Source organism: Pipra filicauda, unplaced genomic scaffold, assembly GCF_003945595.2.
Source record: "Pipra filicauda isolate LSUMZ 115617 unplaced genomic scaffold, ASM394559v2 scaffold42_size3861933_pilon, whole genome shotgun sequence".
Classification (NCBI taxonomy): domain Eukaryota; kingdom Metazoa; phylum Chordata; class Aves; order Passeriformes; family Pipridae; genus Pipra; species Pipra filicauda.
Window position 1 is genome coordinate 3,337,218 of NW_024104565.1, and position 288,358 is coordinate 3,625,575.

The 288,358-nt window shown below is 38.8% G+C and overlaps 2 protein-coding genes and 1 non-coding gene across 12 annotated transcripts; 1 reads left to right on the forward strand and 2 right to left on the reverse strand.

Annotated features, from left to right (window-relative positions):
* Positions 1 to 18,116: 18,116 nt before the first annotated feature.
* Positions 18,117 to 202,943, reverse strand: GRM1 (glutamate metabotropic receptor 1). 6 transcript variants are annotated; one of them, XM_027739528.2, is made up of 11 exons: positions 202,607 to 202,943; positions 200,202 to 201,099; positions 167,582 to 167,831; positions 83,287 to 83,522; positions 62,259 to 62,505; positions 56,320 to 56,488; positions 54,325 to 54,451; positions 47,913 to 48,843; positions 31,609 to 31,647; positions 30,483 to 30,567; positions 20,155 to 20,242 (listed from the first exon to the last, which is right to left on the reverse strand). In XM_027739528.2, exons 2-10 carry the CDS (start codon positions 200,962 to 200,964, stop codon positions 30,507 to 30,509), a joined length of 2,823 nt encoding a protein of 940 aa, XP_027595329.1. In that variant the 5' UTR covers positions 200,965 to 201,099; positions 202,607 to 202,943; the 3' UTR covers positions 20,155 to 20,242; positions 30,483 to 30,506. The 6 variants fall into 6 exon arrangements, with proteins under 6 accessions (XP_027595325.1, XP_027595326.1, XP_027595327.1 ...); XM_027739527.2 differs by having other exon boundaries at positions 20,190 to 20,277; XM_027739529.2 differs by lacking the exon at positions 31,609 to 31,647 and having other exon boundaries at positions 20,190 to 20,277.
* Positions 202,944 to 222,322: 19,379 nt separating this feature from the next.
* SHPRH (SNF2 histone linker PHD RING helicase) lies at positions 222,323 to 277,705 on the forward strand. 5 transcript variants are annotated; one of them, XM_027739514.2, is made up of 30 exons: positions 222,324 to 222,554; positions 224,872 to 225,541; positions 225,912 to 226,041; positions 232,830 to 233,048; positions 233,365 to 233,443; positions 234,214 to 234,364; positions 236,145 to 236,250; positions 236,763 to 237,019; positions 238,375 to 239,070; positions 241,615 to 241,866; positions 242,671 to 242,749; positions 244,687 to 244,850; positions 244,941 to 245,197; positions 247,762 to 247,883; positions 250,355 to 250,443; positions 252,260 to 252,349; positions 254,578 to 254,685; positions 255,703 to 255,845; positions 258,696 to 258,869; positions 259,194 to 259,256; positions 261,508 to 261,733; positions 263,664 to 263,807; positions 264,991 to 265,092; positions 265,914 to 265,985; positions 267,736 to 267,924; positions 271,637 to 271,729; positions 272,279 to 272,365; positions 272,802 to 272,980; positions 275,057 to 275,137; positions 276,290 to 277,705. In XM_027739514.2, exons 2-30 carry the CDS (start codon positions 224,903 to 224,905, stop codon positions 276,384 to 276,386), a joined length of 5,088 nt encoding a protein of 1,695 aa, XP_027595315.1. In that variant the 5' UTR covers positions 222,324 to 222,554; positions 224,872 to 224,902; the 3' UTR covers positions 276,387 to 277,705. The 5 variants fall into 5 exon arrangements, with proteins under 5 accessions (XP_039241630.1, XP_027595315.1, XP_027595316.1 ...); XM_027739515.2 differs by lacking the exons at positions 222,324 to 222,554; positions 224,872 to 225,541 and adding exons at positions 231,408 to 231,446; positions 232,326 to 232,453 and having other exon boundaries at positions 225,953 to 226,041; XM_039385698.1 differs by lacking the exons at positions 222,324 to 222,554; positions 224,872 to 225,541 and adding exons at positions 231,408 to 231,446; positions 232,347 to 232,453 and having other exon boundaries at positions 225,953 to 226,041.
* Positions 269,586 to 269,657, reverse strand: TRNAD-GUC. The gene has a single exon. It is a non-coding gene; the product is annotated as a tRNA-Asp (tRNA).
* Positions 277,706 to 288,358: the final 10,653 nt, after the last annotated feature.

Sequence of the window (288,358 nt, forward strand, 5' to 3'; positions counted from 1 at the left end):
GCAGCTCACAGCACCCACTCAGTATTGGGCCCAGAAACCAACCCTGTCTGATTGAGAAAGTAATCTGGTTTGCTCTTGGCATCGTTTCAAAAGTGAAGTATATCCTGAAGGAATTACCTCATCTAAGAAGAGAAGAAAGTTTTAAACCAGAGAGGACTGGAAATCTCAGAGCTTGAGTAAGTATAATCTATAGCACTTCCAGCTGTCTGTCTGGTTTTGTCTCCGTATGTCTGCCACTATCTAGGTCATTCTGGCACCCCTGAGCTTGAAAATGTTGTGAAATTTAAAGACTATTGTTTTGAATTAAAATGATGCAAATGACATAGTGGCTGAAACTAGGGCCAGTGCCTGAAAAGAGCAGGCATTAAGCAAACTACAGTCTGCACAGCCTGAAGAATAATAACCCTGAAATAGTAATCTATGTATTGGTATTGCTATCTGCTGTGGTTTCCAGCAATCTTTCATTGAATTCTTCAGTGCAGCTGATACCTATTGTCATGTATCCTCTAAAAAAGTCCAAGACTCAAGACTGAGAAGAATTAAATTTTGTTTTTTGCATGGCACTAAAATACACAGCAAACTCAAGAGCATCATATTCTCACCACCACTCAAGTAGAGTCCTATGTTCCATCTAACATAGAAATTTATGCATTTCTTTAGTTTGTCAATCTCAAAACAACCAATTTCAAGGAATAAAGGAGTCCATGAGCTGATCTGTTAGGGTTTTTTTCTTATGAAAGAGAAATTGAGGAAGGTGCCAATCTTGTCTTCTGGTACATACCTGTGAGAAGTCTCCCAAGCAATTTCTGTGTGTTGGTCAAACGTCGGTATGGAACAGGAGCCATCCTGAAAGGCAATCCAAGTATGACTAGCCTGTGTTGGAGAGTAAGATGTTCAAGCTGTGCAGAACCAGTATGATTCAGGACCAGATATTGGACCTGACTTACTCTGTTTAGCATCCCTGTAGCCACTGGGGCTCCTGCATACAGGAACACATGTTGAGTTGGAGCTGCAGAAGCCTGGACCCCTTCCTGCTGGGCAGAAAACTCTTGCACACTGCCCGCTGCTGTTGGACATTTGGATCCAAAAACTGTCTTTGCCACATACGCTGCATTTTGCAGACAGCCTGACTGCAACCACTGTACTCTGAGCACTGCTGACCTGCTCCACATGATGGTTATGGTGAATATGAAATGAATTTAGAAATTCATACAGTACCGCATACCCTGAAAGCAAATTCCTTGATATTGGTAAACCTTGTGCACTTGGGAAGAAGCAAACTCTAACCCACAGCATCTTCTCAACCTCTCCAACAGAGAAGCTTGTCAATGAGGAGAGCTCTATAATGCTGAGATGCCCTCTCACCTGCAACTGGCTTTATCCATACCCAAATTTTGGTGTGAATCTGAAAAGTCAGATTCCAAACTCAAAAAAAATTGTCTTTTGGGGTAACATAGACGGAAGAAACATAATGAAGAACAATAGCATGGACAAACTTTTGTGGATTCCTCTAGTAGTCTTATGAAAGCAGATTGTGTGCAAAAGCTAATGGCCTTTTTTCTATTAAAAAAATCTTTTTTTTTTTTTATTTACCACCCTGTGCTCTTTAAATCACTTTTTAAATTATTTCTGTGTCTATATTTGGAATTATCTTTCAAAGAATACTGATACGATTAATAAAAATGGCTGTTGAAATGTCACTGTTAACTGTATATTTTGATCTGTGACATTTGCATATTAATATTGCAGTTCGTTGAACTGACATCAGGACAAAAGCTTTTGACAGCTGCTTTTGCTCAGTTTAGATTCAAATTATACTATGCTTTATTAACAATCCAGTGAGATCTGTGCCTTTTTCAATACTCCTGGGAAATATTGTCTTTTATCTAGCAGAAGCTTGTTTCTTACTTCTTGCTTTTTTTTTTTTTTTAATCTAAACACCAAAATAGTGGAGTGACTGAATTAAAAATTGACTGCTAGAATTGTGGTCCACATTACAGCATGTAATCAAAGCACACTCTCCTTTAGTGATTCCAGCCTTAAAACACAAAATGATGATAATTTTCTCTTTTACTGAATGAGTTTTTGAATGATTTAATCTAAATTACATCAGTATTTTGAAAGTTCACTCTTTAGACTAAAAAGGGAATATAAAATGTATTTCTCTCTACTCATTATGCAGTCTATAGACAGGTCATATGATATATGACTCAGTATCTCACCATCAGGATCATGTGGCAATTTGGAAATACAACCAACAGTAGCCGGGTGTTCCAGCAGTTCTAAGCTAATCTCCAAAAGCAATAATATCATCCTTCATTTTTGTAATAGCCTCATGTTCAGTCTAGACTGGTCATTTATCTTGTTCTCAACAGGACTTCTAGCTAATACCCTGTCAATACTGTAATTTTAAATCGCAATTTCTAAATGTTTACATGAAGTTCATAAACATCTTACAGTTTCTTATGTCTCATAGATTTTATCTGAATTTTACCTTCTACAAAATCCATACAGACTCTCTCATCACCAGCAGTGTAATCTTGTACATTACAACCCAGGCTGCTGTAAAATAGCATACTGCTGCTGCAGATGGTGAGAAAGATAAATCAGATGCTGCCTTTATTCTAACAGAAAATGTGGAGAAATAAACCATGGCATAGTGGGAAGATATAGGGCTCGGTATGAGGCTTTGCCTACAGAGCATAAAGTAAACTCAAAGCTTTCAAACTACAGATTTTATCAGGCAGAGAGAGATGCAGATTAGTAGCCAAACCATTCTAAAACAAAACTCTCCTACAGTTTCTCCATAGAAAGTGATTATAGTTCCTCAGGACAGAGGAATATCCCACGTGGACAATTTTAAATGTGCTGAAAATTTATTTTCCTCAAATTAAGCAAGATGCACGGTTCTGAGCAGCTTTACCCAGAGAAACTAGCCTATGCACATTCAAATTCTGGGTAAATGTATGAAATTTCTCAGTTAGACATTTTAATGTAGCAGCCAATGCTCTGCTTGGCCTAGAAGCATGGAGAATTCTTTTGCTTACTTATCCTTGCATTTAATTTTCTAGGGTATGATGTGTCCTATGATATGAAAAACTGGTAATATATCACTCTTTGCAAAGCTCTTAAATAGTTAATATGGACTTCCTCGCTGCCTCATCCTAATTTACAGGGAGCTGACGGGTGTGGAGCTTTTAATGAAATATTTATTTCAGAGGAAAAGATATTGATTTGTCAGTTCTAGGTCACACCTTCCTTCATTAAATCCCTCTTCTCTCTCCTAGGTTCACAGGACAGACATTTAATAAAAAATAAGGAGGTATTAAATTAATGGTCATGACCACCTGGCCACTTACCAAGCTTCTGGGCTAGTTGTGTGTTGCGGCCAAAGACTGGTTTTGATTAGTTACCACATTTAGTCACACTTATTCTTTAGTCTCTCGATTACCAAGAGAAGAATCATCTGTGCCTTTAAACAGTATCCCTTTGCCAGATATTTATGGTATTCATTCCCCTTTTGGGAAAATAGGATTTTTCAGAGGTGTCATAGTAAAACGGCACTAGAAACTGGGGATTGGTAAAAGCAATAGTTACCCTCAGAACAAGCTTAACAAATAAGTACTAATTACTAGATTAAACTCACAGCAACTTTCCAGAATTATTAAAAACTAATAGCTGAAAAATGGTTTACCTGTGTTTGCAGTTTCCCTATTAGTGTGGGAGATAATGTGTTACAGGGTTCATGGTGCCCTAAATCTGGAAAGACACTGTAAAGTCTTGCTGTAAGAGGTGCCTCCTGTGCTGTGGCAGTAAGGCAGGAGATGTCCTTGGAGCTTGGATTTTTATAGAATCTCATTCTGGCAAAGTTTCTGTGAGCCTCATGCCCAACATCAGCAATAGTTACTGAGGAATTGTCATCTTCTGTGCAGGCTTTATGCTTGTGCCAGTTTGAATCATTTAATATTATTTGAATAGGTCTTTAGACACATATTGAACATGTTTGTGTTCATGTGTGTGTGTGTGTGCGTCTATGCACAGATATTTTTATCTTACTGGAGACTTAATACTTTGGCAGTCAGCTCTCAAGTGCTTTGGAGGACAGCCAAGATAATAATTTATGCAATCTTTTTGAAGTTCTTTTTCAAACTGTGAAACTGCTTTATTTTTTTTCACCTCTGACTATTTTTTTTTAAGAGGATACTGCCGTCTTTGTCAGCCTTGCATTATGTATCACCAAGCATGCTTTGTGAATAACCCCGGATGAAAAGAGGTCTGGCATTTAACTGCATGTATACATTGGCATCCTATGGAGAGAATGTGCTCAAGGACTCCCTGTGGTTGACGGGGTCTCTGTGCATCTCTGCAGGATAATAAAGACTAGCTGCTTAGTGATGGTATGAAACCATAATGTCTGATCAATGACCTTTTATGAAGACTACTGAATATGAGTGATTTACCTCTATCTCCCACTGGATTCATACAAGAGACTCTATCTATTTTCCTATCCTCCAATAACAGAAGCCTTAGTTATTTGTGCAGGAATAATGAGCTCTGTATTAATGGAATCCAAGAAAGAGCCAGGTTCAGTATCTATAGGATAAAAATCGGCAATTTGGATAGAATCACAAAATAAGAGAAGATAAGAAAGGAAGGAGCATCTAAGCAAAAGATACGAGCACACTTACTGCTTCTTCCTGGTAACGCCCAGGACCACTTGCTGTGTTCTTGCAAATTACATAAAATGCCCATCTATCTATTTATTTATTTATTTCCTATTGGTTGATATATAATTTTTTTTTAAGTTTGCATGAGTGAAAGAGGGAATGTATGGAATATTTGTAAGCTGATGAAAACTTTAATTAAAATATTTAAAAATCCTGGCTTTTTGTTCCTTATTTCCAATACACTGCTAAAGCTATAAGGAAACTGCCTACGATAACCAGAGTTTACAGCATTTTCTCTTTTTTTCTCCATTTTTCTTCACTGAGAGGCTTGTCCGTCTTAACCAACACAGGATATCTTTTATCCCATTTTTGAACCATAGGATTATTTGATTTTACTTTCTTTTCAGATCATAGATGGGTTTTTCCTCTCCATGGAGAAGCTCACTGAATTTTATTTTGGATGTGAGAAAAGAAGAACTTGGCGATATCAATTATTTGTCATTTGTAAATGATTCATTAGGGACTATTATATCGTATTACATCTATCTACATCAGGTAAGTAGTGCCTAATGTGGGTTATGTGTTAAAATATTAGAATTTTTTGGTGTTCTCATAAACCTGTCTTTTATTTCATGAAACCAGAGACATCAGTGACCTGATGGCTCCCCTTTGACTCCTTACATGTGCCCCCAGCAGCTCATGCTCCCTTCCACAGGAAGTGTCTCATGAAACACCAGGGCCCCACTGCACATGCACATAGTTAGACCAAAAAGAAATGGACAGGCTGTCAGGTGGAACAGGGCTTGATGAGTGTGGCTGCCAGTGTCTGTACACGTAAGTGCCTATGGGAAAGGAGCGATCTCAGTCTTTGTTCCATATTTTACATCCTTTATTTTGTATCTCGCCCATTATCTCCGAGCACATGAAACTGTTAAAAGCCACTGCAGAATCCTTTTTGCTAAATTGATAAAAACTGGCCTTACAAAGGGACAGGATATCAAAATTAGCACTGCCTGGCAAAGTAGATGTCAGATTTCTTAGAGGCACTATAGCATTAGCAAAAAAAAAAAAAAAAACCAAACAAAAACGTGACTGCCTCTCACTTGATTAATTGTAGTGGCAACAAAAGCCCGAAATAACACCATTTATATTGTCAAGTGATTCCCAGATGAACAACTTTTCTTTCATCTAAATAGCACACAGTCACAATAAACATCAGAAGATAATGGATGTCTCTAGATTTTCAACCAGTCGGACCACTTGACAGTAGTTTGGGACTGCAAAAAATATATTACTGTACAGGAATTAGAGCAGCAAAAGTGCATTTCCATTACTTCTGAATTTGGCTGATAGTCTGCCTCAACATGTGTTGCTGAGGAATGCTGCCTCGGCATTGCCTAAAGTTTTATAGCATCTTCTGCTGTAAAATTTTGTTTGAAGCTGCTTGAAACACTGATAAATTATTTGGGCTGTGATTTTCCAAGGGTTCAACCAATCTCAAATTTTAAAAGGTAAAATAAAATATTTCACTTTATCAGTTAAAAACACATCTTCTTTAACAAGCTGAAATTCAATCTGAATTTACTATGGAGATTAGGCCTGTAATGTGTCTGCCAAGGGGGTATGAGGTACTGGGCGTGGAGACTGGGACCCTCTCCCTGGAGGAGGGAAGTTGTAGGAGATCAGTGAGGAAGCAGACACATCTGAAACGGAGATCACTTCTCCCAGAGTGAGTTAGAGGTCCCAACACATGCTGTAAACTCACTGGCAAAGCATCCCACCATCCTTTAATACTGGGCTATCTTGGGGGTGAGGACCCCTTATAGCCACTAGGGACTGTGCAATGGACTAACATAGCCCAAACCACAAGCAGCAGCCAACAGGCTGTTGCTGCTCTGCTGCTGAGTGCAAACCCAGGCTGTATTTCAGCTCGAAAAAGATGGTAAATTCTACCCATATGAACAGTATGAACACGCATTGGCTGCAAACTTAAACTCTCAAAAAGCATAAACTTGTTTTGTTACTTTTGTATAGGCAAGTGAAGACAGCTTTTAAAGATGAGAGCAAGCACCATTTTCCCATGGGCTATTTTTCTCTTCAGTAGCAGGATGGACTTGTTTTAGTAATGAATCGGGTTCATGTGGTAAATGAAAATCATGTGGTAAATGAAAATCAGGTAGTGAATGAAGAGGGGGATTGAAAGGCAGCAGATGACTGTCTTTGATCAACTTAAGACATTAAGCTTTATTTCCAGCTTTGGGCAGTCCTATGTGGTACCAAAGTAACAAAGCTGTAATCTCATGTATGACTTCTATATAATATGTTATGTAAATTGGTGTAGCTTGCCCAAAATAAGGTCCCACAGTTAATGGTGTGACCCTTCTCTCTCTGTTTTATATACAGCTTTATGGGACTAAGTTTCCTCATGTCTCACAGGGGAGTTAAAAAATTAATATGATTAATTTGAATGTAGCTTGGTAAAGAGACCTTTCCCACCTTCTCATCATGGAAGAACATCAAAATATTGAGAAGCTACTCACTATCTGAACACAGACCATCCCCCACACTGAAAGAGAGGGAGAGCTGTAAATGGCAGATGGTTATGTGGTAACATAATTGAAGACTTTGACCTAAGGAATGTCTAAAAAGAAATCCAAACTACAGATGAATAATCAGTCTTACTTTGGGCATTCCCTATTGGAGAATGCTAGATTTGGGGCTAAGGCATACCAAGTGAGACTAGAACAGGTTTTCACGTTCGAGATGAATATCAACAAGTAATCATAAGGTAGAAAGAGGAAAATCACTTCTTTTTGCTTAGTGCCACAGGTCCCCACTCATGCTACAGGATCCTTCCCTTGGAGGAATAGTTTGAAACAGTTTTTTCAAAAGGGCACCTAAATCCATTAGAAGTTAGATCAACAGCTCACATTTTATATATATATATGCTTATTATCTGTAGCTGTCATTAACTTCAGGAGAAGATGAGAACTGAAACAGGCTATTTTTTTTTCTTTAAATGTCAAAATAAGAATTTAGTGCTTAGTTTTAGGAAAATATTTGCAAATGTTGGTGTTAGTATACGATGTGTCAGCCTCCTCACCTGCCAAATGGGGAGGACAGTGCTACATCCCACACAAACATGCTTCATTACAGACAGACTGAATCCACAATTTTTATGCTCTGTAAAGTTCTAGGAGAGGCGTGCTCATAGCCTTCCAGAAGCCTTTGAAGAGCTGAAGTGTATTGTACCAGGATGAATAATGACATGAATCTCAGAAGAAGAAAGGACTTGGGGCTAAGCTGCTTAAGTGTAAACACGGTATTCTGTAAGATGCCATACCATCAGTTTAAAAAAATCTCAGAGATGCTTGATCTTCATGAGGCTTAAATCTGTCTTGACTATCTTCAGTGTTTCAGTAGGCATCAGAAGGTAAGCTTGTTTACTCCCTATTTTCCAATGAAAGTGCTGCTTACTGACAATTAAAAGGTAGAATCATTTCTCTTAGTTATTGGATTAAAACCAGTAACATCTTTTTCTTTGTGGCTTGACATGATTGTCAATGATGAAGACCGACTACAAAATCATTAATGACTGGTTATTGTGTTACAAATATCAGGCTTTCTGTCAGGCTTACTCTTTTCCCTCAAGGAATAAGCTTCACACTATTTCTTTCTGTAGGGCAAATGTATCTCGATCTTTTGTTGAACAACCCCTATTACATATTTCTAGGGAAAGATACGGTACGAAGTGTAACCTTTATGGGTACATGCAGGGCTTTCCTCTTAAAATAAAGAAAGCAAATCAAACCAAATTTTCTGTTAAGGACTCTTTGTCTGAACCTGGATAACTGCATATTAGCCACGCACAGCAAGTATGAGTTGTGCATAAGAGAGAGAGCTCTTGAAAAAGTTAGCAAAACTGGCTTGACTGGATGATTAGCATCAGCTTTTAGCTTACTATATCAGGTTTTCAGCTTTAGTCAGGCAACATGGAAAGCCTGCATCTCTAAATGTAGTTGCTGTAGTAGAGAACAAAACATGACTAAGTGCCTTGGGAGAAAAGATCATAATTGGAGACTTCTGTCCCTTTTCTTCTTTAGGTCAGGCAGTACATAACATGCCCCTCCAGCTGATGTGAAAGCTGTGATGCAATTTTTTACAATATTAAAATTAATATTCCACTGCTTGAGTGAACCTTTTCTAGTAGAGAGTGACAGAAATTTCCCTTGAATTATTCTACAGATGCAGTGATACTACATCAAATCTGGATTAAAAAAGAAAAATACTTTTTACCACTATATCCTCTAACTTTTATATTAGACACTGGATCCTGATTCCTCTGTCCTGGTCACTTGGCATTTATCATCCTCGTGAAAATTTTGTTGTTCGAACACCACTAAAAATTTTTCAAAAGGGTTCAGATTTTCTCAGAAAAGCAGAAGATGGAGAAATCCTTGTCATGGTGTTATTACAACAGAACTATAAGGCTTCTCATTTCTTGATACTCTCCTAAGCATTACTCTTAGTCTTTGGCTTTGACTAAAGCATTAGTAAAAGAATCTTGAAATAACTTGTAATGTCTCAGCTAACAACTTCGGTAGCTGATACATCCCTTTTAAGAATTAGCTCTTCTTGCTGAGTGATTCATTTGTTGCCTGATGGAGCTTCTCTTCTATATCTTGCTTCTGTTGTCTTTTCCAGTGTGATCTACTGTGACAGTGGGTGTAAACTCAGAGAGAATTCTCAGCTGACAGGGATGTCTGAGCTTGGCCCATCAGGAACAAGACATAAAGGTCTAATGGACAGAGCCCAGCCAGAATTCTGGATTTTCATGATTTAGCCAGGTGTAGTGGTTTGAACCTTGTTTTCCCCAGAGACTAAGAGAAGTGGTAGACCCCAAGGGGTGGAAACCCCTGGAAGTTTTGAAGTTCTGCCCAATGGGCGCTCCTGCAGAAATGTAAACATACCACAACCAGACCGGAAAAGAAGAGTTGTAGTTTAGGTTGTTGGAGGAGAGGTGGCCATGTTGTAGAGCCACGAGGTAGGGGCTCTGAGCCCCTTGGGCCCTCTGGCCCCCTCCCAGCCCCTGGCTGGGGGGCTGCAGGGACCTGGAACAGCATAAAGCTGGGCTAGGCGCCTGTAGTTATGCCGGGAGATGTTTTCTCCATGGGCACAGAGCAGCAGCCGACGCTGACCAGAGAAACAGTGGCAGAGAGCCAGAGATAAGAACCTGAACTGAAGAAGCAACAGAAGCAACATGCAGCACTGCAGAGGATACTCCTGGAAGGAGAGTCGAGGAAAGGAGAGCCAGCAGCTGAGAGCTACAGAGTTCTTGGGGGTAAGACTGATACCAGATCCCCAAAACTCCTTTGAGACCTCCTGGAAGGAGGAAGATGATAGACTCTTACTTGAAAGAGCCTTGAAGTGCGACATGCACTGTAGAAAGGAGCTAGAGCTCCGAGAGGAATGCAGGGGGAGTTGACCTTGGCTCTCCCCCCCCTCGCACTGCTGCCACGGTGGCAGCCTGAGAGACAGGGCACAGAGGCCCTGCAAGAGATACCAGACCGTCACGAAGACCCCCCTGTGTCTTCGTGATATGACGTGGTGAAATGACCTTGTCTGGGGTTACGAAGTCCATGGAAGACCCCTCGGTTGTGAGGCGATGGGGCCGGGGGAGCTTGAATACCTCCCTCGTGGATGCTGGCAGAAAGCCAGCTATCAGCTGCTGCATGCATGAGAAGAAGAAACCTGCTGCCTTAGAAGATGCTGCTGTTCAGAGACTGGATGGGATCTGTCCTTCTTTCCCTCCTAGACTTTTATTTGGAGGGGAGATCTGATCCATTGTAAATACATATGTCATGGTAGAGATAGTTTGTGATCATGTGTATAATGTGATATGGTATTTATTTGTACAGTCATTGTAATATATTCCCTTTCCCCCACTTTGAGTCTGGTGTGTTTTGTCTGGAAAAACCCATCTCACATTAGGTTGAGATGTGGGAGGGGGATGGAGCTAGGGAATTGGATGTTGGGGCTATCTCAAACCATGACACCAGGACTTAATAGACATCAGAGTGAAACAACTCACAGAGGCCATTCATGCAGCTTCTTTCCCTTTGTTTCTGTCACCACGTGCTGTGCGTGCAATATGCACACCGTTGGGTATTAGCACTGTTGCTCTCCCTTCCCACTCAGGACAGTGACAACAGACCACTCCCAGCTCCTGTGTCCTCAGGGACAAGCACTGGTTTGATTTCAGCTTGCATTTTTCTTAGGCACCAGATGAAAATGCATCAGCAGAGACCTCTGGAGCAAGCAAAAAAAAATAGACAGTGTCCTGCAACCCTCTGCAGGCATCTTCCCCTGTGGAAGGAGAGAAACCACTGGGAAGAGCCAGGGTTGGAGCTCAGGAGGATCTGGAGGCAAAGGGATGTTGAGGCTGGGAAGCTGTAGGCTGTCCCAGACATGGCAGCAAGTCCGATGCTCACATAGACACCATGACCTGAGTCTCTTGAAGGAGGATATCAAGGGGTCCTTGCCTGTCCTTGCTCTTTTCAAAGCTCTTTGTCCCAAACTGGTGCCACATACATCCTTGTTGCATTGGCGAACCAGTGAAGTTTCCTGTGGTCTCAAAGAGCCTGAGAGGGCTCTGTCTGCCCTGTCTGACATCCTCAGACAGTGTGACAGTGTGGGCACCTAGTCTACTGTGCACATGGGGGACCTCCTGTGGTTCGTGCCTGGTCTCTGTAAACCAGTGTTCCCAGGGCTACCTGCCTTTAGCACTGTGAAGTGTCTTTCTCCCCTTTCTCTTCATTCGGGCTTGCTCCCTTGTGTCACAGGTGACAAGTTGCTTGGGACAGGAAGATGGGGCATGTAGTTATTGGAAAGTCCTAGCAATTGAGCTGGGGAATTAAGGTCAAAAGGTAAATATTGCTTACTGTGGTGTTCTCTGCCAGCTCTGTGTTGTTCATGACACTATGAACAGAGGTGCTGAGGCTCCCAGCAGCCAGCAGAGCTCAGAGAGCTCTAAATTCAAAAGGAAAACATAAACAACACACATGTCCCAGAGCAGTGTAGTGTGTGAAGAAGCTTTTGCTGCCTGGGTCCTGATCCTGCTCCAGCACTGCCCCTGCCATGGACAGGGTGTGCCTTGCATTGAAGTTGCTGACATTTACCTTGAAAAACAGCATAAAGGAGAAAAAGACTTGGAATGTTTTGGAAGTGGTGGGGAAAGGTCTGTGCACAGCAGCCACTGAAGATGATGATATCTATCTTAAAAAAATAACCCAGTAATAAGAGAAAAGCTCAGAGTGTTTTGCAAATGGTGGTATTACAAGCACAGCACTATGTTGGAGCTGAGAGTCAAAGCCTGGATCTTATTGGGCAAATTAGTTCTCCTTAGAGCTGCTGGCATTTCTGTCCTCCTGGGAGTTAACTGTGCTGTGGATTGTGGCCTTATTTGATGATTTATATGGCTGCAGCACCTGAGCTAACCCCAGCTGATGTGGCTGTCGTGCCTTCTCATTGTGTGGTCTTTTTATTCCACAAGCTTTCACAGACATCCCAAATCTTTCTTTAACACTCATGATGAAGTAACTGGAAATAAGAAGGAAAATGAGGGATCCCAGCCAAAACTATTGAACTGGGTGGTGCCACTTCCACAGCTATGCAGTATGTGCTATAGAAAGGGGCTGGATAAAAATGAGCAAGAGTGAACTGGCATTGAGATGGAGGTGAGAATAAAAGGGCTATGGAAACCTTAATTTATTTATACACTCCTTTCTTGAGTCCTGACCTGAGCTGGAAGGAAAGACTGGCTGAGTTTTTACAGGTATCTAAAGGATTTCTATGCCCAGTTTTCACTTGTGTCCACTGTAAATTGGCACCCAGCCCCCTTACGCAGCTTTGAAATACCCCTGGGTAGATGAACATCCTGAAGTCACTAAATGAATCAAGAGCTGAACTGGGGACAGAGCTGAGGGCCAGGCTGCCATGCATTGAGTTCATCCCCAAAAGCGTGACTCATGCCAGACTTCCCTGTATGAGCACTGGATACACACATCTGTGTAAATCTTGATGTCAGGGACTACAGGAGAGCAAAACTTTCATATTCTATGTTTTTTTAAGTGAACAACCATATTGCCCAAGGGCAAACAGCAAGTTGGGGGCAGAGCATGCAGTATAACCACCTCTCAAAAAGGGAAGTAGAGATCAGAAGGAAAATTTCTTGACACTGCTGGGGAACTGCAGCCTGACAGGCACTTCCACCTGCAATTATGCCAAAGCTGGTGCAAAGGCACCACACCAAATGATAACAATAATGAGCAACAGCAGACTCAAACCAGAGAGAAGACAAGATCCTCACAACTGCAAAATAGAGCTTGGGGTGGGAAATGAATGTTCAGGAAACTCAAAAGTTAATAATGCAGGTACTCAGCCAGCTTTTCAAGGAAAATTACATAATTCAGAACTCAACACTGATTCATATACATTGAGGATCTCAGCACATAAAGGCTTCAGTTTCTAAATTAGCATCACATAGAAGCACATGAAAATCCTGGCACAGGTAATAATTTTTCCAGGTATTCCAAGCATTATTTTGAAGCAGAAAAGAAAAAAACCCCAACAAACCAAAACCAACTCCACTCCTCAAAAAAACCCAACAAAAAATCCAAAAATTACCAAGGTGCCTGCCAAATAAAAATGCAGTCTAATTGTTCTATGTAAGTATTCTAGCAAAATATGTATAACACATCCCAGGAAAACACCCTCATTCTTGCCTCCTTCCCCAAATAAAAAGATGTCCATTTGTCAGTGCATTTCTAAGTCCAAAAGGCACATTAAAAAAACTTCTATACTGTAAACTCCTATACTGAAAAGATTGCTCAGATTCAGCTTCCACAATAGCCATCACTCACAGTGGCGGTATTTAAGAATTTTGCTTTGATAATTTTGCAGTTTGTCTATTTTAGTGTTTCCTAACAAGACTAGCTAAAGAACGAAAGTGCCAACTCTTTGGGTCTGTTGAAATGTAAATCACAGGAGCTGTCAGGACTTCCTCAGAAGGGAGGCTCTAGGTGAAGCCTGTAGGGATACACTCCTGCCTCCACAGCTCAGCCTTGCCTGTCTCTCTTGCAAGAAAGATAAAGCAAAACCAAAAGATAACAACTTGCTTTTTTCTCTTTCCCTGTGTCAGTAGGGACAGTGAAGGATACAGTGCAGGCTCATGAGCCCTCAGTGCCACTCAGACCTCTGAGCACCAGCAGCTCAGGGTGGAACAGGTGTGTAGTTTCCACCAAGCACATGCTCAGGGGCCGTACACACACCACAGACATTTGGCAGCATGTGCTGCTGGACATTCCAGAAAGCAATGGCTCATCACCCCCTGGATTATGGCTGAATGATTGGCAGGTCTGTTTAGCTGTAGTGGGGGAGACCTTACCACAGGCTGTTGGAGGGGAGCTGGGGAATCATCCCTTGTTAAATTATTGACTTATTTCTAGGCACTCCACAGCACTGAAATCCCACACGTCTAGGTGATGCTTGCAAGGAAAATACACTCTTGGTGCATTGCAAAGACACCCTGTGTTAGGAAAACAGGGAGTCAGGGGGAGCCAACCAGAGACTTGCTTGCCCTGAGCCAGTCCTCCAGGCATACCACCTTTACAGCAAAGAGGTCTTGCAAATCTGTTCCTGGTTCAGACTCAGAGCAGCACAGGGAGGTAGGAGTCCCACACACCATACCGTGGAGTGGGTGGAGGAATGGATCTCATGCCACCTACATATTGCACAGTGTGAAATAAATAAAGTGGGTGGATTGAATGTCATAGATACATACCACTCCTTAACTCTTATCTGTCTGCACTGGTATCTGTGCCAGCTGCATCTCCACCTACCTAGAGGCCTTCTAGTTATGGAAACCCACAACTCACAATGATATTTTACTTCTGTAGAGGTGCATTTCTTACATCCACTTTTGAAACTGAGGAGACAACAAATGTTCTTGGTACAAAAGAGTGACCTCTTTCTCAGGTGGGGAGCAGTTCCCTTTTGTGTGATTTGCTGAGACCTGATAGTTGAATTAGCAAAGGCAAAGAACACCTTGCTCTTTTGGAGTTGGATACAATTTATCTGTAGCACTGGAAATGGCAACCAGTCACTCTTGCTCTCTTCTCCTATCTCTGTTTGGAAGCTTGTAGGTTTTGCCAAAATATGAGTCCAGGTTCATGGGGCTTGTGTTAGTACCACATACTTGGCTGCATGACATTCCTTATCTCCCTTTTTGCTAATATCTCTGTTGGGAATCTTGCACAGATAAAAATAGGCCTTGATATTCACTACAGCATCTGCTTCTCCTTCCCAGTGATTTGCAGACAGAGACTTGCCAAGTGTCTAGTGACTCATTTATTTGGGAAAAAAGCCACCACAACAATACAATCTGCAAACCCACAATTTTCCTACTCCCATGTAAGAAGCATTTTTAACAGCCACTCAAGACCTTGTGTAGAACATCTATTAGCAACATGCTTCTGTTTTTCCCCAAAGAGTGATGAATACAACTCCAGGGGCCCAATTTCTATTGCCTTTTTCTTTTGGTAGCCACTTACTCCGTGCAAAGTATATGTGACGCACCAACCTGGGTCCAGAGACCTGACTTATTCAGCAGAGCTTGAGGGGACAGGCATGGACTAGGCTGGTGGAGCTGCCAATACTCTGTCCTTGGCAGGAGGCTGGAGACTAATGGTCAAGTATGCTAATCTGCTTTGCTGCTCTGTGGTCCTGGCCCAGTCATCCATTTACCCAGGGCAAAGCTACTTTAGATGTGTTTTTTCAGTAGCTTGCATAACACTGCATTGGGTGCTCTGGAGGGGAGTAAGTGCTGTGTTGATCTGAGGATGTTTTTGTAATTGAATATACTTGGTCAGCAGAACCTTTACTAAAACATAGATAGAATAAATTTTGAAAGCAAAAAAAAAAAGGGAGGGGATAAGAAAAAGAACTTCTATGCCTCTATGAACAAAGACACCAAACTTCTGGCACTTACCTCTGAACGCAATGTGATTTTCTGTACTCTGGCAGTGCAGTAGTTGTAGGTGGACTGAACCCTCAGACGTGGGCTATTGCAAGGCCAGATCCAAACCAAGGAACCACTAGAAACAAGCCTATTCACAAGCATAAAGAGAAAAAGAGCTAGATTTTCCACGTTTGCTGCCACTCAAGTCTGAAGACATCAGCGGCACTCCAGAAAAAGCATCTTGTTGAGGCCCACAACAGTTGAGGGATCACCAAGAAGCCAAAGTGTTTGAGTTGCAGAGCAGGAGTCAAGAGTCCCAGTACTTTGCTCTATACAGAAACAGTAAAAGTAGGAGGTAAAAAATGCCTGGGATGGATCAATGCCTGTCACTTACAGCTGTCAAGAAAGCATATTTGAGTTTCCCTGATGGGAGAAGCAGACATCTCAAAGACTATCTCCAGAGAAGGGCTGGTGTTTCCCCACGTCCTTGGGAAGCAAAATTTCCCATCATTTCCCATTGAATCCTCTTCTACAACTTGTCAGCCTGAATGCATACCTAAAGTGCTTCTGGCTGTTATGAGGAAGCCAAAAATCTGGGCTTTGTTTTCTAAGCAAAAATCCTCCAATCCTCCACCATCTCACCTACATGTCACAATCTAATCCATACCTACCTCCGTTTGAGTATCTCGCCTTCTCTGATTCAGGATGCTGAAAAGCCCTGGAACAATTAAATACTATACATGACTATTTTTTACTCAGGAAACAAAAAATTAAAAATATTGGCATTCTATTTTTAAATAATAAATAGAAAATATTTATTTTACAGCATTTTCAAGATCATTTTGACAAAAAGGCATTTTCATCCAGCGTTTGACGGACCAAAAGAAAGAACTTTTACAGAAAGCTTCATAGCTCACACAACTGCATACACAAGGTGAGTTCTTGATCTTTAGATATATTTACGTATGTGTATGTTACCAGTTTTAACAATTACAAACTAAAAGTTAATATATTGAATTTCAAGAAAACTCTTACTTGTGATATAATTACATTGCAGTAATAAAATCAGTGCTTAATATGTTCAAAACAGATATGAAAACAATATTGTACTTTGCCCCCTTGCCATCTCCTCATCCATACAGATCTGTTATGTTTGTTTTTCTTATTTATCTCAGTTCTTCAAAGACTGGCTTCCTAGCATCAGCTCTGTGCTACTGACAGTGCATGTTTTTGGAAACAGCACAGCAGATCTTATACTATGATTATTAGAAGACAGAATCCATTGCCAAGAAAATACGACATTTTTTCCACTGTTTTAATAAGTAATCAGCATTTAAAAAAAAAAAAAAAAAAAGAAGCAACAATAAAATATCCCCCTAAAAACCCCAAGCAGAAAAAAAAATTCAACCAGCTAACCCTCAGGCATCCTCAGTTCATTACAGAGACATCAATATTCTGACAAAGACAGAACTGTGTCTTTGGGCAAAGTCATTTCATGCTTTCCACGTGAGGTCGACAATAGTAACTGGCCACTAGTCATATTGAAGGGAGCAAACACTGTGCAAAGAGGATAAGGAAAAAAGACTCTGGTTCTGAGCACCAGCCAAACCTTCCAATACCAATACTCCATAACTAAGGCAAAACTATGAGATTTGGATCTTCAGAGAAGAACTGATAACTAGCAGCAGGTCTTCTTAAAATTCAAGTGAAAAGCAAGAAAAAGAATAGAATTATGCTGAATTCAGAAAAAACTCTGATAAAGTATTCACATGTGGTTAAAGCATGGTTAAAATCAGGTTTTGCAACTATATTAATCTCAGGAAGAGATTCCTTTAAAATATTGTTGGAAATAAGTGTAGAACTGTGGTACAGATCCTCAGCTGAATTCAGCAGCACAAGCAAAGATCATAGCATCTAAAATCCTGACCTGTATATGTATAATAAGCACATTTATAAATAGGGTAATAATCATTATAATTAAGTTAAAGCCACAGCAATTAGACCTGGACTTTGACCATGCCTGTCATTAGGGAGCTTTGGATTAGGCCCATCTCTAGGAAACACATGAAAGATAGAGGAGGAGGAATAATAAATGACAGAACTACAACCACCTAGAAGTGATCTTTAAGATGCTGTATTGTATATTAAATACAAGAATTGAAATCATGTGGAAAGAACATGCAACTAAACATCATAGACTTTAAAAGAACTGTCTATAACAAAACCTGGGAGTTTATGCACACATTAAGCACTGATGAAATTTCCTGTCCTGATGTGATTTTATTTTAAATTATCTGAAGCAGTGAAATAGTTGAATTACTTTTCCTGTCTCACCTGGATTTCTAAACCAGACTTTTTTCTTTTTTCTTTTTATATTTTCTTCTTTTTTTTTTTTTTTTTTTTTTTTGTTAATCACACTTGCTGCAAACATGTAAAATAACAAGATCTCAATGCACTGGTTTATTAATACCATATGTCTACTTCATAAAATATCTGCAAAACAAAGCACCCTAGTGTAAGGGTAACAACTGTCTCAGCTTGTATATGAGAAAAAAGAATGTGTTAGCACAGCATACAAACCTTCAAATATCTATTGAATATTTGTAACAATGCAATATAAAAACATGATTGTAACATAAAAATATTCATAGTATATAAGACAATCTTCCAGTGGTAGTTATTGGACATTACTCTTCACACATACCATACACACGCATACAGATACACAAACATACGCTCACTCCAGTCTCTTGTCTGGGAGCTGGCTCCATAACCCCCAGTATGGAATTACCTTTCTTTCAGATTAACAGTTGCTCTAAGTATACAGCTATTTTGCAATGTACTTGATTCCAACGTAACACAGAGGAATGATGCAGTGACATGGCAAAATATGTTATTTTATGAAAAGATAGTCAATAAATATTGTTCTGCTACAGGAAACATTGTGTAACAGTTTAGCCACATGGTTTGCGATCTTATACAAAAGGGCAGTTTTTCTAAGTCCTTATCATATTACAAGTACTACAGTGAGGGCTTTCTTCAGAAACCTCTTGAGTCTCGATCATGTTTCTCAGTCAGTTCACAATCAATGTTAAAAAAGCCCAGATCCCCCAAAAAGCAGCCTAGTATGAAGAACAAATCGTTCAGACAAAAGTCAGTAAGAGCCATGCGCTTTCACATTATCTCAGCTCCTCTCCCCCAAACACATTCCGCAGTTATGCCACCTGTAGAAACCAGGAAAAAAATATTTTTGCATATATGTCTCATATACAAGTAGCTTCGTTCCCCCTCACCGCACTCCACCCTTCCAGCTCCTGGGTGTGTTGCTTCCGTAGCAGACAGACAGCAGTCATGAGGTGTGCTAATGACTTCTCCAGGTCACACTTCCAAGAGTCCTTTTTAAGCATTGCCAAGAGAGGGTTTGACTAAGTGTAATTATATTTTTTTCCTGTGTGTTTATTCTTTATTTTTTTGCTATAGAAGTTGTCTCTTGGGTTTGTGCTTTGTTATGGTTTCCTAATGTTTTTCCAAAGTACAATATTTTTATTTTTAACAGATAGAGAATCTTGAGCCCTCAGAATGGATTTTTATTTTCTTTTTGTTTCATTTTAGTTATTTAAGTGCAGGAAGAAATTTTTGCCTTGTCACTTGTGACGTCGTTCTTTGCTCTCTCTCCCCACAGCCCTGAGAGACTTGCCTCCTCAAATCCTCCCAACGGGCAGCTGCCAAAGTCCTTCCCATCTTGTCTCTTGCAGCATCTACAGGGTGGACGAGCTTTGTTTATAATCCCTCAGGATGACAGAGGCATAGGTCACATCTGGGGGTGTGCAGAGCACCGACTCCGAGACCGGAGAGCTGGGCACAGAGCTGCCCGAAACCACTGAATCCCGGAAAGGGGATGGGGGTGTCAGTGCCGGAGAGTCTTCCAGAGTCAGTTTGCTGGTCACCGGCTCCTCGTCCTCCTCCTCCTCTGTGTTTTTCTCATACACATATCCCTGAATGAGCTTTACCTTCTCACTCTCCACTTCATCAGCCGGGGGAGAGAGGGTCTCCTCGCTGAAGGCAGCCACCTGGAAAGGCTGCAGGGACGACTGCTGAGGTGGCGGAGGCTGGTACGGGGGCCGCACGCCGTTCCCTGAGCCGGGAGTGGGGATGGCAGCATTGAACTCTGGGATGCCGGGGGCGAACTTGTTGACCACTCCTTGCAGCTGGTCCATGAGGGACTGTGGCTGCAGGGGCAGGGTTTTGGGGGACTGCTCAGGCAAGAAGAGCTGGGTCTCCTCCGCTGTGGCCTGCAGAGGTGGGGTGGTTGCCACTCGTCTGTGCACCACCATGGAGGGGCTGCTGGCCTGGTTGAGGCGAACAGGCTCTCTATCTTCTTCCTCCACCACATTGTACAGAGTCTTACTGCTGATGTCGGTAAAAGTCAGGCTTTGGCCGTGGTAGTCTTTAGTGAGGGGTTTGATCACTGCTGTCTGATTGCACCCTGTCTCCTGGTTCTTCACATGCACTGAGAGTCTGTGCCATGTATGTTCCCCTTTGGGATCTTGTCTTCCACCTGGTTCAGACCATGACACAGACTTCCCATTAGAACTATGAATAAAATAAAGATGGGTTTATTTGCATTTACATTACACAAACACAGGCAGTATAACACACAAGCCTACACAAATACTGATTGCTTTTCCTTATTAGTAAGCCTCCCTCCTCCAGTTCTTTGTGTCCTCCCCAAAAAACTACAAAGGAAACAACAATGTTTTTTAACAACAGCAATTACTTTGATTTTCATCCAGAAGTGATTACTTCCTGATGGTTATCCATCTTACAGCCAGCCTGGAAAGGCTAGCCTGTGGGAAGGGCTCCAGGAGGGCCAGCTGTGATTTGTGGACTCGAGCTATATAATTTTGTATCTAGGTTTGCTCATCCCACCTTGTAGGGAGGGAAGGAAAAAAATGGGAAAAAAGTCACAGGAAGAGCTTTAATTAAGCCTGATTTACAACTTAAAGGAAATATTTTCAAGCTGTTGGAAGAAAAACAACACACAGTTATAGCCTTTGGTACCCTGTGTAGAGAGGTCCTTTTTATTCCCTCTCCCCCTTTTGCACTCAGGAACAGTTTAGCTATCAAAGAAATGAAGGACTTCTGGGGACTCCATCAGGTAGGAGGCAAATGCACTTCTTCCCAGGTGACTATTATTTACAATTCAGGATAAAGTGCTGGGACTGAAAACGGTTGATTTGTGTGGGTGGAGGAACAAGCAGCGACAAGACCAGCCTCATACAGGCTGGATCCCATCAAAGTGCTTAGCAGTTTAGCTGAGTGAGGATCTGAGGGTCATGTCTGCCCCTGAGGAGCTGTAGGGTTTTTTGCATTTCCCTGTGCCATTGAAGGGAGCAACACAAAAAGCAGAGTGGCAGCTTGTTAGCAGCTGGTGGGACAGGGAGCTGAGTGTCGCTTAAGAGGATCAAGCAACTGTTTCATTGCAGGTAAGGCAGTAGAGATCATTGACAAATTATAATATACATCACCTGTGTGAAAACCAGATACAGAAATTCTGAGATGATTTATTCAAAGCAGCCTTAACTCAGGGTTTCATTCCTCAGTGACCAGGAGCCCTGAGGATTAAATTTCGGACCCTGTGATTGCCCTGCAGGTGCATGGCAAACTAGATGGGAGCAGCCTTGTCTCCTGCTACTGCACACATGAGGGGAGATCGCTTCCCTTACTGTATTGCAGTATCATTCAAAGTATTTTGCTTTTCCTTGCTCAGACTCTTGCAGTTCTCTTTTTTCAGGGAGTAAATAATTGCCAGTTGAATTTTATTTAAAAAAAGTAGTGACTGACTTTGTCGCAGATAGTGTTGTAAATCTGTCAAAAAAAGAAAAGAAATGTACATGACAATGTGTCACTTTATTGCTGAGCCATAAATATTCCTGGAGAAAAAAGAAAAAAGCTTTTGAGATGGATCCAAGCTGGGAAGTTCATCTCCAGCTCCAGACTCTAAACACTGGACTCACCACCTCTGTGGGAACTGGAGCACGAGAAAGGGCCAATATAAAAAATTTGTAACTCTCCAAAGCATGTAGTGGGTAGGATCTAGAGCTGTTTGGATTTAGAGCTTTAGCATAGAAAGTAAAAAAACAAGTTCCCAGCTGAAGAATGAAAATTCTGTGTTATACTGATCAATGAAAAGATAAGAATGAAGATTTAGAAGAGTTCCTGTTTTGATCAAAACTAGCTGTGGTATGACTTTTTTTTTTTTAAGCGGTATACAGATAAGCAAATGAATGTAATTGTTGGGTGTGAAAGATTTTTAAAATAATATTTAACATGCCAAGATCTGCAAACTCCATGCAGAAACACATTTTGTCTGCTTTAACTTCAAAACAAGTCTTTTCTTGTAGAGAGGAAGTCAAGTGCTCTTATGTTGTATTTTGCTGATGCTGTAGCTTACAAATACTGCAAAGGGATTTTCTGAAAAAAATACAATGACTATCTGCCGCCTTTTATGCTAAGTCCACTTCTACATAATTTATTTCTTCATAGCTAGTTCTGGTGCATCATCTCACTTTTGAATCCCTCCTCACACCATCTGTTTAGTCTCTAACTCATTTTGTTCCCAAGATTTTGTATTTTACATCAAAGGCAAGCACTGCTATTTTAAGGAACTCACTACCTCTGTCTTCAGATCATGCTCCTATTTAGTTCATTTCCCTCTCCCTCACTCTCAAATTCTACTCTTCTGACTTCTTTCTTCTGTAGCACTCTCCGTAATGCACTTAATTGAGCTGAAATCAACAACCATGGTGCTGGGACTGCAATACCCAAACGTGAACAAACCATTTCATCAGGATTTGTCTGTTACCAACTTGCTCTGTGAGGAAAGCTGCTGCTACCGATGCACCTTGCCTCCACTTGCTAGACTTTAATGTTCGTGACTCGTGACAAAGAGCTTTAGAGCTGCAGTGGTTCTCTGTGGGATCCATTGGACAATATCCACTGGGAAATCTCTTTTCTGCTACTCTTCTCCTCAGACTCTTTTTCCAGCTCTTTCCCTCAACTTGCTCTCCTTGCTATGTCTGTTTACCATTAGCCTGTTAATGAGTCATTTGAGGTGGAGTCACAAGACTGTCATAGAAATACCTGGGCTCTGTCTTGCTGGATGACTGGTAGGGGGTCACACCAAGATTAGCACATTCAGGCAAAATTTATAATTAACATGCAAGAAAAACACTTTTTATGCTGGAACAAAGACCAGCCATCTTGAATGGCATTAATTGACCTTTAGACATAAACAAACATGGGTCTGCAAAAGCCCAGACCTGAACTGACTCTCAGCAAGACAAGGAATCGCCTCACTTGTGATGATGAGAATCCTGACTGCATGTGGGAGGTATGGTCACCAAGTTATTGTCATATTCTCTTTTGAAGGAATTATCCATGGAAAGGTGAAGATCAAAATAATTTGCCTGGCATAATGGAAGAAGGGATGGTTTTCCACACAAGGGCAAGAGAGGACACCAAGCTTACAGTTGGGGTGTTGAAAACCTGATGTTCAATTGCACAGCGACAAGGTGGGATTAACTGGTAGAGGTGGGATTAACTGGTGGTTTCTTGCTTTTATCAATAGGATGGTTACCCATTTCATTTCTTTCATGTATTTATTTGTCTTTCCTAGCTTTCTCTGTACTGTATACAATTTCCCATAGGATTTAGACTTCCCACTTACTGCCTAGATGTGAACCCCCTGGAGTCTCAAGGGATCTTTAGGTATGTACTTGCCTATACCCAGTGTAACACTCCAACTACTATTTCTTCAAATCCTCACATCTAACCTAAATGTTGAGACAGATTCATGGACATCCTATAAACACATAAGATGGGCTTGCTTTTGCTTTATTTGCAAGGACATACACTTAGATGCTTTTTCTCAATTTTCACAGCTTTTTTTGTGGGCTTTGGTTTTTGGAGGAAATAGAGGTAAGTATATTTCTTGTATGAATTTTTTTAGTTCTATGAGAAGATCTGTTGTTATTTTTGGTAATTCAAAGTGTTGTTTTTAATACATGCATTGATCTTTATAACATACTCTCTGCATGACTATGGGGCAGTCATTCTCTGATACTTTCAGACGATTATTAATTACTAAACAAGACGGAAAATAACTTCAGACCTTAATAGTTACTAGCTGAAGATTTTTAAAAGAGCTGGTGCATCCAAATCTGAGACTGTGGTTCAGAATAATCCTGCCCACCTGTAGGACATGCATACAGCTCGTTAGACATCTCACTGTTCATTGTTAAGTATCTCCAGATGCTCAAGATCTGGCTCTTCCTTGTGACAAGGAGTTCCCCAGACTTAAGTCCATTTTCAGGCCAAGACCAGAATCCTGCTCCTGCCAGTGCCTGGAGGATCTGACCCTGTTGGCTTCCTTGGAGCAACATCAAATCTGAGCACCCCAGAACAGGTGGTTTCTCTCCACACTGCAGGATCCTGAAGATGCCTTACTTTAGACTTTGAATAGCAAAGGTTTCTTTATATCTTAGAGGCTGAATGCTTCTGAGGTGAAAAATTATTGTCCCAGTGGTCTAAGGGAAGTTAGTTTGTGCAACTCTCTGATCCTTTCACCAGCAAAGTTACAGCCTGAGATCCAGAGCACAGAGAATGAAATCAATTTTGAGTTCTGTATGCCTGAAATGTTGTCTTTTTTTGTCTTGACCATTTTATGCATAACAATCCCTAACTGATACCACATGAAATGGTTTAACAGAGTGATATGTGCTATGATGAAGTTAGCTTCAGGAACCCACAAGCTGGGAAATGGCTTCGGATGCAGTTAGGTAAAGTGCTTGAGAAAGAGCCCTTCCAGTTAAAACAGCAAGGGACATTCCTTGATCTGTTAGAGTTCATCCCCTGTTTCATCCCTTTAGGATGCCAGAATGGTGGTCTGTTATCTTCTCCAAATGGTCATGAGCTGAGGGAGGATCTCAAGCTTGCTGAGATGAGGGATACAGTCATTTGGGCCAGGCCTGGTGGTGCTAGACAAGATTCAGAACACAGACTTATGATTTAAGGCTGTTTTTTAAAAAAGCAGCAATGGCAATTAACCAGAGGAAAAGGATATAGGAGAAATTATAAATATTACCTTTCTTTCTTTGTCAGACTGATGCTTTGTCCCAGCCTACCTCCTTGTAGTCACTATAGTAACTGAAATGCCACAGCTAGTAGGAAGCATTGAGATAACCTGGCAGTCTCTTCTGTGAAGACAAAATCTTAGTAATGAACATAAAATGCAAACCAAGAAGAGCCTATCAACTTTGGCAGCAAAAACTGAGCCCAAAAGAAACCCTAACTATCAGCAACCAGCCAAGGTCAGTGTCAGGTACTGTCCAGCCAAAAAATGCTCCCACCTTCACAGAGTGGGGCACAGTTACAGCCACCTGACAGCTGGTTCCAGAATGCAGAGTGCACAGGGCTTATTCTGAGCACTGACACAGAGATGGCCAGCCTTTGGAGGCAATGGGGATGCAGAGCAAAAGGAAATGCCCTGTTCAAAACTGTGCATTGGACAAAACCTTTCTCATCCCACATGGCAGTTGCTGATGGATGCCATCCTAGGGAAACCAGTGGAGGAATTTCTGCCCTGCCCACAGAAAGGCATTTAGCCAACTGCAAGCTTTCTGCAACCCAGCAGTCATGTAAAAAGTGGTAATGAGCCTGAGCAAAGCTTTGTCCCGCTGCTGCCTCACCATTCCCAGGACCCAAGCTAACAAGCTTAAAATTTAAGTCTAGTACCTGCACTGTAGCACACTGTAGGTGCTTAGCTTGTATCACCAAGGTCTCTTCTATTATTGTCTCTATTTCAGTAAGGCCCCTCGGGCATGAAATTTGATTAAAGGAGAGAGATGATTTTAATCCAGGGTGGTGAACAGACTGTACTGAACAGCCCCTCGTTTCAGAACTGCCACAGCCAGTCCTGCCACTCATTAGCAGAGCAAGCCACGCTGGTTAACGTGTTTCTGCAAGCCTAACTTCTGGAGCATTGCTTCTAGGGATTTATGTCTTACATCTGGGTTAGTAAAACTTCTCTGCACTCCCCCATGAGCGAGGGAGCCATCATTGACCACAGTCCCTATCTGATGTATGCTCAGGACTTTTGCCTGATATTAACACCCAAATAAAAAAAACAAGAATGACAAACCAAGTTCAGCCTTAGTCCTTTTACACTATAACCTCTATCTCGGCGATAAGAGGAACTTAGAACAGTTCTCACAGCAGGACTCCAATGCTTTCTCTGGTGCTGTATAATTAGAGCAAAGTTTAACATCCTACTTACATTTCTGGGAGTTTAAGTTACTGAACCAACTTTTCCTTGTTGCTCCACTCACTTTTTTTTTTTTTTGTTATGGACAAAATTGCCTTGGGCACGGGACAGGATATTCCGTGTAAATTACAGTGCTGCTTTAAATGTATGATGGAAACTGTTACACAAAACATAGGAAAACATAACACTGTCATGCTGTCTTGCTGGGGAAGAACCTGATGATACTTAGGGGTGTTGTGAGCAAGCACAAGCCCAGAGTTGCCTTTCCAACTCTCTGTCTTGCCACTGGCTTATGTCAAGTAAATCTAATGTATTAATTTCCTTCATTGGTTACTCCAATGCAAACATCAAATAGTATTTTATCTGAATTACATATAGGCTACCTAATATACATTGACCCTATTGGTAACTGGTTTTTTTTCTTTTTTAAATTGAAATGTTAATATTATACAGTCTGTAATGTGGATGCAGTAGCTATATATAGCACTTTTATACAACTGTGAATTCAGGGAGCTGGGGAATGGTAAGAGATGGTAGTGTAGTTGAAGTTCAAGGTCGTTGAATGCCTAAAACTTCAGCATGTATCACAGATCTTACTTACCCAGCTCAATAAAGGTGTGAGAATATTACACTGATAATGTGTATGAAGGTCTGGCTACTAATTATAATTACTACTATAAATTTTTAGTTTCATCTAAAATACAGAAGCTATGCCACATTTCAGTCATCTTTCTAATTACTGGTGAAAAAAAATTTGATTCCCATGTGTGTTCATTAGGTATTTTGAAAAAATTATCAAATAACTACTAATGTGTTGCTTTGAGAAAACAACTTAATCTAATAGATAATACAAAGTTCAGGATAATAAACAATTTGTCACGAACAGCAAGAAAATTCATCCTGTGTTCAGGAAATAAAGATGGGAAACCTGCAAATCAAAGTGAAATTGAAAAGTGCTCTTATTAGTGAATAGCTTTTGAATCTGTTTATTTTATTGTTTTTAATAAATAAACCTCACCAAATATTCAGAATTAATTCGTCCTACTGAAAAATTTTTTGTAATTTTTTTAAGGATAATAAAGTCAGTGCATGAAAAAAGAATGGTTTAAATCACTAGAGACTATCTGTTATTAATGGAGAAGCACATTTGTGTTATCTGAAGATGTCTCATGCTGCACATTCAGATAAATGTATACGACAGTGCAGCCAGTGATGATGCCTGAACTGAAGCTTTTATTCAGACAGGCTCAAAAAGGAGCACAATTAATAGAACCTGAAAACTGAAAAGTACAATGTTTTGTGCAGAGGGACCTGGAAAGCTTAGGAAAATGTGAAGAAAACGCAAGAATTAAATTCATTTAGAAAGAGTGTAGGTGGGTGCAAGGAAGGCAAAATAGTATGTAGGACTGGGAGGCTGTGAAGATCAAAAACCTTCAAAAAACATTACATCAAAAGAAATGCCATGGAGCAGCTGTTGAATTAGAAACACAAATTAATGAACTTGAAATATAATAAAACCACAAAAATTGCCCATGAATTCTGTGTTCCCCACTCAAAAGCACCACACTGTGGTACAGGAGGTCTTTCCTATGAATGCAGTTTAATAGTAATTAAGACAGTTGGAGGTTTTTCCTTGCTTTCTGTAATCCTCTGTGATTCTGATAGAAAATTATTTGGGGCACCATGTTTTTTACCAGAAAGATATTGACAAGCTGAAAGCTGTATACTGAACCGCAACAAAAAGCACTGGGGACAGAGAAAAGAGTGCATGAGATAAAACTAAAATAGCCAAATAGATTCAGGTTTTCTTCAAACATCTCATTAGCACTGAGGCTGGGAGGTACTTCATGTGGCATATAGGTGCACAACTGAGACCTCTAGATGAAGCTACAAAAGGGACACTTTATGCTGAACATCTAGAATGTTTTCAAGTCAATAGCTGTATCACAGCAGGAATAAATTCCTAATGAACAGACAAGCCAGTTGCCCTGGATATTTGCTGCCAAAGTGTGTGCAACCCTTGCAGAGGTAGCGGTCAATGAGGTCTTTCTTCCATTAGAACTTGTCAGATTCTCTGGTATACTTGAGAATAAAATAAACTCCCAATAGTTTGAACAGAGCTCAAAGACATCAGACTTGCCTTAACATGCCAGCAGTTTGAGTTCAAACTTAACCCTCTTGCCACAGGAAGCTTAGTCATGAGGCCCATGATTTGTAATGTACAGCTCTCCCGAATATTCTGCAGTAGATAGAGCAGATTGTGAAGCCTGTGGGTTTTTTGGGTGTATCTGAAAGTTTCCATGGTAACGAATGTGCAGCTTCAGAAGAATAGAGCCCTGAAACTCAGAGGTGATGTTTCTGGTGTTTTTAAGTATGATAATAAAATTTTATTATTCTGTATTTTCATGATTCTGCATTTCTAATCATCTCCAGAATTATACAGAGAATGGAGATTAACATTAGTGAAAAAACCCTGATGCTAAGTATTGTGTTCATCAAAACACAAGACAGTTTCAAGACTCTACATCTATTTGCTTGTAACTGGAAGGTGAGGGAAACCATAGCACCCATGGTGATTTCTAGCATGTTGTGGTAGTGAAGGAGGGCTTTCTCAGAAAAACCTGGACTTGCAAACTGCAGCAATTCTGGTGAATGAGACTGAGGCATGAGACCAGGCAGTGGCGTTGGGCAGCTGGTGATATGATGGACACACATCTACTGCTCAAACTGACATTCGTGGCCACAGGGATCTTGGGCAGTCAGTTGCAGACGGAGGACATGCCCTTTCCCAGGACACAGGGCAACACTGCCAGGCCTCTGAATGCATCAGCCCTGGTTGGAGGAAGAAGGAAGCCTGAGGGACAGGGATGGGCAGAGAAACCAAAATAGCTTCATGCTCAGCAGGTCTGAAAAGCTCCACTGCTTCTTAAAGCCTTTTTTATCTGGGCAGCTGCCACAGGCATTTGAAGTTCCATTGACTGGTTGGAGTCCCACCAGAGGTGTCTCTCAGGAGCTCATGTGGATGGGGATATTTTTTTCCAAACTGAAAAAAAATCCCAAGCGTTGTCATGCAAAAAGCAGGAGGTTCAGCCTTCCCTGTGCTCAGGAGTTTCACAGCTTGTGCCCATACTTTTTTGAATAGAATTTGTTGTTGCGTTCGCATTTGCCTCCTAATAGTATGTCTGTGTTGGACTCCCATTTGAGTTTCCAGACAGATAATTGATGATCTGTACCCTGGGAATCTGCAACACTTGTTCCAGTTCAGAACTGGAAGTTCTGACTAGAAGTTAGTATCAAAATGTTTGTACCGCTCCTTACACTGCCTGTGTACAATTTGCCTTTCAGGGTGCCAAATCTGGTTGCTACACAAGCCCTGTAAAAGCCATCACTACTGCTCGAAATATATGATGCATTCTATGGATTTCTTCTGATCTGCAAATCAGAGAGGTAGATTTGATTGAATTAACATCATTGCTACCTGTGCACAAATTGCATAAACTGCCTGAGACATACACAGAGCTAATGCTTTGCACTGATTAGAGCAGGGGAACAGCATCTCTCTAGCGAGACAGCACTGCTCAAAATGCTGTGTCAGTGGATCACAGGCAGCTTTCCAGCTAGTCACTGCACAACCTTCTACAGGGCAGGGAGCAGGACTGTTTTACATTTGCAGTTTAGCAGATGGAAATGAGCAAAGATCTGGAAGAAATGAGGCAAAGCCTTTCGGTTTCTGCAACAGCTAGCATGTTTTCTCCTCCTTGTTTGTGTTTGCTCAGAGAGGGCAGTAATTGCACTTTTTACTTCTGAAGACCTGAATTTTGCTATTGTTCTCTGCATGCAGTATATGCAGAATCTGAACAACTTTCAGAAATTATAAAGGAAAAAAATTCTCTGCTATTATTTTAAGATACTTTTTGTTCCTAGGCCAAATCCTGCTGGTTTTATTTACATGTGCCTGCTAATGTTTTACCTGTTCTAAGAATCCAACCAAACAAATGTTTTCTGTGTTCCCTCTGCTGGCTGTGCAGCCACAGTTCACTAACAAGCACAGTTAGCAAAAGTTGCGCACAGCAAAGGTGTCTCGCCATGACATAGCCACTAGATTGTTCTTTAAAGCACACAGGATAGTGTCATCTCTATGCAAAACTGTAAAAAAGAAAAAAAATATTGGCTAAATGGAAAAAGAAGATAAAATTAGTACAAAAAAGAGGACTTATTTGCAAAATTGTAGGCATTTAGAAATAAAATTGAAGGCTTGAGAGAAAAAAAAATAAAACCTGCAAAAAAAATATTCACTGTCCTCTTCATCACATCTGGTCAATCAGTTTAAGGCATTGTGTGAAACAAGGGGACATAAGCAAATTTCCCATCTTTAATGGCATGCACCACATTTGTCCCATCATTAGACATGATAAACCAATGAGAAAAAGAAAGTAAGGGGTAAAACCACTCTTTGTCATGCAGCTTCTCTTACACATTCACTGCAGTGTGGGATTTTTCAAAGCTGCACATGTGCCGACGGACACTGGCTGGTGGGCGAGAACTCTGGCTGCCTCTTCCTGAAGATTGAAAAGAAAAAGACACCCAGTGAGTGGTTATACACATGTGCACACATTGTGGCTATACCACTCAATAGGTGCCTGTCCCTGACCTACATCTGAGGGCTTTGCCATCTTTTCTCCTCTTATCACCTGAACTTCCACACAGATTTCTTCTTGACTCCAGCACAATATTGTTTAAAAAAGATTTTTATGGTGTTCATTCCTGCTTCCTCTGCTGATGCACTTTACATACCAGATGCTGTGCATCTAGCTGTCAGAGGGACTTCGCCCATGGTGTTCTTAAGATAGGACGAAATGGTGAAAAAGGAGCATCTGCCTTTCAAATCTTATTTAAAAAAGCACCACCAAAAGTTTTTGTTGGTGGAGTTTTTAATATATGCTCAGCTGCCACTTATTCCTTTGTCTCTTATTTCCCTAATCTGTTTTTCTAAATGTTTCCCTTCTTTTACTTTTGGAGCTCTAGTTGAATAGTCACTAGCTTTCATTATATGTGATTTCACTATTGTGCTTCCTTTTTTTTTCAGGGAAACATTTGCCTTATTGAGGTAGACACAAAATGAATAGTCTCCTAAGCACTCTATCTGCAATGGTAATTCAATACGGGATTGCAAATTGCAGTTTTGGCCATTAATATAAGACAATTTCCATTTCATTTTCTCCTCTTCCTTACCCTGTCAAGTGAATGCAAATTCTCATTTGTCTTTCCCAGTATAAATAAAAATAATACACGCACACACATGTGTGCTTTGACAAAAATCTCAGGTAAATTTGCACATGAAATGTATCAATGAATTTCTGCAAAAAAAATTGTCATTGTACTGCAAATAAAATGAAAATCAAAATTCAGCATTTCTTCCCATCAAACAATCATAGTGCATGCTTGCCAGACTACTGTTTGCCTCAAAACAACAGATTCATGGATGGTATGTGCATGTACTACATACTCAGTACAGCTGTTCATGAGCCAAACAAGCCATTCCTCTCACCACATACTAAAGCATGAGAGCACAGTGTGATGTACACAGAATACATGCATACCCATTTTGGAGCGGTAGATGCCTTGAGATGACTTCCAAACTATTATGAATAAAACACAAATAAGACATTCTGCTGAGCAGTTTTGCAAACCTAATCACTTTGAAGTCTATAGAATAAAATTCCTTATCAGGTGTAATGAGATCTCTGAGATTCGTAAATTTAAAAGTGATCACGATTAGAAACTTAGCTACCATGCTCTCTCCTACACCCAATAAATTTACAGGGATTGTTAAGCTTAACCAGAATATCCAACATTTCTACAGATTTCCAGTTTTCTTCATCAATTGAGAGAGTAAGAGCTTTCTAATTCCCGTGCTTTTAGTTCAGTCACATGAGCAAATTTTAGAAAACAAGTAGCAATATGTAGTTGATTAGCTGAGAGAAATGTATTTCAGTTCTAAATGTATTTCATACACACACACTGCTGTAAGCACAATACAGGGCACACAGCCACAGAGAGCCCTGCTCAGGGACCCTGCAAAAGATGGAAGACTTTTGTTTCGAAGCACTGCTTGGGACTTGGGTCTTTCTGAGTCAACAGGCCTTGCCAACCATCATCCCTCAGGGGCTGCAGTTGGCTGTCAGTTATTGTTTACTTAGTTGCACCTGCCTTGTATTTCTTTGCATTCATATGTACACCCAGAGTGAGTTCAGAGCATTTTGCTCTCCAAGCTTTGGGCATTTGTAGGTCTTGTTATGAAATCTTGCTAAATGAAAGGACAAAAGAAGTCTGCTTCCTCAAGCAGTTCAAAATGCTTCAAAACATGTTCAAAATACAACGAACTCTTCTCTTACTATGACTGCAGTTGCGCTCCTCAGCCAAAATCTAACATGTTATTACACTAATCATGTAATAGAGCATGCAAACCCAAAATTCCTGGCCAGGTTTGCATTCTGCAGGAGGTTGTTGTTGTCAAAATGTTGCCAAGCTCCATCAAAGCAATGGTCTGCCTTTTGGTCAAGGGCAATCTTCACATGGTGAAACACAGCATATACACTACAGAAATCAGCTCTAAATCTCAAGGCTCATGCTTCAGTAGAATTGGATTTGGATTTATAGTGAAATTTAGGTTTGTAATTATGGGAAATGTAGTGCATGAGTGGATTGTATTTCAGTGAATTATTTTCCACTTATCAAATCATTGTCAACTGCATAAATAATAATAAATACTTTTGAAACATTCAACTTTCAGGCTGGCTTTGTCTTACTAGCACTGTGTGATAATACTGCAGAGCCATGATTTAAAATTAGTGCCCAGAACTCTATACCTTTCTTTTTTTATTCTATTTTTAATTATGGCAATGTATTCCCTCTTCCTCCTCCCAGCCTTGCAGGTAGTAATGGTACTTCACATACATTTCTTTGGTTATCAAAAAATTAGGTAGCCTGCCTGTCTTTACAATATGAGGATTAATGAGTCATTTTGGGGGCAGTCTTCTCCAGGGTAATTCCTGCTGAGTGATTATTTGTATCTTGAGCCCAGAGGCATGATGGATCTTCTGTGCATTTGAACGAGAAGCTGGTATACCATCATGAAAGTGTCTGAATTGCTTTATAACAAACCCCTGGGTGCAGTAACAGGGAGTCTGGCAGAGGAAGCAGGGTGGCAGTGCAGGCAGTTCCTGAAAGAAGTGGATTAATTGCTTTACTTTATGTTCTTTGAAGCAGAAAAATGCTTCTACCTAGTCATTCAGAACAGGGTAGGTATTAGGACTGTTGAAATCTGCAGTGAGGAATATAAAGCATCTGAGGGAAGAGTCACTTTTGCCACTATTTTTTCTCTTAAGTGTAAATGAATCATCCCACGAGGCAAACATCTGTGTCAGAAAAGTGTAAATTGCTATCTGCAATGTTTTATATCTCAACAGCTGTGAAACTGGAAACATTCACCTTCTGCTCTGAAATTACTCTCTCTGCTCAATCAGACTACTCAAACATATACAAACTGAATGATTTTGTCTGGTGTCCAAGAAAACTGAAGTGCAGTACGATGTGTTACCTATTATTTGAAGCCATGGTCAGAGATCCTCCTCACTAGATGTCCAAGCTGTAAGAAAATCTTTCACATTTCCCCAGTCAAAGAAATACAGAATAGCACAGCCCCAGATTTTATATCATTCCGTATGAAACAACTGACCATCAATAACATTAGGAAGAAAATAAGGTGGGGAAGAAATCAAGAGAAGTGATGATGGCCTAATGCTGATGCTTAGAGTGACAACCCTGCATCAATTCCTCATTTTTAAGAACTTGTGTATAACCCCTAGCTTTAATACAGGAAAGGATAAGCCTTGTACCATGTGCCCTTGGCACACTGCCACACATTTAAGAGCAGTTCCTGCTCCAGCACTCAGGTTGATTGCCCTCCGCACTCCCAAGGGACAGCTCACCAACACCACAAACTTTCTGGTCTGCAAGGTAATTGGGGAGGTAAGAACACTTTATCTGTAGAACCAGATCAGTAAAATGTTCAACTCATCCCAAACCCTCTTGCCCCTCCAATTGGAGCATCTTCCTAGGCAGGAGCATGATTGTGTCTCTTCAGAGGTTTGTGTCTCTTCAGAGGTTTGTGTCCTTGAAAGGTAAAGTTTTATGTACAGTTGTCATGGCTGGATCAAAAGACACCTACATAAAAAGAAGCAAGGCCATGTCCTTTTTCTGTAGGATGAGGAGCTGAATTTTCAATAACTTTTGTATGAGCCAGGATCTGATAGGAGATTTCTAAGCCAATAGAAAAAGTTGGGAAGGTGGACAGGTTTTCAGTACAAATTCCAGTCTAAGTGATGGCTGGAAATAATTGTTCTGTGTTTTAAATTAATTACGCTAATCAGTGGCATAGTGGCAGGTTTTGGAGAGAAAGAAATCATTAAGAGCTGTGGAGCAAAGAGCAGTACAAGTAGGAGGGAGGTTATGGGGTCATTCATCCTTCCCCAGCAGAGTGAGGCATGTCAATAATTATCATCCATGGAAGACTGAGGAGCGGGAGGGATTTAACTGCACACGCTCTCTGTCAAGTTGTGAGCATCTGCCAAAGAGGACAGAAGGGCCAAGGTCACCAAGGCGACCACAGTCCCAGAAGGATGCCCGGAAAAATGTGGCACTGAGTTGCATGGTGAAGACAGAGCAAAGGCCTTGTGTGCTTCAGGTCACCCCAGGGCAGCAATAGCCAGCTGTGTGCCCGTGGGAGAGCTCCCTGGCTGCTCCCTTCTGCTGCTCCACCCTCCTCTGTGTGTGTCAGCACAACCCTGTCAGAGACTGAAATGTTTAATGATTTATGCATTCTAGGAGACTTTTGCAGGTTTTTGACTTGCATTATACCTCTGATGAGCAATCGGGCCCCTCCCTCCCTCCAGTGCTGAAGGTGTGAAGCCCTGAAAAGGCAAGAGCCGAGTTTGCAGGCTTTTGACTGTTGCATTGTACCTCTGATGGGCAATTGAAGGTGTCAAGCCCTGAAAAGGCAGGACCTCTGATAGCCCATAACAGCCCATCCCCCCCTCTGCCAATCTAAAAAAAAGGTGGGAACCAGGCCAGACACAGTAACTCTGTGCAGGGCCCAGGGAAGAGGCTGGAGGCTCGAGGCACGGCCCGTGGCACTAACCATGGATATAATAACTCATAACTTCCTGGAGTGTGGGGGCTTCCCTCCTTCACCCCCAGCAGATCAAAGCCACCACTTCAACTGACAGACATGGAAGCTGCAACTAGCAAGTTTCATCGCTGGACCCCTTGGGCGGTGACTATATACATCTGTCCACTCTCAGCTTTTCTTTCCCTTACTCTCCCTTAGCCTTATCCTGTCTTTCCTTTCTCTCCCTTAGCTTTATCCTGTCTTTCCTTTCTCTCCCTTATGCATTTTCCCCCCAGGGGTTATCACTATGATATATGATATATGATATATGATATAGATGACAACACCCAAAATGCTAACATATCTGTTAAAACAAAATTGTTAAAATAAACCCTACCTATATATGTTTTCAGACACCGATCATTCAGTGCCGTTTCACTCTAATCCACCCCAAGGGAATTATTGATAAGAACCTGGGTTACTCCTCTCCCCTTTTTTGGGGGCGGGTCATAACAAACCCTTGGAGCAATTGTTCAGTCAACTGGCAGAGAATGACAGGGACAACTACTCTGGGTCACAACTATGCCAGAAAAAGAAAGGGGAAAAAAACCCTATCAATTCCTAGTTGGAGTTCACAGCATGGCTGTCCAGATTCTTGTCCCTGGATAAGTGAAGTGATGGCATGGGATGAAGGATGACTTTGGGTGTCAGTTCTGTCTTAGGGCAGCTTAAAGCATTTGTGGATTTACAGGCTATGATAGCCCAAAGTAGCCGCAAGCAAATCTCTTGGCTGTCCGGGATGGTGGCAGGAGAGATTTTTCAGATAGTGTATATAACACAAAGGATTAAGACATGCACATAACTGTATGTTTCAGAGGATATGGGAAAATAAAGGAGGAAGAACTCACTGACTGGAGAGCACAGAGATGCCTGGGGCCATACTTTGTACTCCACAGGAGCCTGTACTGCCCAGACACACAAGCTGCCACTGCACACACCCACACAACCACCCACTGCACCCCATGAGCCCACATTGTGCATGCACGAACTCCCAAGGACCTTGTGGAGCTACTGGCTTGCACACATCATCATGGCTAGGCTTCGCGCACAAGTGCTCACAGAATTTAATCTGCCACGTGGGGCTCGAGAAACCACGGCTCAGCAGGGTTAACGCCACCCACATGCCGCATCTGCTCACTGGGCACTTTTTGCAGTTGTCTGTGCTGCTGTGGCTATGCTTTCAAGCATAGCTACTTGTCAATCTGCTCAAGGTAGATAATCTCTCTGTGAGGGTTTTACACAGACTGTGGGATTTGCTTTTTTTTGTTTGATTCTTTGTTTTTTGGTTCTGTTTCTGCTGGCTGTCTGGTTAGTTAGCTTGTTTGAGAGGCTTTGGAACATTAAAAATAAGTAATGTGGAGTAAGTCCCAATTTTCAGACAATCCTTTCTTTGGCAATGCAAAGCTAGCAAGCCAATCAGAACAGGCTAAACTGAACCATCTGAAGATTTAGCTTATGCCAGGAAAAGAAATGGACAAAAGACAACATAATAAAAAAAATTTCCATTGGAGTAGAGGGGAAAACTAACAAGAACTTTTGAGTAAGAAAGAGCAAACATTCCTGGCTTTAACACACTAAGGATGAGGAGGGATTAATAGTATTGGGTAAAGAGAAAGAGGATATAATAAATAGAAGGTGGCTTATAGATGGTCATTTAAATTGAACCTATGATTCTCTGGGGCTGATCAGACTGGAACTGCGAACACCAGCAAACCATCTACTAGTGAGGATTTGCTAGAATCAGATCAGGGGCTCTTGTTTTGCTAGAGTTTAAGATCAGATTTGACATCTTGGGCTGTGGTGCTGCAAAACAGCTGAGCTAATCTAATGATTTGCTGCTGAAATGGACAACTCTCACTCCTGTTCCCCAAGCCAGGGGGATCAGGGACACCTTCTATGGTGCTGACATTATTGTGTATCTGACCTTGAGATCTGGCTCAAGGAATCCAGCAGACAGTAATTAGTTTTCTTTTTTCCTCTCTGCAAGACTAATTTTACAGAGTGGAAGAAGGCCATGTCTTGCATACCTCAAAAGAACCACAGAGCAGAGAGGAGGAAACAGTTTAAGAAGAGATAAACCGAAGTGGTAAGCTATAAATGGTAAATTGTCTATAATGCAATAACAAAAAACCTGGAGCTTCTAGTTTTCAAGTGGGCTTTAAACTGACAACTTGTGTGATTACTTCAAGGCTTCACAATTGTTTGCTGTTTACAGTGATAATGCCTTTTAACCTATGCTTGTCAGGTGTGGGAGGCTGAATGCCAGAGCACATATATGCTCTGAAGAATTAGCTGACTTGTTATTTCAAAATTAAATAATCTTTAACAACTTTAATGTGGAGGCAGATGTTCTATTGATACCATATACTTTTCAACCCACACGTAAAGTGGTTTCTTAGAGTCCTTTGGCATAGCAGAGAACATAAACTTCTGATGCTGGCCATGTTTATTAGTGACTCTGTGACAGCGCATGTCTTCTGTGTGGAGTCTGTTCTGCAGATATCCACACCTTGATCTGGAAACCCTAAAAAAAGATCTAGCAGTGATGAATTTGCCCATTCAGAGTCCTTGGGACGCAGAGAATCGAGAGAACGGAGGTCAGTGTGATCAGATCTCTGTTCTTCATGTGAATGGTTCTCAGTGTGTTTGGGGCAGATGAAAAACAATCTCAGAAGATAGATGAGAAAAGCATCAAACCATAACTAACTAAAAAAAGAAAAATAAAGACTCAAAGTCAAGTAGAAACAAAGATGGAGATTTTGAAATTCCTTGCTCTTCCCTTTATAAACTCTTAAATCACCAAGGACAAAAATATAAGAAATCAAATTGATCCATTACACGCATCTATGGGACAGACATTTAGCAAAGACTACATCCAGATTTTGGGCTGAGTAGAACTTAGCCTCTGCTTTGCCATATCCATTATATCCATATACAGGTATTTGTAAATGAATGTGTCTGAATTTGCAGGTATTTTAAGAAAAATAAGCTTCTTCAGTTGCCTGGCTAGCGTGCTGTGTCCTGTCGGGGCTGCTGACTGTCAGTCACAAAGGTGTGCAGGTTGTAGTCTCACAAAGGCTAGTGCAGTCAGGCAGTGGTTCATGCTGTCGAGGCATATGCAAAGTGAAGCTATGTGACTTTTGTTTCCAAAGCTTAGTAAAATTCCCAATGTCAAAAATACTCCCAGCTCCGGGAGCAAATGGGAGGGTGGGGGGTAGGGGTGGGGATAGGGTGCTAACCTGAGCTATTAGGTAAGCTGGTGAGAAATTTTTCCAAATCCTTCCTTAGCATAGGGAAGAGGTGTGAGGAGCATTCCCAAATTACAGTGATGGTTTAAGTCAGGATGGTCAGGTCTTTGTGCCTTGGTGACAGCAGGCATCATCCTAACAAATTTGTTTCAAAACACATTACTGACCGACTGAGAGAGCAATGTGTGGGCCTCTTCCCACAGAAAATAAAACGTGTGTGCTGCTGTCATCCACCAAGAGCTTTGCAGATATTTTTCTAATGAAAGATAGAGTAATACAGGACTGAGTTTAACACTGTATAATCAGAATAAAACCCTGACTTAATTTCTAAGAGGGTGGAAAATCATACACGCCTGCATTCCCTTAACAGAGATGGACCATCTTCTCTCTCTGGGGGTATGTGAATCACTTATGAATTACAGAGTCTTGCTAAAAATCAGGTGCTCTGTCAGCATATGATCACAGCATCTGCGGTTTGTCTTGCAGTGTTTTGCTTTATGAAGCATCCCTGAGCAAAGGAGAGTGCTCATCACAAGCAGGGATAAGCTTGGTGGACAAGCCAGAATGCAAAATGTCTTTCACATCAGTGAAAGAGGAAACATCCAAGAGTGCTATCCTCTTTATGGGCTCTTGTGTGCCTCTTAGGTGTCCCTAGGCATAGAAAAGGATTAAATAAATCAGCAGCAGTTCTGCATTTCACATCTGTAATTTGCACTGAATTACTGGGATGAAACAAAAATATTTTTAGGACACCTTAATTTGAGGTAAATAACAAGTTCCAGTATTAACTTTATATGGATACTTGTGCTGTTTCATAGCCTTGTCCTTATAGGAAGGATATAAGAGATCCACATGATATCCTTCAGTACCCTAATTTTTGTTCACGTCTAAATTAGGTCAAAGATGTATGAAATCTCAAGGTGGCTCAGAGACCCTTGCAAAATAAACACTTGGTGAATATCCCTGAGTGTTTATTCTAGCAAGTATTTGTATGTGAATGATCATGTGATTGTGAAATGTTACAGCTCTGGGGAGGTGAACAAAAGAGGCACAGGCTAAATCATCACACCTTTGAGGATAGGAAGGAGTAGCCTCTAGGAGACTTAGACTTTAGCTCTTTATTTAATTTCCATTTTAAAAAGCTGATTTAAATAAATAAATGGCTGTTACACATTTTAAAATTATTTTTCAGAGCATCACCCCAAACATGATGGGGGGTTATTTTTTTTCCTAATTATGAGCTTATGAGAGTTGGAATCTGACTTTTATATGTAACACAGAGAAATATCCAGGAGTTTAGGTGCTTACCTGGATGCACCTATTTATTTATATGACACTCTTAAAAGGTGAAACTTTCTTCCTTATTTTTCTCACAGTGACAATTCTAACCAAAACAATGTGAGATTATGGTGCTAAGCAGATAGACAGCACTTGCTTATCCCAGACACAATTGTTTGTATCACTCACTATTGAGCTGGTGTACTTTTGTGGTATCCTGACTGGATATAAATAATGTATACAAATACCAAAATACAAGGAAGTGCCATAAGTGATCCAGTCGAGCAAGAAATTAAATTACAAGTGGTGTCCTTATTCCTGTGTTTTATGCCAAGAAAGATACTAGCTTTCCCCAGGATTCTGTAGTACTGCCTTTGCTTCCCCTCAGTCAGGAAGCAGAGATTATGGTACATAACTGTAAAGCTCCCCTCTGATGTGACTGTCTATGCTTCATTGTGCTTAAGTATTGAGATTCATTATACAAAGCTGCCTGGTGCTACAGCAGTGCCCCTAAGCAAAACAACATTTTGTGATTCAGCATCCTGACAGCAGCAGAACAAGAGCAGGAGTTGTAAAGTGAAGTTTTCCGGCAGTCCTTTCGTAAGAAGCAGACTGCGCTCAGAGACCATTCCTTGGATTTGTGTCCTGTCAAAATCCCCTCGGAGAACAAAGTTGAGAATATCCATGAAATGAAAGTGTCAAAATTGCCCTGGACTGAGAACTTTAAAGAAAGTGAGGAAATTGCAGAAAACTTATACAACAGGTCTCTCTCATTTAAAGGGACCATACAAATAAAATGTGGCTCCAACTGGTGAAAAAGAAGCGGAATTCTGGATGGGAGCCCAGAGTGAAGGCAATGTATCCTGTAAACTTATTCAGTATAACCTGGGTTTTATCTGAAGGCAGTTTATCCCCACTGCTTTTAATGCAGAATCTCATAGCTTTTTAAGTTATTTTTCTTAAATGTAGTCTCAGGCAGCCTCTGCTTGGTTATGGAAGAAACCCCAGACAACTAAGCCCAAACTGCCAGACCTCTTAGCTTTTACTTGATGACAAACATCTGAATCATATTGTACATCTGTCCCCTCTCCTTCTCCTCAGCTTGCCCTAGAAATGATATGTGATCAACTCAGTTATGCATGTGCTGGGACTCCCTTTAGCTGCTATAATTCGCAAGGAAAACTTACAGTGCTTTATGTAGCCGTGTCCCTTATTTCTCATTACAAGGATAAAAAAGCCTCTGTAACATCTAGGCTGGTTATTTTGTACATATATACACAGACAGATGATTTGGTGTATAATTTGGTATATACATATGCCTTGTTTTTAAATAAATATTAAATAAATATTAAATAAATATTAAATAAATATGATGTTTAGTAGTTATTTAGAAGAGAAAGAATGTAAGTGTGGAAGTGATAGCTCAGTCTTTCAACTATTCTGCTTTTTGGTGTATGGGCCAGAACTGTATTATATGTACATCACAATCAAATGAAAATTCAAGGCTATGGAGGATAATATTAGATATAATGACATAGGCCAAATTTAAGGGACAAAACTGCAGCAGGGCTAGAAGAGATTGCTATAGGATTGCTATTGTTATGTTTCAGACTCCCCTCTTATGTTGTGCTTCTTCCCCGTTCTTTAACATCAGTTCTAAGAGTCCCTTTGGAACCATGTAACTGTCTTCTGGGATTTTTAAATATTCACTTAAATCAATATACTGACAAGGACTGAACAGGTTGACTGAGTTTGTAGTATTATCTCATGTGAAATTCACATCACATACACAAGAGAACTGTCACATGTCACAGCACTATGTGTCTACAAAATCATTCATGGTTTAAGACCAGTAAACAGCCCAGTAAAGCCATCAAACATACCAACTACTGAGAGAGATATGTTTGACATTAACACCTTCAGCTATCTTTGTGAAAGCGGAAGATGCTTTCCCACAAATGCACTGTAACCTCAGAAAAGGGTGAAGGACTGCGCTGAATACTGAACCTGAGCAAATGCCAGGGAGGGCTGCAGTAGGGAGATGAATCAGGGGGAGGCCAGACCAGGGTGCCACCTGCCTTCCTGGTGACAGCTCCCTGTGTCACCAGGGAGCCATGTTAGAGATAAGACACCTGTATCCACAGCTGCAAAGGAAGCAGATTCCTCCACGATGTGCCCTGAGCGTGATGCAAGGGTAAACCAAATGCCCAGTGGTTTTGGAGCCCTGCGCCCCGGTGGGAAGCCAGGAGCCTTAAAGCCATGGACCAGCAAATCACTTTGTGCCCCATGGCGCCACTGGTCTACAGAGTCAGCCCCAAAAACAGAGCAGGGACATGAACATTTTATTGCTAGGCTAATGGAGAGGGCAGATATAAAACAACAGATTATTGAAATAAACAATCTCTCCTCTACAATTTTTCCCACTATTTTTCTTTTTCATTTTAATCTTTGTATTATTTCCCACTTGCAGGATTTTACATCTTGCCTGGTATTTCAAAACTCTCTTCCATAATGTGTCATTCCTCTCTGGGGTAAGCCTTAGGAGGATGGCTGTGGGGGTCCAGCAGGTTTAAGAGTCTTCTTGAAAGTACCTTGGAATGTGGTGTTTTCCAAGGTCTGTAATGGTAAAAATAAAGGGCTGTCTTATTGTGTATGCAATGCTACTGCAAGATGTGAGTTTACCCACCGCATCAATTTTCTAAATTGCAAAGCAAGTTAGTCTACTGTTTCCTGTTAGATTCAGCAACCGTGTCTATACTGGTTTGACAGTGCTGTAAGATGATGATACTACACTAAATGGTGATACTACGCTAAATGGTAGTTTAGTGCTGAACATTTACTCTCTGTTTCTGGAAGCTCCAGCTCTTGCCATACTGCACTGTGCATTTGCCTCCTCCCACTGGCATGAAAACCAGTGAAACAAAATGTACTGCCTTCTGGACATACTTATGCTAAGCTTCCCCTCACCCTGTTTCTGTGGGAGGCTTTGAAAATTAGGGAACTGAAGAGCCCAAAAGTCTTTGTTGACTGTGAGTCCATAGTTCACTGTGGACAAGTGAAATGAGTCCCGGAAAAACACGGCTTGTCAGCACAGCTAGCTCAAGATGAAATGGCAACTCACCAAGTCAGTTTAAATAGAAAGAGTAACTTAAGAATACCTAGAGATAATTTTATAACTGGCAAGATGAAAAAGCAGGTGGTTCCCCTAAGCCATGCTGAGGGAACAGACGTTACTAGAGGTTACTGAGAACCATGATTACCAGTTAAGAAACTGTATGTAAGGACCCAGCACAGAGAGAGAAAGGACAAAGGACAGGAATGGGCTCCTGTAAAGGAGGCAGGGAGAAGGTACTAGGGCATTTTGGTGTTTCTGGAACTTTTTGTTGGAATAAAATAAAGTCATTTTGAGAGATCCTTGGTCCAGATGACTGCCTGGGCAGTGCTGAGAATGGATGGCTGTGACAGCAGTCTAGAGGCACGGATTGCCAAAACATGTTAAAAAGATAAACCACATGTTTGGAAATATTTAAAATCAGCTATTCATTTTTGAGGGCAGACAGCTCTCTGGAGGAAAAATAATTGAATGCAAATACATTAAAATTATAAGGGAGAAGCAGGTGGCCTATGCATTAATGTGGAGTTCTGACCATTCAGTGAGTCTTACTAGTTGACCTTCCTATCAACTCAGATTTTGCTGCAGAACTTATATTGAGAATTAAATCCTTACCTACTCTGATTGAAAATGCATTAAAATGGTGTCCAGACCTGGGGTCTCAAACATAAATTTAAAATAATTTATATGTGACGACAGAGGCAACAGCTAATCATCAGTGCCAAACCTGGAGCTAATTACGCAAGGATACACAATGAACTTTTTCCCCTCCTGCAACACTGATCCTTCTCATGCTACTGAAGCCCGCAAGAAGCATGGGAGAAGAGGTGAGTCTTGTTGCAAGGCTCAAACTCTATTTGAATTGTGTGTGTACTACAGAAAAGCAACACAACAGACTTGAAGGCTGCAAGTCTGGCTTCAGTCTCCAGCACATTGAGTTGGGTCCATTTGAAGCAGTGACTGGGGAAGGTATTTCCTGAACCCTCATCAGAATTATCATCTTAGGTGTCACTGGATACTTTTCTTCTGTGTGTAGTACAGAAAGGAGCTTTGCTTCTTCAGGAAAGAGATCATACAGATACTGTACAGGAGTGCTCATTGACCCTTGTAGACCAAACATTTGTAGCCAAGAACAAGGCTAATCATCACAGCAAGATCCATCTCCAAAAGTTGCAATCTTACGGATAGAAAAAAAATTAGATTCAAAAGGCTCTCCTAACAAATGCTGCTAGGTCATCATCCTGTAACAGCCAGTATCTTGTAACACCATCAAGCAGCAAACTAACAATAAGCGTCCCCATAAAGCTTCAATAAAGGCAACAGATATCACTCTCTCATCATCTCTCCCAGTGGAGCTACTCTATTTTTTATATTTATTTAAATATTCATTTGGCAAGAGGGAAAGACTGACAGTTGCTTGGTACTGAAGACACTCACAAGGGATCTCTCAGACCCAGATTCAAGCACTCTCACAGAATAATACAAAGTATTTCTCTAGGGTTTGCATCAGGATGTTTTTCATCTGTTTCACAATACTGCTGGATGAGAACACAGAGAAAGGAGACTTACCCTGGGACACTACATAGTCTAGTTATAGAGCATTCACATGGGAAGTGAAGGAGATGCTCTTAACCTAATTGAGTGCTTTAACTGTTGGTGTGAAGTTCCCTCATGCTTTCCCAATGCCTTCATCTCTCCATGGGGAGAAAAAAAATTCCCCCTGGCCCTGGCAGAATCCCTACCATCAAAGCCTAATTCTACGAAACATTTTGAGGGGCCAGAATTTTCTGAGGGAAAACGTATTCCACTGGACAGTTCCCAACAAGCTCTATTGAAAAGAATGCTGACTGTAATTGCTTGCATTTTAATTCAATCAAAGTAAGAGAAAGTTCAAATCCTCGAAACTGCATGTAGCATCTTCAGAGTGTAACAGAGCAGTAAAGTCAGTGTGTATTGTTATTTAAGTGAAGACCAGTGTTACTGAGCAATTTATTTTCACTGAAACTCTGTTGGCAATGCTGGGACAGACATTTTTCAACAGGAGTTTTCTGACCTCTATATGAGCAACAGAGGTAGCTGAAGGTTTTGACTTGACTAATAGATCCTGTGTTGATAGACTTAACTTGGTTAATTCTTTTGCTCTACTTTAGGAAGGAGAAAGTAAGAGTGACTTGGCTTGCTCTGGTTCCCAAGTTATACTAGTTAAAATAGTAGCACAACATTACATGTGAGTGCTTTATCAAGGCCTATATAAGTTTGATTTGCCCTTGTAAATGTAAACTGGTTTCCATTTTTAAAGCTAATTCAATTTAACCCTATGCCTGCACACCAGTTTAATTTAGATGGATGCCACTTTTCCGTTCAGGAACTGGAATTCAGTGGGTTGAGCAGAGAAGAAGTTTGATACAGATAGGAAAAGAGATGAAAATTGGAAAGCAGAAAAAGAAAAACAAACTAGGAAGGGAGAGAAGGGATAACAAGTAAATAGATGAAAAGTTGTAAGACAGCTGAAACAGAAATCTTTTGAGTGCAGCACTGCTGGCCCGTTACAGACAGAAAAATGTGGCCATAGGTAGGGAAAACTGAAGAATCTAGAACAAGAGCAACATACATACATTCCGGAAAAACTGGCAAATAAATCCTAGACTTTGATAGGGAACCAAAAAAAAAACCAAAACAAAAAACAAACAAACAAACAAACAAAACTCCAAAACCATCATAGAAAATCAGTCTGGAGGCCATTCTTATAGGCATTAAGCATGTACCAGTAGTTTTAAGTCCTGTTTCAGGAAGGACCTTTCTACACGTTTGAGCTACCTAGGTGCTTCAAAGGCTGCAGCAAATTATACTTTTTCCTTCTTGGTTTCCTCAGTGACTCACACTTCTTTTTCTGTGTCAGTACAATGTCTCCATAAGCTTTGCAATGGACTCGGCTAGGAGTTAAAAAAAAAACCCAAAGCCCTGAAATTACTTTTTGTTTTGCCTTATGACTTTATTTCCAAAGCTGCATGTTTGTATAGTAAACTGCTTTCCATTCTTCATGTGGATGTATAGAGGGGTACTCTGTCCTTCTCCATCAGCAAGCCTAGCGTGCCTCTGCACCTGTGCTGGTTTAGGGGAAGGACATAACAGTAACTGCACAAGAGGTTTAGGTCAGAGGTTGGAATTTGGTTGTATAAAAGATATGGAGGCTTAACCTAAGACAAAGAGGCATATTAACTACGTATTGAGCTTTTAGTTTAGAAAAGCAACTTAAAACTCTGTAAAGCTTTATAACACTCACGTAGGCTCAACAGAGAGGTCAAAAATATTGTACTAAAATTATGTAATAAATTGCTAAAAAGCTCAGGTAAGCCCTGTTGTGTTTTAAAGGTGACAGTGTTGAGAGGGAAGCTCAGCTTTTGAAAAGGATGAAATATTTTCTCATATTAAGAACTGTATTCTAAGTATATTGCATTTGGACCTTTGAATTACTTTTTTTTTCTTTGTAAAAGTAGAAGAACAATAAGCACAACAGAGAATTAGCTACTAAGTTTCTCATGATCTAAATACTCAAAAGTCCTTTTTTTTTCTTGACAGACATCATCCAGCTGTTATCCAGCGATCAAACTATGTTATCCAAAGATGGCACTGCAGAGACAGTTTCTAGCAGACATCTGAGTCCCCATCCAACTACAGAGTGAGAGAAAGGTAGATCAGGCTCCGTCTCTCTATTTGCATGGAATTCAAACTCTTGAGCTACAAAGATTTTTGGCCATCTCCCTGCAGGGAGGGCTCCCAGGGCTGCTTGTCACTCCCTGGTCCCTCTGTCTAGCTCAGGAGCTGGCAGTCTTATTGTGGCCTCCGTGGCATACTGAGCTATATATTTGGGTCAGTTATGTATCCATTTCCTTCTCTGCATACCCCTTGTCTAGCAAAAAAATAAAATTGAAGTAGCATAAAGGCAAAATTGATCACGGCAGGGGTTTTCTAGAGTATTACCTTCATCACGAGGACAGATAAAAATGGTTCTTATGTAAACTGAATAAAAATCAATTCAAGTGACTCAGATAAACCAGCAGATCCCATAAAACTGGAAATTAACTGAATTTTAATTTCATTAGGAAGCTCAGGAGCATAGACTTCACTAGTGCTTTATTATTTTGATTTTTTTTTTTAATTGGGACAAAAAAATAATCTAAGCTCATGTCTGGCTCTATGGTCCTTCTTTAAAGATTAAAAAGCAATAAGATATAATAAAGAATACAAATTTTCAGACAGCTCCTCATAGGGACATGCTGTTTGAATTAACAGTTCTCTCTCCCCCTCTGCTGCATCTGGATTGCTTTTAATTATCAGCAAGGAAAATAACAGGTTCAGTAGATGTGGATGCAAGTTCATTTTCATCATCAGTTGACTTCTGCAACTTTCACACCAATGCTGGGTTTGAGAACATTGAGAAATTTACCGTAAGACTATAAGAGGTCACAATTCTGAATATTAAATAGAAAATAGAGATAGTATGGATGGTGCTTTTGAATCATGATCATGAGAACTGTCACAAAACACTACCTTAAAAACTAATGTTCAATCTCCAGCTTTCACACACACATTCCAGTGGCCTTAGACAAGTATGTGTGATTTACAACCACTCAAACATAGATTTCTTTTCCCTTTTTCCAAAAGGCTACAATAGAACCTCAGTTTGAAAATAACGCAGAGCAACTGCACAACAGGGAATAAAGTCTCTGTCACATGCACAGAGAGATGGGAGAAGCTGCAAATGGAGTTTGGTTACTCTGCCACTGCCTGACCTGCTCCAGTGGTAGAGGCTGTTGTGTACAGGGTTGCCTTTAGAGCAGGAGAGAAGATAATAAGCAACATGTCAATATCCATGTGAGGCTTAGACCTGAAGGGTTATTTCCACCTTTTCTGCTACATGTGAGATAAAAAAACTGTTACATACCTTACTATTCAGCAGGCTACAGTCAATCAAGAGAGAATGGCAAAGAGAGGGACATACACAGACAGATGTGTACCTGCAGTCAATCCACTTACTTTGGATTTCCAGCCCCTGGCTTCTTTCTCCGGAATATGTTGAGGAAAGTGTTGGACTTGCAAGGTGCCTTGCCATCCCCGACATGCATACGCACCACATCTGAGGTGGTGAAGGCACTGCGGACATTCCTCTCAGGCTTGGCTATAATGATGTACATCTTAGGAGTGAACATGCACCCCAGTGCCACTGTCACGCTCAGGCTCACTGCAAAACAGGTCGTGATGATCTTGTAGTTGCTCCCAAAATAGATAGGCACGAAGGCCAGCCAGATGATACAAGTGGTGTACATGGTGAATGCAATGTACTTGGCCTCATTGAAGTTGGCAGGCACATTGCGAGTCTTGAAGGCATAGTATGTGCAACTCATGATGAGGAGTCCGTTGTAGCCCACAGGAGCCACGACACCTAGGTTGCTGGTGTTGCAGATAAGGTAAACTTCCTTAATGCTGGGGTAGGAGAGGATGGGCATGGGGGGCTCCAGGATGATCAGCGTGATCACCAGTGTCAGCTGCACGCTGATCAAAATGGAGGCAATGACCACTTGGGCCCATGCACTCATGAAACGTGGCTTGCGGGTGCAGATCTTCTTTTTGCTGCCTGCCAGGATGCGTGCAATGCGGTTGGTTTTGGTCACAAGGGCAGAATAGCACATGGCAGAGGAGAGGCCCACTAAAAGGCGCTGGAGGTAGCAGGATGTTGTGGTGGGTTTGGCTATAAGGGTGAAAGGGCAGACGTAACCCAGAAAGATGCCAGCAAGGATAATATAGCAGAGCTCTCGGCTGGAGGACTTGACAACAGGGGTGTCTCTGTAGAGCACAAAGATAAGGGTGACAAACATGGTGACCAGGATCCCCAGGCAGGAAAAGACCACAGCCACAATAGACTCTATATTGCTCCACTGGAGGTACTTTACAGGGATGGGTTCACAGCCTGCAGTGTACAGAAGAGAAACAGAGTGTTAGAAAGGTAGCTGCTTGAAGAACTTTTTTTCCTGTATCCCAGTGTAATCCAAACATTAGCTTAAGCCCGTGTGCCATGGATTGCTAAAGCCATTTTACAAAGGAATAAACCGCAGCATGGAGAAGTTTGGATGAAATATATTCAAAAAACACACATCAGTTTTGGTTGTCCCAAAATTTACTCATGATGCTACAACTGGAAATGTGATTTAGAAATTTTTCATAATTTTTCTTGAGATACCTGCTTACAAGCCCAGCATATCTAAGGCAAATCTGGGAACAGAATTCAGACAAACTCAGCACCATCTTTTCATTTCAGCAGGGAAAGGATTGTTACAAATCAGAATGAGCAGCGTTTTGACCTCCTCAGGTTAACTTATTTTAATCCTAAACAAAATCATTATATTTTGACCCACTGCATTTTTGTGAAGGTGATTCTATACATAATATAAGTTAATTAGGGATCTATGGACAGAAAAATAAAAATAAATCCAAAATTGTAATGAAACTATACCATGGATGCTGTACCTTCTTAGTATATTTATACTTTTTTTCTCTTAACATTAACTTATTCTTATATTATCAAACCCTATACTCATTGTTTTTCCACTAAATAACGTAATTTAATTCTCTTGGAAAAATCAAACCCAAAGAATATGCATACCTTCAAAAAATAACTGGAAAAGCTCTCCTCTATGACTAGTAAAGGCGTGCAAATACAGGTATCTGTTAAGACGGTACTTAACTGCTCTCTCCCACACTCAAGTTAAAACAGTCTCTAGATACCTTCCTCGCTGTACTGAAGAAATAATTCCAGCAATAAACATTACAGAGAAAATAAAATCCCTTGTGTTAATAAGATGTTATGGTTTAGAAGATGTTACTGAAAACCTTCATTCTGGCATTTTCTAATCTCTTTAGCACTTTTTTTATCCAAAAAAGTATCCATGGCTTCTTCTACTTCTTGTTTCTTTCCTCCTACAGTTTCCCTTGGACCCAGCTCACCTTCTGTGCCTTCTCCTACCTCTCAAGTATCTTTCCCCCCAGTTCCTAGCCATCCCCATCTCAGTTCCTCTTCCAGTTAATTTTTTTCCTAACCTCCTCTCCACCCAAATGTCTCCATTACAAACATCTGGTCCACATCTGGTTCACAACCTGGACTGGCTGCTCGTCGATTCTGCCTGTCTGAGTTGTTGGACACAGCTGAGAAGAGCCGGAAAAAGGGGATGGTGTCAGCAAGCTTCTGAGAGATGCATTTTTTTCTCTCAGTTTTGTCACTAAACCTTAGCAAGGGCTCTGACATTGTGATGGGCAGAAGTTGTGCTCAGACCCTTCCTCCTCAGTATGGAGTGTATCTGCAGAAACCGTCTATGAACTAAAAACTTCTGAGATACACAGTTTTACTTAATTTGTGTGCATTTTCCACAGGGTGACAAAAAATTACCAAGTGATAACTCTACTGTAATGTAAACTTCTTTCCTTCCAAATAATAGAGAAGTAAGCAGAGATCTGGATTTTGGATCAGGGTGGAACAGTTTTACTGTAACCTAGTTTTGAGAAACAGATGGAGAAAAAATGTTTTTTTCTTGAAATCTAAAAAAAAAAAAAAATCAGCCCAAGGCAAAGTCCTGACATGGAAAATTTCTGCTTGAACTTTGAATGTCTGCCAATGTCATATGAACTGAAAAAGGTCCTATAATTCTGGACACTTTGTCATTAAGGACACCAGGCTGACTTCACTACGGCTATTGTTGTTACACATGCTTGTAACATCAAAACTAATAGAAATTAGAGCAGTTGCAACTGGAGGTCTTATTTTTTAAAGAAAGGAATTCTGTTTTGCTCAAGGTGGTCTGTTCAAGACTCAGATAGGTGAGGAAACAAGTACTTTCAGACAGTATTTTTATGGTGAGGTATGGAGGAAAAGCTCTTTATTAAAAGTGGAAATCTCTGGCCATTGGCCTCAGCTACCCTGAGGGGAAGCTAGCTCCTATAATTTAAAACAAGACTAAGGATCAGAAGCTCCCGTTCATTGATTAATATATGCAAAGCTCCTCTTAAACAAGAAGTTGGTCGGTGGTTGTTGGAAGGGTTAAGTTTCAATATGGGGTTTAAGCTTAGCAACATCAAGACATACATTATTCCATTTTAAACTATATTTTCAGAGCCTTAGCACAGATGCAACATGGTAGTTAAGCCTATCATTTCTTTAAGCTTATCCTGCATAACGTCTCAGAAATCTGTTTCATTAAATCAGTGTAATTCCTGTGCACCAGCAAGCCCAAGAACCACATGTTCTACAAACAATGCAGAAAGTTTCCAGCACTGCTTACTATTAGCTAACAGTTGTTAGTTGTCAACACCTGTGAAGGTCAGTCATTTCCCAGCTAGGAGGAGGTGGGCTCTGGAACCTTGTTGAGACTGGGGGAGGATATCCAGGAAATTGTGTACATATGACTTTAAAACACCAAACAAAACAAAAAAAACCAAACCCCATAACAACTAATCCAAACTTCAAAAAAACAGAGAATAAGTGGCAAAAGCTTCACAGTTAAAATTTTCTAGTAAAAAGCTGTCTGGTAGCTTTCATCTACTATTTTCCCTGCACTTTAACCGTGAATGATTTCCAAGATCAGAAGGATAATCGATTATTTTTTGTAATTATTATATTATTAGTGCAAGGCCAATAAAAGAATCTGTGATGTTGTCTGAGGTCATTAGCACATCGCAGGTAACTGATGGCCCTAAAACTTTATGATTAATTTCATAAATCTATAAAAGTTCCTGTCCTATCTTGATTTATTGCTTATTTAAGATTATTTATGTAAACTAGGTTTACTAGCTTGACATTCATCCTTCTTATGTTATATTCTGGTACCATAAAAGATATCTCTTCTCTTGGCACAAGGCCTAAGGTGCTGGCTTTACTGACTATTTGTCAGGTCAGGTTTTCATCATCTGCGGTGAGAAATCCCTTGCGCCTGCTGACTCCACTGAACTCATATTTAGGAGAAGCACTCTAAAAAAATTTGTTTACATTTAGAAATGAAATTAAAATATCAGGAAAGGATTGCTCAGCAACAGAGACTGATTTCAAATGGAGAGAATGAGCACCTTGAAAAGCATGTCATAGGAAATGGGTTGTATGTGCTTCACGTTTCTTAAAGGGATTAAGGATTTTAGAGCCTCCATCTGTGATGCAAAATGGGACTAAAACTGTGTACGTGTTTAGCATTTAAGATTTAAGGCAAAGAGAAAAATAATCTGAACTTTGAGATATTACCGTCTGTGTCTAGATGACTATCAGGGTATGAATACAACACATAAAATCAAGCTATAAAAAGACATTTGATTGGAGTCCTGGCAAGAAAAGAGAATTTCAAATTAAATTATACCAATGGTGACTCCCACAAAGTTCAAGAGCCAGAGTTTATCTATCTAAATCACCCTTTTCTAAGGATTAGGATGGCATCAGCTTCACAACTTTGTACTTCGTACTACAGTTCAAGTAAATGAATTTCAGGGGTTTAAAAGAAAGAAGGTTTTTTCCTCAATAAAACAGACCAAAGAAGCTGTGCGGGAGCAGACTGCCATTTCAATGTTCTCTAGGAAATCAGTCAATGGCTAAGCTGTCATTTGGCTGGCGTTTCTGTGATTTTATAACAGCATCAGTCCAGTCTCCTTGCTGAGAAGAAACACAAATCAGCAGGTCATCTACTGATTTCATTAAAAGTTAATAGATTGCAACATGCCCCTGAGATTTTTCCAGCACTGATGCTTTCTTCAACTCTTTTCAGCAGTGCCTGTCATTTTGACATGACCCCTTTTGAGCTACTTTGAACAGCTGGTAGCACTGAACCATGTTCTTTCAAGCGCACATTGATCTCTCACTAGGTTCTTGTTCTGCCTTATTGATTAAGAAGTCCCCATTTTCTTCCCTGAAGAGTAGATATAAACAATTCTGTGAACCTTCAAGACCAACAAAACCTGTTTGTCTATGGATATCTGCTTTAAAATTAATGGACACCGATGTCCTAGGAGGTGGGAATTAAATATGAGCTCTTCCAATGGTCAGGATATTTATGAAAGGTTCTGTGGATTTTCTGGTTTCTAGTAAAATAAGATTTTTTTCCCACAATTGAGACCCTTATGGAAGGTATTTTTCATGAACTCCTCTTCCTACAACCCACTTACATGAAACTTGAAGGAACTGAATGATCACTAAGATTTCTATATCCTGATAAATCTGTTTCTAGGTTCAGCTGCACACCAGAGCAGGGCTGAGGCAGGGGTGGGAGTGGGAAGGTGGGAGCGTTGGAGTGAGAGTAATAGGATATAGACAGTTATGCATGCATCTGGGACATGGCCATAGCTTATTTTCCATGGAAAACCAAGATAGAAAATGTGTCGGGTTTCCTAGTCTATTGTGATTAATAATATGTTTTTAGCTGGAGATGTGGCAAGCTTTCCCTCTCAAAAGACATCCTCTGAAAGCTCATTTGGCTTCAGTGGCTAGCTTAAAGTATCTCTTGGAACAATTTAATCAAAGTTTGAGGACTTCATCTATATGTTAAATGTTGCATCAGTACCTAGTTGCCAGCCAGACAAAGATGTGATAAGTTGCACATTTGTTCTTCAGCTAGGTGATCAGATTGTTCCTCTGACTAGGAATGATGCCCTGCTGAATAGTGGCATCCAAGATTTGCAGATGTGATATGGGACAGAGGTGCCAGTAGTCTTACAGTGAAACAAAGCAAAAGTTAAGGTCAGGGTGATGCTTCTCAATGTGTTATATTTATTTTCTTGGGGTAAGGGTTGCTGGCAAAGCCCAGAGCAGGTGTTTAGGTTGACCTTGATAGGTACAAAATAAACAGAAAGATGCCATAACATGCAATTCATCAAAAGCATATACACAAGGGAGACAAATTCAAGCTCTTTTCAGCCAGCTTTTCTCAGGATTTTGTTGAAATTCCTCTTGCTGGTGGGTACAGTGAGAATGATCTTTATATGAACAGTCCAGTAATCAGTTACTGAATGGCCTGAAATACTGCAAAAATTATTACTAATTGCATGGTAGAATGATCAGAAAGAGTATCAAGTCAATATGACAAGAGTGCACTGAACTCTTGTGATAGTCACTGCTAGATTGCAGCAAATGCTGCTGAGTTCATTAGCAGTCTTAGCAGCTTTATTATTGCTTTATCAGTGCTAGCTGAAGGTGAGGAACAGACTATGACGTTTCTTCTTGGTAGAAATTTTGCTGTCATTACTGTCACTGCTGTGCCACTAAGCCAAAAGACATAACACTTTTCACTCACTCTAAACTGCACTGGACTATGTGTCCAAGTATGTACTTTTAATATCTCTGCATGCTGCCACCTTACTGTCCACCACAGAGCATTCTCCTTGTGCTCTGTAGGAAGGGAATGTGTTTGGAGGGACACGTCCGTACCTGTCAGGTCAGTATTCGGCCACCAGCCAAGCTCACAGGCTTTACATGTGAATTCATCCTGAACAAATTCATTCTCCTTGCAAGCAGTACAAATCCAGCAGCAGCTCACTTCTCCTTTCCTGATCACCTGCAATGCAAAATACATCCTCAGTTATAATCCTCTATAAGACAACAAAGAAGCCCCCCCAGCAAACACATAACACATGTGCTGTTTAAAATATGACAGGATTCCTGTGTATGGCACATTTCAAACAGCTAGAAAACATGAATCATGATTTTGTATCTAACCCTGTATATTAAAATTTATGTTTAGGAGTTCAAGGATAATCTCTAGGGACAACTCTATTTTGTTTTGGTGAGAGCAGTTCTGAGTTAAAAATACGAAACAATTATCCCTTTGGTACACAGGCATGGTTAGTGTCGTATTTGCAATCAAATTTGAGGTTTAATCTGAGAGGGGGTTGAGGTCAGAACAAGTAGTTCAGCCCACACTTGATATCTATTGAGTGGTAAAAAACAGTAAACAAAGTCAAGGGTTAGAACAAAGAGAGATTCATGCATAATACATATGTATTTACATCTACACACAAGCACATTCACATACACATAAATTCCAGTTTACATGGAAGTCTCTTTGGGGCTCAATACACAAGTGTAAATAGAAATTTAAATAAGAGCAAATTAAAAAACATACTGCTAAAAGGATGTATTGGTTCCTAGCAGAAAAGAAAACCATTATGCAGTGACTGAGCAAACAGCTCTTTTAGAGACAAATGTCTCTGAAAGCTTTCTTTCTTCACTGCGAGTGCTGCTAACTGTAATGATCCAATGCTGAAAAGATGTTTTCCTTGTCTTGACTCCTAGTTTCATTACCCTGAGGCTGAAAGAAAGATTAAGGATATCTCCAGCTCATGGGGCTCTGACAAAGACTCTGGCCCCGTTTGTCAGGAAGGAGAAATCCAACCTTCTTTTCAGGATCTTCCTATCCAACTATATGCAAAGATAACTACAGTAGTGAAATGCAAAATGTTTGTTTATTGAATACTGTATTTGTGGGCTTTTTTAGTTAACATTTCCTCCTGTAGTCTATGGAGAGAGTCCAATAGACTTCAGAGAGATGAAGCTGGCATTTTGTATGCTTGGTGTTTACATATACACACATACACAAACTGCACAATCTCAAAAACAGGGAAAAGATGTTTTGGAGGGTAGTAAATACCAACAATGTTTCTTCTCCAAGATTGCTGGATTATGTCACTGTGTCTTTGCCAAATCATCAATCACTTATTGCTTAGAGTAGCAATATAGAAATAAAAAGCTGCAAATGTGCTTATTAAATGAATATAGAAAGGAAAGTCTGCTTTAAGGAGATTTTCCTGAATGGGCTTCTTGCCATTTTAAACTTACTACATCCATACCATTTTGATAGTGGTGGAACATGTCTTTATGTCATCCAGACATGACAGGTGGCAAATTATTTGTAGCCTGATGCGAGTGCTACTGTTTGGTAAACATAGAGTGATTTCATTTGTGTTTCCATACCTCCTGTTGTGAACATGAGATACAAATAGGCTTCGTTTTGGTTTTGTTTTTTTTTTTTTTGACTTTTCCTTGCAGGTGTTATTGCTGGAACAAAATAGTGGATTCCCATGGGTCACGATATTTTCAGGATCAGCCCCCAAGTGAATCACAGCCACTGAATGTTGTAGGCAATGACTAAGTGAAAATCATGTTCTTTCTCACATAAGGTGAAATTCAAATCCTGTCACACTAGAAGATTCTACATCCCTACAAAGGGTAATTTTAGAAAACACGGGCCTGTATATGGGATCATTAAAGAAAAATATTAATCTAGGAGTCTTTCTACAATTTTGGCTTTCCTTAAGAAAAGGAGGTCCTATCCCTTGGCTTAAAAAGAAGCTTGCTTGTGTTTAGGGAAAAATACAAACTGGATATTCACATTTCTACAGCAGAAAGTAAGTGTCTGAGGCACACCTTAATCTGGCCCTTCAAGCAAGGCTCGCTGCACACTGATCGGACCATTCCGCTCTTATTCATCTGAATCCTATAGTCGTCGATGTTGAGCACACCCTCATGCCAGGTCCCAATGAGGACGTAGTCATAGCGATTGGGCTCTATGTACTGCAAGTTCATGATGTCATACCTGCAATGGAAAAAAGAGAAAGTGAGTCACTGTCCTGCAAAAAAAGGACAAAAATTTACCTTCCCTTCTCCCTCTGCTTCTAAATATTCATGTTATCCCTTAACACCAGGGACTTGAGTTTCAAAGGAACACCAAATCCTGTAGAATTTGCAGCAGAATCATGGGAAATGGCAGCTCTGATTGCCACAAAATTGCTGATTGCCTGCCTTGCTTGCATGAAACTGTGAGTAAAAAGTTGTGGGTCCAGAAAGAACTGCACATCAAAGACAACAAACTTTGCTAAAAATGCACATGTAGACTATGTCTGGATGGTGTGTTTGCATACCATTTTTCAATATGTCTTTAACATTTACTTCATGTCTACATAGAGGTTGGTTGTAGTATAGCCCTTGCTGGAAGCTCGCAAGTAGAAGAGCTCTAACTGAACTGGTTTGCCATAAGTTAACTGCAAGCACTAGTTCAACTATTTATATTACCCAACCCAGTGATACTGTCAGGAAAAGTTAGCAGCTCAGTCAAAAAATTTACTTCCACACCCTAAGCAAGCAGGAGAGCACTTCCCCAGGCTAAGGTAAGGAAAGCATAAGAAACTGCTACAATAAACATCCAGCCTCCATCATTGTCTTCAATGTGTTGGACTTGATGTGTGCACATCCCATAACACTAATTATTCTATTCCTTCTTACACTCACAGAATGAGGCTTGTTTCTTAGTAGGAAATAACCGAGAAAGGAAGAATGAATATTAGAGTGTGCACAGAGAGGAAGAACCACAAAAGAGGCTGAACCTACAGCCTGGTCTCTTAAGATGAGAAGTGAGGGGGCTTTTTTTAAAAATGGACAAGAGAAAGGTGGCTGAGAACCAGAAATCAGCATTGGAGCTGAAAACAATGAAGCATCTTCCATCTTACAAGCCTGAGATCTATTGCCTTGTTTTTCTCTACTGAATTGTCTCAGTCTCTGGGGAAAAAAAATCCTTTGCTTATAACGAGTGTTGCTAACCTGTATGTGCTTAAGGAATGAAAGGTAAGGTAGGCAAAGTATGAGCAATAAATAAAACTGGGATGCTCACTTGTGAGTGAAGAGAGATCTCTGCTTCTTTCTTTTCGATTCTGAGGTTCAAACATGCAAAATTTCAACTCTCTCTGCACTTCACAGAGGAACAAAGTGCTAAATTACTCTCTGGATCTCTTTTTTTCTTAACTGAGTCTTTGGGATCTCTCTAGTTAAAGACTATCTAAAGAAATGCATATTCACAGCTGTAATCAGACCTCAGTCTTGTAAATATGCATGCTCAGATAATGCCAGTGCCACTGCAGAGCTCCACTGAATCACATCTGAAAAGGGATTCCTGCCACTGAGTTCAATGGAGCTCCAATCAGGAGGCAGCTCCATTGGTTGGCAATTGGCTACTAATAAAGGCAAATTATTACTTAGGAAAGGGGTAAATTTCAAACTCATTAGGGAACAATCACTTCTCATATTCCAGTTCTTGCAATGGAAGCACATAAAAAAAGGAATGCTGTTTCCAGTCTTGTGAAGAATCAGTATAGCATGAAGCAGTGAGAGTCAGGCACTTCATAACGGAGACTCAGCAAACAGGAGTAAAACTCAGCAGGAATGTACATGCCTCTTCCTAACAAGAAAAATCTACTTGGATTTTAGTGAGACCTTTTATTAGACTGATACAAAATTACTTACTCTGGGCTGGAAATGAATTCAAGAAAGGAAAGAAAAGATTAGTAAAATCTCACATTCCTGTAATGAAATTTTGTAATGTAATATATAAAAAATATACTACAAGGCACAGATTGGCATTAATGCAATATCAATTAAGAGTTTCTTATGTTTTCTTGCAATACTATTCCCTTTTCTGTAGGTTATCTGTCAAAGGATAAAGTATGCAGACTAAAAGCTCTGACACAGTCTTACATATGACAAGTTGTACAATGTTTATAGCTTTGATAAGCAGCTTGAATTTTAAGTGAAAAAAATGTGGTCTACCAAATATCTCAGTATATTGGGGTTTGCTTAAGTTCTTTATCCTTTCCTTCTTTTTCCTAATGAAAAATTTCTGCTTTGAGCAAGAACAAGTTCAGTGCTGGAACACCTCCCTCCATTCCCTTACTTTCATATGTACAACTTCAACAAATTTGGTCTGTGTCCATGCTAAGAATTATTACCCCACAAGAAATGGGTTTGACAAGAGTTGTGAAGCTCTAAGAGAGTGAGGACCATGCTGGCCACAGGCACAGGCACAGTCTTACTCTGGTTAATCTGAGATAGCTGAATTTACCTTTTTCTATAGCCATAATACTAGACTGGCAGTGATTTTTGCTATTCTGGAAGGCAGAATGGAAAACAGTAATGCCAAGCAATGCTGGGATGTAAATGGACAAAACAAACACCCATGAATCCAAACTCCAAAAAAGCAATGCATATTTGAAAAAAAAAAAATCCTTTACATACAGGTAAAGGAAGTCTTTGCCTTAAGCATTTGATAATTTACTCAAAGCATTGGAGTTGGCAGAGTTGTCATGACTGAAGCCAGAACAGCTATTGGAAATTTTGAACTAGATAAACCTACATGGTTCTAAGTCCAAGTCTAGTCAAGGTAAAATTTTAGTTAGGTGAAATGTTTCTGTTAGTTTGTGAAGCTCAGCATTTCCCCACACATCAGAGGTCCATTGTAGGGGAAATTTTCCTGCCCATTGTCGCAAAGCATTTTATGGTGAAAGGTTTGTGCAAATTGTTTTTCCTAGAGAGGTAAGGACAAAGTACCTGCCACAAAGTAAAAGGAGGCAATTACCCTAGAATAGACCGGAGATATAGAAATGTATCTGGCCGCTGCCCTTTGCATAGGACCAAAGAAGGATGTGGCGTTGACTACGGCATCCTTCACACCTTTTCCAACCATTTCTAGAAATTTGAGTGATAACATTACTACAGAGAAAGGAAATGGGAGCTACCCAATGGAAATAGAAAGTGCAGCAATTTTACCAGCATATTCTTAATGACAGTATAGCAAACACATACGGTTGAGTTTCCAGACTTACATCCATGTCATTTTTTCCCAGAGGCAGTGCAGTCAGCTAAATGACTGCATTTGTGTCCTTCTGATAAAAGTCTGCATTACATTTCTGCATAAAAGATCTTCAAAGAAAAGATTCTTCACAGAAGAAATGCACCTTTGAGAAAGTGCTTTGTGTTTTCTAATCTCATTTTGATAAAAGCTTGACACCATGAATTGAGCCTGAGATAGAAAAAGAGTTGTATCTAAACAAATGGTTAAGGTTTCATGAAGCTGGTAAGGGCATCAAAAGAAGAGATTATGTGAGTGCCAGACAAACATAACTACAGGCTTCTCTATCTGCTCTACCCATGATGATTCCAATTTTGTGGGAGTCAATTGCTCGAAGAATCTCACAGATTTTGAGAATAAATTATGATGAAGATTACTACCTTCTCAGAAGGAATATTAATTTATTTCTGCTTGTGAAGTTAATTTGTTCACATGATATGATGACAGGATACATGAAAACTTTTTACACGTTTGTGTGAAAAGCCAAAAAAACTAGAAAATTTCAGAGCAGACTGTCTTTGATATATTTAGGTGTTGTGTGCAGTGTTTATCTTTCCATTTTGCTGAGGTACAAAAGCTCTTTTGAGTATGGGTACAGTGCTATAGTCTGTTCACTGATCCACAAAGAGCCTTCCATGTGAAGCTGTGGAAACATTAAAGCCAATCTGAAGCTAATGCAATTCTGTTAAACTACTGCTGGGATACAAAGATCTGACAGACTGTAAAGATCACATTTCATATACATATAGCCATTCTCTGATATGATATTGCCCATGTCATAAATGCCACAGACTGATCCAAAGATTATAGAATGAATAACCAAAAGGTTAATTGAATTTTCTTTCCAAAACTTGCTAACTCCAGCTGTGAAAATATAAATGAGAAACAACAAAAAACCACCCTACCTAAAATAACCCATCAAATTCTAAATAGTCCAGAGAATCAAGAGAAATGAGCCTTGCTACAGATCAAAATCATGGATAGAATAAAGTCTATCATTCTAGTACACTCAGAGAAATATCCTGATATATCCCCTTTTATATTCTGAATTCAGAAACTGCTCAATCTAATTCTATGATTGGTACTGATGAGAGTTGTGGAAATGCTCTTGGGTGACAAAATACTAAATAAGAATTGGGCTAAAATTGGAAAATTACATCTACACATCAAACCAAATAACTAACAGACAGAAAATGAAGTATATGCAAAGCTGGAGTAATGTTTTTATGGACACAAATGATGTGTAAAAAGCCTAAAGCTACCCTAAGCAGCAATTCCTCTGTATTATCTAAATTATATGTGCAAAGACTTGATTTTTGTGTCAATAAGCATGTGCTTGAGTGTAAGGGAATTGCTTGCCGTTACTTTCAAAGTCTGACTTAGCTAATGTGTATATTTGACTAAAAAGAATCTGAAGTATACAACTCTGAACAAGAAGACCAAAACAACTAACTAGCTTTTTATTACTAATTAAATGTAACAAAGTGTTTAAATATATACACTGTTTAAATATAACAATAGAAATAAATATAACAATAGAAATAAATATAACCATAGAAATTAATATAGCAATATAGAAAATGGTAAAAAGTTGGCCAGTTTTCCCAATAAAGCTTAGTAATAGAGAAAAGAGTTGCTTTAAGACCACTGTGTCTTACAAATACTCTTTGAAGGCATGTGCCAGATTGAAAACTCTTGTTTGTTTCCTTTGTGCAGTGTTGGCACTCAGATGCATTAATGCAATAAGCCCAAAGATGGAGTGAGAGAGTCTTTTATAACACTTTAATAACTCAGTAGGAAAACTAACTTCAATAAAGCAGTCCCTGAGTAGGTTTCGGTTAATAATGAATTTTGTACTTCAGCAGCTGAATTAAATGTATTTATAAAAAACAAACAAATTGAAAAATCCATCTGTTAAAACAGTTTAACAGAATCTGCCAAACTAAATGAAAGGCAAAGATCTCTGTTAGTTCTCTCCCATAACAGAAACAAGGGTGACATCCAAGTCCACAAAGTTGCTGTGTTACCCACTGCTTGGGTACATACTGTGTTTGCTAGGGAGGGCTAGACAGTAGCAGCTACCAAAGCTGGGACCACACCTCAAATGAGTGAAACACATAAACTTCTGTCAAAAACCCCCCAGTTATTCATCCTGCTCTACTCAGACCTGTCTTTAAACTCTGGGACTGAGCTGGCCGTATTCAGAGCGAAACAAGTTAAGGAGACCATACTGGAGCTCACCAAGCACAGGTAAATAGTCTCTGGTGACGTTTTGGCAGAGATGTGGTTGGAAGGGGATGTACTCTACAGCCCTCCCTTCAAAACTGTGGCAAGCAAATGCTTCACTAAATTCCAGTCATTTGTATTAGGATTTGTACATACTAAAACCCTGGTTCTGAGCCCCAGTGGTACCTCACAGACCAAAAGTCTGTGAGATACAAGGTTGGTCATCTCCGAAACACTAGAACTGTAGTTTCTGTCCCAATATAAGATGTAGCTATCAATATGTCATGTGTTACCAGTATTATTCCTGGTTATTGGAAAGCCTGATCCAGATAGCTTCATTTATGCCTAACTTTATGTTAGCATGCTTTTTAGCAAAACAGTCAAAGAATTCTCTAGCACCAAACCCAGTAACATTTCCCCTTCCCAACCTCTGGTTTAATTAGTTGAGACAAAACCTCTTTACCTTCCAGGGGCATCTCCCTTTTCGTCAAACCAAACTTCTTCTCCAGAAACACCAATGAATGAGGATTTGAGGAGGAACTCCAAGAGCTTACTGCCATCAATTGGCTTCATAGCATCACAGAGTCCAACATGTCCAGGACAAAGGGAATGATGCATATTTTGTAGTCCATGAGCCATAGCGTATATAGCATTGATGACAAATCCCATTTTACTGTCCTGCACATAATTTTCTTCTAGGCTCTCATTGCCTACAATAATAAGAAAAAAGCGTTGGTATAAACAAAGATGAAATAACATGAATATATGAAAAAGCAATGATATGTAAAAAGAGAATTCCTTATTTCTCTTAAAAAGCTTTAGAAGCACAAGGAGCCAGCCAGTGATTTTAAATAAATAAATAAATAAATAAATAAATAAATAAATAATCAAACCATTTCTCATACCTCCATTCATTGGAAGTGAAATGCTTCATGAGAAAGTACCAGTTTAATCAAATTGTCATCTTTCATTTGTTATTTTTTGAATTTTCCCTTGTCATTCTGCAATGTTATTTATGCTAAGAAGGGTTAAACAGACCACTATGAGAATGATACATTCCAGCTGGAGTAATTTTTAAAAGCAGTTTCCTTGTAAATTTGACTTTTTGTCACATTTGAAGATTATTTTTTCTTAATCTCATGGTTTTGAGGGTCAAGATAGCAATGTGTCTTTCAGTGTTAATAAGTAAACACTGTAAATTAGAATCTCTTCTTGAGTTATCAGAAATAATAATTTTGGTTAAAAGTAGTAGTACATTTGCCAGCTTGAGATTGCTACAGAAAATCAAACAAAGTTTGATACACTAAAAGACTTTTTATGTAACTGCACCCTGAGCAGACATTGGAGCCTCTGTCTGCTGATCAGAAACAGTGTGGCAGTGAAGGTTTTCGCCACAGGTAGGTTTTGCCTCTGATCTGGTGATGGGCTGGCACTGTCAGGAGGCGCCGTTTGTGGCTGCACTTTGCATCAGACTCTAGTGGGTCCTGGGCTGTTCCCTGCTTCCCCTCACAAGCTGCTGAATACTGCCACTACCAACACCAAATCACTGCAGACCTCTGCTGCAGGGGTCCCAAGGCTGCTGGAAGTAAGAAACTTCCTTGTTTTGTTTCTTTTCCCTTAAGTCATTCAATAACATAGTGCTCCAAACTGCAAGATGCTTTTATGTGCAGGCCTCCCACGATGCTCAGTGTTTAACAGGCATTTGCAATCCAGTCTCTGTTACTTTGTCTAAGTAACACCTTGTCTACATTAGGGAAGTAGGACGTGTGAGAGACTAGGTGTTAACTGACACTTCTCAAATCCAGGTTGGAGAAGATATTTGTCCTTTTAATATGAAGAAAAGGGGTAAAAATCTACAAGTTCACTGAAAGTTTCAAGTTAAAAAAGTAGTTCCTTACCCCAATGTAGGTATGATATATCTTTCAAATGAAACCAAGAGGACTATCCTTACATTTATCCTTGGAAATGGCTCTGATTTGGTAGGCCTCAGCTTGCTTGCTCTACAACTCAGGAATGTCAACTTAGAATTCATTAGGACAGCAGAGATCCCAAATGCAGGGATATCTTACTTGCTTTCCCTGGGTCTCTTTGCAACTGGACAAGAAAATCTTGCTTCAGTAACTATTTTCCAGATAAGTTGAACATAGCATAGTTGTGATGGTGAATTAAAAAAGCCTTATGAAAATAGCATAATCTGACTGAATGAGTTCATGTGCTCCTCACTGCCATACATTCACTGCCAGCACCATCAAGGAAGTAGCAGCTGGAGAAATTCTTTCCAGAGGCAAAATACCTGCCACTTTCTCTGCAGGAGAAGGTTCATAGCTCCCATTCAAATCAGATGAAACCAACACCATTCAGATCCATGTTCAGAAACACAGAAAGAATAAAAGACCTTATATGCAAGGTGACAAAGTATTTACCCAGAGACGCAGAGAGTGTGCCAGTGTATATGTACCCTCGCTTATGTATGGCATAGCCTAGACATCTGTTGCACCTCTGTGTTAACATGCAGACTCAATATACTATCTCTAGGTGTGTTTTATCTGCTGATTAGTCCCACAGGATTAGCACACTGTGAATTTATCACTAATTCTGCTTTCTTGTAGATAGAAAACAAAAGTGTTCTCCTTTCCTAAGGGAATGAGAGGCAGAAAGCACCTGGGCTAAGTGCAGCAGTCCTCTCTTTCTAGTGAAGCTTCTAGGCAGTTGTGGAAGAGATCACAAAATGAGTGATAGTGCACTGCACTCACTATCTCCTGTTTTCCACATGGAAGTTTATCTTGGATACTTCCTTATTTTCTCAATTAGGTTAAAAAAAAAAGGAATGTGAGCATCACTAATGCTTGCAGGAGATAACGGGAGTATCCATATGCGTTTCCTGAGGCAAGCATTCATGTGGCTGCTGGAGGTAGAAAACTAAATGTAACAGAACCTGTCAATTTTTATAAAGAGGCCATTTCCCTCAAGTACATATTAACTCAGTAAAACATGCTTTGGTTTCTCATATTTCAATATAATATGCATACCTCCAAAGAGAATAAATATTTGATGGTGGAAATATTTGCTTTTGACTATTTAGGAGTGAACATCTAGCTTACAGTAAGGCTTCAAGCACATAGTCCCATACTGCAGAGGTGAATACCTTAATGTCACCTATAAAATAATTGTATTGTAGTAGAAAGCAGTATGTGAAGCATTTTACAGTAATGAATTGTCTCCAGCTCAGTAATATAAACATCCCTATGGTAAATAAGATATTTTCCAGCAAATTGAGCATGAGAAATCATACTTTACCTGAACTTAACTTCTTAGAGTCAAAATCCACTTTATTTTATTTTCATTATAAGTTATTGGCATACTCATGCATTTGAAGTTCTAAAAATTCACTTACGATGATCAGTAAGAAACATGTGGATTTTTAAAACTAATGAAATAATGTAATTATGTTCAGCCATAAATAAAAGAGAGGCCATCAATGTTCAATTAATTTTTCATAGGGCAGCTTTTTAATGAATGCAAGAACTTTACTGTATTTTTATGGGGCTTCTCTATAAAGGCGTATTTTTCTTCAGTGGGTCTTTGAAATGTAACAAAGGGCAAAGCAGAACTCTGAACTGTGAAACTTTTTTTTTCTTCCTCTCTCATCCTTTGGAAACAAATACCATTTATCTACAAAGATGAATTAGATCACTAAGGTTTATTAACATTAAAAACAAAAATGTATTTTGTTAGATTTCATCCTTTTTTTTTTTTTAAATTTTAGAGACCGTAGCTTTCACTAAGCAAAGAAAAATTGTGCATTGTGTGAGTACTGGATTAATTGAAGTCACTCGAATTAGGCCGTTACTTTTTTGCATGACCTTGAAGAATTCAGGTGTCCTAAATGTCATACTTACTTATTTTTGTATTGAGTGTAATGCAAATCTCCCTTTAATAACTTAATTTTAATACTTTTTCAATAGTCTGGGGTTTTTTTCTTATCATAGTTTTAATTTTAGTCTTTGTTTCTGTCAGTAAATCTTGAAGGAGGAGCGTATATACACACGTACACTACTAAATGAAAGAGAAAAAATAACACAAAACAAAACAAACAAACAAAAAAAACCCACCAACTAAAAAAAGCCCCAAACACTGCACTCTGGCTGCACACAACTGAAAAATGCTTCCAATACCACTAAAAGTGATATCTATGTACAAGGGGAAGGAAAGAAGGGAGGACAGCCCAAATTTTCATGAAATTCACTGTGAGTCTTTCACCATAAAGTGCCTCACAGCTAATTAATATTAGCTTCAGCTGAGTACTTAGAAGGACCTGAATGTGAAATAATCATGAATGTAGTCTAGTGCTTTTGCTGTGAAGTCAGTGTGAAGCAAACAATGCTCTTGAGAACAGAGAGAGTATTTTGCAAATCCCACTTGACAAACTGAAAAAAAGAAAAAACATGCTATCAGAATTATGGCAAGACATGAGTTAACTTTCATGTAAAAATAAAGACAGGAGAAGTTCAATATTCAATATGAAACTAAGCACAATGGATTATTCATTTGCAGTCCTCAGAAAAGCTAGGGCAGGAGAGAATTTGTAATGGAAAGAAATGTAGAAACATTTTGGTTGGGGAATATGATGAATACCTAGCCAGTTGGTAAATTTTGAACAAAAACATGTATTTGATAAAGAACACAGTCTGTTCATAGATGAGTCTTGATTAGATTAAAAAGCCAAAATCTGTTGAGTAAAATTGTTATAAATTATAATGTTTCATCTGGAATAGGCAGATAGTTTTATGGTTTGATACTGTCATCTGCTGAATATTTAAGATCACATAAAAAATCAATTTTGGTGCCTTAGTCTACTTAGTAAACCAAGTTACTAACTTGGTCTATCTGTTATGAGAATTATCTTCTTTTCTGGTGGTCCTGACAGAGGTATGAAGGTATTGAAAATTGTGTATACTGCTTTCTTTATTTGTAGTGGTTCTTCCCAGGATTGACATGCTTCATGGGTAGGCCATATGAAATTTTAGCTTCGTTCCAAGTTACAACATGACAATAGTTACATTCAATATGAGTGCTAATTTATACCAAAAAAAAAAATCTGTAAGGATAACCGGGGCTGAATTTCTGGGAAAATGAAATAAAAGAAATCTCTCATACTTTGGTTGCATACTTAGGTTGCATGTGTAACAACTTGGCACAAAGCTATGCCAAAGAGTAAAGAAGGCTCCCCCAAAAACTCCAGGTAACAGAGCAAATATGATCTGGTAGAGCAGTACCAAGGCTCATAGCAATTGTTCATATGCATTGGGCAAATTCTGGAGGCAGGTTTCTTATGCTATCCTTCAGTCTCAACATACACCTCCTTAACCACAGGATGGCCAAACACTGGAAAAGGTTTCCTAAAGAGGAGGTCACTGCCTCCAGCCTGTCAGCATTTGGAGCCATATGGACATTGTAGGGCCCTTCCAGCAGAACTGGATTTAAAAAACTCCAACAAAACAAAAGAACCCCCAATGGCTCTGAGAAAACATTTTATCTGGCTCCGTACAAGTTTATGTAGAGATGTATTAGTGTCATAGTGTATCCTTGGAAAACAATGGAAGTCAATATCTTACATTGTCCCATGCTAGAAAAGACCTGACAAACTTTGACCATAACAAATTTGTGCCATAGGACCTTGCAAGGAGCAGGGCAGAAGGTCAACACATTGAATTGACCAGTCCTTTTAAATCCAGGACTCGAAAAATAAGAACTAAAGACTATTCTGGAAACTAAAAGACACATGAAATGTGATGAGCAAACGTAGTTCACAGTGATTTTAGTAAAATTTTAGGATATTTGGCTGCTTAGAAAGATTAGAGAATATTTAGTTAGATGCTTAACTATTTAATCATGGTTTTATCTTTGGATACATAGGAGAGGAAATATAATCAGTTCTACATTTCTGTTTTGTCACCAATTTCTTGAATCATTTTTTTTTTCATTTTATTTAGAAACATAGAATCACTTAGGTTGGAAAAGAATTGCATCCAACCATTAACCTTACACTGCTAAGCCCACCACTAAGTCATGTCCCTAAGTGCCATATAGACACATCTTTTAAATACCTACAGTGGTGGTGACTCAACCACTTGCCTGGGCAGGCTGTTCCAATGCTTGATGACTCTTTCAATGAAGAAATTTTCCCTAATAGGAAAGGAACGTAGGGTGCATTTGATTGCCTCATGCAGAGCATTGATAAAGATGTTCAATAGCACTTAAGTCCTGGGCAACCCCACTGGTAACCAGCTGCCAGCTGGATTTAACTCCACCCACCATCGCCCTCTTGGCCTGGCCATGCAGTTAATTTTCTACTCAATAAGAACTACACCTGTCCAAGCTATGAGCAGCCAGTTTCTCCAGGAGAATTCTGTGGGAAACAGTGTCAAAGGCTTTACCAAAGTCCAGGTTGACAATGTCCACAGCCTTTCCTTCATCCACTAGGCTCATCACCTGGTCACAAAAGGAGATCGGGTTGGTCAAGCAGGACCTGCCTTTCACCAAGCCATGCTGGCTGGGCCTGATCCCTTGGTTGTCCTGAATGTGCCATGTGATGGCACTTGGGATGATCTATCGGTTCTATAACCTTTCCCAGCACCAAGGTCAGGCTGACAGGCATATAGTTCCCCAGATCCTCCTTCTGGCCCTTCTTGTGAGTAGGTTTCACTTTTACCAACCTCCCATTGATTGATACCACCCTCATTATACAGGACTGTTGATAAATGATGGAAAGTAGCTTGGCAAAAACATCTGCCAGCTCCCTCAATACTCTTGGGTGGATCCCATCCTGTCCCATAGATTTATGGGTGTCTAAGTGATGTAGCTGATCACTGACCATTTCCCCTCAGATTTTGAGGGCTTCATTCTGCTCCCTGTTCCTGTCTCCAGCTCAGGGGCTGGATGCCCCAAGAACAACTGGTCTTACTATTAAAGACTGAGGCAATGAACGCATCAAGTACCTCAGCCTTTTCCTCATCCTTTGTCACTATACTTCCTCCCACATCCAAAAAATGATGGAGATTCTCCTTAGGCCTACTTTTGTTACTGATGTATTTATAGAAACATACTTTACTGTCTTTTACAGCAGTAGCCAGATTGTGTTCTAATTGGGCTTTGGCCCTTCTAATTTTCTCCTTGCATAACCTCATGACATCCTTGTAGTCCTCCTGAGTTGCCTGCCCCTTTACCCAAAGTCCATAAAATCTCCTTTTTTTTCCTGAGTTCCAGCCAAAGATCTGTGTTCAGACAGGTTAACCTTCTTCCCTAATGGCTTATCTTTCAGTACATGGGAACATTTAATAATGGCTAATCCTCTGAACAATCATGCCAATCTAAGATTCTATGAAATAATTTTTGCAAAGGGCTTCATTTATTTTAACTCATTTGTCATTATTTGTTCAGATATTTTACAAATATTGCCAGTTTACTCCCTCTTATGACATCTTTTTATGATATCTTTTACATTATCTAACATCAAAGATAACAACAAAATTATTTAACAATGTCACTTTAAGGAACTGTAAAGTGAATGACGCAGATTATAATGCCTCTAGATGTGGTTAGTACAATGATGGAGCATTCAAAACCTGTGCACTAACTGGTTTTTCTCTTCATATCACCTTCTCAGTAACAAATGCATTCTGTTCAATAACATTATATGGTTGAATAAAATCCTCACATCATGATGGTATAAAGAGAACTTCTGTTCATGCTGCTGTGCTCATTATGTCCAAATATAAGTCACAGGAAACAAGTCAGTTATTCTATATGAAAACATCAAAAAACTCACCTCTTCCAGCCCACAATCAAATATACAGTAACAAGAATTTCTGAAGTTTTAGTTTTGTAAGTAACTGCCTGTTTTCCAGGCAGTTCAAGCTGATTGCCTATGAGGGAAAGGCTAGGAGATGTTATTTGGTGACCAGAACAAGCAACTGTGGATCAGTGCCACAGGTTCCACTTGTCATGGGTTGTCTCAATGCTGTCTATATGTGCAAGCCAATATGAGCACCAACAATGTGTTGAAAAATTGTTATTTGTGTGTGTGTCTGTGTTTTGCCAAGCCAAAAGATGGTCAGAAATAAAGAGGCTTTGTTTCAGTCTCAGTTAAAAAAACATTTGTAATTTTCATGAGAGAGAATTGATAGGCTGAAAAAATTGTCAGAGACCATAATAAATAAATTCAACTTACAACAACTGATCCCAAAACGGTAAATTGTTTCTTTTATGACTTCTGCTCCAAGGAAACCAGTTACTATGTGGTTTTCAAAAAAAAGAGGACCACATGTGTAATGGTTACCCCTACAATTCCTACTTTGATGTCTGTATCTTTGCAGCAGACTGGCAAATCTCAGAGACAGCTAAATACAGTGAAAGAGAGAAGAGAAAGGACATACAGGGAGGATAGAAGAGCTATCAAAAGGGCACAAGATGAAACAGGTAACTCAATTCCCATTCTATGTGAACCATTTGTTTGATTGGAGGGAGCTCCACTATTTGTCACGTAAGGATGAAGAAGGATGTATTATTTAAGAATGGAGGTCTTTCCTTAACTGCCTCCTGAGCATCATGTCACTACTATGTAGAAAACAATGCATGTCTCTATACAGAACTGTAAGTTGCTCCGCCCTTTGGCAAGAAGAGACGAAGCAGAGCTTTCACAGGGGCAGCTAAAAGGAAGAAATATCTTATGTGAGGGTTCTACATCTGAATTCAAAACATGCTGATAAACATTTGACATCTTACAGTACTCATGAAGCAAAAAATGGAGTTCATAGGGTTGCAGACTTTGTTTTCATGATGTCATTAAATCAGAAAGGGTTTGCTTCCATTCTTCAGATGGTTTTTATTTCCCCAAGCAACGAGATTCAATTTCTGCAATTACATTTGATGTATTTTTCCCTGAAAAGCTAGGATACTGTTACAGTTACCAGTTGAGATACCCTGCTATTTTCTTTCTGAGCATGGGGAAATCTATAAGACTCCAGATACTACTGCTTTGTTAAATCTAGTGAATGTTACTTTTTAATTAGGATTAGTGTACTTCTATTCTTGTATATAACTGGAGAGAAGAGAAAGCCATTCACAAGTTGGGCATTCAGCAAAAGCTTCTCAAAAATTTGCACTAGAATTCTCTAAGGCATTAACAGGATGGTGATTGCACCAATATTTGTAGGCAAGGGGTTATTAATTTTCACTAGCAATTGGTCAAATCACTGACGAACTTTATTCTTCTGGAATAAGGTTGATATTAAATTTTAAAGGGTTTGGTTGGTTTTTTGGGGTTTTTTACACATATTTTTACCAACGTATCTTTCGCAGATGTCAACTGGCTAAAGGAAATCAAAATGTGAATTCAGCAATCAAAGCACAGGTTTTCCCTCATTTCAGGTGTCTAAAACCTGAACCTTGGAAGATTAGTCCACTTTTTAGATATACACCACCAGTGTATTCAGTTTCCCTGTCTGTTTTTGTGAGGATGTCACATTATTCCTCAGTATTTGAAAGGAAATGTCTTTCTTTTGTCTCTCTCTGTGTGTCAGAAGCAGTGGGGAAAGATTAAAATTAAATTTATTTTCTTCGTTCTCTATATCATGTTATGTAAGCACATTAGGGCTTTAAGAGCTTAGTGTCAAAGACTCTGGAATGAGTCTGGCATACACAAATACAACAGTGCCACAGTGAAGCTGAAATATTATGAGGAAAAATGACTGTACAAGTCGCTGACTCACTCATTAACCAGATGCAGATGGAGTCTCAGTCTCTAGGCACAGGGCAAGAGAAAGGGGACTGAGCAGTGCTGCCAGCCTGAACTCATGGGTCCAGTCCATCCACCACACGACTTGGGAGCAAAACAAAAGGAAACCGATCTCTGCTCCTTCATTTCCCAGTCTGCAAACTCTGCTAAACAGACGTAAGAGTCTGAAGCTTGCTTTTCTCCCTGCCCTTTCTGCCTCTCCCCACAGACATTCAGACTCTCACACAATTATGGCTCCAGGAAAAGCACATTTAAGATGTAAACACCAAGTGACAATGCACATAATTCATGCTTACACTGTGGGAAATGATAAAGCTGTGTTCAAATATGTCTTTGTTCAAGCGAGTAGAGAAAGCTTTCTTCTTGTGTCTCCTTTCTAATGACCTGAAGAAGCTCAGCAGGTTATGACAAGACCGTCATTTTCCTAAAGCTGGCTGCAGCTTCAAGTGAATATGAAGATTGGGCGTGCCTGATGTATGGACATGACAGTTCAGGGGTGAGCAGACAGAGGATGTCTGGGTAAGATACTACATATTCATAAACACTCTCAGCTGATGTGCAATGCTGCAGCCCCTGTTTGCCTTCAGAAGAGGCTAGAGGGAGGATGGAGGCCTTTGCAGCAGCTGCCAGTGTGGCTTTGCCAGAATTGCATCACTGAAGTGGGAGGCAGGTAGGGGCAAAATAGGCCTATGATGGAGAAAAAGTTCCTTTTCCCCTTATCCATAAATTTGCGTTGCCTGCTCTGTCTCTTGTATTGGCTAGCAGCAGAAGAAAGGACTTCAAGGGAAATATAATGCACCACCTAAGGGCCATGCACAGCGGTCTGCATGCCAGCTACCCCGGAAGAGTGGTGTTTCACTTCACTAGGCTGACCCTGGCAAGGTGTAGCTCTGTACCATCACAGGTTTCCAACATATGCAGATTATTCCCATGCATTTATAACTCCAACACTCAGAACTGAAAGAAACTGATTACAGAGTTGAAAAGTTGTAAGAATACATGTCCACAACAGTATTTATAGCAGCAGGAAAAGGAGCAAGAAGCAAACAGAGAAATTCCACAACAGCTCAATGTAGAGGGGAAACTCTGTTAAATGAAGGTCTGCAGAGATCCACTTAGAGCAGATGGCTTGACAGAAGCTCATCAGCCTAATAAAGCTTCTGTAGGGGATAACAGTATGGCCCGAAGCCTCTGTGTTTCTTCCCACTGGCCTAGAATTCTTCATAAGAAATTTTATTTATGAAAAAAATCTAGGGTTTATGGCCCTATGAGAATGATATGATGAGATTCTTTCTCCTCTAAACAAGCCTGCAAGCTGGCATTTTAAACCTCTTCTGTACATATCCACTGCTATTAGCTGTTAAAGGCTTGGCAGGAAAATTTAGCATTGCTTCCCTTTGTTCCTAGCTTCTAGTGGAATATTCATGATGAAATAGCTCTGCAGTGAAGACTGGTTTTTAATGGAATAGAAATGGGAGGATCAACAAAGTATAGCTCAGTGCAAGGTGAGAAAAAACCCAGCCCACTTAAGAAAAAAAATCCATACTTGTGATATTTGCATGGGTACTTCAGTGAGACTACCTTGAGAAATACAATTCAGAGAATATTTAACAGTGAAGCAACATAACAAAAAACAGCCCAAAATTTCAAGTTTTAAGGGGTTTGATTACCTCATTTTGGCTATTATCTTGATTCCTATCCTTTGGAATTAATAGACTAGAAAACAACAGAAGAAAATAACTGTACTTATTTGAAATAAATAAGTTTCTGTATCTTGTATTCCCAGGCAAGTATCAGTACAAATGGTTTGAAAAGAAACATGACTTTGTATTTATGAGCCATCATTTTCATGGTTGTATTCATGTGCCAAACCTGAAGTGTACTTAAAACTGCCCTAATGCACATAAAATTATTGATGTTCATTATTATGCGCATTCTAATGCATATGTCTGGAATTAAGTCCATCATGAAGCAAGTAAGCTGCAAATATAATTCACCTACCTGATGATTAAAAAAATTATCAATATTTGCCCCTTCTAGCTTATGGAAGCACATACATGATCAAAATACTGCGATCACCTATTGGAAAACTCATGGAACTGATCAAAAATCACATGAAAATAACGGTGGCTTATTACGGTCAAATACCAAACATAATTCTCAAGGCATAAAACTATAAATCAATAAAACTCTGATTGTGATTCTGAACATGGTCAGAAGAAATTTAGGCTTTAAAAAAATCTACTTTCATTCAGAGAGTTAGGACATAACATTAAATGACATGTTCATTCCAAAAACAGACAATATAGAACATAATCTGAAGTGACTCTATAATATTTCTTAGAGACAGAGAGTAACTATTATGAGAGTTTGACAAATAATTATTATGACTAGTTTGGTTTTCTTAAATGGTAGACTGTGTACAATCTGCTGGCAAAAGGACCACATCATGTTCTATTACTTATTTGAAGCATTATTTACCTTCTGCAGCAATATATTATTTTGCAATTCCCATTTTACTTAGAAATTAATATTGCATCTTAAAAACAGGAAAAAATATGCCAGATGATTTTTTTTCTTTGATTGAATGGTTTGTATTAGTAATCAGCAGATGCTGATTTCAAATCCTAATATAATATTTGAAATCCATCTTATTATTTCATTAGCTGACTAAAATTTAATGCTGACAAAGGCATTTGAAAGGTCAAGCTCAGCCTTTGCATTTAAATGACATAGGCAACAACCCAATTACTTCAGTGGAAGATTCATAAACAGGCTGAATGGAATGGAGGGCTTTTGCCCTGTCTCATCCAGGTGAGAGGCCATACTCTGAGCAGGTATCGTGATCCCACACCCCCAATTTAGTCTTTGACTGGGATTCTTTATTTTGTTTTGGTTTTAACTATTTTCTCTTCTTTTCTTCTGTATCCTTTCCTGGGAACATGACAACAGGGAATTTAGTGTGTTATTCTTACTGTGTTTTTTCCGTCAGTCACAGTTCAACAACAAACTATCTCTGAGCCTCTCTCTCTCAGACTCTGCAGGGTCCCACAATTGCCCATGCTCTTAAAGCCTCAGGCACCATTTTAATGCGATTATTATTTAATGTGGTTGTTATCGCAGAGACCTTGGATGTGCCTGCTTCTCTTGGTTTCTTTACAGCCTTCCTCCAGTGCCATTCTGGATCCTGACCAAGTTTATGCAAGGACGAGATTCCACTGAGCCCATTTTCTACATGACCTGAACTCCTGTGGAAAAACAATTAAAAAGAAAGAAAACCCAAATTCATTCTTCTCCTATCCCTCCAGTAGCTATGTAACCTTGCAGCCTTATTTGCATACTTAATTAAAGACATATTTAGAACTACTATTCTTAACAGATCAGTTTTTTGGAACAAGTTTAGCAGATAATAAATTGCTGCTACTCTTACACGAGGCAGGAATGAACACAATTAATATCAAATTCATTTACAAATGTAAAGGAATATTTTTATGTTATTTGGCTACTTTAATCAAGTTTTTCACTCTTAATGAAAAGAAAAAGAAGTCAAATTAGATACCTTTACAGATATTACATTGTAACATACAATGGTAGAAAAATGGAAAACAGGGGACTGATTAAATTTCCAGTTCCATGCTTTTCATATGAAGCCTGAGACTATCTGAAAGAAAGAGACTGAACTCAGTAATTGTCCTGCAGCTTTCAGAACATTAACCACCTTACATACTTACATTAGCAACCTGAATACATATTCAGGCACCTAATTAATTGACTTGATTAATACCTGAACTTCTCTAGCTGGTGTTGATTTTCATGGGAATTAGGGGAGCACCCTTAAAAAGCAGGCCAATTTATCTAGGGCTCAGAGCACGCACTTGAGGAGCTAATTTTGAGCATCTTCATCAGAAAAGGCTGCTTCAGTGTTGAAAATAAGCAACCTTCATATTAACTATAGAATATATTCCCACCGAATGGGGCAAAGGAGTTAAAAAAAATCCATTCTCTGAATATGTTAAATATTTGGCACCAGCACAACATCCAAAACTAATAGGGTCTATAGATTAGAGTGGAAAAATATGATGGAAGTAATAAAATACACATATTCATCTGTGCTCCTATATGGGATGGAGATCAAAAATGGAACAAATCACAAGCTCTTTTCCATCCATTGATCTAGACCTGTAAACATCTAAATACTGGCATCATGGTTGTCTGTGTACGGGCATGAGATCCTGAGGACTTCAAAGGTATGAGATAATATTTCATGTTAACAGACCAAGCACTCTCCCCACTGTAGGTCACAGACTAGCTAGTCTGTTCCTATTTTAAATTCAAGAGGTTCTGTATGAGGACAAAGAACAGCCAGGAAAGATATCTAATATTAATTACTCTTTAAATTGTTTTTGATTTAAGATGGGCTTCAGAATTCTTGCATAACAGTGTACCACCCATCAGCCAGTACTACACGTTTCTCTTCCTTTTCATTATTTCTGGTTTTCTTATTATTCTAAAACAATAAACCATTTCTTCCTTGCTTCTCTTCTTAATGCTAAGGTCTTATTAAAAACACCACCATTAGCCGTCTGAATACAAATCAGTATGAACACCAATGTATCTTACTTCAGTGGAAATATAGCTTACTCCAAATTTCTCCTTTGCCAAGTTTGCTGATGGTTTTGCATTGTTGGGTTTTGGCTGTTTTGTTGTATTGGTTTGGTTGTGGGGGGTTTTGTTTTCTTTAAAAGTCCATACCCTCACATGAGAAAGCTTCTGTCTAATGGGCTAGCTTCCTGGAACCACGTGGCTGCGTGCTGATGGGACGGATATCACATGTGCAAGGCACAGGCTACACAGCAGTCCCTCAGCCATCTAGTTGCTTTCAGACAATCCCATGGCTTCCCAGGTCCTAATGCAGAGGCTGCAGCTGCGCTGGAGCTGAGGAGCAAAGTGGTTTCAGCCACCCTAACCAGCTGGGCCATGTCATAATTAAACAGTGTACACTCACAGCTTTTTGTGAAATTAAGCATAGTTTTCAAATGTTCGTTAGGAGGATCCAAATATTCCCTTTTAACCCTTGCAATATGCAACACATTAATCGCAAATACACAGATCACAGAAATCCACTTTATCTTCCCTTTAACTGGACATCTGCACATAGCTGTGTTCAACTACAATACCACAGAAAAGATCCATCTTAAAGCTAAACTAAGATTAGGAGTTTCTGAAAAATATCTGCATGAGGACAATGCCTCACTGATTAACAGCAAACTAGAGCTAAGCAAATCAGAAGATAAAATAAGTGGCCCTAATTTGTATTCACACATTAAATTCAACAGAAAAAGCAGAAGCAAGATTCTTTCAGATCTGAAAGAATTTTAAAAGCATTCATTTTGGCCTACCTCCCTTTTTGCTGGGTGTAGCAAAATGTGACAATGTAGAAAATACTGAAATACGCAAGATTTCACAAGAAAAATGTGCCCTTGTGATGGGAATTTTTATATGGAATAAACCTGAGAAAAGCAGCAAAGTGGCCTTTGCAGAAAGTAGACAGTGCACTGCATAGCATGATGTGTAGAGTGCTACTGCTTTGAACGGAATAGCCCTGCTTTTCCATTCCTGCAGAGCCGAGCCTGAATCTAGAGTTAAGTTAAAGGTTTGAACTTGCAGGTTCCTTCAAAGCTGCTTTCTACTGTATGAATCTCAAAAATATCAGCTGAAGGAAACCTTTGGAAATCTTTGTCTAGTACTTTGCTGTGCTACTGTAGCCCTCTGGCTCAGCCAGCAACCTAGCCTAGCTGTAGTAGCTGCTTTTATCATTTTTCCTAGCTCCCTCCACACCAGCAGACTTCTGCACTTCCCCAGACCTCTCAGTGTGAGTGGGAAAACAGACGTTTAATCTAGCAGCACTACTCTTCTGAGCACGAACTTTCCATCAGATTATTCTCCCTATGGATACCAATGCAGTTTATTCTGAGCAGGAAATTCTGTGGTTTGCATGGTTCAAGTTTTACCACTTGGGCTCACAATTAATTGTTCTTTACACCACTACTTGCCACAATCTATTAAAAGGAACCCGTTTGTTTTAAGAACTCTACTTGGCTATTTTTCAGATAATATCCTTGTGTACAGAGTATCTCTGGGTGGTAGCTAGATATGTGTGAGTGTGTGGGTCTGTGCCTACATGTGATAGCTTCTACATCTCCTTTCCACTTGTATTATGGGGTAATGCTGCCAGTAATGACAATCTGTAAAGCAGCAACAGGTGTTTAAAATTATCCACCTACAGGTAAATGAGGAAAGAGAAGGTATCATCTAATAAAAGACATTGGGGCCTGACAGAAGGCAGTTGGCCTTGTTTTCAGATCAGTTACTTGTGTTATTTCATCTGATTGACTTACTGGTTTGGTTAAACATTTATATCTCTGCTAATTGTTCTGATGCACAACCTGCACAAACAATCGATTTCTAGGAACAAGTCAATTAATTTTAATTGTGTGCTTTTGTCCTCACCACGCTCCTGATAAAAGTTTAAATCATCTATGGCAGTCCAAACAGCCAGGAGTGCCCATGTCTCCCTCTAGCCATAGGAAACAGGAGTCCCAAGGAGGCACAAGGGAGGATGACTCATATGTCCTGTTCCTTTGCAGCACCATCAGTTTGCCCATGTAGTGGAGAAGGCTGAATGTCACAAGCCTACATGAGGATCCTTTTAATCTGAGGAGTGCAAACTTTTACTGTTAGAACCCGCAATGGTAAATGTAGGTGTAAATATTAGATTCAGAAAACCTTTGTCATATCCTACTGTAGCGTGTATGTTTTCTGTAAACTGTCTTCTATGTTGTTTACAAAGGCACATGTATATTGGTTCTTTCCTTCATTTCGTGATGATCACATTTTTAATTGTTATGCACCCACCTGCAAGAACAGATTTCTTTACAAGTTTTATTGTTTTAATTGATTGACAGTTTGGTTTTAAAGACGCTGGTTTAAATCATCTATGGCAGATAAAACAGCTTCAGGAGTGCCCATGAAATGAAAAGCCATAGAAGAAACAGGAGTCCCAAACTAGAGGCTTCAAGGGAGGATGACTTATATGTAAGCACATTATTAACAATGTACTGAATGTCACAAGCCTACATGAGATCCTTTTAATCTGAGGAGTGCAAACTTTTACTGTTAGAACCCGCAATGGTAAATGTAGGTGTAAATATTAGATTCAGAAAACCTTTGTCATATCCTACTGTAGCGTGTATGTTTTCTGTAAACTGTCTTCTATGTTGTTTACAAAGGCACATGTATATTGGTTCTTTCCTTCATTTCGTGATGATCACATTTTTTGTTATGGCTCCCAAAAGAAGAAAGATATTTACTTTTATTGTATATTGATTGACAGTCTGGTTTTAAAGAATTTCTGGAAATATAAAATATTAGATAAATGTAGCAGCTTTCTTCCAAACATGGAAATGAAAAGCCAGAAGTAAATGAACAAAAAACTAGTCATAATGTCTTCTCCAAATAATTCATATTATTTATAAAACATAAGCCAAGATTGAAAAGCGAAGACAATCCTCTACCCCTGTCAACAGATATGTCCAGTTACAAAGGTAGTCTCAGTATGTAGCAAATGCCTGAATGCTTCCTCAGTTGCTATGCATACAGTGTAAGCAAATGTCTGGCCAAGCCTCTTAACTCCCAGCCTCAGTAAGATAAGTTGGAGATTCAGTTGAACGCTGCTAGCAGTGTGGTGTGTTAGCAAATTATGAGAGCTTCTATGGACAGAGTCAGATCCAAGAAAACTGAAGAATTCTCCTATATACAGGGAATCCCTTATGAGAGGCATAACATTAAACAAAAATAGTTCCTTTTACTTCCAAAGTGGGATGTAATTGAATTTTTGCAGAAAGTGATTCACTGAGATAGAATTTATGCTGAGTACATCTTATTCTTGAATAAAGTTCATAGAGCAGAATGCACGAGAATAGTGCTTAGACCTGCTGCCTCATTCAGAGCTCAGTTTTGAGAATTTCTCAACATGGACTGCCTGTCATCAGAGCTAGGCAACCCCCAGCTTGGTAACTACCATTATACTATGCTTCCCTAGATATCGCAAGAATTTTTGTCTTAGGCCTTCTTTTTCATTACACAGTTTCCTGAGATGTTAACTTTCTAGACACGGAAGATGAACTTGAGCAGTACTACCTTTAAATCAATCTCTTAATTCTGTAGGTATGCCATTAGTGGGAATAGATACCTTGTGATGCTGCTCTTTGCTGATTTGAGATATTTATGGACTTGTTAGCTCTGTGTGATAAGCCTGAGCATTATCAGTGGTACACTGTGAAATTTAAAAGCTGATTGCTTTTCAGCAAAGCCTAAGTATCACACATATTGAGATTTCACACAAAAAGGTAGGGGTTTTAGAGGAGGGAAAGATATCTGAATTCCCAAATTGACTCTATTAACTTTCAGAGTCTACCAATGTGGACAAATGATTTTGTGTTTCATCAGTACTATCAGAATGTAGTGGTTCATGTCTCTGATACCTGACACCTTGAGAAGCCCAGAATATGGAGCAGGCACAGAATGATATCTCTTCAAACCCTCTCCAATGTCCACCGGCTTCTGCCCTGGGTTATCCTGAGAAAGTTTGAGTTGGTTTTTTTTGTTTGTTTTTGGTTGGTTGGTTTTGGTTTGGTTTGGTGTCATGGTTTGAGATAGCCCCAACATCCAATTCCCTAGCTCCATCCCCCCTCCCACATCTCAACCTAATGTGAGATGGGTTTTTCCAGACAAAACACACACCAGACTCCAAAGTGGGGAAAAGGGAATATATTACAATGACTGTACAAATAAATATAACATCACATTATACACATGATCACAAACTATCTCTACCATGACATATAGTATTTACAATGGATCAGATCTCTTCTCCCCTCCAAATAAAAGTCCAGGAGGGAAAGAAGGACAGATCCCTTCCAGTCTCTGAACAGCAGCATCTTCTAAGGCAGCAGGTTTCTTCTTCTCATGCATGCAGCAGCTGATAGCTGGATTTCTGCCAGCATCCACGAGGGAGGTATTCAAGCTCCCCCGGCCCCATCGCCTCACAACCGAGGGGTCTTCCGTGGACTTCGTAACCCCAGACAAGGTCGTTTCACCACGTCATATCACGAAGACACAGGGGGGTCTTCGTGACGGTCTGGTATCTCTTGCAGGACCTCACCTCTGTGCCCTGTCTCTCAGGCTGCCACCGTGGCAGCAGTGCGAGGGGGGGAGCCAAGGTCAACTCCCCCCGCATTCCATCTGGCCGTCCCGGTCCAGCTCCGGGACGCTCTGAGCTTCTCAGCTCCTCTCTCTCCGGTGCTGCATATCCAAAACTGCTCTCCAAAATAGGAGTCCATGTCCCTCTTCTCCAAGAGGGGTCTCAAGGGAGTTTTGGGGGAGTGTGGTACAGTCTTACCCCCAAGAACTCTGTAGCTCTCAGCTGCTGGCTCTCCTTTCCTCGACTCTCCTTCCAGGAGTCTCCTCTGCAGTGCTGCATGTTGCTTCTGCTGCTTCTTCAGTTTAGGTTCTTATCTCTGGCTCTCTGCCACTGTTTCTCTGGTCAGCGTCGGCTGCTGCTCTGTGCCCATGGAGAAAAACATCTCCCGACATAACTACAGGCACCTAGCCCAGCTTTATGCTGTTCCAGGTCCCTGCAGCCCCCAGCCAGGGGCTGGGAGGGGGCCAGAGGCCCCAAGGGGCTCAGAGCCCCTTCCTCGTGGCTCTACAACATGGCCACCTCTCCTCCAACCAAACTACAACTCTTCTTTTCCGGTCTGGTTGTGATATGTTTACATTTCTGCAGGAGCGTCCATTGGGCAGAATTTCAAAACTTCCAGGGGTTTCCACCCCTTGGGGTCTACCACTTCTCTTAGTCTCTGGGGAAAACAAGGTTCAAACCACTACATTTGGGTTTTGTTGATTTTTTGTGTGTGTTTGTGTTTTTTTTTAATAAAACAACATTTACTGGTTTTCTCCCATGAATTTGTTTAATTGTTTTTTGCTTAAGTACAGTTTTGGACTGTATGGCAATCACTGTTTGAAAACTCACCTACACATTCTGTGCAGAAGTATCTCATCTTGGCCGTTTTGAACTCACCAGCTGGTACTTGCCTTTGATACAGCAGATGAAGGATAACTATGCTGGTTCAGACTCAATTTTTTAGTTTTGTAACCAAACAGAGGCTGGATAAAAAATTACCCATGTTTACAACAGCTGCTGAGATGCCTCAAAATTAGGCCTTTTTATAGAATATTAGCCTAAAATTTATTTGTGTAAATGGAATGAACAGAACAGTGTAATTTTAATCTTCTTTTCTTACAAAAGAGGGCTGTGCATTTACACTGCATCAATCACTCAACTCTCCTTAGCAATTTTTGCCCTTGTTGACCCATGTTTTAACTCCTTTGTCTGAGCTGAAGCAGTCTCAAAGCCAATTAAATGTATATACCATAAATCAACATTTTGTTAGAGTTTAAGTCGGTGACAGTATTTGGTGATGTGTCTCAGCTGTGAATAAGAGAACTTGGGAGAAACAAAAGATACTGTGGAAGCTCTTGTTAGAAAGTATTACTGATGGAGAAGGAAGAGCTGGAAACTATGAGAATGCATCTCAGGGAGCACATGAAAACCAACTGAGATTACTGCTAGGGGATAGAGGAGGTGGAGATGTAAAGAATAGGACAGAAATCCATGGGAAGTCAGGCTTCACTAGGTTTGTTTCTAATGAAGTAACTTCCTTACTACAAGTATACATTTTGACTAGAAAGGATGTATTTGCAAACTACAGAAAAAAATATTTACAAAAATTATTCAGCATGTATTTTACAGAAATGTAATCACCTCTCATTCAATCTACTAATAAACTTAACCTTACTGAAACATTTTGTTTTCTTTTCTCAGATTCTGAATGGAAGAGAAAACCTGTCTATACACAAGTACACTTCCCTTTCTATGAGGTAAGAGTTACCTTCATCTGTAGAAGAGTGTGTTTTTTTATATGAGTGCTAAATAGTGGAAACAAACTATAAATGTTTTAATGGGTAAGAAAAGAAAGGGTGAAGCAGATGACTGGCCAAATATAAGACTCATCAATTTTCCTTAAAATATTTTTTATGTTGTAATATTTTCTGTGAAATTCCTCATTATTAAGTTGATCAGAAAAGCTGAGTTTTAGGAAAAAAAGTATAAATTTCTTCTTATTTTTGTAAAATTTGTGATTACTTTTTTTTACAAGCCCTATTATAAACTTGGACAACCTTCTCAGACTTAGCATAGCCCTAAAGTATGAAAAGGGAACAAGTCACTCTATAATAGAGAAGAACTAAATTGAGTGGAGGCTGTACGACCAATACCAGACATACTTCGGGGAGTTGAGATTAATACCTGTACAATTTGAGATTACGCTTTTTACCATTTTTTATACCTTACGAAAACCAAAAACAACACACACACACACAAAAACCAAACCAAACCAAAACCAAAAACAAACAAAAAAACTACCCAAAAAACCAAACCAAATACCATAAAAATACAAAACAAAACAAGAACATGCACACACAAAATCCCACAGAACCCCCCAAAAAACCAAAACCATAGAAAATTTTTTGCCAGAGCACAGATTCAAAAACAGAAAAATAATTGACAGGTTACCAGTGCAGTTCTTCTGGAAGTTGGGATTCTCTAGTGGGTGCCCTGGGATACGGCATTGAAATCTGTGCTGCCAGAACTCAGGAAACCAAGGATTGCGGGTGTTGGTGTCCAGACGCAGCTTTAGATAGTAGTCATCAAATGCCAAGACCTCAGGAGACTGCAGTTTGATAGTAATGCCTCCATTTGCTTCGGGTTCATAACCTTCAATGACTTCATCTCTGTCTGCCCAACCGTCACTGCAAAGAGGCAGAAAACCATTATTACACAAAGACAGGAAGCTTGTTTTGAAAAAACAACCAGAAAACAGCAGGCCAGCACCCTTGGAAGCAAGTGATTAAGGGGGAATATAAAGGTGTAAAATTCAGGCAGAGAAAGCAGAGTAATAGAGGCTTGTAATGAGCAGTCTGACTGATTTCATGCAGAGTCCTCATTAACTCATCTGGAATAATGAGGATTTATCCTTGTCCCTCTGGAAAGGTTATTGGGCATAGCTTCTGCTGTTATGTCTGAAGAGATTCTGCCTTCTTTCCACTGTCTTGTAAGGGGTGGAAACTGAGAAAATTAATGTTGATGGAAAGCAAACTGAGCCAGGATCCGGTATGTTTTGCTGAATAGACCTCAGCATGCACAGATCATACAGCTAAAAGAGCGATTCAGATCAAATATAAAGTGAGAAATGCACTGTGCTGGAAGAGAATGAAATATAAATACTTGACCAAACTAAAAAGAAAACTACATGCTAATCTCATGCTCCACGGGGTTTGTGATAACATGTTTTCTTTTCCTCTTCTTCTGTTTTTTTTTCAATTAACAAACAATGGCTTTCTATTTTGCTTCTCTGTTCATATATGAGATACTTTTAAAAACCTGAAGATAAATCTGTTTCTTGATAACATTATTTCATGGAAAGTCTATTTTAACAGGTTTGAACGAAGTCCATTGGGCTTATCATCTGAGTTTTAGTTCAGTTCCTTTAATTCTTTTTCTTCTTCTTTAGAAGTCCATTGATTTAGTGTCATTCTCCACTTCTTATTACAGTCCCCTAAGAATAGTGCTATTACAGTCTAATTTAAGTGCAAATATAAGTCAGCCATTGCTTAATTTTAAAATGCTGTGTGTGTCACGAGAGAAATAGATTATTCTGGCACCTCAGTTCCAGTTCTATTCACTCAGAATCAAATCAGTGGCAGTGCTTGTGTGAAAAGTAGACAGATGAAGCACTTCCAGCAGCAAAGAGCTCAAGATGAAAAATGCAATTGACTGCTGAGAGAAGTCTCAGATTCACCCTGAAGAGGATTGCATCCTGAATTTCAGACAGACTGAAAGAAGGTCCTTGTTAGAAGCCTCTTACACACAGGCTTGAGATGGCAGACCATTGTGGTGCAGACCATTACCAGCTGAGGCCATTTATGAGACACTCAGCATAGATGTGCCTGGGACTCCACAGTGAAAAATAGACAAGATTTGAAGTAGCAAGCTCTGTCACAGTCCTAGACAAACAGGTATAAAGTGACTATGCATTGGGCATGTGTGAGTCTTTGCTCCCCAGCCACCAGACTAAACACCTGCATGGTTTAGCTGGCATTCACATTAACTGCTACGTCTATGCTCTAAACACCTGGAAAAAAAATGTCCAGTTCTCCATAAAAATACGGGAAAACCCACGTACTGAATGTTTTCCACGTGATCCAAACCTCTCTTATGGGAAGTTATTGAAGACATGGGACATCTGGCAATGCGCTGAGTGTTCAACAGATTCCTTTCAGCCTGGTCTCATGGACTTACAAAGCTGTACTTTAAGATGGCACTACATGGCACCTTTGAGACAGGATTTCTTGTTTCTCCATTTGACAAGGCCTTGCCCAAAATTTCTGACCTTGCAAATCAATGACTAGTATCTTCATATAGCGTGAGATATATTTGTATGCATGTTGCATTTCACACGTGGTGTGAGAGCGAAAAGCTGGGGGAGATGCAGAGTGTAGGTCACAGCAGGGAGACAGTGATGGCTGAAGAATGCCAGAGTATCCCAAAGTGACTCTCTCTGTCAAGCTGAACCTGGCAACATCTGCTGGTTGCTTCTTCCCACACCCAGAGGTGCAGGTTACCCAGCTTCTTGCACCAATATAGGCCAAATGCTAACCACCTGGCACAGACTGAACCTGACAGCTGCACTTGAATTGCCACAGGGGCAATTCAAAAATGACAATTTGTCTATCCCTGCTCCCTGCCCCACTAGACTGCTTTGAATTTTGAAGAGGAGAAAAAAGCCACTGTTCAACCCCTCTGCATCTCCCCACTGCTCACTTGTCCATATTCTGAAGGCAAAATGTACCGTGTATCCTGACTGCTTCGTGACAGACCATGGCCTAGATAACCCTGGTATGGATAACCCTATGAAGGTAAAACCATGAGAACTAACTTTCTGGATTTCACATAATTCAAGCTGGAAATGAGCGCCAGAGGGGAGAAAAAGACACAATATTTATTTTTTCCTATGTGGGGGAAAAATAAGCAAAAGATCACTCTAACAGCATGAGTAATTGAGTCCTAATTGCATGATTACTTCATTATTTGTCACAATGTTTTTGCCTTTCAAACTGTAGACTCAAGCAGAAACATAAGCGAGTCAAAAAGATTATGTAAATTGAGCCATTTTTCCAAGACCTTCTTGAAAGGAGGTAGTTTCTCTGATGTTTTGGTTTTTTACCAGCCAAAAAATAGTTATTGGTTTCCCCCCCACACCAATATGTTTGGCTTGAAAAATTGCCACATACACTCTGAAGGCAAAGCAGAGCAAATCTGCAAACACAAGAGAAAGTGTATTTTGAGTTCTCTGAGAGCAGCTTATTTAAAAATTCCTTACATTGGAACACAGATTGTCACCTAATGTTTCTTTGTCTCCTTCTAGCCTCATATATTTTTTTATTCTCTCTTCAACTTCCTCAAATCTGTCTGATAAGTTTTGTCTTCAACTAAATGTGAAGAAAAAGCACTGGAATCAGAGAAAAACGTTCATATGTGTTGAAGCTCATATAGGAGCTTTGCTCTACTTTCAGTAAAATCAATGAAGCAAAGAGAAGTCCTCTGGTCTCTTAGGGGTTCCCTGGCATCCTGGCTGAAGGCTGACTGAGCTGAAAAGTGCTCTAAGGGGCCTGTCCAGCTCTACCAGCAGCTATGGGAGGATTATTAGAGACATAAGATCCTGTTAGAATATCTTTCAGTATCTCTTTTTGCTGTTAAGATGTATCTATACCTATATCTATATCTGTATCTATAACTATATGTATATCTATAACTATATCTATATCTAAGATTGTCTAGGAACTGTACATCCTTAGTGCCTTATAAATAATAAGAAACCTGATATTTCTAATGCTGGGCAACAGCACGATACTGAAGTCCAGATGACAGTGTGCATGTCAGTGACAGAATCACAAGACCAATAGCTGATTCAATGTAAATTTGAAATTTCATTTAAAAAAAGAAGCACATACTATTCTTTCGTTGTCAGAATCAAGCACTTTCCACCTACTATCCTTCTTTCATCCTGCTGAATAGCAAGTAGCACCACACACAGCACCTTCTCCTAACCCACCTTTCTTTGTGTCTTTACCACAGATTGCAGGAGGTGCCCAATATCCATTACCCAAACTGCCTTCCCTGATGAGTGTCCATGCGTGTGACAATCTGGCCTTGAAACATGCTGGGTATCTTGTGCAACAGTTGATCTGAAGCTCTGTAAAGGGGTTTATAGTGTGATGACAGAAACAGTGAGGGAGGAAAAAGCATGTGGGTGTCAGACTAGCAACAACTCTTTTTGCTCTTAAGAGAGAAAGAACTGCCTTTGTTGTGGTTTTGTGGTGTTTATCACAGTTAAAATGGTCACTGATGCTCTGCAAGCTGCTTGTAGTCCAAGTCCCAGTCTGGTGGCTGACATTCGTGATGCCAACTCCAAATTTCAGCATTCAGTCACAAACAAAAATAAGGCAGAAAGGGAAAAAGCCCAGAGTTACCTCATCTAGCATCAGAAGTCCTATTTCCCATTATCACAGACTTAGTTTGAAGAAAATAAGCTATTTTTTTCTCAACCAGTTTACTATTCTGCTAATATGTGACAATGGACATCACTGAGTTTGGGTTAAACATGTTAGCCTCCCTATATTTTCTGAATTGTAGTCATATATATTCTTATGACTGAAACACGGGGGGAAATGGAATGGATTTCCAATTTCCTCTCATCTTCCAAACATGAACACTGTCAGCTGCTTTTCACAAGGGCTGATGAGACAACCAGCAATCAGCCTTTCTATTTTCATCTCCTCAGGGCTTAACTCAAGCTATGCAGCAGCATCTCTGCTCTGCTTCCCAGCACAGCACTCAGAGAGTTACTAGTCCATATGCTTTTTCAAAACAGGCAAACCCACAAAAGTAAGCATGCTATTGTTTGTGAGGACTGCTTGCCCTGTGATTATTGTGGGGAGTAGCATCCTTTCACAGGTAAGGAAAATGAAACACATTTGTGAGCACAGACACTGTCTGGCAATTTGATCCTTGCACCCTTTTAAGGTTTGATCTGGATGCCCAAAGCTGCAGAGGGCAATTGATTTAGACTTCTCTGACTGCAGAGCTACAACTACCTTTGCATTAGTTGAGGTAACATTTTCTTAAGAAGTTTTCATTCATGGTATTTTTTTCTGCTGGGTTGAATAAGTCATAAAATAAAAGAAATTAAGAGCAAATTAATTATTTCTGCGATAATCCTTCTGCCTACAGCAGATATTCTTGTCATTATAAAACCAAATAAATGAATCATATTGACATGATTTCGATCTCTTTTTTAATTTTTTTTTTTGACAAGTTCTGTTCTTGTCCTAGTGAATATTTTTATCCACTTTGAAAACAATGCTACGTGTGGCTATATCTACGTAAATTGGAAACATTAGTTTCAAATTTTCAACCTTCACAGAGGTTCCCTGCTGACATCCTACTTACACAGGGTAGCAGGGCACTAGGTGACCATAGCTGTCACACAAAAGAATCAGAGTCTGGATTCTTGCCTTCTCTCCCTTCAGCAAAACTAAAACCCCTGTCAGTATACCTCCCTTGTCACATCAATATACATTCCTGCAGAGCCCATTGCTGAATGCTTTCTTACCATTGCTCTCCAGGCTGCAAGCTGGCTTGCTATTATGTCAAACTTCTAATAGATTTAAATATGAGGACAGCACTACTCAGAGAATTCAACGTTCAATAAAGTGCCAAGACATTTTTCCTATATGTCAGTATCTATATTTTTAAAGACAATTATTATATGTTGGATTATACGTATATATTATGTATATATTAAAAAAAAAGCTGGACATTTTAATTGGAAACTGCTTTTTGCAAGACTATGTGTAGTCAGACACTGCTTTTTTAGAAGCTCAGACACTACTTTTATACACACATTTCAAAATGCTACAAAACACTGAATAGTTATAAGTAGCATTTAAATAATTTGTTATTTGTTATCCAGCCAGTGCTCTGGATTTCCAGAGCTTGTCAGATGTGGAAGCCTGCAAATTTCTCTTTTTATAGAAGTCTTTTCTGACAACACACCACTGGAAAATCCAGTGCAGATTCTCATGTCCACATGTAGGAGTTGTACAACTGTGATGACCTCCTCCTTGCTTTTCTGACAAAATGGAGGGAAACTCAGAGCTCAGCATAAGGCCAACACAAAAAGTACCAGTGTGGCAGGTGAAATAATTTCATAGGCAAAAAAAATCAGTGTTGCCACTTGCTGTGATCACGGGTGGCAGAATCAGGCCCAGAGTTATTCACGAACAGCACTCCAGCTGACTGCTCAGCTGCCCTCTTCCAGGAGAAGACTTTTAAAAAATTCTTTATTTCATCATCCTGGTGTACCAGGAAGAAAAAAAAACACACAATTACCTTATTGTGAAGGAGGATGGGCCTATTGTCTGGCAATAAGGAATGCTACCCAGTGTCTGTGTAATACATGCCTTAAACAGAAGATGGCATGTAAGGAAAATTGAGACTGTCCAATATTCACAAGTCAGCAAGTAGTAAAATGACTTTCCTCCTTAGGCTTATGCATTGTTAGTCAATCCCAACAATCACCAATGTCAGCTAAAAGGTGCTGATCATTATTGCTAATGAGCATTATTTTAGACATGAGAAACAAAAGGTCATTTTCGCACTTACTCCTTCAGCTAATTCACCAGTACTATCTAATTGCATTGAAAGGTGGGAGAGCTTTCCTCAGTTGCCAACCATGAATTTTGAAAAAACATGGTTTCACTTTTATATTTGTGACAAGTCCTAGCAATATTAGAATACTCCCATGGCTACAGATAAGCCTGTATCTCACTGCTGGCAAGACCAGGCAGTCTGAAAGTCTGTGTGCTGTCATGCTAAAACCTGAGGCCTGATGAGAACTGACTCATCTCCTTAAAACCAGAAGAAGCAAGTTCACTAAATATTCTCATCTGAGAGGAAAACAAAAGGGTGATAACATAGAAAAGCTTGGGTTGGAAGGGACCTTAAAGATCAACTAATTCCAATCCTCCTGCCATGGGCAAGGATACCTTCTACTAGACCAGGTTGCCCAAAGCTCCATCCAACCTGGCCTGGAACACTTCTAGGGATGGGGTATCCCCACGTGCTCTGAAAAGCCTGTTCCATTATTTCACCACTCCCACAATAAATAATTTCTTCCAAATATCTTTTCTAAACCTAACTTTTTTCAGGTTAAAGACATTCTTCTTTGTCCTATTACTACATGGCCTTGTAAAAAAGTTCCTCTACATTCTCTTGTAGGCCCCCTTTAGGTACTGAAAGGTGCTATAAGCCCTGATGTCTTCTCTTCTCCAGGTTTAACAACCTCAACTCTGGGCCTGTCTTCATAGGAGAGGTGCTCTATTCCTCTAATCTTCTTGGTGGCCCTCCTCTGGACTTGCTCCAACAGGCCCAAGTCATTCCTATGTTGGAGTATCCAGAGTTGGACACAATACTCCAGGTGGGGTCTCATGAATGCAGGGTAGATGTGGAAAATCACCTCCTTCAGTATAGGCTTCAATGTAAGTCAGTGGTTTTGCTCCTGCAGGCGTGGGTGGAGGCAGGCAGGAGTCATCACCTTCCCAAGCTCCCTGTCTTTTGCAACAGGCATCACAAGGTACTGTGGGATTTCTGCCTGATTCCTTTCCCCACAAATTGTGCTGGGCTCAAGTGTACCTGGAATTCCAGCTATTAGATTCTTCCAGTTTGCTAACCTCCATAGGTCAGTCATGACTAAAATCAGCTGAAAGCGTCATGGCAATATCAGTTCTGCACATTGGAAGCATGAGGGGGAAACCACTGAAGCACCTTCTGGGAGGCAAAGTAAAGGGAAATAGAAAATTGCTGCCTTGACAATCTCACACACACACAAGAGAAGGTACAAGAGGAGCATTTGGTGCCAGATTGTGCAGTTAATGATTTTAGACTCACAACTCATACAGTGCTACTATGCCACTGTGGGTTGTAAGCCTCCCATGGGACTATAGATGGAAAAGCATGTCAAGCCTGGTCAGGACTTGGGCTGGATGTCTCTAGGGAGGACCAGCATGACTGAGGAAGAGACTGGTATGATTTATATAGCTCCCTTTGAGACAGTAATATGTGTCTGTCATGGTTTCAATTCTAATGTCCTACAGGAGGTGATGTTTTGTGAGAGAAATTGAAAGATGAAGTTTAAAAGTAATTCCAAAGGCCACTTCCTACAAGTGATTTGTCTTGTTTCTTAGTAAAATTTCTGTTCTTCTCGGGTTCTGCTTCATTACGTTGCATACACAATTTTTCACTTCCCATCTACGGTTATTGAAAGCTCACAGTCAGAGCAGCACATTAGTTCTTACATTTTACAGAAACAAAAAGTGTTGGTAAGGGATTGCCATTTTTATTTAGTCAATTAGTGATTTTCTTTTTAAATGAATGACACTGTAAAGTGGATAAATGAGAGCTCATTATGTTTCAAATTATTATCATTCACTTCTGTGTGAACCTTCAACGTTTTTACACTGTTCATTTAAAAAAATGTACATTATAACCTTGTGGACCATGATGGATTGTATTTTGCAAATACGTATTTACAAAGGTTTTAATTATCATATGTCGTGCATATATTTGCATGCAATTTACATAATGTATTTTAACTGCCTATCATGCAGGCAGTATCTTGGGGAGTCTTTACTGTGAAGATTCCTGACACGTTTGGCATGTGCAGCTTTTTGTAAATGTTGTTGCTGCTTTTATGCCAGAAAGGTTTTACCATTCTCAAGGATGCACAATGGTGAGTATCTTGGAAAATCAGTAACCATACATATATTCTCTAAGGCAATAGCTGATTTTTCGAAAAGTATACACATGCTTTCACCCCAGACTGGCAAGTGGATTGAATCTTTGCTCTGCATGTTTGAAATTCATAACACGAGGCATCATGAAAGCAGAATATCTTCTCCAAATGAAAGCACGTGTGTAAGGAAGAGAATTCAATTTTAAACAAACACACACATGTAGGAAACTTTAGTCTTTGCATTGTGCCTTATCTAAGGTGCTCCTTGGCTCCAATGTGTGCTGCCAAATCAAAGATTTTTAATGTCTTATTAATACACCCAAATCTGAAAACAGGTTTCGTTTTTCATCTCTGTACCAATTCCTGGGGATTTGCAGCTCTGCTGCAGCTTTGCTTTGAGTAAAGTGCAAGAAGTCTCCATTGAAGAATGAATATGGATAGTAAGAAGTCATTCCTGCTGTGAAGAACCCAACAGTATTCCCTTTTCAGGAAGGATAATTAGGAAAAAATAGTCCTGTTAAGATTTCCATCCTGTCCTAAAGTTAGAGGCTGAGGTCTTTTCTGTGGAACCATGCAAAAGCGCGAAGGGGAATAGAATCCTTCCTACCTCTGCTTCAGCCAGCTACAACCTACTCAAGTTTTTGGACCATATCTAGAGAACTGGAAAGAGAGAGAATATATGGACGGGAAACAGGCTGCAAATACATGGAAAGGTACATGTATATATACAGGAAAAAGAACAAGTAAACACATATCCCTCTCTGCTCCATGCCACCCCATCAGATCTTTCTGGATGCGTAGCCATGAATTTGTGACGCTTCCTAAAAGATTAATTCATAGGTGTCCTCCCTATCCACAAGCAGAAAAAGGGGAAGCATACTTCCTTTCTTCCTTCCTTACTTTGTTTGTTGAGGCCCTGCTGATGAATAGGAAAACAGAAAAACATCTTAGAATCTCATTTCCATTTCCACACCAACTGTATTGAGCTCAAAAATGCCATGAATTGCAGCCTTTAGATTTCTCCAAGATGTTTGCTTACAGGATAATTGAGAATTTCCATTCGGGTTTATATTAGCAGATTCCCTCAAATGATCCCTTTCTGTTACCATCTCATATTACAACAGTTAAGAGAAATACACAGTGCTTACAGGCCTTTTTTCAACATAAATAAAATTTCAAATATGAAGATCTAAGGAGGACATCCTACATCTTGCATGCGGTTGCCATTATTGGTTTGCATATAAACTATTTTCATACCTGCACAAGTTTTCTGGAATGCTGTTTACACACTCATGCTTGAAAATTGAACCCTTACACACATATTTGTGTAGGAACTGCTTATTGCTTTGATAGCCCTTCAATGAAGCCGTGTCTGCAGAGGAACTGGTAGCTGTAGATAAGAGTCCACTATACATTCCATACCAAAGCATACTAATATGGGCTTGGAAAAATCAGATTGGATAAAATGAAGAATAAAAGGTGAAACATCATTAAACCCATGATAAAATCACAAAACTCATGAAATTAACATGTATTAGAAGAATATTTCCTTTTACAACTGTTTCTATCAAAACTATTTTAAATTTGTCCCTATCTGCCATTCTCTCTTTTTGACTTTCTGTGGATAATTGAACATTCAGATTACTAGGAATATATATGAATAATATAATTTCTACTCAAATATTCACAAATTGTTCATTTGTAATAAGATATTGATATGGGAAATATAAAATTCATACTATGATAGTGACTCTTCTAAGCACCTAAACCTTTCAAGTGAGAAAATCAAGTAATACTTAAAGGCTTTCATAGAACAAATAAGATCATTAGTCTTCAGTAACCTACTAGCACAGCATCCATTGTATTGTATCTGCAATAATGTGTGAAGAGTTCATGAATCCCTAGCAAACCAAGAAACCAGTGAATAATTTAAATAATGAATTCACCTGAAAATTAGCCAATCTTTTAATGAAGAGTTATTGAACATTAAACCTCTGCAAATGCCTTGAATTTTTTTTAATAATCCACTTTGGTCAGGCAATTCTACTACCCTTGACTTAAAGCAACTGTTATAGACCATTTCAAAATGTATTAAAGTATTATTGATTTACTCTTCTGCAATTCTCAGTCTTAAAGTCATAAATTTTTATTCATGTAGCTGTAGACACATGAAATAAGAAATGTAAGCATAATCATCTGCTTGTCTAAACCAAACTGAGTTCAATACCACCTGGCTAACCTCTACACCTTAAGAGTTTCTGGTGTAGCAAGCAGAGCTACAGCAGCACAGTAGCAACCTTTTAGGCATTTAGGTATTGGGCATCCACATCATATTAAAACCAAATATGTCCAGAATATAACTGGAAATTATCAGATATCATGCTCAGAGGAACCACTGAAATGTGCCATCTTGTTTAAATTTACTTATTTAAGACTAGATCATTCAAGTTGCTCCTTTCAGGTATCATGCTGGCATCACCGACAAAGCTAGGATGGCAGATACTCACTGATGCAAGGAAAAGGTCCACACAGGCTCCTGCTACCATGCAGAAGTTTAACATTATAAGTTGCATCCCATAGTAACCCCATCCTGTAGCATGTGGGGCATGGAACAGCCATAGCGAGATGCCTACTTAAATACTGAGTCTGCATGCAGCAATACCTACCTACCATCCTGACTATCTAGGGATTAGAAAAAGCGCCTATTGAATCTTTTTTTTCTATTAAAAATTGATTATTATCCAAGTGTTCCTGAGAAAACATAAGTGAAGATTTTCTGAAAGTCATAGGTTTCATTAACAAAAATTGTGAAGTGAGCAGATAGACATTTAGAAAGAGTAGAGTGATTTGCAGAAATCTTGCTCACATTGGATTTATTCTTCTAAGTACTTCAGTAAAATAGTTCCATACACTTTTTTATATGGTCAAGCCAACCTAAGACTAAGTAAATGTTGGTTGAATGAATTACTAGCATTTCATAAGACTAAGTACAAATACAAAATTGCTTTAAAGTCACAACTGAGAAGGCCACCATTCTTCAAAGTGTCTAATTTACCAAATCACCAAATTAAGGCACAATATAATCAGATTCATTTAAAAATGGATGAAATAAATATTTATTCTTCGTTCGTTCTCTACTAGGGGTTGAGAAGGCATCTGTTTTCCTTCTAAATCCCAAGTTGTACTTGAATTGGAAAATTTCTTCCAGGTAATATGTATGGATATCTTTTCTGATATCAGATGTTTTCCTGAAGGAAACTCATCTTAATGACTATCTTTCCCAAGAAAGAATGGAGGCTTTCCTTCCGATGTAGAAGCTATGCTTGTCCATTTTATGTATGCAGTCATGGAATAATTTGGTTGGAAGAGATCCCTGGTGATCTCATAGCTCAGGAAGCTATATGGTCCATGCAGTCTCCCTTCAAGTAATTTGGTTCATTCCTGTCATTTCCTTCAGGTCATTAGAGAAAGTACAAGTCATGTAACTAGGGAGTCAACAAATCTGCTACTATAAATTAAGCCTTACACTTTCATTTAGGAGAGGCAAAACTTCTTTTATATTTCATTAATCTATTGACCCCAGAACAATCAAAATGTTCCTAGGATTAAATTCTATTTATTAGTGATGATGGTACAACTTATCAATGGAAAACTGAAGCAAGCTTTTTAAAAATAGAACCTGATTATGTCCTGCTTTTGCACAAAGGTACAATTATGAAAGTGTATAAGTTGCCTTTCCTCCTACATGACACAGTGACAGAGAACTATATTCTTTCTCCTTTCATGAATCCAATCACAGAAGAAGAATGTGTATGGACCAACAGAAAATAGATACTTGCCAATTGCCTCATGCAGTATTGGGATATGCAAAGAAAATCTGAAGGACACTGTGAAGAAACTTCCTTTTACTCTATGGCTGAACAATATGCAAAAGGTTAAGAATCCATCTCAAAGGAACTACTCAAAGAAATCTACTCTACCTCTACCTCTACAAACTCCGAAAGCAAATTTTTAAACCTATGTTTATACATGAAGGCCAGAAGAAAACAATTACTCCTGGAGAAGCATTCAAAATAAAAAGTACTTTTTTATATTCATCCATTGAAATACCAACAAAACATACAGAATTCAAGGTAAGGCACATGCATACGAACATACATACACATGTTTTTTTAAAACAAAACAAAAAAAAATCCCACAACAACAACAAAACCCAAACAGAACAATGGGAAAAAAATAAAGGAAAATAGCCTTTTCAATGAACATACTGTTGTGGGACAATGTAAGAACAGCAATCTGAAACTTTGAATGTTTGGATACAAGGACTGTTCCTCACAAAAAGGTAGAAGACATGAAGGAAGAAAAATTGATGGAGGGGGCAGAGACAGATAAAGATCTCCACAGATTTTCTGTATTATATCCTGTGAGCTGTAAGTAAAGGAAGGTTGTACAGTTGGTATTACCTCAGGAGAAACCTGCGATGTGATTAAAAGCCAAACAGGCAGAGCACTTTCAGCTGCTTGCTGCTGTCTTGGAAAGGACAAATGTTTGATGGCCACCTGTGCTTAGTCCTCTACCTTCCTCTCTACTCGATTTCTGGTGTATTAAAATTCCTTATTTCCCATCCCACTGAGAACTAAAGCATGGGGAGACTTAACGTGCCCAGGCAAAAGGAGCAGACAGAGGGGACAGTCCTATAGAAGCCTGAGCCTTGGGGGACCAGCAATTCTACATGGAGCAAATTACTTACCCCTCATGAATACCATGGTATGATTCTGAATCCTCTAACTGTAGTCTGGTAACACTCACTTATCTGAGGCATACAAAAGGAAATAAATGAGGTTGCTCAGGATTAGTAAACATTGGTCAGTTGGAGAAATGAAGGAATATGAAGATAATATCAAAGGCACTATCATCATGGTCCTTTTCAGAAAGTCTGTGGCAGGCAGAGCACAGAACAGTTGGTAAAGAATGCAGATGTGAAGATATTTTGACAGTCTTTAAGAAGAATATATAAATACAGATACATAAAACCATTGGCAATACAATAATTTTCCAAGTGACATTATAAATAAAAGGAAGAGAAGGAAGAGAAAGAGGTAAATTCCTACAGGACAGTCAATGCTATCCAAAATATAAATAGTTCATAATCTATCCAATACGTATTAATCCTGTTTCCAGTTGTAAGAAAGGAAAAATATTTAACCTAATGCCCCATTTGACAACAGTTAGGAAACAATGCTGATGGACAGAACAGAAGAAAAAACATTTTTGTTACAGTATCTTTATGAAATACATTATGTTTTTACTTAAAATGGAGTAAAAATATAGGTCTTCACCAAATTAACCATCATTTAAAATCAAAAATTTTCTACTAATTGATTAGAAAGAGTCATATATTTTTAACATGTGTGCAGTAAACATCCCTCTGCAGTTGTTATTGGGAGAAGGAGGAGGTGGGAGAGTTGTGAAACTGATATATGTAGTAAGCACAGATATAAGCCAAAAGGGTATTTACATGCATGGGAATGAACTCTTTTTGCCAATTGGTTTTTACCTCATGACACCTGCCCTCTAAGTCTTCTGCGTTGGGATACCAGGCCACACACTCTGTCCTGAACAGTGACCTCCACTGTGGCCAAGCAATCTCTTGTTACTCCACCCTTTTCTCTTTCCCATCTGCTTGGTTGTTATCAGTTATTCTTCCTTTTTACACTGCATGACTTTCACCCTTTCACACTGCCTAGCTAATGGGACTTCATTTCATGAAAGCCTGTTGATATTACCGTGATTTATGTGACAGAGAAACATAAAACTTCTCAGCCACTGTTTTTTGCATAAGAGACAGTATCTCTGCATGCATAGCCAGCAATTGCACACTGAAAATTATATTTTAATCCCCACTGAAACACAATAGAAAGATGCTGCATCAGTTAAAAAGAATTAGCTGTGAAAGACTAGCATTGCATTAATGGGAACTACAGAGTTTTGGCAGAGGAAGAACCATCCCTGGAAGACTGAGTACAAAGTATGAAATCACAACAAGAATGTTATTTATTTCCTTTGTTGCATTAGCATCAGGTTTAAATGTGCTACAAGACATATGAACACCAATAAAATAAAAATATGTATTTGTGTTCTAAATAACAATTTTTAAAAATCTGTTTAACAAAATTAGAACTTGATCCAGTATTGGTCAAGGAGAAGCTTGAACTGTCTAAAATGTACATGGTAGAACACCATAACACTTTTACTGTAAACTCAAATGGAAACTGTATTTTTGCGCAGAGAATAGAAGGAAAACAGAAACTATGCCTTGATGATAGGAGTAAAATATCACTCCCAAAAAACACAGCCTTCTGTCATATTCTAGTCCTATATATATATTATATATGTGTACCATGTAATTTTCCAGCCAAGAAAATAGTAAGGTAAGAAAGGATTTTTGGGGGAGAAAAAAGTAATGCAATTAGCAGACAATGAAAATAAGTTACTAGCTCAGTTTTTACTACCTTGGTGGGGAAGTCTCTACCTTAGGACTCAAAATCCATGGACATCAATGAGTTCCAGCTAATGACTTTGTTGTCTAATATCCAGAGTACAGGAGTGCCTTTTTTATGTGTCTGTCTAATCAAGGTCCTGAAATAGCAAGGATTATTTTTCAGGGCAGGTTTGACATAGAAGTGTGTGATGGGAATTGGTTTAATAAGACAACCCTTTAAAAAAGAATATTCAGGAAATCCTTAGAGATGTGCATATCAGTATTCACTTCATAGCCTTCTCTGTGAAAATCTTTTTTCTCTTAAAAGAATCAAAAATAAAAGTCATGAAGCTCAATAGGGACAGATTTGATTTCCTCTTTTCTTTTTTTTCATCAAATCCCAAGGTCTAATTAACCAGGCCTGGAGATTTTTGTTGTATTGAAACAGAAGCTCATTTAAAGCCAAGGAGCCCATTCAATAATAATGGAAATAGATACTGCTGCTCCATTCTCCTCTCTGACATACCATACCTTTACCACATACCATCTCATTACTATAAACCAACTAACATTACCACGCTGGTCATTAGATGCTTTGCAAAGAACTTCCTATTTTCTTATTTATAAAAAGTGAAAACAAAATCGAGAAAAAATACTTCTTTACACTGCCTCAGAAACTGAGGTGAGGAAAACTTCCTGTTGTACAACAGTAATTTACCCTGTGTCCAACTAATGCATAGTACTCAAAAACATGACGCTTCGTCCTCAGAAGGGTTGCCATGTTGAAGCATTTATTGTTGTTTGTTCACATCTTATTCAAGTAGATTGCCTCTGTAATTTTTACATTACCAATAAACCGAGTATCTGATATAAAAGTGCAGGTGGAGTACAAATTAAGACATCTTACAATATATGATATTTTCAGAGACTTTTTAGAGTCTTCATGATTTATGTATTTCATTCCTTGAAGCTTTCTTTGAAATCGTAAGAGTTAAACAACTGTTTTATACTAAATGAAAGTGAAGATTCCTGTGTTGATACATGCCATCAGGAACTAGAATTGAACATAAATACAAAAAAATTCATAAATCACAAAAACAAGGCTGCTCTTCTGCCCCCCACAAAGGACAGAGAAGCGTACTTAAGCAAAGCGCAGACGCAATACTAGGACTGGGAGAAACCAGTGTTTCATTCCAAGTTTGCTGAAGTCAATTTTCCATAAAATCTATTCACAAATAGAAGAAAATATTAATGCAAGATATATCTGCTGCACACTATATACTGCGTAATATATATTATGACAATATAAAGCCATTCAAAATCTTAACTTTGCATCTTTATAGTACAAAGGCCCCTGAGCTCTTAGACTGGTCCTACAGACTCCTGACAGTTTTGTAGCCCAGAAGGACAGGACACTAGCAACTCCTTAGTATATTACTAAAGCCCTAATTATTCAATTTTTAATGGCAACTCATTTGGGCCCATCACTGTCCTGGCATTACAGAAAGAAAACAGCTTCCAACATCCCAAGAATGTCTGGGATAAAGAGTTAAAAAAGAGTAAAGAGAGAAATTATTTATTTTTCCCAATATGAAAAGAAAAACAAGACTATTTTTCTTGATTCAAAAAGAAGTCTTTGGAATCAAGAGTGCATCTGAGACCTGATATCTAAAGGTATCTAAGAGGGAGCAAAGTAAAAGGAAATGGATATACAATTAGTGATTGGTTTTACATTTCAAAACACTGGGACTTGCTCACTGCTGCATGATGGAAAGCTTATGCCGAAAAATTGTTTCTAACTTTGAACTTCACATTTACATAGAAATACATCCAGAATTCTTCTTATGCCCCCGCTTGACACGGACTTGTCAGAATCTTATACTCTCCTTAAAAATCTCTCTCTGAATATTTTTAGACTGCAATTTCTCTACACGCAAAATATAAATTTGAATCTTTCCTTTTGCTGCCTATTTGCATCCTTTACATTATTTGTCTCTGTTCATTTCTACATTTGATTTCTTTCTCTTCTATCAGCAGCTATATTTGCAATGTCCTTCAATACTTTTTAGATCCCTGTGTGCCTCATCTTCATTTTTCTTTAGAAAGATTTAAACTGCAGCTAGTTTAGTCATTTTAAACTAATTATTTTCTATCTTTATGCATGAGTTTACTTCCTTCCTGCATGCAAAAAGGTCTGGGTTCATGGGGAAAGAACTAGGGGAAGGTGAAATAGCTTTGTTATCTGAGCACTTTGGCATATCTGGTTGAAAAAGTACTGCACGTGGGAACTGGGAAATCACCACCTTCAATGGCTGGGTTTTGTGAATCCAGCTCTTTGCTAGTTTAAATGGCATCAAAAAATGATTCTGAATATTTCTGCTTCAGAACTTTAGTCACAGAGATGAAAAAAAACCCATCGGGATAGTGGTGTGGTCAGAAAGAAGCCCAGACTCTCTCACTCACAGTCCATTTCTCTTTCCTGAGAGAGACAGAAAGCAAGCTGTGGGATTTTGTGGGGTAGTCGCCTACCTGGCCTTTCTACGGCATGTGTCTTTTGGAACATATGCTGGTTACCTGATGTGGTTTTTGTCTGGGTTGTTCTTAAGTGTGTGGTTCCAAGGCTTCTCAGTGGCATACCGAGTCCTGCTGCTTTCCAAATTTGTACTTGCTTCCAAGGTCTGGGCAAGTAACCTTGAAGATGCTTGTGGGGACTTCTTAATGAGACAGCATCTTTGGGCCAGTTTGTAACAGTAGACTTAAGGGGCACTCCAAACAACTGAATTAGAAACCAATGTACATAGTGGAACATCCAAAAGAATTAAGAGCTTATATTGGGAAGCTAAAGTAAGAGACTTCAATTGAAAAAAAATTAAAATGATTTAATTGTAGTCAGTGGGAACAAATATTTTGGCCCAAGCTCAATTTAAAACTTGTTGCAGCCAGCATGAGATGCAGAGGTTGTATGTTGTGGAAGAGCCCAGAAAGGGTGCGTAGAAGACCAGCTGTCCTTAATGGTACGTGCACACTGGCCACAGATCCTGTTCATTTACAAATCTCTAAGACAGAAACAGAGAAAGAAAATGTAAGAGAATCTCGACCATTTAGTCAGCAAGTGACAACAAAGATTAGAAATGGCCCCTGAATATGTACCATTAACATTGAAAGAAAATCTGCCGTATTGTTTGTGTTTAGATCTGAGAGCTAAATATATTGAAAAAAAATTCCATGAAGTGACATAATTATCTTTTACTAATTTAAATGTATATCCGCCTTGCTTTTACAAATCTCCCCAGATAAAAGGAATTCAAGGCAAGCCATTTTCAATGCACTATGCAGGAGATAGTAGTCTCACAGGCTTCCTTTGACTTAAAATATGCTTCTGAGAATTTTCACTAAGTGCTACCTATTTCTTGAAGGAAATTAATCTATTGAAATGTACATAGATGATGTTCTGACTTTTGAGAAAACAGCAGCAGAACATCACAAAAGACTAAATAGTGCCTTTGACGGGACTATGAAATAGAACCCAAATTATACAATAAATGTAAAACTTCAGGCTCCAGAAAATGTTTGAAAGAAGGGCTAAAGAAGGTAATAAATTCCAAGCTATTCCAGACTTCAAAGACAAAAAGACAAATGAGTGTGCAAAGATGGTAAAATCTGTGGGAAAATTCATGCCAAGCTTGACAGTCTTTATTAGTAGCTGTCAAGCACTTACAAAGAAGTGCACATAATGGTATTCAAGCTTGGACAGACTTTCAAAGCTTACAGGGTTAATAAAGTTCCTATTCTCAAGTATTTTGATACAAGTACAAAGACCTAGGCATTTTCAGATGTTTTGGAAAATTGCTGAAGGATGGGATGTTTACCAAATAGGTTGAATACAGGGCACTTTTGAAATCAGAATGCCCCTGTGCATTGTTAGAGAGGAAGAGGGTAGGTGAAAGAAGTTTTACATATTCATTTACAGAAAAATGATAATAGCAGCAACTAGTCACATAACATTTGTGCTCACAGCAAAGGTGCCACTGGTTAAATATAACAGTAAAATAAGGTGGGGTTTTATCAATTGTAAATACAATATTTGAAAACATAGCGTAAACCATGAAATATACTGATAGAAACACTTCCAAGATGCTTTCTCAAAAATAAAGGTGTATTATTGCACATGGGAATAGTAACAAAAAATCTGTCTCAGAACATATGTTGTTGGATTATTATTTGTGTTACTGTAAGGCTACATGGGGAAATTGGTTTCATTTTTTTCATGGGAAGAATTAAATCTGCATTTGCCAGGTATGTCCTAGAATTAGATCTTATCATGGTCTACCACCTGATAGGCAGAACTGGATTATGGATTTCAACGAGTAATCTGTCAAATTCTAGACATCCTTAACTGAATGGCCGGGTGGAAAATGCCATTAAGACACATAAAAGGTTATTCACAGGGAACTCTAGAAGAGATGTACACTTACTGCTGATGAATGTGTCGGCACTATCTCTAGAATGGTCTATCACTAGCTGAAATTAGATTTAACAAAAAAATCAAGGTCAGACCTCCTGGGTTAGGAGGACAATGGAAAACTATTTCTGAATACAAAATGATGCAGTGATAGTATGACAAGAGTTCAAGGATATTAAAATTTTGGAAGCCTGGAGGTATAGACTATATGCATAATGGCATTTGGTGGATACAAAGGGACTTGAGAAACTGTGCTTTGTTCGTCTTATACAAACTTGGAAACATACTTTCATGGGAAGCTTGAAGCCATTATAATGTTTTTCTGATTTTAAAAAAATCAGAAGGAGAGGAGGAGGTAGGAGAGGGGAAGGGAGGGGGGGAGAGAGGTGAGAGGAATAATGGAAACATGATGTATTTATGTACTGGCCCTTTGAGAGTAAAATAAGAAAGAACAAAATGAGACCTGAGACCATTTAGTTGAACCATAAGTTCTGAGCAGAAAGCATGTTACAGTCAGAAGAGAGCAAATCTTGATCCTCCTCTTTTTATAGTGAAATTTCATAGGAAAGAGTAACTGATAACAAAAAGGTAACAAAGAAAAGTTTCATCAATTATCTGTTGGCTTTTAGTTGCCAAGTGCCAAGTGAGCCTGATCTGACCCAGTAGGTTCTTTTCTTCTCTAGTTCAGCACAAAGTGTGAACACTCCCACATGATTTTCTTTGGGATGAAGCAGATGAGCTGTGTTCAGGCAACACTGAAAATGGAAGAGATAGTTTAAGAACCAGTTTCTTGCTGTTTCACAGTGATGTCACTGCTCGCCTTTTAAGTAGTGTACTTATCTTTTGCCCTGTTAGTATGGCACATCCAAACAACAACAGGGAATGTGCTTGCTAGCAAGGGCCAAATATGTAATATGAGCATATAATTTTGCATACTGCTATAGCTGCAGAGATACTTGAACCTTGGTTGCACTTGGACCTTACTTCCAACAAGTAAAACAATTGGCACCACATCAGCAATCTCCCCAGCACCTCTGTACAACAAAGCTTCATTGGGTACATCAACAAAGCTTCTCAGATGTGACATAATTGGCAGGAATCAGGCAGCTCTGGAAATGTGAATCTGGTTGGATTCAAACAACTCTGCAATAATTATACAGTCAGTTCTCATTCGAAAATGCTGGGAGATGAAAAATTCCCATGACCTGTGGAATCATTTTCACTCCATATCCAATATGTAAGCTGATTTCTCACCTTGCTGAGACTAGACTCAACGAGAAGCAGCTGAAACTAACAAAATTATAGAACCATGTAGTAGAAGAAATAGTATCAGGACTTATATCTATGTATAAAATTGAATTTGTTTTAACTTTAGAGTTTCCAAAGCCCCTTGACATGAAGGTGAAACAATACACCAAGATGTCATTACTTCCTAGCATTCAGCTGCACTCAGCATTAACTTGCTGGCTCATTCCGTTTCTGCTCAGGACAGCCCAGAGACGAGGAAGCGCAATGCAGGAAGCTGGCATTCAAAGACACTAAGCAGTCACAGGGCCAGATTATGATGGCTACTGCTAGTCTGCTCTTTGGGCCTGTTTTGAACTCCTTTCTTTCCCAGAAGCATGAAATTTCCTTTGTGGAAAATATATGCTTAGGTTACCTAGGGGATACTGTGCAGAAGAGCAGAGATACAATAATATTATCTTGAGAAAATGTCTATCCCCATCCTGAAGAACTACATCAGTTCTTGAAATAGGAAAGAATAAAAAGGAGAATGATAAAACCTCAGAATATGGACGATTGTGTTGTCTTAAAAATTCTAGAGAAGAATCCAGGTCAGTGTTACTTGTACCATCATGAAAAATAGCAAACCAGATACAAAAAAGAAGACGGGGGAAAAAAGTTTATTGGGCAGTGTCGGGATGATTACACGTCAAAAAACCACCCAGTTTTCATGAAAGATCAGTGACAAAAATACCATCCTATAAAGGTCAAAAATAGCAGAATAACCTTACAGGAATAAGTGTCCCACTTTTCTGAATGTGACCTGTAGGATGAGTTACTAAAATCTTATCATAGGTAACTGAATATTAGAAAGACAGTTTGTAGCTGTAAGTGAGTATGTACTGAACTAAAAACCTTAAACTCGATGACTGAGGAAACTCACAGAATAAGTTATAATCCATTTAAAAAGCCTTAGGTGTGAAAGGACAGCAGTAACAGGTAGAATATCTATAAAGTGACATTATATTTAAAGATAAATGACATATACAGCAAATTAAGAGAAAGTAACTCTCTTCCAGCACTTTTGTTCCCTTATGAAATAAAATTCAAAGACAGCTTGTGACACTTAAAAAGATCCAGCAGAGGTTGTAGCAGGATATGAAAGGAAAAAATAATAAAAAAAAAGACAAGTCTGGTCGTGGATGAAAACCAAATTCATTTCATTTTATTAATTCATAGTTTGAGCCATTCCACAGCTGCACTTTCAGATCTTTCATAGCTGTTCATATTTTTTCTAATCCTAGGGTTTTATGTTCCTCTAGAGTGACCCAACCTAATCAGCCCCATTCTCTCCTTCAGCTGGATCTTCCAAAGCTTGCTTCTACCTGAAAGAGCTTGCCTAATTCACTTCTACTGCTTTTCAGGGGACAGTACTGACTTCACTCTTAGAGGTGTCCACGATCCTATCAGAAAACTAAATTTTTTTCCTGGGGGCTGTCAGAAGTTGGAAAAGACTAACCAAACTTCTAATTGTTGTGTTAAAGAAGGAAAGCCTTGTGTTTTTAGTCTGAAGAAGAACACATTATAAACAATTGATGACTAAATCTGGAATTAAGGAATTTAAAACACAGATATATTATGTTTTCTTAGCAGGAATTCTAGGGGAAGAAAGATAAAACACACCCTCTTGAGAGGAGAAAAAACTGCAATATGTATGGATCTACTGTGCCATGCCTAGACTTAGGAAGCATTACATTAGGTTATGAAGTACTGCATATGTACTTAAATCTAGTCACTGAAATGTGAAATTTAATAGAAAGTATGCTTGAGAAGAAAAGATTCCTGACAGAAACATTAAAACAGTCTGGAGTAAGTACTGAATGTGTGTGTGTTACCAGCTATATATGCTTAGCTAAATGAATTTAAAACACATAGAGCACCCACACAGGTTTTTCTAAGATGCTGGGGCACCATATAATTATTCATTTACTCATCTTTAAATGAAACTAAATTCCCAGAAAGCAAATGTGTGAGATCTTGCTAGAGACAGCTTTAGTGTTCCTCCTATTCCCTTCCTTCATTTATTCCTGGATACAATCTCACACTGGACCCATTTCTGAAAAGCTGTAGCAATCACTTTGCTGAATTATGCAGGGAATCACTATGAGTTTCAAGACTACACTAATTTACAGTCAAGGATGTCTGACACACCGAGGACCAAGCAGGAAATAGGTGATATACATGGGAGCTCACTAAAATCTCTGTTAGCAATATGAAAAAAAAAAACCCACTAAATTTGTGAAATATAATAGCAGCAGAGTTTGAGGGTTCAATTTACACAGTATTTCCTTTGGACTTAAGTCTACTGAAATAATGCAAATATTATAATCCAGGTAACAAAGCCTTACTGGATGAAAAGAAACTTTCCAGAATCTATTCCTAGGTTTGACTGCAAATATATCTAAATGAGTGCTCTTTTCTGATATATCCAGATTATAAGCAGAATTGCAGAGACATACAAATAATTCATCAGTTAAACTTACTAACCACTTCCAACTTGAGAAGGACAAAGATGTGAGATGTGTAACAATTATCTAAGCTGAACTACTTTACCCGTCTCTGCTCAAAAATCAATTGCAAATGCATCTTCTGAATTGCTTTTCTAGAAAAAAACAGCTCTCTATATCTAAGATGTTAACACAACACAGCTGAGAAACAGTTATTTCTTCAAAAAAAAAAAAAACAACAGAGAGAAAACAGGTCTAAGGTGAGAAAAACCAATTAGATATTTGGAGTGCAATTACACAAGGCCTGTTTCTGATATTTGCAAGCTTTTAAGGTCAATCTCAGATTCATACGAAGCCAAGGTAAAGATTTTAAAGTGGTGTTAATGTCAAGAGTTGCTGAGATTTTTACATACTGCCATTCTGTATAAACAAAGTTTTGTAAACAACGTCATCACAAAGACCACATACAGAAAAAAAATTGCCTGGACCTCATCTTTAAAGAAAGATGTGTTAACTGACTCACAGTCATGCCTAACCACCAGTCACCACTTTGCAACTCTTCATATCACAGAGAAAATAAAACAGAACTGGTAAATCCAAGGTTACCAAATATGAGTAGACTAATAACACATGAAGAGGAAATCATGCATAGAGAGACACTAGAGGAAAAGCCTCACATATATTTAGAGACGAGTTATGTTATTTCTGTTTTAATGTTAGAAAACTATGGGACACCCATAGCTTAACACAAGAAAAGCTTGCCAACTGAATCCATCATAATAAAACCATGATGTGAGAGAATTAGAGAAATTGTGACATTGATGTTATTTTTAATGCTGCATAGCTGAACCTGATAGCGTCACTAAGAAACAAAGGAGAGGGACATACCGATATAGAGTGTTGTTGGCAAACTGCAAAATAGAACAGGGGTCTCAGAACTTGAGACTTATCCAAACTATTTCAAGTACCTGAAACACGAAGGGCGCAAACAAACCATAATAACACTGGATTATAAAAATAATGATCTACAGATGTATCAGAAAGATAACACCTGTGAGCAGTGGGAAACAAGCAATTTTCCATCACATTAAGTATTAATGGAAAGAAGAATCCAAAGAAAAACAATATTATTCTTTCCAGATGATAACAATGTATTTCAAATTTACAGAAAAAAAAATTCAACATCATTTATGCTTTGATGCTCTTTTTTGTCTTTGATGGTCATTTCAGTAAGGGTTTATGAAAAAAAGTCTTCCTTGTTCAGTATACTTGCCTGGGTATGTGTGCCTGGGGATTGCATGCAATGTGGTGTGTGTACAGATGTGCAGTATCCAGTACATATGAAGGTAGCTAATGAGTGAAATATAAAAGTATACCAACATTTGCTGAATTTATCAAGCTGTAATCATGGCAAAAGTCTTGTAATTACACATTTCAAAGGGCTTCCTGACTGCCCCTCCTAAAAGTTCACCAGATCACATGTGCATCAATATCAGGAACCAAGCTTTACTTAACCCTTTCCTTTTTATTCAGACTCTCATTTCTGATACTTCTCTCCTAAAGGCTAAGTTCATTTTCTCCCTGAATCAGTCACTGGTCTCCTCAGTCAACCAGGTCTCATAAATGGTGGCATTGAACTATCTTAAGAACAGACACTCCTTAGAATCATAGTATCATAGAATATACTGAGTTGGAAGGGACCCATGAGGATCATAGAGTCCAACTCCCAGACCTATACAGGACACCCCAAGAACCACACCGTGTGCCTGAGAGCATTGTCCAAATGCTTCTCAAACTCTTGAACAGGCTTGGGGCTGTGATTACTTCCCCGGGGAGCCTGTTCCAGTGCCCAACCACCCTCTGGGTGAAGAATCTTTTCCTGACATCTAACTTAAACCTCCCCTAACTCAGCTTCATCCCATTTCCTCAAGTCCTGTCACTGGCATGAGAGTGAACAGGTTGGTTCCAGCCCCTCCTCTTCCCCTCACGAGGAAGTTGTAGACTGCTATGAGGTCTCCCCTCAGTCTCCTCTTCTCCAGGCTGAACAGACCAAGTGACCTCAGTCATTTCTCAGATGGTTTCATCTCCAGTCCTTTCACCACCTTTGTTGCCCTCCTTTGGACACTCTCTAATAGGTTAATATCTTTCCTATATTGTGACACCCAAAACTGCACACAATATTCAAGGTGAGGCTGCATCAGTGCAGAGCAGAGCAGGACAATCACCTTCCTGAACCAGCTGGTGATGCTTTGCCTGATGCCCCTCAGGACACAGTTGGCTCTCCTGGCTGCCAGGGCACTGCTGACTCATATTCAATTTGCCGTTGACCAGGACTCCCAGGTCCCTTGCTGTAGTACTGCTCTCCAGCCTTCTCTTCCTTAGTCTGTGCACACAACCAGCATTGCCCCATCCCAGATGCAGATCTTGCCCTTGTTAAACTTCATATAGTTGTTGATTGCCCATCTCTCTGATTTGTCGAGGTCTCTCTGCCCTCAAGGGAGTCGACATTCTTCCCAAGTGAGTGTCATCAGCAAACTTAGTATTCCTTTGAGTCCTACATCCAAGTTATTAATGGAGATGTTGAAGAGAACTGGGCTGAGGATGGAGCCCTGGGAAACCCCACTACTGGCTGGACTTCAGCCTGATGTCACCCCATTTACTGTAACTCTTTGTACCTGACCTGTGAGGCAGTTGCTCACCCATCACATGATGTGTTTATCCAGCTGTGTACTGGATGTTTTGTCCAGAAGGATCCTGTGAGAGACAGTATCAAAAGCTTTGCTGAAGTCAAAAAGGATTACATCTACTGGCTTCCTTTGATCAGCTAGGTGCATTACCCTGCCGTAGAGGGAAATTAGGTTGGACAAGCAGGACTTTCCTCTCATGAAGCTGTGCTGACTGTGACCAATGACTGCATTGTTCTCCAGGTGTTTTTCAATACTCCCCACAATAATATTTTCTATGATTTTACCAGGCACTGAAGTGACACTGGCAGGCCTGTAGTTTCTGGGGTCCTCCTTCTTACCCTTCTTGAAAATCGGGACAATGTTTGCTGGCTTCTAATCAGCTGGGACCTCTCTGGATTCCCAAGACCACTCAAAAATCATCAAGAGAGGCTCTGTGATGACATCAGCCAGCTCTTTGAGGATTCTAGGATGAATCTCATGAGGCCCCATAGATCTGTAGGGATCCAGCTGGAGCAGCAGATTTCACACGAGTTCAGGGTCAACTGGGAGTTGTTCATTCTCACTGTCATGGTCCTCCAGCTTGCTCCTCCTTGTCCTATTGTCCCCTGATTTGTTTTCTATATGTGTGATATTTCAGTATTCCCTAAGGCGAAGTTATTCCAAACAGCAGTTGCCTTCTGACATAGCCTTGCCTGTACCCAGAGGGGGTCTGCAGCACGTACTGAATGAGTGCCTTATGGAGAAAGAACCTTATAGTTAAGCAATTAAGTAGTGCTTCATTGCATTCTTAATTCCAAGTGATTTACTTCATAAATTTAAGAATAAAGTAATGAAATAGTTCTCTGTGTGTGCATCTGTGTGTATGTGCACATGCACATCACGGATGTCTTCTTCCTCCAACTGTTTCCAATCTCTTTAAGAACGTATTTCCCAACAACCTCTTGCAATGGAATATAACAAGCTGTATGTTATCTCCTCTTGTGAAACCATATCAGGCAAGAAATAAATTAAGGATCTGAACACAGCTTTGATGATTCATGCATCTTTCTATTCCTGCATAGTTAAGTTCCAGATCCTTTTCATGCTATCATTATTTTTACACCAATAAGTAGTGATCCTCACAACAACAAATCAGGCCAAGTATATGCAGGCCAGCACAAATAAGTATATGACATTGAATATGTAGATTTTGTCCTATATTCCACAGGGAATCAATTTGATCTGTACATCTAATCATTTGAACAACATCAGTTGTGACAGTCCAGAAAACTAAAATGTAAAGTTCGGGTACAATTAAAATGTCTATATGATATCTGTTCTTTGCTCAAGTTTTTGCATGAATGAAATGCCTCCAGAAGTGCTGAAAGGATGTGGTAACTAATCCCTACCTTGACAGATAGCATCTGCCCACTGGCCAGCAAGTGGTGTTGGGTTTGGTTTTGCTTTATTTTGGTATTTATTGGGCAGACAGATCACTCCATTATGGCATTATTGACTAAGTATTCTCATGTATAGGTGCATTAAGTTGGTCTTACACAACATGTTGCCTCATAAGGGTTCTTTCTAGTCTCAAATACACAGCCTGCTTACAGTCATATGTTCCCTACAGGAATACAGGTCCAACCTAAATGCAGGTTCTCTTAGCCCTCTTCAGTGCTTCATCTCATTGAAGGGCATCTACTATTCTTAGTTCTATTCAGCTTTTTTAATTTCTTTGCTCATACCATGAGATGCCTTTAAAGCTTTCAACTACATTGTAGAAGAAAAGTTCAGTGCTAACTGCCACAAATGACAAGAAAGAATAAGGTTGCAAGAGGTAAGTGAAATGAAATGGGGAAACAGTGTGTACAAAAGTGAAATGCAGGTCTTAAGCTCAGAAGATTTGGTTTCATGTTCTGAGTTAGACATCAAAATTCTCAAGGAAGTACTTTTTTCTGAAAATCTACCAAGTTTAGCAAAATGTTAGTTCTTACCATCCATGTGAGAAATATATCAGAAAGAAAGTATTTCTTAGGGTATAACAATTAAGAAAATAATAGTGTTAGGGTTTTTTTGCTTTCTTCTTTTTAATTCCTTTTCATTGTTGAATTTTGATTCTCATTTGAAAATAAGCAAACATTTTCTTCAAAGTGCAGTAAGGGAGAAAAAAAGAAACACTATTTCAATCCTTTTTGCAGGTTACAGAGGTTTTTTATCACCTTAGAGTTGGTAATCACGCAGCCAGGCCGGGCTGCGCTCAGACAGTGGCCGGGCCACACCGCGCTGCTGGCGGCGGTGGCGGTTGCACCCTCGTGGGGGTGGAAAGGAGGAACATCAGAGTGCACAGAGGTTTGCCAGTCCAATTTGGGGGAGGGGAGGGGGGTTGGGCAGGCCGTGGGGTCCCCAGACCAGCAGGAGGGCAGGCGGGGCAGTCCTGCTTGGGGTGTCGTGGGTGGGCAGTGCAATGGAAGATCTGTGGTAACACAGTGGGGGGAGGGTAAGGTCAGGGTGGATAGGGGGTTCTTCCAGGGGGTTGGGGGGTTTAGGCTGGGCTGGGGCCACAGGAAATGCCCAGGATCAGTTTGTTTCAGAATTATAGCATCCTGAAAGGATGGTTAGGGCAAGGGAATGTCCCTGGGAATATCCCTGGCCTTGAGTATAGGTGGCTGGCAGAAAAGTAGAAAGGCTTGCCCTAACCATTTTAGTGGGGAAGAAGCCTGAGTGCCCATATGAGGTTGCGAGCTATGCTAGCGAAGGTACATGCCTTCGGCAGGGTCTCCCATGCCAATCAAGTCAAAACTGAAGGGTCAGATAAAATGTCTCCATGGGCAGGATGGGCTCACTGGTCTCTTGGCAGTCATCCTAGGAGGACAACTCTAATTCCAAACCTGGGCAGATGGAGCTTACTTAGCCTTGTAAGGCCATCCATCTAAGAGAAGGATACTCGAATTAAACCTACATCCTGAGGACCTCGCTGCCACCGTCCAAGCTCACTCAGCCCCAGCAGATGAACCTTAGAATTAAAGGGTGGGTCCAGTTCTGCACATGCTGCGTCTCACCTAAAAAATCCATTGCGGAGGCTCGAAGGCTTTACCCACATCTGTAAAGCCCTGTAACGACAGGCGAGGGTCGTTAAAACAGCAGGTAATAAGATGCGCTGGAAGCTGCAGACCCAACCCTGCATGCAGGCAGTTCAGGACATTTGTTGCCTGAGACTGACCCTGGAGATGACAATCTCTTTCAGCAGCACCCTGAATGACCAAGCAGCCTTTTTCAATGAGAGCACTGCTTGCTCCACTCACAGAGGGGCCTAGAAAAGGTGGCCTAACCAAAGCTCATCTCTACCCTTCTCCCAGTTGGTTAACTGCGGCCAACAGGCATCTTCTAATTGCGGTCAAACAAAGATTAAGAGACAAAGGCACACATCTGCCTTCAAAGGTGTACCCAAATTGACACTAGCATGCTGGAACATCAGAACCATGTTTGATACTGTGGATAGTGGACGTCCTGAGCATTGTTCTGCCCTAATTGCCCACGAACTGTCACGTCTCAACATCGACATTGCTGCTCTCAGTGAAGTTTGTCTCCATGAGGAAGGCAGCTTTAGAGAACATGATGCCAGTTATACACACTTTTGGTCAGGTAAACCCAGAACTGAAAGGCATCTCTCAGGAGTCGGCTTCATGATTAAAAACTCTATTGTCCCTAAACTTGAAAATCTGCTGACAGGTCATTCTGATCGCATTATCTTCTTACGCCTTCCACTACACAACAAGCAACATGTTGTCCTCTTTAGTGTATACGCCCCAACTCTCCAAGCTGACCCTGCCGAAAAAGATAAATTTTATACTGACCTGCACCGCCTTACCCAAAAGGTTCCCACAGATGATAAGATCATTATCCTTGGTGATTTCAATGCCAGAGTACGAAAGAACTTTGAAGCCTGGAAAGGAGTGTTAGGTAAGCATGGCGTTGGAAACTGCAATGATAATGGTTGCCTTCTACTACAATTCTGTGCGGAGCAGCAGCTCACCATCACCAATACTATCTTTCAGCAGAAAAATAGTCTGAAGACAACCTGGATGCACCCTAGATCCAAGCACTGGCACCTCATTGGTTATGTCTCAGTGCAACAGAGAGATGTTTGCAATGTTCATCATACCCGTGTGATGCCTAGTGCAGAATGCCAAACAGACCATCGACTTGTGTGCTGTAAACTTAACTTCAATCGTAAGTTCAAACTGAAAAGGGGTGGTATTCCAAGTTAATGATTTTCAGTCAGCTACAGTGAGAGACAGCTTTCAGGTAAACCTTCAAACTAGACTCAAAGATCATTCCATAGATCCCTCTCCTGAAACACTTTGGCAACATATTAAAAACAGCATACTGCAGTCCTCTGAGGAGTCCCTAGGGTTCTCCTTCAAGAAGAACAAGGACTGGTTTGATGAAAACAATCAAGAAATCCAGGAATTGTTGAGGAAGAAGAATACCCACCAAGCACACCTGGCTCAGCCATCTTGCCATGTAAGAAAAACAGCGTTTCATCTTGCATGCAGCAAGCTCCAACAGAAACTTTGTAACATCCAGAACAAGTGGTGGATCAATCTAGCAGGAAAAATTCAATTATGTGCAGATACAGGTGATTACAGAGGATTCTATGAGGCCTTGGAAACAGCATATGGGCCTACATACCAGGTCCAAAGCCCTCTACCCAGTGCAGATGGTCAGGTGCTTCACACAGATAAAATCTCCATTCTGAACCATTGGTCTGAACACTTTCAGATTCTTTTCAGTACTAACCGTGTAGTCCAAGACTCAGCAATTCAGTGCATTACACAGCAACTGGTGAAGAATTAATTGGATATTGCCCCTACTATGGGAGAAACTCTTAAGGCCATACAGCACGTGAAAACTGGCAAGGCAGCTGGGGTTGATGGAATTCCACCTGAAGTCTGGAAGCATGGGGACCAAGCACTCCATGATCAATTTCATGATTTTGTAGTGCGCTGTTGGGAACTAGGCGAACTACCATCAGATCTACATGACACAGTCATCATCACTCTGTATAAGAAGAAAGGAGATAAACCAGACTGTTCAAATTACTAAAGTATTACTCTGCTCTCCATTGCTGGCAAAATCCTGGCAAGAATACTTTTGAACAGACTAATAGCAGCTATAGCAGAAGGAATTCTACCTGAAAGCCAGTGTGGTTTCAGAGCCAACAAGAGTACCACAGACATGGTATTTGTTCTCAGACAACTGCAAGAGAAGTGTAGGGAACAGAATAAAGGTCTCTATGTAACCTTTGTTGATCTCACCAAGGCTTTCGATACTGTGAGCAGAAAAGGTCTGTGGTAGATTTTGGAATGTTTAGGATGTCCCCCCAAGTTCCTTAAAATGATCATCTCACTTCATGAGGATCAGCACAGCCAAGTCAGACATGGCAACGCACTTTCTGAGCCCTTTCTAATAACCAATGCTGTGAAACAAGGCTGTGTTCTTGCACCAACCCTATTCACAATCTTCTTCAGCATGATGCTCCAAAGGGCCACAGCAGACCTCAATGATGAAGATGGTTTCTACATTCGATATTGTACCGATGGAAGCCTATTCAACCTAAGGCGACTGAAGGCCCACACTAAGACCTTAAATCATCTTGTCCAGAAGCTGCTTTACACTGACACCACCGCCCTACACAGAAGTAGCTCTGCAGCATTTAACATCCTGCTTTGCTGAGGCTGCTAAGCACTTTGGGCTGGAAATCAATTTAAAGAAGACAGAACTTTTCTATCAACCTGCACCTCAGGAAGCCTTCCATCATCCCCATATCACCATTGGCGAATCACAGCTCAAATCAGTCCAGCAGTTTAATTACCTCGGTAGCCTCATCTCCTCAGATGGTAAGATTGACGGAGAGGTAGACAACAGGTTAGCAAAGGCATAGAGAGCTTTTGGAAAACTCCATAAAAGAGTCTGGCGAAATAAATACCTGAAGAAAAGTACAAAGATCAGTGTTTACAGAGCCATTGTGCTGTCTACTCTCTTATATGGATCCCAATCATGGGTCATCTACCGCCACCACCTGCGACTCCTAGAACGCTTCCATCAATGCTGCCTCTGTACAATCCTAAACATCCACTGGTCAGATTATGTGACTAATAGGTCTGTTCCACAACAAGCAGCAGTCACAAGTATTGAGGCCATGTTGCTGAGAACACAGCTGCGTTGGGCAGGGCACATCTCAAGGATGAAGGACCACCGCCTCCCTAAGTACGTGCTTTACGGTGAACTTGCCACTGGCTACCGCAAGAGAGGAGCCCCGAAGAGGAGATACAAGGACTCCCTGAAACAACATCTCAGTCTTGACCATATTGGTCTTCATCACTGGTCTCCTCTGGCCTTCAATCAGGAGGCCTGGAGACATACTATCTATAATGCTGCTGATGCTTTTGAGAACACACGCAGGATCACTCTCGAGGAGAAAAGACAACGCAGAAAGAATCATGTCTTGCTGATACCATCCAAGAAGTCTTTCTGCTGTGCCTTTTGCAACCGGACTTGTCTATTTTGTATTGACCTCTTTAGCCACCAGTGCACTTGTAGCAAACGTGGGTAGAGTCCTTCCCAAATCTTCGTTTGCGAAGCCTAGCCATGATGAGAGTTGATAATGGAATTGGGGTCTATCTCATTCAGATCAAATATGACTACTATGGATGCTAATGAGATTTTTCATTTTAATAGGACATATACATTGGAGTAGTCCATGAGATTAGAAAGTTTGCTTTCAGATTTTTCTGTACAGCATCTGCTGATGCCTTACCACCATTTTCTGCTGCTTTGTTTGTCCTTAATGACTGATTTTTTCCTATAAATTAGTAAAATGTTTGCCTTAGTAAATGACTGCAAAAAATAGATATCATGCTTAGGTTGATAAATTTGCATGATAATTTGGCAAACTCATATAAAATAATAATTAAGAATGTCCAGAAATATTATTCTCTTTCTCTGTATTGACTGCTGCTGTAGTCATGTTTGCATGACTGTTGCTACGTACTTCCACCTCCCCAGCAAAAATTTAAAGCTGCTAGTCTTGACTCACAGTAATATTGTGAAAAGAAAATCAAATTCCAGCTGCTTTCATAAACAGGGAGATATTTAAGGAAGGGATCCAGCAGGAAATTACAACTGATAAATAAACACCTTGGGCATACTTCTTATGGCTATGATAAAGAAACTGATTCTCAGGTGAGATGTGTAAGTGAAATCATTGAAAAACCCAGAAATTATAGTTTCTTTCTGTTTGTTTTCACTCAAAGTTGAAAAAATCCAAGCACTTTCCGCATGTTAAAATGTGACTATGTCAGCTTCCATGCTTGATAATCAGCTTCAGAATTTCTTTAAGTTTTTCCTAAGCAAAAATATTGATGCTATCCAAAAGTACATTCAATACCTAAACTGACAATATGCATATATCTTCTAACTTCAGGAACCATTTGAAATCAGAGAAGGATATAATTATCAGGCTGAAATACTTATGTTCCACTTAGAAAAGAGATTAATCTTTTTTTTTTTCCTCACACTGACCTTTTCTTTTTCATTTGGTAATGGCCACAAACCCACCCTTGCAAACAACGGTAACAAAATGCAGTAATTTAAATAGCCTATTGTCTAGCAAATAGGATTCATCTTATATTTATCTTTCAGTCTATAGGGGTGGATTTTCAAAACAACACACAGAAAATAAAGAGAAATTAAACTATTGTGCTTCAATTAAAATCAGCAGGAGTCAAGGAGCTAATACCTTTGGCACTGTAAAAATGTTGGAGTGAGCATGAATTGACTGGACAGTAGTGGTATCTGGCAAAGGATCTGGATTTCAAAGTTATTGAAACAGCATGAGTTCCCACAATACTAAATTAGGATGGGCAAAATCTGAGGTTACCCAGTGCAACAGCCATCGCACAAAATTAGCTCTCTGGATGATCCCCAGTATATGGACTCTTTTCTCTATGAACTGCCCTTGCCACCCAGCAATCAAATGACTAAAACATGTAGCACTGTTATAGCCTCTGCAGTGGACTTTGTAAGCCAGAATCAATTTATCAAATGGATAAATGTACAGAACTGTATAGCAGATGACAATGATTTCTGGATAATGCCAGTACAGAGAGGTATTCATTGTTGGTTAGTCTACAGTTATAGAGAGATTGTTCTTCCCTTGGAATACTCTCATTGTACACGCTGGCAAACATTATAGTGCATGAGGAATAAACAATAGTAAGCAATAATGAAACTCTAGAGCACCTACAGAATACACCTTGCACGAAATTTGAAAGTGCAAAAAATAAATAATAAAATAAATAATTCATCTGGGTGAAGTCCTGCAGTATAAGGAGAATAATTGTCCCCTGTCTACCTGCACCACGAAGAATTCCATCCTTCTTTTAGGTGTTTTAACATATTCATTGTAAAAATGCTGGAATCTATGAATGTGGCTTGAATAGTCATTTTCTAGACAACTCCCATGAACACAAAATTAGATATCTATTTTGGACAGATGTTCTTCACAACTTTATAAAAGTCATGATTTTTTAAAATTGATGAGCAATAACCCATAGTAGAGGAAATCTTAACTGAGCAGTAACATCTAATCAGGAGCAAATGCTAAAGAGCATGAAGATATTGAACCAGATTCAAAGTTCATATGAGTTTTTCTATTCATTTGAGAGAGGTCTGGATTAGCCTGAGAAGCAACCTAGAACTAATGAATAGAAAGTGACATTCAGATTGCATAGTTACTGGCTAAGTGCATCAAATGAAGTTAAAGAAAACAAAACCAAGGAAAGTTATAAATTAGGGTAAAAATATCATAATCTACCAATAACTATAGTTTAAAAAGTCAATGTATTTGTAACACATGTTCCCTCTTTTAACAGCTGTTGAATGCAAAAATAAAAGTTGAATACTAAAACAAAAAAGAGACATTCTGAATGATGGTGTGCCACAGTTGCAACTGGAATTGCACCCTACACCAACAATTTTAACAGTTAGAAAATATTAGCATATATGTTCATTTCTAAGGAGTCCTGTTGAAGAATTTGCTCCAAGTATAGTTACTTATTATTATAGAAAATTTTAAACACATTTCAAAACATAAATATTAAGACATCTTTGCATTTAATGTGAGGATGAATATTTGTTACTTCTGATATTGGTCTAATCCTGCAAATAACCTCCACAACGACAGGCTTTTATGGCCCTGCAGAGACTTGCTGATTTCAGTGGTTTCTCCACAGACCTGTTCAATAGATCACTATTATATTACAAGTTCAGCTCTATGCTCAGCAGAATATTTAAGAGCACACTTAAATTCATACTTACTCATCAGAGTACTCAACTTCAGGCATGTACTCAAGCTCCTCCAGAATCAATATGGCTTAAATGTTTTACTGACTATGGGCACATATTTCAATTGGGACATTTGCTGGGTATGCCAACATGTGCACCTCATTTCTCTTCTGTAGCTAGGAATATGGAATATTTATTGTGACACATGCTACTATTAAATTGTTGGAGGTTGTTAAAAAATTTTCAAATTACATTTGACTTAATACATTTATAATTTTACCTTCAAAAAAGTTTGTTGGAAACAAGTGTAATACAGTATTTCCATGATCTTTTTCACGGGACTTGAGTATGATAAATTTTGTTATTGTGTTGCTGTGTTGGACAAATTTGCTACAAACAAATGAAAAGATGACCCATCTATTTTCACTGTCCACTTCAAAATAAACACCAGCTCTCAAAATTTATTCAGATAAATGTACATGGCAATAATTAAAAATTAATATAAAGCAGGATGTTTTAAGCTGATTCAATGGTAATTTACACTTGTTTTAAACTAGAGTAATTATTCTGAGAACTACTGAGTACCTGGGCCTGCAAATAGAGTACCATTAAAACTGTTAATCTGAAACCTGAAAATGTTTCCTATGACTCAATAAATACTTGAATTAGAAAAAAAGATTGAATGTCTCATTTAATTTTCACATGAGCCCTTTTGACAAGGTTGCTAAATAAAAATTTACTCACAGAATGTCTTTAAAGTATGTGCCTCCAAATCCAGTGGTTGAAAGAAGACAGCATTATTTCTATTCATAAAGGAAGATACATAACATATGGCAAAATTTTCAAAACAAATAATTCACAAACCACTAAAAATGAAAAAGACTTTTAGTTTAATATGATTCTGTTACAAATTGAATAAAATTGTGGAGTAATGTAAAATATCTGTCTTTTGTGCATAATAAATGTCAACAGCAGTTGTCCTCTTTTATGTAATCAGATAGCTGAAGTCTCTACAAAAATCAGTTGTATCAGTCACAGCACAAACCAAAGGCCAGTTTTATCTCTTTTCACTCTAAGAACTTTCCAGTGAAACAGTTGCCACTCCTAAAATCCATGCCAACATTTCAATGTCTCTTTTTAGAATTCTTTTAGAGTTGCTAGTGCTTAGTTGTGTTTTGATAATATGTCAGCTGCAGTAGTAGTTGCAGTAGTAAATTACACAGAACCATGAGTTGCCTGATACTTTTACAACACCTTAATGTGGTATCTGGAGCAGCTGAAATAGCTAGGAAAAAAAATTTTGAAATAGCTAAGGCCCATAACTAGTTAAAGCAGGTTGAAAGTTCTCATGTTCTTGTGTCTCCTGTCTGTGGTGTAACAATCTGGTGCAACAGTCACATCTGAGCTAGACGCAAGGGGTCCATACTGTAAGCACTTACCAGCAGCAGGAAGGAAACCTCACCAGCCTCTCATCATATGTTGCTATGTGGATATCTGCAATTGCTGTTTCACCTTCCACAGAACAGAGGGGTAACTTTGGGTGAAATATTTACAAAATACTCTTGTAATGTTGATAAAAAACTTCTTGTTTGTTTTTAAGTTAGTAGATTGCATTTACACGTTAGGGTAGTGCCCTTTGCAGAGTGTTTGCAAAACAAGGAACAGTATCCAGACTACAAAGGACACAGTCCCTATGATTAGCCTCTTGCCCTTGCAAGCTTGAATGGAGTTAATTATCAGCTTTGCAGTCTGCAGGTAGAGTTGAAAAGTCATTAAGAATTCTAATATTCTAGCCAATATTGTACTCACAGAAGAGAAGAAAACCTTAGTTTACCTTAAATAACATTAATAGCAAAAGCAGTTCGAAGTTCGAGCTCTGTTTTCTGTAGCAGTGGCTAGGTATTATTAGCACCACTGAGGGTAACAGGAATACTCCAGTGCTTAAGGTAGCCTTATAGAATTGTAGAGAATCTAACTAGGGTAAAATCAGTCTCAGTGGTTTAAAAATTAGATAACATAACATTTCATTTAATGCTCAAAAAAAACAGACTAAGCTCCATATCTACCAATTATTTTTAACATAAAACTGACAACACAGAAAACCTTGAAAAAAAAATTAAATTAGTATTTAAATTTATTTTGAGTTTCTGTGAATTCATCATTATAGAAAAATTAATGCTATAGGCACAGAAGAAATAAATTTTTTGAAAACCGATACTAATTTACTTGTCTTAACTGTGTGACTTAACTTCCCGGAAGACCTTCTTTTTTAGACATTTTTTTTGTTTTTTGCAAGTGTTATAACACATAGGAAGAAACTAAATGATTGATAGAGAAAATTATAAAAGACTGTCCTTAATTCCAAACCTCCACATAAGCTAGACTGTATAGTTCCGAAAGGTGTCATTCAACAGTTTTTAATCACTGAGTTGTCCTCTTCACTGAGTTGTGTTATATAAGGTTCACCAAGCACTAGCACAGGTTGCTCAGGGAGATTTTGGAGTCTCCATCCTTGCAGATACTCAAAAGGTGTCTGGATGGTCCTAGGGAACAAACCCTAGGTGGGACTGCTTGAGCAAAGGAGTTAGACCCGATTACCTCCAAAGGCCACTTCCAACCTCAGCCACTCTGTGATTTTGTACTAACTCTGAATTTATTGTCTTTCATATTCCCTTCTTTAACTATGAATATTCCACTTAACTTTTCTGAAAGGTTCTTGTACAAAACTCTAGTCATGCAATACAAATTCAGTCTTTAGTTACTATTTTATGTCCTCCTCCTTCTGCTGAGCAGAGGGCAACCTAAGTCTACAGACTGTACGAAGAATGTGGGACACTCTTAAATCGTTTTCATGCTGTTGACACCAGGAGGCAAGAGAGCACAATGCTTTCTGGGTGCTCCTAGGGAGCTTCCTGACAGATTGTCACATGAGCTCAAATACTTTATCAGGTTCACGACTGGATCCATTGCCATAGTTATTTGTCATGTGTAGAAGTCATTTGGAGAAGGCATCAATGACATCAATAACAGGCCTGAGACTTTTGTGCAAAATGCAGTTCAACTTGAAGCAGCTGCAAAAACAACAGTCTTCATGGCCCTTGACAGAAATACAAGCAGGCACCAATATGACAATGTTTTGCTTCTTGTGTTTTACAGACAACAACCTATCTCAAAAAAAAAGAGTGCAATGAGCTATGTCCTTCTGGTCCCCAAATGGAGGCCACAAGCCTCTTAGCTTCAGTGCTGAGCCACATAGCAAAAGTGATCCAATAGAGCACTAAAATCTGTGCAGTTCTGCATGCCTTTCTTTTGTGGAAAAGAGAACAAAGAGAATTGATAATAAAACGAAATTAAAAAATTGACACTCAGCAGCCAAAGGAAACAAGGCCCTTCTAGTGCTCTACAATCTTCGTATTTAATTGTTTTTTTCCTGGTAGTATGAAGACTCAAGGCATTCAAAACCATTATCTTTGAAAAGCTCACTTTTCAGTCAGCCCAGAATGACTAACAACTTGCCAGGAGCTGTAATAAACTCCCTCCCAAATGAAATGTACTTCTAGGATGCAATAGACAGTTTTAATTGTACACAGAAGCACTATACAGCAGTTTAAAAGAGAAAACAAAGAAGAAAATTATAATGACAAAATCCCAAAGGCATATGATAGAGTTGCACAAAATGGTGTGGTTCATGTAGAGGGTGTGGTTCATGTGGGCTCTGTACAGGCTTATTCCGCTCTGCATGGAATAGCAGAGAAAACATAGATCAGAGCATAAATCTGTGACACTTAAAGCTCCACCTGAACTCCAAGATCCTGGGATGTCTTCAGATTCCAGCACTCAGAAGAACGTCCTCCTTGTATCTGACTCTGTACTGGGGAAAATGTCTAGAACTGACCTTAACAGTTATCCTTAGTCCTTCTGATTTGCCTCTTTGAAAAGCAAAATCCCACATACTGACATTTGTTGCTCATATTCTGATGTCTCCAAAATGTGCAGAGTTAAATCACCACAATTACAAGACTGGATACAAGAATTCTGTGTGTACACGCACCTCTATCTTGACAAGTTCTGTGTTGGAGTACATGGGTTCATTGGCAATTCCATAGTCTGACGCTTTTCTCACATTATTCACGTACCTATTTGTATTTCCATCTAAAACTCTGCTAAAAAATTTCACATGCCAGAAAACATGTGAAACTGTGGGAGAAGCAGTTCCCTGCCCCAGATGACTCCCAGCTGTCTCCCTTGTAGCACCCTAGAATGTGCCTACAATGCACCTTTCACCCTAAGCAAGGTGCTTAGATTAGCTGTTGGGGAAAGATGTGTGCACTTACACCTTCCAGAAGGAGTCATGATTCACAGCATTTCTTGGGGATCGGAGTGAAATTTTCTTCTGTTTGTTTGACTGGAAAATTATCAACTGTTTTTCTGCTTCCACTCTGAAACTTGAAGTTAACAAGTGCATTTAGGAAGAAAAAATAATTCTCCTTCATCGACCTGAATGTGCTGTTCTACAACACTAGTAGGTTGCTCCACTTTGAATATCACTGTAAAAAAAACCATTTTGTGGTACCAAAAATCTGTTGAGCACTAGAATGGTGGGTCTTCTGTATGCCTGTTATTTCAACTTCGTTTTATTTTTGGGGCTGGAAGGGGAGGGTTCGTTACTGCTCCAGAGTTAAGTGCAAATGCAGCAGCCCACCAAAACTGTGAATGTAGGTTGCTTGGCAACTGCTTTTAAAGAGTGGTATTTGCTCTCAAAGAGACAAGCTGTTATTTTTCACCTTTTAAAACAAAAGTATAAAAGGATAAAAAACAGAACAAAAAAACCATAATTACTTCACCAGCTAATAGTGTAAATGGCTCCTTTATATGCATACAGGGGTGACATGCAAGTTCTTCCTTCTCACCACCATATGATTTCCAACAGAGAACCTATAGCAAAGAAGTTGTTTTCTGCAAAAAGTGCAGTCAAGTGGAACTAACATCTCATACCAACTCAGAAAAATAAATTACATGCAAGACAATGTATCTCACAGGGGGGAAAAAAAAGAACTCTTAGAGACCAGGGTCAAATCAGCTCAAAATTTTCATTTTTAAAAGTTCTTGCCAGCAGTTATTTGGGGAAAACCTGTAATGCCCCGTCCTCATGTCTCCCCCCACCAACCCCTGCCTGCTGTTTCATCCTCAGTTTTGAAGAGACTGTGAAGGGGCAGCATGTTCAGCACCACTAGAACACCCAGCCCACAGAGTTCACGGTGCAGCCACAGAGCATAATTAGGCCACCCTGATTTTAAGTGCACCTCGGACCCACTCCATGCAGGCCCAGAACAGGGCTCTCTACAAGAGACAGAATCACTGGAGTCCCCGAGGAGGACACCCCCTCAGCTGGAAAGTTTTCACACCTTTTCCCACATCCTATGTATCCACTCTTTATTTACAAACCTGTTTCTACACAATAAAAATATCCCAGGCGTAAGTAGTGTATAAAGCATTTTTTCTCCATCCCTCTTCCAAGCATTGCTGCTGAGATGGCCCTAACCCTGCCACAGCAGACACAAACAGTATGCAAGTAGTACATTTAAAGGAACACCTATGTTGTCCATATCAAGCCATAGTCTGATAAAAGCAGTAGCAGTTCCTGGCTTGATTTAAAGTGTACTAGATGGATAAGTGTGTTTTCTAGCTTCTTTTTAAAATAACCCAAAAGACTCTACATGAGGTATGGGGGATTCTAGAAATAGAGGGAAGATATCAAAATGTAAACGTGCTTTAAAATATTTCTATCAAAATGATCTTTCATCTCTTTTCACTTTTAGTCCTCTTTTCTATAAATATTAATTACTTGGAGATCACATAGCTTCTTACTTTAGTGAGTTATAATTAAAAAGGATGTGTCCTAATTGTGCTGAACATAAAGAATAAAAATTTTAAAGCAAAAAAAAATCTTTTCAGAAATATTATAAAACTTAAGGTGATTTTTTTGAGTAAAACTTTATTTGTTTCTGGATCTTCTTACTAAAAGCAAAGTGTTGAATGAGAAGAGGTCTTGGGTAACATTACAAAGATGCCTGTATATGATTAGGACACTGGCCATAGGAAAACATATTTGGAATGTCACCCCTCCCAGTTCAGAGCAGAAATATGAAGTAGTGCTTAGGATGTTGCCACATACACAAAAGAATTCCATTACCATGATGTCCAGGTGTTAGAAAGATAAATTACTTACCAGTAAATTACTTTGACATGCTTGAATGATCTCAGACCTGGGGGCAGTTAAACAAAACTTGGAAAGGAGGATGTACTACTGATAGTGGACACAAAGAGTGCAGAATTTACAGGCCACAGGGATATTTGGCAGAATTCCCAAGTTAAGAAAAAAATTAACAAAGCCAACTCAGCAACTGTGCTGAAATCAGCTCCAATCGGGCAAAGGTAATTCTGGCAGGGGGAGATTTTGACCACTGACTGAGAGAGCATCAACTCAAGAAACCCACTGACTTGAAACAATAGAAAGCCTGAGCATGTGAAATAATTAGCATAAGAAGTAGGGGAATCATTTAACCAATAGAAAATGAATACCAATTAACAGGAGAACTATGTAACTTGTAGCCAATGAATATTAATGCCTTTTTTTGCTAAAATGTATAAATAGTGAAAACTTTTGATAATTGTGCTGGCTTGGTGAATATGTCACCCAGCACCCCATTCTGTGCAGAACTGTAAAAAACCCAAATATCTCGACTGTGTGTGGATTAGCCTCTTGCACACAGGGTGAAAGAACCTGTTTTGGGACAACAACCATTTTAGTTGCTTTTCTTTTTTTTTTCTTCTTTTTAACTCACTGTCTATAATGTTCAGCTGAACATTATATATGTTCACTGAGTAAATGAGGTTTTCTGTAAAGACTGGTAATCATGATGGGACATAAGGTTCCCTTTCAATCATATTTTAGATCTTTGTGCAAAGTGCAACAATCTCCATTGGAGAGGGTGAGAGCTAGGACACTACATTGCCTCTGGGACACAACATCCCAGGTTTTAGACTGCTAAATTTCATCCCAAACAGAGGCAAAATGCCCAGTAGAAGAACAATGGAGAATTTTGTTTCCCATCCTTCCTCTAATTCTTGATATGTGTTAACGGTCTGGTTAACACTAGATGACTGATCTGATGGCTGGACTGTAAATAGTCTTATAAGTTCATTCTAACTTTGTGAATGGTGTTGAACTCTCCAAACATGAAATTATCGATCAGATTTAGCTCAAACTTAAACATAAATTCATTTTGGGTTGACTGAAACTGCTCTTTCCTCTGCCATATTTACTGCGTACAATTTGCTGAACCCTAGAGGTCCATCTCTAGCATTTGTGGTTTGTACCTAGCTCCATCACTATTTTGACAGATGAAAAACGAACCATAAATCACTGGTGACAGTTGTTAGTATACTACTGTTGTAACTACACCTTCTCAACTATTTAGTAATCCTGATGACTATTTGGTTTGTGAAGACCGAACTTCTTTTTTGGTGGCAAATAACACTGGCTACATTACTGGGGCTGAAAACACCTCACTCCTTTGTCATAGTTTCATCATTGCTGCATTGATGGTAAAGAACTTGTGAAACCTGAATCTTTGTGTCATCCCTTCTGCTCAGATTATGCCCAACAAAACAACACCTGAAACTGAATCCCAGAAAAACAAACTAGCAATGACTATTCAAGACAGAATTGTCACAAGTCATTAGGTTCCACCACTTCCATCTGCCTACCTTTTCTTCCTTAACAACTGTACATCTTAAAACTGCAGTGGTTGAATTCTACATTTTTGTTTTGTGCAGACAATGAGCGCTATGTTGCATCATTAATATCAGCTATTACTTAAGCTGTGCAAAAAGACAGCTTGCGGAAAACAGACACGCTGAAGGAACTATGAAGCAATTCAAATGTATTGGCTATATGCAGTTTGGGTTGCAACTTGGCATGACAGAATGTGTGGTTTATAAAACAAGCATGTTTATTTCTCTTGGAGGAAAATTTGTGCAGCTTAGCAGTCCAATTCAGACTACAGAGGCTAATATTACAAAAGAAAGCATTTAAGGTACAGGTATGTCCTCAACTGGCCTTCTTCTCAAGGATATATATACATACCTATATATTTTTCTACTCTGAGAAATAGTCAACTATCTTAATGGTAAGGGTCAACTATATGAATGTCTCTGCAGAACAAATAGAAAGGAGAAGAACTGCTAATAAAAATTAATTTGAATAAATAAAGTAGAAAACTTTAAAATTGCAGGCCACAGCTCAAATATACTAGCAAGAAGATGGGCTATGTAGCAGCTTAATACTCTTCTAATACTGACAGATGACTAGAGGTTAATAACACTCAGATTTCTTACAAAAATACCCAGCAGATGGTGAAAGTTCCCAAGCTAAAACACAACCAGATCAACTAGTCTTCTGAAAGATTAAGTCTCTTGAAACAACTGTATCACTAGAGTTAGCAGATTTCATTTAATCTACCTGGAAACCTTTAAATTTTATTCACAATGAATTTTAATATCTTCTAGCTAGCAAAAAAAAAAAAAGTCCTTTTGAGGACTGTGCATCATCAACTATACCATTTGTGTTGCAGCAGAGAAATCTGTACTCAAGCGATGGGCCTATATCTCTTTCAAGTCCAAAGCTGAGCTATAGCAGCAGAAGTCACTTTGGCTGAAGTTCTAACTAAAACGGCTTGAGCATTTTGCAGTTTCTTTGATGGTCACCAAAACATTCCCATGTTTTGAGGTGACATTTTAGGATGAAATTTGCTTCTGCAGAGGGAAACTAAGATGCACTTGCCTCAGAAAATGGATTATGTGAAATGTCATTCCTGATGTGGTTCTAATACTAAAAGAAAAAACATTTTCTGATATACATTAAAACCAGTTCTTAAATGAATGGACCTAGGGATTTGTGTCCATATTTTGTTTGAAAAAATATAAAGAATGGCTAACAACACTACCAAAATATCCAGATCTAAAACGCGTAATTTTACTCCAGAAGGGTGGGATTTTTTTTTCTTTGGCTAGTCATTCAGAAATTACTTTCTGTAACACACTCTACAGACAAATGTCTCATGTGACTACAAGAAACAGCAGCAAAGGTAGATGCATGGAGTTATATAGCTGTGATCCTATACACTTTTCTCATTGCCCTGGCAGTGAGACTCAGCAGCAGTAGCACTTTAAAAAATTTTTCATAGACACTTTTAATAGCGCAGAATCTGTAATCATCTCAGCCAACTTTTAATTTGTTGAGGTGTTTTTGCAAGAACTTGATGACTGTACCAGACATTAGAAAAATGTAGTTGCAGATACACATTAGATGGGCAACTGAGGAGCTGGCCAGCTGGCCAGCTATCCACACAGCAATGATAAAGTAGCAACGATGTCTCAATTCAATTTTGTTTTAATCTCAAACAATATACAAGGGAATGTGGGGAGAAGAAGTAATGAAAACTGCTTTTGGTTCCATGCAAGTCATAAGTGACTTCAATAAAGCCAGCATTGTTTCTTCAGTGTGATCCTAGTGTTAGTCAATCAGACATGAGGCACCTTAGTCCCCAGACATGTATTTTCCCCATAAAATTTTCAATAACATTAGGAAGTGTAATATATACAGTGGTTGCTTTTTCAGAAAGAAATTTTTACTTTGGACTGCAATTATTGCCAGAATCATCTTGAACAAGTTGGAGCTTTTTCCCAGAGCTGGAATTAGGGTAAATATGCATCTCTTTAGACTGCTCAGCCATTTATAGCACATGTGAATTATATTAAGGGCCAGATTCAGAGCACTGAATGACCAGATTGAAATTCTGTACTGCAGAGGAAAAGATAAAAGGGATGAAAACCATTAACAGAGTGATTTTGAGTTATAAAGTTAGTTAGCTGAATGTTGTTAGCTGAGTTGTAACCATCTCTGTTGGGTGAATGAAGGACCTTGGTTCCTGAGCTGGTAGATCAGGAGTCCACAATCTGGTCCTCTCAGAGGACAACTACTGTAGGCTTCTCGAGGCAGGCAGAAGGCACTTAGATGGCAGAATCTGATTAAGCAGGGGCATCATTCACCTTTTCTCACTAACCTACTAGTAAAGCTATTCACACAGGCAGTGACAGAAACTTGGGTTCACATTCTTTGTTTAAGCAATTTGAAAGGTTCATATTCCTTCTAAGTGTGTCTCAAGCCATTGGTGAAGTCAATGATCACTGTCAATTTTTGTAGCCTCAGTTAGACTGAAGTGTAGAAAAGAAGCTAAAAAGAAGAGCATGCAGTGGAGTCTGTTTCTATAACCAGGAACAGGTCAAGTGAAAGACTTGTAGCTTTCACTCACTATTTCCTGGACTGATTATGCATTTTACATGATTTTTATTTTTTTTCAAACAAAGAATGAAACAAACCAGGAAATTCCTAGTTAAAACTACTCAGCACTGAACTTTTCAATTGCATGTTCACTAAAGGGGATCAAGAAATCAGAAAAATTATGAAACTCTCGATATCATGAGATTTCAGGCACTTTTTTAGGAGTTAGAAAATATGTCTGGATGTAAGATTTTTTTTTTGTCAGAACTGATTCAACAAAAAAAAATTGCAGAATGCTAGTCACTTGATCTTCAATAATGTAGGTGTGAACTTTTTTTTTTTACATTCTCATTGGGGAGTGGGTTGTGTCAGCTTAAAAACTATGATTACTTCTCAAGTGGCATTGCCAATCATCATTTGGGGCTTCCTTAGTTCTAACCATTGCAGCTAAGTTGTAGCAATAAAATTACAAAATACCATCTTTGACATTAAAATATGACCTCAATATTCAGTACATGTCAGCTTCAAAACATTAACATTTATATAAAATTATTAATTACCTTCAGTTAGCTTAGCCTTCTTACAATCTATTAGCAAACACATGCCGCACTACCTCAGTAATTCCATCTGAGGCTTAAATAAAGAACTTTTGTTTGGATACTCTTTTGATATTTGGATAACATTCAGACTTTATGTTAGAGATTTTTTAATGTAGTGGGTTAACCCTGGCCAGATACCAGGTACCCACTAAAGCCACTCTCTCACTCTCCCTCTGCAACTGGACAGAGGAGAGAGAAAAAAAACAGCTAAGAATTCATGAGTAGAGGCAAGAGCTGGGAGAGGTCAGTGACTGATTACCTTCACGAGCAAAACAAGACTCAAAGTGGGGATAGTACTTATATTTATTACTGACAGAATAAGAGCCAAAGAGTGAGAAATAAAACAGTTTTAAAAACACCTTTCCCCCACCCCTCCTTCCTTCCGTATTCTCCTGCCCAGTGGTGCAGGGGGACGGGGAATGGGAGTTGCAGTCAGTTGTTGTTTCTGCCACTGCTCAGGGAGAGGAGTCCTTCCCCTGCTCCCGTGGGGTCCCTCCCATGGGAGACAGTCCTTGATGGAACTCTGCAACGTGAGTCCATCCCTCGGGCAGCAGTTCTTCCCAAACTGCTGTCCCGTGGGTCACTCCTCCATGGGGTGCAGTCCTTCACAAATGAGCTATACGGACGTGGGTCCCCTACAGGGGCCACAAGTCCTACCCAGGAAAAACCTGCTCCAGCGTGGGCTTCCCTCTCCACGGTCACAGATCTCTGGCAGGACCCTGCTCCATCCTCGGCCTCCCATGGGGTCACAGCCTCCTTCGGGCATCCACCTGCTCCAGCATGGGCTCCTCCATGGGCTGCCGGTGGGTCTCTGCACCCTGATGGTCCTCCATGGGCTGCAGGGGCACAGCTGCTCCACCATGGTCTGCACCACGGGCTGCAGGGGCCACAGCTCCGGTGCCTGGAGCACCTCCTACCCCTCCTTCTGTGCTGACCTTGGTGACTACGTTGTTATTCCCATGTTCTCACTCTGCTCTTCCCTGGCTGGAATTTCTTCTTCGCAACAATCTTCTTTTCTTAAATACATTATCACAGAGGTGTTTCTATTACTCCTAATTAGCTTGGCCTTGGCTAGCGGCAGGAAGTCCATCCTGGAGCTGGCTGGCATTGGCTCCACGGAAGAGGGGAAGCTTCTAGCAGCTTCTAACAGAAGCCACTTCTGTAGCCCCCCCCCGCTACCAAAACCCAGCCACAGAAACCCACTACATCAGTACATGTCAGCTTCAAAACATTAACATTTATATAAAATTATTAATTACCTTCAGCTACCTTAGCCTTCTTACAATCTATTAGCAAACACATGCTGCACTATCTCAGCAATTCCATCTGGGGCTTAAATGAAGAACTTTTGTTTGGATACTCCTTTGATATTTGGATAACATTCAGACTTTATGTTAGAGACTTTTTAGTGAAGTGCCATCCCTGCCTGTAGCAGCCAGTTGAATTTGTTATCTGTCTAATAACAGCCTATACTGAACAGATACTAAGTAAAACATGCTAATTTCAGTACAAAGTAAAAGATACTAATTAGCATTAACTGTTAATAATGGGAAAACACATCTGCTGAAAAAAGATTCTTGAATTAACACGATGCATGAGTTATGCAGTGGGAGTGTTGGGAGAGGCTGGCTGAAGTCAGAGCTGATCAAATCCCTTTAAATAGGCCAGCTTTCTTGTGTTTGTCTTGAAAATATAAGCATAAGTAAGCTGTTTCCAGCCTTCTAGGTTAGTGTTTCATCAGACCACCGGCCCCACCACAAGGGTTCTTCTGTCCCCTTCCACAAGGGACTTCTAACTGTTGGACCAGTCTGGGCAACAACTCTAGAGGAAATTTTCTCCTTGCTATCTCTTTTGTGGATGTCTTTTCTGCAGTCCTCCTTTCTAGATCAGAAATTTTCACCAATTTTCTAGCATGGAACAAGCTATGTGAACCCTCTCCAGCCTTCCTATAATAAAGTAGACAAAAATACAACTGAGTGAAAGCACCTAGATATGGAAAGTATATTCAAAGAAATTTAAATCAAAATTAAATACTTGGCAAAGCACTAGCCTTTCATCAGCCTGAAGCATCTTTCACAGAAAACAGTTGCTGCAGGTTTTTTATCCCTGCCTGGAAAATGTTGCTGAAGTGTTCAGAGAAACAGAACTTCTCCTGTTTCAGGTCCCCATTGTAAAGCTAATTTCTGAAAATACTGTTAGGGGATATAGCAAAAGGACCATACTAGTTTTTCTTTCCTGTATTTTTTGCCTTTTCAGGATGATCCATCCTGCTTCTCTTTCTCTTTTCAAGGATTTCTCCTGTTGACAGGAGCATTAACATGAGAATACAGAGCAGGCACTGACTGACACTGTGTTGAAGCTCATAAAACTACCAAATTATTTTAGATTGCAATAAATGTCATTGACATACAGGAACATAACATGCTCACTAAAGATTCTCCATTATGAAGTTTGAATATTTACTGAAAACTAATTAAAGATAGTATAACAGTCTGTTCAAAATTACGGATTTTGGCTTGTTTTGTTTGTGTAGAGAAAGGGAAACTACAATTTCTTTAAACCATTATGACAGGTGACGTCTCATCAGGTTTGTCCCATCTCACATTTCTAATGGAGACAGGTTTGAGAATATGCTGAAAAATATATTCCAGTGATGAGGGAGTTATTTCTCATTCTGTGTTATTATATCCTGTAAACCAATACACTTATGCATATGGACACTATGATGTGAGTGAAACTTAAAAATAATGAAACAAATACTAATAAAACGCTCATTTTTAAAAGAATATTTATAGCCAAGATGTCATATGGCTGAATCTCAAAACCTATATGAGACACAGGCATGACCTGCAAATCTCACAGTAACAGATAGTTCCTTTTTCTGGCCAGGCTGAGAACGGTATGTAAAATTCAGGATGCAGTGAAAGAAAGGCTTGTCCAATATTTTGCACAGATGTAAAAGGAACTAGAACAATACAATACAGCCTACTGACTACAAACCATTTGATCCAAACGTAGTAGCTGAGACACGTGTGGAGGGTGAAGGCACAGATACCCCTAGTATTCTTTCCTTGTGAAGGTGAATGAAGTCCCTCAGTAAATGACATTTTAAAGTTTTTTCCAGCTAAAAATGAAGAATTGTTTGAGAATGCAGAGAAATAAATTTGGGACCAAGCATTCAGGAAGTGATATGCAGCACTATAATAACACAAAGAAGGAATGAGAGCTTCCTCTCTCATTGGATGAGTCCCACTCAGTTCAGGGAAGAGATAATGCTGGTAAGGTTACATAATGCATAAAAGTGTGTGAAAAGTGCCGTTTACTAGGAAGGCAGTGTCAGATGCAGAATGGCATAACCTTCTGGTGCTGGCAAAAACCAGATAAATAGCCGGTGTCAAATACAGAAATAAAAAAAGCAGTGCAGATATGAAGGGATAAAAATCAAATTAAAAAATATGAAGGAACACAAAGGTTCAACAGGTTCATTTGAGTGATTATTAAGAACATTATTTAAACAGAAGAGGAGAACAAATAATGCAGCACCTAATATTTTTGTTGCCTCAGTAAACGATTAGTCAGTGCTGACCACAATTTTTAACAAAAGGAAACAGGAAAAGTTGATGCCAAGGAGAGGAGCTTCTGTAGCTGTAAGATAAATTATGGATGTCTCTTTTACAAGGTAAGATAAAATTTTTGTTTAGTACTAAGGAATGGAAGCAGTCCCTGCCCTGTTAAGAGCTCTCTGGAAGACCCCATGAAAGAATATGAGAAGTCTCAGGGGACTGAAGAAAGATGAACATGCCTATTTTGAAGAGGAGAGGGAAAAAAGAGAATTTAGGGAATTACAGAACTGTCAAGCTGACTTGTAACACTAGAAGACACTGCAACAAATTATTAAATTGTCCAAATGATTCAAAGGTGTTTGTTCAGAAATCTGTGATATACTGTTTATTAATAATTTTAATTTAAATTGGAAAAGAGAAAATATGTCTGTAGTTTATGGCTCTCCCAAATTAAGAAGGATTGAACACACACTGGAAAGTGGAATCAGAATCTGAAGTCACCTTGGAAAAATACAAATCAGCTTACTAACAACAAACTGAAAGCAGAGTACCCAGGGAGAAATTGAAAGTCAGGGTAATAAGCTAGGGAGAAAAATATTTGCAAAGGAACCTCGTGAATATTAAGTGAATAACAAATTGAAAATAAGAAACAATAGCAAGTGATAGGGTAAAACTTTCCAGTTTTATTCATTGACATGAATGTAAGACATCACAAATAATTGCTGCAGTCTACCTACTACTTCTGATGCTCTAACCTAAGTACTTATCCAGTCATGACCATAATGTTAAGAAGTGTCAAAAATTGTAGTGGCAGAGTAAGATGAAAAACATAAATTATTATCTATTAGCAAAGGCTAAAGGTAATGGTTTACTGAACCTCTTGAAAACTAAGGACTAGTAATATCCAGCACGTAACATCTGCTAGTGAAAGCATAGCACGGAATTTTGTTCATGTCCAGAGGAGCAGGCAGAAGTACTCAGATTAATTGCTGTGATATAGATTAGGTATTAGAAAAATTCTTTCAAAGTTTTGGAAAAAAATGGAGTAAATTAACTTGGGAAGTCATGTAGTTCCTTTCACTGGAGGTTTCTAAGCACCACTAGATAAAAGTACATCAGAGACCACTTACTTCAACTTTATAAGTCTAAAGAAAATGACTGGGTTGTTCCTTATTCATTTCAGCACCATATTTCAGCTTTTCAAGGACAAGATTTCTTTTGCCATTTTGCTTTTCTGCTTCTGGCTTAGGATAGTGTGAGGAAATGCATGAATAAATATGAATAAATAATCCTATAATTGGTATGTTCACTGTTTCACAGAAAATTATTCATTTTGATCTCAGTTATGATGAATGTAATGTCAATGAAACCAGGGCCTGTTCAACATTTTCATTGTGAAAAGGCAATGAAAATGACACAGTTTTAGTGACATCTATCTATTTAATTTAGAAACTTACAATTCAGAAGCTCTTAAAAGTAATAAGTAAATAATTTGGTTTTGGTGGCCCTTTAATCTCTTCCTTTAAGACTAATGAGATGTAAGATAAAAGAACACAAATCTGCAACAGGTTCCTCTGGTAATGTCGAAAGAGAAAAATAATTTAAATTTGGGTTTTTTTCATTTTGAAAAGAGTGAAGGCTCACCACCTAGGTTATTCAACTTTTCCTAAAATTGCTCTCCCAGAGATTTATCAATTGTATTTAAGTTCCTAAATATTAACCTTATGGAAGATTAGGAATGCTTTTTAGAATACTTCAATCAATGAAATTCAGTAAGCTTACAAATATATATTTATATATATATTCAGAGGTCATTGCATTTTAATATGTTGACACATTTTTAGAATGACATATGGTTGTGCTTGACTTTCATTTAGCAGTATTTATATTCAGGATACTTAATATAACAGAAATCAGTCTAACTGCATGGGTTACAAATATTCAGGAAATGTTTACAGAACAACTGCAGATTGTAACCTTCACCTTTCAAAACTTTTTCTCTTCAGGTAAGGAGAATTTCAATATTACAAATCGTATTGTGAGTTAAAATCCAATGACGTTTTTGAAGATGTTAGAGTTCTGAGAGTAACAGAACTTACAAAAGTTTTAAATTTTAAAACAAGTAGTTTTAAATATAATAGACTTCAGAGTACAGACTTACAGAGAAACTTCGCTACTTTGATCCTCTAACTTAAAAACAGCAAGTATTTTCCCCTCTTTTTTCTGTTTGGATTTAGTTTTGGTGAGGGTTTGTTTTTTTGCTTATCAGTGTTTCATGGTTCATTATTTGCTCTTCCTTTAAAATCTCAGGGACTGCCCAAAGAATAATAATAAACAGTTTACTCAGCACAATATAAGCACTTCAGAGTCCTTCACAATTAAAAAAAAATCCATATCCACTAACAACCCTGGAGAGGTCAAGAACTTGGTGATGAAAGTTGAAAATTGTAACAAAATGAAAGAAGTTGTACATTCTAATGAAGATAGGAAAATAATATAAACTGAACCAGAGTTGCTAAAACATGAATAGAAAACAGCAGTATAGAATAAAGTTGATAATCTATTTACAGAAGAAAAAAAGATTTTTAAAAGGATACAGCATTCCAAAACTTAATAGTAATTTCAAAACTAGAGATCTGGAAAGAAGAAATACAGGTGAAACTGGAAATGCAGTACCAGTCCCCATTATCATCCACTTTATATGGAAGGATGTCACATTTTCAGAGTAGGCAGAAAAATTTAAGAGTATCCTGCTTCAGCTCCAATTAGATCCATTCCTGGATCTCTGACATTTGATCTTTTCACTAGGAAGACTGAAGAACTGGAGGACAATGGGAAGAACTGGAGGGATGAAGTAAACCCCATAAATTGGGTTTGGAGTTTTTGAAACATCCTTGATCCTTACTTCTACTCTCCACTTGTAAACGTTCTAGATGCATATTGCTTCTTCACACCTTTCACTGTAGGTTTTGATCAAAATGGCATTTCCACTATAAGTTGTTCTGGACGATGTAAGCTGTGAGCTTTCAGTTTATATGAATAAACATTCTAAATAAAGAGAATTTCTGGAACAAGTAGGAATTGTAGGATATTACTGGTGGTTAAGAGCTACCAGAGGCATATTTTTTAGCTTTTTTTGATTTAGGAACATATAGGAAGTGCCACATGTTATGGACATTTGATGTGCGTGGCTTTTCCTGACTTTACATTTTTACAAGAGAGAAGAATAAGAAAGATTACCCGGAAAAAAAAATCTTCAAGCAATACAGATCACAAGAATAAAATCGCAAACCAATATTTCAGTAAGTGTTTTAACCCAAAATACTGAACTACTCGCTAGCTGAAACAATTAACATTGGTAGAATCATACCCAATTTACCGACCTGGTTAACTCTGCTCCAAGATAGAACAAATACAATTTATCTGACTGCACACACAGAAAATTTGGATACAGGTGGACAAGTCCCTTTACTAGATCACGTATTTTTCTTCAGAACAGGGCAGGTATGCAAGCTGTTCACTGTGTCAATGAAAATTTCCAGTTACAGAAAACTTATCTCATTTGAATTTGTGCTCTAACCCATAAAACCTTTGCAGTGGGATTTCTAGTATAACATGTCACTTAAAGGGATACAAAAGCTTGTCATCCTGAGCATAGATATCCATAGCAGCATCTCCCCTTGGAGATACATGGAGACAAATGCATAAAACTTCTGCTAGAAGACAGCCAGTATCTTTATCTGAAACTGTAAGACCAATACAGACAATTTATGCTTTGGCTATCAAATACAGAAGACATGTTGAGCTTCATCTTCAAGATTACAGTGCTGGTAACAGCTGGTTCTGATGCTTAGCCAAAGAAATGCTTTTTCACTCACTGAAGCAATTATGAGGACAAAATTAAAATATCAGTACTAGGAATAATATACCTCTTACCTATTTTCAGCTTAAAGTAGGTTAATAAGCTAAGTACATTTAAGCAAGCGTAATGGACTTTATCTAGGGAAAACACCCAGTTTCAAATAAAAACTGTGTAAAAGGAAGTAGAAGGCATGAGATGTACTGTAAGGGATGAAACACTAATGACATTTGAGTAACCTGGTCTTTGAGTAACTTCTAGATAGTCTTTAAAGTAGATCTATGATTCCCTTCCAGGGCCATGCTGTATGCAGTTCTTGTAACCTATGTCATTCAGCTTCTTCTATAGTCCTATGTGTCCATTTTCAGTGTGCTGTTCTCATTCCTAAGGATTCATTTCACATCTGCTCATAGAGCTTAAGTCCTGATCCAACCGCTGCTTAACTTTGTCATGTGTGCTTGTTTTTCACAAAAGCCCATCTATAGCTTGGCAAGTGCACAGGCAAAAAAAATCACAGCATTCTCAGGATACAGAAAATAAAGCAGCTCTCTCCCTATCACATCACTTAGATAAGGAAACTCTAATTTTACAGATATAACATCTTCTCTGTGTGTCATCTCCATTCTTCTGGTTACTTGCTAGGTAATGGCTTTTTTTTTAATAAGCCTTTTACATTGAGGATTGTGTCATTATATTTGCACTTTGCCATTCCTGCTTGTATTTTTTTCCTCAGACTAATGCAATAATGGAAATGTTGAGATAACCATAAAGAAAAATTCTAAATCATAGCAGGGTGTAGAGGGTAGTAGTTGTTGCGTTCAATATTAAAGGAAAGAAAGAAAGGCAGGACTAGAACAGGCAGCTAAGGAGCCAAGGCAGGGCTAGAGAAAGACATTGAAAAGTCAAGCTGGAGGAAACTGCTGACTTAGACCCAGAATTAGAGGAGAAGCAAAGAACTGTGGAAATGAGTCAAGTGCAAAGCAGAGACTGAAGGCAGGAATAAAGAAAAGACAATATCAGGAAGTCAAAATATGGAAGCAAGGAAAGAGGGCAGACATATTGCAATAGTTAGAGGACAACCTATGTGCCACCCTGCATCAGAGCTTGTCCAAATCTCTTTCTCTGAGATAGTCAACAGAAATACAAAAAGACAAGTGAAGAACTCATGTTTTTTCTCCTCCCACCAAGAAAGAAACCAGAGTTCTTTGAATGATGGGGATAGAAAATCTGTTCAAATGGGAGCCACACATCTCTTCCAGTTACCAAACAGGCTAAGAGTACCACTGATTAATTAGCAAATTAATTTCCTAGAAATGAATATACAAAGGAAGGGTGGGTCTGGAGGAGTCAAATAGTTTTTGGTCATAAACACCAAGATTTTTCTTAATGGAAAGAGCTGAGAGAAAATCAGTAATTTTTCAGATACAGAAGTGTAGGCATACAGCAATGAACAACTCCTACCAGAAGGACTGAAACTTTGTCTAAGTCTCTGCTTGAAAATGGAGGCCTGCAGATATCCAGCCCAGTGGAAACCATATCAAGCAGCAAGATATAACTAACAATGAAATCCATAATTTGGGGGAAGACGGAAGTATTCCTACTAGAAATGTTATGCAGCTCTTCTGTATAACTTCAGCAGAAAATTATTCAATCAACTTGATAATAAATTAATAAAGCATGATAAATGTTGTTTGAAATTTTGACTGACTCTTTGTACTTGCCCATTAACTTTTGAAGAATAATTCAAGGAAAATTATAGTTCCTTCCAAAATTTGGAGATAAATCAAGTCCTTTCTTTCAAGTCTAGCCAGCAGAGAATATTAAACAGCAACTATCATATCCAGTGTTGGACTTGTACATCATTCAGAAAGCTCCACTCCACAGTGCCAACCAGGTGCAGGTGTGCTAATGACTCAGTTTGAGTAATTATTTTCAGCAAAAAAAGTACAAGTATCTCCCAGAATTTACATTTAGGACCACAGAAAGTTTTCCAAGTTAACTACAAACACAAAAAAATATTTTCAGTAATATTCTACATTGTACATGCTTGAAAATAACAGAGTTTGGCAACCAAGACCTTTCTCCCTCTTTCAAATTATTGCGCTTGGTTCCTATTTTGACCAGTCAGGTATGAGTCCTTTTCTTCTTTGTAGCAAATTGTTGAAGGTGGCAACATTATTCATACTAGCAATTAGATGATTCAGTGTTGATCTGTATCCCTATTTACAATAAGGCGCTATGCATTTTAGCTGGCTGTTGGGTGATGACATCATCACTGGCCCATTGCAGTTGCTATAGAAACACAACCGGGTTTTTCACAGGCCAGGCAACTGAAAAGCTTTAGAGATCTGCTTGTTTCTAGTTCTGATACAAGGCTTGTCAGCCAACGTGTAAGCTCCTTATACCTTTTACCTACTGTAGAATAGAATTATCAAAGAGTCAGTTATCTATATCATTAGAAGAATGGATTTGGTAAGTCATTACTAAATGATCTGTTTTTCCTGTAGTTCAACCCATATTAAACAGATCATGATGCCAGCTAGGGAAGGACTTGCTGTGAAGTGAACTGAATACATGTGAGTGTCCTCACACTGGCTTAAAATAGGAAGTCCAACTTGAGGTGTTTATTCCTCTCCTTCTCATTTACATTTAGATGCTATTAACTGCATTCATACTTTCCAATTGCTTGCAAATAACCAAGCCAACAAGTGACCATTCAAATGGATATAATCCTGTTCAAATCTCACATGAAAGTGAAAATGCTCGAGAGATCCTTGTGGATTAGAGTCTGCCACTACACCCTGAATTACTGTAAAGCTCACACTGCATATTCCCTAGAGTTACACTCCCTAAGTATAACATTTTTTGAGTGTGCAACATTTGGTATTTGCAGTTCAGGAGACTAGACACAATAAAGAAACTGTAAGACCTGAACTGACCTCTTTTAAGGTGTGTTCATAAATGAAAGCACACTTTATGCTTGCATGGTTTGGTATAGAAATTGTCATCACAGTTGTAAGAGAGGGCAATAGTACAGATTTCAGTATTTAGTTTTGACTCATGTAGCTTTAAAATTAAGAAACACAAAAGTTCTCTTTCAAGAAAAATAATGCTATACTAAATTAATTGGGATTTGGTTTTTTTATTATTTGTATTTCGTAGGAAACATTTAAATTTTAAAAGTTATTTTGAAAGGAGAAACTAAGACTATGTTTTCATAGAAGGTCTAAGTGTCATTTCACCACTGTCAGTCTCTCAAAAAATCTTTCAGAAACACTTTCATTAAACTCAATTACAACTTATATCCCACACTTTGTACCATATGCTACAGGATCTCAAAATACTTATACTGGTTGTGATTCAGTTTCACAGTATGAAAACTGAATTTATGTGTGTACAAGGATGCATGTGTACTACCTGTACATGAGTTAAATGTCAAAGTTACAGTTGCAAAGATAATTTAATTAAAGGCAGGCAACAGAGACTAGACGGTGTTTAAGGCAACATGTGTCTGTTTCAGGGGACTAGATTTGTTTTTAAGTTGTCTTGACTTGCTCTACAGTAACTATAGTGAGACCTCAGTCACATGACATACACTTGGACACCTAAACTGACACACTTCAATTTAGATGTCTTAATTTGTAGATAAATCTCAATCATGTCTCTAAAAAATAGGATTTAATCATTACATATTAAAATAACATAATAAAGGAAGCAGTTGTAAAGGCAGGAGGAGCAAACACAGGTGCTATGTTTGGGTACTATTGCTCCCTTACGTAGTAACGCATCATGTTTTCATCTGGAGAAGCAAAACTTGGCTTTGAGTGTATGAAACTCCAGGCTTATACAGAAAAGTCTGTAAAAGGGTCTTGGCATGGTCTCCTACAAAGGAGTGAACCTAATATCAAGGATGATTTTACTGGACAAAGTACCTAACTCGACTGCACTATTAAAGAAATCCTCGTAATAAAATTCTTATGATAAGTGAGCTACTGGAGAGCCTTCCTGCCCTTATACCCCTCTCTAACAGCCCTGACCAGCTTAGTTCAACCTCAAGCGTATTCACAGAATATATTATTAAGCCCAACTCCTGTTGCTGTACAGGACACCCCAAGAGTTACACCATGTGCCTGAGAGCATTGTCCAAATGCTTCTTCAACTCTGTCAGGCTTGGTGGTACTGTGACCACTTCTCTGGGGAGACTATTCAAGTGATCAACCACCCTCTGGGTGAAAAATCTTTTCCTGTCATTTGACTTAAATCTCCCTTAACTCAGCTTCGTGCCATTTCCTTGAGTCCTGTCACTGGTCACAAGAGCAAAGAAATCTGTACCTGCCCCTCCTCTTCCCCTCATGAGGAAGTTGCAGACTGCAATGTGGTCTCCCCTCAGTCTTCTCCTCTCCATGCTCAACAGACCAAGTGATCTCAGCCGTTCCTCATACAGCTTCCCCTCCAGACCCTTCACCACCTTTATTGCCCTTCTTTGGATGCTCTCTAAGAGCTTAATGTCTTTCTTACACTGTGATGTCCAAAACGGCACACAATATTCCAGGTGAGGCCAGACCAGTGCAGAGCAGAGTGGGACAATCACCTCCCCAGCTGGCTGGTGATGCTTTGCCTGATGCCCCTCAGGACATGGTTGGCCTCCTGGCTGCCAGGGCACTGCTGACTCAGATTCAATTTACCGTCAACCAAGACCCCCAGGTCCCTTTCTGCATCACTGCTCTTCAGCCTCCTGTTCCCCAGTCTAAACACACAACCAGGGTTGCTCCTTCCCAGGTGCAGAATCTGGCCCTTGCCTTTGTTAAATTTTATTTACCTCCACAGCTTAATTCAGTTTAAAAAGAACAACAGTGGAAAACTGAGCACCATGCATTTTAAGCTTTTACACCATAACAATGTTCAGACTCACTTTTTCTTAGAACAAATGTTAAACAGATTTGCCAAGTGTGTATTTCTTTTCTGAGGAAGAAATACAGCTCCAGTGCAGACACTGTCTTTTATTTGTTCCAGAAATGGATCCTAAACCCACAGGAAACATTCAGTAATTGTAAGCAACAACCAACCTAGCACATCTGCACTAGCTTTATTTAGTTCAGCAATATTGAAAGGCTACATTTCCTTTTGTAGTACCAGGCTTAACCACTCCAGTTGGAGACTGAGCAAGTAGCATTATATTTCTTTAACCACTGAGATACTAGAAAGCAATTTATCAGTATTTTCAAATGAAAAATACTTGCATTACAGTACGATTTGTATGCATGTGTAACAGTCCTTAATAAACCATTAAGGTTTAAGCCATTCTGCAAAATGAAACAGGTAATTATTTCCCCTGCTTAAGGAGATTATATATGAATTTTTATTCAAATAAATGCAAATAAAAAGATCCTATATTCTATCGGTGATGTGTTCTTGCACTGGTGAACAATTACATGAATGTTTCCACTGAAGTCATCATGCCAGCTATCTGAATAAGAGACTGACTGTGTAATTAATTTTCCTTTTTTTTTTTACATTAGTACAAGTAAAGCCTGTTGGCTAATAATCTATCGGACTCTGTCCTATGATGAAAATGAAAAATATAAGCAGTTTTGGTTAGACACCAAAAGTGATAAATTTTGTCAAATGGAAAACATTTTTGGAAATCTAAGATCCTATCTAAGAAGGATTTAGAGAAAATGCCAACTCACACGTAATTGTAGTGTGTGCATCCATGCATTTACAATTCATCTAAGCAATGCTATCTCCCAAAACGAATAGCACAGAAAGGCCTAACAGAACACAGTGAAAAATAACGCATTCGCCTTTAAGAAACCTTTTGCAAAACGTACTTCCTCTCCAGTTTAATTAAAGCATCCAAATCTCAATCTTTCTTTTTTATTTGTTTAAATTATTTATTTAATGCTGAAATCTTTTATTTTTACAGGGTTGTGCAGGTAATTTATTTATAACAGAAGTTGTCTAGCATTGTGCATTAGGTCACTTGTGTCCATAGACGGCTCAACAGAAGTCATCCAGATTCCACCCAAATGCAATGAGTCTTTGAGTCTTTTTTACAAAGGGTTAAGAGAGGGTTCCAATGCAGAGGGTGCCACCAGTTATAACATGTTCTGTACATGTGTGTTGCTCTTTGTCATTTCCAAATTACAGATTTGTTAATTCCCATCACTTACACTAAAAATTTTGCTCTGGGCCAAAGGAAAAGCCCTTATATGCAAACCCAAGAATTTATTGGCAGTTTAATTAGTCTTAACAACCTGATTCATTTAATTTTAATCTAGTCATAAAGGTAGTAGAATCTTATTACTTTATGTGGTGTAAAATGTGGTATAATGTATTACATATATATAATTGTACATAGATGAAATTATATATATCCAAAATTTCAAGTCTTTCATGTCTTGTTGACCTTCCTAAGGTCAAAAGCTTGTGAGGGGGATGAGGGGGTGGAGGGGAGGAGAGAAAAGAAGGAGAGCCTTCAGTATTCAGAGAATATTTCCAGGAGGACAGCAATGCAGATAGTTTCCTCCTCCTCACACAGAGCAATTTTTATTTTTGCTAACATGCTCTACACCTGGCTTTTTCTTCACTGGTGACCAAGTCGGCAGAGCAAGTCAATTCGCTGTATATTTTTTTCTTTTTTTTTTTCTTTTTTACTGCTCTGGTTAAAATCTGTTTCACAAGTAAAGTTGCCAAGGTTGCATTCTTCTACTGGTCACTGTAGAGCTCCTTACAGCCCTGGAGTCTCCAGTATCAATCTACACCTATGTTTTTAAGACCTTTCCCTGTCACCCCATAGCTCTGTACTGCAGTTTATTCTAGCCTTACAGGTAGTTCATTCCACATGCAATTAACACTTCTTATCATGTACTAGTTGCAGAAATAGCAATAAGTGTCACAACCACACAATCATAGAGAGCTAAATAAACATCAAAAAAAGTAGGTAATAATCACCTGGTCATTAGATAAGTGGTGATGCAAGGTAAAACAAATCTCCAGAAAGGCCAAGACAGAGCTAGAAGAAAACCTGTGGCCTACTACAAGCAATAATGCCCTCAAATTTACTGGGCTACGAGGTTACATATGTGATCCAAAGGGACAAAAATAAACTTAGCTAGTGGCTTCTAGGACGGAAAAAAAACAGCGACAGATTTCTTCAGTAAAAGTGCATCTGGAATCTACCTCTGAACACCATATGCGACAGAAAGCTGGCAGAGTAACATGCCTGAAGTTAAGTCTACTGCAGTTGAGTTATGCATCCATGTAAGATCGAGGAAATGAAGAGTCATGCATACATACTGATATATACATAAGGATGTATTCGTATGTCTAGTTGACTATATTATACTTCAGAGTAACAAGCTGCACGTGTATAATATTTTCAAGCACACCCTAGCCTTTCACTCACCCTTTCTGACCCATTTGTTCAGCTGAAAAATCCAACAGACCAAATTCCAAAGGAAAAGTCTAAATAGGATTTTAAACACTGTCTTCAGAAATCTCAAAGACAACTTGCTCTTCCAATCTTCTATTTGGTCTCATATAATTGCCACAAACCCAGACCAGTTCCTTTCAATGCAAGATGGCCCTCAAATGATGTATAAGTTTTCATTCTCCAGTAAGACACATAAGATCTACAATTTTTCATGCAAAGCTTTTTTTAACTTAATCGCTACACACTGACATCATCATGTGATTTCTTCTGTATATGAGTACTTCCTTCCTGCTGTTTCACTACTTTACATCTACACCCATTTTCATTTTTTACATATAAAATTTTAAAACAAGCCCATACCAGGCTAGGTCTGGCGTTAAAATATTTATGCACATTGCTTAGGTGCATGGGAACCAAAAAAGGAAGCTGTGATTTGTGTATCCAACAGGTTGCCAAACAAAGAAACATCTTTTCCATTACAGACTGCATGACTACAGGAAAGATTTAGGGGCGATGCAGGGATAGAGGGAAGCTATCTGTTTGAATGCAGGGAAGTCTGGTTAAAAAAAAAAAAAAAAAAGAGATAAAGTGTCTGCTGCCAAAGCCTCCAACTCATTATATGAAATTGTTTCTTACTCTATTCATACCACATTAAAGAATCGGTGTATTTTCCCATTGTGTGAAATCCTTTATAACATAGGATTTCACAAGAGTTGATCTTATGAAAAGTGGATAGGAAGCCAAAATTATTGAAAGGAAAAGTCCTTCACATCCAAGGCAGACATGTCTAGCAGATTTGAGCTTTCAACCAAACTGCTGGCATGACAACAAAAAACATTCATAGTTCAAAGACAGGATTGATAGTGCAGGATATATTGTGTATTCATATTCAAAAATACATTTTGAAGCCTTCGTGATTTGACTACTTTTAAAAGGCAGTTACTATTTGGTATATATTTTCCAAGTCAAATGTACTTAATAAAATTCTTCCAAAAAAAGATTGTAAATTATTACCACTCCCCTAAAATCGGTAAGGAAAAACATAGTTTTCTGATCGGTCTCACATAATTTAAGTTGCTCATGTTTGTGAACAGAATTTACATATTGCTTTTGCTTCTCTGGCAGCTTCTAAAATTTCACTGCGAAGGAATCTAACATTAAAATAACAACATATGAGGTACAACACAAACTCTGATACCTTGTAAATGCAAATATGTAATTTTAAGTATCAAACAAGAATGGTATTAATGGAAATCAGCTCTTACCTCAAAATTGTATCTGCTATAGCCTGATATGCACAATCCTTTTTGTATAATAAAGCAAAAGGCTCACGTAGATGTTGTGAAGAATCATCTCCACACTCCATTCATCTATCTAGCTTCTCATTCTTGTCTTCAAAATACTGAACTATAAGTTGTCAGAAATGTCATCGAGGTATCATCTAGGCCTCTCACATTGAAGAACACTGAGAATTTTATTGCTCATAGCTGTACCAAGAGCCCATACCGACATGCTTAGGAAATTGTGCTCATTTTCACCATACAAAATTAAAAGGCATATCTCTCTGATGTGCTTCACATGACGATCTTAGCCAACAGCACCCATTAGTCCTGAGCAGAGGGCATCCATCACTCTGCTTGGCTGAAAGTATACTGTCCCATTTCTAAGAATTGTCCAAAAGGCTGGTGCCATCTGGGGCACTATCTTTTCTTGTAGATGCACGAGACCAGTTGCAAATACAAAATACCAAATTCAACATCTGAGTTCTACTGCTAGGATGGACAGACATTTAAATCTGTGACTACTTTTTTACATTGACATTATCAGTTCCATGAAAGCTAACCATGATCATCACACATCATAATTCACTGTCCAGCTCCTGTTTTTCCAATGCGAAGATGTCTTCACTGTTATATTACTAAAGCATATTAGATAAAGGAGTAAATGTGAATTTGCTTTGTAGGCTACTCTAATATTGGAAACACTCCAAGAAAACCGGCAAAAGACGTAGTTTGTGGTACTTGGCAAGATAACACAGTGTGTAAAGGCAGTGCATCTTCAGAGAAAACAAACAAATCAACAACAGCCATTTCATCACTTTTGGAATTTATTACTTCAAAGGAATTTAATTCCAATTCCTGTATAGGCTCAGAACAGCAGAATATGTGTGCATGTATGTATTCCAGTAAATTTTCTGGTAGATTCTGCCTTGGTAGTGTAGTTGACACTACACTCTGTGATTTAGCCAAATGCTTAACTAGAATTCTCTGATAGAAGACATCTTGCTTTATTAAATCACGTTTTAACCTTATTATGCCATAGTGTGTGGATACTATTTCTGAGCAGTCAACAAATTTTATTCATTGTGGCAAAGGTTTTATTTCCTATTTGGAACCAAGTCATCCCTCTATCACCTCACTTCAGCCAAGGCTGTTACTGTGTTTGACTTCACTTTGTGTCAATCTGTATCGATCAATCTGTCTATGTCAATCAGTCAGTCCAACAATCAATCTCCTTCAGATTTCACAGGTCTTACTAAGGTCTTTAACTACTAACTGTAAAAGAAAGAAATCTCCAACTTTTTTAAGAGTTAAAAGTGTTTTCAAACAAGATCAGTATCCACTTGTTTGAGTGCAAACACAATGCTGGAAAGCTGAAGAAAACTCCATGTGCAATGCTAATTGTCTTACATGAAAGAACAATATCACTTTTATCTTTTCTTGTATCCTCCTTACACCAGAATTCACTCTGCATTTTTCAGATCCCAGTAATGAACTCTTTTCTTCAAGGATATTCAGTACTAAGTCATCTATACCAATGTATTTCAGCAACAGATGAATTCCACAAGCACCACAACTAACAAAACACTGATTCCCTATCTGGTTGGTTACTACATTTCTACACAGCCCCCAGTGAATAACAACAGATCCTCAACTTGCTGCTTCTTTTCTTTGACCTCAGACTCAACAGAAGTCTCTCTGACTGACTGGCCAGGAGGCAGAAGAGGGAACTTTAGCTCCTGTGGAGCTAAAGAACGCTGCTTTGGGGCTCCCCCTCTGCACGGATGTCAATTGTGGCAAGACTGATACAAACGTGAAGAACTTTACTTGTCTGCCAAATCTGTTTGAAATTGGTCAAGACTCTTGCTACTTGTTCTAGGCTGCGTTCTAGGCACGTAGATGGCCTGATCATATAGGGTGCATTTTTCTGTAGAGGCTAGGGTAAGAGAAAGAGTGAATTTCAGCCTAATCCATTCCCTTTCACATTCATTTTTAGAACTAAAATTTTTATAACTAAGAATTCAGATGTTCATCTCTTCCAGATTTAGCTTTGTCAGTAGAAAGTGCGATTATCTGTAAAGTAAAAGTTATATTACATTATTAAAGAATGCACTCAGAAGTTTTTCTTTTTTCCCCTCCATCTTCTTTTTTTTCCCTCGTGAAAGGGAACTCTGTGTTAAGTTTAACAGCATTCCACCAAGACTGTGAAATAAGAACTTCAGCAAGCTTAGAAATGCAATCATTCTTGCTAATTAAATGTCCCAGATTCTTAAGCTTCCCCAGGACACAGTCGACTCCTATTAATATGTTTCAGTTTGAAGAGACTGGAATGTTTGCTAAAGAGGATGAGTTATGAGACAGACCAAACTCTTCTCTCTCAGCGATTGCAAATTCAAAAAATTAAGGGGCTTTAATCGAGGAAGTGTGGAAAAAAATAAAAAGAAGAAATAACAACCCTTTATTAAAAGATATATGTATATTGGCAAGAACAGTAACAGAACATAAAAACAACTAAACAATAGTCCTGTACCCAGAAGTTCCCTTCAAACCAAAGAAAAAGGTCTGAATACTTCTCTGTCTTCTAGCGCAGTTCCAATCACGGCCGGCAGGGGGCGCTGTTGGATCGCTGGAGGTGCAGAGCCTGCAGTGCTCGGTGTTGGCCTGCAGGGGGCGCTGTCGGGCTCTGGCAGTCACCGCACGGGAAGGGGGCTTGGGGGGGTGGTCTCGGATCGCGGGAGGAGCCGAAAAGAAAATGGGGACCCTTCCCCCAGTGAAAGAAGGGGGAAAGGGAAAAAACAGTCAACCTCCACGTAACTCACTGTTGTCCTCAGATGACAGTGTCTCAGGGTTCCTCCTTTTTTCTCCCAGTGAGCACAAAGACCTCTCCAATGAAAACACACCAAAACTCAGGCCGGAGGCAAAGGTAGCCTACGAGGAAGCCGAGGCCAGCAAAAGAAAACCGACCTCAAGGCTCCCCTCTCCCAAACTGCCCACACACAGACTCTGTCTCCCTTCTAGAGAGCGATATCCGCAGTCAGCTCTCTCCCCTCCGAACAGAGCCTGCCACCCCATCCCAAAACTCCTCCCCTCTCCCCCCAACCTCTGATGGGCCATCAGGTAGGAATGCGGTCTGGCCAGTTAGTTCTTTTGTAAGGCTAATTGACTCCCTTCCCCCTTTCCATTCAAACTCCGTCTTTCCTACAGTGGGGGGCAGGGGGAAGAAAAAAATTCCCCTCTCAGATTTCTAACCTATAACAAATATTATTAGTAGTAGTGTAGTATTCAAAGACAAATGAATGCTAGATGGATTTTTTTTTTTATTTTTGCATCTCTCACCATTACCTAAAAGTTTTACCCTTTATAGAATTATTTGACATAGTATTTCTTATTACTGGCTGACGGTACATTTTTTGCTTCAGTTCAGAAACAAGTTGTATATCTATTTTTTTTCCTGAAATCCACATTTTTTCCTTTGATGACAGAGATTTTTTAATTAAAACAAACAAAAAAACCCCACAAAAATATATAATGACTGAGAAACACTTAAACATTTATGTAAGAGACATTAATCTCAGTGCTTTCAAATAATTCTAAGTCTTAGGACTTAGTCAGATCTGAAATAATTGAAATCGTGTTTGCCACAGTCTTTTAATCTTTTAAGCAAGTAGAAGCCACAGAATGTGAACATACCCTAAAAAACAGTCTCTAAAGAGTGTGTATTCTGATGTATTAAAATGTTAAAAAAAGCCATTTGATAGCATACGTTGTCCATCACCTATGTAAGTGCTCTATACTGCCAGAAATGAAACACTTGCCAGATTGCAAGACATAAAGATTCTTTTTCTTATGAATCTAACATGCGTTTAGCCAGGTCTAATCACCACCAGTGGCTGTTCCTGAATTTTGGTCCACAAAGCATGGTAGATAGTTATTACTTTGCCGTAACCTACCATATCAACTGTCATAGTTTTAACTCTGTGTCTGTATCCCCAGCACAGCACTGCATACCTTTCCTCACTACATGCACTGACGTACCACATAGATACTCTGTGCTCAGCAAGCCTTGCATCAGGTCCTGCTTCTACCCGGTGGTCTGGCGGAAAGGGACAGTTACAGAACAACAGATGCAGAATAATTGCAACTGCAGAAGAAACTGATAGTTATCTAAACCTCTCTACTTGAGACTCTGACAGGCTCACTCCATTATTAGAACATGTTAATTAGTAGATGCTCTCTGATTTTCTCTCTGCTCCTCTTCTTGGCACATTGGGAAAAGAACATGAAAATAAGTGCTAATTCACCTCATAAATTAACGCGTACACAATGGGGAAGCATTATTTGAATATTTTTTGTTTGAGTAATTTCATAACACTTGAAAAACCTAACTTTAGCCTCAAAGCTACATTAAATTATAGATCAATAAGATTCTTGCACCAAATACCACAGTCATAATGTGTCGATGAACAGTTTTTCATTTTGATACAGTTGTGGAGTGTGTCAGCTGGTAATTAAGAAAGTGCTTAGCAAGATTTTCTAACTTGCATTGAGTTCCAACAGAGAGGTGTCTGTGGAGAGACAAACCAAGAAGGAAGAAGATGGAAGAAGGGAAATTCAGTAGATTAGAAGTCCTGAGCTGAGAACTTAGAGAAAAACCTATCCCTAGGAATGTTGAGCACTTTGGAAAGCTCTCCTTTACCACTAAAATGCAGACTAGCATGACACTGATTAAATGGAAAAAGAAGGAAGAAGTACTGGCTTCCCTTCTCAAGGTAGAAAATTATTCAGAAGTATTTGTGAGCCAGCCGTATATGCCTACCAAATGTATCTTTTGGCTCTAGCAGCATAAAGAAGATTGGCTCTAGTAGTACGAAGACAACTGTGCATTGTGTCCTGCATAGAAACACAAAAGAGGGACAAGGAGACCTTGCTTGCAAAATGTGGGACCTGGAAAGACTCTTCTTGGTACCTCAGCCACTGAAATTTAAAATGGCATCAGCAGGTTTTATGCAAATGACAGTCTGGAATACACAACTGTACACTGAGAAATTTTTTCTACTAAAAAAAAGAAAACAAAAGCAAAGGTTCACTGTTTTACAGATTTTGAACAGTAAAATTTGTAACATGGAGGGACCGTTCGGAAACAGTTGCTGTTAACTACAGAGAGATGATGACACTGATAATATGCTGTCTTTGCTGTAAATATCACTCTTTGTTTCTCAAAATACAGGGCTGCTATTTACATTTTGTTGCAGCCAAGGTTTCACTTCTCCATAGGTCAGAGCAGAAGACTACTTAATTACATACTTTTAGGAAAGAATATCACTGATTCACCTCTGTCTTTGTTTCAAAATATATCATGTCACGCTTTCATCTAACTGTATCAATTGCTGGTGTAAACGAAAAGTACATCATCTAATTTTCTAATACAAACAACAGATTCAGGAAATTAGTAATATTTTAAGTTGAAAAGTTAAGACCCTCTTTTTCTTAATTTGCAGTGTGTATTCATACTAAGCTGATTGTCAGTGTGAAGCCAAATTGCTTTTCTGTGATCACAAATATGAAACCAGTCCTTAACTTTGATATAGATAAAAACCTTATAAATCTAGGTCCTGTTTTCTCTCCGAAAGAGCCCCAAGATTCCCTTTGACATCCATTCTCTTTGAGAAACTTCAAAAACTAAATTTAGAAGCCAGTATAAAATGCCTAACTCTTAAAAGTACAAAAAAATTGAATTGAAGGAAAGTTGAATACACTACATATTAACACTTAAAAGTACAAAAAATTGAAGGAAAGTTCAATACACTACATCAGTGACAGGTTCTATCTCTACAGGCTGGCAAGCTTCAGGAGAACTCTGGCTTCTAACATAAGAAAATTCTGTGCCGCTCAACAGAAACTACAAACCAAAAAGGAGTCCAGCAGTTGCCCAAGGTGCCAGAGATAGGCAGGAGGACTCAAGAGTTTTCCCCTCTTTATATTCTGAGAGGACAGAAAAGCTGCCAACACTGTGGCTCTAGCTATGAGTCATAGCTTCCTGAATGACTGTGCTGGGGTCAGTAGTCACCACCCCAACAGTACCAAGAAAGAATATCACTGGAGACTTCAGACCTTTCTTCCTCTAAGAAAGGGAAAGCATTAAGATTCTTCTGCTTCTTAGTTGGAGAGTCCTATCTTCATCTGTTTTACAGAGACTGTCAAGTACAACTTCATCTCCTAGAGACTCTTGTGTCTTTGGGAAAAAAAACTATTCTCATCTCAGAACAAAATGGAAACTTATCCAGAACAAAGATACCCCAAAATCATAAATCTACCTTCTTTATATGTACAAGTAAAGAGCTTGTGTGCTACTTCCAATGAAGAAGCTATATAAAAGTCCACCTTTTCCAACTTTAAACATATTTTGTGAAGGGGCATTAGAATGTAGACAATAAGAAGTGTATGACTGGAGAAATCACAAGGAAGCATACACTAAATGGCCACTTTCTCATTTCTGAAAGTTTGGCTAGGTGTTCCATCAGTGCAAATTTATCTGCTGGCTAACAACTATTTTGGTGTATAGACATGCCTTTGTGTGCTCAAGGCATCATCAGTTTTTTTGGCCAAAAGATATACTCTGGAAATTAAAAGAGAAACTGTGAAGTTTCAAGGAAATATTAGTTCTTAAAGTATGAGACATAAAAAGAACTTAAATGAAGTGTTAACTATAGCATAGACTGAGGAAATAAATGATATACAACAGACTTTTACAACAAAGAAATTACATATGTCAGTTGTATGAAATATGTGATTATACAGACAATATAAGAGGAAGAAAAATATTAGACCAAACTCACATACAGATGGCCTATTTGTTACAAAGAACTGTTACCTCAAATACCTGAATTGAGAAACAAAATTACAAATAAAATATTGCTGCACCCACAGACAAGGACCAAAGTGCAAATGCAGGTCCAAAGCCAGAGGAATGCTGTTTTCAGAGACCTCAACACTTTATCACCAATATAAAATTGTGTCACTCTCCTCCATGACTACATCTAACGTCATTTTATTCTAAACAATACTTATAAATACACCTACTGGCTTTTTGACCTTTGTGACTGGCAAGTCTCAGCTTATTTCTTGTTTCTGAATCTTCTTCCCTTCTGTGTTGTACAGTCATCTAATTAGCATGATTAAAGCCAAACTAAAGGTATGTTGACTACAACTTTGCTCATTCTTTGCTACCCTACTAAATGTTACTCTGTGCTGCTTCGTAAGCTGTATTATCTCATGTCTTACATTTTATACTCGTAATAACCTATTCAGTAGTCCAGAATACAAGGTTAAATTCTAAGTATATAATATTGGAATAATAATTTAAAAACAGAGCCTAATTTAAGTTTAGTGCCTTTTTTTAAGCAAATCTGTGCAGACCAAGAATATTGTCCCTGTCCCTGCCCATATAGCCTCAATAATAAAATTGAGAACAGAAGTGGAAAGTCCACATGGGAGGAACCACCACATTTCCTGTAATACCAAAGTGTTGCAGGATAAAAGCAACTTACACCAAAAGGTGACCTCCAGCTCTCATTTATTTTACCAGGGACTCCTCTGTTAACGAGGGGATGTCAGCACAAGATCATTTTCTGTTCTGAAAAGCAGAAGTGCTTCACAGATAACCTGTTTGTTTCTTTTTTAATAAATGCTTTCAAACCTGCTTGTCCAGTGCTGGAATTCCTGGATATCTCTTACATGGCTTTAGATATATGTTACCCCTGTGGCCAGTGGAGTAGGGAAGCAGGGAGGATGCCAAGGGAGAGGTCAGCTCAGACTAAGCCATACGTAGAGAACCCAAGGTGACTGCTCTCTTTGCTCTGGTACTGCAGGAAGAGCAGGAGGATGGTGAACTTGAACAACCTCCTCTCTGGTTCTCTCCTCCTTTTGCTGATAGAGCATTGCTTATATCATGGAGCTTCTCTATTGCAATACATGTTTCCAGCTGTTTGCGAGAAAGCTCTTTAGGGAGTGTTCATTCTATGTTCTCACGCATATATTTTCATGATTATTGATAAGAGAAGCCGGCAGTTAAGTTTATACCTTATACTCTGCCTCCTAAGGCCAGTCTCAGACAGAAGCTTTGTATTTTGCACAGTACTGTTACATGCTATTACAGAAATCTTCCTTTTGTCATTTTGGCCCAAGATGTCTTCTAGATAGTTTTGTCAAAGATCACCAAGTTCTGTAAGTATAAAGGGAAAGCTGTCCCTAAGTGAGGATTTTGAAACCAAGACATTCAATCAGGAGCCAAAAAAAACCCCAAAAAAACCAAAAAGCAAAACAAACAAGCAAAAAAACCACACAAAAAATACACACACAAAAAAACCCCAAAACACAACAAAAAAACACACACAAAAAAACCCCCAACAACCCCCTCCAAAACAAAACAAAACAAACAAACATTAACCAACAAAAAAACCCCACACAAGAACAGATTATGGTTTTGATGCCCTCAGGGTATACCATGATGCTGATAAGGCATGTTGCAGTGTCCTATGGTCCTAAGGACTTGAGTCTATATAACTTGTGTTTGTGTAGTTCACAGAGAAAAAAAAAAAAGGAGGTTTGTATTACTAGCATTATCCATGAGAATAAAGGGAGTCTCGGACTACTGAAAACAGTAGGAGATTTTGATTTGTGGAGTCACTATCAGATGGGATTTAAAAAGCATTAGTAAACTAAAGAAATGGATGAATAATACGTCTGCTGGAAATTAGGCTTATGGGGAGATGAAAATTATTCACCAATTTGGAAAAGACGGAGGGTTAAATATTATGACAATTTGTTTTCACATTCTCTAGGAGATATAGTTTTGATATTTTCAAGATAGGAACATTCTGACTTTCTATTTTGAAACAGCATATTTGTTTTGAAATTGACAAAAAATTGCTCTGGATTTAACAAAAATGATCAGGTTGGGGAAGAATAATTTTTTTCTTCCTGTTGAGAAAGGAAAACAAACCATTAAAGTAATTAAAAGTTGTTTCAGGTTGTTATAAGCGTTGCCTCCAGAATGTTTGCTTCAGGCACCAAACTTTCAGAAAGATCCTACAGATCTTTGAAAAACCAGCAGAGGAAGAAAACAACTGGAGATGAATACCTTCCAAAGACCTTGGTCCTGAGGTTTGTTTTTCCTTGTCTACCACCCACTGCAGCATAAATTGACTTCCTATATTATAAACCCAAAACAAGCACATACATATCACCTAGAGTACTGTACAGCTGTTTCTCCCTCTATACATTAGTCCCTATCATTTAGCTCCCCATATACTCCATAATGGTCAATAATCTCTGACTCTTTCAAGAGGGATGCAAATCACTACCTACCTCATGGGGGGATTTCAGTTACACGGCAAGGCTCCTTCTGTTTCTCAGTCTGAAAATTTGGAGCAGTTCCATTTAAATGGATCCCAGAGCTTTATATTAAGTTACATACAATATGTAATAATGCAGCCAATGTAACAGTTGATGTCTTATTTTTATGTTGGATTCAATTTATTCTTACAATGTCTCCACTATTTCAGCTTTCACTGTGCTGCAAACTTAGGCATTAACAATGTATGAAGTTTATTTTAGAGGCTGCCAGGAGCAGAGAGCTGGAGAATTTAGATAGGTAAGGAGCAGGTACACAAATCTCTGCTTGCCTGAGTACTCAAAGTGATTTGAGGTTAATAGGAAAAGAAAATTTTAATCTGGTAAAACATCTAGCAGTGAAACATCAACTCTTAGATTGTAAAGCCCAGTTCTGCAGTGAGAACTGCAATCTCAAAGGCACAGATTACCAGGAGCTTTGAGTATTACAAGTGGCTCACAGAAGCAATTTTCTCTAATCCAAGGATTCTGGCTTAAGGAAAACTTCAGTTTTTAAAAGATGACGAGCTAGATTCTTCACTACAGCTTTCCTTGACTCAAGCCAGGAAAAGGAGGAGCATGACTTGAGGTAGATCTCCACCACTTTGCAGAATTTGTTTCTGGACCTCTGTCAGTGAAACTGAAGCTTATATCAATGTGTCCATACAACCTAAAAGAACCACAGCATTTTGATAGAAACTTTCTTCTCCAGGCTCCCAGCCAATCTCTTTCCATGGTCATCAGGACATGTGACACAGCTGCTCATGCTGATCCTGAACACCTCCACTTAAGCAGTGAGGTCGTGGCCCTCATGCAACATCAAAACAGGGTTTTAGTAAATACATATAATTTATCCCCCTCTTCTGCTTAGTGTTTGGTCTAATCTGTACACTCTTTCCTGATATTTCTGTTCAGTTTTAAAATATTCTTACTATTTGCATGAGTTGCAGTAGTGATCAGTAAACCCAGTTATGAGCCAAGGTCACCCCCCCCACGTATGGCACTTCACAGACCTAAAAGATCATCCCTTCCCAAAGCACTTGTAGCCTGCAGAACCTTAAAAACAGTGCATTTAGTTAAAAAGCACCATGACGACAAACATGATGTTATGTCTAACATAAATGACGAAAATTAATCCAGGTAGACTCCAATTCCCTCTTCCATTAGGAAGACTTGATTCAATTAAAAGCCAGCAAATGTAAAGTACAAAGAAGACATCCTTTCATATTCAGACTAATGTGGGGAACTCTGAGACACCACTTAGTTTTCTCAAAGTAAATAGCTTAGGGAGCCTTAAACAAGAATGAGACATAAACAAACACATCTGTAATTTCCATACCAAGGCTGAAAATTACAAGGAATGTCAATCATCTGGCTTGAAACAAATAATCCAGTAAGCAAATACTCCTAGGGGATATGTTTCTTCACAGAGGAGAAAAAAAATGGAAGTAAAAGATCTTCTTTTGAATCACAAGCACTAGATGTTCACCACCGACAAACACAACCCTAGGACACGTGGATATTTTTCTTTTTATACAGATAAGCACTTTGTATCAGCAAGAAATTCTCATTTCACACTTGCTTTAACAGCACTGTTGTCCTGAGGTTTATTCATGATTCACAACACCATGAAAATAGAATTCAGCCCTTAGTATTTTACTGGAAAGGCTTGGTTCAACAGAAGTATTCTTGTGTTGAATCCTGATGGCCTAGCAGTCCACTGTTCTCTCCAGTTTGTAAGCACAATTCTGCTTATTTCATGAACTTTAACACATCTCAGTCTGGATCAGGAAAAATAGTCATTGCCTGAAATCAAAACTCTGTCACTGTCCATCTCTGTTTTATGTACAGACTCTTATAACTCATCCTCTCCCACTTCCCTATTTTATTTGCCTTCTTCCTACAACATATATTTTTCTCCCTCACATTTTACCATCACCTTTTCTCCTTTCTTAGCCTTTTATATTGCCTCCATCTTAATTGTGCCTACATCTCTCTACAACTTTAACTCTTAGCCTGCTGGAGTAACAGGTTGTGCAATTACTTGAGTTTAATCTTCCCATTGAAGAAGATTTTCCCACAAACATGATGGTAAACAAAAAAAAACAACAACAACAAAAAAAAACAAACAAAAAACCCCACAAAACAAAAAAACAACAACAAAAAAAAACAAAACCCAAAACAAACAAACAAACAAACAGCCATACCTGGACACAGAGCTCTCAAGAGACATCATTACACTTTGTCATCCTCTCTTTCTAGTCTCAAGCTTACCAGAGAGATAGTGGTGATTTTCTTGTGAACACTTTAAACTCTCCGTTCTCATTTTAGGTTCATTTGAAATACATTGTAATCACCCTGCTGAGACAAATTCATTTGAAACACATGCAGATTAATGCACCTAGTTTTGTAATCTGGTTGTTCCACTGGAAATCAGCCTGGGTATTGGTCTTAGCAGTGGTACTTTCAATAGACTTCAGTGTCTGATTTGCTGGCTTACATTATGTTACCTCCTAGTGAGTCCTCATATTTTCTCAGTTTGCAACTCTGAAAATAATCAACTGTCAGCCTTCAAAGTCAGAACACTGGCCTAGTTTTCCTCTTTATACCATTGCCTATCCTCAGAACTTAGTTTTAAAATTCTGATAACATGAGACCAGATTCAAGCTGATTTCCTTTACAGTATTTCAGGTCTGTAAAGGCAACCGTGGTTAATATGATAACAAATATTTCATACTGTATTTTTTAATGGAAATAATGAGGCAATGTCCCATCAAGAACAGTTGAAAACAGTCTTACAGAGATGCATACTTTTCTGGGGGAGATCCTTTTTTGATTGCTATTGCACATCCACAAACAAAAAGAGGATACATCATTCCTAAATTGTCAGGTTTATTTAATTATGGCTTTGGATGTAACAAGCTGATCTGCCTAACATAAAAGGAACAAACATGAAACAAAGAACTGTGAAAGCAACCTGTTCCTCAAGTAGCTCTGTAATATGAGTAGGATTTTCAAGAACAAGTTTTGCTTATGTCCATTTCTGATTAAGAAAATGCTAAAACTCCTCATGACTTCACAGAAAGGAAATTATGCCAACAGTGCGGACTTTTTACTACAAAAAATACCAGGTGCTGAAGAGTTCAGTATGTTGTAATTGGCAAGAAATTTGAGACTTGGGTGAATGGAGCAGAAAGACCAAGAAGGGATGGATGAAGATGCAAGGAACAAAATACAGCATGCAAGAAACAACGGAAGAATACAAGTAATACATAACAATAAGGAAGGAGCTAAGATTGTATACTCAGAGATACACCAGACAAAGAGTAGAGAAAATTTATAGATTTTCTGTTAGAAATAGCAACTCATAGTCATTCAACCACCTGTCAGAAATCAGCAGAAACCATGACTGGAGTCACGTTCATGTTGTCATTTCTCCATACAGAAGTGCTTAAATCTGACCTATTATGTAGTTTTCCTAATTCCTATGTTAACATAGAAGACCTGATATTCAGCTTCTTCTAAGTAATGTCTTCTTGGGATGGAAACCAAATAATTGAGTTTTATTTTGTAAAGCAGAAAAAATAACATTCCATTTCTTCTAAACTAAACAACAGTAGTGTATTTTTCTTTCTAGCTCTAACTTGCAATGCATCCCTTGTCTTTTCCTAAAGGAAATCCAAGAGGAAAAAAACTTGAACTTATTCTCCACAGAATGAATAAATACAGCCAAATCACCAGCATGGAAAATAACTGTATAAGCCCTAGATACCAAAGCTTACCCACAAATAGCTCATAGTGAATAATGCATATGGTTTAAAGTCAGTTAAAATAAGTGCCAGTTCAGTTATCAGGCAGCAGTAAATTTGCAAGGCTTTGAAACAAAATTCTCTTTGATTCTCCCTCTCTGAGGTACAAATAACTGAACTGAGATGCAGATAGTAATGACTGAAGTGAAATGTGGTCAAGAGCTGGCCAGATCCACAGTCTTTCAGTCCTACATCAAAACAGACTGGTAGTGCTGAAGAGGCAATAGTGAAACATGAAAGAGCCAGCTTTGACTTTATGAAATGAGCTCTTGACATCTGCGCGTCCTAAAACACTACTGTGCCTCAGAAATCAAAAGGATTTGTCTTGGCTGAAAATTTCAGGAGAAAAGCAACCGACTAAGGACCTACCAACATGGGCTGATTGCCTTGATTCCAGTTTAATTTCAGCTTTTGAGACATTATGTATTTAACTGCCTGATTACAGCGTTTCCATGACCAAAAGTTTCCATATTGCATGTTCATACAGATACTTCAGGGCTAGCCTCCTGTCAGCTGAATTCAGCTCCTCAGATTGCTGAAAGCTGTGCACATTTTCCAGCCTTGGAAGGGTACCAGGTGTTCGTCATTAGGTTAAGGGCATTCTTGAAAGGAAAGAAAAAAATAATGAAAAACAGGTAGTATATGGAAATATATATGGTCTTTCCCCACAACATCTTACCCTGCTCTTTATTTTACCTTCTCTGGTCAATGAGCCAAAGGCTTAAACAAGCAGTAGATTTTTGCACTGAAAATGCAGCCAGCTGATTATTTTCAGGAGCTCTAAATATTTCAGTTACTGTTTTCCAGAATGCAGTAGAAAGATGTTTAAATTGCAGCCTAAATTATTTTTTCCTTGATGTGCATTTCTCTGTCAAAATAAGTGTTGTTTGCCTGAGCACAACTCAGACAATTCTCGTTACCTTCAGTCAATAAATTACCTCTAATATAAGCATTTTTCTAGTGATCCAAAGAGTGGACCTGTTACTAGAAATGATGGTATATATTCCTATGCTGGTAGAGGAAAAACTATTTTTATACCAAGACTTGGCAGGAAACATGAAATTAATTACTCTTAAATAATAAAGAATGAAATAATCTAGGAAAGATTCATCTTCAATGTCTGTTTTTCTTGAAAAAAGTAATCAATTTGCTGCTTAGAATTAATTAAACCTGACAAAAAAATTATGGAGCTTTATATTTTGGGGGGGGGGGGGAATTGCTCACATTTTTACTAAAACTTCAAGTTTCATTTCTATTTGAGCACTAAAAAGCACAGAAGTAAACTCTAGAAATTACAAAGCTCAGAGTATTAGGGTCTCACAGCCTCACAGAGACATGCCTGAAAAAGTCTGACCTATATAAATTACGCAAAGACCTTTGAAGTAGCATCGTTCAATATGATGCATTCACATAAAAGTACAGCATATCCTTCCAGGGGAGCAGCAGTCATCCAGCTCCTGATTTCTGCAGTGGCACAATAAAACATGTACTGCCTAAGAAATAATCCATCAGCAACACATAGCACTAGGTAATAACTCAGTCATTCTAACATCAATATCAGTTCATAGACAACAAGCAGATATTGAATTGTTGCACTTTTTCAGTGTTGGAAGACTGCAGGAAATTTAAAGGTAAATTAATTCTGTCAAGGTTGTTCCTTCCTTGCATTCTCTTGAACATTACTAGCTTAGATAACTCTCCCTGCCAAGACAATTTGAAAACACTGAATCAAGTCTTAGTTTTCCTTTGTTATGTAAGAAACATAAACAGCCTTAAACTCAGCCATAAACTCACAGAAGTTTTAACCAGAAATCTAGAAACATGAGGGTTTTGTCCCCACAAGTTTTCCCATTACGAAGTTCAAACATCACATTTCGTAATGTGCTTCAAGACACTTGGTTGTATGCTTTTGTTTCTTCTATTCCTCGCTATTCCAGTGACTTAAGCAAATGAGACAGCATTCATTTGCTTTTATGATCAATTGCACTACACATTCAGAAACAAGAAAATCCCAGTCCCTTTTCTCCTCTCAATGCAATCATTTATGAAAAAGGTATATCAATGACTACCACTAAAAAGCATACATTGCCTCAAAACTTGTTTTCACATATCCTGTTTGTTAAACTATCAGCCTTTCATATCACTTTAAAAATTAAGTATTTATTAAAATATCTTAACGTATATATCTGTATTTTAGTAATCAATGCTGCTTCCATTTTAGTCTTATGCATGTATTTTTGTTTTGGTAAATTGTTGTATTTATTTTTTGTAATACATGACAACTAATGTTCCAAACAATAGTCTGGATATTGTTTTTCTCTCAAACTCCTGTATAGAAATCACGGTGACTTTTGACCGTTGTCTAAGACCAAAAAACACCCAAACCTGTATTTTATCTAGATATTATATTCCGTTAATTATTTCTTACCACAGATAGTCTGCAAGCACTGAAGTACAATTTAAACATAGCATTTCACATCTGCCTTAAATCCCTATAAAATCGATTCTTTCAGGAAGTCTTTGCATACATAGGCATATGAAAACACAAAAATGTAAAGATCATATGAAAAAATCAACCCAGAAAGACTGTGATGAAGAGTTTGAGCTTTTTCCTATATCTTCAAGCTATTGGAGACTTAATATTTCATGTCTTTTTTGGACAATCTGGGACAGGAATTTACATGGGTTTTAATACATGTTTTTAAAGTTAATTCTGAATGCCAATCTGAAAGTGAGATTTGATTATATACAAAAGCTAGTTTAATTCATGTCACATAAAAGCAAGAAGTGAAAAGAAAAAAAAAACAGCACATTTAAAAAATTGCCCACTGGATTACATAAATCCCACTTTAACATAAAAAACAGGTACCCTTCTCGTATTTTGTCTTTGTGTAAATGAACATTGTTTCTGTTATTAAGATAAGCATGGAAATGCTCTCTAAAATCCCAGATCTTATATCTAATTCATCATTCCTTGTCAACAAGCAACCAATGGTTATTGATGAGCTCTAAATGCAAATTACAGAGAAAGTCAAATAAAATGCAGTTCTGCTCAAATATATGCCTATTTAATTGACACTTGACATGCAATCCCACTTTAGCATGGATTGATATTATTTTAGGTTAGAGGGTAGACAAAATGGGCTCTTTCAGAGTCTTCTTGCATTATGTAATGCTGTTTTCATCCATGTTGATTATAAATTCTAATCATGGTAAACAGGTGTTAGATCGCAACTACGAATAGAACTTTGAATGAATAAGATATAAGAATTTTTATAGACATGTTCTGAGGTTTCAGACTTTAAAATTAGCAGTGGGTCCTATAACCAGCCTTGATAATGTTCAAGAAATGGTCGGATGTTGCCACGAGGGACTATTTAAATTGACAATACTTTGCTTAAATGCCAACTTCAGTTAGACTTCGAAAGTATTTGAACATTGATATTTTATGAATGCAATTTGAATCCAGACAGAGCTAAACCTCTGACTACTTCTGAACACATATTTAAACAGTCTTCCACTAACTTGGCGTGTCAACAACAACAGACTCATGAGTAATAGTCATTCTAACCATCTTTGGCTATGGAGGTACCAGAAAGATAAAACAGTCTTCTTCCTGCTACAAAATGCTTGTAAAGTAAACCTTTGGTTCTTAAATTACTATCTTCCTCTTTTTTTCCAGTGTGCCAATTGTGTTTTCATCTTTATTTTGGACTTTTGAGCCACTGAGTTTTACCACTGAGACTGCCCTCTCAGAAAAACCGCACATGGCATGCTAGTGGTTTAGATTCTATTGTATACATTTGGCAATACCAGTTTTCCCAATACCACATTTCCATTCCCAGTCGGTTGGCATAAAACACTGTCATGAGCAACACTATGTCATATCTACTATTTCTTTTCAGTGTTACAAGGCCCAAAACTATCCTAGATAATATAGGCTAGCACAAGGCAGTGTTTTTTCCCCATTGACAATATACTGTTGGTTCTTACTGATTTCTTGGTATCTCTTACATACTTAAAAATAGCTAATAATATTTTTTTAAAATAGAGTTAAACACGACTACGACATTGTGCATTGGAGAACAGAGTACAGCATCTTCCTTTCAGCTAGTCTAACTTAAAAAAACAGTAGTATCCTTTGATGGATATCCTTCTTGTTTATGAAGAACATCATAGCATAACAGTAGAATATTCTCTGTCATTTTGCAGGTAATGCATGAGCCACTGGCACTAGGGACTATTCTGGGAGGAAGAGGCAGGCAGTCTTCTTAGACACATATGGGATGCGCTATTTGTGATACTCCTATTTATTTTATTTGTGATATCAAAACTGAAGGACAGAGAAAGAGAAATACAGAACATCATGCTTTTGGCAGTGCAACCTGTGTCATCTGTGGTGGGTAGACTTGGTCAGCAGCCAAACATTCAACCATCCACTTGCCAACTCTCTCACTCAAAAGAAGAAAGGTAGAAAATTGGATGAAAAATCTCACAGGTTAAAATAAAGATAGGGAGATTGCTTAATAGATACCATCACAGGCAAAAGAGGCTCAGTTTGGGGCAAAGTAAGACAATTTATTGCCAATTAAAATAGACTTAAATTGTGAGAAACTTCTGTCACCTCCTCCTTCTGTTTCCTTGCTGAAGTACCAGCTTCCTGACCAGACTCTTCCTCCTCCATTACTAAAGGATGTTATGGACCTATCAATTTCTGCTACCAGTTTTTCTTTTTAACAAGTGAGGTCATCAGTGTAAATATGGTTTGGGTCCCTGCCTTAACCATGGTGTCCTCAAATGGTGAGGTCTTCCTTTCTCTGGCGTGATGGAGCTGAACAAAGGCTCAATAGTCTCAGTGTTAGAGTCTGATGGATCTGATTCAGATAGGCAAGGCACTCTTCTGTCAAGTGTTGTACCAATTCAATGGGATTGCATGACTGTACATGCGTAAAATCCCAGGATTTGGAAGGTGATAACTGCCCTAGGCACCTGCCAAAATCCTCCCACACGCCCTGTTTCCCTGGGATTGACTACACCAGAGTACCTTTCTCTGTCAACTCGCCAAGTTGTTTACTCTTACACTTGGATGCAATCAAGTTCAGCCTATCCAGCAATGTCAGATAACAGGGCCAAACAGCTTACATTGGTAATGCCTTGTCAATATTTCAGAAAGTGTGAAGTTAAATGCCAAAACCACCATTATTAATATTGGCTTTTGAAGTGAAGGCAGTCAGGAAAGATTTCATTACACTATGCATCCTGAAAGCTCTGTCATCCTATGCTAAATGGGTTTTATTAGATATATGAAAAGGACTGACTTGCCCTCCATAAAGCACGGGGTTGGCAGCAGAGAATCCAACCATATTTTCACTGCCAAGCATTCAAACTTTCAGGAAAGGTCACCCTACCAACACTTCCAATTCATAGTTCTACAGCAGCCCATTAGCAATATTAATGGAGATCATAAAACATCAGAAAGCTCAGAAAGCCTACGGAAGTAAAGCTATACATAGTCCATTACAAAGTGTTAGACTGAAAAACAGCATATGCACTAATATATCCCTTCCTTCCTAGAGTTACTCCTACTTTTACACACACCATTGTGTGGAGGACTTTAAGGGATCGAATTGTGAAAGAGCATTTTCGTTCCAACTATTTATCTAAAAAATTTTCTTCTCCAATAAACTCAGAGTACCTCTTCAAACTGGGTATTTTGTTTGTGTTTTTCATTTGCTTTGCATTACCCACACAGATGCTGAAAAGTCAGGTACATGCCTTGTCTTGATACACCATCCCAGAGGATATATAGGAAATTCATCCATCTTGCAAGATTCTCACAAAATCTAATTGTTGCTTATTAAGTAATATAAAACCCAATGGCCTGCATAAACATGATTAGAAACATGATGTTGAGCATCTTCCTACATAATCTCTTCACATCAAAACCAGTTTTTGCTAAAAGAGCTATCACCTGAACTCCCTTAAGAGTACAGTTAATTTTCTTAGCATAATTTTTGCCTTTGCTTACTCCAATACTATTCCAATAATTGTAATAACACAAAAAGTCATGATCAATTTTTTCTTTCTTTCCTTTTCATTGTCAGTCACTTTTAAGATTTAGAGTTATCATATAGATTTATAGATATCATAGTTTAATAACTTTTCTTACTGAATTCTCCATTACATTTGAACACTATATCAATTTCAGAACATCTGCCATTCTACCTCAAGCCAGTTTGTAACCTATTCTATTGTTCTGTCCTAATTCCTGCTTCCATCCAGATTCAGAAAGGGAAATTCCCTTTCTTCTCACTAACACAGGAGACTGAAATTCAGATTAAACTGAAGTCAAATTTATTTCCCAGCTCTCTTTCTGATACCTTGAATTTAGTTAAGCTAAGCTGTTCCTGTCTGCTTTGATCAACAACAATATTGAGGATGTAGCAGGAAGAGAGTTATTTACCCAGGTGTTTCTTTGCAAAGGATTCCTCTTTATAGTGAGTCAGAGCAGAGGATGAGGTTGATAAAATGTGGCTGATAATAAACCTGTGAGTAAATTAAAGGCTTTGTTTAGCTCACTATTGCAAAAAATCTTGATTTTGCGTTCACTCCCACTTCCCTCAATTAAAAGAATGTTTTTAAAAGGCTTTTGATTTTTTGCTTAGCTGGGTACTTGAATAAAAAAGACTTAACAGTACATCAGAGTAATGTGAATGTGTGCCTTAGTTCTTGTTTGTATATAGATGACCAAATTCATAGCACTGCAGTTTTGCTGCAACTTGCTTATTCCAAGTTAGATTTGCTGTTTTTAAAAATCACTTAATTAGGACAATTCAAAGAAAATGTCTTTTAGGTCTGCAGACACAAAAAACATGCAAGCCCTATAATACCATTTCAGCAGGCTAATGGTCACAATCCAGACCGTGCAAAGCAATAACTGGCTTATTTTACATTTGGCACAATCCACCCAGCCCTAAAAGGGACTCAATTGCCATCATGAAAGAAGGGTATGTGAAAATCTACCTGAAAAATACATTGTGATTCCCAAAAAATTCCATTATTAGCATTTAATAGGTGAGTGTTCCTGACAGAAAGCTAAGAGCAACACTGTTAGGCAAATTCTAAGACAAAAACCAGAACTACATAGAGTACCATAATGTTTGGTAAAGGCTTATCATCAAAATTTCGAGCTGAAATGTTCCACACATCCGAGGAGTAGGGGATCAAGTTAGTGGTCTAATAGGAAACCAAGGTTTGTACTACCAAAGTACCTAGGTTTGGTGCTCAATATAGGAGGCTTAATTCCTTTGTTGGCTCTCTACATGGACAGCATCAAGAAGGAACACCAAAATCAGGTGAACAATGGGACACCATTACAGTGATAACACATGAAGAAAGCATAGCATTACCTAATGCTCCAGGGCATTTACTAAAAGGCCAGAGATGCTGTCACTCAGACTCATTCTATTATAGTCAGTTTCTTCTATTAACTGAAAAACCGTAGTTGAAACACATCAGTAGTGAAGCATTCCATTATTCATTTCAGTTGATGCAAACTGAATGATGCCTGTGAACCACACGTACACAATCTAGGACATAATATCATTTTCAATATCACCTTACTCTTGGTTTCATTTTAATGCTAAGGGTTCTCCAGATGTTCTACATCTTATCTTCACAACCTTCTAGAGGTACAGCCTCTGCTCCAAATAGATTGCAAACAAAGACTGTAACAAAAAAAAAATTTAAGAGTGACTGGTTGTTTTCAGACTATTACTTGGGCCAGATTAGCTATCTGGCATAGAAAACATAACTGTGGGGTTTGAGGAGCAATACAATCAGGGGGAGACCAATATTATAGCACAGAGCAAAAGGAGAGGATTCCAGTCATGACAATGACAGACACAAAGACTTTCGGGAAAGAAAAGGAGAAAAAGAAGCCTGATGAGATCAGTTGACAACAGAAGCTGAGTAGGTGTGGACACAACTATCAAAGGCCTTGAAGGAATTAATTTAAACATTTCTTGAAGGAATTTTAAAATAATAAATAAGAAAGAATCAAACAGTAAATAGAAGTATTAAAACAGACATTATCAATCTAACAAAGAAGACAAAATATCAGTCCTCATCATTTGAACAAGATTCATCAAGACAGAAAAAAGGACATAAAGACATTGCAAAAATCAAGGTGGAAGTCAAAGAAGCCTCAAAATAAGAACTATCACAAAAATGGAAATGTGGATAGACTATATGTGATAGAACTAAAATTACCATATTTCAGTGAATACCTACAAAGATAAACTCTAGTAGAAAAAAGCAATCATTCATGTTTTAATAAAAACATCCTTTGTCTGTCCAACACATCTGCACTGTTACTCTGGTAATATAAAAACACACATACATCTTCATTTAGACATCAGCAAGTTTGATGTTTTAAAAACCAAACAAGTCTGCATAATATCAGTGCCCCAGCTTTCAACAGCAAAGATCAGAACAGCGTGCAACTGAGAATGCCAGATTGTAATCACAAGACTGGAAAAAAGTTCAAGTAATCAAAACCATTCAATAATTTGGCGTTTCAATTTTTCAAGAGACATCTTTAGTTAAACACATGAAATTTTGTCGCTTCACACTTCCAGATCACGTTCTGTAACTAGAATCTTTCACTCCCTACTTTGTTCTAAATTCTGTCCATAAAACATTCCTCTAGAGTGTGCAAAAGCACAAAGACACTAATGTCATATATCCATATAAAGGAGTTAGTAATTAGTATTTACTTCTGCAAAAGGTATCACCTCTGATTAAGCTGCCATACACAGTCATATCCCCTTCTGAGAGATCTGCTCTGCCATCTTGCTACTTCTTTTCATTCATTAGACAAGTAAACATGGAAATTGCAGGTAGCTAATCTGCACAGTTCTGAAATCAAACACCTGCCTGCAGGGCAAGAGGGAGAGAACAGGTAGAGAAATCCCACTCAGAGTCTTACCTTCCAATTAGCAGGAACTCCCCAAGCACTCCCAGGCGCCTCATGGCAATGAGGATCCCCCTCACTGTCATTCCCTCGCAGAAGCAAACCACCACTCTGGCTTTGGGTAACCTTTCCCGCAGCTTGCGGAGCAGCCGATCAAAGCTCTTTTCCCCAGCATTGCTGTAGATCTTGTCAGAGTGAGCAATGCAAAGACCCTCTTGGGCAGCCAGCTCTTTGAAGGCTTCCATTCCACTTTCCCCATAATTTCCTGTTTAAAAAAAAAAAAAAAAAAAGCCTTAGATTATATAATGCATTCAACTGTGGTGGGAAAAGGATAGCTTTCCACCCCAAAAATCAACTACCATTAGCAGAAAGAAGAGCAAAGGGGACCCATCAAAACAAACATACTCAGAGTTCAGTGGAACAGGATATCCATGTATCAGTAGGTCTTAACTGACCTGAAGACTTCATGTTTCTTTCCTCACATTGATTTGACAACGGGTATTAAAGGCAAACAAGGGATAGATAGGTAGAAAAGAGGATAAAGACAGATCAGACAGTGAGAATAAAGGTTTATTAGCATTTCTACAGCAAAAGTGACAATTGTGCTAATCCAGAAAAACAGGTATAATAAAGAGAAAAAAAGGATTCAGTTCCAAGCCGTTCTGTACCATACACAGTCTATGCTCATAAAAGTGAATGAAAGACAAATGCAAATTAAAACACACGTATCTGGTAACGTCTTGAAAGCCACTTATTTTGAAATAATTTCTTTCTTATTTCTTTGAAATAAGAAAGCCACTTAATTTGACTGACCAGCGTTCATGATAGCTAATATTTAGGCTTGATGTTTCTCTTAGAATAGGAGACTTCAATCAGAAACAACTTCAGAAATAACCCTTCCTAGTATAGAAATATTTGAACTGTGTGGTCCAAACAATATAAAAACTGATTCTCAAATTCACTTTTATTTATACACTTAGCAAGCCAAATCAACAGCTTTACAAAACTCAAGCTGCCTTCAGCTATGGAGACAGGTGAAACCTCAAGTTTTCTTTGAATATTTTATGCCTGCCACGAGTAAAGGATTTATGATGAACATCCATCAGGGAAGAGGAAGGAACAGATGGATTACAAAAAAATATATCTATTAACAGTAACAAGAAATGGTTCAAAAATAGAAGCACTAATTTGATGCTATCCACATCCAAAATGTTTCCTTAATTTATTGAGAGAGTAACATCAAATACACTGATCACTTCTAGACCCAGAGCTTTTTGAGCAAGGGGTGACTGAAAAGGTCCCTCTTCCTCATTTGCAGCAACAGTTTGAAATAGCAAATGGTACAAAGGAAGACTTCTAAATCAGCCTAAATTCTTTCATACACACACACATTAAAATACATAAATTTAAAAAAACTCCTCAAAAGGTATAGCCATCAGAAAGAACATTTAGCACGAGACAGTTCAGGCATTTCTGCATAAATCCAGTAGAAATGAGTGCATTTTTCCAGACACGTGGATCATTTACTGCAGATCAGATACACTATGGCAGTCATAGTCATACTAGACTCCAGATAAACCTGTTAGATCTAGTGTCAAACACAAAATTGAAGTTCCCCAGCCCTTTGCATTGAAGCACCCTAGTTTCTTACAAATTTGAAACACAGCAGGTCTCTTTTCTAGTGTGTGACTCAACACCAGATTCAGCAATCAGGTCAGTCTGCTTTTTTTCTGTGAGCCAAACATACCCCAGAGCAGGAGTAATGCCATGGTTCTACACGACCATGGGGAGGAGAGAAGAGAGGAAGAGCTGTACCTGGTGGGAACACATCACCAAGCATCCCACCCTGCGGGCTCAGCAGTCCCATTCACCAACCCTGCACAGGGGTAAACAATGAGGCCTTGTATAGGGATTGTCATATGCTGAGAAGGACACAGATGGAGGCATTTCCAGGTATTTAAAGGCCATACATAACCTGCAGTCATCAAGGGATTTAGCTCAAAGCAGTATGGTTTGAGCCATACTGCTTTGATGACTTGCCTCAGGTCCCAGAATGAGGCAAGACAACCTCATCACTGACTTGCCATTAGTAAGCACCTTATGCTTTGGAAGGAAATTAGGATATATTTCGCAATTTCATGTTGAGCTTTGTTCAACACAAACTCATTTGAAACCAGTAGGATTATTCTTAAAGTCTCACTTAAGGCGAGATGGGGACTAAACTGAATTTTATTAGATGTTTAGGCAATGCATATTAGAAAATAAATGTAGTAATATTTCCTAAACATTAAAGTAAGATGGGATTTTGTCATGAATCAGTACAACACTAATTCTGCTGTAGTTCAAGTTAATGATTTCAAGAAATGAAATCTGCTTTGAATGATTTTTCTCAGCTTTAATTTTGATGAAATAACAATTATTTCAAACATAGTTACACCTGTACCAACAGTACAACAGCCTACCAAAATATGCAGTAGGAGGAAGATTGTTGTCTATAAATTCAGTTAAGCATGCTAGAGAGTCTAGGAGAAAAGCTAATTAGGATCAATAACACCACAGACATAAGATGAAATAGGCAAAACACAAGGCAGAAAATTTGCAGCTGAAAATGAAAGCTTTCTAATCCTTACATGAAAGTAGCATAACAGCATTTCAATAGCAGCACAAAGAAATCTGATGTTAGACTGGAGCTTGCTCAGCTCACAAGAGCATAACGTAAAGTAAGAAGTCTGAACAGCCAGAGACAAGACTTGCAGACCCAGGACGTCCTCTTAAAGCCTGTTTGCTCTGCTCCCAGAGCAAGACAACATGCTGCACATCTTTCCCCTCCAAGAGAAAGGATCAGGGAGAAAATAAATGTGTGACAGATGTTATATACATTGTTCAATGCACTCAGCTACTGGAGTATGCACAATGTAAGGGCATATATAGAATAGAAAACACCAATTAATTCTGTGCAATAGCCAAGAACACAACCATCTGTACTAGCTTGGTGGGCACACCCATTTCAATCCACACACAGGCAAGAGCTGAGAGGGGAAACATGTAATGAAATAAATCTGTGCATGATTGTAGTCAGTGAACAGTTACAACAGGACCCCAGGCTGAGGATCTTTTTCCTTTGAAAGAACCATTGAAGAAAAGATCCAAGCTTATCTGCAACTGCCCTTTGCTATTAGGATCAGCTATGAAAAGTAAAAGTACTTATTATTGTGAGACTACAACAATTGATTTTCTTTCTGACCCCAACCCAAAACTAGGCAAACCAGTAACATACTTTGAGCACCACAAATACCTTGTGAATTTTTGACAATTTTTTAAACTCTGTTAAACTTGTACCCTATTGAAAAAAAACAGATATTTTACTTATATGCTTCAAGCAGAGTCTGTACAGAAGCATAAAGGTAAATTTTAAATCTGTCATGGCTGCAATTTAACCAAGAGCATTTTTTTAACACTTTTCTCAACACTTTTCTCTCAGTGCCAAAGAAAGCTTTGCTTCACCACTTCAAAAATCCTAGATAAGGCCATTTCTTGGAGGGATCCACATATCTAAAGATGCTACTGAGAGATCCATGTAGTGGTAATTATTCTCACTCATTGCATTCCATGCATTAAATATGTTAATAAAAACATTAAGATAGTGTAGTAAAAATCAAAGATGTTATCTTGATCAACAGAAGACATATAAAAGAAGTAACTAACAAAAATTCAGCCTCACAAATTGCTCCTTTGAGCCAGTAAATATTACAGTTGTGTCACAACTATACTGAAAGTAACACTATTTGCTTATATTAACACTTTAGTAGTGTGGGGAGCAGAACCCATGAGCTCCATCTAAAAGGTTTATATTCTTTTTTTTATTATAGCTATATGCCAAACTTTTCCCCATTCTCCTTGTCAAGAGAACCATTTATTTTTTCATTTATGAAATACAGCAGAAACAGCTCTGCAATGAGGCACTTTTGAGTATCCTGGAGATTGTCTTCTTAAATGGCTGTGTGGGTCTTCCTAAGCCACAAAACAATGTGCCCTGCATAAATCCATGTCTGATTTCATTCAAGGATAGAGATTAGTTGTGTGATAATATAAGGAAATGTGAACCATTCATATTTGTGCTGAAGAGAACATTCCCTTGAAATATAGGCTAATACCTGTTTAGAAAAAATCTTAAAGATCTTCATGCTGAAGAGGAAGACTGAGACTGTTCTTTCTCACCCTGCTTTCAGTGTCGACAGGAAATACCAAGGGGTCTCTTTTTAAGACCACTTTAGAGAAGCACCTACAAACCCAACAAAATCTACAGCAGAGAACTGGAAGAATGTTCCAATGCACTTAAATTACAAAAATTAGGGAGCAAGAGTTACTTCACCTACCTGGGCCATGAGCAATCTCTTCAGATGAGGTCACCTATTCCTCACCTTTAGGGGCTTATTTACTGTATTTATTCCACTAAACAACAGCAACTACATCAGAGATGAACACAAAAAAATAAAAGCATACACAAAAAATAAAAAAGCATACACCCCGCAAGCACACAGAAAAGGCAATGCACTGATGATACAACCACAAAATCTACCTTCACCGAAGGGTACTACAGAGATAAGTCATATCGCAAGAAGATCCCTCTTTTCAAAATAACAAGTGCAAAACTATTCTCTGTACTCTTCTTTCTCAACATTATAATCTGTTTGTTCACCTCTCCCAAGCTTGTAGATTGCTGGAGGTATGACGTTTGTTTCAGTGTTCAGTATCGATTCACTATAAGGTATCTCTTTTATTCAGCTAATTAACTGCTTTTTGGCAGAGAGAAAATTAGATGAGAACAAGAGGACAGCATGACATAACAGCAAGGAATAACTACTGAAAAGCTTTGCTACTGCAAAGGCAGATTATTTGAGAAGAGCAAAGCAAGCACGCAATCTGACTATCAAGTTACTTCCTGACATGTTGCAATAACTAATTTGTAACAACTAGTGATGGTATTTAATATGGCAATAACTGCATAGTTTCCCCCAGGCAGATGGAGCTTGTCAGCCCTGTAAGGCCATCCATCTAAGAGAAGGTCACTCTATACAAACCTACGTCCTGAGGACCTCGCTGCCACTGTCCAAGCTTGCTCGGCCCCAGCAGATGAACCTCAGGATTAAAGGGTGGGCTCAGTTCAGCACACACTGTGTCTCACCTAAAAAAATCCACTGCGCAGGCTCGAAGGGTAAAGACCTTTCCCAAATCTTCGCTCACGAAGACTGGCCATACAACTGCATAGTTGTCAAATATAAGTCTGAGAAGACTGGAAAGTCTTGCACCACTGAATATTAAAAGGAAGAAGAAAAGGCAAAAAGAGTGACAGTTTTCTCTCCTATACTATGCTTCCCTATGCCACAGGAGCATCTTTGAATAGGGTCACTTAATAAGAAAAAAAAATCGAGTTATCTAATGTAATGTAATTCTTATCAGTTTAAACATATTAAATAATTGTGTATATACTCTTAGTCCATTGCAAACTAAAAAAGTTCAACCATCAGATTTAAACTAGTATGTTAGTAACAAGCTGGGAGCACATAAATAATCAGCTAGTTAACTCAAATGAAAAGTAGTCATTTTCTAAGCTGTAATAATACAATCACTTACATCTATTTGTCCACACCTTTGATTAGAAGACTTAAAAATGAAAGCCAAAGTCCATATTTATTCCCTGAATGTAACAGACTAACAAAAGAATGAAAAGTTGTAGAAATGGATCTACCAATGTGTAAAGTTGGCCTTAGCTTGCTACCTACCACCCGTAGGTTTCAAAGACCTCTTTACCACCACTGGTTTGCCTCCCAGGCCAACTCATGGCTCTGTGGAAGTCAGCATTTCCCTACATTTCCTTTGACAATTCTGGAGAGAATTTGTGTTGAATAATGGCCTCACTCTCCTTTAGTTATGGAGAAGGAAACTCATTATTAGAAATTGAAACAACACTGTAAACGCTCTGTCTTCTTTTAAGCTACATTAGCAAAGTTTTCTGGATTCACCAGAGATTTCCAAGGAACTGCATTCTAGCATTACAAAAACCAGAAGGATATGTTAAATGAATGAACTGACTCATCTTTGGTACACTCCAGATCTCAACCATCTGTGCATACAGCTTATTTTCTTCAGGCCCTTCTAGAAAGTGAGCTGTTGAGGCCAGACTAGTCTTTTTGTTTTCTGATGTCAAGTAAAACTGAGTACAAGGGAAAAAATAAAAACAGAAGTGGGGGGGTGAATTGATGATTGTTATAACCATTAAAAAATACACTATTCCTAACATAATCCAACTTATTAGAGAAACGAGATTATATATCAAATAAGAAAATTCACATGATTTTATTAAATGCAAGGTTACTAATTACCAAGTACACACATTTTGCCAACAGCTCACCGTAGTGATGTTACCTTAGTAAAGAAGACCAAGACAAAAGTAAAACTCTTCCACTGAGTAAAGTGGTTGTATTTAAGCCTTCATCCTGAAAGCAGCAGATGCATCATCTTATATCTATATCTTATATCTAATTTATATTCCTGTCAGAAATACAGGCACAGGTGAAGTTAGTCTGAGGTAATGAGAACATTAGTGCTAAATGACATTTTCTTAATAAGAAAAATGCCAAAATGAGGTCTCATGTCATTTTTTCCCCTAAATATATTCAAAGCATACAGACAGTGATTATTTATTATGTATCTAACAAGTTTTAGAGTTTTATATTCTAATGAAAGTATTTCAGCTCCAAATCTAGCTGATACCTAGTACTTGTAACAGCTTTACTTACTGAACTTGGTCTTTCTGTTCATGACTTATCAATAAGGAGCTTCCAGATTTTTTCAGAAAGTATTAAAAATAATCTAAGGATACCTAATGCTAACTGTTGGTTGGTTCTGTTGGTTGGTATTGGTTGAACAAGGCATCACACATTTTTTTATGTTTCTTGACGAGTCTGGAGAAAGGAAACGTAAGAATAAACTTTCAACTCCTATGAATATTTTTTTAAGCTTGCTGTGAATATTACAGTTAGTAAAATCATTTACAAAAATTGAAAGGATACCCAGAAGGGACATCAAAGTGGGAGAACAATATCCAGGTGTTTTTTAATATGAGCAGACATTTCAAGAAGAGGGAATGAAGTATATGTTCAGTTCTCCTCATGCTTTGGCATTTATGCAATTAGGTTAGCTCACCTTCGAGCACAAGATTTAAACCTTGAGCAATCAATAATCATGCTTATAAGTACTCTACTGCGAATGAGAGTTTGAACATAAAGAATTCATGGAAATTTAAAAACATATTTCTACTGTCTATCTGGTTTCTGAACCTGCTGGCTCAGAGCGATCAGTTTCTGACCTTCCCTATAATCTTTAAAGATGGCTATTCTTTTTTTTGTGAATCGAGACACTCACAAATTATGTTTTTTCATAGGCTGACACTTAGAGAGGGCAAACATCATGAAATGCTCCAAAAAGAGTCAGCAAGAGTATGAGCACTTCTCGATGACCCGCATTATCAATGGCTTTAGGAGGTATCTGGAAAGTATGTTAGAAATGAGATTGCTTTTCAAAGTGTATTTTGTACTCATTTTGTCATTAAAGGAAAGCTACTGCTCGGACCTATTCTCACTGAAGTGAAATTTCAGTGGCTACACTATCAGATGTTTATTAACTTTTAAGAGAGACAAATGAACTATTAAATTTTTTCCTTTACTGTTGTTAACACACATCATTGAAACAAATACGCAAAAAGCTACTGACCTGAAGTACAGAGCTAAATATTCATGACCTTTAGGGCAATTTTGGCTTATATACAATTTTTAGACACCAATACTTTATGTGAGCAACAGATCTAGATGTGAATTATATCACATTTGGAATAACATCTAAGCAAAAAATCTTAGCCTTCTGTCTAAAAAAACTATACCTAATCATAGCTTATCTATGACCAGAAAAACTGTTTATCTAATTAGAATAAACCTGGGGTTTGTTGCAAATCAGAAGATAAACTTTTTGTGTATGCTTTATCAAATCCCTAGATACTGTAGTATTAACATTCAGAAAAATATTATATTATTTGGAAATAATTGAGTTTTAATTTAAATATGCTTAAGAAAAACAGTATCTGCCTTGCTTTACATGTCCATTAAAGATTTTGATTAATATAAATATAATTTCATAATATTATTTGACCTGTCCACCCTGACTCACAGCCTACTTTAAATTTTAACTATTATGACCAACAATTTGTAATTAATTATATCATCACACTTGGAAGAAACTCTTGGATTGATAAAAGAAGAAAGAAATAAAACCAGAAAGGTTTAGATGCTGAGTCTGAGGGCTAGAGACAAGGAGCAAAACAAAATTTTTAACAATTTAGGAACAAGGTCTAGGGAAAGAGAATTGGAATGTATAGGCAAAAATAAAATGTATCTGGACAGAAGTGTTTCATTTTTACAGAATCGACATTTTCAAAAAGATTGAATGTAATGCTATAAATATTTTTTCGGTAATATCTTCCTCCAAAAAGCATTTAGTCAAAATATTTCTAATAAGCTCTAAGTTGAAGACCTGATTCTGCAAACACTGCCCCAGATAATGACTTGAATACTCACAGTGATGCTTTAAAAGACTTAGAGCAGAAAAGTTCGATACATACACAAGTGTTTGTAGAATTCAACAATTTTACTGACAGAAATAAATTCAAAAATAAACTAAAGAAAATCAAATCCTAATTTTGAACAGTTCTCTCAATAATGAAGTTCAGTAGAGATACTCATGCCATCATTTCCAATTGAGTTCACAACATCAATGATTAACACAATATGAATGTTATCATTACACAATATTAAAAGGCATGTCTGCTGCTGAATGGTGAAACATTTGAAATACCTTTCCCCAAAAGCTACTGTAATATCTGCAGAAGAAAAGATGACTTAACACCAAGAAGCTAGGCAGAACTATTACAGGAAATTAATGTAAAAACTGCATTACCACAAGCAAAAAACAAATGAGTAGTTTGCTTTATGTAGCTCCCATATAGGTAATACAAAAGAGTGAACTGCAGAATGGCAGGCTTGTGAGATAGAAAAAAATGGTTAATGTAAGCAGGAGAAAATAATCTGAACATGTGAGACATTGAGATACTGCTTGCCAGCTAAGAAGGGCAGCAGGTCTGCATCCACGTGCAGCTTTGCCAGGCTGTACCCCAGGGATGTACCCCTCAGACAGCCTGAGTCCTCCCACACCCATGCCCACACCCAAGAATGCTCCCAGGTCACCTCCCATGCTTCTGGACCAAATGGGAGAGGCCTTAGAATTGGCAGGGGAAGGGCCCTTCCAGCGCTCCTGATGCAGTTCTTAACACACTGTGCCTCCTTAGGGAGATGTAGGCAGTGCTGCTATACAGGCCTGTAAAATGGCATATGGAGGGAGAAGAGAAGGACCCTTTGCTGGGTTAAGAAATGGAAGGAAAGACATTTCACTGAGAAAGACAGAAATATTGGATTTTTTCCCAGACATTGCAGACATTGCAGTTTTAATTCCTCCACTCCCACAGCCCTGTGGCTTTCAGATAGCTCCTGAGGAATGGTTTCTGGGGATTCACAGTCTATACGGTCATCGAGAAGATCCCATCAGCCTTCTGTACGCAGCACAAAACAATCTGAATCTGAGCGTGTCATCCCCTCGTGACTTCATTGGCTCTGTCCACAAATAAATATTCCTGGAAAGATGTGCTGTGGGAGGAGAACGGCCCTTCTCAAAGCCCCCTGCCTACACCAGGGAAGCCAGACACAGCCGTGTTTGCTCCCATCAGCTTGTCTTTTCCTGAATTGTACCTGTGAGGGACAAGAGAAACTGGACACCAGCAAAGCAGGCATGTGGAGATGCCCTGGACACAGGGCAGAGTTGGCAGAGCAGGGATGCTGGCCCCGCAAGGGGCTGCTGGCACCCTGATAGCTGTGCTGCCCTAGCTCCCAAGGGTGCTGAAGGCACGGCAGGTACCTCTGCCAGGCTGTGTCCCAATTACTGAGAGAGGAACTCGAGAAGGAGAGGGAGAGCATGGAGAGGCATTTGACCTCAGATGGCAGGGTGGCAGGTGTGAAATAGAGAGAGAGAGGCAGAGGCTGTGCATATATTGAGCACATCCAAAACCATCAGCTACTGAGAGCAAGACAGCCATGCTTGCACAGTTTGCTGCGTTCAAGCTGTCCAGGAATGTTGTAATTAACTGCTGATGAATCAGGCTGTAAGGTTGCAGAGTGTGAGGCAGATTTGGGTGTCCTACTGGCCTCAGGTTTGGCATTTTGCTGGCAGCAAAGAAACAAAGCTTTCAGTCTCAACAGTACCCCAAGGGCAGCATCAACATGGTTGGCTCTGATCTCACAGCCCACAGCCAGGAAAAATCCATCCATCTGCAGCTGTGCAGATGTGATCTTTTCAGCAAAAACATTATGGAGACTCCTCAGGCAGTCTTTGTGGTTGCTTCAGCACTGTGAAACAGTAAAGCCCACTGTGTGTCAGGAGTTTTAATGAAGGTCTTCATCAAGGGTTTAGAGGAGCAATGTGACTTTTCAGGGTGTTTGACGTTTCTGCCTTGACTGAATCAATAAAAGACAACATGGATGTTTCTTGATCTTGTGACAACAAGTATGGTAAGTCTGATCTGCACGCTAAAATACTCCATGTGTTTCTCTCCAGCAGCATATTACTTTTGACAAGGAGGAATATAGCAATTCAACAGATGTATTTCTAATGCTGAGAGTGCTAGAAAATCAGTCCCTGAAGCTCTGGCTGTGCACCATTGTGCTATGATCCAAAAGCACAAGAGACTACAAATTCCATTTTGGCATTCATGCTGGTGTCATTTGGGGTAGAGTTAATTTTCTTCACAGTGGCTAGTGCAGGGCTATGTTTTGGATTTGTGCTGAACACAAGACTGATAATATGAGATGTTTTTTGTTATTGCTGAGCAGTGCTCACACAAAGCAAAGGCCTTTTCTGCTTTTACTGCCACACTGGCAAGGAAGTTGGGGGGTGCATGGGAAGCTGGGAGGGGACGCAGCCAGGACAGGTGACAACAACTAACCAAAGGGATATTCCATATCATATGACTTCATGCTCAGTATATAAAGTAGGGGGAAGATAGAGGAAGTGGGTGGGGGGACATTTGGAGTAATGGTATTTGTTTTCCCAAGTAACTGTTACATGTGATGGGGCCCTGGTCTCCTGTGGAAGGCTGAACACCTGCTTATGGGACACAGCAAATTAACTCCTTGTTTTGCTTTGCTTGTATGCATAGCTTTTGCTTTCCCTGTTAAACTGTCTTTATCTCAACCCACAAGTTCTCCAGCTTTTACTCTTATGATTTTCTCCCTGATCCTTCTGCTAGGAAGTGAGTGAGTGGTTGTGTGGGGCTTGGTTGCTGGCTGGGCTTAAACCATGGCCACATTATATAACCTCACATCACTAACGTGCTTCTGGTACAAAATAATATAATATTCTGTGAGAAGATGTAAGCAACATTGACTGAGAAGATACTGAATCCTTCAGACACGTAGAATGTTTTCAGGCCAAATATCATCTGCTTCTTGTATCTAATCCAAATGCAAATGAGTGAATTGGTGTTGATACAAAAACATCTCTGATATCAAAAATTAAACAAATTCTCAGTTTCTAATTACATTGGACAATTTAATTTCTTTTTTTTCCCATTTTTTTTCCAATGGGCTGAAAAGTTCACTTTCCATTTTAATTAACTACCACTAAGCTTCAGAAACATAAATTAGTATTAAACATAGGTGTTAAGTTGGCCAAGTATTAAAAGAAGCAAAAAACTAGAGAAGCTATTTGTAACAGCAAGCTCATAAAAAGATTGTAAAAGTGTTAAATAGCCAGAGAGGAGAAATGGGTCTTCTTGGAGTGAAAAAATCAATAGTGCAAAGGCTACTGCAAATCCTATATACCACTGTGGTTTCACATTAATTATTTCCCCCCAACAAAGCATTTCTGGCATGGCAAAGAAGACCTGGTAGTCCTTTATACGAGTCCCACATAATCTCCTGTACTTCGTAGTAAACAAAATACTTGTTAGATTTGATGATTGTTACTACAGAATCAAGATTTCAGCAGAATAACTTAGAAAATCTTGATGCTTCCCATGCTGTCGTGGAAAGAAAATAATGATTCTTCTTAAGACATAACTAGGAGATATACAAGGTATGTACCACTTTGGATGGTAATGATATCTCCCTTTTATTAATTGTAAATGTTATCTTTCTTTGCAGTATTATTCATGCAATTGAATAGTTTATTTGTATGGTTTGCATGCACTTGTCTTTTGAGTAGCTGATTTTCATACAGTGATCTTAAAGGACACCTTCATCTTAACTGGTTTTGAAGAGCTGTCTCCTATTAGACTCTATAATTAAATTGGATAAAGAGAGTGATGTCTCTGTACGTAATTGTATACCAAAACAAAACCACAGCTGCTTGGAATAGGAAACTTTGGGACATCTGTGAGTCTACTCAGGTGCTCAGATCCCACTTACACACTAGGAGAGTTATACAGCACAGAAAGTATTTTAGCTGTTTCATTATCAGCAGGATTTCTCTGTTCTTAAAATGCTGCTATATTTTTCACCATTCGTGTGTTAAATAAATAGTGAACAGTGTTTTTATTTAATTTTTTTTCTCTCTCCTTTGAAACTTTGAGCCTCAGATGGTAATATTGAAATTATCCACTGTTCATTTCCTCTGGTGCAATCAGAATTCAGCTCAAGGCTTCCTGATTGCACAGATAAAACATCAGTGGGGAAGGGAGGGAGAAAACACTGCTAGTGGTAAATGAAATCATACACAAACTGTTGTCAGAGATTTCAGGCTGTTTCCTTTATAGATTCAGTTTAAACCCCTCTAGGATCCTTACCCAGAGGAATAGAGAGATAAGAAACTCCCTCATGTATGCAATACACACAACTTCAATGAGCAATAAAAAGCAACTCATTCCAAGCTGTAGGTCTTCCCATATGGACACTGAGCAAAAGATGCCCACCAAAGATAGTTTGGACTGACTCTATTTGTTGATGCGATGGCCTCTCTGCCACTGTCACTGCAGTCCCTTACCAGAGGAGGAGGGCTGTGAATGTGGTTTTGATGCATCTGGGAGGGTGAGTACAAATACAGAAGGCTGCTCTTGAAGTGCCAGTCTGATGACAGGAATTACTGGCACAACTGTGAGCAAGCTCATTCCTGAAAAATCATTGGCAAAAAAGAACCTCAGAATTATGGCCAGAATTTGTAGGAACTTATAGTACATTTGTTAGATTTTCCTCCTTCCTACATAACAACAATTAGGTGTTGTATTTAATGTGTATGACATTTTGTGTCTAAGATTACCTTTATCCTTAAAAACATATCCCACATTGCTATGGTATTTTCCAAGGAACTACAATCTTATCATATACATCTGTACAGGTTTTAATATAATCAGAAAAGCATATGGTTATGCATATTAACATACTATGAGAAGGAGACGCTTTAGGCAGACCTCAATTTTCAGCTTTGGTAACTAGACTATTTATAAGCTGTTGGAAAGCATGCTAAATGACAGAGCAAGAGCAAAAACCTACTTCATATTGAGGATGCAGATTTCACTGATTGAATCTGGGGTTAATGCATATACAAGTGCAAAAACAGAAGAGGGACTTAGGGTTTAAATTTTTGACAGTTTTAAAAATGCCATTCCAACTCGATGCAGCGAAAGACCAAGGGGTTAAAACTGTGTACATTTGGAGATTTCAATATATATCAGCAATACTTGTCTTCTAACTTTTTTCTTTCTTGGTTCCAGCATTCCTCTTTGTATTCTTTGGTGCCTGTTGTCTGTATAGATGCAAGAGGACTGTATTACCAGAATAGATACAGCAGTACAGTGGGGCCAAGTTTAAAAGCACAAATGCATATCTGACAATGGATGCTCCTAGATTTTTGAGAACCTAAGAGATAAATTCATTATCTCTTCTGAGATTAATTTAAAAAAAAACTTCAGTGTACAGACTGGGAAAATCTAAAAGCAGTATAAAAAAACCCAGAAATCATTATTGAACTCTGGCGGACCATCAGGTACATTTTGTTAGCGAGTGAAAGTGCCAAGGTAAGATGACCAAAGAATCAGAAAAGACAAATCACTCTGCAAGAAGCTTTTGAAGTCTGCTAAAGGTCAGCTGACATGAAAGATACATAATTATATTCTATTTTTGACCCCTGTACAGGCTATTTACTTAAGAGTTGGACTCAAACCTTGTGGGTCTCTTCCAACTCAGAATATTCTGTGATTCTGTGAAAAGGCTTTATTCTGGCTGATGACTATTGGTATAGTATTTTTGTTTTAGGATTTCCATTTTTAGCTAAATAGTTTGCCTGCCCTAATCTTAAGTCAGTGCTTTCTGAGAAATTTCAAGCTCTTATTAACCTAAAACCAAACATGGTGCCCTTTTAAAAAAGTCTGAAATTATCTAGACTGAATATCTATTGATTTTATTTTTCAAAAACAGAGGCTCAAGTGAATGATTGATGAAAAAATTGTGGGTTGCAGGCTTATACAATGCCTCTGAGAATTCTTACAATATAGAATGACATTATTTTGAGACTGTCTTATTGCATCTTCCTTAGCCGACAAAGCAGGCATGTCAAACCAATAAGACATGCTAAAAACAAACTAAGAGATTAGAGAGGAAACAAAACAGGATCTGATAAAAAATGTAAATCACTAGACTCTGATAGAGGTACATTTAACTTCTTATTTAAAGATAATATTTAAAGATACTACTTTTAATAAATTGTCTGACACATTATTACTGCAATTATTAAAAAAGGGAAAAGCAGGCAAACTTTTTTACTGAATTAACATATAGGAACTTCCTGACATAATCTATCCCATAGCAGCCTGCAGCCAAATAAACTGTGTCTGATTTTTTCATCATTCAGTTGTGGGCAAAAAAAACCACTCAGAAAGACAACCGAGTAACTAGGTTCTCAGTGGCACAGGGGCCAAGTTTGGTGGTGCACTGCTATTACAGCTGCCTGGGGAGAATCACATCTCTTCATGTAAGCATTCATTGACCTCTTCATTAGTACAGTGGCTTTGTGGCTTTATGCCCTGTTCTGCTTACTAAAAGTATTTGTGGTTGATGCTTTCCTTGTAATCACTTTCACTCAATGAGCATTAGAAAAGCCTCATCATAACATCTAAAGAAAAGCTCAGGGACAGCAGGGCCTTTATCTGGACTAAAATCCTGTTGTGATGAGTTTTGCTTGGCACTTCTCAGCCCCAGATTAGAGTCTATCTTAATAACTAGCAAACAGTTGTGAATAATAGTTACATCTGAAACACCTCTGCAACATCTTGTTGGAACACTAACTGCCAGCCTTGCTTTCAACTCTATACCCCAAAGAGAACTATAACTGAAGCTTTATAGAAAAGTAACTTCAAGAGTTCCCTGCTCCACCCCCCTTCCAAAACTTAATCTTCTGTTAAATCTCATCAACAGTTCTAATAAAATGCTTGCATTATCAATGAAAAAATCCAAACTGAAACAGAAAAGGCTGTGCTTTAAAATATCACCTCACAAATTGCCTGGGAATAGAGGTTAGATGCAACAGTTTTCCTTGGCAATATTAATCAGATTAATTATTTCATTTTACTTACAATCTATGAAGTTAATGAATGGGTTTGCTATTTTTTAAATAGACGTCTCCCTCTAACAAAAAGTATTGATGATCAAAGATAAATGGATTCTAGAAAAAAGAAATCCAAATCTGAGTTATCTTTTACACTGATATCATAACGCTAGGAGAAAAAAATGAAACATCACTTCCTGAATTGCATCCACTTTAGTCACATTTTGTTATAGATGTCAGCTCTGTCAAAATATCATCTGTCGAAATGAATTAGTGGAAAATATAGTACTTCACTTTTAACGAAGAATAAGGCTGTAATGGCATTTCAATTTTCCTTCATCCTCTTGTTAGCACTTGATAAATGCTCTCTCTCAAGCACTGCTGCTCTTCTGACATGCTGCCTGCACTGTAATCTAACAAATCTGAAGAAATGAAAAGGCAGAAATCTTTCTGGATTTTTAACATTTCTTGAGATCTCCACAAGTTATTTTTGTCTTGACAACTCAATTTGAGTGGATTAGTTGGTTTTTTTAATTCCCTCCTAAATAATATTTTATTTTGAGTGGATATCTATATTACAAGAGATTAATGAACACTAAACAGTATGTCAGTGAAAAACATCTGAAGCACTTCTGTATGTTCATGTGTTTATATACAGCAAGAGAGGAATGAACCTTTTGTCTCTTACCAATGGGTTGCTATGAGATTTCTTTTTTAATCACAAATGACCACTTTTCTTTGTTTTCTCATAGAGTTGAGATATGTCTTAACTCTACCCTGGGAATAGACAGTTCCCCTGAAAAAACTGCTGTGTTTGCCATCCTTGAGAAACAAAATATGTCTTTCTTCAATGCAAAACCCAACTGTAGGCACCACTAAAAGCAACAACAATAACTCAAGTGGCCCAAATGTTGACTGGGCAACCTTTCTCAGCAACACCATCAGAGATTTGCCATCTTCTGCACACACAGAACCACCATTCATCTGCTATACACGGAGCTCTGCAGCTGGAGCTGATGCAAAGTTTGCCAAAAGCAGGAGTAGATGGGAGGAGGGGTCCTGGGATACAGGGCTGGGTGAAAGCTCTGGAGCAGCAGGTTGGTCGCTCCTGGCAGATCTCGAGATGTGGAGTCAAGTGGCCCTGATTGCTGCTCTTGAGATCTGTCACTCCCACAGCAGCACCTCATGTGTCATCTCTTGCCCTTAATGACATAAACTGTCCCTTCCTTCCAGAGTAAGCACAGACAAACTGGGCAGCAGGGCTGTGCCTTCCTCTGCCTCTCCCAGTAAGACATCCCAGTCACTTTCCTTGCTTGGATCTGAACTGGCCTTCCTCTTACAGAAAAAAATGTAATTATGTCATTTGGCTACAGTCAGTGGTATGGGAGTCCAAAAGGTTCAACAGAGAAACTTTAGAAGCTGGGAACTTAAGAAAAGTAAAGAAAAAAAGAAAGAAAGAAAGAAAAGGACAATGATAAAGGATAATGATGATGGGTGAGTACTAGAAGGTATTCTGCAGAATAGAAAGAGGCATTTAGTAAGCTTTTATTTTCTGTATTTAGGGAAAGAGACAGACAATGTATACATACCAGAAGATGATGGCGGTGGTGGTGGTGGTGACGATGAATGGTAATTTCCTTTCCAACTCAGAAGGAAATCAAGTGGCAGCTCCAAAAGGCAGGCATTTTTAAATGGATGTGTTCAGATAACTTCTGACAGAAGTTGCTGGCAAGCTCTCTGAACTACTAGAAACTATTTCCAGTAGCTGTTGGAAGTTGAAAAGTGCCAGAGGACTGCAACAAAAGCAGTGTTGTGCAATACTTGAAAAGGATAAGTGAGTTAACCTGAGTAATTGCAGGTCTGTCAGCCTGACATCCATTTTGGACAAAACAACTCAGGAGCTGACATGGAACTTGTGTAGGAAAAAAAATTAAGAGAGTGGGACAATGTAAGAGTTGCCAATCATTATGTGTATGTGGAAATTAGAACTTTCCAGTTATCCAAAACATCTTTTATCATTGGATTTACAAGCTTGGTTATAAAAAGTAATAATATCAATGCAGTACAGCTAGATTTCCAAAGGACATCTACCTTCATTTCACATGACATTTTGACTATGAACCTGGAATTACAAGAATCTGTGTTGCATACATAAAATAGATTAAAGTCTGGTTGGTAGGCTTCAACATATACTTGTAGTAAAGGAACACTAATTTAATGGGTGTCTCTTTACTGTCTCCCACAAGGATCTGTTCTTAGATTTTACTAGTTAACATTAATCAGTGACCTGAAAAAAAAAAATACAAAAGCATTACCAATAACATTTGCAAATGAACAAAAGTTTGGGAGACAAATTACTAATGCATCCTGATCCAGGCAAATCAGTAAACTTGACACAGACAACAAAAAATGCAGTTAAACACACACACGAATTTAAACTCTCAGGAACTAAAAATGCTGCACATATGGGATCTTGGAATCCATCATGGGTTGCAATTACTGACTTGGTAATTATAATGGATAAGCACTGAAGGTAATGCTGTGGAGATGCTTGAAGAATCATGTGATTTTGAGTTGGACTGTGTCGAGAAACTTCTGCTCAAGTGGCACTAAAACTGGACTACTGTCTCTACTCTGTATTCCTAAAATATATCTCCTATTTCAAAACAAATTAAGTTCTCATGACACCATGGCTTCTACAACGCTTGGGAATATCTTAAAAAATGGATAAACTTTCAAAATGGTATGAAATTTCATTTATCTGTAACAAGTTCTTATATCTTGTCAGCACAGTCAGTCACATAGATACTCAGGCTACTTAAGCACAAAGCGTGCCACCTAGGAACTGTCCATTAGAATGCTCTAGGCTATAAATCTAGACTAAGTAATTTTACACTTCCAAGTCCTTGACTGGCTGCAGTTTGAAATGCTAATGGTGCTATCTCTAAGGTATTAGTTGTGAAAGCCTCAGTATGATGTTACAAACTCAATGAGGCCTCTGCAGACATAAAAGTTCAAATCAAGCAGATCAGCGTTTGGAGCACTTATCAGAGAAGTGGGCATTACAGCATCAATTTCAACATGAGAGGGTAAGAAAATACATCTTACACACACACAGGAGAGTGACAGTCACTGAATACAGTGTTTCCTGAGCTGGACTCTACTGGATCTGGCTGCATTGGAGTGAACTTTTTAAATAGCAGCCTGTATGGGGCTGTGCCTTGGATTTGCAGCTAATTTGGATTTGCTTTTCTTCCTGTTTTCTCTTCTTGTTCCATTGGTGCAGAGTGGGGAGGAGTGAGCAAGTAGCTGTGTGGGTGGTTGGCCACAACAAACATATAAAAAGTTCTTTCAAAATACAGCAGTTTAACATTTGACAGTTCTTTTTAAAAAAATGTATTCTCATTTTCTCAGAGGAAAAGTTGATCCAGAATCTATCTCTTCAGTTAGTGTGATCGGTGATACCATGTAAAATAAGAACCACTACCATGTTTCCCTCCTTGGCTCATAGTAAGAGTGCCCCAAGACAAAATAATTTTAATGTTGAAATAATTTCCTTTCAGTTGTCTAAAGCACTTTTCCATAATAAATACATGAATGAATCACCTATCTCCACAGTTGAGGTGCAGTCAGTCACCATTTCAAATGAGTTAGGATTAAGTTAAAATGTTTTGTTTTGTTTCCTTCATTTAACTCTGACACATATTTGGATCCCTCTTCTCCTAATTAGCAGAGGAGCAGAACTTCTTGCTACATACAGAACTTAAATGCTCTGAAAAAAAATCAAAGTTACAGAAATCAAGGGGAAAACACCTGTACTTCTTGTACACGTCTTGTTCTTTAAGATGTGTACTTTTGCCTATTGCTGCTCCTGATTACAGTATGGAGAATATCCTTTTCCCTTTATTCTAAGTAACAACGGTCCTTGTCACCACAAAGATACTAACAGCATAAAGCCAAGTTTCCTTGAGACTAAGATTCAAATATGCATTACCATGAAGTAATTCTCTACAAAATTTTTACATTTTTAGAATGTATCCCTGAAATCCTTCTACATAAAAATAAGGCAAACTGAAGAAATATTAATCTATTAATAAGATGTACAGGCTTTTACTCAGGTTACCAGTTTTATAAGCCTCTTTCCTCATATACATGTACATTTTGCTCCTCATATACATGTACATTTGCACTGAAATTGTGTAATAATTATAACCAAAATTTCTTCCTAGAGAAATCAGTGGCAAATATTCAATGGACATCAGTGGAATCAGGTTGGAAGTGAATTTTATTCTTACATTAAAATAACCTAGAATACTAAAAGGCCAATTATGATCTAATTGCAATGACTACAAAGCCTTTTTCAAATTCTTTGCCTGTCTGAAAAGTGTTTAAAGTTAAGCTAATGTTCACATGCTTTTTGAGACCAAGCAAGAGTATTCTGCACCTTACAAGATCATCCCACAGAGTCAGGCATATGGCTAAATTTCAGTCAATAGCTCCTATTGACTTCATTAAAGCTAAATCATGGTTCTTAATAGAAATCTATTACTGGAATTTCGAAGAGAATTTTATTATCCATGTGTTCTCAGGATACGTACTATAAAAAGCAGTGATGTGACTTTGTGTATGTGTGGTACCAGCACATTTCTGCTTCACACTTCACAGACAACAACACAGCTATGACAAAAGTGTAATGCATTATTTCACATATATTTTGACTCAGTAGAAAAGTCACAAGCAAGTGTGACAAGGACAATGAGTTTTCAAACATGGCTATACTCTAAATTGCCTTGTAAAAGGACATTAAGATATTCATTGCATGAAGGAATACAATTATAACATGCTGGTTGGTTTCTGAAACAATCAGAAAATACTGATGTTCCTATTTTCTCTGTTAAAATTAAAACAGATACTCCAAAATTCACCACTGAATTAATTTCTAGAAAAATTCCTGGGAAAAAATGTTAATTAACCTAGCTATCAGCTTCTTTTCTTCCATAATGTTTATTTATTTATTTATTTTGCATGCGCTGTCACATGAATTAAATCATTTTAGGTACAAAGTGGTATTCTAATTAAGGAGACCACTGGAAAATGTCACGACATCCTTTTAGAAAATTTGCTGTTTTCTTCAGTCACAGGGGCCAACATCTATGTCACAAGAAAGAGAATAAGTGCAGTATAAAATTCACATGAAACTGAAAAGCAAACAAAACCAGTAGGAAATAACAGGCTCTGCAATCTAAGGGTAAAATGCATTACAGGCATCATCTGCTGGTGAGAGGACAAATACTGACTTAAAATACTGCATGTAAACTGAAACAGGGGGCTGAATTTGACTGAGGGGATTATTCTGTCCTGAGTTTCTCTTCCTGTACAATCAGTATCCACACCACAGGATACTTTGGATGTTCCTGGACAGCTGAACAAGTACAATAATATTAAGCTACTGTTTCAATTAAACATTTTTCTTGCCTCCTTACATAATCAAAACTATCCATAAAAAAACCAAGATTTAATGACAGCTCTTGCTATCTGACACTGGTACAGTTCCATCCATTCCAGATTCCACTGTGCTGTGTCCAGTGAGATTCACTTCAAATAAAACTGTCTGGAACATCTGCAGCTGATTTTGATTAGACAACATCGAAAGTCTGAAAACATGTCGCTTTCCTCAGTCATTTGTCCCAGTGGTTAATCACTGTCACGAGTAAAAATGTTTGTCTTTTTTCTAATTGGAATTTGTTGGTTTACCAGCAATCAGTGCTTGTTGTGCATTTAACCATTAGGATACATAGCCCTGTAGTTCCCAGTGGCTTTGTTTCCCTGAAGGAAATGGATTTTTTTGATATTTTTTGATAAATCAAGCTGTATCGCTTTTTGAAAAAGACGGATTAAGCAGGTTTAGATTCCTGCTAACGGGCACCTTTTTCAGACCTCAAATCATTTAGAGTTTTATTCCTGTCTCTGTTCAAGATTTTAATATTATTTTTTATATGTTGAATCAGAATCGAACAAAGAACAGCAAACTTAATACTAATAATCCTTAGATTGAGGTGAAGTTTCCAGTCTCTCAAGGCTGACATTAGCTTTTTGTATTTTGGGTTGGGATTTTTGATGCAGTTCATCTATAACCATACAGCGTATTTAGGACTTCTTTCAGGGACACAATTCTCACAACACAATCTTCACACACAATATGTAAGTTGCACATGTGCTTTATTCTTGTATTTGTGGTTGATATTTGACTGGCATGTATTTTCTTAGACTAGCTTACCAGGAGATCTGAATCTCCCCTTTTCTCCCAATTTCACAAATCTGCATCTCTTGTCAGCAATTATGCTTTTATGTCATTGATAAACACAGTGATGCATTAGACCCTTTGTCAAGCTCTGTGCATAATCTTATTTGATGGTCAAACTTTACTTGCTGAGATCAGTGTACTGATTTTAAATCTATGGGACATCTGTTTTTCTGACATTGGACAGTCCATTTGTAATACAAATATTCTGTAATATTAATTCAGTGCCATAAGAGAAATCTAAGATATTTCATCTGTAGTTATCAAGTTTGCATTTTCATCAAGGAATAAAATCAGGCTTGTTTGAGAAGACCTATTTTTCATAGAGTCATACTGATTGGTTTTAACTTAATTACAATTTTTTGTCAGCTGAAGTCTGAATCACCATCTTATTATTTTTCTGGGGATTGCTGTCTTGGTAGTCAGAGCTGTCTGGCATAGCTCATTTGTCTTTTACATAACTCAGGACTCTCCATTTTTGGCTGTTTCATAATAAATTGATATCAATATTCATTGCCTCATTCAACTTCACAACATCAGTTTTGCACATTACTGTCCCCGTGCTACTTTTCCTATACCCTTATCCTGCCCTTTGCAGGATGCCAACATTGGAGGACAACAGCAAGGCATGGTTAGGGTCACGTGTTTAGTAGAGTATTGTTCATCTCTTTCTGAGGTCAGTGACAAATCCATAAGGAAATTCTGGAAAACCTTCCTGTTATTGTTGCAAATTCACTTTCAGGTTGGCACTGTGTGGAAAGGAGAAGGAATTCTGGCTCTGAGTGCCTGACACTGCCACCGTGTCACTTGGTATGTCCAGACTGAGCTGCCAGATATTGGTGTCCTGGTCAAACCTGACAGGGAACAAAGAATGTTCCACCTGAAAGAGGAAGGCTAAGCCTATTTACAAGGGAATGCAGGGACACCTGAGGACCACAATTGTAGTGCCTTGAGGGTAGAAGGGAACAAGAAAGGACAAAGTGATACCCAGGCTGCCAGGGCTGCTGCCAGGGCTGCTGCCTGGAACATTCACTCTTCTTAAAATCTTGTACATCTTTGTTCCAGTGGAGTAACTGTCATAGCTCAGCACTTTGCTTCATATAGCTGAGAGCTGTAGTTTGTAATCTGATCCTGAATGAGATTATCCTTCCAGGGAAATATGGCCTGGCAAATAATGGCATCCTCCTAAGGAGTGTTTTTGACCCACTACTAAAACCCATTCTGAAAGTTCAATTGAAGTGTATTTTTACTCTCCAGGCTCTCAAATCATTGCACAGTTTTCCAGTGCTCATAATGCCACATTCGTTAACAGTACTATCAATATTCAGTTTCACATATTTGCTGGTTGGCAAGAGACTGAGATTTACGCTTGTGGACCTTGCAGTCAGAGAAATACATTCTCATTAGGAGTATCACTAATTTCCAATACCCAGCACGAATTTCTACATGTCCAATTTCCATTTGCTAAAGCCTCTTCACAACACGGGGTGGGTAAGAAAGGCTTATATAAATAAGCTTGAAAGATTTTCTCACTTCCTGAAAATTAATTACAAATTTATCTTTTATATTCTATTCCACATAGGAAAAGACGTCCAATGTTCAATGTAACCTGGCCAGACATTTTAAGTAAGTATTTATGAACACTTATTCAGATTTCAAATAGCTGTCACTTCAGCAATATACATGCCTGGTTCTTATTGCAGTTTGCCAGGATGAAGTTTGTTTAAATAAATGTTTGGGAAATTACTACCTTGAGCAAATCCATCTGTACCCACAAATGAATAAGGATGAAAGTTGCTGGTCAAAAAACTGACTGCATTTTAGAAAATGAAGGTTTGCTTCTCAAACTATTCTCAAAGAGAAGCAAGTGTTAAATTCAGTGGGGAACTTGTATGAGAAGAACTACATTCAGCCTTCTTCTAGTTGGAAAAAAAAATTATGTACCTGAACATCCTCTAATATCTATGCAAATCCAACGAAAACACAGTTTGCTCTCACAGACTTTCACACTACTTTCAACTATGAGATACACCTAGCTGCGGCATTCACAACTCCTGTGGATTTTTACGGCTTACCAAAGAATGTCAGCTCCATAACCTGAAAAGACAACATATGATAGCCATGCTGAGCCCCATTCAGGATCCACTGGACCACCAACTAACTTCAGTGAGCATTGGATCAAGAGCCTTACAGCTATACTTGCCCACTGCACCAGCATGGGACATGAATTTCTCTGTTTTGTCTACCAGAACTGCCAAACGCCTACCCTTAGAACGTCACTATCAAATTTTGAAGGGACCTATAAATCACTGATGGCTGCTAGCATAATTCAAATATCCTTTAAGAAATTATTTTTTTTATAAAATATTCAAGAGAGATTATGAATGAAAATTCGAACAAAGGACCATGGCACTTCATAACAAACAATATGACTTTTCAGTAAAGTGAAATATCTGTCTCACTGTTTTTTGATAGACATAAGCCACCTAGGCAATGGCTCAGCACAAGAGGAAAGGACAGCTTGTTATGCACGGTACTTTTCATTAAAAGGCACCCCACGTGTCACAAAATGCTATTAACACAGCCTGGCTCTGTATGTTGTACAGCAGACTGTAGGTTAGATAACGGAAAATTAAGGGAAATCTTAAATATTATGGATTGATTTCTTTTTCATATGTGTTACTCATTTGCTTGTTAAACTTACAAAAGAAGAAGGAACTCTTGATTTAGTCTTTAGCCATATACAGTGTTAAGATCTAACTACCCAAAAAGTAGTCTTTAATTGTGACTGTACTTTAGTGATACTTGGATGGAAAAAAGTTGCATGTGAAATAAAAAAACACTAAGAGTAATATTTAATTTAAAGTAAAATAAATTATATAAAAATGAGAAAGTTAATTTCAAGGACATTAAAAGGTGCAGTCAAAAGAGTGAAATACTAACAAATCACATGGAGACTAAGCAGAAATACATGAGAGTCTAAGAGTCAAAGTTCCAAAAGGATCAAAAAAGCTGGCATGATAAAGTAGAAATGTAAATTTCCTAATGCTATTAACATTTTTTTAAAAGTAAAATAAATAAAAATAAAATGAATACTTCAAAAAATACAAGATGTGTTCTAATGAGGGAAAGAGAACAGAGCATACCTTGACAATTGAAATATAAAACCACAATAAAACAATATGAAACAATTCTGAGACATAAAGGCATAGAATCTAATAACCCACCACTCTTCAAATATTCAAGAAATGGGAAACTTACCTGATATTCAGTGATAACCAACTATATAAAAAGAGCACTCAGAGAAGATAAAACCACAACAAAAAAGTTAAATTAATTCTCTCAGTCTGCACAGCCTGTGAAGGTTCTCATATGAAGGTCATTCCTTATGTTGGATAGAACTGAACCATTGTCTCAGACTATCAGTACAATGTATTTTAAAACAAATCCATAAGGTGGAATTTAACAAATTGGCAATACCAGCTAATTTTCTGTTGTGGTATGCACCAGGTAAAATGTCCTTTGCACTAAAACAAGCCATAAAGTGCAAAAAAGTAATTTTATATTTTCACATATCAGTTTTCATTTCTAACTGAGTTTATAGAGAGTACAGAGGCAGAGTACAGAGGCATAGCGGGTAATCCAGTGAAGAACAGACATGATACTTCTGCAGACTTTGGATATTCCTGCACAAAGCTAACTGGTAGGAACAATAACAAAACAGTAGTAAGACACAAATAAATAAATACGTCATATCAAGGAAAAACAAAAATATCTTTTCTGAGAAAATACATACCTCAGAAGCTAATTAGACTTCTTTGTTTGAACAGGTAACTATATGAATGATACAATCACTATAGAGTACTTAGAATTCAAGAAAGCTTTTGATGAGGGTCCTTGTTAAAAGCTCTGACAGAAATAGAGGTAATATGGGATATGACAGAAGTCCTGGATTACTAATTGGCTAATGGATAGAAGCCAAGGTGTAGAAAATAAATTTTGTGTCAATAAATTAAAAGTATAACAGAGGAGGAAAACCCTGTGTGTAACAGTCTCAGAAACAAGCCTTACCATTTAAAGAGAAGTTTTGCGGTAATTTTCATATATTTTCTGATGACAGCCATTCAATGCATGGTGGTAGCTAAAAAGGTAATGGACTACTGGAATTTTATCAGGAAAGCTCTGAGGCTAATACTGAAATCGTTATTTCACAAGTGAGTTTAACCATGGTGTACCCCTATCCTGAAGACTGAATATTGCTCTGTTTGCCCACATTTCATATTGGAATTAGAAGTACAAAACAATGATCAAGATATTTATTACATGCCATTTATCTACGCTGTGAGCCATTCTAATTGGGACAAGATTTTGACAAATGGACCTTTTCCTCTGAGTGTTTCTTCCCTGGCAAAGAACTAAGACTGACATAAACTCAGTTGACTTCAGTGACTTTATGGTACTCTAGGGCCCACGAATAGCTGCTTGTGGGCAGTCCTTTGGACTGGACAGGAACTGGGACCACAGCCCAACAGACAGTAATGGCTACAATGGCTTCAAGGATCACAAGACTCCTGCCACTCCTCTGAACAACCAACTTTGCACTGGAAAATCAGACCTAGAAATTGTTCTTTAAGATGCACATTAATAGTAACAATAGCAATATTAGTGTTTAAGAAAAGATATAGTCTGAAAAATTCACCAGCAAACCTGAGCTAGTTACCCACTGGATGGCATTTGTCCCTTGCACACCTTGCTCCAACCATCTCTGATGATATCCCTTAGCATTCCTTAGCTATCCACAGGGGAAGGGACAGTTTCTTCAGATGCAATGCAATTGTAGCTCATGTCCAATCAGTTCCTGACCCTCCAGTTCAGGCTGCCAGCACTGCTGTTAATTACTGCCATCTGTGACAGCGGCTTGTTCTGCAGACACACATGAAGACACATTGAAATTCCCACTTCGTTTTGCATGGGTCAGCAAAGTAGTAATGACTTTGATCAGTATTTTTCTGGGCCGTATGTGGCAGGTGCAATGCTTCTGGTCTCCCTCTACAGTTACCAGCTCACTGATGCATCAGACCCCTGAAACATCTTTCTCAATGGGTGACACTATTTCCAGTTATATGATTTTACTCCATATAGCTCTTTGTTTTCTGTCTGAGAAACCTCACTGCAAGCACCATCATGTTATGAACCATATGTTCAAAGGAATACTTTAGAGGCATTTTCACATAGCTTTTTGAGAAAGTCAGGTTTGTTTAATATTCTTAAAAGAAACTTACAGGACTTAAGTAGAATTTTGGGGCATAAAAATCTGAGAGCAAGAGCATAATGCTGAAAAAAATAGAAGTAAAGCACAAATGAACCCATGATGCTGACTGATAAATATCAACTCCAGCAGTATTGCTGAGAAGGCAGGCACAGGAGTTTGATGAGTCTTTTGAGATTATTTAACTCACACAACTGTAGCTGAAAAACTACAGTCTTTGTGAATTTAGGGGTACTGAGAAACAATGTATTTTCAAGCAGGAATTTCTTTTGGTCTCTACAGTGTTTGTCACCAGAAATAATTTTGTCAATGTCAATCTATGTAAATGATTCTTCCAGCACCTCCTAATTAATACAATTTATGCATCCAGTGAAGGGAATATTCTAGTTTTCACTTGTTTTGAAACTAATTTCTGTTCCCCTTGGGACATATACCTTTCCTTTTTTTTTTTCATGTCACAAAGCCTCTGAAGATGGTTAGTGAAACTAGTTAAATGCAGAAAAAACAGATAAAAATATGCACTTGTGAACACACATCTCAGCACAATTCATACCACTTCATCAGGTTAACCTTTAAGAGCATTTTGGTAATTGTTGGTACCTATAGAAATACTGTACACTTTGAAATTTCAAACATTTGAGCTGGAATTCCTGTTCTTTGTTGTCTGACAATAATTTTATCAAAAAGTATTAATCATTGAGTGACACCATAGAATTAATAATAGAATATAGTTAGAAATACCTTGTGAGAAATTAAGCACTACTGTATGGAAATTATTCCTTTGAGCTCTTTGATGAATATAGCCCCACATACCCTAAACAGAAGTATTATCTTCTAGAATGTCTAAAGCTGCTTCAGTGGGTTCTACTGAATGAATTTACTTCCAGTGAAATTTTGATAAAGTGCAGGACTCGCTCCCTTCCATCCTCTTTCCAACATATATAACCATGTTTATGAGTTTCCTGTACGTTACTACAGTAGACAGTGTGCAGCAGTCAGGTTATCAAAAATCATTGTGAAGATAATGTACTTACCATCTACTTTGATCTGAAAGTTGTGCCATCTGCTTCATCATAGTTCATTTTAAACCTTACACTCAAGAAAAAGAAACAGCCTGGCAATACAAATATGAGAAAATTTTATCAAGACCAGAAACATCTCACTGTTCTCTAATTAATTTCTAAACAATCCAAATTTGGTGCAAGTAACTTAATTATTCAATTTCCATAGTTGCTTCTGCAAAGTCTGCATGATAATCTGTTGGAAGGGAAATTTCATTTATATTGAACTATTTGTACACTGAAGTGTAAGCATGGTCCATAAATTGTAAAGAGCACTCAAACACCTATTCTGCAGGTTTAGATTTTGTTTTCACAGAATCAAAAATCTCACATACATTTTATAAGGCTAACTGACATATAATGGTTTAAATGGAAAGCCAGGCACAAAGTACTTCTATTTGCTTATTCAGCACTTCTAAGTACATCACTCAGAAGATGTACTTAGAAGATGACAAAAAGACTTCTTACACCATTATCTCTCAGGCTCCATGCATAAGGGGAACATCTAAACATGAGGGATTTGGTGCAGACTTCTTGTTGATCACTAGCCAGGGTGCAGGTGTCTTTTGGGTTTTGGAAGTCAGTGTAACCGACAGTAATCTCACAACCGTTCTGCATTTTCTGGTGGCAACCCTATTAACTTCTGCACCTTCAGCATGAAAGCAGCACAGCGGTGGTGCCCACTATCTCTTGCCGTGTTCCTGAGGCAGCCCAAGGGCTCTTCTCCAGGCGAGGAAAAAAGTGTTCCCTGTAATTCTTCAGAGTTACCAAATAACCAATGGCTGCCTGATTAAGTTGAGAATAATCCCTGACTCTGAGGTTATTTCTATGAAGACCAGAATGTCTCACTTGAAAAGTAACCCTTAGCAAGTGTAGCTCCTTCTTCCCTTATCATGATCAGGATTGTGTCCAATTTAGCACACACGCTTTTTGATGCCTTTGATTTCCACAGGAAGCTTTGGCTCAGAGTTAAGTATCCATTTAAATGTATTTCAAGATAAGAATGACTCCCAAGCCTAAGAGCCGAGATGTAGACACGCCAAGAACTCCAACACTGAATTAACTTTGAAGAAAACTTAAAATATAACAGCCTCGAAAACGCCTTGCAGCTACTACACAGTCAACAGCCTTCCACCAGCAGATGCACAGATTTCTTACATCACTTAATGACTGCTGCCCACTCTGGAAAAAATTCAGTCTCATGGTGGGCAACTGTGCACAACTGAGATACATAATAAAATAATCAAACTTAGTAAACCCCCTTTCTTTGTTCTTTCATGTGGAGTTGTATGTGTCAATTTTAATCTAAAAGGAGCAATGTGGGCCTTTTTCAGATTTTATTCACTAACTCAGAAGTTTTTACCCAAGTGTAGTGTTTATACTTCTTAATAAAGAAACCACTGTGCAAAAAGCCCCAACAGGTCTGGCACATCTTTATGCAACTTCATGTACTAGAGTATAAAGACTGAATGTAGTTAAAAGTCACCACTACTAATTAATGAATTATTAAAGATTATTAGCACATGAAGAATAAATCTTCATGTCGAATGCAAACTACTTAAAGACATCATCCTACATGGGTGACTTCTTCATGTCCATCATCATGGCATGTGTCGTCTTCATGTTAACGTGGCTCAAAAATTGTGTGGTATTTATTTCTGATTATAATTAAAGCTGTAATTGTGTACACTGGTATTGTTCTGGGCATTCGAATAACTTCAGCTAGACTATAGGAGTAGAGGAAGGGTAAACAAGGAGTTGGATGGTTCGGCCTGGGAAAGAGTTCATCTCTCTGGGCTGTTTCCCTGACCCTGCTCCGGGTCAGCGAGGACTGAGGACCATGGCTCGCCGACAGAGGCGGTCAGTCAGCTCAGTGGTCTCATTGCATCCCCTTGTGGCTGGGCCTTACAAGAACCGAGCACTGTCCATCCCCATGAGAACCACAGGTTGGGTGGGAACTAAGCAGCTTTGCTGCTCTGGAGAGGGTACCAGATCGGATCTGGAGTATCCAGAGGGCAAAAGAATTAACTTCTCCACAGTGTTAACCTATGCATTTCCTAGAAACATGCCCCTTTCTCACAGTCCTCACTGAAGAGCTTCTCCAACCCGTGATACCCTAGAATTCCTGCCAGCACATTTTGCAGCCCACTATAAAGACAGTGTAGAGGCCTATGAGTAATTGTGGAGGAGGAATGTTTCTGACTACACTTTATCCCTGTATTTCCAAACATAGCATGGATGGAGCAATTCCTCTTCACAGAGACTATTATTCAAAGTAGCTTTGTGTTGTCTGCAAAGAATGATCTCACCTTTAACAAACCAGCAAGCAGATCTCTCACAGTGAATGCATGGGATTTGAAACAACAGAAATGTAACAATTTACACTGACTTTCATGAATACTAATCTCACTTTAAATAGAAAAAAAAAAAGACTTTGGAATCTACCCAACAGCATTTGGGTGGGGGTTAATAACTTGTCTGTCTGGAAAGAAAAGCAGAAGTTGAAGTTTGCTACATATTTCCAGTGAAAGTTGTAGCTTGACTCTAACAACAAAGGAATGGAAGATACAGATTAATAATAATAATAGCAAATATTAATCTAAGTTTCATTATCTGCAAAATCCTTGTGACCTTTCCTAAAAAGTGTTAGCTTGTGGGCTATGCCTGTTTTTGAAAATATCACTTCAAAGTCTAAAAATATCTTGCAACAACTATTTTTCATCAGTCAGTAACATTCATAAAAATAGGGATCTCATTAAAATTTCTCAGAAACAATGATTGAAATTGCTACTTATAATAATCTTTTTTTAAAATGAACCTTCAGAAGGTGTTGTCTTTTCCAGAAGAGGTAAGGCCCACAAATTTTAAGGAGAGTGGGAGAGAGAGGGAGCCGGCCCCTTGAGGCAGCTCCTCAGGCACAGCATAGCTTCCCGAAGTGCCTTGAAGAGAGAAATGGCTATTTACATCAACCAATAATTTACCCATTTCATGTTTATTTGTCATCCACAAGATCTAACCCTATCTGTCAACGATAGAGGATCTTGATAGCTCATTTCCGACTCTTGCTAACGGTTTGTTTTCTCCTCTGAACAGGGCATAAATGAACTCCAAATGTCAGGTCATTGCTTCAGCTCTTCTCCCCCATCCCCCCTCAAACTGCAGCACTTTCTGGTTTATTTCTTCAGATCAATCCAATTCCCCTTTGAATGTTGTAAATATGCAACTCTTCCTGGAGATTCTTTTATTTATTCATCACAATATATTTTCCTATCTCTTTTCACTTAGTCATCTCTGTGAGAATGAAAGGTGTGGAGTCAGCTCAGTAACCAGAGGGAATCATAAATCAAATCCATACAAGAGATACACTCAGATAAACAGAATAGTTGCAAAGCTACAGCAATAATGTGGTCAAGTTTGCAATTTTGTATACTTAAAGATCCCATTTTGAGGGCCACAACTGGACCACAAAAATATCATGATAATATATCATAAGAGTTCCTTTTCTATCAAATGCAATTTCTTCTGAAATTTATGTTGGCCCACCTAGCCTGGTTATACACCAACAGCTCCTTTTTTAAAATACCTTTACAACTGATATTTTTCTTTTCATATTTAAAATTAAGAAAACCTGTTGACTATGAATATATTGTACAGAGCAATATTTTTTACTATTGCTCAACCCGCACGTAAACATTCTTGCCCGGACTTCCTGACAGACTGTCCGCCTTTTCCCACGGGTCCTGATTTTGCAAGGGCTACCTGGACTGCGGAGGGATTTCAGGTTTCTCCCCTCAGTGTTAGCAGTCCCAGGAAATCAGTTCCACGCAGCATAGCCAGCAGCTAGTCCAGGAGTCCCTGCTGAGCCCTGACTCCGTTTTGCCAAAATTCCCGCGATGGTAGCGGCCGAACGTGTCAGCCCCACAGACTCACCAGCCCCAAGAACAGCCCCCGGTCCCGCCGCGGCTGTCCGCCCCAGATCCAGCTGCTCACATCTGTTAACTTTTATTTAGAAACACGCGAACCACTCTGTGTGAATCGGGTAGGGGACGGGGACGGAACCGCCGGGGAGATGCCCGATCTCTTGCGGGCTTTCCTGCGTCTCCGGACTGCACCCCCGCACCCACACACTTCTCCCCGTTCCCCTCACGGTCTCCGCGGGTGGCAGCGCCCGGCGCTGTGTCGGGGAGGAGCCTCCCCTCGCGGAGTCCCGGCGAGTGACCCGTCCCCGGCGCGTCCTTGCGGAGCCGCCGCGGAGGGTGCAGCGCCCTGGGGCCGGCCCGGGGCGGGGAGGGGCTGCCCCATACCCACCTTCCGTGTGGACGGCGGAGACGTAGGTCCAGTTGTAACGTTTGACGATGTCAAGCATGGCCCTGGCTTGCAGCGTGTCGGAGGGGACCACCCTGAGGAAGTACTTGTACAGCGTTTTGTCGCTCAGGTCGATGCTGGTGGCGGAGTAAGCAATCTGGGGGATGTCGAAGAGCTGGAGCAGATTTTGGACCTGGATAGCAACTGAGCTGGAGCCTGGACCAATGACCCCCGCGATGGGCTTTTTCACTCTGGTCTGAGGCTGGGGCTGCGACTCGGAAATGCAGCGGGTGCCTCCGTCCTTGTCGTCCCTGATGGAGATGAGGGAGTCTCGTATGAACTCGATGCTCTGCTCCAGGGCTACGGAGGAGTGCCAGCAGGAGTCTCGGATCTCGCTGCCCAGGGTGATGTTAGGTAGCAGGACAGGGTCGGCGTTAATTTTATCCAAAGTGTGAAACATGGCTTCGACTCTCTGGATGCCGTATTGCTCTCGGATTTCCCCGCACTTCCTCTCGGGCACTTTCTCAGCCGGCGGCTGATGATGGACAGAGAAGAGGGCCCCGATGATGACATCGCCGTCCATCCGAGCCACCGACCTCTGTGAGGAGGCTGCAGAGAGCAGCACCTTCCTCCCGGCACTCCTGGGCAGCACGTCCATCTCCAGGAGCAGAGCAGGGAAAAAGACCAGCAGCACGCCAAACATTTTGTTGCACGATGTCATCCAGATCCAGGTTACGAATTTCATGGGCTCCTCTTGCCTGCACATGTTTTAAGGACATGTAGGAAATGGCATCTGCTTCTCCCCAACGATGCCCAAGTTGCTCCAAATACCATCACAGCGAAGCCTCACAGTATCACTCTCGAAGGTGCCAAGACAGCCATCGTCCTAGTGATTTTTAACCTGGTGGCATAGAAATAAGGGATAAAATGGGCTAACTGGGAAATCGATGTCAAACCAGAGCTCAACAAAGCAACCCCTCACAGTTTGAGATGACCACTTTCACAAACACCCAGGGCAATTTGCTTCAGTAAGCCTCTGAAAAGGAAGTTTCAAGAAGGATTAAAATATGTATTTATTGGCCTTGATATATGATCGTGCATACTCACATATGTTGAGTTTCTACAATTCTTTTTGCATCTGCTTTTCAAGAAAAGGAGGCTACTTCCTGCACCTCCAGAAAGCACACACTCCCCACCCTCCGCCCCCGGGAAGTTTTGAAAGTTTCAGGAGGTAGGCAGTTCTTTGGGGAAGAGCCCCAGCCCAGCCCCAGCGGCCCTACCCCTAAAAGCGGGGTGACAAGCTCTTCTCCCTTCTCTTTCTGACTACCTGAAGGCATCTTTCTCAATTTAGAAATTTCCTTTCTTAATACATAATGTGGGTAAAAAGAGAAAGCGAACAGACTGCTCTGCCAGCCACGGGAAATGTCATTTAAAGGTCAGCGAAGGGAGGAAGAAAGGAACCACTTTACAGTTTAGATTAACTTTTCCATGTGCAGGGGGCAAAACTGTAGTTCAGCCAGGGACACACATGAAAGCAGGTGAAAATACATTTTTGTTACTAAGGCAACTGCGAGCAAAGTCCTGATGTGCCTTACGGGCACGCCTGCCGTGCAGACAGGCTTGGGGCAGGGAGCGGTGGCGAGCCCGGCGGCAGGGCTTGGTGGTTGGAAATGCCGTGACGGGGAGGGAGGATGCCACCGTCACCGCCCGAGAGCAGGGAGCGCGGCCGGGCCATGTCCCTGTTGCACGACGAGCCGTCAGCACCCGGGACAGAGCCCGGCACCTGGGGCAGCTGCGGGACCGTGGGCTCCGACCCCACTGGGCCCCTGTCCCGCTGTCTTCCTGTCCCGGCGTCTCCCGCCCCGCTGGCCCCCTGTCCCGAAGTCCCGGCACCCTGCTGTCTCAGTGCTCCGATGTCCCAGTGTCCCGCTGTCCCGGTCCCGCCACCGCTGGCTCGGCCGCCCGCCAGCACCGCATGGCGGTTCCCCAAAACTTCTGACCCCCGCCCTGCGTTGCCGCCGCGGTGTCCCCGTATGCCCACCCGCACACACACTCGCTCACACGCACACTGGCTCGCACACACCCCCCGAGGCGCGGCGACCCGCCGCGGCACGCACCGCCACGGGCTGGCCGCCTCTCCCCGTCCCTCCCCGGCGCACGGCAGGAATGTCGGGGCCGGCGGCAGGCGCGGGAGGCTGGAGATGGTCCCGAGGAAGGCGATGCTCCGAGGGGAGCCGCCGTCCTGGCTGTGTGTCCGCACCCGCAGACAGGCAGAGCCGCCTGAAGCCGGCTTCCACGGGCAGCCCCGCAGCCCGGCTCTCCGGTGCCTCTTGCCTGCCCCGCCTGCCGCACAGGCAGCCCCTCGGCTGAGCCCCCGGTCCGTTTGGAGGATCACCCCTGAGACGTACCTGGCCGGGTGAGGCAGTGGCTCCCTGCCTGCTAGGAGCGGGCATTGGCGGCTCTCCGGCCGCCCCGAGCTGGCGCGCTGGCGGCGGGGCGACGGCTGTGGGCTGGGCGCGGGTGCCCTCTGTCTTCAGCACCGCTCTACCGCAAGGAAAAAAACAGGTCATCCCGGGCTCATCCATTATCTCATACAGAAGGATCAGTCATTTTCTCCCCCTCCTTAATTTCGTCTGCTATTGTCTTGTAAACGAGTAAGGAAGCATCACCTGGAGCACGCTGCGGATGCAGAGGGGGTATTGGCTCTCACCTCCCGCGGCTCTTAATTCATTATCTTCTTGCCTCAATTAGCAAGAGCGAGAGTTAAACCAAGAGGCTCCTGCTCGAAGGGGACCCAGATCACGCTCGGGAGACCCGAGACAGTGAAATGTGCCGATCTGCCTCAAGGGCAGGGTTTCGCTATTAAAATAAATATTTATAGTGGGGGGGGGGGGGGAGGAAAAAAAAAAGATACTGCAACAAGATAAATCACCTGTAAGGATAAAGGCATAAAGGCATTGAGATTGCAGTTTTCAGGTCAAGATGAACCTAAATGAAGCACATGAGAGGCATGCCAGATTAAAATAATACCAGATTGAATAATCATAATTCAGACGACCTGCTTGCATCCCTAACACAGGTCTCGGGTGTTTTACTTGACTGTATGAAAGTTAAAGTTAGATTACCTCCCCACTGGGAACTCTATAGATATTTGCCCTACTTTTGAAAGAAAGAAGCAAGGACAAACATTTAACTATTGCTCGTTCAGAGAAGGGTTTGCAGTAAATGCTGCCTCAGGAATGTCTTCTCCCTGTGTCAATATCTGCTCTTTCTTTACTGTCACACAGCTAGTAATTTGCCTGTGTGTTTATCCATGAGGTATGTTCATTATGGAGGATCCAGCCCAGGGGTTTACTGGTGCCACCTTTCCCTGCAGGTCATTCAAGGAGAGAACCAGGGCCAGAGGGGCTGCCTGTCCTCTGCCTCTGGGCATGAAGCTTCCCCAGGGCCAGCCTAGGACAGTTCTGCCAGGACCAGGCCTGAAGGGACATTCAGATATGAACAAAAAGGGGAGAAAATTCCCCTTCATCCATGCTTTAATGATTAAACTTCAGTCTCTGCCCTTGACACAACGAACCTGCAGCATGCTAGCATATCATTCCAATGTTTGAGCTTTGGGTTGCTCCTCTGGCTTTGGCAGGGAAAGCATTTGCAAATGCTGCTGTTGGTTCTTCCCAACATATAACACCCTGTAGTCTTCTTCCCCTCTAACCTGTGATTCACAAAGACAACAGGTCTTCCTGCTGAGGCTCATGCATGGCTGCTGCACAGAGCAGCAATGATCTGAGTTTGGCTGAGACTGGAGAGTAGGTCACCAGGTCCTGATACCCTGTCATGTGGCTGCAAATGCTGTCTCTCCAACCCCAGCAACAGCAGGTGGGAGTAGATGGGAACTGGCAGAAATCTGGGGCTCGTAAGAAGACACCTGGGATATCAAAAGGCTTTAGGAAAGGCTAGGGAAAGAGCACTAGGATTTCAGTGGCTTTGATCTTCCCCGACCATTATGGGAGAAACAAAGGCTTTCCCCATTAGGAAGTAGCACCAAGTGGCCCTGCTGCCTTTGTCCCCCCAAAGAGGCCAAAGTCATCCCACTGCCTTTTGTCCCTGATTCCTGTGTTCTGATCCTGCTATGGCCCACAGATCTAACATTTCTCCCCTCAGAAACAGCCCATGTCCCCGATCTTAACACCTTCTCAAATTTCTTAACATACAGTACCTTTATCATTGGTAAACAAACTTGAAGGCACTACACGGGACTGCATTTTTTTCAGAGGTATGAGCTGCCATCAGACAAGCAGGGAATCAGGTCAAAAATAGCAAGGTTGGAGCTGGCTTGTAAGCAGTGTTTGTCTGTCATGGGAAATTACCTGATTTTGAATATTTTTCCTTTGCGAAATGGAGGAAAAGTGAACAATTTTCATACTCCCATGTAACATAATTTAAAAATCACTTGGAGTTTGATTTAAATACTGTTTTGATGGGAACCAAAGTGGTTTGTTCTGTTTTCTTTTTAAACATTTTATACAGTGCAGAATGGTTTTTACTTCAGATAAAACGATCGTTGACTTAAAATGGAAGTTCTATTCCAGTATTCCTTAAATAATTTTTTTCTGCTCCTGTTTCATCAAAATTACCTCTTTCAATACAAAATTTTCTACTTGAAAAGTTCTGGTCAGCTGTAAAGAGAAAGGTCAGTGTATTGTAGAAAACAATTTGAAAGGGGAGTGTTTTGGAGTAGCAATAGATGAAGTTTGGAAACCTGGTCTGTTGAAACTTCACTTTTGGTTTCCCAAATACAGCTCCTCCCTTCTCTACTTCCTACCAAGAGACACAAGTCAGTTTGACTGTCAACTTGTGCAGACTCTCCAGCTAAATTATTGGGCAGATTTAAAGCTATCCTGCAAGTATCAATGCTGCTAAAATTATATGCTTTTATTCTTCTTTGGAAACAACTGGAAAGCTCATATGTTCCTGTCTGAATTAGGTTGAAATATATACCAGCTATCTGATAAATTGTTTACAGTCCTTTTTATTCTGCTCACTCAGATGCTTTCCTGTCATGATTTACAAAAGCCACCTGCTATATACAAAGAGTGGGCATGCAAAACATGCATAGGTAGTCCTCTGTAGTAGATACTGAACTATTTGCTCATGAACAAAGATTTAGAATCATCAACATCATCATCTAGCAGGCCCGTTCGGACAAAACAGGGATTTTAGTCTTACTAATATATTCATTGTATTTTCTCCTCTTCTCTTATCAAAGTAAACATTTCCGTAGGTTCTTGTTTAAAACACAGCTACAGCATTGTTTTTACCCCTTTTCTTATATTTAAGCTTGTAACTTACCCTAACTGTATGAAACAAAGCAAAAACAATTTTGATTACTTACATATATTTGCTGCAACTGCTAGGAAATGAACATTAATGGATCGATGTCAGTATATACGGAGTTTCATAAAGATCTGATTGCTCAGCTGTTCCTTCTACTAGTAGATCCATTAAAATTAAATAAGATTAACCCATGAAATTTAGGCCTCGCATCTGAGATACTTAGAAACTAGCTTCTACACACACCTATGATTATATGGAGTTACTCTCCTCTTTGCTTTTTTTTTTCTTGACAGACATAGACACACAAGGATCCCCAGAAATTTGAAGGCTTCTTTTGCTAGTCATCAAACACCCTCTAGTCCCCTGTCTTGAGCATATATTACAGACTTAGGTGATTTTACGTCCTTTTAAAATAAACAGAATTTCTCCTCTAAGATTTAATGACGAGAAAAGCATCTGCCTGGTTATGATTTGAAATGTCTTTCAAACAAATGTAAGATCTAAATCAATGCAAAATTCAGCACTCAGAGATGTCTTGTAAATTTTTTACACTCTCTAAGGATTATAGACTCCACGAAGAGATGAGTAGACCAGATTTATTCAGACATTCAGTAGTTTACATCGCTGGCTAACAAAGCTCTTAATAAGCTAAGATTAATTCTTTCTACTTTTAAAAATAAGTAACTGATTGCTTTTATAACTCAATATTAAAGAAACAGAAATGCTTCTTGATCACTGCTACGAGGAGAGATTGGAAGTACATGATGCAGAAGACACAGGACCTGGTCTCTCCTCAAGGGCAACTCATCTCACAAATGTTTTTTTGCCAAAAACCTCAAAGCAATGACATACAGTAGCCAAAAGCACCTGGTTTCCACTCCTTATAGAGAGGGCACACATATCAAAGCTTGGATGTTTCCTGGGCACCTGCTCTTCTGAAGCCCAGTGACAAAATCTGGTGACCTGACGGCAATGGAAAGGCTCCCAAAGAGTGAATGAGAAGTAAGCTGAATGTCTTTGCTAAACAACATGACTGTTCAGCACTGGATAATGTTTCAAATAATTCCTGTATTTATATCTTAACTGCAAAAGTGTACTTAGGGTGCCCTCTAGGCCAAAATGCTACACAATATTTATAACACCCTCCTACACCCACCAATTGTATCCAGCTTGATAAATTTTGATAAAACTCCCTCGTCCTGAAATCCCCTGATTTCCCTGAAATCATCCCCTAAGAAACAACCTGAGTAAATAGATAAATCTGTGCTGGGACTTGCATACCAACAACCTTATGCTGTACCAGGCCAAAAAAAAGTTCCTTTCAAAGTTAAAGGTCCATAATTCCTGAGCTTCAGACTCTCAATTTAAAATCCAAACAGAGTTCTAATTTAATTTGGCAATGTTGGACTGAATCACTCTGGCTGAACTCACCAGACAGGGACTCATGTATGTGTGAAGAGAAAGACAGTGTCTTGGATATATGGGATTTAATACTGATTAAGAAGACAGGTCTATTTAATTGTATTGTAATTAACAGGACAAGGAATTTAACAAGAAGTCCCCATACCTTACAAAGACAGATTTGGAACTTTGTGGGAAATAGAGCATCTGAAGCATCCACTAGCCAAATTTACTACTGATTTTCAAGGACAACTCTGTGTAAAGCCATCTGCAGGAATTCAGTCTGGTACCACAGAAAACTGGTAACACCTACATATGGAAAGGAAGTCCTTGCTGTGTAGATGAGGGAAAGATGTTCCTGTTCCCTCCTGTTATCTCGGCTTTCAGGTTGGAGCTGTGGGTCTGAAAGACCTTATGCTGCAGATTGCAGTTACAAAAGGACCAAATAACTTGTAAAGCTTGAAAGTTTACTCAGACTGTACCAGGTAACAACATATCTCTGCACTGCTCAGAAAGAAACCTGCATGTACCTAGTAATTTCTGAAATTTGACCAATAACTACAGTTAGCACTGAAGAAAACAGCTCTGTATTTACTGGCTGTTACTTGTATCCTTCATTTCTCCACATATAGCCGTTCTAGATGCTTTGTAAAACAAAGCCATATTAAAAATCACAAATATCATAGACAAAAAAGGCTAGCAGTCTTTCCAAAATGGGAATCTTTTACACATGACTAAAGAATTAAAGGAAGTTTTAAAAATATCAGTTTAGCAATCAAACCGCATGTAACAAATACCTGACATACTTTAGAGAACCTTTCCAATGCTAAAAAAAAAATAAATTAAAAGCACCAAATTAACGGATCTGAAGTGTAACATGCTGAATACCTCTGAATGTTAATTTTCCCACTTACAGTCTATTGCTGTTTATGCAACACGCTATACAGGATACTTTATCGGTTTCCATAAATACCTATTTTTGAAGTCTGCAATAGCAAATAAAGAATGGAGGAATCGATTATCCTAAATATTAGTAGGATTTTGTGGTGACCTTTAATTGAAATGATTTCATTTTCTACCCTGCACCTTCTTTATGTGTTTGCAATTGCTCATGATGGATGGAAAGGATTCTGTAAAATCACTGCCAGCAGACTGGTTGGCTTTTATTCACTTTATTCTTACTGTACCTGATTGTAAATGAACTCAGAGTTGTCAACTAGTGGAACTTCAAGGCCTGTTGTTCTAGTTTCACAATTATTATTTTCATTACTTTTCGAAATGTAGATAATGTGACAGAATAGCACATCATTGTATAGTTACTCAATAAAATAATGTAAATCTGCACAGTTTTTGGCTGGAGCGGAGTTAGTTATCTTCACAGTAGCTGGGATGGGGCTGTGTTTTTTATTTGTGCTGGAAACAGTGCTGATAATACAGGGATGTTTTTGTTATTGCTGAGCTGGTCTTACACAAGCCAAGGCCTTTTCTGCCTCTCACCCCACCCCACCAGCAAGGAGGCTGGGGGTGCACAACGATTTGGGAGGGGACACAGTCAGGACAGCTGACCCCAACTGAACAAAGGGATATTCCATACTGTATGGCATCATATTCAACATATAGAGCTGGGGAAAGAAGGAGGAAGGGGTGACATTCAGAGTGACAGGATTTGTCCTCCAAAGTCATTATTACATGTGATGGAGCCCTGCTCTCCGTGGGAAGATTGCTTCCCACCTGCCTGCCTGTGGGAAGCAGTGAATGGAGGAATTCGTTCATTTGCTTTGCTTGTGTGCATGGCTTTTGCTTTCCCTGTGAAACTGCCTTTATCTCAACCCATCAGTTTTCTCATTTTTACTCTTCAATTTTCTGCCTTATCTCACCATGGGTGAGCAAAGAGTTTTATAGGGCTCAGTTGCCAGCTGTGGTCAAACCATTACAAAGGTTCATGTTTTAAAGGGGCTTTGAAGAAAAGATATATCTCCAAATTGATCTGTGGTTTGAGATACACGGAGCTGCAGAGATGTGCATGAATGAATTCAAAGGGATTGAGGTGCCATGGCTTTGCCCTCTTTCAGATTGCATTGGCTTTACCTGGTTTATATAGTTTATAATCACTATGGAGTGAGCAAAGTGAGTTAATGGGTGCATAGACTGAAGGAAACCTGGTTTAGATCCATATTATGCTGAACGAGAGGTGAAGAGGTATTGGCAATGCTCTGATTCCTGCAAACAGCTATAGAAAAAGACTCCACACTGAAAAGGGAAAAGGGAACAGAGATGTATTTTTATAGCACTGCTTACATCTTTATATCTGTGCAGTTTAAACACTTTTCATGATCTGAACTCAATGGTTCAGTCAAGGAAACATGACACAAAATACTAGGTAATATTGTATTTATTTGTAGAACATAGTTATTACTTAAAGCAAGACATGCAAAATAAGAATCCAATACCCAGAAATGGCATAAAGATATGGCACACAAACTTTGCTCCTCCAACTATTTGCAAATTACTTCATGTATTTGTTCAAAAAGTTGATTCAGAAAAGCACAGCACCTACAAAATGTGAAGATAGCTCAGTGTGCTGTAAAAAATAGTTCTCACTAAGTGTTTAACCATCTTCTGACGTCTTTTGTACTATAATAAAAACAAAAACAGTATCACAGTACATACATTTCTTTTAAGTACTTATTTATAGTTGTCATGAGGAATTGTCTTGATAACAGAATTCGCAAACAGACTTCTATCATTTTAAGTTTCTATCCAAGCAATGCATTTCTGGAAGCATTTCATTACTTCAGGATCTATTAGAATCATTGCTGTAACTCTTTTTCCTCTCACTTCCCTGACAGTATGCTGCTGTGTCTTTGATGACATATTAATTGCTTTTTCTCTGTGATTTCCTTCTGGTGAAGTGGCTGCACTGCCTCACTGGCCACTTGCCACTTAGGGTTGTCAAGACTTTGATCCTCATTGGGGTTCCTGGCTCCTCAGCTACTTGCTACAACTGGTTGTTCTTTAGGGTGTTTCAAATCCCAGTATCCCAGTTCCTCCAGAAGCAGACATTCTCCATCTTGTCCACCAATGCAACTGTGTTTGACTTAACACTGGATTTATCATAAGAACTGCATTTATTAAGGCAGGAAAACAAACATCAAGTGTAACACCACCATCTGCGATAAAATGGCTGAGGTCCAGCTGATCCAGCAGCTTGAATTCATTAACTGTGAACGCCTGTCCTCAGTAAGTACATCCCAATGCTTTCTATCTCACATTTCTATTAGCTATTTGCCTTTTGGTTCATGCATTGGATAACACAGTTTCCAATATCATACTTGGATGTGTGATCTCCTGCGTATCTTCCTCTCATGCTATTAGAATTTTTTGGCTCTTGCTGAGCAAAGCATAGTTACAAGGCACTAGCAGATCCTGATTTTCTATAAACAATGAAGTAACAATGTTCTGAAATACCAGACCCTCTTATGCTTTGAATTGGAGATTAAGAAAGTGCCTAAAACCATTAGTTTCTTTTTAGAAAATCTTACTTACTATCTGTAGTCATGGGGCTGAATTGAAAATTATCAAAAAGGAAGGCCAGAAGCAATGAAGAAAACTCAAAGAGAAGAACCTCACTCAGTAAAGAACACTTTTATCTTCTTTGTCTAAGGAAATAAGGCCAGCGTGCTAACTGTGCCACAGCGCTTCCTCACAAAATGCCAAAAATAATTCACTATGTGGCTGAGGGGGGAAAAAATCAATGAAATTTGAAAAAGTCTTGAAGATAAATACATGTGTCAAGTTTTTGAAGGTCAGTAGTTGACTAGAACAAGTAGGCTGACATAAATACCCCCACTGGGAAAGAAACAGTTGAAATTCTTCACTATGAGGATGATGAGGCACTGGAACAGGTTGTCCAGAGAAGCTGCAGATGCCCCATCCCTGGAAGTGTTCAACACCAGGTTGGATGGGGCTTTGAGCATCCTAGTCCAGTGGAAGATGTGTCTGCCTAGGGCAAGGGTCTTGGAACTAGATGGTCTTTAAAGTCTCTGCCAACCCAAACCATTCTATGATTCTGTGAAATCACCAGCAGTTGCAAACAGGTGCACAGTCAGCACAGCTCTAAGCCAGCTGGAGAATGGGGTGCCTCTGCCCTGGGGAGGTAAAACTGAGTACTCAAGAAAGGTGAATTTCAGAGGTGGAGCATGGAGCAGTCATTAAGCAGGCTGACTACTAGGTTGGTGTAGGAAAGTGGGATCCTCCGGAGCCACTATTTTCCTCATGTATGTAAATCATGTGTATAGATAGCGATTCTTGAAACTTGGTAAGCAATGAATAGATGAAGGGACGGGAAGAATACGTGGCTGAGGTGCTGCATTGTCATACTGTAAATAATGGGCATAGGCAATCAAGATTTGCTTCACTAAATTAAGAGAATTCACTAAAGGGAAAACTTCTAAATAGCGATTAGTTGTATTGTTTAGAGAATCTCCATATATTCACGACAATTCTCTGAAAACTGTATGTCTTTGTGGTTTTCAAATTATCTATTATGTAAAAGTCTGTTATGTAAGCACATACTAATTTCATGGCATAGCCTTTACTTTTATTCTAGAGAATACTTTCTCGGTAACTATAGTACGTGCCTGTTTTTACAGCATATGCTTGTTTCTGTTTTCCTTGTTTTTAGCAACAGCTTCTAAAGAGACTGTTTTCATCATCACTACCTTTTTTATTTAGCTGCAAACCGCAAGTCTCCAATAAATTAACCCAAACCAGCTCAGCTGATTTGGCAGCTGCTGTCACTACAGTAATAGACAGCTATTGATTTCCACATCTTTATTTAAATTCAACTGAAGCTCAATAGTGCTGCATATCAACATCTTAATGCCTATTGTGTTTCTGATTTCTAAATGGCACCTGCACTTAGTTTATCACTTTTTATCTGGCTTTTATTTTTCTCTAAATTCCAGCCACTGTCAACAGGGGATGCAAATCTGCACATCATTCTTTCTTTTTATTCTCATTTACCAGACAACTTAGTATGTGCCACTCAAATAACTTATACAACATTTTCAACCTATTTTCTGCATCATACTAAAATTTGATTCTTCAGCCTAAATCTACATGAAGAGTCTTCCCCGTTTGCTTTCATTTTGTGGCTACTTGTAAATAGAATGATGAATTTACATATAGAACTTAATCCCAAAGAATATTTAGATGCATCCTTAACTCCACTCTCATTTTAACACAGCTATTAAGTTTGTGCCCTCATTTTCCTTTTTAGAAATTGAGGAGGAAGGTAAGGAGAGGAATTCAGGGATATGTGATGAAAAGATTGCCTTCAGCTTCGATTGTATAGTTCAATTTTAATTTTGTTTATTAATTTCCAATACAGTAAAAATAAAAATTAAAGTAAAATAAAGAAAAAGCCTGCCCTGTAAACATTCAGAGGAACCACTACTCTATGAAGCAAGGACCACACGTTTTCCATGCATCACAGCTATGCTTTCTACCTGTGTACATACTTTCTAGTTCAAGACCTTCACAGTTGAAGAGACAGAAATCCTGGCCTATTTGTTGCTGAAAAGAAGATCTGATGCTGTAAGGCCAGAGTCCACAGTGGTTCATTGAGGTTGTAGGTTACATGAGAGAGCATGAAAGAGCTTTAAGGGTTGTTAAAAAGTACATTTCACAGTTGTAAATTGTACTTTTAAGATGCTGAGATTAAACTGCCTTATCTCTTTGCCCATTTTAACTACCTTGGTTGAAGATATGACATGTGGGTGAGAGTAAGCTATTATTCAGTTGGATGCTGTTTTTAATTTCATAGCGTAGATAATGTATTCAGAAACCTTTACTTTGAAGTCAATCTGCATTCAGTGCTGTTAAAGAGTATCAAGTCTTTATACAGTTTATGGGATAACTTTGATTAGATGCAGTTCTTACTCTGTGGACAGAAGCATACAATACCTAAGAAAATGATGGCAATTGTGTATTGGAAGTTGGTTATTCAAGAGAAAGCCGTTTGTTTAGCATATAATACTTTGGGGCTATGAGATAGGGAAGTGTTTGCAGTTGAAAAACAAACAATAAGGACTGCTTGAGAGCAGATTGTCCTTATGTTACTTCACATTACACATATCTTAAAGATCACTTAAAGTTATCTTGCTAACTTCACCAGAATCCCTAAGAAATGTGAGCCACGAATGGGGAAGAATCAGTTTGCCTCCCCAGGGAACCACCTTGTCTGTGCAGTAGCAGATGTGAAAGTGACCTATTGTCTGCGAAAGGTGGCACTAAAAAGTCAAACCACACCAAACTCTCATTGGGCAAACCAAACCAAAGCTGGAACAATATTGGCTGAGTCCAGTCAGGCAAAACTGGGTAAGATCCTCCTAGAAAAGCACTCTGGTTACAAGAAGCTGGGGCAAAACATCTGTAAGGGTTTGCTTGGTGTAGATGCTACCTCTATTTCCCTTCTCAAATGATGCTGTTTATCTGACTTAAGAACAAGGAACAACATTTTGAAGCAACATCAGCAGCTGCAGATAATTCTTCTGGAGTTACCAGGGTAGCAAAGCAAAATAAAACTTGGTATCCAGGGTTACTTTTGGTGGATAATTTATAAATAATGGTAAGTGGCTGGTTCTCTGCAAATATCCTTGCATGACCAGTGATGTCTGTCTTCAGGTCTTCTGACATCACACTCATTAACAATGCACTGACCGGTACCCAGAAATGGACCTACCCCAGGGCAGCATCAAGTGCAAGGTGCTCACCTGACTCTTCTCTCTTAATAAGACCCCACAAGCAACTGCACAAAGCACTGCCACTTTTCTAGTAGTTTGAGTTAAAATCGGATGATATGAATATTTCCCACCAGGTTAATCTTCTGTGGAAGGCTTCAATTGCAGTTTCCAAGTACAAGTGAAGGGAAAAACCATCCTTGGCCTGTGGTAGAAGCACCCTCATCACTCTCCTTGCAGACTAGACACTATAGGGCTCCCTGGAGGTGGGGGTGGCGGGGGATCCCCACAGACTGGCAGGCAGGGCCTATCCCATCTCCCCAGCCCTGAGGGAGTGACCAGGAAGGGACAGTCAGGGCTGGTGGTGGTCCCACGGCCCTGACATAAACACACTAACTTGTGCTTTGGGCAGGAGCCAGAACTGGTGCAAAATTGCTAAGCCATAAATAAGATGCTTGTCAAGCCAGAAGATAAGCATTCCTTGTTTTGCTGATATCTCTACACACAATATTGTAGTATTGTTATTCATATCCTCTAACACCTTAATCATTTATCGCTTTCCATCTGTGCTGCAGACCCAGGACTTCATCAGTTAGGAGCATCTGCAGGTCTGTGAACACCCCAGGAGAATATTTTTTGCACATTTTTGTATTCTGTTCCTATTGCCTAAAGAAACAAACTGAAGTTAATAAAAAGTAATCCTTTGTTGCAAAATATAAGGAAAACATTTATTTTGCTCTGACCCTGTTACTTTCTCTCACAATTATTTTTCAAATAAAAGCTTATTCTCTCATTTCTCTGAAGCTTCCAATTACCTCCTCAAATAAAAAGATTTATTTTTATTCAAGCAGGGTTGTGAGATGTAATATTTCATTGTTTTACTGTGTGACGAGGTGGATTTTATTTTCCCCGAGACTGTGTTCAGTGATGCACAGTAATTTCTGCTGACTCATTTCCCCAATCAGAGAACGTGGACTCTATGAAGCCCAGTTAAGAAGCACGAACAATCCTGTGGTACACAGATGGGACACCATGTAGGAAAATGCTTTAAAACAAAACAAGCCAAAAAAAAAAAAAAAAAAAGCCCCTCAGAGCACTGAAAGGACAAAAGAGATTGGGCTGAAGCATGCTTTACTATTGAAATTTGTGTACAAACTTTGGAACCATAGTGCAACTTAAGAGATTATGCACCTACCCTATTGAGAGCACAGTATACATGGAATTAGTTTTTTTTATTGTTTTAAAGCTAGAACACAATCCATACAGCTGGATGGGGAAAGGCAAAGTAGAGAGTAATGACAAGAGAATATCTACAGATACTGGAGATTAAAGAAAAAATATTAAAATTCAATTACAAATTTCTGTAATTGGAAGAAGCGACTATCAAAATACTTAAATTGCTTGCACTACTTGTGCTAGTTATAAACCATGAACCAGAGCTGCTCATTTACATGGGCCATTCCAGCAGCCCCCACTAGGCTGGGCTTGCTGTAGTACCATGCAATAAAACAAAACCAAACATGCATTTGGAACACGAAACTAACTTCTCATTGTTCACTGCTCATTGCATTTCTAAATTTTAGGCCAAAGACATGCACAAACATAGTTTGATTAATAAGCCTACATGTACGTAATACTGGAAATACAATGACATATCCAGAGAAAACATTCTCTCTCATCAGTTAAGGTTGCTGCCTTAGTGAGTTAATGCCCCAGACCAAAGTATAATGTCAGCTCAGGGATGATTCAGGCACCTCTCTACTACAGGTTTGCTACAGGGACCCACAGTGACCCAACATGGCAAGGGGTTTAGAGGCTTCTAAGAGGGTCTTAACATTTCTCCGTGAACAGCAGCATCACCCTTGTACTACTACACTTGGGCCTCTTCTGCTCCAGATTTACTGTGCCTTTCAGAGAATAGTTCTAAGGGACCAGATCCCACCAGTAGCAGAAAGCAGCCAGCTCTGCTGCCCAGCTGAGAGCTGCCTCGCTGTAATTCCCTCCTGGCATAGTGTCACACAGTATCTCTCATATACTGCGGATAGAAATGTCCTCTATCAGAAATGCTGTCTGGCGCTAACAACATCCAGATAAGGTGTAACTACGCTGAAGCACTCTGCAATTTGCTGACAGCTTTGTGGTATCTCCTCGGATGTTTTATGCCCTATGCAGTCCATGATTCAGCACTGCCTGCTCCTGTAGCCCAGAACCGGAGCAAATGCTGGGCATTGTGGACTACACGGCCTACCTCCTGTGAAACCTGCTGCTTTTTCTGAGTCAGGTAATAATCTAAGTGGGCTCGAAGGTGAATTTTGGACAGATAATTAAATATAACACCCTATAAAGAGAATGATTATTAACCTTCTGCCACGAAGCTACATCAATCTTCATAAACTAATTTTAACATTGAACTTTGTTAAACTTGAAGAAAACATCTGTGGAGACAGATTTTCATCTGTGTTAAAAAATACATTGCTGTGTGGCTTGAGTACTGTAGATCTTTATGTACTTCTAATTTTATAATCAAAGAAATGATATCCCTGGTGAAGCTCATATTTTCTTCGACAGAAAATACCAAGACTACTTCTCACTTCTTTATGAGGAAAGTGGTCAAAATAAAATTGTTCCAGAAGACTGCACAATTTTGTTTCAGGTTTTATTTTTTGTTCAATTTTATTTCCCTTTTTATCCATAGTACAGAACATAGATAAGAATTTTGCAAGAAGTTTTGATTTCCTTAATTTTTATATTAGAGTCAGGTATGAATTCAAATCTTCTCTTGCCAGAGTGTGAAAACCAAGATTTTTCACTGACAAGAAATATATCTCTCATAGACAATGTCTGAAATATCTCTTTATTGTGAGCATCCTCCAGCTCTCCTTCAAACCAGTGGGCCATGTATTATGTTAGCAACATTTATACTTTGAGCCTAAATTTCCAAATACTTTTACTGATTTTATTATAAACATTTTATTTACTTAATTGCAGTTTTATTAGAGGGTTTGTTTTTTCTCAGGAACTGCAATGGCATAACTCCTTTATGCCATTTTGCTTATAAAAGGAATATTAAAGTGATGAAAACACCTTATTTAGGTATATATTTAAATAACTCCAAGAACTGGATTCCATATCCTGCATAGTAACTCTAGACGATGTCCTAGATGCAATGACATGGTTATTTTTTTTCTGCTCTATATTTAGATAGTCTTTTTAACTGTCCTTTTCTCTTGGAAAACGGGAGATGGGCTTAACTCCCACCAGTGACTGATCAGCTGCTACTGTCAGTCCTGAGGTCAGGTGTATCACCTGGTTTTCAGAATACCAGCATGTAGCTCAGCTGAGCAGCAGATGGACAAGGGTGTACAAGAACTGTGCATACACATGAGCCGAGACAGATGGCCTGAAGAGTGTTATTCTGTGGGGAGCAGATAGATTTCCCCAGGAGATGCTGTGATAAGAGGCAGAAGGGCACAAGTGGTGTGTTGAACTTCTCTGTTTTGAAGAAACAGAGCTGAAGACTTGAAGAACAAAGGGAGGCTTACCATCCTGTGGCTTCATGGTATTATTTGCATGCTAGAGAGTTAGTTTACTGGCTTACATGATTGCTTCTGGCACACAATAATACTCTTTGTAGCTCTCCAAAAAATATTTAAATCCTCTACTCTTTTGCCCAAAGCACTATTATGTGCTGTGGATGGTAGCGATTTTATGATAACACTTTCAAAGTTTCACTATGATAGCTATATTAAAACACCAAACACTACAGAAGTAGGATAGAGCTGAATTCACAGAAATAATTTCCTATGAGGGCATAGAATACTGATTACAATTTTATTAATCTGGAATAGACTGGAATGATATTATGGCTCCACTGGTGTCCATCTTTCCATTTCCATCATATGGTGATTTTTATCAATAGAGCTCAAAGTATGGCGCAGTTAGCTCTTCAGCATAATGTACAATCATTGTAGTGCAGGGAATGTAGCCTGTCTGCCCTCAGTTTATTCGCTTACTATAAGCATTCACATTTTCTGCCAGAAATGATCTGGAGACAAATGCAATTTTTACTTTCTTTAGAAAACTTCTGCTTGCCTTTGCAACTAAAATATTGGTGAAAAGGACCCTAAAATACCAAAATTACTAACATGCTGTTTTCTCCATCCCCCCTCAAAAAAGAAACCCTTTGCTAAGTAACATGTCTCCTGATGTTATTTGATTACTTTTTCTGGGATTTAAGAATTGCCACTGAGAACATACGGGAATTTTTATCCATAGGCAAGGGAGGCTATGTTCTCAAGTGTGGTCAAAAAAAAATCACATGGTCTCATTTTACATCTGTGCTGGTTTAAAGGTAAACCAGCAGGGGAAATGAACCCAACTCAAAAGAGAGATTATAAGTCAGAATAACAATTTAATAAAATAATACAATAAGTACGATTATACAGACAAACAATTGGTTTTAACCCACAAAACCCAAATATATAACCCAGCACGCTGGGGCATGAACAGAGTGGTGTTCTTTGGGCCCTCTGAGTTCAAAGGAAAAGGAGAGGGGAAAACCTGTTGGTGAGAGTGCTGTTGCAGTCTGGTCAAGAGTGGTGATTGTAGTCCGGTCAAGAGTGATGGTTGCAGTCTGGTTGAAAAGTGGTGGTTGCAGTCCAGTCGAGAGTGGTGGTCTGCAGTCTGGTTGAGAGTGGTGATCTGCAGTCTTCCTCTGGATCCCACGAGTGGTTAAAAAAGTCCCAAGACTCCAAGATTATATATTCTCCAGTTCAGGCAGGAATGCTCGGTACTTCCCTCAGGGCAGGGGGTTCCTCAATGGGCATGAGGACAAAAACACCCTTCGATCTTGCAGGCCTCTTAGCACCTAGTTTGTAGCCTGATGAGTCAGGCTGCTCTGGGCAGAGGGTGTGAATAGTCTATTGATAACAGTTTCTGGGGAATGGCATGGAAGGCTATAGAATACACAGTTTTGGGTTACACCCATCCAGTGATGAACTGGGCCCAGTTGTTCTAACTAGGACAACATCATATTCTCTTTTCTTTATACTGTTCCTTTTTATTTTGTTAGATTAAATGGCAATTATCTTCTTTCCTGCATTGAAGTTCTTCAGAACAGGAGGGAAATTACTAGGTACTAATCACTACGATCCTTAGTCATTAACTGCTGGATAGAAAAGGACATTTTTCCACTTGGTCTAGACCTTTATCTCAAACTACAGGTTTGCAATCCACTAGACAAAAAAGCAAACTCCTTGAGACAAAGAATGGACACAAGGAGTGGAGACCCCTCTGAATTCTTCCAAACAATATCTCAAATACTCATAAATGAGGCAATTGGAGCCACAACAGGCAAGATAACAGTCAGGTGTTCCATGAGATATGCCATGAGATACACGGTGAAGGGATTTCCATGACATAAGTAGCTAAGAGATTTCCATGAGAAGTGTGAATGGTGTGCTGAGGGGAGGACTATGACCCTTATCACTGCAGTAAGTCAAGTGGAAGAGGGAGTGATGCTAAGGTGTTATGGTTCTGTTCTGCCCCTTCACTAGACCCACAGTCTTTGTAATCCTTCTCTTTGTTACTCTAGAGATCGCTCATTTATATATAAATTGGCGCCCCCACCTCTATTTATGACGGCAGTACAGTCTCACCGTCCATTTCTTCCAAAAGTATAAACTGGCATTTGAAATCCTACATGGCTGAGAATACAACTACCTTAAAGACAAATCAATGGACTTGCTACTCTCTCCTCCCCCAAGCAGGGACACCTGTGGTAAGATGTGCGCCTCCTACTCTGTCAGAGTATACCCAAGAGCTTCAGGATGAGCGCTCCTTACACACCAAAGAGCCATGTGGACTGGTCCAATACTGGATCTGTGACCAGTGATTTCTCTTCCTCCCCCTATCTTTTTCTTTTCTCTCTATCTCTTTTTCTTCCACCATTCTCTTTCTCATATGATATTGCAAGGTTTACCAATATAGTCTTTTGCTACCCATGTGCCTTTATCATTCAATTAACAAATGTGAATTTTCTTTCAAATAAAAGTGTTACTTGTTAAAGGACCTCTAGTGTTGTTTCACTGGACCACTAGCCAAGGGTATTTTCAAATCTGAGTCACTTTCCTCCTCTTCCTGTGTTGAAAAGTAATAAGAGATACCAACTCTTGACCCGATCAGTGGGCAGGGAGATCTGGGAAGTGACTTCTCAGCTTTAAGGCAGGAGAGGTTTGAGCAGTGCCAAGACAATGGGAACTACCTGGGAACTGCCAGCTCTCGACTGCTACCCCATTTGAAGTTATCTCCTCCTTCCCTTGGTGGGAGGATCATGACAAGGTTGTTTATTCTGAGAACTAAGAAAAATACTTTGTACTGAATGGGGGTGAGAGAAAAAGAGAGGCTTAGACATATACCATCATGCAGAACAGGAACTCTCTTGATGCCAGTGTGTCTTCCCCCTCTTCTGAAAGCAGAAAGGTTCATTTCTTGCTTACCAGTTTTTATGACATACAGATGAGAAAAGTTCAGTTTCACAAGTGCTTTACATTAAAAGTCTCTAAAAGCCACCATCACTACCAAAGAAACAGAAATCCTAACCTGGGAAAGAAAATCTTTAATAGAAGGCATGCACAGCATAGAAATAGAAAAGCTAACTAAAGGACAAGGGCTAATATACTAGAGATTCACAGCCCTGTGAAGAGCCTTGTGAATAAGCCTGCGAATGAAGGTCACTGAATCATGAATTGTTGTCTGCTATTTCTATAAGGATTCTAGAAGTGTATGATTTTCTCTCATTTCCCATTGTTGGTTGAGTCCAGACTTCATTAAGTGGAGGAGGGTGAGCAGCAGGCACTTGTGGGACTTTCTCACAGCATCAGGTCATCAACAGCAGGTGCAGGACACTTGCATGAGGAGTCACACCTTTGAGGTCCCATGTAGGGGGACAGACAGCATGGCACTTTCATGACCCTTCGCCTCAGTAGCCATGATGGCAGTTGCTGTCCTCTGCCCGTCCTGACTCCTGTCATCAAGTTCAGGATGAGAAGATTTGATGTTCACATCTTGCAACATAAACCTGGATGTCCTACCTTTAGATGGAGCTACCTACCCAGGCACACGGCTGCATACCATGAGGGAGTGAAACAAGGTTGCTTCATCACTTCCTAGAGAAGTACATAACTTCTGCTGCTCACTATCTTATGGATTGAATCAATAGGCATCCTGGCCTGTATGAGAAATAATGTGGCCAGCAGGATCAGGGAAGTGATCTTTCCCTGTACTTGGCACTGGTGAGGCCACTCCACGAGTACTGTGTCCAGTTCTGGGCCCTTCACTACAGGAAGGACATGGAAGTGCTGGAGCAAGGGCAGAGAAAGGTAACAAAGCTGCTGAGGGGACTGGAGCATAAGTCATATGAGGAGCAACTGAGGAAGCTGGTCTTGTTTAGCCTGGAGAGGAGGAGGCTCAGGGGTGACCTTATCACTCTACAACTACCTGAAACGAGGTTGTAGCCAGGTGGGGGGTGGCTTCTTCTGGCAGGCAACTAGGAACAGGATGAGAGAACACAGTCTCAAGCTGTGCCAGGGGAGGTTCAGGTTGAATATTAGGAAAAATTTCTTCACAAAAGGGTTGATTAGACACTGGAATGGACTGCTCCAGGACAGTCACTGTCCTGGAGATGTTTAAGGAAAGACTGGATGTGGCACTTAGTGCCATGGTCTACTTGACATGGTGGTGTTCTGTCATAGGTTGTACTTGATGATCTCTGAGGTCTTTTCCAACCTATCGATTCTGATTCCATAATAGCTAAATCCCAAAAGGCACATCCAGAAATAAAAGAACTTCATTTAAAAAACAAAATAAAAAATTAGGGTCTTCTTTTAGGAGGGAGACAGAAAGCCTCCTAAGGAAACTCCAAACCACTGGCTTGGCAGTCCTTCAGCTGCTTCATGAGAGGATTAAATATTTTCACATGTTTTACTGAAGTGGTATTTATCATTAGAAATTGGTTGACCTGATTTTGCCTTTCCGCAGTGCTGACAGCCCAGAAACTCACTCTTTACATTGCTCTTCTCACACAGTCTTAACAGCCCTTAGTGTGTCCTCTCTCCTCCCAAGTGTTTCACCCACAGAATCACAGAATGGGTGAGGTCAGAAGGGACCACAGTGGGTCATCTGCTCCAATCCCCCTGCTCAAACAGGGTCATCCCACACCGGATGGCACAGGATTGCGTCCAGATGGTTCTTGAGTACCTCCAGTGAAGGAGACTCCACAGTCTCTTTGGGCAACCTGTTACAGCGTTCGGTCATCCGCACAGTACAGTTCTTCCTCACGTTCAAGAGAAACTTCCCGTGCGCTACTTGGATCACACACGATTTCCCACCTTCACTCCTCCCTGAGGATCCACCTCCCGCACCGCACCCGCCCACCGCCTGTGATGTCACAGCCCGTGCCCGCCCGGCCCCGCCCCACTGAGGGCAAGGGCGTTTTCCCCGCCCCCTCACCAGGGTGCACCCACTGCGCCTGCGCTGCCCTCCACTCTTCCTGTTGCTTTCTTCCGCCGGCGCGCGGGGTGGGCGGAGCAAATGTCACTGTCCTCGGAGCCCATTGGCTGCCGGCCGGGCCGGTGCGGGTGCGCGCGCACTCTCGTGCCCGCCCCTTCCCCATTGACCCCGCCCTCCGCTCCCCGCCGGGGGCTCCGTCGGGCACCGCCCGGGGCCGAAGGGTCGCGACCCCCGCACCGCCCCCCTCGCACCGCCCCCCCGCCGCCGCCCCCCCGCCGCCACCGCCCCCGCTGCCGCCGCCACCGCGCGGGGGGGCCCCACCCGAGCCGGGAGCAGCCACGGTCACCGGGGCCGCAGCGTCACCGCTTCGGTACGTCCGGGGCTCCGAGCCCCGCTCTCCTCACCCCTCACCCTCGCGGCTCCGAGGGGTCGCCACCCGGGCGGTGAGCGGCCGTGCCGCGGGCGGCGGGGCTGGGCGGCCCGGGGCCTGGGCGAGTCGCCTGTGCGGGGAGCAGTGGGTGCCGCGGGCCAGCTGCGCGGTGATCGGGGGTGCGGCGGGGCCGGGTCACCGCGGCCGCGTGGACCCCTCCAGGGGCTGTCGCGGAGTGTCTCATCCCTCTGGCCTCGCCTTCCCAGCCTTCAGGTCACTTTCCTCGCTCGAGACAACGAGCTGTGCCCGCGTTCCAGCGAGCGGGGGGGGGAGGCCCCTGGCCCGGGGTTCTGGGGTACTCGGTGCAGCGTTCAGCCCCAGGTCGCCTCACGGGCCCCGCTGTGCAGGGGTGCTGCTGCTGCGGGGTGTGGGCACGGTCGTCTCCAGGTCGCGGGAGTTTTAAACGCCTCTCACTCACACAGAGCGGTTCTCCCGCTTTGCTCGTCAGAGTGCGGTGCCCAGGCTGGCGTCCACGTGCATTCCGGTATGCCCTAGGGATCCCTCTGCCTCTGGGTTAAGTGCGGTGTTTGCTCCCGTCAGGGTTGGCTCCGATTACTGTCAGCATCGCTTCGTGTGCATGGGCATTACTTTGAAAAACTCGCCTTCCCTCAGTTCTGTTGTCTGTAACTACCTGAAAGGATGTTGTGGCAAGGTGGGAATCGGCCTCTTCTCCCAGGCAGCCAGCGACAGGACGAGAGGACATGGCCTCAAGCTGTGCCAGAGGAGGTTTAGATTGAACATTAGGAAGAATTTCTTCACAGAAGGAGTGATTAGACACTGGAATGGACTGCTCAGGGAGGTGGTGGAGTCACCATCCCTGGAGGTGTTTAAGGAAAGTCTGGATGTGGCACTTAGTGCCACGGTCTACTTGACATGGTGGTGCTCGGTCATAGGTTGGACTCAATGATCTCTGAGGTCTTTTCCAACCTAATTGATTCTGTGATTCTGTGTTTGAAATTCAAACAGGCAAGATTTCTGTATTCCAGGATGTTTCCTTTGGCTTTCATAAATCATCAAACAGTGTTTGTTTATTGTTTTGGTTTTGGTTGTTTTTTTTTCCTCAAGACCCTTCTAAAATTATTCAGAGTTATAAGAATTCTGTCCTATTCCAGCATAAATGCCTTTAACATTAGGATGTGGCGTACTGGATTTAGTAGCTTGGAATACTTTCCTCTCATTTTCCTACATTCCTTTATAAGTTGTATGCAGAAGCTGAATTGACACGGATATCTAAATATTTTCCTGTCTTTACTGATAGACTATAAAATGAGGTCATAGATCTATTGGGTTCAGGCTCCTTATAAAAAGTCTCTTTTTAAAAAGAAAGTTACTACTTATTCTAGTATTTAATTATGAGCATGTAGTTTTGAGTATGTAGTTATTAGTTTCTCATATGGGTCTAATATTCCATAATCTGCTTCCTCCTATGTAATGTTTAGCATGTGTACTTTATTTTCTGGTATTTTATCCACAAAATCTGTTCTATGCCCAGGTTTAGTCAAGAATTTAGATGTGCATCTTGACTTGACTTTGCAGTTAGTCAAAATCAATAAGACTATCCATTTAGTTTGATGATTGGTCCCACTGAAATGCAATAGAATAACTAAAGGCTCTTCTGTAAGCAGTTTGTGTATTCAGGTCCCAGGATGCACAGTTTTCTGGGAAAATAAAGTATTGAATACTAGTAGGAAGGTCACTGGGGACTTCGAAGGACAGAACTTGATACCTTAGGCTCTAAACCATATTTTATGTAATGGCAGCTTCAGACTAGCCCTGTGTCAAGTTTGCTTAAAATTTCATGCCTATGTAGGCTTTGAAAGGAAAGAGGAATTTTTTGTGTATTTTCCCGACACCCGCCCCCAAATCTCCTGTACTTCCTGCACTTTTGTTCGTGGAGTTTCTTTTGCTGTCTCCCTCCACCCCCATCTTTGAGGATTCCTCTGCTTCTTGGTTTATATCTGTCCCACAGAGTCTGAGTAACAGCTGTGAAATGAAACATTCTTGTTGATCTCTGTCTGTCGCTGTTTGGCAAAATTATAAGATCTAGCACAAGGCAATGCTTCATGTCCAGTTTTGTGTGATGGCACAGGAATAGGAGAGGGTCTGTAAAACTAAGACTTTTGAACAATTAGCGTTTTTACTGCTTATGTTTGTGTCTAAACATTTTGCAAGTTTAGCTATTGTTGCATGGTAAAATTTTAGTGTGGGCATTTGATTTTATAATGCTTATTGCTGACTGATTTACTTCATTTTGCAGGGACTGAAAGTACTGTTGAGGAAACAACAAAATGAGTAGTCGACGAAAACGCGCACCTCCGTCGAAAGTAGATGAGGAGAAGAAGAAAAAGCTCTGCTGGAACATGCATGAAGACCGGAGAAATGAGATAGTAACATTAGATGATGAAGTGACTAATGAGGACCATGTTCCAGTTCCAAGCACTTCTGCATCCTTCATTGTTATAAATGATGATAGCACTGATGAAGATCTTGTACAAAAAGAAGGCAGTGGCTCAAAATCTGTTAAGTTTTTGACAGTTAATGATGAAGAAGACTCTTATTCCATCTTGACTCCTGTGTCTGTACAGCTAAATATTATAGTCTTGCCATACCGTGCAGATGGGTCCTGGAAGGTTCTGTTGGGAGAATTTGCTCTACATCTTCCTTCTGAACAAATTCTAGCTGACGAATTCCATGAAAGGAGCTTCACTTTAATGAGAGGAGACTCTGACGATCAGCTGCAGGTCTGTGTTCATGAAAGAAGTGAAGAAGAGTATAGTAATGAAACTAAAGAATACCTGGGTGCTTATGAACAACGTATTTTGGTGGAACCAACTTTAAGTGGTGAAATATTGGAAGGCTTGAGATGGTTGCAAAAGAAGAAGATAATTGGACTTTATCAAAGACCTGGAGAGGCTCAGACTTTAAAGGTATGCATTTGTATACATTTTGAAAGTTTTTCTGTTTGAAATGTAAAATAGAAACCTCTGAACAACAAAGTCTGGCAGCTACCATATATTTTATAATGTGATGAAAATGTATAGTTTCTGCATGCTTTTGTAATGTTTTCAGTGTGTTTTTTTCTGAAAATGACTTTTTACTTTTTCACTATTAGCAATGCATTACCCAAAGGAATCACAGAAGCTTTTAGTTACAATTCCTCTATATGGTATTTTTAGTAGATTTATTATATCTGTCTATACGTGCTGATTTTCAAAGCACTGTTGTTATTTTCATGTTCTTCTGTTTATAATATTCTTGTAATTTTAACAGCTAATTAAATTATTAACCCTTTCACAGGTTGGAATTTACCTTCTTGAAGCTGGGCTAAGTAAACCAGAGTTTCTCAGTGATGGAGGTGGAAGGCCCAAAAAAGCCAATCAGCTGATTCAAAAACTCATGGAAAAGTTCTACAGTTTTTTAATTCCAGGTAATGCAATAAAGTTGATTGTTGACAAACAGTTTTTTGTTATTAAAGTGTGTCTTGTGTGGTAGTTTTAAATGTAAGGAAAAATGGTAATTATTCCTGCCATCTAGACTGACTTTTACTTTCAAGGTAATGTTATTAGGTATGTCAATATTATTATCTGACCATTAATCATATGCTAATTAGTTTATGCTGAAATTAGAGGTGATAATATTTCTTCTGTACAGATCTCTGTGTTTCTTCTGAAACACAGAGATGTTTGAGTCCTCACCTTTTTGGGAGTAAATACAGTTTTCACTGATTCTTGTGGGTTGGTTGAACAGATCTACAGTAGCTTCTCCGAGTTACACAAGAACTATTTAAACGAACCAGGAATTAAATTTGGAAAAATTTTGTTCCCAGGTTGGTGCCTATCACAAAACTATGGAATAGATTTCTGTGTGTTTTATATTGTATAGCAGTTATAATGTAAACCACTACAAAATGCAGCCTTATGACGGTTCTGAAAATATACCACTAAAGATTTACAACTTCGAGCCTTGTTGTCATTTTGGAATTGAAGATATGTTTGCCAGAATATAGTCAGTAGTAATACAGATTTATAGAGTGATAAATGATGGCTTACGAAACTTGTGAAAAAAAACCAGTCTTGTTCCTGAGTGTAGTATTGATTCAAAATTTGAGCTGAAGACTGACTCAATAACAGTGACTGTAGTATTCTGAGTTTGAGGGTTCTTGCAGAAGCAAGAGAAGCCTAGCACCCCCATACAGTTGTACTTAATTTAAAAAGGCAGAATTGTGTAAAAAATTAGGCAACTTGCTAAAGAGAAGCTTAAAATGAATGCTAACAGAATAAAATCTGAACATCCTTACTTGCTGCGAAGAACAAACATGGAACTGTAAGAAGAGACTTGAGGTGTACCAAGGGGTGGGCCAGTATAGCTAAGTATGTGGGGAAGGGAAGGTATTGCACATAAGAAGTCATCCTTCCAAAAACTGAAGTAATCTGACCGACACAGATATGTCAGTGTAAGTTTAAAAGCACAATAAAGCATATCCAAGAAGTCTGAAGTATAAGTAGTTTAAGGTATAGAAATGAATAGTAAGGGTTTTAAATGTATTAGGAGAAATACGTCATCATACATGCATTAGAAGCAGAATATTTTCCAGAGAATTCATGGACTTGAGATGACTAAGGCATATGATAGAATGCTGAAATAAAGTAATGCTATAGCAGAAAGCACGTTTTTCTTCTCTGCATATCTTCTCATTGAGGAAGAGTTGGGGAAAGAGATTGTTTGCAAAGAAAATGACCAGTGACTTATTCTGAGATCCAGAATAATTTTCTGCTGGAATCTGAGGCATCTGTCTTCACTACTCTAAAGGATATATTTTTATGGACTACGTGGTTCACTGCTGCTTACAAGTGAAGAGGCATTTGCTGGAAGGGAAGACATACGCCTCAAAGTTACTGGAGCAAGAATGTGGATGTGAGTGATTGGGTTGCTAGTTGCTGTGTCTTAACTTTTCAGAAGCCATGTAACCAGCTCAGGTTCATAAAGCAGCTGTGTTGCCAAATGGTAAATATTCTGACCATTTTTCACCATGTACGTTTTGGGTGTAGCATAAAATAACAACAGAGTCTTTATTTTATGCCAATGAATGCTGTTTAAATGGCTAAGTAAAATAGCTGTTGTGGAGAGGAGAAATAAATGATTGGTAATCACCAGTCAAGTCCTACAAAGGCATGTGCAGCTTAATGTATGCTTTGAGAAAAAGAGCGATTGGTGAAATGCTATCAACAAAGTTTAAATATATTATTCAGCATAACAGAAATGAACAACAACTAAAAGCTTGCAAGCAGATTAGGCAGTGCAACTTCAGTAGAAATTCAATAGATAAATATAGAGCAATGCAGAAGAAAAAAATTATGGCCTCTTTGCTAATTGTTGCAACTTGGGTTGTAGTTGAGTAGGTAGGTGTAGAGCTCAGTAAATGTGTCACCTTAGTGTTCAGTGCTAGTCAAATCAAATCAAAGGTAAACAGTTATCCTGGAAGTATTAGAGAACAAAACAGGATCGTTAAACCACTATGTAAGTCCACAGTGTGCATTATGCTGTGCTCTGAATTCAGAAAAAGTGTCACACAAATGAACAGTATTTGTGAGGGAAGACCCCAGGTGATAACACACTGTGAAACTAGTTTCATTTTCTAACAGTTTTTAAGCACCTCCTTATTGATGTAGCATAAAATAATATATCCTTGATTGTATGCTGATGAATGTATTCCTTTTAAGCACTTCTAGCAACTTAGTCATGTTTAAAATGCACCTGTTTAACAGAAATAGTTGATTTTTTTTTTTAATTGCTTGTACTTATGTATTTGAACACTTGTCAGTATCCATCTAAAGTGAACTCTATGCAGCAACATTCCAAGATGAGGTTTCTTGTTCTTCCCACTGATAAGCAAATTCTTGTGTTGATGGAGTTGTGCACAAGGTTTTACACAAATAAGAGACATGACCTCTGAATCCCTACATTTTATTTTTTATATATTTGTTTTCCTCTATGTCATGGCTAGGCTTCGCGAACGAAGATTTGGGATTCCTCTATGTACTCATTCCATTAATATCCTTCTAGAGATGGTTTTGAGACTTTGTGGTAGGCATTCCATCTCAAGTTATGGCAAGCATAGCATAGATGCAGTAAGTAATCTAAAAAAAAAAAAAGTGACAAAATATTTAATATGGAATCATAGAATCATTGAATCACTTAGGTTGGAAAAGAACTTTAAGATCATTGAGTCCAGCCTATAACCAGCACGGCCAAGTCCATCACTAAACCATGTCCCTAAGTGCCTCATTTACACATCTTTTAAATACTTCCAGGGATAGTTACTAAACCATTTCCCTGCACAGCCTGTTCCAAAGCTTGACAACCCTTTTGGTGAAGAAATTTTTCCTGAGATCTGATCTAATCCTCCCCTGGTGCAACTTGAAGCCATTTCCTCTCGTTCAGTTACCTGGGAGAAGAGTCTGACCCCCACCTCACTACACTGTCCTTTCAGGTAATTGTAGAGAATACTGTGGCCCCCCCTTGTCTGCCTTTTCTCCAGGCTAAACAATCTCAGCTAACTCAACCGCTTCTCATAAGACCTGTGCTCCAGACTCTTCACCAGATTTATTGCCCTGCTCTGGACATGCTCCAGCATCTCTGTATCTTTCTTGTAGTGAGGGACCCAAAATTGAATGCAGTAACCTCCCCACATCCTTGTAGTCCTCTGGAGTTGCCAGCTGCTTGTTCCAAGAGTCATAACCTCTCTTTTTTCCCTGAGTTCCAGCCAAAGCTCCCTGTTCAGCCAGGCTGGTCTTCCCTGCTACCTTATCTTTTGGCACAGGGGGACAGCCTGCTACTGTACCTTAAGATTTCATTCTTTAAGAATGTCCAGCCCCTTTGCCTTTCAGGACTGCCTCCTGAGGGACTCTGTTAACCACACCCCTAAACAGGCCGAAGTCTGCCCTCTTGAAGTCCAAGGTAGCAGTTCTGATGGCACCCTTCCTTACTTCTCCAAGAACCAAAAACTATCATTTCATGATCGCCATGCCCAAGACAGCCTCCAGTCATCACATCACCTGCCAGCCTTTCTTTGTTCATGAACAATGCATCCAGCAGGACATCTTCCCTAGATGGTTCACTCACTGTGCAGAATATGGAGAAGCTTCATGAATCAGCAGAATTAATTAGTAGAGTTAACTACTTTTTTGAGGAAATTGTTTGCAGAGATTTATTTTGTTTGCTTTAATAAATAGCTGGTTTTATAATAGCTTGTATCCCATATCTGCCATATAATATTGCATGCTGCTTGTAGCTTCAGTGAACACAGACATAAATTACTTAAAGATCCAGCAAGCTGCTTTCTTAATATGAAAAAAACCATAGTCTTTATAATTAAAATAAAAAAAAAAGGAGACTAAAATGTCTGTTTAATTGCTGTTTGTTCTAGTGAATGGTAAATGGTTTGGGTTTTGTTTTCCCAGTGTTTACAGTGTCATGGAGCTATAGTAGCTGGCAAAGTCATATTACATAACATTTACCTTCAATTTTCTTAAGAAGAATAAATTCTTTGTATAAAGATGGTTGTGGTATTTGTATATGTTATTTACTACCAAATGCAAAGCAACAAGTTTTCCATTAATCTAGAATAATGGGGAAAAAGATTACGTTTTCATTGATGCAGGTACAGCCATCTGGAAATGGAAAGATCCTTCTTCAGGTGCAATAGCAGAACTGTAATTCTGTCGTTGAAGGAATTAAGTAGAGTACTTGAAAAGTGTCAGAGAAACTGAATTTTTAGATAGTACAATACATCTGTTTCTCAAATGTAAAAAAGACTAAGATGAAACCTGTGTTTTTGAATTACATTTTGAAATGATTGAAAGCATAGTTAAATATTCACTGTTAAATAAGTAACTGAGAGAAAGGTAAACTTCCCTAGCATCCCTTAAAAAAATCCCTGTGGTACATAGAACCATTTAATCAGGGAAAAAAAAATCTTTGAAAGAATGAACAAAACAAGAAAGGTGTGGACAAAAAATACCCAATTATATGAAAAAAAATTGCTCTAAAGTATATTGTAGTCTTTGCTCCCCTGTAAAATTCTGGATCGACTCAGTTTATATAGAAATCAATTTATTATGCTTAAAACTGTGAGATTTGAAAACTGTGATTCTAGCAAGTATAATGATAGGTGTCATTGTAGATTGAATTCATTTATTGGAGTTATACTTTGCAGTCATTCTAATTTTCTGCTATTTTCCTAAAGTGAGGGATGTGTGTTAGAGGATGCCTTTGAATGGTTTCTTTAATATATAAAGCTGAGTGCTTTGCTTGGTGCTTTTCATTTGGCCATAATATTAATAACCCCACATGTGTACTCTGATTGCCTGGTTTACACTGCAAGTCTTATATGTATATAGTTTTCATGACTATATATAAACTCAGTGTCTTTCAGAATTCTCTTTTCCCTTGTGAAGCACTGAAATTGTTTCTTTGATTTAAAAGGATTAGGGGAAAGCACTGATGGCTGCCATACTTAGGCACACCGTTCTTCACCATCTATTTGAATGAAAGGGTGCTTTTTTTTTCATGAAAGAGCCTATTAGCAGCTCCCAAACCTTATTTTAAGATTAAGTTCTCTAGTGTTTGTGCCAGGTACCTCTCTTCTTTGCTAGCCCAAGACATAGGAATTATAATTTCATTTAATTGTGCCTGTCATTAGCTGTTTTATTAGAGTTTTTAAGGTCACTTTAAGGTCACTTTATGCTGGAAATGATGGCTCTGACTTGCTTCCAATTTTTTTTTCTTTTTTAGAAAAATTTTGCAAGGTGACTATCTCCAGTGCTAGCTAGGGTTTGTATCTTTCTGTATTTTTTTGGTACCAGTGTTTTTAATTTGAGAACTAAAACACTGTTAAAACTTGTCCTCTAAGTCTTTTGTTCTCTCACTTTATGTCAGTTTCCTAGAATGCTGACCCTTGAATTTTTCATGAATTTTTGTTCTGCCGTGCTTAAGTTCTTTGTATGCCCATATATCCAAATTTTGTGAAAAATACATAAGCACAAAGTCTTCTTTCCTAGAGGGTAGAAAAGAATAGTAGGCCTTCTGTCCTGAAGGGTGCATACTTCTCTTGAAGTGTTTTTTTAATTTCCAAAGTATGCCTTGTCTGAATTTTTGCAATGATGCAAGTAGTGAGAATTAAGTGTTGTCCTACTGCTACAATTTTCTTATCCAGATGGATAACTTAAGTTTAACATGAAAGCTCTCTGAAGAGAATCTCCTGTATTGCTTTTTAAAATGTGTTTTTTATAAAGAAAGACTTTATTTCATAAAAAATGAATGACAAATGCTTGACAACTCACTATGGTTTTCTCCTTTCTGTAAGGTCATTGACCCATATTAATATTTAAATGTGAAATGTGAGATATTTGTGATTCTGTACTAGTTGAAAATGTTTAGTGGAAGGTCTTTATCAAATAAATAAGATCTGGTCATTCTATACCTAAATTCTAAAGAAAGAGCTTTTCTGATTATGTATACATCTGTGATCGCCATAGCACCCTACGATTAACTTTCAGCTGTCCTGGTTTCAGCTGAGATAGAGTTAGTTTTGCTCCTAGTAGCCGGTACAGTGCGGTGTTTGGGTTCAATGTGAGAATAATGTTTGTAACACAATTATGTGTTACTTGTTGCTGAGTAATGGTTACCCCAGGTCAAGGACGTTTTCCACAGTTTCAGTCCTTGCTCTTCCAGTGAGGAGATGCAAAAGGCGCCAGGAGGGAGCTTGGCCAGGACAGCTGACCTGAACTGGCCGAAGGGTTATTCCATACCATAGAACATCATGCTCAGTTTATAAACTGGTGAGAGTTGGCTGGGAACCACCAGTCACCACTTGGGGATGGGCCGGGCATCAGTCAGTGGGTAGCGAGCAATTGTATTGTGCATCACTTGTGTTTCTTGGGTTTTGTTAATCTCTCTCTTTTTCATTGCTATTACTATTATTACTGTTGTTATTATTTTACATAGTTTTACTTTATTTCAGTTATTAATCTGTAAAGCAGTGCTCATTGTTTACTACTGCTGCTAGCTGAGTTAGGTGCAGTCATGACATATGTTTAAATGTCATTTTGCTTTGCTTGCTTTCATCCGTTAACTAAATATGTTGCAGCAAAATTTACTGAGATGTTGTCCCAATTTGATTGATAATGAACATCTTGAATTATTTGGTGTATGCAGATGAGCTGGAGGAAGATGAAGAAGAATCTGACATGGAACTAGAGCGACAAAATATTGAAGAGCTTTACGACTTTGTAAGACACACCCATCAGCAGGATATCCAGTTACTTAGAAAGGATGTGCAGCATCCTGCATTAATTCCCATTCTGAGGCCATACCAAAGTGAGGCTGTGAATTGGATGCTTCACCGAGAGAACCACACAAACGCTCCAAGCAGTGGCAAGTATATGGATCTGGAAAACTTGCATAATTGAGGGAAGTGTAATTGTCAGCAGTAATGTTTTCTTGCTGTTCGATTAGAAGTTTTGTTAATTATTTCTTTGCTATTTCCATAAAAGCTGTTGTTTGGTTAGTACACTAAATGATAAGCTAGGTCTTGCTGAACAGCAGCTGATGTACCTTGTTGGTCGTGAAGCTCTATGGAGGTAGACTTCAGCTTTTTGTCTCTAAATGTCACAATAAGGCTGAACAATTCTAAGCAGTGTGCTGTTTGTAGAGAAACCTCACAATAGTAACATGAACACTTTCTTCATAGAAAATGCACTGCACTTCTTATGGCGGGAGGTGATCACTCTGGATGGAGTAAAAATCTACTATAATCCATTCACTGGCTGGTATGTTTTTATAGTTACTCTTTCTGAGAACGCCTCAGGGTTGTACTTTGTGAAAACCTCATTGGTAGCTTTATCCTGAAGGATAGAAGATAATCCATATCTTGTGTTTCAGTTAGCAACTAAAGAATTAGAACAGTGATATCTTTATTTCGAAAAAAAAGGACTAATTGGAATATATAGTGCACAGGTAAATACGTAAATCTCAAGTTGAAGACATAATTCTTTTTTTTTTTTTTAATTTCAATAAATTTGTGGTTTAATGTTAACATTAGGGCATTGGAGACTTTGACCTTCTTATCCACTGTGTTTAAAGTCTAAAGGAAGGGGGCAGTATAATGCTTTTTATTAAAGCCGGGTATTGCATTACTAAATCTATTTCTTTTTTCTTGTTTATTTGGTTAGAATAGAACCTTTTGATTGCTAGTTTACATTCTGTTTTTCCCTATATAACTGTCAGATCTGTGATACGTGAATATAAAAATATTTCAGTTTTTTGAGACTAATATTATGATATGCCAAGGTTAGCAGGGCAAGGCCTATTAGGAGGTGAAACAATTCTAAAAATTCTGGCATACATATTTGTCTTTTTCACGTTTATACATCCAAAAAGCTTTTTAACATTTCTTAATCTCATCTAAACTAAACAAAGATAATGCCCCACCCTACAAACTTTGCCTTGCTAAAGCTGTGCTGCATGTTCCTGAACATGTGCTTCTGTCACACCATGCTGTAGTTATTGACTTTCATTTGGGAATGCACTTGAATTTTAGTATTATCCGTGAATACCCAACTGCTGGACCCCAGTGGCCTGGAGGTATTTTGGCAGATGAGATGGGTCTTGGAAAAACAGTAGAAGTGTTGGCTCTTATTCTGAATCATACTGGACCAGATATTAAACAAGATGATCTGACATTACCTGAGGTAAGGAAACCAGGATGAAAGTTATTATGAAGAAAGTGCTTTTCAGAACTAATGCAAATGCACTTCTCTTGAGTTTAGTGCTTTCTGGTTTGTAGAACTCTGTATTTAAAGCTGTATTGCGAGGACAGTTTTTCCTTTGTAGGACATGATACTTGGTGGCATAAATGGTGGAATAGTTTGCATGAGAAGCAGTTGATAGTTTGCCATTGTTCAAGGGTGTTGTCAGGCAACTGCACTGCTTATATAGTTTACACAGGCTTCAGGAGTCTATAAATATGTTAGTTTACTATGTTGGATGTCGTTCTCTCCTTCACTTCTTTGTATTGATGAGTATCAAACATCCATTAGACATACGTTCTATGCTAAAATAGAGACAATTTACACTCAGTAAATAAAGATTTCTGCTCTCCCTCTATTTCATATAATAAATGGGCTTATTTAGCAACAGTTTTCCATCTTTTCACTTTCCTCATCACTCATACTGTAAAAACTTAGCACATTCACTGAAACCAAAAATTCTTTCTGAAGGAAAAGGACTGTTATTCTTAAGTAAACTCTTACCACTTCATGGGTTCCATACCTTTGAATTCATGGCAGCCTGTTTCATTTTACGTCTGTTCATAATGATCTCCTGCCTGCTTGTAATTTTATCAGTTAGAAGTACTCAATTCTCTGAGAGAATAAGATGATTCTTAAATGTATAAGAGAGTCAGCACTGAGGAGTGTGAAGAGGGGAGTATAAGCACTAATGCACCTGGACATCAACTGACAACAATAACTAGAAACCATAACTTTTGGAAAGCTGGAGTTAGTGGAACTGTTTCATGATACAAGTAGTTGGGACAGACATCTTAGCTAATATTTTGGGACGTTTATAAGCAAAATTGTATGACATTGCCTGTGGTTGAAAGGTAGTATTCCATTAATCCAGAAGGCCTCTTGTCATTTGTATTTTTCTTGTCTTCAAATATAAAATGTCTTTGTATGATGTCCTAAAAAAAACCCAAACAAAAGTAAAACCAGAAGTGCTTTATTCCACTAGAGACTTTTTGGATGACTCCTGGGTTGTGTAAGCCAATGGTGGAGTTACTCCAATTATTTCAACTCTCTGTAGGGTTCAAACAGTATCTGGAATTTCATTGCAGTTACTTTTGAAGAATCCTACAGAGCAACTAATTGGACAGGGCAGAGTGAAGTGTCAATGGATATAGCTATAAAACAATAATAGAAATATTGGCACTGTGTTTTTTCCCAGCTTTGAGATTCTTCTTTATATGCCAGTTTTTGAGTATACATTTCCTTGGATTGACTCACTATTCCTGCATCACTCATAATAGAGTAAAATTGAGGAGGACAACTCTAAAAAGAAAAACATACTTTTTGTACAACTAACTAGGGCTTTTCCTCCTAGGTATTGTTTACCTCTTTTTTTGTTTCTTGCTATATATTAAATATATATTTTCCTCCCTCATCAGTAACCTAGATCACTTAACAGCTATAGATTAATGCAACTTAATTCCGAAGCAGTGAAGGACCCCAAAAGGCTTGCAGGGCTGCTCTTTCTGTTCTCACTGTAGGTGCTGAACACCATTTGCCAAGAAACTGAACTGAATGAGGTGTCATTCTGTACATTAAATATGAGCTATCTAAGCAAATTGGTGAGATCAGAACATATATCTGTAGCAGCTCATGCTTATTTTCAAATGTGAAAACATTAATGAAGGTCAGAGTGACTGTGAAGAGACGTGAGCTAATAACTATGTAATGTTCTCTGCATTAGGGTAAGCTTGTGAACTTCTTTGTTCCTCCTCAACCTTTAGAAGGAAATAAAAAGAAAAAACCAAAGGAAATGGAGCCTAAATTGAAGGAAAAAATACAATATCCCAGTAAGTATTTCTGATGACTTTTAAAATGCATTTTGTTTTTGGCATTAAGTCTTATATTGGCCACTGACTTATGAGCTCAAGATTACTCTTCACTTCTTCAGAATGAAATGATTCTTTTGCTGGGCACTGTCATGTGGGATTGCATGCTACAAACAAGTGATTCACAGTTAAAAGTAAGTTAGCAACTCAGAACTCTGAGCTACAGAGCTCCATATAACTAAAGGTCTTTGTAAAAGAGTTTATGCATTTAACTGAAATATACTATCTTTTTTACGCCTCAGTAAGAAAATGGAGTGACTTATTTCTATTACTGTCAAATATTGCCTTGGATTCACTGCAAAATAGCAATTTGCAGAGCTGCCTCAAGTCAAGCATTGTCAAAACTGCTGTCTGTCTTTGTTTTGCATTTTTTTAGATGAACACTATGTTTAGAGTCCCCTTAATATGCATCCTCTGAGGTAACTTTCATTTTATCTGAGCTGTAAGTTGTTTTGCTTTGATTCTACATACAGGCTTACGAGTGATGATATTAACAGCTGTAAAAGAAATGAATGTGAAGAAAGGAGCATCCATCGTTGCAATATTTAAGTACATCAGTGCTATTTATAGGTATGACACACAGAGAAATAGACGGCTTCTCAAAAGAACTTTAGAAAAGCTAATTGCAGAACATGTAGTAGAGCAAGTCAAAGGACATGGTCTGGCTGGGTCTTTCAAGCTGGGAAAGAATTACAAGGAACAGAAGAAGCGAGAAAGAACCAAAGAGCAGGTAAAATGTGCTGCCACAGTTACATCAATGTTGCAAAGACAGATCTTTTTTCTACTGATTGCATGCTACTTGGAGCTGTGTTGTGTGTGTGCACTAGTTCAGTGATGCTAACTTATTGGTAAAAATGAAGAAAACGGCAGCATTTACTTTGACATTCATGAGTAAAGAAGCAGAAGTCATACATAGATCAAATTTGGTGCTAAAGTATTAACTACATCTGTCATAAATCTTGTAAAATAGTGGCAGTGGAAGTTGCATTGTTCCTACTGTGAAGGTGTTTTTTAAACACTACTAAACATTAACCAAATCCTCAAACTGGAAATTGATACAAAACCATAATATCTATGTCCTGATGTGTTTATATGGTTAAAAAAAAAAAGATGAGAAAGTAATTTGGGTTGGAAGAGCCCTTAAAAATCATCTGTTTTCCAACCCCTCCTGCCATGGGGACACCTTCCACTGGACCAGGTTGCCCAAAACCCCATCCAGCCTGGCCTGGAAGACTTTCAGGGACTTCTCTGTGGAAGCTGTTCCAGTGTCTCACGACCCTCACAGTAAATAATTTCTTCCTAGTATCTAATCTAAACCTACTGTCTTTCAGATTAAAGCTATTCCCCCTTATCCTGTGACTACACACTCTTGTAAATAGTCCCTTCATGTACTGGAATGTTGAAATTAGGTCACCCTGTAGCCTTTTCTTCTTCAGGCTGAACAATCCCGATTTTCTTAGCCTTTCTTCATTGGGAGAGGTGCTCCATCCCTCTAATCATCTTGGTGGCCCTTCTCTGGATTTGCTCCAACAGGTCTATGACCTTCTTATGTTGGGGTTCCCAGAGCTGGATGTAGTACTCCATGTGGAGTCTCACCTGAGTGGAGTGGAGGGGCAGATTCACCTCCCTCGCCCTGCTGGTCACACTGCTTTTGACTCAGCCCAGGATACGTTTGGCTTTCTGGGCTGCGGGTGCATGTTGCCAGCTCATGTCCAGCCTCTCATCCACCAGCACCTGCAAGTCCTGCCTCAGGCTGCTCTCGATCTGTTCATCCCCCAGCCTGTATTGATACCGGGGGTTATCCCAACCCACGTGCAGTAACTTGCACTTGATCTTGTTAACCCTCATGAGGTTCCCATGGACCCACTTCTCAAACTTGTCCAGGTCCCTCCAGATGGCATCCTGCCTTTCAGGTGTGCCAACTGCACCACTCAGCTTGGTGTCATCTGCATGTTTGCTGAGGGTGCACTAGATCCCTTTGTCTGTGTCATTAATGGAAATATTAAATAGCACTGGTAGACATTAAACAGCACTGGACAATTTTGTATGTAAAGTCTGACATTCTTGGTTAATTTTACTTTGTAGGTAGCAAAGACTTCAGAAAATACTCAGAAGAAGCAGCTGACTGATGCTAAAACTCAAACCAAAGAATCAAAAAATAGTGGTATCACATCTGAACACATCTGTAAAACTGCTTCACAGGTGGATATTGCCATGGAAGAACATGATTATTGTACACCTAGCAAAAATAACAAGAAATCTGAACCAGATCGTGAGAACTCTGTAAAAGAGAATAATGTTAAGCAGGAAACTGTCATCCCAAAATCTCCTGATTTGCATGGCAGCCTCCTTGTCTCCAGTGACATGAGTAGTCATCCTGATTTTGATGTTTCTAAAACTACAGCCGATGTCCAGCAGGAAATCCCAAAGGTCCCGTCCTCACATTCCCAAGAACATGCTGACAGTAGTGTACAACATACCAGTTCTGTATTTCCATTTAATACCTCTGAATATCGTTTTGAATGCATCTGTGGTGAGCTTGGACTGGCTGACTACAAAGCTCGTGTGCAGTGCCTGAAATGCTACTTATGGCAGCATGCAGAATGTGTAAACTACAAAGAGGAAAACCTGAAGAGCAGGCCCTTCTACTGTCCCCATTGCCTTGTGGCAATGAAACCAGTTCCCACAGGAGCGACTCTGATAATTTCTCCAAGTTCTATTTGTCATCAGTGGGTAGATGAGATCAATAGGCATGTAAGATCATCTTCTCTTCGCGTTCTGGTAAGATTATATAGCTTCATGTTCTGGAGAGTTATTTTATCAAAGCTCAGGGCTTCCTGTCAGACATTCTGCGTTACTTGGAAGTTCAGAGGTCTCTTTGTTCTCTGTGTTAGAATTCTGCATTTCCTGCTGTAGATCTATGCTTTGGCATCACATGGTTCATTGGTGTCCCAGAAAGACTGTCTGCAATTAGTTTTTAACTTTTTTCTTTTTTAGTTGGTCACTGGGAGATAATACAGTGGACTAGGTATCTATAGAAAATGGAAGCAAATTTTGAGCAGTTGCAACAACAGGTGATTTCTGAGAGGGAAGGCTGTTTGAAAGACTACCAAGGAACTTAAAAAGGCCTGACTGTTAGGTGTTTTGAGTGTTGTCTCACTGTACACTTGCAACTAAGCAGCTCTCTGATTGTTGCTTCTTGTTTTGTTCTAGCTAAAAAATGTTTCAGTAGGTAAAGAGTGTAGTTTTGCATTTCTGGTTCTTGGGCTTTATGAAAGAAGTCTTGTGTCTTGGTGTTTACTGAAAACAACACCCTTACAACTTGGGCATTGCCTCTATAACATCTGTATATTTATTTGGATGTTGTTTATTTGGAGACCATGTATTATCCTTTTACTTTATTTCTAATAGCCCTGTCACTAAAATAAACCTTATTATACTTACAGTAAATAAGGCTATACAGGATTTTTTAATATATAGTTATCACAGTATTCAAGGGTAGCCTTTGTCTTTTACTACCAATGTAGTCAAGTTTTGTCCTTCATATTTTTAGTAGTCAAGAACCTTTGTAATGATCTAGTGCTTTGAAAACCATAGATCCCATATATTTTGAATAAAATAACAGTAGTAGTAGATTGATATAACTTTGTCTTCAGGGATATATCTTGTACCTTTAGCTGTTATGCATAGACACCCAATGTATAAGTGAATTCTAGGCCTCCAGTGCCATATGTGTGATCAGTCTTATTAGACTTAGTGCATAAATGTGTAAAACTCACATGGTTTTTCTAGGACCCAGTCCAAATTTTATACCAGCTTGGATGAAAATTGTCAGAAATAGATTTACATGGTAACAGTAAAATAGTTTAAATACTGACTGTCACTACTTGAAACTGTGACACCTTCGATTCTCGGTGATTGTTTTCATTTTCCTTTAACTGCAAACTGTAAGCAAGACTTGTTTTCAGTGTTACTTCAAAATGAAGATTTGGGGAGTTATTTTCTGTAGAGGTAAAACGAAGGTAGTGGAGGTGTTTAAAAATGTGGAGATGTTTAAAAGAACCGGTTTCCCATGTTAACAGCTTTTGCATTGCTTGTGAAGTGTGCTTTTTACTCTTCCAACTGCCTACAACCCGTGGGAAATTCTAATGGTTTTATGTAATAAACAAGAAATTAAAATTCATCAGTAGGTCTTGCTTTGTGGCAGGTTGTCTTTTCCCGCTGCTGTGAAAACAACCAAACCTTGGCCAAGTTATAAACCTCCAGAAAATCTGTTAATAAATACTTGAAGAAATCATTAGACTTTGACAGCTATTTATTTCTTCTTGTTTGCTTCAGTGAGCATGCTCCTTTTGGTTTGTTTGTTTCTTTTTTCTTCCCCTCCCTCCCTCCCTTCTCTCTCTTTTTTTTTCATGTGCAATGACCTGGTTGCACATGCTTTGTTGTTCCACTCTGGGGCTGAAAAGAAGGAACTTCTCTGCAGGTGTTTCTTTCAATTGACAGAAACACCATTGCCTTATGCACAAATGTAGAGAAAGATTATTACTGGAAGAAAAGGTATGATTAACAGTGAAGTTATGTGCTGATCATTAAGGGGTAAAGAGCAGTTATTTTATTTTTTGTATGCTTCTGAAAGGTTTTGGCTTAAAATTATGAGGGAGATAAGAAAAGTACTTCTGATAATAGAACAAATGTCAGTATGAAAGGTTTATAAAAATATTCTGTTGATGCACACGGATTGTTTCTTACTAGGGTATTCTTTTCATCTCGTAAGTCTCCACAGAAATCCTTTTGTAGATAAAACTTTACTCAGAGTATCATTTCTAGTTATTATATATTTTGATGCATCTCTCTGTCTTTGCCTAATCATCCATTAAATTTTTGTGGCAATGGGAAGAAAGGTAATGCATCTACAGTAAAGGAGAAAAGAAGACCAGACACGTAACTTACATAATGTTGTGCCATACAGCATTACTGAATACTTAATCTTCAAACAAATAACAACAAATTACAACAAATAACTGTTGAAGAAAATAACAAAGTCCTCTCTTCTTTAAAGGAGAAAAAAATGTTTTGCAATGTTATAAATAATTATACATAAAAATTTTGCATCAGTGACTGTATTGTATTTATTATTATGCTACTTAGATGTATTTCCCACCATGCTGGTGTATGAGTACAGATTTTATGAATGGTTTCATATTAATGAGCAACACTGCTAGAAGCATGCATATACTAAGCTGTACTGATATTTTGGCATTTTTATTAAAGTGTCTCTGATGTTTTCTTCTTTGCTATTGTGCTATTGAATATAAATCTATGTAGGTGTATCAAGGTGTGAAGAAGCATGGCTTTTTGCAGCCACACATGTTGGCGGAGCAGGAGGTGGTTATCACCACGTATGATGTCCTGCGCACTGAACTGAACTATGTGGACATCCCCCACAGCAACAGCGAAGATGGGCGCCGCTTCAGGAACCAGAAGCGGTACATGGCCATCCCAAGCCCCTTAGTAGCAGTGGAGTGGTGGAGGATCTGCCTCGATGAAGCACAAATGGTTGAATGCACTACTGCAAAGGTATGACATTTCTGGTCATGTGTTTATTTAACTTGAAAAGGTTTTGACAAGTTTATTGTAAATAATACAGTAGATTTCCTCTCCCCCTCTTAATGTTCAGTGCACTCAAGTAATTTGTCCTTGTCACTTGTTCTGTAGAAGTGAATTTTCTGTTGGAGATACTTACTATTAAATGGTTCTCCTGTTGGAATTTTGGCAGACTGTGAAGTTTATCCAGCTCAAAAAATACTTAACATATAATCTCTACTGACAGTTTAAAGAACTAGATCATCGTGTTGTGTACAGTGTTTGATAGCTTCAAACAAGACACTAGCCTGTTCAGTGGTATGATTCAGAGGCATAGACATGTCCTTTGGGTCTAGAAGCTAAAATAGCCAGCAGTCTGTCTGCAAACTCAAGAGATACAGTCTGCAGGGGGAGATTATTTTAATTAGTGTCTGTCCGATCTTTTTGCCCAAGACAGAAAGATAAAAATGCTACTTACATAATGGCTTATGGACTTTAATTTTTTTATTTTTTTTTAACATACATTTTCTTTTGCTGTCTGTTTGGCTTCTGTGAACTCTTAATTGCACTTGATTACTCAGAAGAGGATATGGCTTTTATCAGTTCTCAGTTACCTTCAGAAAAGCTCCAAAATTTTATATACATTTTCATATGTTTTACTGATGCTGCTTCTAATCTGCTAATGTTACATACTGAAAAGATGTTCAGACTTCTCAAAAATAAGGTCCACATGTTGTCAGACTGTGTACTACTCTTTGTTTTCCATTTCCTACCGTTGGCTCTATTTCCTTTTACTAGGCTGCTGAAATGGCACTCCGTTTAAGTGGAATCAATCGCTGGTGTGTCAGTGGTACTCCTGTGCAGCGAGGATTAGAAGGTGAGATTTTATGTAGCAGTGTCATCTGTGGGATTTCCCTATGCTGATAATTAGGTAGTGCTTTGAAGCAGTTAAAATATCTGCTTGTTTTGCTTTGAATTGATTAGGTACTCTGATTTGGTAAGCCATAAACTTTAAGCATGTAATAAAACCATCAATACTTTTATCAATATAAAAATTGCAGAGCTGGAATCTTTTTGTCTCCCTTAGTTAGACAGATACTTTGGACAGCAGAGAAGCTCTGTGTCCAACAGCTGATTCAAGTCTGTTCTTCAGTTTTCACTTAGAGTGGGTAAATATTAACCCTTCTCTATTGCAGCTATAGGTAGTCTGCTCTGGTTACAGAATCCTTTAAGCTGTCAAATACAGCAAGCAAAGCTGTATTTGCTTTTTGCATAGCCCCGTATGAACTGCTGTGGGCATCAACTGCCATGAATATAAATTCTGGAAATCATGCTAAAGCTTATGAAACTGTCTTAAGTCCTTATGTAAGGACTTAATGAATTGAGATGTGTGAAGTAGGTAGCTGTTATGTTAGCAGGTGTCATTTATTTTGTCATTTTTGTGAGGTACTCAGTTTCTGTAGACAGGCTTCAGAGAGATAGAAAAAAGAAAGGGAACTGATTAACTTCTGTGTCTCCTTGTTCTCTGATTGATTTAGGAATATATAGTACATGCTGAGACAGTGAGTTTTAAAGTGGATAAATCAGTGTAAGCATTTGTGGACTGTTATATGGATACCAAATTACTGAAGTCAATATTGTAGATTATTTCATTATGGAATTGTGAATTAAATTTATAAATACACACTATAGTTATGAGAATATGTAGTTAATAAGTCAAACACCGTAGAAGGAACTGATAGATTTTATTGTCATGGTTAATTTCTTCAAGTCCTTATATGTGATAGTCTTGATTTAATAAATATCTGAAATGTCCTATTGTGCATAATACGTATTGACAGTCTCTCAGGCTATGTTAAGGCAGCCTCCATTCACTTAGGGGATGAAAGCTGCTGACTCATTTCAATCTGTGGCACTGCTGCTGTAATACAGTTGGATAGGACCTCTGGGTAAACAATTGCTTCTTGCATAGAAATGATTCCCAGGATTTTTCTTCCCCTGGTCTATGATGTATTTGGTGAATGTCGCGATGCTTTCAACTGAATACAAAATTACTATAAACCTAACAGGAAAAGGAATGTAGCCACCAGATCTTTAGGAACTACAAGGTACCATCACATATCTCTGTTTTGGCACTGTCCGCTTGCAGCATTTAAATGTGTGCTTCTGTATTTTTCTGTTGAGATTTAGGCACAAGTTTAAAGTTAGAATGTCCTTAAATTTCATTCCAAAAAGTGATGGATTTCTGAATTAGGCAGAATTAGTAATTAAATTGTATTCTCTCAGTTAGCAAGAAAACAAAGTGTCTTTTGTTACTTCTTTATGTCTTAGCAGAGAAGCAAAAGTCTTCTGAATTGCAGCCCCTTCTAGGTGGTGGGCAGCAAACAGTTGGTGCACAGCAGGCTGTGAAGTAATGATACTGAGCAATGTTGTTTTAGAAAATCCTGGCAGGCCCTGTTAACCATATGCAGTCATGTAATTTCTGCCTCTTACCTCTGCTCTGAATAGGTTTAAATTTGTCGCTTTTTTCTGCTAAACTTGAAATTGGGAAAGTGTCTCACAAATAGCTATATTCTTTCAAGTTGTGTAGAAATCAACAGCTAGCTAAAGGAGAGAACCCCCACCTTCCCCTACCCAGTCCCTTGCCTAAAATTAAATATTTTGATGAGAAAATGACTGGAAAAGAAGTGCAGAAGATAATGACCAGAAGGTCATTATGCCTGGTAGCCTTTGTATGAAAGTTAATTTTTTGAAGGCATATTGTGAAGTGTTAAAACACAAACACTGTACTAAAACACTTTCTTTTCTTGGCAGATCTGTATGGATTAGTCCTTTTTCTTGGAGTTGATCCTTACTGGGTCAAACATTGGTGGGACCAACTTTTATATCGACCTTATTGTAGGAAAAATCCCCGGCCTCTTTACAGTCTAATTGCGAAGATAATGTGGAGATCAGCAAAGAAGGATGTGATTGATCAAGTAAGTAAGAGTTCTGAGTTTTAAAATTCCTGAACATCATTTATCAATAGTTTTATTTGTAAAATTACTTACTTTCTTCTTTAATTGCAGATTCAAATACCCCCTCAGACAGAAAATATACACTGGCTTCACTTCTCTCCTGTGGAGAGACACTTCTATCATCGCCAGCATGAGGTGTGCTGCCAGGATGCATTGGCAAAACTCAGGAAAATTTCAGACTGGACTCTTAAGCTTAGCAGCCTAGATAGAAGGACTGTGACTTCCATACTATACCCATTGCTACGGCTGAGGCAGGCCTGCTGTCATCCACAAGCTGTTCGGGGAGAGTTCTTGCCATTACAGAAAAGGTGAATTTCTGTCATTTCTTAAATGGCCTGCTTTATCCAGAGAAAAACTCTGATTGCCCCCAACAGTGCAAGATCTTGCACAGTACTCATCTTAAGCCTAATTTTAGACTTCTTTAATTAAATGTGCAAATATGATACACCAAGCTAATCTGACCTCAGAAGACGAATGGGTGCAATAGGGTTGTTAGTGTAATTCTTGTGTTAAAGAACATAGTACTGAGAGGCAATTTGATTTTCCAGTAGCATTTTAACCTTGCGATGTTGATGGATACTGGGGTGTTCCAGGTGAGAAAGTGTGAAACAAACCAGATTCTTCTTCAGTTTCAAATAAGCCCACTGATTTTCTTTTGTCTCTTACAAAACTCGTGTTCATGAATGAGAAAAATGAACAAAATGAATCAACAGAATAGAATAATTATTTAGTTCAGAGAAAATGTTAATGTGAGGTTGCAGAATTTTTAAATGTAGATCCTTTTTTTTTTTTTTTTTCATGCTTTCAAGATCATCATCTTCACAAGTGCCCTCCAAGTATCAGCTTGGTCTCAGCATTTGTTAGACCAAAAGCATGTTGCTAGCCCTATTGCAAAATGTAGCTGCTACACTTTCAATCAATTAGAGGGAGGCTGTGAAAGAACAGGCTGTTTCCATTCCAGACTCTGAGAGCACTGACTGGTTTTTTTTAACCTACAGGCAGAGAAGAACTTAAACTTTTAGCACTGCCAGTGTTATTTCTACTGTGTCCTAGTCTTGTTCATCCATTCTATTCCATCTCTTTCTATGCTTTATGAAGTTTTGTGTCTTACTCCTTCCCTCTTCTCATACAGGGCATCTGTGGTGCCTAAGCACCTGAAACTGGCTTTGCACCTGCTTCAGCAGAGATGAATAGTTAGATGCTGTGCTTGTAGCACTTTCTGTCGAACAGTCTGCTAGTGTGGAAACAAGGACTCAAACATAGGAGAAATCGATATTTCCACCCATACAAGATTATTTGCATTAAAATGAGCCAGTGTAGTATAAATGAAATGTATAAACTGAGCAGAATATGCTGGGCACTTCTTAATCCTGTGTTGATTTTGGTAGAATGGTTGCACAGTGACAGCTGCATAGTAACTGTGGTGGAAAAACCAGCAATGAGAATTAAATCTTTCTTAAAATCACATGTACAAAGAAAGCACTATTTCCATATCTTTTTTGTGAACCAAACTTGACTGCATCAGTAGACATTCCCAGATCAGAGAGAAGATTTGACTCCTGGCTTTGATTATATGTATGAAAATAATGAAGAAATTCACTGCTAGGGTTCTCCTAGTTTAACTGAGTAAAAAAGCTCTTCTTTTTGTCTTAATTGGTAGTCTCAGGCTGTGTATCAAATTGGATATTTTATATTTACATCCTTCTGCTTTTTAAATTTTTCTTGAAACTGCTGATGGTTCTGAAAATAAAAGGTAAGTGGCAACGGTGGAAGTATCAGTGTATGCAGGTGCTATGTGTATTTGCCATTACCTCTGCAGAATACACAAATAGTGATTATATTGATTTAAAGCCTGCTTTGGTATAACACTGTAGCATAAAGCCAAAAATCAGTTGCTGCAACTGGAACTATGTTGCAAAGAGGGTAAAATAAAGGCCTAGGAAAGTGTATCCTTCCAGCATAATTTGGGCACAGTCTGCGCAGGAGTTACATCACCTCTTACCTCTGTTCCACAGTGCTAAATGCCAAATAGTAAATGCTTCTCTAAAGGTGAATGAGGCTGAGGAGCAGAGTTTCAGGGGAGAAGGGTAGCGTCTGGTCTAACAGCAGTAGTTGGTCATAGAAACACCCTCAGGTCAGCTGTTGTAGGCTGTTGCTGCTGTTCACTCTCCTGTCTATCAGTCCTCTTTCTGCTTAGATTCTTTGTCCTGTGGCCTTACTCCAACCTATCCTTCTTGCTTCCTTCTTGCTTCTTTTTCATTTCTGTTCCTGCTTCGCTCTCTTCCCTCTCCATTTCCTGTATTTTCATATTAAGTTAATTTTCTTCTGACTAAATTCCTTTCCTAATTTATAAAAATGACAAAAGTAGAAAAAGAAGTTTAAAATTATTTTTGCTAATTTTCCCTGTTTTCATTTCACACATTTTTCTTCTTTACATTGATACGTCATGTGCGTTACATGTTTAGATTGGTAGCAGAGGGTAGAAATGTAGTCTCTCATAGCTGTTTTCATCTGAACAGCTTTTGGCAAAATGAGGTCTGATTTTCCATGTTTCTAGTTCATACTGTAACAGAAAGAGCAAAATATTTTTCCTCGTGAAAGATTATTTTACCTAGTTCTAATTTTCTTCTTGCTTATTTCTTTCTGCTCTTAGGGGATGTCAACCTCTCAACACAGTGAAGTTAGGGGAAAACTCCACCAGAAAGCAAGGCTGACAGCTAGGGTTTTTTTAATAAGTAAATAAATATAAAAAAAACCATTGTACAGTATGTTGGATGCATGTAACCATCTTTAATGCTGCACAACATGACAGTTTTATTTCTCTAGTATTGTGATTTTGTTTCAGATTTGAGCCATTTGTTCTCCTTTTCAGCACCATGACCATGGAGGAACTGTTAGCATCTCTGCAAAAGAAATGTCGAACGGAGTGTGAAGAAGCTCACCGACAGCTAGTGTGTGCTCTTAATGGCTTAGCTGGTATCCATATCATTAAAGGTAAGATTGGATGACTGTAGTGCATCTGTGTGTACTGAGAGGATAAAAGAAGCTATACTTGTGTAATTGTACTTCACCTGCTTTTCTTTTATCAGTACTGCATTCTGGGCTTACTTTGTGCCCCCTGCCATGCAAACTGCTATGATGGCTGTGGAATCTCTTCCCTGCTGCCTGCTCTACAGCTCTGTCAATGTAGATGTTGTCTGAGTTATGAGGAAAAAAAAACTTTGAATGGGAAGCAAAAATAACTGTATTAATCTTGAGTGTCATTAAACAAAATGAAAATAAATTGAAATTACTTAGTTATGAGTGTGAAAAAATGCCTCTTTTCCAAGTTCTTCTAAAGTTGACAAGCTGTTTGAAATTTTCCAGCTCATGTTAAAATCTTCCTTCAGAGAGGAAAACCCACAAACTGCTTTTTCTGTTACTTGCCTTACAGAAAGACTACATTCAGATTCTCTAATCTGTAGTTAGTAATTATTAGGTTTGAAATACTTCATTATGATTGCAGAATGTAGATAAGTGTTTCAGATAGAATTAAGTGCTTTAAAAGATTTATATATAGATGAAACACTTCTAAAATACACTAGAAGCAAAAATTAAGCTTGGCTTATTTTGAGAAGCAGATTGATGAAAATTTCATCTGGTGAGAAACAAAAGCAGGACTGAGGCAGAGTTCTGGTCTTGTAACTCCCTCCCCAGTGTTAGTATTACACTCAGTCTTCTTTATCAGTTAGAAGGAAGCACACCTTACACATATGTGAAGCCACAAATTTATTCTTCCTATAGTTGAAATCTTATAGGTCTAACTGTTATTAGTCCAGATCTAATTCTTACAGGCAAAAAAAGAGTAACAATCGCACTTACGTGTTTATACTGCTTGTCCTGCTTTTATGCTCACCTTTCTGCTTAGGCCCTTCTGGGTCCTGAAGTCAGTGGTTTCATAGAGGTGGTGGCAGTGCTATCACTAGTTGTCACTACCTTCATCAGGAGGAATAAGATGTTTGTGTTGATGGTTTCTTCCTCACACAAGGATCATTTTTATGTTTGCTAGCACACGTTTGCATCTTTCTCTTTCTTCATTGGTCTGCAGCTCCGTGAAAACACCAAATTTAGTGTACATAATGCCTTTTATGAATGTTACATACTCTTTCTTTGTTCTCTTTGTTGCCCCTAAAACCAGTTTTGTCCAGCTCTAAGCCTGCATTTCTTTGACTGTGGGTGAGTTGTTTATAGCCATGGCTTTCTTATTCACTGCCAAGCCTGTGCACCATCTCTTAGCATCCCATGGCTGTACCCTACACTGCATCCTATATATTACTTCTCAAGGCCTCTCCAATTGTTACTAGGCCTGTATTTCCTTACACTACATCATTGTGTTAGTTGTAAATATCTCATTCTACATGGAATAACTGCTTGTTACTGCTATCTATGTAAAACTGGGTTTGTACCACACAAAGATAAACAAAAGTTAAAAAAAGAAAATTAAAAATTAGCCATAGACACTTACCGAATGGCAGAAATTGCTATCCCAGCTAGACCAAGTAAAAGGTCCGGGTCAATCAAAATTCAAAGGAGGCCTGACAAGCTTCAAGCTTGAGGCCTTGCAAATTCAGCACATAGCTTTTGGCCTATTACTAGTAAGGACAATTCTATACTGCAGGACTACACCCTTACAACTGGCAATATTTTCAAGCAACAAATTTTGTTGACATAAGATTTTTACACTTCCAGATATGGAGGAAGATGATGGTTTTTTTACTCTGTTATGTGTCTTTATAAATTTCTTGTCCCTGTCCTTTGCCGTGTTTTAAGAGTCTCTAAGACTATTACTGCTAAGTAAATTTTCATCAATTGAGAAAAGAAAATTAAAATTTTTTTTTCCTGCTTTTCCATATGCAGTTTCAGTTTTGTTTTTCTTTTTTAATTTATATAATCTATTTTCTGAGAAGTGATTGTGATGTTGGTAGCTTACATCAGTAGTTATGCTCCCTGCATGTACCTAATCATTTCTGCATTTCTGAAGTGTGATACAACTTTCATTGTTTTTACTGGAACAGTGAATAATGTATTTGCAGTGCAAATTTAGCAATGCATCACTGCAGTGAGTTGTAGATGATTTTTTTTTTTTTTAGTGAAACATGAGATTTTTTGGACTTACGCAACCACAAATACATATTTTAAGATTAAGAGGTCTACAGATCTTGCAGTCACAAAAGATATTTAATTTGGAAATTGCATAGTTTTTGTAGAATATAATACTCTGTCTTTTACCATTTTCTTTGGGTGGTGGGAGGGGTGTGGAATAGAAAAGATTTTCTTGAAGACAAGCACTTGTTATACAGACTCTCTGTAAACATAGTATGTTTCAAATGATATAACTCTTGTTACATCAGGGTCAGTCATGGCTGCTTGTATATTTAAAAACCAACACAATATGTGTATGTTTTTGTTACTCTTTTTTTAATCAGGAGAATATGCATTGGCTGCGGAGCTATACAGAGAAGTATTAAGATCATCTGAAGAGCACAAAGAAAAGCTCAAAACAGATTCCTTGCAAGTGAGTGAGCACTGAAATGTAAAAAGATGTAGTTAAGAACTGGAATACTTTAGATTTAACTTAACAGGTCAGTCTTTTTTTCTTCACAGTGGTGTGCTGAATTATCATTTCAGCGTGCTGTCATGATCACAGTCTTTAGATAGGAATCTGTCCAGTGATTTAGGCAGGAATCTGTCCAGTGATTTAGGTAGGAATCTGTCCAGTGATTTAGGTAGGAATTGGTCCAGTGACCTTCATGTTTCCTTTTTTTTTTTTTAAAGGAAGAAAGATGCTATATTTCTAAACACTTGCTTGTGAGTCTTCATGATGTCCTTGAAGCAGTGTGTGATCTCCACCTGCTGTTCTGCAATAAACTTAACAAGCTGAATTCCTAGGCATGTGCATGTGACTGTGACTGCTCGCATTAATGTTGCTACATTGCATCCTGCAAATACAGGATGCTGGGTTTGCTCTGAGAGTGATATTAATGTGCCAAATGATAGAGAATAATAAAATTGTTGCACTGCAGAAGATAAAAAGGCATCAAAACATGAAAAAGAATCAAAGTGAATTTTCTCTTCAGACATTTGTCTTCATGTATTTTGAATACTATATTAAAAATATGAACATATTTTATTGGTAAAAAAAGCAGTGGTTATCTAAGTAACATCTTCAGATTTCTTCAAGAAATATCAGTTCTAAATTGGCCAAGATTCTCTTCAGCATAACAAGATATTTAAAATGTTAATGATAGATAAATAAGAAGTGATCAGTTGTCTCTTTGCTTACTTTGCTAAATAAATTATTGTTTGATTATCTTGCATGTGGTCATCTGATGTCTCTGTTACGCTTCTTTGATTTTTCCTTCTCTTTTGTGACTTCCTGGTGGCTTTTTTCTCTTATCATAGCCATATTAGCGTAAACTTGTTAAGATACTCACAACAGGGTTGTTAATTAAACTCTTTTACTGGATTATGCAATCCAATAAAGCTTTTCCCCCCCCCTCAAAATACATGCTGCCTAATAATTGCTTTGGTAATAAAACTTCTGTTGAATGCTTCTCAGTCGTGTAGGTTTAGCTCTTAAGGATAACAGCAAACCGCTGCTGACCATTCCTCTTTAGTGGCTAAGATAGTAATAGGACAAAGATAGAGTCAGTCCAGGAGGTGAGAGGGGTACAAGTTCAGATATAGTGGAGGTTATTAATACGAGTCTGTGGGAGCTGGTAGAGGTCTGTGCAGGTAGAGGTCTGGTTTGGGATACACAGGGTGAACCTAGGGAAGAGGAACAGAATTGCCTTGTATTAATGATCAAGTTTATTTTTCCTAAAAATAAACAAAAAAATCATGTTTTATTCAGTCATCTTTTATTTCAGAATAGTGAAAATATGACAAATGAGGCTCTTGGGATCTGGTATTTTCCTTAAACTTTATTTTACTGTAGATGGGCTAAATTAATTGTTTCCTTAGAATATTCTAAAAGACATTTACAAAAGAATGTGCTCTGAAATAAATAGTTTGTCTTCCATAATAGTCAAGGGCTGTTTTAATTAGTAGGGTGAGTATGGGAGAGTATTTGATGACCTGGTATCAAACTTGCTGCTGATTTACTTTTGAGATGTTGAAAGTCTTTAATTTCTTATTGTTTCCTGTCTGAGTAAAATGAGGAAAAGAATGTTTCTTTTCTTTATAAGGTGCTTCCACATTAACAGAGAAAAAATAATTTTAAATGCATGCTAATTTCTTGCTGTAAGCTTTCATTGCTGTTCAAGCTTTTCCTGTCACAGATGTTGCAATGGATTTTTTTCATGATTGCTGTTGACTTTGTGTATATTTAGAGACTTCATTCTACACATAATTTGATGGAATTGTTGGCAAAGCACCCGGGAATTCCCCCAACTTTGCGTGATAGCCGACTTGCAGAAGAGGTAAGCAGAGTTTGTTTTTATATAAATACATTTTGAAGAGCACATTTTTATTTTTTGTCCTATTTTCTCTAACTAAGGAAATAACATTAAATGGCTTTAAAGTTAACTATGTACGTTTCCCTTCAACTTGGTAAAATCATGAGTTGTTTAGAGTGTGAGATGAGAGCAGAAATGTCCAGTAAAATACTGCTGTTCCGAATGCTTAGTGGCCTCTGTTATGTTGTATGTTTTACGGAGCTTTTAATAATTTTTCTCTCTAAAATATTGCTTCCCTGTCCCCACAATGTTCCTATGAAAATCACTTACATTCTTTATCGTTAACATCTATGTACCATCCTGAATTCTTCTGAGTCCTTTATTTCCTCACGCTTTCTTTAGCTTTCCTCATTTTTAACTGCAAATAGTCAGTTTTCTCTAGGTGAAGTTTTTTATTTTTCTTAGGCCAGATGAGCAAATCACTGTGTATCATTTCCTGTGTTCATTAGCCTGTTTGACTGTATCCTTAATCTTAACTGGGAAATATCCGGCAAAATAGTGGGATTACTCTTCCCGACTGGTTACTTGTAGTGGAAATATGGACCACATTTGGAAAGGAATGTCATTACTGCGGCATTATTTGGGTTGAAAGGGACTTGGGATGTCACTAGCTGAATCTCCCTCTCAGAGTAGGGTCAGCATTGATTTCTGACCGGGTATCTCAGGGCTTTATCTAGTTGGGCCATTAAAATCTCCAAGGAAAGAGATATCACAGCTTAGCTGAGTAACCTGTTCAGTACTTCATAATTCTCATAGTAGGGAAAAAAATTCACACAGAACATCTCAGTTATCATCATCATGGCTAGGCTTTGCGAACGAAGATTTGGGAATGTTGCTCCGCACAGGATTCTAGCAGAAGTCGACCATTATCGTTGCAGTTTCCAACACCATGCTTGCCTAATCTAATATTCCTTTCCAACACCATGCTTGCCTAATATTCCTTTCCAAATAGCAGTTGTACCTTGTTCACTTACCATGTACTTCAGTAAAATACCTACCAATCCAGGTGGTTTCCTTCTGGCTGCTGCAAGGTTGTTCTTTAGTACCCTCTAAGCCTCTCTCGTTAAAGCTGCACAGGCCCAGTTCTTACAGCCTCTCCTGTTTTGCAGTGGTGATCAGTATCTGTCTTGTTATTTGGATATCTTATGATATTTTATCATTTTTACACAAAACGTAGGTATGGGTAGCATTTTTTTTTGTTTTAATGAGACTTGTTTTCTTAAGTATTTAAAGTTTCTACCCACCTTTATAGAAATAATATAGAAATATTGCCTGTTTTTTATTGATCTGTAATTCTAGAAATTTTCAAAATGTCACCTTCTCCTGGCATTGTTATAAAAAAGGGGATTGGATAATTTGTATTTTTTTTATAAATGTGAAGCAGAGGTGGTTTTTCATAGCTGTCTTTTGCCAGTAGCTCATCTAAATCCCCAAGAGTCCTGTCCACTCCAGGCAAACTGGGCTCTGTAACAACAGTATAATTATCTTAATAGTAGCAAACAAAAAGAAAGACTTAAACACACACTAAAATGCACTAAATTAAGGTACCTAGTGAAATCAGTATGAAATTATGAAAGATAAATGTTACTTGTAAGTTTTTTGTTCATCAGTTTTTAAAATATGAAATAAACTGATACTGGTTGCATGGTGGAGGCACTTGTATACTAAGAGGGGTTTTCACTGTCAGAAGTAATTTCTACATAATTTCTATGAAAAATTATATTTGATGCACCTAAAAATAATGAAATGTAAGCCTTTCTTGTTATTTCATGACTAAGTTTTATATGTAGACAAGTTCAATTTTCCTGTTCTCAGATTGTTCTGAGATCTTTTTATTGTTTGCTTATTCAGCACAATACATTTATTGTACAGATAAGTAAGAATAGTGAGTTAAATTCCCGTTCCCTTTCGTAATGAAATGTATTCCTATTGTGTTGTTTGGGCTTGTCCAAAAGTGAAGTTTCATAGTTAGCATCTTTGAACCAATTTGTCTTCTCAAATGGTTTTTGGGCTTACTAATAAATGCTAGATTCTAGAGGAAAAAAAATACTGCCAAATATTACAAATGAAAGTGGGCAGCGCATAGGTAGCTAACCATTTTAAAACATTTTGGTATCTGGGGAGTTTTTACATTTTCCATTATTCCTCCTAAATATGATTTGTCTATAATTTAAGCTCTTATTTCCATACAGGCAGAACAACTTCGACAACATTATATGAGTAAATCCAATGCAGAAGTTGCAGAAGCCCATCAGGCCTTACAGCCCGTTCTTCAGACCATTCGGGAGCTCCAGAGAAAGGCAGGCACCTCTTAAATATTTTGTCTCTGAATTTTGAGATTTTTAAAAAATACTATTTTCATCTCTATATGCAGAACTCCAGCTGTTTATTATTTCTAACAGTTTTTTGATGACCTATTTGGAATGGAACTTCCCACAGGCTTACTTCACGCTTACCACAGACCCAAAACATACTCTGTGTTCCCCATATAAAGAGGCACGCAGTACTTGATGAACAGATGACTTAAAACAGAAGTACGTGGTGGGGGATGATTCTAGTAAAGTTTAACACCATTCTTGATTTTTAAATTAACTGTGCTTCACCCATAATTTAGGAAAATAAGTTATAGATTTGGGCCTTGGAACATTTCTGTGGTGTATCAGATGGTATTTCAGTTGCTTTCAAGGGAACTGATTTTTGGCATGCTGCTTAAGGCTTAATTGTGTTGAGTCAATATGACAGTTCAGATTTCAGAGAAAGGTGCAAACCCTTAATGAATTGATGAACACCTGAATTAAAAGGGTGCTTGTCATTTGCATAATAGTAAATAAATAATAAAGAAATGAGGACAAATAGCAGATGAGGAAGTAAACTTACGCATCTTCTTTCACCTGTTAAAATTATAAGGTCGCTGTTCTTGCTCTGTTAATTTCACAGAGAGCTTTGCTTTCTCTCATTAAATGATCTTTTCATCTCCTTCTGGGAGAGAGAGAGAAGAAGGAAACTTTGAGATCACAATATCTTTATGTGGCTGTTCTCTGTAGATAGTCTTGGTGAATCTAACTCTACTGAAGCATTTTGAAGGTGTAGAAATAGATGAGAATGTAGAAAGTTTCTTAATCATGTGCTTACACTTCAGCAGAAGAGGGGCTATTTTTTAATCATGCTCTTAATCTTCCACTTTCAGGGAATTAACCAATCTGTTTGGCTGTGGCCTAAAGAGCAGTTAGGCCTAAAGAGTCATTACGCCTCTGCTGCAATGATTAAATTGTTTCTTTGTTGAATGTTCAAGGATAAATCTATTATTTTTCATACAGATACATTCCGGTTCTCCTTGGTGGTTGGATGTCATCCAGACAGCAATACAGTATGCCATTGATGAGGAGCTTGTTCAACGCGTACAAAACGAAATAACCTGCAACTACAAACAGCAGACTAATAAACTCTCCATGGCAGAGAAGTAAGAGAGTAACTAAAATAGTCTAATGAATACAATTAAGTCTGTTCAAGTCTTCTTATCAGTTTGTGCTAACAGTTGCAATTAAATAGCAGCCATTTTTGCTTCAGAGCATCTGGACTGCAATTATGTTTCAAAACCAATCCCTGAAAAAGCTGGCTATATAGAAGACTTGGAAAGAAAAGTAGGAGAATTACCATTTTCTCTTAGATGAGCATTCTCTGAAATAATTTTCTGTATTATGAACTATGGTTTTTACAGTCTTCTGTACTCATGCAACTGCTGATCAAGAAAGATTCAAAGTTTATTGCATTTAACCTATAAAAGAAATTGACTTGCGTAAATGGAAAGTAGGCAGACAATATCAGAAAATCCTTATGTAGCACCATAAGATAATATCACTCTCTTTCGGAGCAAAGAATTTTGGGTTGGTTTCATGTTAGAGACAACAGTACCACTGTTTTTTGGGTTCAATTACAGAACAATGGATTCAGAAGGGACATCTGGAGATCACTAGGCCAACCCCCAGCTTATAGGTTCAGGCCTATGCTCATTCAACCCAATCAGGTTGCACAGGGATTTACCCTGTTAAGTTTAGGTTATCTCCAAGAAGGAGATTCAATAGCTTCTATGTGAAGTCTGTTTCTGGTATATGATCCACTTGTTGGAAATAAAGAAACATTAAAATCCTTTTATCTAGTTAATATTTCCTGTGTTGCATCTTGTGTGCAGTCTCTTGTCCTTTCACCAGGTGCCTTTGAGAAATATTTGGCTCAGTCTTCTCTGTACCTTCCAGTGAGATAAATGTAGAAAGCAACAAGTGAGCATTCTCAGTTTAAGGTTGAATAGACCCTTTTCTCCCAGCCTCCTGTTATATGTTCTGTGCTGAAGCTCCGTAAGTTTATCACAAAAGGGAGACATAGGAAGGACAGTGCTCTCGTAGTATAACTTCAGGCAATTTTCTCAGATACATGAACTTGGGCTCTTAAATACAGTCTTTCTGAATGATGTTTTTAGTTAAATACGTTTTTATTATATTTATTATATATAAATAGATGTATATAAATGCATATACATATGTATACAAATATCTAATGTGCTTATAAAATGTGTATGTGTGTATAAGTTTAAATACTTAAGATATACACATTCAATACATAAAGATGTATCTTCCGCTATGATTATTCTGCTGTCATGATCCCCAAAGGTCACAATTTCTTGCCCTTGCTGCAGGTAAACGTACCCTTTACTTTTCAGTACTTAACATAATTCTATTGAATAATCTAAATAGAGATACATATAGCTCTTTTTTTTCAGCACAAGAGGCAATGGGCACGTACTGAAACACAAGATGTTCCCTGTGAACATCGGGAAATGCTCTTTTACTGTGAGGGTGATTGGGTACTGGCAAAGGTAGCCCAGAGAGGTCGTGGGGTCTCCATCCTTGGAGATACTCAAAAGCTGTCTGGGCATGGTCCTGGGCAACCAGCTCTAGGTGACCCTGCTTGAGGAGAGCAGTTGGACAACACTCAGAAGCCCCTTCTGATCTCAGCCAGTCTGTGAGTCTGGATATAAACGTTTCCTGTTTGAGTTTTCATTTGAGAATGATAGCATCACATTCTGGTCAAAATAAATAAGAGGACAGCATTGTTTGTATGTTCATGCAGAATTTGTATGCATATGCATCTATCTGTATGTTTCCCAGTGTCATACTGATTATTTTTTTTCCTCAGTTGAAATTAGGTATTTAGAAAGTATCTTCTTAAATTGTTGCTGCTTATAGGTTGTATAACTTTGGAAAAGCTATCTACAACTCAAATGTTTATTTAATAGAGTAGGGATAAAATTTAATTCCTTTTCAATTTATTTTAGGATATGAGATGACATCTTAAAAAACAGTGTCTTATGAAGTGTTACTGGTCAGTGGTGAAAGCAGCAAGTACTCTAACTGAATATAAGACATGATTAATCCATGGTATAATGTGGGAGATTTTTATAAAGCTGGTATTATTTGGCAACTGATGGTATTAACAGCAGACTCGTGATTGCAATTTACATGTATTTTCAGGCTACCTTGTTAGGAAGATTTGTCTATGTTACTTAAAAATGCATATTACTTAAGTAGGTCATATTAAATTCCAGGCTTTAGTGGTGGTGTTAAACCTGTGCTTTGATCTCTACACTTTACAAAACAAATGTTTTGGATCAAACTTTCCTTGTGGTCTAGAACTACAGTCTTGTCCATGAATGTCAGACCTTGTAGGAACTGTGCACTTTCAGCAAGAGACCTTTGCTCACAGGAAAAACACAACATGGGAAGTGCTTAACTTGTTTTCATGTTTCCACTCCAATTGCAAAAAACACCTAGGTTTTAGGAAAATAGTTTCCTGTTATGTCCATTTAATAATTTTAATTTTGAAACCTAACTTGCAGAATGAAGTATATTTTTGTGATGGGTGCATTTGTCTGCTGTGAATTGCACAGGTGCATTGCAAATCATTTTGTTGGCCAACAGACACAAGTAAGACTATGAGTATGTGCAGTCGTTTACCTTTAGTAGATTTGCATTGTGGACCAGAATGTTGCGGGTTGGTGTTCACTACTAATATTTGGTCCCATCTCTCAAGTCTTGGGAAGAATCTTTCTATTCTACAAATACCATCCTCTCTGGGCATACAATGGAGTGATTTCTGACAGCATTACATGCAGTAATAATAAGCATTTGCTTATGATATGAACTTCATATGTTGTCCTAGATTGCTCTTTAGCTATTTTTCTTCCACTTTAAAACACTTAATTAAGTTTGGATTTGGTGACTCGGTGTACAGTTATTTCCCTTTGTCTTTAAATCAGATTCCGTGACTGCAGAGGCCTTCAATACCTGCTCACAACCCAGCTGGATGAAGTGAAGAAGTTCCAAAAGATTGTAAGAGAAGCAGTGAAAAACTTAGAAGGGCCTCCTTCTAAGCAGGTTATTGAGGCTGCCACTATCTGCCATTTGCGACCTGTTAGACTTCCACTCAACAAGTATGTCTTGAAAATGGAAAATATACTTTAGAAGTGGATTATTAAATTTTCCTTTATTTCAAATAACACGTTGAAGTCTTGATTATGTAATCAGGGGCTGTATGCACACAGATATCACAGATCCATTTGTTAGAATCATGACCTTTGGTTTTATTCCTAGAAAATCTTTTCCTGTCAGTTATTTTATTGAGTGTACATATGACAGTTAATTTGTTCTTTTTTAAGGATTTTGTGTGGTTTTATATGGTGGAATAGATATATGGTAATTACGTTGGTTTCTGATGAAATTCTGAGTGCATCCATTTTCAATTTTCTGTATTGCAGCTGTGTCTTTTGTAAGGCTGACGAATTGTTCACAGAATATGAGTCGAAGCTCTTTATGCATAGGTAAGTTCATAGCTTTATAAATTTATCACTTAGAAAAGTGAAAGTTGGATTGCTTTATGTTTTCTTCTTGAAGTTTTCTGAAATAACTTTATGAACTAATTACAGCAACTTCTTGCTAATGGCCTTGATAAAGGTTTTATTAGGTTTAATTTTCTGTGTAAATGTCATTTGAACAAGCTGTGTACAAGGAAGGGATTTATACCACTTTCTATCAAGCTGCTGTAATATGACCATACATTTGAAATGAAGTGTTGAAGTGTTCAGAAAGTGTGTGTATAAATACAAGTATGCTAATTTAATACTGTGGTGGTTTGAGACCACTACAAAAATCCAAAATCCAATTTCCAGGCTTCCCCCACCCCTTCCCAATATTTTATCTCAACACCGAAGAGAAATTTTCAGGCAGACATCTCTGGGGGAAAGGGAAGTATATATACATTTATTTTACACAGATAAATACTATACAAGCTAAAAGTAACTATATATATATTGTTATACACTTCTATCAGTCTCTTCAAGCCTCTCCCTTTAAGTTTAGTCCAGGAAAAGCCCTTAGGCCGATAGGTACCCAGTCTCTCTCTCTCATGGAGTGTTCGGGGAACCTGAACGCTCCCCCACCAACCTCCAGCTGTTTGCTGAAGTCCTTTCTTCCTCATGAGGTCCAAGAAGATAGCTCTGAGTCCATCCTCCTTGGTTCCGTGTCAGTCTCTGCTGTGTCATTCTCTCTCTCACTCTCATACCTTGGTTCGTAGGCTGCTGTAGTGTAGTCAGCTTATGAAATGTACGTGTCCTGGAATTTCATTCCTCCTCCGTGTTTTTGGTTGTCCTGCGTTTAAATCACAGCAGGACATCCTCCAGGCCTGCCTCTCGTCCGTGTCCAATTTCGCCTGGGGTTTTTTCTCCCCCTGGCACCAAGCTGCTTTTGTTATCAGCCCGTCTCTTTTGGCTCAGCTTCAAAATACTAAGCCTCGCATCCACTCCCACTTAACAGTGAGAGGGAAAAAGTTCCCGCTCAGCTTTTGCTACAGGTGTTCAGTCCAGTTACGAACTGTCCTGAGCTCTGCAGTCTGGCTGGAAAGGGGGGGGAAAAGATGGTCTGGCCTCCTCGCAAGGAGCTTACCTCTCTCTCCCTCTTATCTTCAGGTGTTGTGAATCCCTTCCTTCACAACACACACTCACTTCAATGCTGCCTCCAACCCTGGCTTAGGCAGAGTTGTGGGGCTGCAGGGCCCCCCTTCTCCCCCTGGAGGGGGAAGAAGGAGGCCCTGCCACCCCTGGCCTTCTACACCCACATACAACAGCAGACACAGACTGATTGCCAACCACTTCCACCGGTTGTGTATATATGATTTTTCAGCAGGAGCGAACAAGATGAATGGTGATTGGCCCTCCAGGGAACACTACCTTGGCACCCAATCACCTCTGGGCCCCCAAGCTTCCAGGGGGGGCAATCTCAAACTATGACAAATACATATTCTTCTTTGTGCAAATATTTATTTACAGTCCAGTTGCAAGTGGTATAATACCATCCTCATTCAATGTTACAATGAGAAAGGAGATCTCAGACAGGAATGCAGCTGAAAGAAGGGTGACACCAGCACATGGTGTGAGAAGTATGCATGGTGGACAGTACTGAGAGGCATAGATTACAGTCCTTTGCATGCTTTCTCTTTTACTTTTGTCTCTCATATTCCTCAATGTCAAAATTGGATTCAAAAGTCTTGAGGTCAACGAGAAAACATTTTGAAAAGTCTTTACTAGTGGGAGCTCTGTTACCTCATGATTGCTGGAATCAGGAAACATCAGCGTGTTTCTAAATTAGCATTATTTGTCAAGGAGGGAAATGGGAAGCTGTAGTGTTCTTAAATAGTGCAATACACAGCAAATTTTGTGTCAGAATTTAACTGCAGGTCTTGCTTGTATAAAAGGCCAGAATTGATTTTTTTTTTCTTAAATGAATATGACATGAATAACTCCTGAAAGATAATTTAGATGCTTAAGCCTTTACAAAAGCTGGGGATGATTTTGAGTTGACAAAAATGGCCTTATAGTGGTTTCGTTGCTGATACTGAGGTCACTCTGTTCAAAGCAAGCTATTGAGGCGTTGGGTAGTCAAACAGCTATTTATCCTTGTTTGGTTTGTATTATCCTTTAATCAACTACTAGAAGGCTGAAATAGATGACGAGTAAGTAGAAATGAACGTGTAAGTACAAAATGAGTGATAAGTGCTGTACTGGGTTTGTTTTTAAGTGTTAAAGGCCAAATGGCAATATTCGAGGAGATGATAGAAGACCAAGAGGGGCTTGTTGATGACCGTTTGCCCACTACAAGTAGAGGACTGTGGGCAACCAGTGAAACTGAACGTGCCTTGAAAGCTCTTCTCTCCTTTGCCAAAGCTCACCGAATGGATGTTAGGCTAACTGAAGAAGGGAGCGTATTTCTGGAACTCTTTGAAGCATGGAAGAAGGAATATAAGGTACAGTAAATGAGATGGTGACAAAACAGTTGTCATTTAATTTATTATAAACAAGTTGAAGCTGAATATTAACACATCTAAATTGTATGCCTGAAATTAGGCTTTGCCTACACCAAGCTTTTCCACAGTGCTTATTACAGGATTTGATTCAAAATGGTTTATATATGATTTGAGTTTCTAAAAGCTATACTGGCAACTAATCAAATTACTAAACAATATAATTGCACCTATTAAGACAGTATACAGATATAATTGTGTTCATCTGTTTACTTAAGTCAGAATGTAGCAAGACTCAGCAAATCCAATGTTATTCCATTCTGTAATTCAGTTTATCTTCAGTCTTGTGCTAGCTACAGATGTACTTTCACTACTGTTTTATTTCCTGGATCTTGTTTACTACACAATGTAACCTGAAAGAATTACTTTCCTGTTTGGATCAGAGAGAACTACAGAAGTGTTCTGTGCCTTTCTTTATACATCCCTGTGTTTCTGTGTTTCCTTGCTTTGAATACATACTGGTGATGGAGATGGGGGAAGAGCTATTACACACAAGGCTCTCATCCTGTCTTATAGCTTAGGTGTAATCAAACGTTTTCTCTTGAACATTTCTCCTTCTCATTTTCAATTAACACGGACATCAGGTTCAGTAGAACACACTTGGTACACTAGTGCCAGGTTTATCGATTCTTTTGTACTTTCTTCTGGAATGTTGGTGTTTTGGGTTTTTTTGTTTGTGGATTTTTGTGTGGTCTGACATCAGACCTGATGATTCGCCAAGGAATTCCTGTTCCTTGGCGAGTTTATGCCCATGTGATCTATCTCCCAGGTCTGCTGTTTCATGATTCTAGGAAATCAACAAGTTACCTAACTTGCTTTTTCCTAGGAGGTTTTGAAAAAGCAAAGATGCTTATTACTATCCAAGAATTTAAGCATTTGTTATTAGCTTTAATCTATAGACGAGCAGGAGAAGATACTCTATGGAGTGATTTATTTTTTGTATCTTAGATTAACAAATGATATTCAGTCTGTCTTTGTTTTTCAACAAACTTGGTTATGGATCACCTACTTCCTCAAATTGGGAGTGCTCATTAGGAGTAAAACTTAATCTGGATCTGCCTTTAAAAATTGCTAGTTTACAGTGTAATACAGTGCAAAAGCTTTATAAACAAAATGATGTCTCAATCAGCATTTAGGTGTCTGGTAGTTAAAGTTATTAAATGCCTAAGAGTTGTGCTGCTCTCACAAGGTTAGGCCACTTGCTTATGGTACCAAAATGCTGATTGGAGAATAATGACCATTCTCATGACTGTTCCCATGCTTCATTTTTTGTGTCCTTGGCTTGTAAGAGTTGACAAAAGGAGGAGGACATAAGGTAACTAGTTACCAAGGCATTGCTATGTGTTGGAAATTTTCTGCTGCAAGAAAGGACACAGTCCCTTCATGTGCCTCTACATGAGGAAAAAAAAGATGGGACTAATATGCCGATGAGAATAAAATAGTGTCATTATGATTCCATCTGTAATATACATGGAAATGCTGATTCAATGGTCTGTACTACTCTAATCTACATTGAGCTACAAGGATGATACTCTGTGAAATAAGCCTTATTTTATTCAGCACTTGTTTAGTCTTGCAAGAGATTTGTTTCTGACTGTTAAGTTGCATTAGTTACTGTAATACTAATAGTTGTAGAAGAAATGAGAGACAGCTATTTATAGTTGTTTATACAAAGAGGTTGGAAAAGAAAGCCGACGGGATGATGTCTATACTGTTTGTTTTCCTTTGTGATTTGTTGTTGTGGTGGGTGAATAATGCAAAGAAATATTACTCCTTCCTCCAAAAAATTGTCACATTTTCCATTTTATGGCAAAATCACATAAGAGGAACTCAGCTCAGTTCTGCTGTTGATTTGTTTGGGGTTTTCTTACAGTTACTTCATGAATATTGGATGGTACTTAGGGATCATGTGTCTGCTATTGATGAACTGGCAATGGCTACAGAAAGACTGAGAGTGCGTCATCCTGATGAGCCAAAACCAAATCCACCAGTTCTCCACATCATAGAACCACATGAGGTGAAGTACTGGGCAGGAAAGAATGTGTTTTTTCTGAAAGAACCTACCTCCTACAAAAATAAAATCTGTATCTTGATGTATGTATAAGGTCTATAATATATGCCTCTAGTTCAATTTCAGAAAGGGTTGGTGGAGTATACAGTTCCTATATCAGTATATGGACCTTTTTGAGCTTGTAACTCTTATTTTGATATATTTTTGTTGGCCTTCTGACAGAGTGGCATTTTTCCAAAAGCCTGCTGATTCCTTACCCATATTGCTACTTTCCACAAGGACCTGTAAAACAGCAGTGAACACCTAGAAGACAAATCTTTTCGTCAGTATTTCAGTATGCTCAGGAATTTCTGAGCTACATCTGAGAGACTTTCTGTTCATGATGATAGAGAAAATGCTGGGTTGATTTAAATTCTTAATTTAATTTTTTTTGCACCAATAGAAATGTTTTCACTAGAAACATTTTGTATTTTGTTTCAGTGAGATTGAATGTTAGATAAAAGTACTTCTTTCTGTAAGGAAATAGATATTTCATCTGTGTGTTGAAACGATTTTTAAAACAGAGCACTTTGCTTAACAAATATGTAACAAAGTTTTAAGAGTTATGTATGTATATGCAGTCAGAAAAGAAACACCCATTGCTTTGGCTTTCACCCTTCAGGTGCCTGCCTCTTCTGCAGTATTAATAACTACTCACTATCAACTGTAATTAATCTAAAAAGAAGTCAGTTTTATGTTTGTGTCTTTGTATAGGTTAAATGAAAAGTGTAAACTTCTGAGAAGTATAAAGAAAATAATTTTTTCTTACACATTGTTTTTGGAATGAGCAGTTGAGTCTAGGATATATATGGCTGTAAGAAGATAGATGATCAATTCAAAAGAAACTTATAAAAAATAAGTGCTTTTAATTTGATTTTGTCTCTGTAAAGAAACGATAATGCAAATAAAACGATAAAAAAGAATCTTCTGTACTGCCTGGGTCACAGTGCTGTGTTCATACTGAGTGCAGGAAAGGAATAGATAATCATTTTTGCTTGGGGAGAAGCACATCTTAAATTTACACCATGAGCTGTTCTTCTGTCTGTCCCCAGTAAATTATTGGATGGTACTTAGGGATTTATTTAAGCCTTATTGTAAAACTTTACTATTTTTTTCCTTTGTTAATGCGTGTTTAATATTGTTTTCATAGGTAGAGCAAAATCGAGTGAAACTTCTGAATGACAAGGCAGTTGCCAAATCACAACTTCAGAAGAAATTGGGACAACTTCTATATCTCACTAATCTGGAGAAAGTAAGATGAATGATTCCATGGTCTTTACCCAAATGATGTACTCTGTTTACCCAGTGGAAGAAACCTACCATTATTTTTATTTAAAACTTCCATCTTAAAGAAATTGTATTTTCTGTGAAGATTCATTGCATATTGAAATTCAGTGTGTTGTTCTTTGTGTTACTGTGTAGTCATAAAATTATTTATTCCATTATATATTTTGGTTATTTGCTATTGCACACTGAAAAAGCTATGAACTCATTGGAGATGCTTAAAATTTTCATTAAAAGTAATGGGCCACGTTTAGTAGAGGCTTTATGAAATGATTTAACTTTCCACTTACCTTTGCTATTTTACAAAGAGGTTACCTTCTTAAACAGGACAATCATGTCTGGAGGTTAAATACGTGTAAAAAAAATCAGACAAACCCCATGTATTATATGTTATTTTAGTCATAGTGTTCAAGTAAGTACAATTATATTTAAGTAATATAGATTAAGCAAGGATTTAATTGTTTCTACAACATGTGAAGCTGATAGAAAATATGAGGAGTTTCTTATTTGAAGCTTGTATTTTACTGGGATTTTTCAGAGTTGTTGTAGAGCTGCAGCTGCTATATGAAGGACTGCAGAATGAAAAGTGCTCCTTTTACTTACCATCATTGTATATTTTTTTAACTTCTCAAGATATGCTTTATTCATTAACATATTTTTAATTTGTTCACACAGTAGGGTTTCTTTTTAAGGACTTTATTATTCATTTTTTCTAGAAGCTTGTTTTAAACATAGAATAACTTCTTCTTTTTTGAAACACAAAGTTGATATTTTTCTTCTACTTTATAGTCTCAGGATAAAACTACTGGGGGAGTTAACCCAGAACCGTGTCCAATCTGTGCTCGTCAGCTGGGAAGACAGGTAAGATACTTTGTCAGCAGGTTTTAGCTTTAGAACATTTTTACCTACAGCTGAGTCAGCAAATTTTCAGCATCTGATTTAAAATTAACATTATATTGAAACAGGGGAAATAAACCCTTTCCTGTAATGTACCAACCAGACTCTCCCCCTGACATAATGTCTTGCTCAGATGCAAGCACCACTACTGCCTTTAGCTTTTGACATCAGTGCTTAACTGTTCCAAAAATGTGACTTCCTGATTGTTTTATAACCCTGAAGTTATACTTTCGTCAGAAACATTTGTTTGCCATTTAGAAGCCAATAGATTGAGGAAATAGATAAGCTTTTTGTAGTATACTGTTCTATTTTACTGTAGCTGCTCTTATTGACAGTATTTTTTATTTCTAAATAAATGGATATTACCTACTTAAACAGTAGTAAAATCCAGTAGATTAAAGACTGGCAATCTGTATTTCTTTCCCCACCACTTACCTGCTGAACTGTGGGAGTTGAAATTTAAGTGGGACTTAATCAACGTCATAAAATACAAAACTATAGTTTAAACTTGACTTACCATGCATTAGGTAAGAACATGAAAGGACTCCTGTACAGTCAAACTAAATTGTCTCTTTTTTTTTTTAGGTAACTATTTTAAGGTGGTTTAGCTTCTTTATAGACATCTGTAAGCATGAACTGGTGTCCTGCTATGTTTCCAAAATCCCCTCTGTACTTTTCTTCCAAGGGTAGTACAGGTTTTTACAGAGAACAGCTATTTGTCCTGTTCACTGCCATTATGCTTTATCTTGGAGCTGGAGGAGCTCACTGAAAGGGAAAATAGTCTTTTCTTTTAACTTTCTTTATCTTTTCTTAATAGCGAGACTGCTGCTTTAGATAGTAGCAACCTTCATCTTGCAAGGAACTTTTAAAATACTTTGTGTCCTGTTTCTGCATGATTAAAAGAACTTTACGAAGCTTAAAAGACCTTCTGCTTGATAATCAGTTGTTTAGTCAATTCCCTCTGCTACTTGGTCCAGTGAAATCTGTTTTATTTTTCCTCTAAGAATGGCCTATCGAGCAGACTAGTACAGCGTAAGATACTATTTCTGGGTGCAAAACCACTGGTCTACAAATTGCTTCTCTGTTACAGAATGTCATAGCTGACACGTAGATGTTCTAGGCTCACAAGGGAGAACAGCTTCTGCAATGCAATCTGTTGTTTAAAATGCATTCTGTCTAAAAGAGATTAAGCCACTCTGTTCAAAAGATGTTGTCTAGGACTTAACAGTAGGGAAAAATTAAAGCGCTTTATTTACAACTTACTTAATAAAGACCAGCCTAATATGAATGCATAGGTAAAGACTTTTACAGGAGGCCAATGCTAACATTTTTGTAATTTTTTAAAAACTGTATAAATATTTAATCTGCATGCTTAACCTAGGCATTAAGAATCATCATTCATAGAAATGAAAGACTGTAAGGTCTTCACTGAAGTTCAAAACTGAGAAAATGCAAAAAATGAACAATAAATGCAGAAAATTTCTGTGGAACATGAATCTTTCTGTGCTGAAAAACTTGGAAATTCAGGCTTTTTAGCAGCTGGGATGCTAAAAATTCTAAAATTCTTCAATTTTAATCTGATGAATGTCATGAAAATAAAGCAATTTCTCTATGAAAATGTAATTTATCATATGTTAGTACACTGGTTTTCTTTTGAATTGATCCAAAACTGATACTGTGTTGTGTTGGGGTTTTTTTATCATTTCCTACATAGTGGGCAGTGCTGACATGTGGACATTGCTTTTGTAACGAGTGTATAGCCATCATCATCCAACAGTACAGCGTTGGCACCCGCCGGAGCTCAATTAAGTGTGCCATCTGCAGGCAGACAACATCCCATAAAGAAATATCGTATGTCTTTACTGCAGAAGCTGCAAATCAGGAGGATGATATTCCTGTAAAGGTGCGTTGTTTATAGGAGCTGTGTGGTCCAAACTTTCAGCAGTGCATATTTGTTTCCTTTTTTTTGCATCCTGCACTTAGACAGACAAGTGTACTGGATAGTTTTATAAATAGGATGTGTAATGACAAAACTTCTAGACACAAATGTGTAGGAATTCAGTCCTGATTGCACTGTTTTATCTACTTTTCTTGTTAACAGGGGGTTTTCGTTGTGTTAAAGGCAGGGGTGGAGGAAGAGGCAGCATCTCCATGAATCTTTAGCAATACTGACATAGTGCATAGGTACATTTTTGCTTTGCATGAGTATGTTATAGAATCGTGTTAAACAAAAAAACCCCTGTGGTTATTGCAGTTGTGGAAAAAAATAGAAGATTCTGGACTAAAATGCAAAGGTAAACAACATATTGGTAATATTTTGATTTAAATGATACTGCTGTCTTTAATTAAAATATGATTATAATACAGCTGGATATACCAGTCTAATCTGATTAGAGTAGTTAAAAGTAATAACTAGTTGTGCTGACAGACTTCCATGGTATCTGTGCAAATTTCTTCAAATCTTGCAGGTTTTCTAGGGTCGCTGGCCTGTATTGAAGACAGTTGCTACCACATTCACAGTAGTAATTTCAGCCACTCGGGACAAATGGAATTCCATTTTATGGGTAGATGCTTCCTAACTAAAATTATTAGATTTGAAGTAGTTGACAGTATGTAGCACCAGGGGGAGTAAATAGGCTGTATTTTTGAAGTGCTGCTGCTTAGAAGCTCACTTCATGCAAGGCTTTTTACATATTATTTCCTCTGAGTTTAGAGATATCACTCTGTTTCTAACAAAATTCCAAATATGTTTCATAAATTACATTAAAAAATAAAATAACTGGAATAACAAAATTTCATAAATAGAACACAGAAGAAACCTGTCATCTGCTGTCCTGCATACAGGGTTGTAATGTTTTCTTGAAGTATTTCTGCATCAAAAACTTTGAAAAAAAGAAAAAATAAAGCAAAAATATGAATTCTTTGTGAATTCACATGATAAGAATCATTCTTAGTTCATGAAAAATTAGAAAATTATGCTGTAGCTTCATGTACTATCAAAACAAGTAGCTTTGTTAAAAATAAAAATTTCTACCTCATATTCCTTTAGGAACAGTTAACAAAGAATAACTTAGTATGGTTTCTACAGAATACTGAGGTTAAGATCAATAACTTTCAGTATTTATATGAAAAGTGTGTGATTTATTCAGTGTTTTTATTTTAATCTGAGCTTTCTTAATCCCTCCAGTCTCTTCCAGTATTCACTGTCTCTTTCTTTGCATCTCACTGTTTATTGTACCACTACTAACCATATTAAGTTAATGCTTTAAATGCAAAAGGGCTACTGTAAATGGGAACATGTTATACTGAGCTAATGTATGGCCAGTCTTCGCGAACGAAGATTTGGGAAAGGTCATTACCTTTCGAGCCTGCTCAGTGGATTTTTTTAGGTGAGACACAGCGTGCGCTGAACTGAGCCCACCCTTTAATCCTGAGGTTCAACTGCCGGGGCCGAGCAAGCTTGGACAGTGGCAGCGAAGTCCTCGGGACGTAGGTTTGTTTAGAGTGACCTTCTCTTAGATGGATGGCCTTACAGGGCTGACGAGCTCCATCTGCCTGGGGAACTCCTCTGACCGGGAATCGAACCCCGGCCTCGGCGGTGACAGCGCCGCATCCTAACCACTAGACCACCAGGGGAGAGATTACTGACATCTCTGCGTGTTTTGGTTCTGTGAAAGTTTCCTGTGTCTGGTCAGTATTACAGTGGATATTGCTAGCCTGTCATCTGAGACCCTTTGTTAGAGGGGAGTTTTGGTTCTAATGTGTGTTGTTCCATAACTCAAAACTAATTTCTTTATAAATATTCATCTCGATATTCATCAAAAAGACAGACTGATGGTATAGGGGTAATGAGTGGGATAACTTTTTTTAAGAGAGACTGAAAACTAAGGGCTTATAACAGCAAGGGTACTTTTGTCAGTTTCATCTCTCCATGAAAATTGAGAACAAAATTGCAATTTTTGTGTGTTGTGAACCAAAGCTTTAGTCAACTGTTAGTTCAATAAGTCTAATATAGTTTATCTAATATAATGTAAGCAAAAGAACAAAGAACTTTGCACACTTAGTTCTGTTTAAAAAATAAAGCAAAAAGACTGTGAGCACTTTGATCATTATGCTGTTCTTTTCTTTGCCATAGTTCCTCTTACTGATCTGGTACAAAGTCACCTGTGTGACACCTGAGTCACAGGAATCTGAAGGGTAGAAAAATGAACAACAGTAGCTAAAGCTACTATCTGTTATAGCAGGGAAAAATAGGACCTGTGATAAGGTCTAAAACCAGTCTCTGAGGAAAAGACAGAGCAGATTAGCCAGAACTATCATCTGAATCAGAGATGAATGGTATCGGAAAAGCACATAAATGACCCTAGAATTATACAGGAAGTACTAAAAGTTAGTCTCTAACTCTCTCCTAACTATAGGTATTTATGATTGGCAGGCAGCTGCCATAGGGCTGCAAATGTGTCATCCTTTCTGATCATAACACCTGCTGACATTAATTGTCCATCTGACTTTGGAAACAGTGTTAATGTCTATCAGGTGCAACAGAAATTACATGGAAGAAAGCTGGCTTATTTTTATGTCTGTGACATAGACATTTCTATTATTTCTATGTCTGGAATCCCTATGGAAACCCTGGGAAATAAAATGGTACTGCTTATTGCAGCCTTTGGTACAACAGTCTGCAGAAAGTCTTTTACATGTATTTCTGGAGCATTCATTTATCTGCCTAATGTGTGAATGATCAAGCAACCCAGCCTTGGTTCCCAGCTTGTGCCTAGACTGCTGACATCCTTCCCAGCCAATTCTGCAAGCAGCGTGACTTCAGTAAATTTGATCTGTCATTGTTGCAAGCCAACATAGTTAATTCAATGTTCAAAAGACAGGTGCAGACAGAAATAAAACAGTATTTGTCCAGCTGAATCTAGAACAGCTTGAAATTACTATGCATGTAGGAACTAGCAAGAAATTATAGGCTAAGGGGAAAGGGAAGAGTACATAAATCAAAGTGGACAAGAAGTAGAATATAGTATTGGAATAATTAAGCACTGAAATACTTCTGAATGCAGAATATGAAGATGTTTTCATTGCAGCGCACAATTCTTCAAAAATTATTTATATTTACACTTTTCTTATTATTTTAAATATGATTAACAAGCTTCATAGTACTGAACGTAAGTTTGGTGTTGCCAGAATGAGAAACAAAAGCAACAGAAAAAACATTTTTTTCATAGTCAGTTTTCAAGAAGTGTGAAAGTAGGGAAATTTAAATGTGCATTTGGAAGATTCTCTAAAGACTGTGCCACTAAGTTAAGACGCAGGAGGCCTAATGAGCATGTTTGGTGCAACTGCATTGCTTGGGCTGTCTGTTCTGCCTCACGTAGCTTCACTGTTCAGTGTGCTGCACATGCTGTAATACACTGCTGATCCTATAGCAGTGCATTATAAGGGAGAGATAAAAAGAGTTCAGTGCTACTTAACCTGCCCTTCCTCCTTTAAAGTTTTTAAATTTGAGTAGGATATGTAAGACACCTAATATAACATCATTTAATAAAGCCATGAATATGGAAGTTGTTTACTTTCCTACTTTACTAATGCTCTTCTTTCACTTTTCAAAGGGAAGTCACTCCACCAAAGTGGAAGCTGTGGTCCGAACACTGAAGAGAATTCAATTTAAAGATCCAGGGGCTAAATCCTTAGTTTTCTCAACGGTATTAATCATCATTTTCTGTCTTGTCTTTGTGTGTGTGAGTTTAAAGCATTCATAATATTTACAGGAATTAGTTTAGCTACCAAAACATTGAATCACTCTCTACAGCCACTTGATTGTTTTGAGAATTTGTGGGGCAAGTCATGTAACTGGGACATGAACAACAATCATAGTCAGCAGATGTAAAAGCTTGTTTCTTTAAAGGGCAAACACTCAGTTTTGTATGGGAGTGTTAGAAATTCTAGATATTTTTATATGTAATGTGCAGATGTTTTTGATACATTGTAAAACTGTTTTTATGATGGCTGCCAATTTCTTTTATTCAAGCTGATCTTTTTAATTACATGTCTTAGTTTTATGAAAGATTTGGTTCCTAGCACACAAATATTTATTTCTTTTTTTTTTAATTGCAAATGCTAGTATTTTGAAAAGGTTTTTAATCTATTCTCTCTTAGGGAAGTTAATTAGTATTTTTTAGTTGTCATTGCTGTTTGTAATGTTGAGTTACTTTTATTGTTGTGTGTTTTTGTTTCGTTTTTTTTTTTTACAGTGGCAAGATGTATTGGATATAATTTCAAAAGCTTTGTATGACAACAACATGATTTTTTCTCAGATCAATGGAATTAGTAAATTTCAGGTACATAAAGGATATTTTTATTTAATTATTTTCAATGGGAAAATCATAGTTCATAGAAGTTAATTTGATCCTTTTACTTCATTGCTTCATTTGAGAAACTAAAAGAGCAGCAAATTTATTTGGCAAAAGCTTGGATCTCTAACTCATTAATTCTAAAAATCATAATCACAAAAAGCCCCAGTTTAAAGCTTTTGAAGCTAAACTGTACATTCACTTTTGAGAAAGAAGCATTGGCCTGTCTGTTAAGGATGAGACACACTGATCAGTGTTGCGAGAAGTTCATGCCTTCCTGATATCTGTTGAGTATCTGTTCCGGGATGAACATTATTTCTCTGGAGCCTGTATTAGCTGCTATAATTTCTAGAAAATGTAGTCATATCCTCCACACTCTTCATTGAGGAACTTTTGTCCCACTGCTGTGATGTTTGCCTTTTAGGAAAATCTTTCTGCATTTAAATATGATCCCAACATCAATATTTTGCTGCTGCCTCTTCACACTGGTTCCAATGGACTAAACATCATCGAAGCAACACACGTTCTGCTTGTGGAACCCATTCTGAATCCAGCACATGAGCTACAGGCTATTGGCAGAGTACATCGTATTGGCCAAACAAAGTAAGATTTAAAATTATGTTGAATGGTTTAGATATGGTCCAGAATAGATCTGCATACTGTAATCAGAATAAATCTAGTTCACCGAACTTCTCAGTTTTGGAGATGGGGTTATTCATAGGAACTCTGGTTTTAAAGATAATCATAAAAGGGACAGAAAGATTAAATTAAAAAATGTTTGCTGAAAATTCACTGTGTATTTTAGGGAGTTGTTTTGTGCTGCAGGGGTAAGATGCAGAAACAAATTGCATTTGGACCATTTAGGAAGAGTGTAAGCTCTTGAGTCTGAAATTCTGAAAAACCTTGTTCAGCTGGTGCCCTGTTTTATGTGTGCCATTGATGCCTTAGTTTTTAACTTTGAAGTTCTGCTTGCAAACATGTCCAGAAATATCTTAACTTTGCATGTCCAGGCAACTCATTCTTTATGTTATGAGGGTAAGTTGAGGCATGGCCTGAGTTTCCTTGAGAGGGTCCTTCTAACTGGTCATTCTCAGCTCCAGATTAGGAGCCAAGTAAATTGGTGGGGGTTTTCTGTTTGCTTGTTTTGGGGGGTTGTTTGGTTGGGTTTTTTTCCAAAAAGAACGTTATAGCACACTCACTTTACAACTGATTAGTTTTTTGAATCACAGTTCTGCCCTCATCCCCATCTAGATCCCTTTGAAGATGTTAATGAGTTTGCATATCTCTTGTTTGTTTCAATGTTGTTGATTTTACACGTGTAGTAGTGAAGACTTAACAAAGGTTTAGGAACGTTTGTCCTGAACATATAAGATGTATATGTTTTTCATTAGGTCTCATGTCACTTGAAAAAAAAATTAAAACCTGGAACATCAAGGAGAAAAATAGCTGGAGTTAATTCTGAAATAAAAATATTCTAGAATAATAGTGGGTTTTGCGTTCTAAAGGCAAAGAGAGGACATGAAGAAGCGTGTATGTGAAAGAATGTTTATGAACAGGTGGATATTTGTGTGTGTTGGTAAAGATTTTGAATTAACTGTGAGGGCATAGGGAAGATTGATTGCAACAGCCTGGATTGTAATTTTACATGATGCTGGCACAAAAGGTCTGGCAAAAGCCTTGCAATAAAAGCAGCAAGAATGTACTGTACTTTTCAAGAATTAAGACCTCAGCAAGGCTTATTTGAAAAAGGACTGTGTTCTAAGTACAGTGAGCATAAGGGAATACTCCTGTATGCAACTATTACCACTTCAGTTGAGTTCTTATTTACTTCTCTTTTTTTGGGTAGACCTTTGCCTATGAATCCCAAAGTATTCCCCCTGCATTCTTCTGTGAAATGTTGCCTGCCAAAGTTTCAGCTGAAGATATGAAAACTGTCTAAGCACTTTCAAGGGCTCTTGTCTCAAAAAATGTTTATACTGGGGAGCCTGGGATGATTTTTCATTTTTATCTTTGGAGCTGACTCTTTTCCATTTCACTTTCTTATGCCTGGCAGGTTTTTTTTATTACTGCTTTCTTTCTGAAATTTTATTTCATAAATGGAGTTGTCATTTTGTGTTATGTTTATTGACATTTTTGTTTTTGTTTTACCAGTGTTTACAGTTCTGTGTTTACTGACTACAATTGCTGACTTTTTAAAAAAAAATTATAATATTTTGCTGTCTTCAGAAATAATATTGTTAAAACTCTGGAAATCAGCTTTAATAATCCATCACACTGAGCTCTTGTCTCTTGGAACAACTTGTGGCAATGCAGGATGAACATTGTGTATCACCAGTGGGCCAAAGTAATTTCTTTAGGCTCTTGAGGAGGGTTTATTTGTAGTAAGGACACAGAAAGCAGAACTTTGCCCAGCATCTGCATTAGGATTTTAGGTAATACAGCTTACATTCATTTAGTATGTGGTCAGCCAAGTGAGTTTGTGCTCAGGGAGGCACTAAACACCCTGCAATGTCAGTGGAAGTTGTTAATCACCTTTAAGATTTCTTTCTTAAAATAGAGGCATTTTTTCAACATTCTTACAAGAATTAATGTGAGACAAAATATGATTATGAACTTCATCAATAACAGTATAACTTCTGCTCACTTATGGTCTTGTTTTCTTTTTTTAAACACATTCAGATCTACCATTGTTCACAGGTTCCTGATAAAAGCAACAATAGAAGAGAGAATGCAGACTATGTTGAAAACTGTAGATAGAAGGTATGTGTTGAATTTTTTAAAACATCATTATTACACTGAAAATGAAAAGGTGATTCTCAACCATACTGTTATTATAGTTAGGCATGCATACCTTTGTATATAAAACTCAGCTGTTCTCCTTCAAATTGCTGTGATTGGCAAAAAAGTTTTAAGACTTGAAAAATTTTAACCTGGTTCCAGTAACTTGAAGCTTGAGGTATTTTAATTCTCTGGAAAGTGTTTTGGTAACGTTTTATCTTATAAAAGCCCAATTAATAAATTATGTGTTATGATTCGTCTTTTCACTTTACGTATTTCCGTGAGTATAAAAACATTGCAATGGACGGAGTAATACTAAGCCTGCCACTGGAGCAACGGCATGTGGGGTAAGCTCTAATATAGGACATGGATTCTTCCTTTCATTACATTTAAGTTCTACCAAGTTAGTCCAATGGTGCTCTGTCACATTGGTTGGTTTTGCAGTCTGTGCAGGCACTGCCCAGATCCTAGCTTATAGATCAGGCTGCTGTGTAGACACAGAAGTAGTTTTCACTGTGTTTATCCTTCCAAAATCTATAAGCAATGACGGACTGGGCCTGGACTAAAAAGGGTGTTCTTTATGCAGAAAGTGTAAGAGGTTTGTACCTTTTATATATTTTATATGCATGATAAATCTAGGAGGAGGCCTTAGTTTAGGGAAGTTTTGCTGGTTAGAGATTATGAAACTAAGAATGGACATGCACATCTTTGGTTGTACTTATGAAAGATTTCAGTTTTAGCTCTGGAAGAATGATTTATTCGGTTTCCATATCTGTGAAGTAGCACTATTTTACATATAAAATTTGGATAAATGTACAGTGGTTGAATGATCCCATGAGAACTAATGTTTTGAAAGTAATATTAAACGTTATGCATGGAAGCTGAAGACAGTCCCTTAAATGTTAAAAGGGCACAGCAGATTATCCCATGTTCTGCTTTTGCTGGGTTTGCAGTGTTTGGCGTTGACTACTGTTAAGGACCATAGATGGACTTTGTATCTTACTTAGAATGTACAAGAGCAGTAGCTGATCAGTGTACATTGACTCTGAGCTGTGTGGTCTGTCTCCAGTGCACACAGCTTGTTACTGACATTGATTCTTTCTCTGATGCCTGCATGCAATTTTTTTCCCACAGTCACACGAGCTCTTCCATGAAACAGTCAGAAGCCTCAGTGTTGACAGTGGCAGATTTGGCTGACCTTTTTACAGAGGAAACTGAAGAACTTGAGTAAAAACATTGGTTTGTCCTAATGAAATCAGAAAGTACCTGATATAATAAGCACCAGGATATAATCCACTTGATCTATTGTTCCTGTAAACATCATCTAACATTTGTTACAGAGTGATTGGAAATTGAAAAGTCTTAATTGTTACTGTTTTATTCTTTGGTGAAGCTCATAGCAGCACACACTTCTGATGGCACTGGAGAAAAGTTGCACTTTGCACATTATACAAAAACATGGATTTTATTCCCAAAGAGCATTTGAGCTGGATGCTAAAACTGAGATCTTGGACCCTTGGTTGAGAGGATTTTTACCATCAGGTTTGATTGGCTAGTAGCTCTGTCTGAGAGCAAAACTATGTGGGTGGTTGGGTGGGAAAGGGAAGCAGAAAAATACAAATCTAATTTTTTTTACTGTACAAAGAGATGTTAGAAAGAATGACTGTAAATTAATATTCTTCTAGAAAGGGCTTGTTAGATTTAATGCAGAGTTACTAAATGTCTTATTGTTAAAACTTCAAATGACTAATCTTTACTAATAATTTGGATATTTGTATTAGGCTTTTAGATATTCATAAAGACTTGTGACAGTTAAATATTTCATTGTTAATGCTTACTTATTGCAAAAAGATGATAATTAAATTATGCTTTTTGTATATATGTTGGTCTGGTGATCAGTTAAAGACTTGAACTTGCTGTACATGTTTTCACTTGAAGCCGTGACTAATTTAGTACTCTGTTTAAAAAAAAAGGCATTTGTTACAGAATTTTCAAAAAATTAATTGGTTAAGCTGCTGATCACTTTGGAATCATATGGTGTGCTTGTGTGCATTTTCTCACTATGATATTTTTGTCTAGTTCTCCCCCTTAAAGATACAGCAATTTAAATATACAAAATAGATGAAATTAAGGTAGGCAGTCTAATTCTTAGGTGCCTGGTCTAAGTTAGATAAACAGTGGAAAGACATGGAACTTTGTGAAGTTTTGTCTTGATATGCGAGATCACTCTACGCTATCTCTGTTAACAGTAGATAGTTTGGAAAACAAATCCAGGCTAACTTTTAGACTGCTAAAAGTAGGCAAGATAAATTTTAAGCCTTTTGACATAGGTTATGAATTCACACTTATATAACATTTGTTTCTGAAGGTGTTACAGAAGCAAGCTCAGTTACACAGTTGATGTTAAACACAAGTTTGTGTTTAGAGAGTGAGCATAAGCAACAGGCTATGTCCCTCAAATTACAATATTTACTGTTTCAGTAGGCAATGTATTTTGTATATTTTAAAAATCTTACTTAAGGTGGAAATTAAAATTAGTTCTGTAAGAAATCTCATTGTAGAATTTTTAATCATGTCAGCTGATTCTTCATAGATTTCTATAGTTATTGAGCTTCTTGAGTTTTGTTTTCAGTCATACAGCATTTGAGCTGCACAGTCAGGTATTAAACCTATCCACGACAGGTAACTTTTCTGCTTCTGACAACAGAGGTGAATAGAATTTGCAAGAATAATACTGTATCAAGAAGTGGGGTTTTTGGCATTTATATTCTGTTGGCCTTCTGGACCAATTGGATACTTTTTTTCTAAAGACTATTTGAGTAACTTTACAGACAATGTATCTGTTTCCCATATTTGTAATATGTGCTAGTTGGTTTAGCCCAGAAAGCCAACTGCATCCTGGGCTGCATCAAAAGCAGCGTGTCCAGCAGGTCGAGGGAGGTGATTCTGCCCCTCTGCTCTGATGAGACCCCTCCTGGAGTTCTGCATCCAGTTCTGGGACCCCCAGCAGACAAAGGACATGGGCCTGTTGGAGCCAGTCCAAAGGAGGGCCACTAAGTTGATTACATGGCTTGAGCACCTCTCCTATGAAGGCAGGCTGAAAGAGTTGGGATTGTTCAACCTGGAGAAGAGAGGTTCTTGGGTAACTCTAGAGCAGCCTTCCAGTACTCAAAGGGGGCCTGCAAAAGAGCTGGAGACAGACTTTTGACAGGGGCATGTAGTGATAGAACGAGGGGGAATGGCTGAAGGAGGACAGGTTTATACTGAATATTAGGAAAAAATTCTTTACTTTGAGGGTGGTCAGGCACTGGAACAGTTTGCTGAAAGAGGTCAAGGACTCCCCATCCTTGGAAGTGTTCAAGGCCAGATTAGATGGGACTTTGGTCTAGTGGAAAGTGTCCCTGCCCATGGCAGTGGGGTTGGAACTACATAATCTTTAAGGTCCCTTCCAAGCCAAACCACGCTACAATTCTGTATGTACATTTTATTTTGTAGGTTATTGATTTTTTTGCAGATTACAGTTCGCAGCAAGGCAAATAGAATAGATAGTAGACTTTCTTTAGATGAGATTGATTAAACAGTGTACACAGAAACTGGGACATCTACATCCTTGAACATACTGGGAACTCAAATAACCCTGAGTAACCTGATCCACCTTCGAAGTTGGTCCTGCTATGAGTGGTGTGTTGGACCAGATGACCTCCAGGGATCCCTTCCAACCTAAATTATTTTACAGTGTACTGGAGATCTTGCCGTACAGACATTCCAGGAACTCTGAGAGCAGCAATATTCCAGTTTCCTCGTCGTCTTCAGATAATTTTGATATTGTATGGCAATGTGATTGCACAAGAAGCTGCTGTTCACTCTGAGAAATTATATATCTGTGTTAAAAGCTGTGGAAGCACATAGTATTTACATTCATAGCTCCCACTTTAATTAACTACATGTGGGAAGAATAGTTGTCAGTGAACGTGAAGAAAGAGAGGCAAACTGAAAAATATCTGCTTCCCAAGCTCTTCAAGTTTTTGACTTATTTATATAAAGACAATGGTTTCATTGTTTATTTACAAACATGTAGTTTTTGAATTCCTAACCAAAAGCATAGCTTCACATCAAGCACTGTGTGAGTCTTAAGTCCTGGCTTATCTTTTTCTATACTCATATAACAGCATGAAATGCCAGAGATCTGGTTGTAGGTGCTCTCCTGAATGCCCTGGAGCACCAGGACTTAGAGCTCTGGAAGTATTACATTAAAGTGTGTACAAAGTCATGTCAAATCACCTGTTGAAACTGGAAGGTTGAACTGTTGGAGCATATAGCCAGTATCAGCAGTAAAACAGATTCTTCAAGTTTCACATAATGCTAAATAAAGAGACTAAATGCTTTTTACCATTCTTTCCAACATTTAGTTTCTTTGACAAAGGTTTTTCTTTCAGACTTCTTACGAGACTTCTCATGAGATGAATTCTTTTTTTTTCTTTCCTGCTAAGGGTGCAGCTTGTACATCTGCAGTGCTTTTCTCTTATCAAAGCACAGTAAGCTTGATTTCACAGTGCTGTCATGGTTTTTTTTCTCTATCAGAACACTCTTTAAAAAGACAGTATCTTAGCTGAGAACAGTTTGCCCTGTTGTAATGCTTCCAACATACTCACAGAAGACAGAAATCTATAAATACTGACTGCAGTGTTTAAATAACATTTGTGTGGACATACCCAAGAGTCATGTACCAGATTCTCATGTGTTCTCCTGTTAAAACATCTAAACATGATCTGAGGTGCCAGTATTTATCTAGTGAAGTCAGTCCTTTAAAAATGAGGCTTCAGCTGATTACGAAGACCTCAGTGTTGACCTTTCATCTCTTTCAGTTCTATGACAAAAAATGTTGAAAGTTTTCTTGACTGTAGTTGATGAGGGTTTTAGGGCAGGTTTTCTCCCTGTTTAGTTCAGTGCTTTGTAAAACAGAGCTGTTGTTTTGGTGTCTGCAAATAGTAAACTTCCTTGAACCACGCAATATCATCGTGTTGGAAACTAAGGTGTTAAACTTGCGGTGTAAATTGAGTTCTGTGAATTTCAGTGTGGATCTCTAAATAAATTTGTAAGTTAAGATCCTCCTTGTTCTCTAAATCAGGCTATGCCAGGAAAAGGTTTTCATCTTGACCTGTTAGGTAACTTTTTAGCGTACTAATCAAAGTCCAGCACACTACCGTTTTCATGTAGGTCAGATACTACAAAAGAATATTACCTCAGTCTTCTCTTGCATATTCCAAGTTGTATACTAAGGAGTGGACATAAGAGTTGATGCTTTTTATGAGATAGGCCTTCCAAACCACATGTCTGCCAATGTCTTTAGATGTATTAGAGTTGTCTGTGAGTGGGATCCTACGTAGATAAAAAGTCCATAGTTGTTTCCAGTTAAAACCATAATTAGACATACATCCTCCTGTAAGATTCTGTCTGGATTAGTAGCTGAATACCAGTTAACAGCTCTTTGCCACTATCTTTTGCAGTCCTTATGACTGCGTTAACTTTTTTAGGAGTCAGAATTATTTGTTTAGTTAGAACTGTGTTTCAGTTAAATTGGAGAGAATAAGGTCAATATTGGTCAATCTCGTGACCAACGTAAGAAAAAATTAACCTTGAAATTTATAGCTCTCTCAAGGTAAGCAATTAGATGAGTTTCTAAAGGAAAACCTAGAAATCTGGGGGGTTTTCTAGATGTAAATAAAGCCTGTTTCTGAAGCTTAGACTTAGTGCTTGAAATCTGTATTTTAAGCTTTTCTATACACTGAAAGGCTACTTACAAAGCCACTGTGCCTGTGATTTTTCTTCCTTTTTTGATTGCTTGAAACAAGTGAGGTCTTTACAAGATTATATGCTATAAATGTAGATTAAAAAGAGAAGAAATAAGGAGAAAAAATAAGGTTCAAGACATCCCTACCTCTCCCTCTCTGTCTGTGTGTTTCCATTTTTCTGTGTCAGTCATCTTGTCACACCCTCCACCCACCCCCATCTCGCTCAGTTTGTTACAAAGAATATTTGTGTTAGTCGGTGGCAGTAGAGTGAAATAGCTAGAGTAAAAACTAGCTTACTGTATCACAGGAAAAGTGTCTGAGGTAAAGGGAATTTTAACATAGTATAAATTCTTTTTTATATCTGTAATATTTTCATTTACCACTTTTATTCACCACTGTAGAAGCAGATGTTGAATTTTAGTCTATTAACTTTTATATTTCTAGTTTTATATTATACATCTGACATATAAAAAGGATGCAGTAATCTAATTACTGAGTAATCAGTGAGGCTTACAAGTTTTTACTAGCCAGGTCTATAGGTTTGGGATTCATAAAGTGCACCTGAACCATTGTCACAAATCAAGGTGCATCCACTGTCTTCTCCTCTTTAGAGGAGGAGGAGGGAATAGGTAACTACTGATTCAGTGTCCCAAGTCCCAAGTAGTCACTCCACATATTCTACAGTCATACACTGTGTAAAGAGGACAGTTAGTTGAACTCATAGCTTTCAAGTGTCATTAAGGAATTAAGTCATCTGGGGCAGAAGTAAATGATGTAGGGTTTCCAAGTACTAGAATAACTCTCCTTAGACAATTGAATTGTGAGATATCTGTAAACCTCTGGCTTGGCTCCATGCTCTGGCTTGGTTTTCTTCTTTGTATGAGATGTCAGCCTTCCAGGGCTTAACTTCCAAGTTCCTTTGTTTCGTGTATTTATAGAGCTGACACAAGCAAGCGCCCAGCCCGATTAATTCAACTGGACACATATCAAATTTTATCAGTTTAGGAACAGGTGTCAGTTTTCCATGATGTAACATGTCTTGGTTTGATGGCAGCCTTCACATCAGCTAGAAATTACCTTTTCAAATTCTACCAAGTGTAAGGTCTGACTGCTTACAGGGTGTCTCAAAATGTACATTGTTGGTGTGGGCTGGCCTAGATAGTTGTGGAGATTTTTATGCCACTTTTCCTTCCATCCTACCTATGGGGGTTAGTGAGCTAGTAAAATTCATTCTGTATTGCTGTGAATTGTCCCCTCCTTATGCTAACAGGTTCTCATCATTGGTCAGACTTTCTCTTGACTATGTCATTTGGTTAAGGAAGAAAATCTAGACTGCCTTCCTTGTTTATCATGATGGAGTTTTGCCCTGGCAGTCTTGGAGTCTCCTGAAACAGAGGACCACAAATGTGGGGACAGTGACATTCTTTTTATGGATGCTGAAACTTTAGGAGACGAGCTGTATTGGCTGAATGTTCACAAGTCCATGTGGCCTGATGGGATTCATCCCAGCATTCTGAAGGAGTTGGCGTATGGTTTGGAAGAACTCCTCTTGATCATCTACCAAACATCTGGGAGGGTTCCTGCTGACTGGAAGCTAGCTAATGTTGTTCCAGTTTACAAGATGGACATAAAGGAAGACCCAGGGAACTACAGACTCGTTAGTCTAACCTCAGTTCCTGGAAAAATTATACAGATTATACCAGGTACTATTGGAAGGCACACACATATGTTGTTTCTCTTTCAATCTTCTATAAAATCTTAGTAAAGCAATGTAGGAGTTGTGGAAATGATTACACTTTGCTAACTGCTTGTGCCATGGTTAGGTCTTAAAAGCAGCTGATTCTATCCTATAATTTCTGTAACAGATGTACAAAGCCCAGAGAATTTCACCACCAACCAGAAAAGAGATGGAGGGAATATCTCCAAGTCCCAGTGATCCATTCATATCTGCTGTTCTTGCACATGCTGCAGTGGAGGTAGAATCTGCACTAGATGGAGCTGGAGGAGAGGGGAGGAGTTTGGAGGGAAAAAATGAGGAACATTTGTAAAATGTTCCTCTGAGTGCCCTTCTGATGATTTTTCTGTGGGAGGAATGAGTCACTGATATGAGCAATGAATAAACAAAGGGTGAAAGATTGTAAGTGTAGCCTATTCATTGGAGCTTAATGTTCATCTAAATGCAGTGGCACATTTTTGTGTTCCTAATTTGACATATTAGTCACTTTCTTACTGACTGTTGCAATGTGAGCATACAGGGCTTTGCAGTGGTTGAACAAATGTGAATATTGAAAAGTTTTGTCCCCTGTGATACATGTTTTAATGTGCACCTAAGTCATACAGCCAAATGTATGCTGTGGATTTGTGAAGGATGACAGTTCAAACTCGTAAGATATACATTACAGATTGACCTCCCTGAACCAAACAGGCAAGTTTTACTTAATAAAGGAAAGGTAATTAATCACTTCTGCTGTAAATGAACAAGTGTCTCTGAAGAGGCAAGGCAGTGGACTTTGTAATTGCCTCTTGGGAAATGTTGCACCTATTGAACATTCATGTCTGCAGTGGGGATGAAAGGCAGAAAGCCCAGCCCAGTTCCGCTGTGGAGGGAAACGGAGCGCTGAGAAGTCTGGCCAGAAGCTTGAGCCTGCTATGTTAAATGAGGGACGTGTCATAGATATTTCTGGGGAACCTCTTCTTTTGCGTACTTCAATCTTCTAGCATCTCATAAGCATAGATTTTCTGTAAAGTTTCAACAATTCTTAACAGACACTTTCTTCATCAGCAAGCTATCACTGTTCAGTGGAGTTTTTCTGTTTTCCTTGTGGACCATGTATTTCTTTTTTGTTACTTGTTCTTAAGAAAGGTGGGTGCCCCTGAATCATTAACAGCTCTTGTTAAAAGCCTCTAAAATACAGTTGAAGGACATGAAACACCAAAGGGATAGACAAAGTGAATGAAGTGAGGGAGGTTCTACTTCTGCCTAGTAAAGGGCACACTGCTGCTGCTGTGGCAGAGGAGACAGATGTGAGTTGGGGAATGGTAGAGGAGGTATCCAGTCCTATCCTGGGGGAATCAATTCTAAAATAGATAGAAAAGGTTTTCTGAATAATGTTGGTCTCCACACTTTAGGAATTCTATTGTTGGGCCCAGGACACTATTTGATCATTTGTTGAGGCACTTGATTCTGTGGAGAGGTTTTAAAGCCCAAAGCCACAACCATGGACTTAAGTCTATAAATTACACACTTTTTGATAGAAAATGTTTTCTTTGATATAAATGAATATTAACAAATACTGTGTCAGGCATTTGCAAGCAATTTGATGGCCTGTAATTTAATTCTAGATTTCAGTGTGGAAACAGAGTAATTTAATTTTTTTAGTAATAGAAAGTAGAACTAATCAGTTTTTGCAACAGCAAGTTAATGACTTTTAGAAAGCAATGCACAGGAGAGAAAAGAGCAGTTTTCAGTTGTGTTCCAAAACTGAAATTCCAGATAAGCTAGGAAACAAGTATTTTTATTAGCTGCTGTTTCTTTGCATTATACAGATAATGTAATTTCAATGAAATAATTTATTTAGAAAGCAGCAAAACTAAATATTTACTTAAAAATTATTAAGTATGAATAAATGTACAACTTAATGTTCCCATGGTCTCTGAGTAACAACATTCCTATCAATAGCCTTTCTTTTGTACTCAAAGTTTACTTTCAGAATTACATCATAGTATCTCTTGAGGTTTGCAGCTGTTTCAAAGCCTTTGTGAACACAAATTTTTGTCTTACATTTTCCTGCTACTGAAAAACACTGACTGATGTAACATTCATTAAATAACGTTTTCTTTCCATCTTTCTGGTTTTAGAAGAATAGCTGGTGCCTCTTCTGAGAGATAGTGCTTAATCATTTGTGTTCCTATTCCTCAGTGTGTAACTGAATTGTCTGATAGATGTTACCTGTTAAGTAGTATCCTCTAATAGGAATGCTCTGCATGTGTAAATAATTGTTATTCAAAACGAAAATTACAGTACAGGTAGAAGCCCAGGGGTCAATCCATAATTATTCTTTCCGGTGTGGTTGGTTGCACCCAGCTCCAAAACTGCTGATTTCTGGAAACAGCTCACACTTCCCTGTGGCAATTCTTCACTACATTCTCCTGCTCCATGGAGACTGGGCCTGTGACATCTCCTCGATAAAGTTATCTGTTGGATCAGTTGTATCATATTTTCTTTCCTAGAATTGTAAATCAGTCCTGGTCAATCCCAATATACACAAACTATTTTTAAGAGTGTGGTATAATTAGGAGACCTCCTTTGCCCACTGGTTTATTACAGTTCATGTGTTAGTGTTTATAATTCCTTTTAACATTTTCAAAATTTAATAAAATATAAAAAAATGTGCACTTGGTTATACCTAGATAGGACCTAAAGAATAAAGAAGATAGCTGATACATTTCATAAAACCAAACTTCTTGGTAAAGCATGAGAAATTATATTGAAAAGAAGGCATCTTAACTGAGCTTTAAGTCAGCACTCCAGCAGAACCTTGTTTTTCTGGGCACTTGGCAAATGCTTTGGTTATAATACAAAGTACAAATCCAAACCAGGAGATTTTCCATTGAGTTAAATGGTCTGTGGAGAATTACTCAGGGACAGAGAACCTGCAACCAAAGTGCACAGAAGCTGCAAAGGATGTGAGGGTGGCGAAGGGGACTTGCCCAAAGCAAAGTGGAGATGGAGCCCCAGCCTCCCAAGTGCCAAGGCGGGGGACCAGGCTCGCCCACCTGAGCCCCCAAGCAGCCAGCACTGGCACAGCGCTTGTCTTGGGATGCTGCCTCGCACAGAGCTGCTGGCACAGCAAGTGCTGGAGCCATTCAGCACAAGCTGTCGCGCACGGTGCCTGCTGGCACACAACGGGATCCTGTTCCTGCTCTTACTGTGGTATTTATTGTATATTGATGCAGCTCCACAAAGGCTCCTCTGACTTGCTTGGTTCCCTGTAACACTCTCTGCTACCCAGTGTTGTGTGCAGGCAGAGCAAGATTGTCTTCCATGTCCCCCATGCTCAAATGACAGTTTTCAACAGCCGTCCTGTGCTGAGCAGCCAGGCAGTCTTCCTCAAGAGATGTCAGTTTTGGAATAATGTGGAATAAAGTCTGACATTGGGAAAAACACCACAACTATTAACAGACCAGAGCATTTTATGGCCTGATATGCTGAAATATTTATGGTTTAAATAAGCAGGAGATGAAGTTTTCCTATCAAAAAGGTAGTACCCCAATTGAAAATGCTGCACGCATTGATCAAGGCTTTTATAGATCTTTTATACTCTGGAACAAACAAGTAGCAAAGTGTTAAGTATGTAAGAGGAAGGCACTAAGGCTCTTTGGGGTCCAGTTATTAAAAGATAGTTACATACAAAGTCCACAGTGGGGTCTCATTGAATCAAAAGGAAAATAGCTGGTGTGAGCCACATGCAGGCTTTCGTTAAGATGTGTTATGATGGCACTACCTTATGGTATCACCTTGTACTAGCACTTGCAGTAACAAAGCACACTTACAGCTTGCCAGACAGGAATATCTTTAGTTTTAAATACTGTAATATAATGTATGTGGTGAGAAATGAAAGGTAGGATCTCAATGGAATCACCCTGAAAACATCCATTTCATATTGAGGTTTTGCTGTGAAGGAGTCAGGAGCCCCCTCTGGCTTTGACAGCCTTGCCAGCCAGGCTTTGGTTAGGTGAGGATGCGCTACCTATAAACACATGACTAAAGGCTGAGTCGGAACCTTGGCTCCTGACTCCCTCCTGGCTGATAGTGCAAAGTATGCTCCCTTGTGTCAGTACCCATGCAGTGAGCTTGAGGAACTGTGTGTGCATGCTGGTGATGACTAGGACCTGTAATCCTCATCCAGGGAGGTGGAAAACAGGAGTGTGTGAAGTAGAAGTGCAGTAAGAGAAGTGGGAGTGCCTGAAGGGAGCAACTTTTTCTTTCTAACACACGTGCACACACAAGTAAGAAATTATTGTTACATCTGGTTTTCCTTTGCTTAGCTATCTGTGGTATCCTGAATGAGGAAGATGGTGTGTTAATAGAACAAAAGTTGTTAAGCATTCATATGGCAAAGGAAAAGGGAAAATTTGGACTTCTGACAGTTAAAAGTTAAACAGAAGTCACAGCCGAAGGGAAAGGTCAAAAGTTAAGGTGTGCTACTGGACATTTCCAATAAGATGTTTAAACAAGTTGTTCCTTTGGGTATGTTTCAGTATCTGGGGACATGTTTCACTGTCAGTCAGTCCACTGTAAATCTGGAGCTTTATGGAGTTTTTTTTGTGCTCCTGCCAGTGCAACTAAGAGTAAACCTTGTCTCTGGTTACATCCATCTAGAGCAAGCTACAGCTTGCCTTATCCACAGAAGAATTCCTGTTGACTTCATAAAGTTTTTCATGAGTTGGGACATCTGGATGTGGTACAGTAATACTTAACATTGTGATGTTGCTGTAAACACTAGGGTGTTTACAGAAATGAGAGACAAATCAGACCCCTGCTAACTATTTCACAGGAGCATAGGGTTTCTTCCAAGAAAAATATCTGAGCTCTCTAGGGCAGCATCTGCTCCCAGTATTCTGTTCTGCAGGAAAACCTGCATTCAGGAAGATTAAAATTAGCCTCCCTGGATTCCTGCATAAAACTGTCAGCTTGAGAATCTCCTCTATCTTACAATTGCTGATTGCACTAATTCTCATAACTGTTAGTGAAACTAATGGGTGCTGAGCAGCTGTCTCCCATCCCTTGGGAGTTCCAGCCTCACTCTACCCTGGGCCGGGGCATGCATCCTTTGATAATTAAATGTTTGGACTCTGTTCAAAGAAACCAGTAAGTGAACTACTATGAAAATTGAGGATGAAGATGATGAATATTAATAAAGGGAGAACTGTATTTTAGATACACTTCCCTTGTACCCGAGCCTAAATTTTGGAGACTTTCTGAGTTAGATTTAACATGTGGTTGCATTTCAATTAAATACGAATCATCCATTCAAAGCAGAAACTGATTTGGCCTATTTTTCTACCTCCTGCAGCTCACAATCCACTCCAGCATGTAAAGTAAAAACGAACAGTCACTGTGACAATTTGGATGACAATTAGTACATAAAAACCTTCATAAGCTGCTTCAGTTACAGTAAGAACTAGTCATAAACCAGCAGGGACTTTCTGTCTGCAGTATGGCAAGAGCATTTGCAACGCTCTGTGCCAGAGGTTAGCTGGCAATGAGAGGGAACTGCTGCTGCGGAGGTGGAGTTAACTGGCTACAGCTTACGTGTATTGATCAAGTTGATGCTAAGCTGGTGACGCAGTGGTAAACAGAGAGCTGGGGCTCTCCCTGCACAAACTCTGCAAACACAAGAAATAATCT

Bases quoted from the DNA above. Each gene is read 5' to 3' on its own strand.
- SHPRH (XM_027739514.2), top strand. From the start codon at position 224,903: ATGAGTAGTCGACGAAAACGCGCACCTCCGTCGAAAGTAGATGAGGAG. The intron at 241,867-242,670 runs GTATGACATTTC...TCCTTTTACTAG, and splicing joins TTGAATGCACTACTGCAAAG to GCTGCTGAAATGGCACTCCG. The intron at 261,734-263,663 runs GTACAGTAAATG...GTTTTCTTACAG, and splicing joins CATGGAAGAAGGAATATAAG to TTACTTCATGAATATTGGAT.
- GRM1 (XM_027739524.2), bottom strand. From the start codon at position 200,964: ATGTGCAGGCAAGAGGAGCCCATGAAATTCGTAACCTGGATCTGGATG. The intron at 83,523-167,581 runs GTAAGACTCTGA...GCCTCTTTGCAG, and splicing joins GAGTTCCTGCTAATTGGAAG to TGACGGTTGGGCAGACAGAG. The intron at 56,489-62,258 runs GTAAAGAGGTTT...TTTCCATTGCAG, and splicing joins AAGGGAGATGCCCCTGGAAG to GTATGACATCATGAACTTGC.